General features: G+C 37.7%; 1 protein-coding gene and 1 long non-coding RNA gene across 6 annotated transcripts; one reads left to right on the top strand and one right to left on the bottom strand.

Moving 5' to 3' along the window:
• Nucleotides 1-40,750: 40,750 nt before the first annotated feature.
• Nucleotides 40,751-46,100, top strand: LOC110675960. The gene is made up of 5 exons (XR_002499953.1): nt 40,751-41,127; nt 41,197-41,309; nt 41,391-41,504; nt 41,592-41,686; nt 45,569-46,100. It is a non-coding gene; the product is annotated as an uncharacterized LOC110675960 (long non-coding RNA).
• A 19,541-nt stretch (nt 46,101-65,641) lies between these two features.
• Nucleotides 65,642-254,438, bottom strand: LOC5578584 (PR domain zinc finger protein 1). Of its 5 annotated transcripts, XM_021842085.1 has the most exons (7): nt 253,021-254,438; nt 198,065-198,102; nt 76,700-76,921; nt 76,497-76,613; nt 69,509-69,547; nt 67,170-69,402; nt 65,642-67,107 (listed from the first exon to the last, which is right to left on the bottom strand). In XM_021842085.1, the coding sequence occupies exons 3-7, from the start codon at nt 76,910-76,912 to the stop codon at nt 66,608-66,610; spliced, it is 3,102 nt and encodes a 1,033-aa protein (XP_021697777.1). In that variant the 5' UTR covers nt 76,913-76,921; nt 198,065-198,102; nt 253,021-254,438; the 3' UTR covers nt 65,642-66,607. The 5 variants fall into 5 exon arrangements, with proteins under 5 accessions (XP_021697777.1, XP_021697779.1, XP_021697778.1 ...); XM_021842087.1 differs by lacking the exons at nt 198,065-198,102; nt 253,021-254,438 and adding an exon at nt 123,599-124,385; XM_021842086.1 differs by lacking the exons at nt 198,065-198,102; nt 253,021-254,438 and adding an exon at nt 97,237-97,812.
• Between the last annotated feature and the right edge of the window lie 27,182 nt (nt 254,439-281,620).

The following is a 281,620-nucleotide window of genomic DNA, read 5'->3' as shown; positions in this document are numbered from 1 at the left end:
GGTCAACTTCTTGTATTTTGTATTTGCTATATCTCCGCTGTTCCTCAACTGATTCTTCTCATTTTTTTCTGTGACGTACTATAAATTACATACCTCAATTTTTGATTAGTATTAAAAAAGTTGTGTGAAAACTATTGGTTTGAAAGTTACAGATAGGTTAAATTTTGACATAAAAAATGCACCAAGACGAAAAGTGAGGTAGGGTAAATGATGGCTTCGGCACCCTGAGGGTATTTTCGGCAGCACTCACTTATCGCCCTTGTTAAAATTTATCTACGGAACAAGAGTTACCTTCAATATACTCAATATATTCCTTGAACTATAATCTTCCATGTAAACCTCATCTTTTACAAAAATATTATATAACATGGGTTTTATCATTGAATGAAATAAATGCTTAAGAATTTATCGTCATTTGTGAGATGCCGAATAAAACAACACAAGAACAGCTTAAGAAAAACTCACCACTTTGAAATGTCCAATTCTCCGCTCCAATACCAATTTGTCACAAAAGCTACGCATCGATCACTTATGCACTATTAAACTTTTGATTTGTCTATAAAGCACTCGAAAATACTGAATTTGTATGCTTCAAATCACAAATAAAAATTAATGCATTTTGCTTTTCTCGGCAATTACTATTTATTACGGGAATAGGTTGCCGGAAAACCACATTCAATTGCGGTGTGTTTTTTATTCACATTTTAAATTCATTGAAAAAATCGAACACAACTAATTAATTTATTAGAATTAGGCAACAAAGCATGTATTGGTAATAATTGAGCCTTTCAATACTTTCCTTATCTGAAGTTTGTAGTGCATAAACTTCAATATATTGAGAAACATATAAAATATACGTCTTTCAATAGGTTAACTATTTTGGCAACACTCCTGTTGTTCTACAGGCAATCATAGGATGATGTATATGTGTCAAATCATAAGTGAATTGATTTGCAAAGGGCCAATTTTGATTTTCTCATACACTCAGAAAAAAAAATAGTCACAGAATTACTAAAGTTTATGCATTAATGACTATTTTCTATCTGCCTCTCTTACATTCTGCTGTGAATTTCTACTCTAAATGTTATTTCACCTGGGTTGAAGCTTAGCGAGGGTTTTAAAGGCCTCTCCCAATTTTATTACCAAACGCTCAAGGCCAAAAACACATGTTTACTTAATTTTATAATGTTGTTCGTTTGTCCAGAAGTCCAGAAAACTTTTTTCAAAGTTTTTTTTTTGATTTTGTCACACCCCTTGGCTTAAACACAAATTTTAGGTGTATTTTGTTTTCCGTGTCCCTTCCGAAATGTCAGATAGGAACAACCCCAGTGTTAAAACTATAACTCCTGTGGTGTTTTTGTCAACTAAGCGAACGTCAAACATGATCGAAAGCGTCAAGGTTCATGTATGGATCCAATTTTTATTTTAAAGTTTAAATATGATGTAGCCGTTATTTGAGCGGGAAAAATTGCTAAAGTAGTTGTAGTATCATGTTCTTCCGTGTCATTAAATAAAAACAAGATTTCATTAAACATTTTAGGACCCATTTGACACACTCTTAAAAATAATGAAAATCACTCCGGACGTAATTCACATTATGACTGAATGACATTTGATGTAAGTGATGAAATGGCGTAAAAATAAGTTCTGAAAGATGTGTTGAAAAAAAATGTAATTTTACATGATGAAGGACATGAAAACGATTCCGCTATGATTGATATTTCCCGAATCAGACACCATCGTATTTAAAATGTGACACAAATGCACGTCATTTGGCTCGCTTCTTTTATGTGCATCCAAAAGACGTAAAATCGCATGATTTTTTCGGAGTGTGTAGGAATAAAAGTCCCTGTAGAATGAAAGAGAGGCAGAAAGAAAATAGTAATAAATTACTAAAATTTAGTCATTCTGTAACTAGCCATGTTTCTGAGTGTACACTGAGAATAAAATGAACGTAAAAAAGGCTGTAGAATTTCCAATTTTGCGTTACTTTTTAGCGATTTTTTGAGCATAGACACAAGGGTAAGGCTTATTTTTCAAAAGTTCTCAAAACCAAAAGTTCGTGTGCTCTTATGAATTCAAATCATATAAAAAGAGAAACCTCAAAGTTTTAGCCAAAAATATTAAGATTTAGGGGTGGCGCAAGCGTCTTGAAGGTGAATTTTCAAGTTATAAAAAATGGCCTTCAGTTTAGTCACCATAACTTTGGTTATTTCTAACCGATTCTGAAACCGTTAGCCTCATTATTTTCAAAATTAAATTTATAAAAACTTTGTAGAACATAAAATTTGACTTAAATCGAAACAATTTTTGTTAAAAGTAGTTTTCTCGAAATTTTTCTTCATTTTACTGAAAAATTCATATATGTTTGACCATACCTTCATAAATTCTCAACCGATTTCAAATATTTGTATGTACATATTTTTGAAGCAAAACATAGTTGTTTCCATACTGTTCATACAACACATTTTTCAAAAAAAATGTTTTGGCTTAGTTTTGTAACAAAAACTACCCAAAAACATGATTTTTTAAAGAAAAATCGAATCTCTGTGGATTATTTAAGTTTTTTGCAAAAAATTAATTACGAGTTGAATAATGCATATAGTTTTTATCATGAGCAAAAATATTATTGTTTCAAAATTATTCAAAAATAGTTGACAAGTCCATTTCAAAGGATAACCAAATGTGGAAAACCAGTTTCAGCTTTAAAAATATTGTCTAACTAACAAAAAAAAACAGGCGTTTTTTGTTAATAAATCATGTTGTTGAATAACTTGGTCAAAACATTTTTTTTAGTGAAAAGTTTGAAAACAATTAAGTAAGCTTCTAAACCATGCAAAAAGAATTGGAATCGGTTGAGTATTCATGAAGTAATGGTCAAACAAAGATATGTTTTTAGAAAAATTAGGAAACATTTGGAGTAAACTACTTTTATTGAAAGTATTTTTGATTTTACTTAAATTTGTTATTCTACAAAGTTTTCATAAATTTAATTTTTAAGATAATGGTGCTAAAAGTTTCAAAATTGTTAAGAAACTACCAAAATTACGGTGACTTCACTGAAGGGCATTTTTTATAACTTATAAATTTACCTTCAAGACGCTTGCGCCTCCTCTAAATCTCTATATTTTTGGCTCAAAATTTGAGGTTTCTCTTCTAATATGATTTGAATTCATAAGAGTACAAGAATTTTTAGTTTTGAGAGCTTTTGAAAATAAGCTGCACCTTAATAAACAGTAGTGTGAGTAACGAAAAGGGACATGTAATCCAATAATCGTGTTCCGTGGATTTTTCTTGCAGAGCACAATATTATGAATCAATTAACCATGGCGTCACGCTGCAACTTCTAGGTTGGATTCGCACTTGCTGCAAGTTTATAACCATGACATGGCAATTTTTACAGCCGAAATGCTGCCATAGCTAGATTGAATACAAAAAATATACGATGAAATAAATGAAAACGAAATTAGGCAGCGTCCATTTATGACAAACGTTAAAATGTATAATTTTCGACCATTCCCCCCTCCGCAACGGGTTTTGCATGAAAAAAATAAATTTTGTGTTTGAGCTATTCCCATCCCCTTAGAGCGTTACGTAATTTGTGCACGGCGCCTTAGTCTGCATAAAATTAGTGCCGTTGTGTATTCAATTTGACTCTCTGCTATTCTATTTATAACTGCAATTCTGTTCTCATTGTAGTCTGTATTTTTCTGCATTGGCCCTTTCAACGAGTCGAACATAAAGAGTGACATTTAAGTTCAGGATTTGTCAACAAATACGAAATGTTACCAATACATAAACTAATTTTTGCGCAGTTTTGGATTGCCGAAGTGAACATTTTTATTGCCGACAATAGTAAATGCATTGCCGATAAAAGAACAAGTGCCTCGTGACTTTGGTAAGGAAGAATAGAAAATTAAGAGAATAAAATAGTGTTTTGTGTATAATAATTAATTAATAAAGAGTGCTCAAGAATAGTTCAGGTGTCTCCTGCTAATTGTTGTGCTCTATTGTTGCGCAAAATTGCCCTCTTAAAAGTTCAGCTGCTTAGGCTGCCGACAATACGTAAGCTCCCCTATAAGACAAACTATGCGTCGTATCCTTTCGGTGTCTTCAGTGCATTTGGTCCTTATTACTCAACAAACAAATGCGCTGAAGACACCAAGATTTCTATCGCTTCGCTTTGGGTTCAACTTAGTAAACAAATATTCAGGTTTTCTAGACCGCATAAGTTTGAATAAGGTGACACAAGCTCTAAACTTGTAGACATTTGAAAAGTTACTACCTATTCGATCTTTGTGTAGATGAGATACTCTGGAAAACCTAGGTAGTTTAAACACATATCCTATACAAGCATTCAAAGCTAGTCTCATTTTAACGATTGTAGAAACATTCGGAAAAATTAAATCACCGTATACAAAATGTGGCAAAATTGTAGATTTAAAAAGATTTGTTTTGATGTCAATAGTGGAATGTTGTGTTGTCAAATTTAATCGTTTTAAAGAGCCATTAATCTTATCGCATTGTGCATTAATATGGAGTTGACCAACAAACAGGCCCGGATTCAGGGGGGTGCCAATATTTTCAATATTTTATATACCGTACAATATTTTCACTTTAGACATTTGGACATATAATTCTAACGTTAAAGTCAACTTTCTAATATTTGAGTTTTTTTTTTTTGCCTAATTACATTGTATGGTTTGGTCAATTATTATCCTTCAATATATTAAAAAAGTCGTGAATATTACGCCAAAATCTTCAAAACTCTCCTCTAGTTAGTATTCATAAAATATTTGAATTGAAAATGCGCTTAAAGTTTTTACAGGATCTTAGAAAATACGGCTAAACGTGCAAAGCACTGCTCAATTCAAAGAGTTTATCTGATTCCTATCAGAACTTGAAAATTTAAAAATTCTTTCTTTTTTTCTTTTTAAATTTAGAAATTCTTTTGTGACAAGGAAGTCATTATTTTTAAATACTTTTCTATTTTGTATTCCGTAATTGAGGAAGTTTTCTTTGAATTCAGTGAAGGGTTAGAGTAAAATGTGAATATAATTAATAAAACATACAGTACTGCCAACAATAAAGTATATGAAGACCGATTTTCATACAAAAATGGTCAAGCTTAGGGAACTGTATAACAGCTTCTAACGAACCGATTGACCTGCAAATTGAACTACATCTCATAAGAAAATGGAAAATAAATTGAATTCTATTCAAGAGTTTTGCAAGCTATTAAATAAATACTACAGTCATCTCTCCCTTACTCGATATTGAAGGGACCATCGAGTTAGGGAGGTTTCGAGTTACAGAATACAATACCAATGCAACTGCGATCCAAGGGACCATCGAGTTAGCCATGAAAACCAACTTTTACTATGGTTCTCTAACTCGATATCGAGATACGGAATATCGAGTAAGGGAGAGTTAACTGTATTTTAAGAAAAATGACAAAATTTCAAATATTTTTGAAATGTAAACATTTAGCAAAAGACATGTTTTCTGTTTTCAAAAATATCTAAGTATCAAAATTCTGACATTTTTTGTCAATATTGATGGAGTTTGAGAACTAAGACACTTTTGCTTAGCATATGATGATTTATTCACAAATCTAATTTGAAGTTATTTCCAACATGCATTTCAAATTTCAGGTCAATCAGCCTTGTGTACTTTATTTTTGCTAGTACTGTCTGTAAATACTTTTTTTTTCTGAGAATGCGGCAACCATAGAAAAACCGGAAACTTGTAGTAAATAGAATCAAAGAAGCTTTGGAGAAAACGGCTTTGAAGACTTACAGCAGTTTTTCACTCCATACAAATTATAAAGAAGCCAAAAAACGAGCCAATCTCCTACGAATTATTATATATTTCACTTTGGACGCATAAATCATTTAAAAACATCATTGAAAAGCTTAAAAACAATCGAATTCAATGTATATAGCTTACAACCGAAAATTACGAGATCTGACCCGAGCCCCCCGAAGCCCAAATCCGGCACTGCCAACAAATTTAATTTTTTCACTATCCATGCACAAATCAAGACCTGTAATTGGATTTCTATTCTTGCATATCAACATTGATTTTGTTTTAGTTGGGTTTAAGATAATAAATTATTCTGCGGCCACAAAAGAAGATTTTGAAGATCATGATTGATTTTAAAGCCGATGCCATTATAGTTACTTCTATTTTCCATCAAAAATAAATCTGGACATTATCAGCAAAGAGGTGTACCGAACAATATCTCAAACATGAAGGCAGGTTATTGATGAAAGAAATAAAATAATAAGGGTCCCAAACTGACCCTTGTGGAACACCAGATTCAATATTCTTAAAACTATATAATTTATTGTTGCAGCACTAAGCAAGAAAACTGAAAAATATCGATTAACTTCATTAGGTACTTCCTATGGGGTTCACGATCAAAAGCTTTTGCAAAGTCGATTAACAGTGAAATTGCAACTCCTTTTCTGTCAATTACACTTGACATATAAACAGGAACTTTTAAAAGAGCTGTGTTTGTCCCATAATGTTGACGAAATCCCAATTGCACAGAATGCAAAAAAAAATCATTTCAATAACGAATTCTGGAATTTGAATCTTAAGAAAATTTTCTCCTGAACCTTTGAAAAAGCGTCCATAATGCTTATTGGATGAAGATTATTTATATAATCTTTGCTCTTCTGTTTCTTAATCGGTATTATTTTAATAACTTTCCAAGCACGTGGGAACTTCGAATTTGATATAATAATGATGAACAAATGGTGAAAGTAGAGCAGCATTTTAATGAATTCTATCGAAATGTCGTCTAATCCAGAAACATTGGATTTTATTTCATGGACAGCATTTATTATTTCAATATCTTCGGCGAAACGGAAATTGAACCCATCTATTCTCCTGAAGTTAATAGAACTAGTAGTATCATCGACGGTAAAATTATCAATAAAATAATTGTTAATTTCACCAACATTAAAACTTGAATAACCGTCGATGGGGATGACAATGGGTCTAGATGGTTTGGGTTAAAGCGAAAAAATATGATTTATTAAATATTTCTGCTAATAACGCCGATATTACTAAAATTTATTATTCAAATTTTACGGAACATATTATTCAACACGATTAACCACAATATACATTTGACACATTAGAAATAGTGGTTATTGTTTAATATATCAGTAAACTTGTATGTTGAAACTAGACAAAATTTACAACATTAAATTTCTCCTGTGTAAAGTATCACGCATTTACTATAACCTCTTTTTTATATTAGTAGAAGATTGAAAGTCTTTTCAATACACATTACACGTATTTTCCGGAATCTATTTGATGACCCGGTTGTCTCAAAAGTAGATTGTTGATCCCTTAGTTATACCACACCATCGTGAAACAGCCATATAAGGTGAAGATAAATCGAAGCCAAACCTCAAACTTTCAAAATCACGAATCTGGAGAACAGAACAGCAGCTAAATTACGTAAAATTCCGTCTCCAGTTCCGCTCAAAAAACAGACAGCTTAAGTTCGACCTCCGAAGAGGCGGCTTGTTTGCCCGGCAAGAAACCCAACCAGGTTTGTTTTATAAGAATCCAAATAGCAATGTAGGAAAGGATACAGAAAACTCAAAATTATAGTGGATCGAGATTTCTCAGTTATAGAGGTCGCCTTAAGAGTGATTCACAAAAAATAGTTGATGCTGACCGTCGTTCTACCGACACACAAAGATATCACTCACGAGTATCATCACTGGAAGAACTCACGAATTCAAATTTCCCTGTTCGCTTCAGACACGTGAGTGGAGAGACTGATTTCCTAGGCAAACAGAAAAAGAAACTGGTAGAATGACGCGAAACGTGAGAAATCTCGAGGACCATAAACTGTTACAGGGAAAGCATTAACATACTACAAAAATACGTAACTTGGTTGAGAACAGCAAAAACATTTAGAAATGTATTCAAAGTTTTTGACCTACGTTTTTATTCATAATTGTGTGTTCCTTTCCTCTTCATTCTTCTTCCTAGTTTCCCTAATGTGTGTGCGGATTTTCAAAACTAATTCTATCGACATTTTCTTCTAGTCTTCGAGCTCGGTTGTTTGTGTGGCGGTTTAACGCATGCGCATGATTAGTTGGTTTTGGTTTTTACTCTCGGACCCTTTTTGCTGGGATGAATGCCGCCGGCAAAGCAGAAGCGACGGATGAAAAATGGGACGGCAAAGTAGAACTCCGGATTTAGCACATCGATGATGGTGGTATAGCGGCTACCACTCCAAATACGGTAACGAACTGCGACTTATGGGTTCACCAAATGATGAAGTGTCGCGCGCCGGAAATCACATGCATGACGCAGTTGACGACGGTGGGGATCGTCGGGGGCTTCACACGTGGCCTGTCCATGAGGTAATACAAATAAGTGTGGCCGCTCTGTCGGAACGGTTTGTTCCCTTCCGGCTTTCCCCTCAAACCGGGACTTTTGAACGCTGAAGGTTGGGGTCGAGAGCAACGTTTAGCGAGTAGATGCGGTGTGCCGAGTTTAAGCCGTAGATCGCTAGACGCACCTAAATAAAAAGCCGTCAAATGGCTGTTCGATACATTAACCAAAAATTCTCCTCACAACAAAAAAATCACAATTACCTTTCTTAATTCACAATCGCACACACAAACTAGCTTGACTGCAGGGCATTTTTTTAAATTATCGGACAGGTTTGGGCCGGAGGTTCTCCGATTTGCATGAAATTTTCACCAGAGGTAGAGCTCGTGGATACATGACCAAAAGTGAAATTCAAAAAAATTACAGTGGCCTATTTTCCCGGAAAACTCTAGATGAATTTTCACGATTTCTCTATATACCTCAAACTTTGAAAATTCATATCTCCTGAACTATGCATCGTAGAACAAAAATTTTTTAGTGAAATCGAAAGGAAATTTTCTCAACAATCTATTAAAAATATAAAAAGAAAAACATTTCTTGGAAAAATTTTCACCATGGAGAAAATTGTCTGAAAAATAGCGAAAAAACTATCGTCTGTATCATGAAAAATTTGCAAAAAAATGTTTTTTGTTTCATTAATCCATACTCTAACTTTCGTCCATAGACGCCAAAGTGGTATCTTTTACCGTTTAGGCGACAGAACTGAAAAACCGATGACCATCCGCACGCTTCCCATAGGAAAATGTGTTCTATTGTGGGCTTCATAACCGTGCGCTAACGGCGGCAGTAATTTACACGCATTGTAAGTGTAACGCAGTAAACCATCCTTTCCTTTCCAGTCAGAAGAAGCTTTTCGTCAATCGGACCACTCTCCATTGGTCAGTTGGATGTTTTGTGTGCCCTTCATCAGCAACGTTATTTAGTATTAAAGCTAACAGCCTCTATGAAAGCCGCACGGGAAGTTCTTGTTACAATCAATCATTATGGTAACGTTTGAAGGATCAAATCTCAGGATCCGCTTTCTTTGAAAACTTATGAATATATTGTTAATATGTTGTTTCGGCCAGGACGTCTTTCCTACGTTGTGTCTTTTACGATACAACGGACAGCAAATCAAGCGAACGGCTTCAGTTTAACAGATTTATTACCACTGAGAGGCAGCATGCCTACTCAGTGGAGAAACGAAAGAAACTACATTCTTTCAAATTCAATGGGTGCGCCTTATATAGGCGCACGATACGGCCAGACAAAACATACAATAATTATTCATTACGCGCGTACGCTTCTCAATACAGTTTGGCGCGCTGTTGGGTTGGCGCCAACTGTAGAGGCTGCACGCTGACTGGCAGTGGAATATTCCACAGCAGCCATCAATGAAACAATAGATAGCGTCCCTGAGTGTTATACAGTTGATTGATATTATATACATGCAAATACTATACTATATTCTTCCAAGGAACAATCAGAATTTACATCAAATATATCACTTTGTATAGAAAACAAAACTGAAAATTGATTCGCGCGCTTTTAGTTAATTATCTAATCATTTGATAAATTGAACAAAATGTGAAAAAAGCAAGAAAATTAAAAATAGCACTTTATGTATGCATAAGTATCCTTTTTGCTTGGCAAATATATGATGCTGAGGGTCAAGCATGGGAAACACTCACTCAGTTTTTGTGTTTCCCTCACTCGCTTCCACGCACAGTCGGGAGCGAAAAAGCCGTTTTTTTACCAAGCCGAACGTTTCAATTTCCAGTGCCCATTCTTTTTCTTCGGCGAGCACTAAGTGAAACAAAAAACGGCATCTGATCAGTCGAATGCAATACCAAAATTCGGACAAAGGACAAACATTTGAAAAGGGCCCAAGAGGTCTTGAGCTTTTTTCAGAAACGATGCTGTTGAGCCCTTTTTAGCCCGCCCACGCAAACTTAACCCCACTATCAGAAAGATTGGTGTTAGCTCTTCCTAATAGTGGTATTGGTGAGCGTGATCGAGTTGAATTAGGTTCAACAGCGGCTTGCAAAGCCAATGTTTACCAATGTCGATGTGCCCTTTTGAAATGTTTGTCCAGGAATGATTGTTTACATTCTGATTCCGTTCGAATGGCATTCGGGTTAATGAGCGTTCACTGACTGGCAGTCCACACCACGGAATGATTCAGTGAGTAGGAATCCTCTCAGTCAGTTCAATTCATTCGGCGAATGGATGCTAAATGCATTAACTCGTGCCTCGCAGATACAAGTGTATTGGTATTCGCTTCTCTTCGCGGTCCTTCCGATTGTCGGTTTCGACGCTTTCATGCTACACTCCGCCTTGGACGGTTCAGCTATCACTGAATGTTCGATAGCAGCAGATTGTTTGCTATTTTTCATCGGTGGCGTTCCTGTGAATGAGTGAATTTTCCCATGCTTGCTGAGGGTCAGTTCCTATTACCTATATTATTAAATGTTAGGATCGTTTTCAATTAAAGACCGTTGGTCTCAATAGTAAAGGTTACGAATAAAGGACATACAAAACACCCAACAGACCAAAGGAGAAGTACTCCGATTGACGAAAAGCTTTTTCTGACTGGAAAGGAAAGGATGGTTTACTGCGTTACACTTACAATACGTGTAAATTACTGCCGCCGTTAGCGCACGGTTATGAGGCCCACAATAGAACACATTTTCCTATGGGAAGCGTGCGGGTGGTCATCGGTTTTTCAGTTCTGTCGCCTAAACGGTAAAAGATACCACTTTGGCGTCTATGGACGAAAGTTAGAGTATGGATTGATGAAACAAAAAATATTTTTTTAAAAAATTTTCATGATACAGACGATAGTTTTTTCGCTATTTTTCCGACAATTTTCCCCATGTTGAAAAATTTTCCAAGAAATGTTTTTCTTTTTATATTTTTAATAGATTGCTGAGAAAATTTCCTTTCGATTTCACTAAAAAAATGTTGTTCTACAATGCATAGCTCAGGAGATATGAATTTTCAAAGTTTGAGATATATAGAAAAATCGTGAAAATTCATCTAGAGTTTTCCGGGAAAATAGGCCACTGTAATTTTTTTGAATTTCACTTTTGGTTATGTATCCACGAGCTCTACCTCTGGTGAAAATTTCATGCAAATCGGAGAACCTTCGGCCCAAATTGTCCGATAATAAAAAAAAATCCCCTGCACGTAACCTTTGAACTTAGGTAAACGAACTTTACTCTACTACAGAAAGGAACACAAAAGTGTGATTTTACATCTTCGTGGATGGAAGTACGTAAAATTACCGAAGTAATTTTATGACCTTTTCAAACGACAATCCTCGTCAACTACGAATGAGAACCGATTAAAGCGCTATCTGAATGACCTGTATCGTTCCGTCTGTTTTTGGACTCCGATCTACTTATAACGATCGTAAACGTTCGGGCTTGAACGTTGAACCTTAGGCTTATTCGTGTTTCGTGGTGAGGTGTGTAAGGCGACAGGGACTATTATTTGATATAGTATTTGTATATGGCGACTTGTATGCAAGTTTTGTATGAGGTTTTGGAAAGGTGCATTTCATTGTGAACTGTGGTATTTAATATCGCATATATTTAAGTGAACTATTGATTTTGTTTTTTAGTTTTGGCAATTATATATTATATGATTAAATGAAAAATAAATTAACACGAATAATAAATTAACATTGAACAACATGAAAAAATAATATAATTATATAAGAACTAGTGGTCCCGGCAAACTTTGTCTTGCCATCAAGTAGGCTGTTGAAAAACGCCATGAAACGTCCCGTACAAAATGGTAGTTCCGTTCACCTCCGTTTTTCTCGACTTTCCCGTGCAAAACCCTGTACTCTTAAGATTCAAAAACACATCGGACCACTTTGGGAACATAAGTGTGGAAGAATTTTCAAAGGTAGTGCTTCGTGAAGCCCAAGCAGGACAGTTCGGTTTTGCGTCGTCCGATTGATTTTGCTGACGGATTCGCGCGTGTTTTCGTCGCCGGAGATTTTTTTTTTTTTCACCTGTTTTGGAGCGTCTTGCTGGGTACGTATTTGGGAAGGCCCAAGCAAGACGGTTTATTTTCGGGACGCCAAGAAGTTTTGCTGTCAGTGTCAGTTTTGTGTTCAGTCGAGAATGGATTACCAACTGGTGAGTTCGTTTCATGCTTATGATAACACATATTTTCTTGAAAGCGTAACTTTTATGTAATATTAAAACAAACTTTGTATGGTTCGTCACTATATGTGTCGGCATTATGCTTTTTTCTTATACAATTTGAATATACATATATTTTTCTCTTTTTGACATTATTAAAAATTATTTATTAAAAAAATCTTTTGAATTGTTCGACATTGTGAATGTTGACGTATTTTCTAAAACTTCTACCATATCGAGACAAAATGCACAGTAATACTCATATGTAATTTTCAAACAAACTATGTATGGTTCGTCACTACAAGTGTCGGCATTATTCCTGTTTCATATAAGTTAAAATATAAACATGTAATTTTCAGTTTTCGTCATTAATAAAAACGTCTTTTGAATTGTTCGACATTATAGATGTTGACGTATTTTTCCAAAAACTTCTCGAGACAAAAATACAAAACTAGCTTTAAATACAAGTCGTATTCTTCCCCCTTGTCCATGGATCGCATCACCGACCAGAGGTGACTCCCAGATCTTTTCCTCCCTCACTAATAAACACCCTTCCCGTGGTGATTGTGGAGATGCAGAGGTATTCTCGGTCTCTAGAAGCAACAATCATTACATCCTAACATTCCTTCCCCATCCCAACTGACTGTAAGGACTTGGCCGGCGCCGTTATTGATCAATAATATTAGATCTGCTAAAATTGCACTTCGAGAGTAAGCGGAAACTCCCATCCCTTATTCATTTGGATCGTAGTGCAATTCTTACCAGTTCCGATCAATCACGGAGTAGCAACCATTGACATGTACAGTCAGTCTATGCTATGCTATGCTATGCTATAAGTGTGGAAGAATTTTCAAAATCCGATGACCCGTTCTCAAGCCATTTCTTGACATACAAACACCATTCAATTTTTATTTATAAAGATTTATGTACATCTATGTTTTTATTGAATAAAGCTCAAAATAATATTTACAAGAAAGTGACCATGCTACAAGCTTAAACTGAACCCCTAATCAAGTTTTCAGCTCAAATGGATCCTCGGTGCTCTAGATTTGTGCTCTTGAAAATTTGAGGTTTGGTCTTAACACTTTTTCTACAAATCGAGAAGCTTGACGAGTGCAGTGTTGAGTTTTGTGATTCTTTCTGTAGGGACAAGCGTTGAAATCAGGAGGACCAATCGCCGTGCAATGAGGTGAACGAGTAATATTTGGAATTTGATTAGATGTGAATATATCATGGATCGAATAATTAAATATCGGTGTATCCCAAATCCCACTATCCATATAACATTTCCATGACAATTGTATAAATGCAGAGGTATACTTGGTGTCAAGTATCAATGTTCGTCAAACAAACATTCCTTCCTCTCTCCGATGACTATAAGGCCGTGGTCGGAGCCATCATTGACATTTTAATTTCGAACTCCCGATTTTTTCAAGTTGAAAATGATCATCTAGCCCCATTCATTGAGCCACTTCGACTGTCCTAGTCAATAACGAAGTAACAACTACGAACTGTATGGCCATCTATACTCATGCTCAAAAGAAGGAGCTGGACAAGTCATATAAACATTTTTGACAATATCGAATGTATTGTTTACCAGAATATCATAAGAAATGATTAGAAAATTGTTGAATTCAGGTTTCAGACCAGATATTTATGAATACTTATTTTGATTATTTTAAAATATACATTTTAAACGATAATGAATAAATATCATATTTTTTACTATAAATTCCTCCTAGATTTCAACAAAAAATATATACTTCTTCTTGGCATTAACGTCCTAATTGGGACAAAGCCTGCTCCTCAGTTTGTGTTTTTATGAGCACTTCCACAGTTATTAACTGAGAGCTTTCTTTGCCAAAGTTGCCATTTTCGTATATCGTGTGGTTGGTACGATAAAAATCTATGCCCAGAGTAATCAAGGAAATTTCCATCACGAAAAGATCCTGGACCGGCCGGGAATCGATCCCAGACACCTTCAGCATTTTGCACATAAATCCTTTGTGAAACAAAACACAAAATATTATTAGGATAATTGAGACTGATTGAGTGATGTTAATTCGATTTTTCCTTAATTGTTTGTATTAATCAAATAAGTTGTCAAGGAGAATTTAAACCTCGACGAATGTGGGAAAGTAAACTCTTCTCATCATTTGTAAGTTTATTCCTCACTACTATTTAATACTCCAAACCACGTGCAAACGTAATTAGTAGACAAATTTTTGGGACGTGAAGAGTGCTCCTCTCTCGAAATGGAATGCGCATCCATCAACACACAGTTTTCAGAGCAATGCATCCGAACCGATTGGAAGGTATTTTCGAGAACTGCGCGTATACATTTTTGTTTTGAAGCGCCATCGGTCTCTCGAAGGAAAACACCTCGCTGGTTGTTGTGGTTGAAAGGTTCATAGTTTGATGTTACGTATAGTGGGAAGAGCATGCTTCTCTTTCGAATCGTTCGCACAGGCAGACGCATGGTCTTTTTATTTGCTTTTCGTGTCTTACATCTAAATTTTATTGAGCTTTACTTGCGACGGATTGATGCTCTTTGCTAACGGGAAAGTACATTCCACGCATATTTTGATGAATACTTTAGATGTAGCGCGTAATTTTAAAAATTTTATTCGGATAACCAAACGTCACTCTTAAAACAATTCACAAAGCAATTCCTACGACAGTATTTAGTTTGGCAAGTGCTCTTCAGGATGTATCCCAATTCAATACTCTGGTAGCTCTGAACACTTCCTGTAAGAGCTAGTGTTCCTCAAGGCAGAATTTTTGGACCAATATCATACAATATTATCACATCTGACTTGCCTTAGTGACCTCAGGGATGTCAAAAATCCTTGGGGATGACACAGGCTTCTCCGTCAAAGGACGAAACCTGCATGTCATCTGTAGGAGATGGCAAAAAAGGTTGGATTTTTTTTAAACTTGCAAAAATGGAAAATTCTTCCTAATGCTCATAAAACTCAATTTATAATATTCCCACATAAAACAAAAGCTCTTTATTTGAAACCTTCAAGAAGAAATGTTGTCACGATGTGAGGGGTTACAATAAATTGGTCAGGTGAAGTTACGTATCTGAATTAAGATTATTGTGCAAATAATATTTGAAATAATACAAATTTGGGAATTTTAAAAAGTTCGAAAATTGATTTCTGACTATCAAACTTTCCCTTCGTTCAGAACAGATTTGCATATTCGCACCGCTCTGATTAAAGTCCCCTTTCATTTTAATACTGTCCTACTCGAACGACAGCCCATCAAGTAGCGAATGTCAATTTTATCCTAATTGACACTTGAGTTAGCAAGTACAATGTAGTTGTCAATCAATGTCCGATTCTCGGACCCCAGGATCTGTGGCGAAAATAATCGAAAATTGTTTTTTTTCCATGCGCACTACTTATGCTTACGCAATGTGGGGTGCTATTTGTTTGTAGCAAAAGCCGATAATATCTAATTCCGTTTGGCGCATGCTGATCTGACTCGGCCATTGTTCGCCATTCTCACATGGCAGCCAAATTAACAAGCATTTAAGGAAGAAGAACACGGTGTGTTTTATGAAAACCAAAAATATCCCATGGAAAATTTAAACTTATTTTTTGAGAATCCGAGAAACCCCAATCATAAAAAAATTGCGCTAGGAAAACAAACTGTCAATAAAAACTGTGAAAATTGATTGATGTGTAAGATATTTTGAGTACTATTGAGGATTTTTTTTGGAAAATGTGTAACATTGTAAAGTTTTTTTTTTAAGTTTTTTCTTAGATAGAATTGAATCCGTATATAGTAGTATTTTTACCGCACAGATGGCATGTGCGAAAAAAATACTAGTTTTTTTTTCAATTGCTAATCATTTTTTTGGAATGAATTAGTGATCGATATTTTTCTGAGGGCATGACAATAGTTCTACCATTCTCACGCATCCAGTTGTGGACTGGAAAAATATCGATTCTTCTAATGATGATCCGAAAATATTGCTAAAAAGCATATAAATAAAAAATTAACCTCACTCGACCATTACGAACTAGCAGGAGGGCGAAGGCTCGTGCCACTGTCCGATCCAAATTGTGAACGAAGTGATGAAGGGAATGCAATTTAGGGGTCCACTCTACACCATCAGGGCACATTGGCACGAGCTCTGAAAAATATTAGGGAAATAAGAAGAAAAAGAACGATTGTATCGATCGGCAGTGCATAAAACATGCGAACAGGACGAAAGGTAGCCTTTTGAATGGGACTCGATGCATTAATCCGCTTTTCGGACGGATGCTGACGTGGGACTTGTTCGGCTGCACCCACTGAAAATTGTGTTGATGCAAAATAGACAGCTGGGCGCATAAGAGCACGGTTGATCTGGAAATCTGCTACATTGAGGGTAGATTGGAATAACGGTCAGTTTCGATGCGTTTTAACAGTTGTTTCTGAATATGAACTACTTTCTGGTACCGAAACTACATAAAGAAATTAAGAAAAAGCTTCTTCTTCTTTTTGGAACTATGTTTGCTCTGGAACAGAGCCTACTTCACAGTTAAGTGTTCAATTATAACTTCCACAGTTATTACCTGCCTAGATAACCAGAAGTAGCATAAGAGCTAACGTGAAAATTCCTTTACTTGAACAAACTACATCACACCCACACAACATGAAGAATAAAATCAATTCTTTGCATAAAACGCTGTTTTCTGAGCTCATTCGGTTATTTTGTTTCATCCCTACTATACGTACAAAGAAAGTTGAATCAGTTCATAGCGGCTGTCAAATCAACTTGATTACCGTGAATTGAGCCACATAACATATCAGGTTAGTTCACAATAAAATCGATACATTCGCCGCACTACATGCCAATTTTTATCATATAGTAGAAGTGCATATAAAGCCTCCACTTTTGTACGCATAAGCCCTTTTGACGATATCTTATACGCAAGCTACAAACATCGCATAACACAAAATTAGCCATTTCTCGCATCCGTGTATCGAGACCAGGAAAGGCTAAGAAGCTTTCATTTCAAAAAGATCCTGAACTTATCGGAATTCGAACCTAGATACCTTCAGCATGGCTTTACTTTGTAGTCGTGAACTTTATCACTAGACTAAGGATGGTCCCTAATAATACTTACTAGATCATTACGTAAATCTTTTGAATTGCACTACGGTTTCCAATCAATTTATTGGAATCTTTTTTTTATCTCGTGGCAACATGCCTACTTGGAGGTTTAAAATAATGAGCTTTCGGTTTACGTGGGAATATTATAAGTTGACTTTATCATTAGGAGTTAAGAGCTTTATTATCCGCAATCAAAGATTTATTACATCCTCAGGTAACTTAAGTGAACCAGATGTGAAAATATTGAACAACTAGCTTACCCAACGCGCTAACGGAATCGGAAAGGATGGAAAGTGATTTAAAGCATGGTCACAAATCTTCCCAATTTAGTAATATCCTTACTTTCCTGTGTGCACATCTAAAATATAACCGCACTTAAGTTCTCTCATTAAACACATTCCTTCAGGCATGCAAAATCATCGAAATGTATGCTTAAACTATACTGTTTGAGTATCATTGGCGTAGGAACAGGGGCGACAACTCCTTTAAAAAATAATCTGTGATACTAAAAAGCGTTAGTATCCTGGAAATTCGATTCCTTAAATTAAACTTGTCAGGAAAATAAATACAATACTGTTTCAAATGGTTTAGCATTAGCAGCATATTCACTACAGTATGATTTTTCACGTTTTTGGGCGATGTTCTGCTGGAGATGTATGGTAATTATGATTGCCCTTATGAAAATAGAAAAGAAATCCATACATTAACTACAACACGTATAATGTCCGACTAAATTAATTGAAAACAAAGGCAAAATTACTAAAAGAACTTGTTAGAAAAATGATATCTGAATTTTTGCGAAAAATAAGGCCTTATTCATAACAAATCTTTTCGATTAACTTCAACTTGGATAAGGCTTTTAATTCCAACAAAAACTTTTTCTTTGATTTCGTTCCAATTCTTTTGAAAATATTCCTTAAAGAATTCCTAAAGAGTAGCTTCAGCAATATCGAAGAATGCTCATAAATCTCTTGGAAATCAGCCAAATAATATTGTGAGATTTGTTTATACTTTCAACAAGAATTTCTCCTGGAGGACTACAATTCCTCCTATGTCTAGTTTTAATCCACAAATTGATATGTTCTCGGATTTAACTAAAAAATTACTTCCCGTTTCAAAAGTATTCTGTCAAATTAATTCACGAAGTTCATCAAAAGTCCTTTACAAATATTTTGAAAATACATAAAACAAATTCTACTTTTTTCAGTAAATTATATTTAATATCCCCGGATTATATTTTGATGGATCTTCTTGAGAAATACGCTTTTCTAATTCATCAGAGAATCATTTATCTCTAGAGAAAAGATTATCAATAACCGCTTATCTTTACTTGTTCTGTAGTCCATCCATTGTTTCTACCTGTTTCAACATTTCGTTGTTTCTCCTTTCTTCGCATGACGCTTTCTTGAGCAACTTCGTACAAAAATCTTATCATACTCTAAAAGCAATATTTAAAAGAATCTAAAGAAAATGAGTACGAACCGTCAATATTTTCACGATTAACTAGTACAGTTCTACCACAATAGTTAAAAATAGTTCCTCTATAAATGTTTGTATGGAATTTGTGCAAGTAGGAACGAAAAAGGTTTTTACATTATTCTGTTCGCCATAGTATCATGCGACATTGGAGTTCATGCAAAACATTTTCTAAGATGTTCAATACAAATGCCTTTAGTAAAAATTTCATCCATTTAAACGTAAATCGAATAAAAAAGAACAATAATTCTTGAAGTAAATCCTAGCAAAATCACCTGAGCGTTTCTGTGAGGTATTTCGTCAAACAGTTCCAGAATTTCAACGGTGAATTCATGAATATTCCGAAAAGAATTAAGAATTTTTTTTCCAAAATCGATTTAAACATAAATTATTAAAATTAAAAAAGTTTGAAAGTTTTACCACTACATTATAAATATGATTTAAATTGTATATTGATATGGAGTGTTTCTTAGAACAATTTGTAAAGGAATCCTTCATGAAAATTCCTGAAGTAGATTTTGAAAATAAAAACACTAGATTTTTTATGGAAGAATCTTTGAATTAACATTCAGGAAAATATTTGAACCTAGAAAACACTTGATGTTATTTTTGGAGAATATTTTTTTGAGAAGTTCAAAACTAAATTGTTGAATTCTTCACTAAATCTGTTGAAATTATTTTTAAAATTTGTAAAAATTTAAATTTAAATTTAAAATTTATAAATTAAAATCCCCTAAAGAATCGCTATTACTGAAATAAATCTTTTGCCTCTGATGAAATTTTCGGAAGAATCTCAGGAAAACATCCCAGGGGAAAGAATAATATAATTCAAAAAAAAATTCCTGAACAAATTGCTCGGGAATTTTTTTTTGACGAAGGAAATTATAACATAATTAAAACAAAACAAGTTATAATAACAAAGCCTGTTTCAAATTTGTTTCAACTGGAAACATAATATAACAAAATTCATTACAAAAATTTGATGGTAATTGTTTATAACATATTTTGTTATACTTCAGTTATAGAAAATATAAAGATGAGTTATATTTTTGTTTGATTTCAAACATTATGAGTTACATTTTTGTTAAAATTATAAAATATTTTGTTTCAATTTTGTTTATTATAGAGGAAATTGTGTTAAAAATAATTCTGTTACAACTCTGTTGTAATCTACTGGTCGGAATGCTTGAATTTTGAAAAATTTTCTTTGATGGACTGTTTATTAGGAAATTTTAAAATAATATTTTAGTGAAAGAAATTTGAATAAATGCGGGGAACAATGACAATTTGATTTTTATAAAAGAATTATGTATAAAAAGAGGTAAATTGAGAAATATTCTGAAAAATTGCTTAGAACAGTTTCCGAATTGTATCTTCTTTAATTGATTTCGACAATCTTGTGGAATATTTGGAGGAATCCTTAGAGTAACCATGAAGAATCAAAAAGAGTTTATTTTTTGCAGGAAGTCCTGACTAATTTTTGCTGTAAAATTTTCAAGCCATTCTTGAGAATTTCTGAGAGATTTCGTGAAAGAGGAATCTGACGAGAAACTTTAGAAAGAATCTCAAAGGCAAATTTGGAAAAACTCTCTGCACTCTCTGAAGAATTTGTGAAAAGAATCCTTGCTTAGCAATCTTGTAGAGTTGTGTTTGATCCTTCGACCTTGACGCTTGCTCCAGCGCGGGCCGGCGATGAGGGCAGGATCAAACATGTCGCGCATCGGTCGAGTAAAGTGAAAAAGTGCCGCGTTCGATTAGTCCTTTTTGATCTTTCGACGTTGACGCTTGCTCCTGGGCAGAGCGTCAAGAAATCCCGAGCAGTCGTCAGTTGTTTTCCCTCTCGGGTCGCGCGCCTATCATCTCTGAGTGCTTTAATATACCCGAGCAAACGAGTGAAGCTGAAAGTGGATTGTTGCTGCTCAATGATGATGGATATATTGGTGAGCTCGTTTCATGCTACTATTTCTAATCTATAAAATATGTATGACTGCACCTTTAATCATTACAACGGTGAGACGTAAATATGATTTTTCAAAAAACTTTGAGAGGTTCGTCACTGTGAGTTTCGACATAATCTCTGATTCATAAATTATTTATGTCTAATATTTCTTTTTCAAAACTCCTTTTTCTTTTTACCTTTATTTTTGTAATTAAAAACAACTTTGAATGGTTCGACACTACAAGTGTAGACTTGCCAAAGGTTCACTTTATTCAACAAACTATGAAAGGTTCGTCACCTCAAGTGTCGGCATAATTTTTCGCTACATAGATATTGTTCATATCAAATGAAAATATTATATCTACATATGAGCATGTTTATATCTCACAAATAATTATTTATCATAGTCTAATCGCTTATCAAAGTGAATCAGATCCTCCCCATTAACAAACATCCCTCCCAGTAACCTTTGTGGAGATGCAGAGGCAAACACGGGGAAATCTTCGTCGGAGTAAGATAGATCCACCGCCGGGGACTACTCTGAGTAGTACGTAGCGTATCACCGGCTTGAGTCGTCGGAGCGCCAGTGCACCGGAAGCCATCCTCCAACCGGAATCGCTGGACCGATTTCGGCACTCCACCGGCCAGTATCGAATCATGAAGAAGCGCGTAGCCGGAGTAGGCTAGCTCCACCGTCGGGGACTAAGCCGAGTAGCATCGATCGTCACAAACCAGTTTTGGGTCGTCTGGGCGCCAGTGAACCGGAAGTCATCCTCCAACCGGAATCGCTGGACCGACCTCGGCATCCAACTGGTCAACAAGGAGAGCTCGAACAGCAGCAGCGGAGAACGAGTCGTCGTAGAGCAACGAAGTGCACATGAGCGTCCAGTAGAAGATCAACAGAGCTCTGACGCGAGGCCAGCTCAAGGGAAGTATGCGTCGTCGCACAGAAAGCTGTCCAAAGTCCCGGCGAGATGTTCAACCGCCAATTGGGCAAAACGCTCCAACAGCGAACTAGCAGAACAGTTAGAGGCTGAGATTGAAGAAGTGCATGAGCACAGAAGTGCATGAGCACAGCCCTCCCCCGATGAAGTTGCCTGATGTAGTTCCGGGGGGATCGAGGCACAGGAGCAGTAGGGAAAGTTTTTTAGTGGTTAAGCACGCCTAACGTGAGTCCCACACCGTGCCAACACACAACAGGCCTGGCTTTTGAAGCTTTTTTGTACCCTACTATAAAAAAAAAAAAAAAAAAAAAAAAAAAAAAAAAAAAAAAAAAAAAAAAAAAAAAAAAAAAAGGCAAACACGGTCTCCAAATAGCAAAGGTTACACACTAACATTCCTTCCCCCAATCCTACCTGACTGCAAGGACGTGGCCGGCGCCGTTATTGACCATGTATAAATAGAGGCACTGAATTATGCACACTGAAGAAGATTATGGCCAATCCCAGCCGAACTTCTAGTTGATTCTTTGTGCATTTTCACTGACTTCGGTCAATCACGGAATAGCAACCATTGATATGTGTAATCAGTCTAAGCTAAGCTAAGCTAAGAATCCTTGCTTGGCGATCTTTGGTGAGACTCCTGGTATTTATTTCACTATTTTTGAGAAATATCCTCACTTATCCCAGAAAATCCTGAGCAAATTGTTAATGAACAACTGGTTGATATTTTTAAATGGAATTTATGTATAATAAGTACAAAGTGTATAAAATTATTTTAAAAGCATTATCTTGCGAAATTGATCAAGAGATTTTTTTTAGAAATTCTTCGAGAAATTTTCTGGCAAGATAAAAAGTCTAAAGAAACTTCAGCAAACAACTTTAAATCTACTTATCCTAGGAATTCTTTTCTGTGGGAATCCCAGAAGGAACTCAGTCAAAACTGGTAGAAGAGTTCTTGGAGAATGTACGGAAATAATTCATGAAATAATCCCGGATACTTGAAACGCTGGTGACAAAGTGTATTCCTCGTGAGTTCTTTAGATAAATTGTTGAAGGTGTTTTTTTACTGGATTAGACAGAAAATAAATATTCTCTGTAGTTAAACTTGAAATTCACAAGTATCACTAATATTATATCAATTATAAAGTTTGAAACAAAATAACAAAAAAAAAATACGAAATTTGTGAAAAAAGTGATTGTTGCGAAATTGTCTTACGTTATTATTTGACGGCCCTTAACGTAATGTTTAAATACTCTGTTGTAGGATTTCTTCTGTTATGAAACATGTTAACCGTTAAACATTTCAAAGCGTTGCTGACAGACAGATAGACAACTCTTGAATTTTATATAAACAGTACTGAATAAAACATATGCAGCTCATATTGAACTACAATGAAAACAATTCGCATGTTTTGACGGTTCGAAAATAAACTGAGTCGGCTCAGGGTTTAGATTCATACTACACAATTTTCTTAGCGATCAGCTGTTCGATGACTGCGTACCTACACGCTCGTTCAAATCTACTCAAAAGTGAGTGGAATTCGACTCATTCTGGATCAAAGTGGATCTGCTCAAAAGTGAGTAACCCCAATAATACTCACTTTAGAGTTACGCACAGTTCATTCAAAATTATAGTAACACTTACTCATTTTGTTATGTCTGAAATGTGCAAAATACACAATCCAGCGTAACGCGACACCACGAGGAACCGACTTTCATTATCAAATGAGGCCTGTTCTCGGAAATATGCCTTGTGACCATGCAATTAAACAGCCTCTATATTTTGCATATTAAATGTACTTGATGTTATGACATTCATTTTGAAACATAACACTGTATATATTGTAACTAAAAGCAGTTGCATTTCGTAACGCGACACCATCGCTGAAATGTACTTTTTCAAACATCACTCCATAATCGCCTATATCTGCTCTGCTATAATTTTTACAATCCGGGTTCGTTCTAGGCAATCCTTCTATGTATTGATAAGAATCAGAGTGTGACTTCAAACTGGAAGGAAATATTGAATAATTGCAGAAATCATTGATTTTATTTTATGAGCGCCGCGTTACGTTTATCTTCCAACAGGGTTCTGCAAATGGTGTCGCGTTACGCAAAAACCTTTTTTTATTTTTATTGATAAAATCGGTAATGTTGCTTTCAGGTTTCAGAAAAATGTATATCTAGTATTGTTATTTGTTTAATACATTCGACATTCTGCCTCACAGTGGGGTAATTTGATCCGACACTGGTTAAAATTTATTTAATGTTTCTGTGAAACCCTTTGAGAATGTCGTGCTTTGTTAAAGCGTAGATGTGGTCACCATTTAAATTTGACTAAATTCTTTGCAGTAATATTTAGATATTTCTTAAGAATGATTTTTTTAAAATGATTCCGGTACAGTGCTTTCCGATGGCGGCGCTAATAATCTTGAGCTTTGATACATGTTAGAATGATTGATTTTGATTGTAAAATGAAATTATGTAAACCTTTCAACGATTTACTTTTAAAATATGCTTTCGGCAAAGTCGACAAGCAGACGTTTATGGTTGTCGTGTCGTAACTACCCGAAATTCAATAACACAGTTGAGTTAATGGATCTGATAAATGGGTAAAATTATAAAAAAGATTCAATAAATTATTTAAAGAATATTGTTTCAGAAATTTGTAGACGACCATAAAAGCTTCTTAATGATCGGACGAAAAATATGTAGAGCTGCTGTACAGTGGGGTAATTGCACTTATTTTGGGTTAAATTTTTTAACCGTTCCTTTGATATTTTTTGAAGATGATAAAAATATCCGATGTACATTCGATTTTTATAATCTGCTGGTTCAGACATAGCGTGTGCAGGTGTTTATGATTTACTAATGCACAGTGGGACGGATTGAGGTTTTAGGAGGAAAGATGGAACTCACGCCTTCAATTGTGATTTTACGTAAAAATAATGTTCTACAAAGTTGTTTCTAATATAAAAACAATTTTTTTGGTCGGAACGAAAATTAGGGTGGCCCTATGTTAAAAAAGATAACCATTAAAACTTTTTTAATTTACGGAATATTGATATAGTTTGTTCTACAAAGTTGAAGATCGAAAAATTTCAAGCTGATTTGATAGAAAAAGTTTTTTCCTAGCTCAAAAATTGACCGTTTTAGAGCATTTTTCGCTATTGATGTAGGGTGGCCCATCAAAAATTGTTTATTTTTGTGTATAATTTTTATTATTTCAAGTTTCTTAGTAAAATTGTCTTCCCATTACTTTCAAGACTAATTGAAACACAAACATAAGAGATATAGCTAATGGAAACAAATAAATACAAGAGTCTGTTCTTAATGAAAATTTAATTTTCTTCCTTGGACATAAAGTATCATCGATACTAATACATACGATATACGAATGCAAAATGAAAAATATGGCAAAGAAAGCTCTCAGTTAATAACTGTGGAAGTGCTCCTAACAACAATAATCTGAGAAGTTTGATCTGTTCCAGTAGGGACGCGATGCCAAAAAAAAAAATATTGATACATTTTTTTCTGATGAAAAGTTAAAGACTTTTTGATAACCAAAAAAAAACATGTTTATATGTTTGTATAGTTGGGAAAACAAAATGAAATGTGTTGACATGACGATAGTGTTTGTCAGCTTAAAAATGTGAATAATCGTATTATACTTCGGCGGATCTGTTTGCTAATGATATGACTGGTTCATATATTAATAACCGTTACTAACAGATTTTTGAAGGAAATCCCAAATTTACTATAATGCTTATTTGAGGCTGAAATTTTGTACAACTCATATCGTATATTGGGTGAATAATCAGAAAATAATTCTGATAGAAATTTCGTTGCCACTGCATTACGAGGCTCATGTATAATCTCAATGTGACTGTTATGCGGTTACAATTGCCAATGTGACAAAACAAATTGGTATTTTTTTTCGAATTTTCTAGAACAATCTCACAAATTTTAGTAAGTTGATTGAAAGTATTTGTCATTTGATGACTCTCCCCGATATTAACTCGAAATTGTCAAAAATGTCGAATGTGACTGTTATGCAGTTATGGGCAGTAAATTTAGAAGATATTTTCAAAAAACTCCTTATTTATATTGCTGAGCTCCTTTGACTCTTTTCGGAAGTACGTATATAAGAATATGAAATAAGTTAGTTTTTTATTCTGATTTAAAGCCGAAAGATAATAATTGTCATGCAAAAAAAACAATCTTTTTTTGCCCCAACTACATTTACATGTAAAAAAACGTTTGTTTTTCATGAAAAATGTTTATAACTATTCACCGAAAAAAATTTATAGGCCTTAATATATGCGTCTCAATCGTCTAAAGATGAAGTAATGACAACTTTGATGAGAAATCTAAAAATAAAAAAAATATAACACAAAAACCTATTTTTGAAGGGCCACCCTACATCAATAGCGAAAAATGCTCTAAAACGGTCAATTTTTGAGCTAGGAAAAAACTTTTTTAATCAAATCAGCTAAGAATTCTCCGATCTTCAACTTTGTAGAACAAGCTATGTCAATATTTCTTAAATTAAAAAAGTTTTAATGGTTATCTGTTTTTACATAGGGCCACCCTAATTTTCGTTCCGACCAAAAAAATTGTTTTTATATTAGAAACAACTTTGTAGAACATTATTTTTACGTAAAATCGCAATTGAAGGCGTGAGTTCCATCTTTCCTCCTAAAACCCCTATCCGTCCCACTGTGTAATGGTGGCCTGAAAGATACAGAATTTTGTGACACAGGAGTGTAATTGAACCAGATATTGGGTCAATAAAATTTCAACGTAGCCATGTAGTATTTCAAGGATCATCTTTTAGCAAAATTGTTAAGGTCGTTTATGGTCTCAAAATAGTGATCTGAATATCATGGAATTCTGCCGCACAGAAGAGTTATTAAATCAGATTATTGGGCAAAATTGTGAATACATTTTAACTCATAAAATTCAGTTGCTCAATTATTCAACCGATTGTTTGAGCTTTCATTGAAAGGAAATAGTTGTACCAGATTTAAGCGTTGGCGCAATTCTTCTGAAACGTTTTTGTGACAGGTAAATACCTATGTTTTTTTTTTCTTTTTTGCACAAAGCTAATCAAATAGCTTTAGTTTCAGGTCTGTTTTTAAGAAGCGACCCAAATCTTATCAGAAAAGTGCCGGTCAGTGAAAAGATAGCCTCACACATCTTGGGAACTGATTGGCTTCAATGGTAAACAACATGGATCACTGGAAAATCCGCAATATTCATAAAAATTATCAATTTATAAAATCATCCAATCAGGACTGCTCATGGACAACTACAACTCCCTTGGAAAGATCCGCAAAACTGGGCGTAAAAAGTAATCCTAGACCACTGTGCGTTTTTTAAATACATAAAAAATCATAATTGTAGAACTTATAAAATTTGTAATACACGTATAATTGGGGGCCTTTCTTAACCGAGTGGTTAGAGTCCACGGCTATAAAGCAAAGCCATGCTGAAGGTGTCTGGGTTCGATTCCCGGTCGGTCCACGATCTTTTCGTAAAGGAAATTCCCTTGACCTCCCTGGGCATAGAGAATAATCGTACCTGCCACACGATATACGAATGTGAAAATGTCAATTTTACATCCAAGGTCCAAGTGAGGACGTAACGCCAGGAAGAAGGAGAAGAAGTATAATTTGTATTGAAATTAAAGACCACCTTGATCACCGAAGTTTATTGCAAAATTAATCAAATTCATTATTATACAACGTAAAGGATGAATGTCAACATAGATAAATGTCATGACAAGACATCCAGAAGATTTGAAAAAAAAACTACGTTTCTAAGTTGATTTTTACGAGATGACCATTATTTACGGTTGCTCCAGATCCTCCTAAGAGCTTCATAGTGACCACCTATATTCAAGAACAATTATATAAACTTTATATAACTTTTCAGGTATGTTTTCCACTGTATTTTCAATCAAATTTATGTTTTTTATACAATTCAACATATTGTCTTTCATGTTCTGCATAGCTTTGGAAATATTTCAGAGTTTGAATTTTTGATATCTTGGCGTAGATGTGCGTGGAATGTGTCAAAAGTGAGTAGATGTCACTTTATTTTTAAACATCATTCAAGGAAAAGAAATCATTGTTTATTTTTCATAAATAAAACAGAAAAAAAATGGAATGACGAGCTTAATATTTATATATTTAATGGAATAGAAATGAATTATACATTATATCATTAATTTATGAACTGTGCTGAGCCTTCATTTTTTCTGCGCTGTAGCTGATTCCATAATTTTAGCCCTGTTCTTCAACAATTCCGAGATACGATTCGTTGTTTGCAAGCTATGTGTGTTGAATTAAGCGGTAAAAAATGGTAAGAAGGTCAAATAATGATGCCATGATCTGCAGAAATAAGTAGACCAGTAATGAATAAAAATTCGCAATCTTTACATAGCAAAATATATTATTAATAGAAAATATGCTCTGTTTTATAAACAACCTATATTAATCGATGTTCTCTTTCGAAAAAAGCTTCTAGCACTCTTGTTTTCTTACTATAAATGTTTTTAAATAAGCACACAAACATGATGGGTGGATTTTTTAAAAGTTTTTGACGTTTAAAAGTGAGTCAAATATCTTTGTAGTTACTCAAAAGTAAGTAAAGTTGATTTCTCTCATGAATGAGTTAAAAATAACTCACTTTAATAGAATTATGTCACTCACTTTTGACAACTATAAGTTCAAAAGTGAGCAGAAGTTACACTCTTTTGAGTAGATTTGAACAAGCGTGTATGGCTAATTGTTTACGCTCTTCACTTGACGTTGGACAGAACAAGTGCAACTCTGCGAATTCTTTTGTTTTTGGAGCCAAAGTCATTGAAAAACAATTGTGACGCGTTTGTTAAAAGTTCGATTCACTGTTATTCATTGCTCACAAGGTATGTATTACAAGACTCGTGATAATAAATGACATTTATTGATTTATTCTCATTCATATTATGACAAGGATCAAACTGGCTCCTGACAGACTTGGATTCGAACTTCGAAAGAAAGTCATTGAAGTCTATTCTGGTGGAATGTCACAAAAAATGATTTGTGACAATATCACTTGAACAAGTCGACCATCTCAAGAGGGAAGTTTTCTGTGGATCACAGAGGTGGAAGACCACTTCCCACATCGTCCACAGATGATCCCATGATTGGCAGAAACATCAAGAAGGATTTTTTCAAATCATTCAAGGTAAGAAAGAACTTCAGCTGTCCGTCAGATCGGACAATTAGGCGACATACCGTTGAAGTCGGATTATTTAGTCGACGCCCTGCGAAAAAGCAGCTGATATTGGTCAAGACTCAGAAGAAGGGGCTCTTGTTTGCTGAATCCTATTTACCTTGGAGTTTTCAAAAATGGCCTACGCTCCTAGTCAGTGATGAATCAAAGTTTAACATTATCGGAAGTGACGGAATTTGTCGTGTATGGCGACCGGTTGGAAAGCGCTTAGATTCCCGTTACTGTCAGAAGGCTGTGAAGCATCGCGGCGGCAATGTAATGTTTTGGGAATGTTTTTCTGCTCACGGCCGTTTCATGTACAATAGCATCCTGAAAGATGTCATGCTGCCTCATGCTGAATGGAACATGCCGTTGAAGTGGACGTTCCAACAAGATAACGACTCCAAACTAATCGATAAAATTGTCAAACAGTGGTTCAAGGACAACGACATATTTGTAATGGACTGGCCACCTCAATCTCCAAATCTAAACCCCATAGGAATCGTTATGATATCAAAAATAAGGACCAGTGTTCGAAACAAATACGCAAGGCTTGAGAAGCGATTCCCAAGAGCATAATTGACAACCTGAAGCATATTAACAAATTCGATTTAATCTAATTTTAATCACGCAATTCCAAACAAATGACATCTGAATGAAAGACAAAGTCCTTTTCTGCATGCTTGGTGGGCTAGTTTACTTTATACGGAGAATGAATTTGGGGTTGCTGAATCGAATCAGCAACCCCAAATTCATTGGAAACACATACTCTTTACCATTCAAAAAATGAGCATTTAATTTTAATTTGTTCAAAATTTATTTGGATTCATAAAAAGAAACGATAATAAATGGATTCGTAAATTTCACGTCAACTGAATTGTTTTGGTCATATCTACATTTTTGAACATTGCATCAATCATTTTTTGGAATTGTCTTAGTTAGGAATCGAAGTCAGTGGCAGATATGCTACCGGAAGCAGATTCATTGCGATGATTTTCCATTGGAACCTTTTTTTCTTTGTTTTTTTTTTTAAGAATGAAGAATTGGATAAACGTTCCCGTTCATCATCTGCCTGGTATGAGCCTCCACATTTCGTTTGCGCGAAGGTCAATCCCAGAAATTGGACTGTGTTAGTTTCATAAACAAATTTTTTGATTATTTTTTCACAGGACAAAGAACTTTAACGTGAGAAGTACCTCCACTAATCATGCATTTATCGTCCATATGGCATTAATTGGTAGCACAGCATGCAGCTCTGAGTGAAGTTTTGAAAATTGCCTCCAGGCTTCTGAAAATGTTCTCATATAACATAGACAGACAACATACTTACTTACTTATTTGGCTTTACATCAATTATCTTGATAAAGCCTCGCCAACAATATTTCGCCAATTCCCTCGGTTCATGGCCGCTTCTCTCCATCCTCGACTGTGACCCACGCTCTCCAGGTCCTGGTGTACCTGGTCAATCCACCTAGCTCGCTGCGCCCCACGCCTTCTTGTTCCGACCGGATTCGTGGCGAACACCATCTTTACAGGGTTGTTGTCCGGCATTCTTGCAACATGCCCTGCCCAGCGTATCCTTCCAGCTTTAGCTACCTTCACGATACTGGGTTCGCCGTAGAGTTGAGCGAGCTCGTGGTTCATCCTTCGCCGCCACACGCCGTTCTCCTGCACGCCGCCGAAGATCGTCCTTAGCACTCGGCGTTCGAAAACCCCAAGAGCTTGCAAGTCCTCCTCGAGCATAGTCCACGCCTCATGCCCATAGAGGACTACCGGTCTTATGAGCGTTTTGTACATCGTGCATTTGGTGCGGGGGTGAATCTTTCTTGACCGCAGTTTCTTCTGGAGCCCATAGTAGGCACGACTTCCGCTGATGATGCGCCTTCGTATTTCCCGACTAACATTGTTGTCAGCCGTCAACAAGGATCCGAGGTAGACGAACTCGTCCACCACCTCGAAGGTATCTCCGTCTATCGTAACACTGCTTCCTAGGCGGGCCCTATCGCGCTCAGTTCCGCCAACCAGCATGTACTTTGTTTTCGACGCATTCACCATTAGCCCGACTCTTGTTGCTTCGCGTTTCAGGCGGGTGAACAAATCTGCCACCGTTTCAAATTTTCTCCCAATAATATCCATGTCGTCCGCGAAGCAAACAAATTGTCCGGATCTCGTGAAAATCGTGCCTCGACTGTTAAGTCCGGCTCTCCGCATGACACCTTCAAGCGCAATATTGAACAACAGGCACGAAAGTCCGTCGCCCTGTCGTAGTCCCCGCCGAGACTCGAACGAACTGGAGTGTTCGCCAGAGATCTTCACGCAGTTTTGCACACCGTCCATCGTTGCTCTGATCAATCTTGTGAGCTTCCCGGGGAAGCTGTTCTCGTCCATGATTTTCCATAGCTTTATGCGGTCGATACTATCGTATGCCGCCTTGAAATCGATGAACAAATGGTGCGTAGGGACCTGGTACTCACGGCATTTCTGGAGGATTTGCCGCACGGAAAAGATCTGGTCCGTTGTCGAGCGGCCGTCGATGAAACCTGCTTGATAACTTCCCACGAACTCGTTTGCTATAGGTGATAGACGACGGAAGAGAATCTGGGATAGCACTTTATAGGCGGCGTTTAGGATGGTGATTGCACGATAATTTTCACACTCCAGTTTGTCGCCCTTTTTGTAGATAGGGCATATAACGCCTTGCTTCCACTCCTCCGGTAGCTGTTCCGTTTCCCAGATTCTGACTATCAGCCGATGCAGACAAGCGGCCAACCTGTCCGGACCCATCTTGATGAGTTCGGCTCCGATACCATCCTTGCCAGCGGCTTTGTTGTTCTTGAGCTGTTGAATGGCATCCTTAACATCCCCCATCGTGGGAGCTGGTTGATTTCCGCTGTCCGCTGTGCTGACGTAGCCATCGCCTTCGCTGTCCTGACCTTCTGTGCCTGTGTTCTCTGCGCCATTCAGGTGTTCATCGTAGTGCTGCTTCCACCTTTCGATCACCTCGCGTCCGTCCGTCAAGATGCTCCCATCCTTATCCCGGCACATCTCAGCTCGCGGCACGAAGCCTTTGCGGGATGTGTTGAGCTTCTGATAGAACTTCCGCGTTTCTTGAGAACGGTACAGCAACTCCATCTCTTGGCATTCCACCTCTTCCAGGCGGCGCTTTTTGTCCCGGAATAGGCGGGTTTGCTGTTTCCGCTTCAGTCTGTATCGTTCCACGTTTTGCCGCGTACCATGCTGCAGCATTGCAGCCCGCGCTGCATTCTTCTCCTCTAAAACCTCCTGGCACTCCTCGTCGAACCAATCGTTTCTTGAGCTCCGTTCCACATATCCGACAACGTTTTCGGCAGCGTCGTTAATGGCTGCTTTGACTGTCCTCCAGCAGTCCTCAAGAGGGGCCCTATCGAGCTCGCCCTCATCCGGCAACGCTGCCTCAAGATGCTGCGCGTACGCATTGGCGACATCCGGTTGTTTCAGCCGCTCGAGATTGTACCGGGGCGGGCGTCGGTACCGTACATTGTTGATGACGGATAGTTTTGGGCGCAGTTTCACCATCACCAGGTAGTGGTCGGAGTCAATGTTGGCGCCACGATAGGTTCTGACGTCGGTTATGTCGGAGAAGTGCCGTCCATCGATCAAAACGTGGTCGATTTGCGATTCTGTCTGCTGAGGTGATCTCCAGGTGTACCGATACGGGAGGCTGTGCTGGAAATAGGTGCTACGAATGGCCATGTTCTTGGAGGCGGCAAAATCTATCAGTCGTAGGCCGTTCTCGTTCGTCAGCCGGTGGGCGCTGAACTTTCCAATCGTCGGTCTGAACTCCTCCTCCTGGCCAACCTGAGCGTTCAAATCTCCTATGATGATCTTGACGTCGTGGCTTGGGCAGCGGTCGTACTCGCGTTCGAGCTGCGCGTAAAATGCGTCCTTGTCATCATCAGTGCTTCCGGAGTGTGGGCTATGCACGTTGATTATGCTGAAGTTAAAGAATCGGCCTTTGATTTTTAACTTGCACATTCGTTCATTGATCGGCCACCACCCGATCACGCGCCTTTGCATATCACCCATCACTATGAAAGCTGTTCCCAGCTCGCGTGTGTTGCCGCAGCTCTGGTAGATGGTATGATTACCTCTAAACGTTCGCACCAATGCTCCTGTCCAGCACACCTCCTGCAGCGCTACGATGTCGAAACCGCGGGTCTTCAGTACATCGCAGAGTATGCGAGTACTTCCAATGAAGTTGAGAGATTTGCAGTTCCACGTACCGAGTTTCCAATCGCTAGTCCATTTTCGTCGCTGTGGTCTTTGCCGATTGTTCCGGTCCGTATTCTCTCGTTGACGTTCCTGTGCTGATGTGTTTTTACGGTTGGCTTGCAGGGCCTGACACCAACCCCCTAGATTTCCGGAGGACCATTCCCCCTAAATGTTCGGAGGGCCATAGTGCGCAGTTTAGCTTAGAGTCCTTCTCTGGCACTCGGACGATGATCAGCCGCCCCTGACAAGGGGAACAGACGCTGTTGTGAGCCGCTCCTAACGTGGAGTACAGACGCTCCAGGTTTGCAAAAGCAAACCCCCCCCCTTCCCTGTCAGCATACGACCAAAGTTCCCACCGGGGGTTGGTTACCCGATCTTCCCCAAGGTTACTCGTACCCCGGCCAGTACCACGAGGAGGTAGGGATAGGAGTTGCTGGGCAAGAGGCTAAGGACCGCACAAAGGGGTCTATTTTATTCCTGCAGGTACGCGAGGTACCAATGGTACGCCATGCCCAGCCATTTACCGCGCCAACACAGGGACAGACAGCATAAGTTTTGCTTTTTCTTAAGCTTTAGTATTACAGTCAACTCTCCATAACTCGATATTGGAGATTCCATCGAGTTAGAGAGGTATCGATTTATAGAACACAAAACCAGTGCAAATGCGATCCAAGGCTTATGAAGATAGCCATGAAAACCAACTTTTAGTTTGATACTTTACCCCGATGTGGAGATGGGTAAGGGGGTATGGGTAAGTATTTAAATCACTTTTGTTAAAGTGGAGTGAATCAAATTCATTAGCAAAAACTTTCCGCCGATTGACGGTTCGCTTTTTCACTATGATTACTTGGACTAAGAAAGGCTAAGAAAATAATTATTCCATCGTTTACTTTACCAACGATTTGGCTTCAGTTGTATCAAATATGTATAATATCTGTATCCATTTATTGATTGAAAATCAAAACATTGTGTTAAAAACAAGCTTCTGATATTCAAACAAATTTTCAGACCTGCCATGTTGTATTCTGTACCAATATGCACTAGCTGTTGTAATACCAGGAAGACAACTCTGCAGAGAATTCGAAATAAAATTTTGAAGATACTTCTGAAGCTTCGTCCCTGGTATAGTACCAATAAGTAACATAGAATATACTATGGAAACATTAGAACAAATGTCCAATAAAATAATTTATAATTTCAGGCAAAAATCGTTGCAATTTTCTATTGTCACGATTAATGCGTTGTATATCTAGGTTAAGGTAGGTTAAGTAAATTGAAAGCGTTTTTTTTCTATGAACTTTTGTAAAATGGTAATAGAGAGTAGGTAACAATAGTCAATATATAGATAAGTGCAAAGAACTATGAAGGGCCTTGGATTGGACTCATGACCCCTTGCATATAAAGCAACAGCGATTCTCAAAATAATAATAATTGCATCAAGGTGTATATTTTCTTCCAAAAAATAAGAAACCAAGGGACAATAAACTTCTTCTTGTTTACCAGATTATAGCCTTCATTGCCTCTGTAACTAACAAAAGTCACGGTTACGTGAACAAACAGAAAATTTGCACTCTGATTATCGTCTCAGCTAGGCAAATATTATCGATCCCTCCTAACACACCATAAAGTATGCACTTCAACAGCACCCTACGACGTATTTCATCACCCGTCAATCATCTCCATCTCCAAATTACGTGAAGTGCAAGCGTCCGTCAGTATTCCTGTTCATGCAAATAAACATCCCTTTAAATCCACCATTTTACTTTCCAATTCCCAACACCTAAAACACTCGCCCGCCGCTTGGAACCACCTCTAATCGATAAAAAACGACACCCTCCACCGTTCAGGATTGGTCGCTTTTTAAGCAGTTTTTTACTTCTCGGGCAAGTTAACATTCGCTTTTCCAGGCGTCCAATGCCGAAACCGCATGCCCACATGTTCGTCGGTCCCTCTTGCTAGCAACAGAGCGGCAGGACACAAAACTAGTGGCGTTTATGATCGATATTTTTCCACCCCACAAAAGAATGAAACAATCAAATCCTGCCCTTCACGCGCCACAGTGGTTCGAAGGCGGTCAAAATCCCAAAAATCAAGTCGTCTAAATCCAAGTGTTAATACAAATTCACCGCGTTTAGAATTTTATAGAAATCTTTGAATGGACCACGAACATGATTTTGGAAGGAAATTTGCATTTGAAAACCATAATTCACGATTTATTTATGTATTTGAAGAGAGCTTCATCTGTAACGGTATCTTCAGAGAATGTTCTATATGATATGGAAGATAGAAGACATAACAATTTATGACACATTTGGGATTGAGAATTTATGTTTCAATTACCAAAATTGAGGTTTGAATAACCGTATTCACCCTATCCATAACAGCAAACATGAATATATTTGAAAATGAAAGTCTATAATGTTTGTATTTAGGAAAAACACAGCCACCCATTTTACGCCCACGACCATTTCTCAGCTGAAGTCTAATCGATTTGAGTGAAACTCGATTGATCAAAAGTTAAAATTGTATCTCAACCACAAACGAGGAATCAACTTCATCACATTGACAACTGCTAAGAAATTGCGGTGGGAGAATAATGGATGGCAGCGTCTTGTAGGAGACCTGACTGTATGTTAAATGCATGAATAAAGGCAAAGCACATCAATATATATCGACTAAAAGAGAGTTTGAGGAACCACTGTGTTGCGCGGTCACCGTCGTCGTTCCCGACCTTCACGGACGACGAGCTGTTGATAGAGAGAGGGTGAACTTGCCAACAGAACAACCCTCCTGGCAGGGATTAAAAATGCGCACACGCACACACATTTCGCCGAACAGCGAAAGCCGGCCGGCATTTGTAGATGGGAAGTCACCCTCATTGTACACCCCAAGGGTGCACATGAGGGTTTCTATCGATTCTACTTACGACGAGTCAAAATTTGCTGGGTCGATCGATTTGGAGGAGGGATACCATTTCACATGTCGTCAGATGTCTTTTCAAATACAAATTTGGGTACCTCACTATGTGAACCGAGATGAATCGGTATACGGACGCAAACCAAGAAAGTTTAAAATCTTACGATTTGTGATTTTATTGATCTGAATTTTTCTATCATAAACACCAGGATCTTAGATTTTTGCTCAATTTTGCGAATTTGAACCAAAACTCCTTCAATCCCCCAGTACCGAACATTGTCGAAAAATGACTACCGACTCGGAGTTATTCCGGAGTCGGGTGAAAATGACCCTAACTTCCTTATTAATCAACTTCTATACAAATAATTGATATCAATCTGACTCCATTTTAACGTCCATCGGACGTCATATAATACTTGAATCAGACAATGGGACAACCTATGGACTTAGGTATTATTCGGATATATTTGGGACGCCGTGGAATCTGTCACAAATTGACCAAATTTATTTTTCTTTTAAACTGTCATTTTTTTGTATTTACCAATATTATTTAAAAAGCAGCTCCAACTATATGATTTTAATAGTATTGGCCACCTAGAACTAGGAAAATAGTTGACAATATTCTCCAAGCTTGAAATGTCCCCATTTTGTTAAAAAAAACTGGTTCACAACTAAGTCACTGGACCTGTCAGGTAACCAATATCTTTCAAATGATTTCCCACAACCATGTCTGGGTTAGTTTTCGCCAATAATGAAGTTTAACACCCAAATTTCGAAAATTTATAAGAAAAAAAATAAAAAATAAATAAATAAATAAAATAAAAAAATTTATGAAATCGACCTAACTAAGGTTCTAAGGAGGTCCCATATATTACCGAAAAAAATACATAAGGCCAAATCTGATCTCAGTTATTATTTAAGTTCTAACATGACGTCCGCAGTCTAAATCATAGAACCCAGTTAAGTTGATGCCGGATTTATACTAATAAGTTGGGTAAAAAATAATTGACAAGGAAGTAGGGATCATTTATACCCGACTTAACTTAGTTACTCACCCTTATAACTCCGAGTCAGTGGGCATTTCTGAAAATTCCATTCAATTGAAAAAGTCATCTAATGACATAGATGAAGACTAAAATAAAATAAGTCAACACCTTTAGTGATGAACCAATCAAAGATTTTGTAAATAGAAAAACATACATGTGTGTTGTGTTTTCATGTTACGGTCGTTTGGTAAAGAAGGGAACGTTTGTGATATCCATTAATTTTGGAGACCGAGTACACCTCTGCATCTCCATGATTATCACAGGCTTCTTTCAGTAGGCAGGATTCATAAGTAACATCATATAGTTTCGATAGATAACCCTTCATCAGTATTTAAAGAAAACATCAACACTATTAATATCGAACCTTTCAAAGTATTTTTTAAATTATAATAACAAAATTGAAGGTTTGTTTACTTCAATTTGTTATGAAAAATAAGAAGAAGAATTTGTCGACACTTGGACTGACGAAATTATCAATGTTTTTGTTCAATGACTGCATTAACGAAACATTAAAACCATTGTCTCAAAAATTTCCATGCTTAAATGTATAACTTATTTGAAATAGAAACATGAAACGAGCTCACCGATTGATTCTCCATTGTTGATAGGCCAGGTGCCAATCACCTTCAGTTTCGACACCAGCACTTACCAGAAAAACGCGAAAGCCGAACACTCCGGTAGTGAAAGCAAAGAAACCGCTTGCTAGCGCTTCCAAAGCTCCATAATATTGCATTAAAACATATTAATCATAAAAATGATGTACCGTACAAAAACTATGTAACAGAAATCCATAGCTTTGGTTGAAAAACTTTTATTTTTTGATACGTTTTGTTTTGTTTTTTTTTTCTTGGCATTAACGTCCTCACTGGGACAGAGCTTGCTTCTCGGCTTAGTGTTCCTATGAGCACTTCCACAGTTATTAACTGAGAGCTTTCTTTGCCAAAGTTGCCATTTTGCATTCGTATATCATGTGGCAGGTACGAAAAGAACCTGGACCGACCGGGATTCGAACCCAGACATCTTCAGCATGGCTTTGCTTTGTAGCCGCGGACTCTAACCACTCGGCTAAGGAAGGCCCCATACGTCCATATTTAAAATAGATTAGGAATCACATTTAATGTTTTAAGGAGATTTAAAACATTAAAAAAATCTAAATTTGAAAAGAAGTAAAATGTTCGGGGAACGAGCAAATATTACGTCAATCATTTAGGGGAGTGAAGGCAGTGTCTTTATTTTCAAATGTGATAATTTCCAAATATTTAAAAACATTCTAAAAATAAATTTTGATTGTTTCACACACTTAAATTATTTCACCGACCTCATTAAAACGTTTCGCCGAGAACCCAACAGCTGAGAGTTCAGTAATATTCAATACCGAATCTCGGTACTTATTTTACCACGATTTCGGCAATCCAATTTTTTTACCAAGATCTCAGCAAACGTTACCGAGATTCGGTAAATTATTACCGAGATATCAGCTGTTGGGCGAATCCCTTTAAGTGTGTATGTAATTTTTCAAATAGCTGGAATACTTATTACAATTTCAAAAATCATATTCAGGCTTTAATTTGGTTGATGACCTGACTTCGACAATCTTTTTGAAACGGGTTTTAAATTCCCTGTAATAAGTAACCTATCCGTGTAAAATCTAATATTACAATTACAATACTACTAAAAACTGATATAACAATGACATAAATTCCATTTTAAGCAAAATATTTGGCGTAAAAAATAAAATAAAGTACATTTGATGTTGAGGGCCAGATAGCCTTTACGGTAAACGTGCAACTACTCAGCAAGAATAACCTGCGGGTCGTGGATTCGAGTCCTGCCGATCAAGGATCCTTTCGTAAAGAAAATTTTCTCGACTTTCCTGAGCAAACAGTATGATCATACCTATCACACTATATACACATGCAAAATTGATCGATTAACAAAGAAAGCTGTCAGTTAGTAACTGAGGAAGTGCTAATAAGAAGTTGAGAAGCAGGCTTCTGTAACATCAGAAAGAAGAAGAAAAAAATAATGGTAATGTGCATCATTCTTGCTAACTAGCGTCCAAGCTGACTACAACTTATTGTAATCCATATGAAATCATGTTCGTTTTGATAGCATCAGGTTCAATATGATGGGATTGTGTCATTTTGAATTTGAATTTACCTAATTTTACTTACTCCAATATTTCGGGCACATATTATGTAAATTTACATGATTTTTTAGGAAAGTTGCCTACGCAGGCTGAATTTTATAACGTGTCTATTTAAATTCGTTGAATAATATGAATGATTCCAGTTATGAATCCTTTCCTTTCCCATATCCAAACTCCCAGTGTCTACTTTTGGAAGTGCAGAAGACTCCTCGGCTTCCATAAAGCTAGTAACAAGTCAACATTTCTCTCCCATCCCCAAATTGATCTGCATTCGGACGCAGCCAGCGCCGTTATTGTTTGTTATAAGAACGAGAGCACCAGCATGTACTTACACATTGAGAATGCTACTGATCCCGAGTAGTGTCTGTTGGTTCCCCAGTCAACTTTTCGGTGGGTATAACTTTTGTTATACATCATTCTATATGAATCAATTTAATCGTATAGAATGCATGAAAAGGCTATATACCTACAAAAGTGGAGGCTATATGCGTACTTGGCACGACTTTTTCAGACTTTCTGCAGTCAGATATACGACGCCACAAAATTTGGATAAAAATAAAATGAAAGTTTCCAGCAAGCCTCAAAAGCGGGACCTCTGAATTACGAATCAAACAGCTTACCACTGTACCACCAAGGGTTACATAGAATTGAAGTTATTATTTGCCATCATTAATGCATGTTTAATGGAGCCTTCCTTAGCCGAGTGGTTAGAGTCCACGGCTACAAAGCAAAGTCATGCTGAAGATGAAAGTTGCCATCAGTATGCATTTGAATTCTACAGTCAATTGTACTGTATAATATCTAATATTCATTTTTGTTATTAAATTGCGTCGTACATTGTTTTTCTCACGCATAAATTTTCTCACGTGGGTCTTTTCGTAATGGAAATTCCCTTGACTTCCCTGGACATAGAGTATAATCGCACCTGCCACACGATATACGAATGCAAAAATGGCAACATTGGCAAAGAAAGCTCTCAGTTAATAACTGTGGAAGTGCTCATAAGAATACTAAGCTGAGAAGCAGGCTCTGTTCCAGTGAGGACGTTAATGCTAAGAAGAAGAAGAAGAAGAATGCATGTTCAATGTACACACGGGAAAAAATCTGATCCCATTATCATGATTTACGAATCATGAAAATTATAAATTGCTCTTGGGACGAAATCATGATTCAGACTCATGATTTTTGAAGCTGAGCTACCACTATCATGATTCAGAGCAACCATTTTCATGAGCTCCAAATCATGACCATGAAAAGCGTTACGCACACGGTGCACCTGTCAAAACGTGTTTAGCAAAGCTTGTGCAAAGCATAGTTGGCTGCGCATTCACGGAAAAGTTGCCCTTTTTTTTAAAAAAAAGTTCACTTTTATTGCCGGTTTCCTGCGCCGCTGTTGCTCTACTGTCGTTCCTGCTCTACTATTCCGTTCCTGCTCCGTTGATATCGAGCTATTCCGGCTCTGCAGAACTACCGGTAAGTGAAAAAAAAACGCATGCAATTCAATACAAATGCTGACAATTTTCCACCGTCTTCTCTGTTTAGCCGTTTCATTCTGTTCCTTTCCTGCCGTGGCTGTTGCCCGTTCCGGCTCCTGTGTACCCGTTCCGGCTCCGCATTGAGGGAAAATTCTTCCGGCTCCGCTCTACTAACTACCGGTAAGTGATACAAAATTAATCCATTTTTGCGCCTGTAATCGAAATCCATTTTGACCATTTTCCACCGTCTTCTCTTTTTAGCCGTTTTATTGTCCCAGTGCCACTGTCGCCATTCCGGCCGCGGCTGTTGCCGTCCAATAGGTGCATCCGTTCCGGCTCCGCATTGAGTGACCAGCTCCGCCCTACCAACTACCGGTAAGTGATACAAAATTAATGTATTTTTGCTCCTCTAATCGAAATCAAATATTGACCATTTTTCACCGTCTTCTCTTCCGTAATAAGCTCCCGATTTTGTTGCCGTTCCGGACGATTCGTTTTCAGCCTTGGCTGGTTCCGCCCAGTAGGTGTTCCCGTTCCGACTTCCCCCACAACTACCGGTAAGTGTTACAAAATGAATCTATTTTTGCATCTGCAATGGAAATCAAATGCTGACCACTTTCCACCGCCTTCTAATTCGTAATTAGCTTCCATTTCCATTGCTGTTTTGGGTGCCCCATTCCCACTCCTACTATCCTGTCCATAATCATATAGTCGACGTAAGCACTACTGTAGTTTTCAACACAATCTCTGTTGTCTAGCAACAAATAATAGAAATTTAAATATTTTTATCAGGCAGACATTCAATCTGCCGCTCCACACATAATTGTCCCATGTTAGTTTTTGACTCTTTCTTTCTGTCTCGACGTTCCTACTAAAATTTGGCCTGCCTCTTTAACTCAGTGTTCCTTTAGCACTTCATAGTAATTAATTGAAGAGATTTCTTTGCCTGCCATTGCACGAATAATTATTGTACATTGTGTGGCAAGCACAATGATAATCTATGCCCAGGGTGTCGAGAAAAATTCTTCCTCGACCGGATCGGGAATCGAACCCGTCGTCTCCGGAATGGCGATCCAAAGCCTTAACCACTACGCTACCTGGAGACCCAAAGTAACTGCATATCAGCCCCATGATGGAATTGAACTGACCAGGAATCATCATAAGGATCTGCTTTCGAGGTCATTCTATTTTTCTATAATTTATTATAATATTCTAACTTCATTGTAACTGTAACTTTATTATCGTACATACATTATTGACCCAATTTTGTCAGCTCCTGTTTGGAGGACATGTTTGCTCTCCTTTAAAATTTAAACATATTTTTCAACTTTTTATCGCTCTTTTTTTTAGTTTTCGAAAGCAGTTTGATGATGAACCAAAAAGATTTGGAAAATTTTCATTTGTAAAATGATGACAGCATAAAGATTGACGCAAAATGGAGCTGACAAAATCGGGTCCATGTTGTATATTGGCTAATTATAAGTGATTTTTCAAACATTTGCATGAATTATGTAGTTTGAAACTTTGATAACGATTTTGTCAATGGCAACTTTTTTCATATGGAACTGTTTTGCAGATACAGGCAATACATTACACAAAAACAATCTAATATAAAGAATTTGAATGCTTGATACGACTGACAGGTGAACTGTACATTGCATCCCATTCAAGATATTTGAAAAAAAAAACATCGTTTATAATAACTCAAACATAGTATTTTATCGAAAGGCACAGAAGTTCGGAAGCATAATGGAGCCGAAGTAGAAAAAACATCGTTAAAAAGTTGAATGCAGTTCTCTGTCTTAGCCAATCAGTTCACAGAACAGAGGTGAGTTATTAAACGAATTAGAAAGTTGGTGAGAAAATGATTAAGTGAGGGACTTAGTGAGAATATGGGTAATTGGGTGAGTTAGTGAGAAAATGAGTTTGTGTAAAATTCAGGGAGAAAGTACGTTAGTAAGAAAGTAAATTGGTTGGTGGGAAATATGTTGATGAGAAAGTGAGATTGTAAAACAATATGTTGGTGAAAAATTGAGTTGATGAGAAAGTGAGTTCTTAAGAAAGCAAGTTAATAAGAAAGTGAGTTCGTGAGAAAGTTAGTGGGAATATGAGTTATGGAGATTGCGAGTTAGAAAAATATGAGTTAATGAGAATATGAGTTCAAGTCAGTTGATGAAAAATGAGTTGGGAAGAAAGTGAGTTTGTGAGAAAATGAGTTGATAATAAAGTGAGTTGTTACAAAGTAAGTTGATGAGAAAATGAGTTGGTGATAAATAAGTTGACGAGAAAGTAAGTTGGTGCGAAAATGAGGTAGTGAGAAAGAGATTTAATGAGAAAGGTCATTGGTTCGAAGGTAAGTTTGTAAGAAGTTAAATTGGGTAAGACTAAGGTGATTTCTAACTCACTTTTCAATCTCATTTTTTCACCAATTCACTTTCTCATAAACTCATCTTCTCGCCAACTCATATTGTAACCAATCCACACTCTTTCCTATAAGCTCACCTTCGTACCAATTCACCAACATACTAGTTTATTTTCTCACCAACACGTATTTTCATCAATTTACTTTCTTATTGACTCACTTTCCACCACCAACTTTCACCAACTCACTTTTTACCAACTAATTTTCTCTTCAACTTACTATCTTGCCAACTCACATTCTTACAAAATTATTTTTTAACCAACTCATTTTACCCACAACTTACTATCTTATCAACGCACATTCTTGAGTTGAGAAAGTGAGTTAGAAAATAAGCTGGTGAAACGGGAATGGAAAAAAGAAGTTGGTGAGATACTGAGGTGAAGATGAAGTTGAGGAGAAATAAAAATTTTAGTTAAAAAGTAATAGCATAGGCATAAGCATAAGCATATACAGTGTTCGTTCGATTCTGGTACGGTTCATTTTAGGCACTGCTCGAATTTTACACGGTTATATTTTAGCAATTTTGTTGTTCGATTTTTACACGGTTAGAATTGGGCAACATAACTGTTCGATTTTGGCACAGCATCTCCACAGTCGTCTCGGGAAGGAACTTATGTTACTAAGGTAGCTCATCAAGCTTGGCTGTATACCGTTTCCATATGAACTAATTTCCGGAGACGAGAACATCATTGTTCAAGTATTACGACATGTTATGTTAGGAAAAACAACAATCAAGGCAGATTGATTACCAAACCTCAAAGCTACGTCTTCAACGAAGTGCGACATATTATTGAAAGCGATGGCGCCATTACCTTCATTGTCCATATATACCGAAACCATCTGTTCGACGAGCATCTAGATTCGTTTATAGTGGACCCGGAAGATTACGATGTTGGGAAATGTTGCATTGAGGATATAAGTAATCCTCCGTCCCATCTTCATAACCTACCCGATGGTCGAAAGGCAATTTCCATTCAAAGCTAATATGTAATGAGAAACATTGAGTAAGTATGGTTTCTTTTGCTTCATTATAAAAATATACTTCTGAGTCTAATATCCTTGTTATTCTTTGGAGAGTAGAAGTTTACACGGAATGAAAGTTGTACTTCCAGAGAAAAACAGTTGTATTGTTTGAACAATATCTATATATATAAAAATGAATTTCTGTTTCTGTCTGTCTGTCTGTCTGTCCGGCCGCTATAGACTCGGAAACTACTGGACCGATCGGCGTGAAAATTTGCATATAGGGGTTTTTGGGGACGGGGAAGGTTTTAAAGGTAGTTTGGAGCCCCTCCTCCCTCTGGAATTCTTCTAAATGAATCACTTGATTGATTCTAAATGTTTCTATATTTACCTTTGGACAAGCTGAGCACCACTCAAAGAGAATTAGTCCGTTTGTTGTATAAAGATAATGATTAAGTGTAATATAATTTTACTTGGGTCTCCAGTTAGCCTAGTGGTTAAGGCTTTGGATCGCCAATCCGGAGACGGCGGGTTCGATTCCCGGTCCGGTCGGGAAATTTTCTCGACTCCCTGGGCATAGAGTATTATTGTGCTTGCCACACAATGTACAAATCATGCAAAGGCAGGCAAATAAAGCCGATCAATTGATACATGTTAAAGTGCTCTACTACTGTAAAAGTACTCTCTACACAAGTTGAAGAGGCAGGCCAAGTACCAGTAAGGAACGTCGAGCCAGTAAGAAGAAAAAGAATATAATTTTACTTGCTTCAAATAAAACTATACCTTGTATTCATAGTGACAGAAGCCCTAATAAATGTAGTTAATCGACCATCTGCATATTCTGGATGTTACACATTCTTCTTCTTCTTCTTCTTTCTGTCACAAACGTCCCCACTGGAACTTCGCCTGCCTCTTCAACTTAGTGTTCGTGAGAACACAATTATATCAATTGTACCACATAATTTATAGCTGCACTTCATAACAAAGTTGTCTTTGAGTATAGTTTTATGCTTTATTATTTAATTTCGTATTTACTTTTTCTTTTTTTATACAGAACGCAGGTGATATAGAAGGGAGGATCGAGCGGCGACTGAACCATCTCCGCGAAAAATTTGGGGAATCATCGCTTCAACCTCAAATTGTCGCAGTGGGCACGAGCAACTCAACAAAAGCAACGATGGTTATTTTTGGCGGCGCGGAGTATATCGCAGATAATATTGTGCATGCTGTATGCATTTGTATGCATATCACTTATGTGCTAAATTTGCGTTATACTCCGGACTGCAAACCGCTGTGGCTCTTTGTTCAGTCATACCTGTTCAAAATCCCGGCGTCCATTATTGAGCTCCCGAAGAGCACACGTGATTTGCTAAAAGGTATAGATAATTAAACTGGAAGATCGTTTTTTTTTTCTTAAAATAATCTTTTTTCAAGTGAAAAGAATAGAATAAATGAATTAAACTCAAAACCCCAAAATATGTTTTAAATAAATGTTGTACTCACAAATAGCTTAAGGTGAAGGTGCAGTGCGTTTACTTTCAAAACTATGCATTTTGCCTCGCGTTTTCTCGAGCACCAATCTGAAAATCTGCCTCAATCTGAAAATGTACCACAATGTTTACTGCGAGTGAGCGAGCAACGAGTTATATTTTCAGCTTCATAGACCTGCTGGATGATCAGATTTATGATCATGGGAATTACAGCAGAATGAGAGGCGGCCATTGTGATAGCCATTTTTAGATTTCACAAACCATGTCCTTAATCAGACCGTCACACAGTAGTTTAGTCTGCAAAAAATGACAGACAAAACCTCTAGCTCAGTGCTTCCCAAACTGTGCGCCGCGGCGCCCTGGGGCGCCGTGGGCCGATTAAAAGTAAGGCCTGGCAAATCTTCTCAACTTATGTTATAATTGTATTACATTGATCGAAAGCATCAGACGAAAGTTGAATACGAAAATCGAACAAAGAAGACAATTAAGCTGCTCGCCACAAAAGTTGAATGCAACTTTTTGGGAGTGAAAACATTAAGATAGCTTTGAGATATCGCTCACCAGTTCAAAAAAAAAAAAAATAATATCTAGGTTCAAAGTTTTTCAAATTCCATGTTCCAAATTTATGTTGACAAACATTGTAAAGGTATATACAGTAGACGTTCGGTAACTGCAACATGTTTACGTTTCACTTAGCGAACGGAATTCGATAACTGCAACGACTGACAAACGTCAACAACCCATCAACTGACGTAAAATGAACGTGAAATTCATTCGACTGTTCATTTGGGCTAACAGGGGCTAACATGGCGCACCATTTTGACGTTTGGTGGTGCGATAACTGGAGAATTGTTGCAGTTACCGGACTTGCAGTTAAAAAGCATTGCAGTTAAACCGTTTGCACCGACCGAACGTCTACTGTAATAGAGTTTTCTGTAGGATTAGTTAGAACTTTCTCAGAGTTTATGTATTGATGAAGTTCTGAAACAACATCCTCTATAAATGATATCAAATTGTTATTACGCTATAGTCACAACCTTGCTGGTAGGGATCTCAGTAACAAACAAGATCTTCAGGCTGGATGGAGTTACATTGTGTTGTTAAAAGCTCCACTATGATTTTTTCATCTTGCTTGCTTGCTCTTCCTCTGTTTACCTGTGTTATACTACACATTTTCATAGAAACGGAAGAACTTATGTTATTAATTGTTTAAGAGAATTGCAGCCCTAGGCTGGCTCATTTCTGCGATCATATGTCAAAAAGTAAACTAACCTGGAAAATGCTATAATTTTTATTCTCCTTATCAAAATTTAAGTCGCTTAGTTATATCGAGAAGGGGGTTTCACAACACTGGGAGAAACAATTTAACTTTTCTTATTTCTTATTCTGATGCAAAAATGTTAACCATGTTAAAATCTTACGCAAATGTAAAGACATTTTTATAGCCTCGAATTGAAAGGAATCCTTTGACGATTTTTTTTAAATCCTGCTTCGATCAAAATTTGTTGTTTTTTTTTTCTATTTTTATGCTTTTTCAATACAAGCGGCGCAAATTTAGCAAGAATTTAAAGTTCACTACAGGATCCAGAAACACCAAAAACTGTGATAGTTCAAAATATAATTTAATATTTTTTGCAGATTCCTATTTTTGTAAAAAAAAATGTGCAATTGTTTTTCATATCAATAATTTTATTGAATTATCAAAGAACGTACTTTTTGCAAAAGTAAATTTTGTTCTAGTATGAAAAGTCTGGCAGAAACTTTGTCGAAAATATTCATATTTTTGTATAAAATGATAATAGTGCGCCGTGCTTCTGATAAAAAATGTCAAAGGGCGCCGTGATTACAAAAAGTTTGGGAACCCCTGCTCTAGCTAATCCATATGTAGTTACTAATAGCTGATATTACCAGTTAGGAATACTACAAGCAACTTCTAAAGGTACTAAAATGACAGGTAACTTCTTAAATTTAGTACCATACACTTCTAGTCAAAAGTTTGGGGTCACCTCTTGAAAAACATGTAAAAGTTTTATGGTCATATCTCTGCGAATTTACATCCGATTTCAAATCTTTTAAGCTCATTTGAAAGATAAGGAATGAAACTAATTTTGTACATAGTTGGCAGGCAATATTTTTTTTACATTTAATATATGAAAAATTGACACAAAAGTCATTTTGGTCATCGACCAAAAGTGTTGGGTCACCCCTTAGTATGAAGCAGTCCATAAAAGTTTGAGTTCATTTTCGTAAGACTTATAATGAGTACTATTCATTATCCTTCACCAGCAGTGTAGAAATATAATTTTGAAAAAAAATGATAGAGATATGAACGAAAAATTGTTACATTTTTTATGAAAGAGACTCAAAACTTAAGGATTGCACCATACTAAGGGGTGACCCAAAAATTTTATCAATGACATCAGTTGATATTTTTTGGAATACCTTTTTTCCTCGATTTTTCCGCCATGATCTCTTATAAGTGGCTGAGAGGGTATAGAACTGCTTCTATTACAACCTTCATCTCAAAATTTGGTAGGCGCAATTGAAAATATCAAAATTTTGGGTCATTTTTCCATACACTATATGGTCGATGTCCAGTCAGACCGGACCATGTATTTTTCAATGATTTTAGAAAAATGTCATTCAGGCACTTGGGATATCACATCAAACGCTTTATTTTCTGAAATACCATAGTTCTTTTATGTAATAAAACATCTCTAACAAAATAGCATCGAAAAGTTCAGAGTTGTCAAAATTGTTGGCTTGTCTACACCTGTCCAAAATATCGCCTAGTTCACTCTGACTTAACACCGACCATATGTAAAAATTATTATCTGCAAACTATGTACAAAGTTTAATTCTTTATCTTTCAGATGAGCCTAAAGGATTTGAAATCGGATGAAAATTCGCAGAGATATCACCATAAAACTTATATATGTCTTTCAGGGGGTGACCCCAAACTTTTGACCGGGAGTGTATGTAGGTACTCTATGTGTAGTAGCATTTACCAAAGAACAAATCTTCATCATTTCAATAAACAAGAAAATAATACAATATTATCTACAAATCATCAAACATGAAAAGTCAACTTTACGCACAATAATAGTTAAAATATTATTCTGTCTTTCACACTACAGTAGTTCTTTACAATAAATGAAAGTATCAACGCAATTTTGTCGTTACATCCTCCTCAGAGTCATTAGCAATGCACACCAAAAATCATGATTCCAAATTTCAAAAACGTAATTTGGTTTTATGGTGCCAACAAATTCAACCAGAATCATAAATGATGCGCACCCAAAATCATGATTCCAAATCCCAGTACCATGATTTCACTTTATGGTCCGAAAATATAATGATAATCATAAACGATGCGCACCAGAAATCATGATTTGGGATCCCAATGGCATGATTTAGCTGCATGATCCTGTAAAAAACGACCGGAATCATAAACCATGCGCACCTGGAATCATGATTCTAAAGCCTAAATATATGATTTAGCTTTATGGCGCTTGCAAACCCGACCAGAATCATAAAGATGCGCACCGGAAATTATGATTCCAAATCCCAACATCATGATTTAGCTTTATGATTCTGCCAAAAGTATAACGCACTGACTGCGTTACGGGTGCACCGAATCATGATATCATGCTTTCGAATCATGGTGTATTTTCATAAACTGGAAATACCCTAGGCTCCAGAAATCATGAGTCTTTTTTTATGATTTCGGGATCCGATTTTTACCCGTGCAGTAACACTTGCTCTGTTATTCTTTGAGGCCCATAGTCAGCAGATACCCAGTTTGGGAGGCAATTTTTGTTATTGCGATTTCATATGATGCTATCTGGAATGATATATGATCTGTCAGTTTATACAACTTAACGCGATTCTATGTTGCACACAGATTGTCGTTTATGAATCGCATTGGGGATTTATATACAACTTTTGTTGAGATTGATAACGTGTAATTTGGCATCTTGTGCGATTCTGAATATGTGATTTTCGATGCACATTCTTATACGATACGTGGTCCACTGGGTTCCTGTGTAAGTACAGCTGTTCTTGCAATAACGGAGTAGCATCTGCGGGCGGTCAATCATGCTCATGCTCATACTTTGATCGATTCAGTGACTCATCTTCTTCTTCTTCTTCATGGCATTAACGTCCCCACTGGGACTGAGCCGGCTTCTCAGCGTAGTGTTCAATGAGCACTTCCACAGTTATTAACTGAGAGCTTTCTTTACCTAAATTGCCATTTTTGCATTCGTACATCGTGTGGTAGTTACGATGATACTCTATGCCCAGGGAAGTCATGGAAATTTCCATTATGAAAAGATCCTGGACCGACCGGGAATGGAACTCTGACACCATCAGCATGGCTTTGCTTTGTAGCCGCGAACTCTAACCACTCGGCTAAGGAAGGCCCCTCGCAGTGACTCATTTTATAATTAAATTTATGGGCTCACTTCCAAAATATCCAAGAATTTGCTCCAGGAAATTCGAAAAATTTCCAATGCTACTACCTCCAGTAATTTCCTCAGGTATTACTTTGATTTTTTTTTTTCAAAACTATCCTAGAATTTCCTCCTGATATTTTTCACTAATCCTTCAACCGAGTTATCTACTTGTTGGTCTTCAAGAAATCCTGCAAGATTTTCTCTACCTGTTCATGTGGATTCCTTCCTGAAATCTAAAATTTCTTGAGAGGTTCTTCGAATAAATCTATTTTTTTCTAGGATTTTTTCTAGTATTTTATACAAATATTACTCTTATCCAAGTATTACTCTTCTGTTTAAGTCGTCAACCAGTTTGGACGCATTTGTTAATTGATCCAGCCCACCTGTGCGCGTTTTCATTTGTGATTAAATTTTTATTACATCAGCTTTAAGTATCTACAGGTGCCGTGCGCAATATTGTTTATAATCGAATCAGTTTTTTTTCTTTTGTCACGCGTAATGAGTTGCGAAATTTGTGATTGCGACACTTCTGTCGATTCGGTCTTGTGGTCATGTGTAGGCTGCCCGAGGAAGTTTCATGCAAACTGCATTGGTGTCACCTAGTAATCCTTTATAAGAGAGATTCGCGGAAGCTGACATTTCTGTCAAAGTGTGAGCCAATTGAGCAGCGAGAGCTGTCAAAGTGTGAGCCAAATGAACATGCGTTATGTTTGTTTTGAACTTTTCTTGAGGAGTAATGTAATCCGCTTGAAATTATTTCGGTAGAAGTAATTTAGCATGAGGCAAAAAAAATGAAATATTTTTCTTTCTTAAATTTTTGTCAATGTGATTTTTAGTTGTTGATATTTTCGACTGTTTATTAGTTTGGATATGTAGCTCAAAGATCTATAACGAAACAAAATATGCTTTTTAGCAATAAGGAAGTCATGTCCGTGTTAGAATATTATTCTCAACGCCGAGCAAAATCAGCATTGCTGGTCTGTCATTCTATTTTAATTCCGCTTATCTCTCTATAAAGGATCACTAGTGTCACCGTGCAGAGGGGTTCACTGCGGAGGAGAGACAGGAAGGTAGTGGACGTTAACTCTTACGTACTATCATGCTGTGAATCCTGTCAAGAGCTAATTCAGGCGAAATTGGATTTTAACGGACTATTGGAGCAACAAAAAGTTCTCGAAAAATGATAGACTTCCTGAAAAAACTTTGATTATGTTGACCGGGAATCCTGGAAGATGTCCCACGGAAATCGATGGATAAAATCTTGGAGAAGTTATGACATTCTTGAAAAAAAAACTCTCGAAGAATTGGGGGAATTCAGATGATTTCTGCAATACTTTTTAGGGGAATTATATTTCTGTTGCAAAATCCAGGTTATTAGAGAAATGTCTGCACAGATGCTATGAAGAGTCAAACCTATGAAGAGTCAAGATGCTATGAAGAGTCAAACCAAAAGGAAAAAGATGATCGACTCTTTATTTTGCCATATATTTTGTCGACGACACGTTATTCAAGTAACACTACTGTCATCTGTTGAGTCAAAAGCGCGTAAGCATTATATTCAGCTAAATTAGGGTGAAGCGGCGTGTAACTCAAAGAATCATTAGAATCATCATTGATGTAACAGTAGTAGTGTCGCCTTATTATGCATATTTTCAAAACAAACAAACAAAAAATATAACATTTGTGTTAAGCATATTTTTATGTAAACACATGGGAAATTTAGTAGATTGACGAGTATTGGAAATCGAAATCAACTGTTCAATCGTACATATCAAAAGAAAACATTACAATTTAATGAAGGGCAACGGAATTTCTCTGTTTTTTATTGGATTTATCGCATATTTTTGTTATGCATCGGTACGGTTTATGTTTGCAAGGGATGACGGTGTTGCCAGGTGATTGGTGACAGATTTTTCTAGCAATTGTTATATGCTTGTTTTCGGAACATTTGCTGCACATTATAAAAACTTATCATTTTGCAAATAGTTTACCATCATAAGATCACTGATTTAATAAAATTTCAATGATTTTTGTGATCAATCCGCAGTTGCTATTTGTAAAATCATAGCATTTAGATTTTACAAATAGCAACTCTGACATCACTGCGCTCAACGATCGCGATGATTGTGCACACACGATAGACGCGTCCCGACGCATCCCGACGCATCGCACTGTGGAGCTTTTCAATTATTTTGGGTGGTCCAAATTGATAAACACTTGGTATGATTTTATGCTTCGTAGAGATGGTTTCTGTAATTTGAGAGAATCTAAAAACAAACAACGTATGAGTTTCTAGAAACTTGCTTTGCCCAACCTTTCCGCACTGAAAATTAATACAACAGAAAAAAAGTTGGATATTTTAGACTATAAACACAGGCATGTCTCAGTGTGCGGTGGCGACGTCTATTCGCAACAAGTGAAAACCATCGCCATAATAGTTTTGAGTGATGCGGTTGATAAAACTTTATAAATATTGAAATCCCGGTGGAAATGTGTTCCTTTAAGGAAAGTGAATAAAAGATTTGTTTAGTGGAAGTGTAGTGAACGCAATATGGGATCCAAAACACAAATGCTTGCCGCTGAATTACAATCGAAAAGGTAAGCACCTTCTATTTACAAGTGTAGTTGTGTGAGGCAATGAAATGCGGCATGAAATCGGAGATTTTTTTTGAGAATATAAATCTCATGTAGATTGTCGCTAAATTGATAATGCTGTATCTGAAAGTGTTGATTAAACATTGAAATACCACCTGAAGCATTTTTCTTCGCATAAATTATCCATTAAATCAGGTGATAAGCAGTTATATTTCATCGATGTTGCAAATACCAATACTATCATAACAATTTGTTAATGATTTTGGAAGAAGCCATTTTGTGATGACGCACCAAAAGGCCTTAAAATCATCGTGCAATCAAAAAACGAAAAGTGGAAGAAATCAAAACAACCACGCTTAAAAATTGTAACACAGAAGTGAGTTCGACTCACATAATATCAGGCTTTTCTGGAACAACACAAAATTTGAGTAATTTTTATATATACCGTAAAACGGGGTAACTTTGATAGTTTTTTCGAAGAAAACTTCAATATTTATGCATACTGTTTCAAAGAATTACAATTTATATTTTTAAAACAAGTACTGACATCCCAGCTGTCGATTGCACTTGATAGATTGCCAAAAGATTTATTCTGAATGTATATATTATTTTTCATGTAATCGAAAGTCGGTTTTCTGTTTTGGGGTAACTTTGATAAAGGAATGAATTACGGAACATTTATAGGGCGTTGCATACCTCTAGGCGTTTAACGCTATATGAAAATTTCTGACTTAGATTACAAAAATGGTCCCAGTTTGTAAAAATGGGTTTCGCTAAGAGATTTGAGGCCGAATTCATGTTCTACTATAACTAGGCTGTCAAGGATAAGTGACGAACTGATTATGACTTCATTAAATAGTGATCGTAAAACAGATTGTTTGTAAGCGTTGCAAAAATGCTAAAATCTAATATTTTTTTAATATTTGCATATAAATCCTCCAATGCACTTTATTCCAACGAAAATAGCTTTGACATGAAGTGTCATACTGATACTCTATACTTTTGCATTCGTTTTGCTTAACTGATTAACGGAAACATCGTTATTTCGTTTAGTATGTCGTGGGTCTCGCACTATCAAAGTTACCCGCATTATCAAAGTTACCCCGTTTTACGGTACTAAAAATTGTTCATGTGCTGTTTTTTTCTTCTTTTTCTCACATTTTATGCCATTTACAGATGATTGGCAATGTCGCACATCCTCGTTTGTGCTGTGTACCTTTTTTCAAGCGTGAATGTCATTAACGAACACCTCAACATCTGATGGTCACTAGGAGAACATTGCATGTTAGTTGGCTTTTGACTCATCAGAGCGGCACTATTCATGTCGCCTAGAAAACACGAGAGTCGGTTATCTTTTTCCTTCCACCATCTTTGGTCAAACTCTTATCTCCTGGCTCCTATTAGATTTAAATGTGTTTTATTTTTGTTTCTGTTTGCTCTCTTTTCAAGTTCTTTTATAACTCCTTTTGGCCAGCGGTCTACTATTTTTTAGGCACTCAGTCGCTACCAACCCGACGAAAAGTTTTCATAGTCTTGTCGTAAAAGCTGACATGGAATTAGGGGAGTTTTGTGATAATCTACTTGCAAGATTTTTCATAAATTTTTCATTGTGTAAAAACAGTCTTGTAAGAATCATGCTACTTTTTAGTTGAGCTGAAAAGTCACCTGAATATATCGTTAGAACGATTGGAAACAGAAGAATTTCCTCAATTCAAATCAAAACGACCGAAATATCACTTGGGGGAACTGGGGGTAATATGCCCATAGGGGGCAAAACGCGCCATCCACAATTTGGACGATGTGATTTAGAATGCTTTTTTTCAGCCTAGGTCATAGAAAATGAATAAAAATGCTTCTACTAATATATTTTTATGTGTTTTTCTCAAGCAAATCGTTAAAAATGTATAAAAAAGTTTTTCGCTGTTTCCGTTGCAATTTTGTGCTATTTTCAAGGTTATTTTTTAGGTCGATAGATAACCAAATCTTTGAAACTATCACCGAGAGCCAACTTGTGTAGGGTCATAGTTTGTATTACATGCAAAAAATATGTTAAATTTGTCCTAAATAAGCTTAACGAATGACCTAAACTTTAATCAACTCTGGGGGCAAAATGCCCACCCCTATTTCATAACACCAAAACAGCCTAACTTTACGTAGGGGACTGGGGGTAGTTTGCCCACGTTAAGGAGAACAGCGATTTTAGATGTGAAAAACATTATTTTATGCTCTTTTTTTATTATGGTCGGATAGACAATCATGTATTCTACCAAATAGTAGAAACAGCTATCCATTATAACTTTTCTGGGGTTAATAAATTATTTTTTTAAAAAATGCTTGCTTAAGTGCATATGTATTGTTTTGCGGGGTAAAACGCCCCGCTTGAGTTCGGCGTTAGCCATGCTGTAAACGAACGCACACAATCATGCTTGTATATGTGTTGCATACATCCGGGCGTTTGTTCAGATGTTATTGTTCAATAATAGAATACATGCTGATGCGAAAAATGTACATTTGTAAGGTTCCAATTTTTATGTAACTTCAACGTGGCATTACGTTTGGTAGAATTTGAATTCAAACGGCTGTTTTGGTGTTATGAAATAGGGGTGGTTTAGGTCCTTCAATAAGCTTTTTTAGGGCAAATTTAACATATATTTTGCAGGTAATACAAACTATGACAGTGCACAAGTTGGCTCTTGGCAATAGTTTCAGTAATTTGGTTATTTATCGACCTAAAAATTGACATTGAAAATCGCACAAAATTGCAACGAAAACAGCGAAAAACGTTTTTATACGATTTTATCGATTTGGTTGAGAAAAACACATAAAAACATATTAGGAAAAGCATGTTCATCCATTTTCTATGATCTACGGTGAAAAAAAGCATTGTAAAACTCATCGTTCGCCCAAATCTATGGTGGCGCATTTTGCCTCCTATGGGCATATTACCCCCAGTTCCCCTATGTACATTTTTCGCATCAACATGTATACTATTATTAAACAATAACATCTGAACAAACGCCCGGATGTATGCAACCTATAAACAAGCATGATTGTGTGCGTACGTTTATAGTTCGGATAACGCCGGACTGAGGCGGGGCATTTTATCCCGCAAAACAATACATATGCAGTTAAGCAACCATTTTAAAAAAAAAATATTTTATCAACCCCAGAAAAGCTAAAATGGATAGCTGTTTCTACTATTTGAAAGAAAACATGTTTATTTATCCGGCCATAATTAAAAAAGAACATAAAATAATGTTTTTCACATCTAAAATCGCTGTTTTCCTTAACGTGGGCCCCCAGTCCCCCTATACCGCTTTGTGTTTGAGCCCCTCAAATATAGTAACTTTTGCCCAGGGTTAAAGATTTTCTTTGCTTCACTGCACAAACAAAAATGCTAACGTTTGTCCTACCAATGGTTTCGAACGTGGACGCGCCTCTGTCAGCAAACATATTCAATTATGCTGAACACGTCAATATTTTGAGCATGTAAATTATCAGGATCAATCACAGTATCACATTCTTTCCACATAGCGTGGAGCAGGTAGGACAATTAGACATTCTCCTGCCATCTGTGGTCTCGAACAGAAAACATTGCATATGTTTAGGCAATTGCTTTGCAGATGGCGCCCTAGTTTGTTCAAGCGTTTGTGGCATTATTTTCTTACACGCTAAAAAAGATTTCTGTGGATTGAGTAGGGGAGAGATGGGAGAGTTAAGGTGAAGCGGCGTGTAACTCAAAGAATAATTAGAATCATCATTGATGTAACAGTAGTAGTGTCGCCTTATTATGTATATTTTCAAAACAAACAAACAAAAAATATAACATTTGTGTTAAGCATATTTTTATGTAAACACATGGGAAATTTAGTAGATTGACGAGTATTGGAAATCGAAATCAACTGTTCAATCGTACATATCAAAAGGAAACATTACAATTTAATGAAGGGCAACGGAATTTCTTTTTTATTGGATTTATCGCATATTTTTGTTATGCATCGGTACGGTTTATGTTTGCAAGGGATGACGGTGTTGCCAGGTGATTGGTGACCGATTTTTCTAGCAATTGTTATATGCTTGTTTTCGGAACATTTGCTGCACATTATAAAAACATATCATATTGCAAATAGTTTTTCATCATAAGATCACTGATTTAATAAAATTTCATTGATTTTTGTGATCAATCCGCAGTTGCTATTTGTAAAATCATAGCATTTAGATTTTACAAATAGCAACTCTGGCATCACTGCGCTCAACGATCGCGATGATTGTGCACACACGATAGACGCGTCCCGACGCATCCCGACGCATCGCACTGTGCAGCTTTTCAATTATTTTGGGTGGTCCAAATTGATAAACACTTGGTATGATTTTATGCTTCGTAGAGATGGTTTCTGTAATTTGAGAGAATCTAAAAACAAACAACGTATGAGTTTCTATAAACTTGCTTTGCCCAACCTTTCCGCACTGAAAATTAATACAACAGAAAAAAAAGTTGGATCTTTTAGACTATAAACACAGGCATGTCTCAGTGTGCGGTGGCGACGTCTATTCGCAACAAGTGAAAACCATCGCCATAATAGTTTTGAGTGATGCGGTTGATAAAACTTTATAAATATTGAAATCCCGGTGGAAATGTGTTCCTTTAAGGAAAGTGAATAAAAGATTTGTTTAGTGGAAGTGTAGTGAACGCAATATGGGATCCAAAACACAAATGCTTGCCGCTGAATTACAATCGAAAAGGTAAGCACCTTCTATTTACAAGTGTAGTTGTGTGAGGCAATGAAATGCGGCATGAAATCGGAGATTTTTTTTGAGAATATAAATCTCATGTAGATTGTCGCTAAATTGATAATGCTGTTTCTGAATGTGTTGATTAAACATTGAAATACCACCTGAAGCATTTTTCTTCGCATAAATTATCCATTAAATCAGGTGATAAGCAGTTATATTTCATCGATGTTGCAAATACCAATACTATCATAACAATTTGTTAATGATTTTGGAAGAAGCCATTTTGTGATGACGCACCAAAAGGCCTTAATGGAAGTCTAGGAGTCCTCTGCACTTCCCCAAGAAAACGATAAGAGTTTGCATATGGGAAAGGACGTTTTGGTGAACGGTAGCATACGGATCTGTTTGATCCGTTGAATTTGTTGCAATCTCCTGTGGAACGAGTAATGAGTTCAATATCCGGTTCGCTTAGTTAGTAGGTCGGTACCGCTCACCGGTTACTAAGCGAACCGGATCTTGAATTCATTACTCGTTCGACAGGAGATTGAAACAGTTTTAAAGGGTCATGCAGGTTACATAACAAAACGTCATGGAAGAATAGTAAATTGCAAAAAAAACCTCCTGATTGGCGAGAAACGCCCTCCCAAAGCCGTCCTTTTGTTGATTAGACTCTTATTAGCGCATAAAACCTTAAACCGGCCTTTAGGGTAGTGAGTGGAAGCGCAAATTCTTTGAAATTGATTGCTTTTTTTTTGTAGAGAATATTTTTTCGGATAACATAATAAAGTCTGAACGCATCGTAAATTCAATGAAGATTTTTATTTTTATAAAGAGTTTTGTCCATAGCATTGCCGCTTCAATAGTTATTATCGTATTTGTTTTTAACTGTTACTGTTAAAGATTACAGATTATAATTAGGGTTTTTCTTAGTCCAAGATTAAGTTAATTTTTACTTAATTGTTTTTTTTTTACAAATTCAGTACTGTTTCTGGTTTGTTTTGGTTCCTACAAGCTATTGATGCCTTCCTAATAGTTAATATTTGCAGGTTTGAGAATTTTCCAATGTTTCCCACCGTCTATCGTATCTCTTGCAGTTGCGCTCTCTATTTCACTTATACACTACGAATAGAAACGAAGTTTAAAAAACGAGTCTCATCTGTACAACTCTCCAGTTTGCCAAGCGGGGCTGCCAAGCGTAGCAAATGTTTTGCCAATTTCTTAAAAGCTACATATTCAATATTTCTCTAACGTGTGAGTGCTGACGTGATTTTCGTTTTCAAACATATAACCAACGTTCGAGATTAGGTCAACTAACAAGAATACTTTCATCTTCGGATGTTTTCAACTTATCTAATAAAAAAAAAAACACGCGCCGATTTCGTTTAAAACTAAAAACAAAACACTAATCAAGAGCTTGGGGTTTTCGTCTACTATACATATTCCACTAAGTTTAATCAGTCGATGCTCTTCTCTCACAGGAATTTTTGCTTACAAGCGAATTTAGGTTCGGTTTGCGACGTTTGCTTTTTTTTTGGCTTTTATTCAACTAAGAGTACTAAATCCTAAACAGTTGCCAAATAAGGTCGTTCCGATTGCTGAACCGAAAGAAACCCAAAAAAATCAGTCATGATTTGCTAACAGGCGAAAACTAAAACAAAAATTATAACAAAAGACAAAAAAACTGGAACCGATTGCGAAACGATCAACATTTCCTCGTGTTTGTTTAATCCAAATCAAATTTGTCTCTTTCGTAGTTGGTCGAAATTTGAAGACAAAAAATAGACCACAACTATAACTGGTTCGATTCACTTTTCACTGTCCTAGCGCCGCAAATATCGATTTCAATAGAAAATTTCTTATCTCTTAATACATTTCTTTATTCTCTCCAATGTACACAGTACACAATTTCACTTACTTACACTGATTTACAACATACAAACAAAACTAATAAGTTTTCAACAGACATTACGTGCACGACGAGAACTGACGTGGATTATTTAGGAGTTAGAGGGTTAAGGGGATGGTGCATGAGCCTCAAAGTAGCGATTTGCCATAAATCTAGAGTTTTCCTTTTTTTAACTGGAGGGAATCAACAAAAACGGTGGGTTATTGCATTTCTATTGCAGCTCAGATTAAAACAACGGAAATCGACATGTGGAACAGAATGACCTCTCTTGGGATCTGCTAGCTACTTGCTCAAGGTTATTTCATCATATCACTATTTGTGCTTCTAGGTTTGTAGTCAAAAGTTTCTTAGTTGGTTAACTAAACGAACAATCGCTGCTGAATGAATGCTTCATTTTTTGAGTTCGGAATTCATTCAGCATGAAATGCTCCTGTAATGGTAAAGTATTGACTTTTCAAGAAATCCGAAGCTGATGAGAAACTACGCACTCTTCCCGTTGTTCCAAAATGGAAACGGGGCTACTCTTGCTAGAACTGCTCGAGGGTTTGCGCAAAAGTTTTCTATCAAATACGGCTGAGAGTCTTCGAGTTAGTTGCTTGCAACTTTGGATTTTTGGCCACCGTAAATCGTCCCTTCTGATTGCTGCTAGATTCTGATTCCTGTAGATAGACTATTCTTGGGAAGTAAAAGGACAACTTCCTTAAAATATTGCATCTCGTGCTACCTGTCCTTATCAAGTTTCATCTCAGTTTCACATTCTGCGTGTTGCTGTGTTTGTTTGCCGTTAATTTTCGTTTTTTTTTTAATTGTATTTGATTATTCCTTACATCTGAGTGAGATAAAGAGTTAAACTTTTGTGTCGAAAAATCCAGTAAATATAGTTTCGAGATTTTTCGAAGTTTTTCCCTTGTAATCTGAAAAAGCACCGATCTTCAGCTAACTTGTTTTTTTAAGTGTTACTTTTTTATTATTCAAAGTAGTTTTACTCGATTTGTTCAGTTTTTTGTATTTTTCAATAGTTTTAATAATCTTTCTTAATGTACAATTTCAAACGATTTGCTTACCATGGTTCGGAAAGATTGTTCGAAAATTTGTCACTTTTCTTTGAACTCATCACGGTTTTGGGCTCACTATTCTATTTATGTTTTCAATTCAATCTGCAACAGACAGCTTTTGAGTAATAATTTAGAAGCTTCAAAATTGATTATCGTTGTATTTCACCATCCGAAATCTTTCCACAGAAGTTTCAAAATATTTCTGTTATATTTGTCGTTGTGCTCATTTTTAAAGTACTTTGATCTTAATGCGGAAGCTGTGCAACCTTTCTATGGGAGATTCTCAAGATTTCTATGAAATCTGCTCAAATTTCAGTTCGCAGGTCGCTCAAATTTTCGTTCGACTGTTGCTCAAATTTCCGTTCGGAAGTTGCTCAAATATCCTGTGCAGTTGCTCGAAATTCCTGTGTAAGTTGCTCAAATTCTCTTGGAAGTTGCTCGAACTTCCATGAACTTCCGTCCGAAGTTTCCTAAAGTTACGTTGGGAAATTTTCCGTTGAGAAGTTTCCCCAACATCCACTGAGAAATTACCCAATCTTTTGATGTTCATACCCTCTAAACGGTCACATGTTAATAAGAAATCCAACAATCATGAGACTGATATGCGATTATGGACTGTTCAAAACTTGCTAAATGTTGCTCTTCAAAATTTATCATCAGATGATATCAGATGGAAGTACTCTCAATAGCCGAACGACAGCAATGAGAAATAATGTAAATGGTGCCTCATTTTCCAAGAAAATGCATTTTCAAAAACCAAATTGAGGTTTTCTTGTGAAAAGGTTTTAACATTTAGAAAACGATTTCCCTTTAAGAAACTTATAAAACTTCTCAATATTAAAGTATAAAACTCTACTTTATTTCCTAAAATAAAAAAATCAGTCTGTTAAACATAATTACTAGTGTAAGTGCATCTCAGCAGAAGCTTGGAAGCTTCTCAGCAGAAGCTTGGAAGCTTCTCAGCAGAAGCTTGGAAGCTTCTCACCAGAAGCTTGGAAGCTACTCAGCAAAACTTGGAAGCTTCTCGAAAGAAGCTTGGAAGCCTCTCGGCAGAAGCTTGGAGGTTTTTCGGCAAAATTCCAAGCTTGGAAGCTTCTCGGCAGATGCTTGGAAGTTTTTCGGCAAAAGCTTGGAAGTTTCTCGGCAGAAGTTTGGAAGCTTCTTAGCAGAAACTTGGAAGCTGCTCACTAGAAGCTTGGAAGCTACTCGGCAGAAGCTTGGGAGCTTCTCAGCAGAAGCTTGGAACCTTCTCGGCAGAAGCTTGGAAGCTTCTCGGCAGAGGCTTGGAAGCTTCTCGGCAGAGGCTTGAAAACTTGTCAGCAAAAGCTTGGAAGCTTCTCAGCAGAAGCTTGGAAGCTTCTCAGCAGAAGCTTGGAAGCTTCTCAGCAGAAGCTTGAAAGCTACTCACCAGAAGCTTGGAAGCTTCTCACCAGAAACATGGAAGCTCCTCAGCAGAAGCTTGAAAGCTTGTCAGCAGAAACATGAAAGCTTCTCAGCAGGAGCTTGGAAACTTTTCGGAAGAAGCTTGGAAGTTTCTCGGCAGATGCTTGGAAGTTTTTCGGCAAAAGCTTGGAAGTTTCTCGGCAGAAGTTTGGAAGCTTCTTAGCAGAAATTTGGAAGCTGCTCACTAGAAGCTTGGAAGCTACTCGGCAGAAGCTTGGAAGCTTCTCACCAGAAACATGGAAGTTCCTCAGCAGAAGCTTGAAAGCTTGTCAGCAGAAACATGAAAGCTTCTCAGCAGGAGCTTGGAAACTTTTCGGAAGAAGCTTGGAAGTTTCTCGGCAGAAGCTTGGAAGTTTTTCGGCAAAAGCTTGGAAGTTTCTCGGCAGAAGTTTGGAAGCTTCTTAGCAGAAATTTGGAAGCTGCTCACTAGAAGCTTGGAAGCTACTCGGCAGAAGCTTGGGAGCTTCTCAGCAGAAGCTTGGAACCTTCTCGGCAGAAGCTTGGAAGCTTCTCGGCAGAGGCTTGGAAGCTTCTCGGCAGAGGCTTGGAAGCTTCTCGGCAGAGGCTTGGAAGCTTCTCGGCAGAGGCTTGAAAACTTGTCAGCAAAAGCTTGGAAGCTTCTCAGCAGAAGCTCGGAAGCTTCTCAGCAGAAGCTTGGAAGCTTCTCAGCAGAAGCTTGGAAGCTTCTCAGCAGAAGCTTGGAAGCTTCTCAGCAGAAGCTTGAAAGCTACTCACCAGAAGCTTGGAAGCTTCTCACCAGAAACATGGAAGCTCCTCAGCAGAAGCTTGAAAGCTTGTCAGCAGAAACATGAAAGCTTCTCAGCAGGAGCTTGGAAACTTTTCGGAAGAAGCTTGGAAGTTTCTCGGCAGATGCTTGGAAGTTTTTCGGCAAAAGCTTGGAAGTTTCTCGGCAGAAGTTTGGAAGCTTCTTAGCAGAAATTTGGAAGCTGCTCACTAGAAGCTTGGAAGCTACTCGGCAGAAGCTTGGGAGCTTCTCAGCAGAAGCTTGGAACCTTCTTGGAAGAAGCTTGGAAGCTTCTCGGCAGATGCTTGGAAGTTTTTCGGCAAAAGCTTGGAAGTTTCTCGGCAGAAGTTTGGAAGCTTCTTAGCAGAAATTTGGAAGCTGCTCACTAGAAGCTTGGAAGCTACTCGGCAGAAGCTTGGGAGCTTCTCAGCAGAAGCTTGGAACCTTCTCGGCAGAAGCTTGGAACCTTCTCGGCAGAAGCTTGGAAGCTTCTCGGCAGAGGCTTGGAAGCTTCTCGGCAGAGGCTTGAAAACTTGTCAGCAAAAGCTTGGAAGCTTCTCAGCAGAAGCTTGGAAGCTTCTCAGCAGAAGCTTGGAAGCTTCTCAGCAGAAGCTTGAAAGCTACTCACCAGAAGCTTGGAAGCTTCTCACCAGAAACATGGAAGCTCCTCAGCAGAAGCTTGAAAGCTTGTCAGCAGAAACATGAAAGCTTCTCAGCAGGAGCTTGGAAACTTTTCGGAAGAAGCTTGGAAGTTTCTCGGCAGAAGCTTGGAAGCTTCTCAGCAGAGGCTTGAAAACTTGTCAGCAAAAGCTTGGAAGCATCTCAGCAGAAGCTCGGAAGCTTCTCAGCAGAAGCTTGGAAGCTTCTCAGCAGAAGCTTGGAAGCTTCTCAGCAGAAGCTTGGAAGCTTCTCAGCAGAAACTTGAAAGCTACTCACCAGAAGCTTGGAAGCTTCTCACCAGAAACATGGAAGCTCCTCAGCAGAAGCTTGAAAGCTTGTCAGCAGAAACATGAAAGCTTCTCAGCAGGAGCTTGGAAACTTTTTGGAAGAAGCTTGGAAGTTTCTCGGCAGAAGCTTGGAAGCTTCTCAGCAGAAGCATGGAAGCTTATGGGCAGAAACTTAGAAGCTTCTTGGCAGAAGCTTGGAAGCAACTCAGCAGAAGCTTGGAATCTTCTCGGCGGAAGCTTGAAAGATTTTCAGCAGAATCTTGAAACTTTCTCGGCAGAAGCTTGGAAGCTTCTCAGCAGAAGCTTGGAAGCATCTCAGCAGAAGCTTGGAAGCTTCTCAGCAGAAGCTTGGAAGCTACTTAGCAGAAGCTTAGAAGCGTCTCAGCAGAAGCTTGGAAGCTTCTCAGCAGAAGCTTGGAAGCTTCTCAGCAGAAGCTTGGAAGCTTCTCAGCAGAAGCTTGGAAGCTACTTAGCAGAAGCTTAGAAGCGTCTCAGCAGAAGCTTGGAAGCTTCTCAGCAAAAACTTGGAAGCTTCTCAGCAGAAGCTTGGAAGCTTCTCACCAGAAACACGGAAGCTCCTCAGCAGAAGCTTGGAAGCTTCTCAGCAGAAACATGAAAGCTTCTCAGCAGGAGCTTAGAAACTTTTCGGCAGAAGCTTAGAAGTTTCTCGGCAGAAGCTTGGAAGCTTCTCAGCAGAAGCATGGAAGCTTATCGGCAGAAACTTAGAAGCTTCTTACCAGAAGCTTGGAAGCAACTCAGCAGAAGCTTGGAATCTTCTTGGCGGAAGCTTGAAAGCTTTTCACCAGAAGCTTGGAAGCATTTAACCAGAAGCTTGGAAGCTTCTCAGTAGAATCTTGGAACTTTCGCGATAGAAGCATGGAAGCTTTTCGGCAGATGCTTGGAAGCTTTTCGCAAGAAGCGAATTTGCAAAATTTTTGTTTTTAAAAGTATGATAACTTTTGATCCGCTTGACCGGTTTTCAATTCTTTAAGACGAAATGAAAGCTAAAGCTTTTGACTTTTCAAGATAAATATTTCACAAAAAAAAGTTTTACATGAAAAATAAATTAAAAATTTTCGATTCCGGCCTCGGGACCTGCTGTTCTCATTTTTCTTGGAAGTTCAGGAAATTTACTGTCAAATTTTCAGCAATGTATGTTTTTTTTTTATTTTTGAGATATATATTTTTTAAATCATAAATCAGTCATTTTTATCGGCAGACACTGCAGGTCTCAGCGCATTAGATTTTTTATAAAAAAAGATCATAACTTTTGAACAGCTCAACCGATTTCTAATCTCCGTTTAATCTATATAAATAAAAATGGAATGGTGTTTGTATGTCACGAAATGGCTTACGAACGGGTCAACGGATTTGAATGATTCTTTCTCAGTTTTGTTCGTCAGGGGTTCCGACGTGTTCGTGTGCATAAAAATCCCAGGATATTCACCGGGAAAGTTGAAAAAACGAGTGCGAACGAAACTGTCATTTTATATGGGACGATCAAAAGCGTTTGTCAACAGCCTACTTGATGGCAACACGAAGTTTGCCGGGACCACTAGTATGGAATAAAAGCTTAAAATTTCAACTTTTCAGAAAAAAAAATGTAAAACTCTATAAAAAAAATTACATAAAAAAATATATAAATTTCCTAAAAGAAATAAAAATGTTTGTTCAATTATTTCAAACACACGTTGGAAATTTTTCCGAAATCCCGTTAGGAAGTTTACTGATTTTCCGTTTTCAAGTCTCTTAAACTTCCGTTGGGAAGTTTCTCAAATTTGGATTGCCCATAAACTCATGATTGTCCCATATTTAAAAAAAAATATAAAAAAACGGATTAATATGCGAATATGGGCAGTGAAAGACTTGCTAATTAATATTTTTTAATAATTTATCATCAGCTTCTCTCAACAGTCGTACGACAGCGATGAGGAAGAATGTAAATGGTGCCTAATTTTCCAAGAAAATGAATTTTAAAAACCCAATATAAAGTCTGCTTGACAAAAAAAATTTCTTCTCAAGATTGTATCAATATGAAACCGAATTTTATTTGTCTTAAACCAAGAGAGGAAAAAATCAGTCTGTAAAACATAATCACTAGTGAAAGAAATTTTCTTAAAATTTTCACACTTTTCCAAATTAGATATTTCAGATCATGAAATAAGACAGCGAGTAACATCCAAATTTCAGTCAAAGTTGCTTTTTCTGAAGTCCAGTAACAGCCCATTAATCACAGAGAAACCACTGACTTAGTGCGCTATATTTACAAAACGATCGCAATTTCTCAGTGATTGCAACGGTCCCAAAGAAAAGTGACAAATTTCCTCGCCTTCGTTTCGCAAACTCATGGATCGTATAACGCTAGAGTTTATCCTTAAGAACACTTAACCTTATGCTTGCTTGTTTTTGCGGTTTTTTTTTGCGAATTTTTTCATCCTTATCTTAATAGCGCTGATAATAGGTAAAAAATAAATATATAAATTTATACTCCTCTTAGCAGCTAGCTGTGTGTGTATGTTTGGGTGAGTGTGTGTTTTCAGCTTTCTTTCCTGCGTCCTACGTTCAAAGTGTATGTGTGTAACTCTTACAAAACTAGTATTCACAGATATTCATTCCCTCAGATCTTACGCGCCATCTCCGCGCTCAACAACCGATCACCCGGATGACACTGTCCTGCCGGATGGGGGGCGGAGGAGGTCCCGGGCCCATCTGCAGCGGAAGCTACGTGCACTCGATGATCATTGGCTGGCTGGACTCGATCACGCTGGGTCGGCTGGTTGGCGGTTCCGTCGAATTGGGCGGAGCCGGCCCGCCTCCATGGTGCCCCATAACGCTGATCTGAGGCGGTTGATGTTGATGGGACGCGGGATGGTGATGGGGGTGATGCTGTAGATGTGGCAGAGGTCCCTGAGGTGGCAGGGGGCCTCCCAAGTAATGCACGTTGCCATTCACCATGGTTGGGTTGTTGTTGTTCGTGGTGGTAGTGGAGGAAGGGCTGTTGCCACTGGAGGGGTGCTTGCCTACTTTTTGAATGATCGCGTCCGATCCCGGGTGAACCTGGATCAGATGGCCTGGATGTTGCGGAGACATGCCGAGGAGAGTTGGGGGAGAACCGTGACCTACTACAACGTGCCTCAGTTGATGAGGAGCTACTGGAGAGGGCGGATGGTTCTGCAGTTCGTAGTACTCTCGGTGATCATTGCTGTCCGGTTGATCTTTGTCTGTGGTGATAGGGTGAAAGGGTTAGTCTGGTAATACGAGACTTCCGCAATAAACGACTTACCTATACATTCGGAAGTGGCAGCAGCGGCCAGCGCCAGCTCCTCCTCCAGGTTATTTGGCTTGCAGCTCGTCGTCTTCCAGTGGGTTCGCAGTCCCGAAGCACTGATGTACTTCTTATCACAACCTTGGCATACGTACGGCCGATCGTTGGTGTGGAGTCGCTTGTGCAGCTTCAGGTGCACAAACTGGGTGAACTTCTGCGGGCACAGATCGCATGCGTAGGGTTTCTGGCCGCTGTGTAGCCTCAGATGGGTCTTCAGGTTCGACGTGGAGGAGAACCGCTTCTTGCAGATATCACATTGGTGCGGCTTCTCGCCGGTGTGCACCAAGTGGTGCTTCTGTAGGTGGGCAAGCTGGGTGAAGGATTTGGTACAGACGTTACACTTGAAGGGCCTCTCGCCTGAGTGAGTTCGCAGGTGCACTTTAAGGTTGGACAGCTGCCCGAAGGTCTTGCTGCAGACGTTGCATTCGTAGTGCATTTTGCCGTCTCGTTTGCGAAGTGGGTATGGCAGACTTCGATAGCCTCGGGATCCTGGACTTCCCGGACTCATTGGGCTGCCACTTCGCGAGTAGGAACCACCATCCGGGCTGAGGCTGCTGGGCGGTGAACACCTTCCGGGAGACATGTGCGTCAACGGGGGAAGTGGCTGCATCAGCGGATGTCCCAGAGGAAGTTGTCCCTTGGCTTGGAGTTGCACGAATCCGTGAGGGGACTGGATTGTGTGCGTTGTCAGTCTCTCGTAGTGGCCACCGTTCAAAGGTGGCGAGTAGGTCGAACTGGAAGCATTGTTGATCACTGTTCCGTTCGGTGAGGGATAGATGGCGTAATTATGCGGGGAGGGCTCGTAGGGACCAGGCGAGTGCGACGACTGCGGCCGATGTTCGCTGCTGTAGATCAAAGTCGGTGACTGAGATTCACGATGATCTATGGAGATGATCTTGGTGTCCTGTAGTATTTGTGGTTCGCTTTCCCTGATCTCGCGTTCGGCATTCTGTGAACTCGAGTCTGGACTGCATGCGGTACCATACCGATGTGATTTTTTGTACGAATAGGCCATTTCTGTTGGGGAGGTTGGAGGCGGCGTAGCGTTCGGTTGCCTTCGGTGAGGATCATCCACCTGTGGTCGACTGCCGGTGAGGATTGTTTCAAGAATACTTGAACTTGGCGGAGAGTATCGGATGTAAGTTGCTGGAGATGTGGAAGTCTCCGCTTCGTAATATGTTTTGGTTAGGGGGACAATCGTCGTTTCTGGAGTGGTGTCTACCACAATAACTGTGCTTGTGGCCGGAGTAACCTCCCTCGTCGTGACAACTTCCTCTTCCTCCACTATGTCCTCCTTATCGCTAGGTGATTTGAAGTTTTTATTGTTCTTGAACTCATACTTCAATGGCATTTTCATTTTGACCTTCCGGTACTCATTTTTATCACAAATCTCAGCCTTCTGACTAACGCTGGTCTCCTTAGGTTCGATCGCCTTCTTCGAGCAATCCAGCACGTAGTTATGCTCACTCTCACTGTCACTGGAGTCTTCCGGAGGGGTGAAAGCATCCTCGTGGTAGCCATTGCTGTGGTATCCTTCGTCAGACCTTACCGAACCATCGTTCGGCGTCAATTGGTGCTCATAGTGAGCCTCTTTGCCGTTGTGTGAGATCGGTGAGTTGGCATCGACCTCTTTTGCACTTTCCCTCAGTGGACTTTGTTCCCGGATGATAAGCCTGACCGGCGATCGGTCCCGGTGGTGTTCTACCGCTGTCCTCGGCTCTCGCAGCACCGTCTGATGCATCTGGTGCTTGGAAGGAACTACAACTGTTGTGGTGCTGGGTACTGCGGCAGGTGGCGAAGGGCTAGGCGTTGGGGCGTTCCGTATCGCCGGCATGTACATCCCAAGGCCCATAACGTGTTTGACGTGATTGTAGGCCACTTCGGCCGGTACTGGCGCCTTAGCGATTGCACCGTACGTCTTCTTGAGCGTCTCCTCCCGACAGATGGAGTAGGTCGCCCGCTCGGGATCAATATCGTAGCCCAGCCGTTTGGCAAAGTCCCGGCAGTACCAAACCATCAGTTCTTCGTTGGGCATGATGTCCCGGATTGTGTAGAAGTAGATGTGCTCCTGGTGCTGACAGGCCACCAGGTTCATTACCGAGAAGCTGTACGCCGATGCGACGTACCGCATCCAGTTGGACTGCGCTGGATCCGAGCCATCCAGGTAGTAGAAGTCGCTGTCTTTGAATATCTGGGTGATGGAGAGAAGAGCAGAAATTGGAAAACATTCGAATGATTAGTACGTTGATCGAGAGAAGTTTTCGGGGAGCTTGAGGAGCAGTCGTTAGGATAGATACCTTGATATTCCCATAGGAAACGTGTCGCAGCTCTTGGACCTTTTGAGTAGTTCCAGGTTCGAAAGATATTTACAGTTGAGGACAGAAGAGAAGGGTAGGCCGTAAAGTAATACGAAGAGGAGATAAGAACAGAACGATAATTTGATGATTAGTAAAGCGATTTGTAGAGTTACCATTGTTAATGGAAGTTACACTGCTGATATATGTTTAGGTGTTTCTTTGATTACATTCGTCATTTATTTCACAATTTCACACTCATTTGCGTTTTGTTATTCTTTTCTTGTTTCTAAGCATTTTTGTATTTTTTCCGCTGACTTAATTTATTATTATTGTGTTTCTATCATTCTGTCATTGTTTTCTAATTGTAAAGCATTTTTGCATTTCTTTTTTCTTGTTTGTTTGGCTTTGTATTCTCTTAATTTTTTCCTGTTTTCTACGCTTATTGATCTCTTTTTAAACTCTTAGAATCCTAGCCTTATGTTATTCAGTTTTGAAAATTTTCCGCTCTCTTTGTCACCTTCTTTGTTCAAGCAAACATTGATTGCACTTTTTACTTTCCCCAATAAAAAAAATGGATCCATTGAAACGCAATCCACTCGAATCTTTTATCGCCCAAACAAAGCCACAATCGGAAAACGATTCGAACTGCTCTAATATACGATTGTCTCATTATCGTTGTTATCGGTCGTAATTCGCCACCGTTAATGTGTGTACGTGTGCAGTCGGTGTGTATCCTTGACATCGCCCATTGGATTCGATTCGGAATTGTGACGCAATTAAAATGCTTCCTCTCCCGCTCCTCGAATTAGAACTACGAGGGAAGAAGACCGGCAGACAGACCCAAGGACAGACACGCCAAACCAGACCAGACCAGACCAGACAGTAAGGCAGGCAGGCAGGCAATCCCCTTTTCACCACTGTGTGGTGCTGGTGCCTTTGAGGGGCTTCCCAGTCCAGAGCGTTATCATTTTCTAACGACGACGACGCGATGGCCACCCATATTAACAAAGGAAGTGCTCGACGACTCGACGGAAAACAAAAGCGTCTAGGAAAATGAGGGGGGTGGGAGTAGTGGGAGATGGAAAGCGGAAAGGATAGGGGGCCATCAATCTTGACTCAATTCGAAAGAAAAAAAAAATGATGAAGGGGATTTGAATAAAAGCCATAAATTTCAGCTGCCAATGTGGGGAAATTCGGCGAAGGAACTCAACGCGAGGTTTGAGTTACCTCGATTGGAGAGAGTCGCAGACTAGGAGAGCGGAGGGATGGGAAGCGAGTCGCCAAAATAGCTTTCGGCAGATGCAAGGAAAGCTCAATTGAGGCAGGTCGGGACTGTCTGGTGCTTGAGTCATTTATATTCGATTAGAGTAGGTGGGTGTCATCGTCGTTATCGTCTGTTGGAGACATCAAGTTTCGAAAGTCGTTTCGATTGCAATTAGCGATACTGGAGAGAGTTATGGGAACAAAAGATATCTGTCTGAGAGAACAGACTTCAACAATCAAGTGCTATTTTTGATATTTCATTCATATTTTTGTATTTCTGATTCTCTGAATCTCGGATTCTTCAAGCATCTGCCCAGAAACTTCCAAGCTTCTGCTGAGAATCTCCCAAGCTTCTGCTGAGAAGCTTTTAAGTTCTTTCGATAAGTTTCAAGCTTCTGCTTAGAAGCTTCCATCCTTTTACTGAGATGCTTCCAAGCTTCTACTGAGAGGCTTCCAAGCTTCTACTAAGGAGCTTCCAAGCTTCTGCTGAGAAACTCACAAGCTTCTGCTGAGAAGCTTCGAAGCTTCTGCTGAGAAGCTTTTAAGCTTCTTTCGATGAGTTTCAAGCTTCTGCTGAATAGCTTCCAAGCTTCTGCTGAGAAGCTTCCCAACTTCTGCTGAGAAGCTTCCAAGCTTCTGCTGAGAAGCTTCCAAGCTTCTGCTGAGATGCTTCCAAGCTTCTACTGAAAAGCTTCCAAGATTCTACTAAGAACCTTCCAAGCTTCTGCTGAGAACCTTCCAAGCTTCTACTGAGAAGCTTCCATGTTTCTACTGAGAAGCTTCCAAGCTTCTACTGAGAAACTTCCAAGCTTCTACTGAGAAACTTCCAAGCTTCTACTGAGAAGTTTTCAAGCTACTGCTGAGAAGCTCCCAAGCCTCTGCTGGGAAGCTCCCAAGCTTCTGCTGAGAAGCTTCCAAGCTTCTGTTGAGAAGCTCCCAAGCTTCTGCTGAGAAGCTCCCAAGCTTCTGCTGAGATGCTTCCAAGCTTCTGCTGAGAAGCTCCCAAGCTTCTGCCGAGAAGCTTTTCAGCTTTTTTCGATAAGTTTCCAAGCTTCTGCCAAGCTGAGAAGCTTCCAAGCTTCTGCTGAGAAGCTTCCAAGCTTCTGCTGAGAAGCTTCCAAGCTTCTGCTGAGAAGCTTCCAAGCTTCTGCTGAGAAGCTTCCAAGCTTCTGCTGAGAAGCTTCCAAGCTTCTGCTGAGAAGCTTCCAAGCTTCTGCTGAGAAACTTCCAAGCTTCTGCTGAGAAGCTTCCAAGCTTCTGCTGAGAAGCTTCCAAGCTTCTGCTGAGAAGCTTCCAAGCTTCTGCTGAGAAGCTTCCAAGCTTCTGCTGAGAAGCTTCCAAGCTTCTGCTGAGAAGCTTCCAAGCTTCTGCTGAGAAGCTTCCAAGCTTCTGCTGAGATGCTTCCAAGCTTCTGCTGAGAAGCTTCCAAGCTTCTACTGAGAAGCTTCCAAGCTTCCAAGCATCTGCTGAGAAGCTTCCAAGCTTCTGCTGAGAAGCTTCCAAGCTTCTGCTGAGAAGCTTCCAAGCTTCTGCTGAGAAGCTTCCAAGCTTCTGCTGAGAAGCTTCCAAGCTTCTGCTGAGAAGCTTCCAAGCTTCTGCTGAGAAGCTTCCAAGCTTCTGCTGAGAAGCTTCCAAGCTTCTGCTGAGAAGCTTCCAAGCTTCTGCTGAGAAGCTTCCAAGCTTCTGCTGAGAAGCTTCCAAGCTTCTGCTGAGAAGCTTCCAAGCTTCTGCTGAGAAGCTTCCAAGCTTCTGCTGAGAAGCCTCCAAGCTTCTGCTGAGGAGCTTCCAAATTTTTGCTGAGAAGCTTCCAAATTTTTGCTGAGAAGCTTCCAAATTTTTGCTGAGAAGCTTCCAAGCTTCTGCCCAGAAGCTTCCAAGCTTCTGCCCAGAAGCTTCCAAGCTTCTGCCCAGAAGCTTCCAAGCTTCTGCCGAGAAGCTTCTAAGCTTCTGCTGAGAAGCTTCTAAGCTTCTGCCGAGAAGCTTCTAAGCTTCTGCCGAGAAGCTTCCAAGCTTCTGCAGAGAAAATTCCTTCTCGGATTCTCGTATTCTCGGATTCTCGGATTCTCGGATTCTCGTATTCTCGGATTCTCGGATTCTCCGGTTCTCGGATTCTCGGATTCTCGTATTCTCGGATTCTCGTATTCTCGGATTCTCGGATTCTCGGATTCTCGGATTCTCGGATTCTCGGATTCTCGGATTCTCGGATTCTCGGATTCTCGGATTCTCGGATTCTCGGATTCTCGGATTCTCAGATTCTCCGATTCTCGGATTCTCGGATTCTCGGATTCTCGGATTCTCGGATTCTCGGATTCTCGGATTCTCGGATTCTCGGATTCTCGGATTCTCGGATTCTCGGATTCAGTTTAAATGTTCACAGATTTGTGAACACGAAACATAGAAGTTACTCCTGAAATTCCATCGGAAGCTTCTTTAGTAGTTCCTCCAGTTGTTTCCCTAAAAATTCTTATGATAGCTTTTCTAGGAGTTTGACCAAGTAGTTTTTTGCGGAAGTTTTGCTAAGTGTTCCTCCAGAAGTCCCGCAATATTTCCGAGGAGTTCCTTCGAAACCTAATTTAGAAGTTTCTATTTGATTTTTTTCAGAGGTTTTTTTCCGGAAGTTCCCCTAGGACTTCCTCCTAAAGTTCTTGTAGGAGTTCCTCCGATAGATCCTGTAGGAGTTCTTCAGAAATTTTTGCAAAAGCTACTCTAAACGTTCCTGTAGCATTTCACCCAAACATTCCTCTAGAAATTCTTCCCAAAGTTCCCCGGATTTCTTCCTAAAGTCTCACTAGGAGTTCCTGCGGAAGTTGCACTAGGTGACCTTTCGAGAAATCTTCTTGGATTTTATCTAGAGAACTCTTCTGCAAGTTGCTGTAAAATTTATCCCTAAACTTCCTCCGGAATCTTCCTGACAAGAGTTCGTCCAGCAAGTATTCTAGAAGTCCTTCCGGAATATTCTCAAGGATGTTTCCTGGCAGTTCCTCTACAAGTTCCTCTAGGAATTCCTCCGACAGTTCCTCTTAGAGTCCTTCCGGAAGTTTCCATATGAATTACTATGGAAGTTCCTCTAAGAATATATCCAGAAGTTCTTGTAGCAGTTCCTCTGATTTTTGCAACGAAATACACCGGAAATTACCCAGGAGTTTATCCGGGAATTCACCAAGGGGTTCTTCTGGAAGTTTCTTCGCCAAGAGATACTTTGGAAGTTTAGCTAAGAGTTCCTCCAGGAAGCTCCAATTGGATTCCCTTCAGAAGTTCCCTTAAAAGTTCACTCCAGTAGATCTGATAAGAATTCCTCCAGAAATATCTCCAGTTCTGGAGTTTCTCCACAAGTGCCCTAAATGTTCCTCCGCAAGTTTTTTTTTAAGAGCTCCTTCGGAAGATCCTATAGAAGGTGCCTCACAAGTTTCCCCAGGAGTTTTTCCGGAAGTTCCACTAGGAGTATCTACAGACTACTTCCAGAAGTTACACCAGGATTTCCTCCGAAAGTTCGTCCAAAAGCTCCTATAGAAGATTCCCTGAAAATTTTTCCGGACGTTGCACTAGGAGCTTTTAAGGAAGTTCCCCTGGTAGGTCTTCCGGAAAATTTTCTTAGTTTCTCCAATTCTGCAGTACTTCGTGAAGTTTCTTCAGGGTGTCTATTGAGTTCCATCCTCCACAAGTTTTCCCAGGAGTTACTCTGAAAGTTCCACTAAGAGATTCACCAGATATTCCACTAGGAGTTTCTCCAGAAGTTTCCCTAAGACTACTTCCAGAAATTTCACCAAGATTTCCTCCGAATTTCATAAGCAGTTCCTCCAGAAGCTCATACAGAAGATTCCCTGAAAGTTTCTCCGTACGTTGCATTAAGAGTTCCTTCGGAAGTTCCCCTGGTAGGTCTTCTGGAAATATTGCTCAGAGTTCTTCTGGAACTTACTCTAGGATTTATTCCAGAAGTTTCTCCGTAAGTTCTTGTCCAATTTCTTCCAGAAGTTTCTCCGAATTCGGAAAAAGCTAACATAGAAGCTGGTTCATAGTCGAATTTTTATATGGAATCCAAAATACGCATTGAAAAAAAAATGAATTTTGGTTGATGTGAAAATAAATAATAATGTTTGTTATTGTACTGGTTGCGTAAAGTAAGCTAATTCGACGGTAGCTGGACGCACCCTAAGAAATTTCAAAATCAAAACTTTTCTCGCGTAAGTCTAAAAAAGGAGAGATTCTTTTATCTCTCGCTCTCTTTCGATAATTACAATGCAATACTGAAGCTTTTGGGAAGTTCTCCACTATGAATCGAAAGACATTGGCTAGCTTTACAAAGAACGTAACAGAAGAGGTTAATGTGGCTCAGTTAATGTTCAATGAGAAAGTAAACAATAAAAGCCTCTCATTGTTAGATGAGCCCTTTTGAAAAGTTACGCGAAATTTATCTATTATAATCTATAATTGGAAACATTTGTTAAATGTTTCAAGTAAAGACGTTAAGCATTTTTTTTAAAGTAACACAATGAGGAAGCTAAAAAATATTATTTAGGGAGATGTGTAAACCATCAAAAATCACTTTGGGTCAAACGAGCAGGTAAACTTGCATGCAAGTTGGCTGAAATGGTCAAATTGTTCATTTTCAACAGCCAATGTCTCAAAAACTGGACGTGCTATGATATTTTTGAAAACGGTAATAGATTCAAATTCAGTGAATGGTTCCGTCACGTATTCCGTAGTGTAATCGAGCAATTTGTTAATCGATAAATAAAAAATGTTAAACATTTTACCTACAGCATAACGGATGAGATAAACGTTTCCCGACCTGTGGATTTTAACAGAGTTGAAAAGATTTTGTTACTCTAACGCGTTTTTTCTAACAAAATGTTATAATTTTAACTCCCGTTCATCTGTTTGATCCCAACCAGTGGATTACTACAGAATTATTGCAGAGTTTGTTACTAAGAAAGGACGTTTTTTGTGACAAAATATGTTATCAGTTTAGTGCTTAAAATAACAAAAAATATTACTAAATTTCCTCTGCAATAAACAAAATTGAAACAAAATATATTATAATTTAAACAAAACATAACTCGTGAACATGAAATGAAACTGACCTTGTATGAGCAATTACTCTCAGATTCATTATAACAAATTGTGTTATATTTATGGTTATAATAATTGAAACAAATTTGAAGCAGCTTTCGTTATTATAACCGATTTTGTTTCATGTGTGTTATAACTTCCTCAAGTAACTCAGAGGGCTTCTAATAAAAACATAACAAAACTTGTTGTTGGTAACAAAATTTGCTGCCAGCGAACAAATACAAATTTACATAATAGACGTTCTAAACACTAAAAGTACGTTCACAAATCATGCAATTGGCGACTAAGCGGTACTGTTTGGTACCATGGTCCCACAAAATGTGACAGTCTCATTTCTAAGCGATTTGTAAGCAAACCTGCATTCCCCTTATGGAACTAAACATCTCCTGCCTAAAAACAAAAATATCGTATATACTTATCACGATTGTTTCCTCACGTACAAAACATTATCTGCTTCTCATATTCTTTGATTCTCGCATTCCCTGTTTCTCTATTTCCCTGAACTACCTTTTCTTTGATGCTCCAATAGTCTCATTGTACAATAGGTTGATTTTCCAATTCGTCATAATTTCCATTTTCAGCTAGTTATAACCATTCACCGCAAAAATTACGCCACACCTCCTACACGGCACAGCAACCCGGAACTTCAACTTACCCTCCAGAAATACCGCCACAACTGCTTGTCGCTGGGATGGCTGGGTGTCCGTACGCCCTCGAAGGGCCCAAATCGAGTACCGCGGGGTATCACTCCGGTGCTCCATACTCCTTCCGTCTGCAAGAATTCAAGTTCAAAGAAATCGAATGCCACGGATTAGTCTACGCCAGGTTCTCGTTCGTAGCTGCCAAAGGGATACCTACCGTCGCGGTTGGCGTCGACAGGACCAGCGAGGGTTTGAGCGTGAGGCTGCGGGGCAGGGTTTTGTCCGCCCGGCTGGGGATGCCTTTCTCGCAGGGCACATCCGGCACGATGTAGACGGCCAGCCGCTCAAAGTCCTCCTCGCGCATACGCGTCACGTCGTAGTCCTGCTGGACAGTCGGCGTCACGCTCCGGGGTGGTTGCGTTCCGGCCATGGTTGTTAGCTGCGGATGAGAACGAAGGAGAAAGCAGGAAAGGATTCGTTAGTTTCTTTGTTGTCTCAAGGTTAGACGGGCAGTGGTTCTCAAACTTTTTTCGTAGATAAATTGTGTAATACGCTGGGAGTTCAGCAAGAACAGCGATTTTCTCGACTAATGAAACTCAATTGGTAAAGTATTTTGTGTGCGACGAGGAGTGCAACGCCGAAGTGATAGAGAGTCTACGAGACTACCTCCCTCCCGGCAGACGGTTCTGGAGAAAATCAAGGTCAGCTCGAAGGGATTATGCAACCGTTTCGTCGTCGGTACACAACGATAGTCTCTCGCGCTCCTGTGCCCTACTGCGGAGAATGACGGCGTAGTGATGATGCCATATATGCAATGCATGCATCACCGTCGTTGCATCGTTCGTTCATGGGGCTGACCTTTGCACGAGTTTTTCCTAGACCTTAACGAGAGGTAATTTATTGATTCACCGCGGACCGCGGAGTGAAAGGAAGCACTTCCTCCAAAGGCCTAACGGGGAAAGTTTTCCAGGAAGGTTTTTTTTTCACTGAGAACACACACAGTCACCATACTGCACATGCAATCGAAAGTGAAATATCAAAGGTCGTGTACAATTAATGTCCGAGCTGTATTTCACCGTAGCGTTGTTCGCCCACCTCGAGGACAAGCACACGAACCGCACAAACCATGAACCGAGTGACATTTTCGCTCACCATTTAGAATTGCTGCTGCTTATGCAACCCGCACTGCACCACCTACATTGGGTATTAGGATTCCTACTTGCGATATTCCGTAATTGGTCTTCTAATCACATCGAAACAAGCTCTAATCACTCAACATTTGCAACTATGTAGATGGAAGACACAGAAATTAACACCTAGAAAATCAGATTTCTGAAGACAGAATCAACATCAACCGCCTTTTTCCGCACTGAGGCCATTGCGAATGATGGCTATCATCATCACTGCACACTGACTGGATACTAGAGCTTCATTCACAGCGGAGAAGCATCCTGCCAACAGGATCCTATGGGAAGCACCAGCATCAACCGAACACACATACAGGCCAGAGGTTGAGGAGATATCCTTTTCCTGTTTCGGCACCCCCTAACCCCGACGAACTCGTCTCCGATCAGTGGGTCGGTGGGTGGTGGGTGGAAAATGCGGAAATGCCACCCCCCAGAAGACGACAAAAGCCAGTCACAACCTTACCCAATGTGGATCGCAGTGGGGTACGAGAGGTGGAGAGTGACGGCGACAGTGAGAGTAATTGGGGAGCGTGGAGAGCTCGAGAGACAGAGAGAGAGCGAAATGGTTTTTGAGTGTGAGAAAGGATGCGTTTTACTACTACCCACAACATGCATGGTTGATTGATGATGGAATAAATTAAGCAGTTTGAAATTGAAATGAAGATTTTCTCCGCAGTGGGACATTATGTCCGGATGACGGGCCCTACTTTATGTAATTACTTTGGAAATGAAGAATGATGGGAAAAATAGTCACAAAAATTAATTCAACAATTACGGAAGTATTAAGCAAGATACATGAGATCCTGTACAGATTTCTACAGTTCTTTGATTGTACTTCGAACCACCGCTTCTGATCATTTCTTATTTCGGGATAAATTCTTGTCGGATTCCTGGCCGCACCACTTCCAGAGTGATGGATTTTTGAACAGATCTTCAGAGAGTTCGCGAAAAGAAATTTAAATCGAAAGTGTAATTCCCATATAAGGTGAAGTAGGCCGTCATTGAAATTTGTACATGTCGTGGATGGTTGCTGCTAAACCATGTCACAATTTGGAATTAAAGAAAACTAGTTGGTTTTGCATTGATGCATCTGAAAAAATAGCATACTTTATACATGTCAGCGCATATAATGATACTTTTCCAGATAAATATGATCTATCAGGACTGAAATTTATCACTTTGAAATTGCAAGCTGCTATGTCTACATGGCTGCTAAAACAAATGATAGTAAACACTAAACTCCTTGAAGTATGCAACGAATAGATTTAAACCAGCAAATGTAAGCATTATTCACATTTTTTTATTGTTAACCGTCATTAATCCCTTTACTATCAGCATAATTTGTACATTACACAATAAAATCCTTATCGCAAAAACTTTTTTTTTGTTTTTCGATATCTTTGCACCATTTCTTCACAGATTCTCTTCTACTCTTAGAATCTGTGTCGATTGTGATCACTGGTCATCTGGTCTTGGAAATATTCCGGAATTCCTTGGAGGACCGACGTCTAGCTATAACCCACGTAAATATCTCAGGCCATGCTCTTTTCAAAACAAATCTTTGATGAGAGTCTGTTTTGAAAAAATGCATCAATTTAGTGTAACCGTTTTTGAGTAACCATCAATTATGATTCAGATACCACGCTGATCAAATAAAGATTTCAATAGCTTCAAAAATATCATATCGCAATTTAAAGATTTCTCTTAGAATACTTAACTGATTTGTATGATTTTTTTCAGAGATGTTGCTTATTATGTGACTTTGTATAGCCTATTTTTATATTTATTTTTTGAGAAATTGACTTAAAACGAAATGGCAGTCGAAAAAAAAATATATATGCGAAGAACCCCCAGAAATATCGGCATATCTTCAAAACCATATGACTGGTGGTCAATATCGACACAGATTCTGAAAATAGAAGAGTTGAAAATAGAGGGCTTCTGAAAAATGGTGCAAAAATATTGAGAAACAAAACGATATATTAGACCATTTTTTGTAGTGAAAAACTGATACTGCTGGTAGAAAGGTTAATACGTGACGCATAGTGTTGTAATTAGATTATTCAAATAAATTTTGGCAAGAAGCTCCCTTGATTCTTCTTTCTCAAAGTCTAAGCAAATTCATCAAAATATCCCAAAGAGGTCACGACCAAGGTCATGTTTATGTACTTGTGAGATGACTCCTGTGAAAACCTCCGAAAAAATCAAGTTGTTTGATTTATTGTGAGAACTATAGTTCATATGGATTTTCAAAAACTACAAAAGGGTTCTCACAGCGGTTCTAAAAAGGTCTACAAAGATCCCAAAGAGTTTAGAGGAAATCATTTTGACTTCCAAAGTATTTGTTTGGATTCTCAGTATGTAAAACAGGACTGACGAACAGGGCCGTACATTTTCAATTTCATTGAAACTGACTGACTCAAGCTTGCCTTTCTATTGAAATTGTACTGTTTTGTTTCAATCCGACAAACCTTTCCTTCTATCGCAGCAAGCGTAGTCTCTCATTTCTTTCGCACTGCTTGTGCATCGCGCGTCATAAATCAGAGCCTCACCGCAGCGAGCTGGTCTTTCAATCGGTGGTCTCTAACTTTGGGAGCTGATTAATTCAAATAAACGACGTGGTGGCCCGCATAGTTTCTCTATCTTAATGTATAACCTAACAAGTTACTACGTTACTATTGCTTAAAATAGGTAAAAATCAATTTCAATCATTTTAATAAATTTCAATGAAACGAAATTCTTACTCTTTCAATTCACCTTTCTTGTTCGTTGCTTTCAATCGGGTAATGAAACGAATGAGCGTGGAATGAAGAACGTAGCGACGTAGTTGTTCGTCACCATCGTGACGCCGCAACCAAGCCTTCGTGTTTTACAAAGTGCTTTCGAAAATGCGATATTTCAGTCATCCAGGAAAAAGTAAGCTCTTTACCAACTGTCTGTTCGACCAAATGTCCATTCGAGCAAACCTCATTCGACCAAGTATGATACGAGAAAGTGTTTACAAGAATTTCGATCAAATGTTTTTCAGCCAAGTGTACTTTCGACCAAATGACATTCGCCTTACTGTCCTAAAGCCATTTTCAGGAATTACCATGTGTTTGCAAGGGTTCTTCAGGTATTCCAGAAGGTTCCCAAGGATCCTATTTGATTCCAAGATGTGTTGAGCAAATTTAACCCTCGTAATCCCAAGGACCCTTTAAAGTTCACAAAAACCCATCCGAATCTCTTGAGGACCTTGATGGTTTTGAATGCTTATCAATGCCACTAAACTGAAGAAGTCTTTGAAGCCTTTGGTGTAATGGTGTAAAAACTTTAAAGAACCCCTTGTAACTTCATGGGCCTATCAACACTTTTTGTAGTCCCCTGGGATCTATTTGAAATCCAACGGAATGCCATGAAATGTATTGGTATCCTTTGAAAATACCTTGGACGCCCTTGATGTTTTGCACGAAACTCTTCTCAATGTTACAAGGCTGCCTGGAAAACCCTATAAATACTCTATGAACCCCTGAGAGACGTTTTGAGCTCACCAGAATCCCACAAAAAATCTTGGAATCCCTTAAAATGGCTTTACAAGCTATTAAACATTACCAAGCCTTTCTAAGAAGCCTGTAGCCTGTAAACTAACCATGTCGAACTCATTGGTATCTTTTGAACCACAGGAAAATTCTTCGGTATCCCGTTGAACACACCAAGGAACCCTCATGAAAATTATCAAAGATACTTTAATGGCCACTATGAACATTATTAAAATCCCACGAAACACGATGGAACTCGTATCAACTGCATCTGCTGCCTTTGAAATGTTATGTAACCTTTGTTGAAATCTTCTAAGACCTAGAAGATTTTACAAACACTGCTCTCGCGATGCACAAAAATAGGTTCAAGTGGTTTCAGACCAGCTCAGTAACATGGAAAACTTTTTTTTTTGTAGATTTCAGTCACGACTCCATTCTGAACCAGAATCTCCAGTGATCTCTAAAATTCTTTTCTCAATCAAGACTAAGACTAAGGATGTTAGATCTAGTTAGATACCAACTATACAACTGATTTAGATTTGTTCAATCTATTTATATGTTCTTTCTACATTTTTGGCAAAACAGTGCGATAGGCGAATCAGAAGGGATGGAGCGATATTCAAAACTGAAAAGGCGATAGATGGCTTTTTTTCAGTGGTAGTAAAAACGAAATCCTGAAGCAAATTAAGCACCATGGAAAATAAACTAAACAAAAAAAGTTATGTATTCACATTACGCTTGATTAGTAGTGATTTGACTACTTTTTTGATTCAGTTTCCTAATTGCTTGTAATTCTGGTTTTTTATCATTTTCCGTACATTTTGACAGTTCTCCACTACCATTCTTCCATTGTGGTGGAAGTTTGAGAAATTTGAGAATCCAGCGTTTAAGAACGAAATAAATAGTCGTTATTCTATTCTGTTTGCAAATTTTTTTTTAAATATGATTTGCACCATCAATTAGGAGTCCATATCCTTACTAAAATGATAAATCAGCGCTTGGTCAAATCTATGAAGAATGAGGAGGAGATTGTTACAATAGAGTAACGACGGTTGACATCGTGCTTAAACACTAAAAGTTGGCGCCAGCAGCAAAAAGTACGGACAACAACATTTCAAACATTAGGTTTCTCTCACTGATCGTCGAGCAGCGACACTGATCGCGCTACGCTGGATTCTCAAATTGCTCAAACTTCCAATACAAGCGCATAGAAGAACGGTAGTCATGTGTCCAAAAGGTTAGCTGCGACTCAAATCTCTTTCGGTGCTGCATACTCTGCTGCGACACAGCATCTTAAATTCGAAAGAGACGTGCAGGAGTAATTTTGCTGACTCGCACTATACGATGGACTGCGTGGTATAAAATTATCTCGCTTGCTCTCTCTCTCTCTTTGCGTTTCGTACACGTGTCAAACATTCCATTCGAACTCATATCACTAAAAAGTGACTGTCAAAAATCTTAAACACAATGAACATAATTTATAACCACCTTATGTTTCTGACTTCATCAAAAACATTAAGATCCACAACTACAATCATTCGCAGAGCACTTAGGGGCTGTCCATTAGCCACGCGGACAGTTTTTTTTGGGATTCCAGACCACTCCCCTCCCTCATCGTGGTCATTCATCCATTCACAAATTTTAGCATTTGTATGAACCGTGGTCTTTGGATAGACCCCCTCCTCTCAGGAATGGCCACGTGGTATATGGAAGACCCCTTATTAGGCTCGTCCGATTTTAAAGCATATCTTGGTGCAATTTACTTAGCGTGCATTTTTCAACTGACATGGAGGGATTGAAAGTGTAGTGAATTGCTTCGCTTTGTCTCGCACAAAAACAAATGCTCTTGCATCTTGCCTTAAGTTACTCGCAAACAATGGGAGACGCACAATTAGTTTCGGAGTTCTAGGTATGCTTTTTGTACTACACTGAGAATTCAGAGTTGGATGAATGTAAGCAAAAATCTGTTTTTGAGTTTTTGTACTTTGCTGAAAAGTATAAAGTTTGAATTCTATGGAAAATTAGGCAAATAATCTGCCATATAAGCTGGTAAAATGCATGCAAGTTTGCTGAAACAGTAAAATTTTGCATTTTTACCAGCCAGTATTTCAAAAACTTGAAGTGCTATAATAGTTTTGAAAACGGCAATGGATTTTGCAACTCCGAATTAAGTAATAGCAGTGTAATTGAACGACCCTCTGCATCAATGTTTGCAAGTTTCTCTACCCCATGCAGCGATTACCATCATATCGCATTTGATATAAGGGATTCGCGTTGTTTGTTTCACGAACCGTTGATTGTCATCGGGATGGGATGGCTAACTACCGCAATAGAGATTTTGACCTTGCACTTAATTATACATCGGACACTATATTACTGTGATGCTCTACTAGTGCCACTGAGGGTCACCACTAGTGGAGGCGCGTTCGCAAATGATCGTTGGGAGAGATGGAAGGAAAGCCAGGAGAAGTTGTTGATTCAGAACTATTTAAATGAATGGAAGAACAACTGGACATTGCTGGATGCTTTAGTGTGCTAGTGACATCTTCTCGTCATCACATTGGGGTGCCATCGCTTTTAATCAAATGATGTAAAAGATGCACGTTGAAACGGGTGAGTGATTCCAGACGACATAGGGACTGCGAGTTTAAGTGAATTGGACTGTTTTCGGGGGACGAAATGAGGAAAAAAAACAAGCTCGTACATTAGCAAGATTAACCGACTACGTTGCTGGATAGTTAGCATATTTCATCATGGCAGGAGTGAAGTCATTGCTTTAGAATTTATTGTGCTGGAAAGCAATGGGTTTTGTGATAAATTTCCATTTATTGCCCTGCATAATTTCATTAAATTCCATAGAATTCTTTTTCTTATATTTGACATCATATCTTCACTAGAAACCACATGATAATATAGTTTTATTCATTCCCCATCGAGTAGACATGCTTGGTGGTAATAAAGTCAAATCAGTTAAAATTCTATTTGTTGTACTGTTCGTGTACTAGACTTGACACCGAAGACGGCCTTAGAGTTAAGGTCGAAATACACGTATCTGTCAAAGGATACAAACTCTAGTGGAATTGAATGGTATAGTACCACAATCGGTATTTAATTTATTTATAGGTATTTCAATAAACAGCTCAAAGATGTATTATGTTCATGAGTCTTTCTGGAAAGATATGTGTTGAACAGCATGTTAATGGTCCCTTGTTGGAGGAATAAAGGAAAATCCCTGGGCTCGTTGTGGGAAACATTGCTGAAAAGTTTGTGGAGCTGCTGCAAAAACCTTCAGAAAAAATATGTGAAGTTTTCTTTTGAGACCACCATGAACATTCCTGTGCGACTTCTGTGAACATCAATTTATTTTTGAGACCTCTTTGAAATTCTTTGTTGAGACCTCATTCCTGTACATCGGCTCCATCCCATTACCCCGAACGCCACTACCCCGAACGCCACTACCCTGAACGCCATTACCCCGAATGGGTCACTACCCCGAAAGTCATTACCCCGAATGGGTCATTACCCCGAAAGCCACTACCCCGAATGAGCCATTACCCCGAATAGTATGAGATACAGTGCAGTATCTATTTTTACGGGTAAAAATGCGTCTCTAATGAAAACTGGCAATTAGTGGCGCGTAAAATTCGTCGGTAAAATGTTCATCATATATTTTCTTTTCTTTTATATGTCAGCTATTCTTTCGAAATATCATGTTGGCAACTATCTTCTTCTCATTCTTTCTGAGACAGTTGCTGTTTATCAGCTCAGTGGGCGCTTTCGCAGTTCAAGGGTTCATTAACAAATTTCTTAACGCCAAAAAATGCCATTTTTGACCCTGACCCACCCCGTGCACCATGTTTTGTTCTACATATTGTGTATGGGCTGTAACATTTTGAGGACAACCACCCACAACATGTTTTGTCCCTTCAGCGCTACGAAATTTATGAATAAGCTTTTAATGAAATAAGCATTTTATTGACTGAGAGCTTTCCTTCTCAATTTACCATTTTTGTACATGTGCCTCTATGCCCAATAACGTCAAGGAAATGTTCAATGCATAAGATCCGCCACCGGAGGAATTCGAACCCATAACCCTCAAAATGGTCTTGCTGAACAGCTGCGTGACCACCGGTATTTGAACTTTTCGGTGGTGTTCATATTTAAATTTTGTTTTAAACAAATATTTTCTTTTCTTATGAATATAGATTATGCCATACCATCACGGTGTTACAGTGATCATTCACATCATAGCTGCAAACATTTCACCAAAAATTTGCTCTTCTTCTTATATAGGCTGTTCTTTCACGTTTTTGTTGGATAACCTAGTCACTAATATTTTCATATAGAACAGCTTTTTTTAAAGCAAGGCATTCACCAAAGTGAATTCTGCTATAATTCTCATCAAAATTTTTCCTTTATTTTATGTTCTTGTATTAAACAAACAGGTCTCTTATGGATTTGCATACCACTCTTCTGCCATCATCATTTCTTCATTGTCTTGAATAAAAAATATATTATTTTTATGGTTATCTCATCGAAATTCAAATTAATGATCCCATAAACCAACAAAAGCTTCTACTGTAGCGGCAATCAGAGACCGCCGTTTTTCTAACATGTACAAGTGTATTAAGGTTTCCTTACTACAGCGGAACGGTTGTCTATCAGGTTGGTCTTTGGGCGGGTTACATAGAACAACACTTGCAGCGACTATCTCAGGTAGACAGATCTTCCATTACCACCGTTTACGAAACAAAATCTTTAAGAAGATCTCAATGCTAGTAGCCGGACACCTACAAAAATGAGTAAAGAAAGTGGGTACCGTCGTTCAATAAGAGACTTTACTACATCCTAATGTTGTGCATACTATAACTATTCATTTCATAATAAATTCACCCTTCTTTTCGAAATAGGCTGTTCTTCAGAGCATTGCATTGTGGCTGTGTGAATCTCGCCAAAATTAGAAAACAAATCCAAACAAAATTTAGTATGTAAAACTATTTGCTGAAAAACTAGCTGCTTTTTTATATTCTTATATTTGAAAAATACATTGTTGAGTTAAACTCGTTAAATACTCATAAGGAATTGTACTATTACCTCCCCAATCTCTAACTAGAATAAGTCTCAAAATGTTATGCATTCGGGGTAGTGGCGTTCGGGGTAATAACTCATTCGAGGTAAAGGCTTTCGGGGTAATGGCGTTCGGGGTAGTGGCATTCGGGGTAGTGGCGTTCAGGGTAGTGTCATAGAATCCTGTGCATCATTACTAAGAAAACTTTGATTGAACAAATTTATATAAAACTTCTAAATTTGAATAGCGCTCTAATTTTTACGTACATAATATTATAGTTCGACCATTTAGTGTGTAGGCTAAAAGAGGGTTTTCTTTTTTAGTATACAGAACTGGAAATTTTAGAACCAAAAGTTGGGATTAAACACCCGAAATTCTGACAGTAATTTCGATTTAAGGCATAAAACCTAAAATAATTTGACAAAATCAATGAATTTACGTTTTAGTATTCTGGACGTGAATTTTGAGTAGAAATAACTAGAATTCACTAAGAAACTAATTTCTTTCAAAATATTTAAACTGCTGTTGCAAAATTTCGAACACACTCAACTAGTGGAATTCAGATTAATACTTAAAAGTATGATTCCTATTCGAGTCTCGAATTACACATTACTTTGATGAGGCTTCTGATAATTGTTAAATTTTTTAGAGAGACAAATAATATTTTTCCTAGCCATCTCAAACCATGACGATGAGTGACTATCAGTACACTTCCAAAATTTATGTAAAAGCTATGCTTGTATGTGGATCACAAAATATACAAAAAAAGCATCTTATAGATGCATCCGTATCTGAATTTTTGGGAAATTAACGATTTAGCCTCTCATCGTCAATCGATGATCACCCACCAAATCATGCCGTGTCCGTATCCATTGCTCTGATGATACTCTTCCGCTTATTATCATCCACAAAAAATACTCTCACTCGCCCACATAAACAACCCCCACCCATCCAACTAAAAGACGCCTGAGAGAGAGAGAATCCGAGAGCGATCCCTCATTCAGCTGCATTCCGGATGCATCCTTCCACCAGCGCACGTGCATCCAGCCGTAGACCTCCCCCACAAGCTCCAGAACGACTGGCTGGTATTTGCCTCTACTGACCTAGTTTGGTAACGCACTCTCCGGCACTCTTCCCGCACTACGATAAGCACATAGCCGCAGACTCAGACCTATCCCAAGCAGATCCTTGTTTCGCTGGTTGTTCGTCCTTGCCAAAGAGATTGAGAGCGAATGCGCGCTATGTATCCGCAACAGCATCCTTCTCGCCGAAGTGTAGGCGAATGCAGGACATCACCAACGACAACTACCGGAACGAGAAACTGAAGCCGGAGCTCTTCCAGTTTAATTCAAAAAGACTGGTAGAAAACGAAAACCCTCGAATCGATATTTCCTCGTTCATTGTAGTGAGCATCGGGCTGCGATTGAAAGGAAACTTTGTCGTCGAGCTTAATTTAACTTTCGCAGGGTTAAAATTATCTCGCGCGGCCGGTCCAAGCTAGACAAACAAAAAACAAAATTATTGGCACGGTCGGACCCATGTTACCACATCACGGGGTGCCGCATCAGCAGGTTAACGCATTTCAGTAATTCACCCTTCGTTGTCCGAATGCCAAGTTCAATCTCACGACGACGATCAGATTTCCCTCTCGGGCCAGGCTCGCAATCGCTACCGTTGACTACGTCTTGGCAGTTGCAGTTCACCGACTCGTCGCCAACGAAAGCCAAAATGATTTCCCAATAAACTAATCCCGCACGACCACGCTTGAACCCCACCACAGAATGGGTGATGCGAGTGTGTACGCAATAGCAGAATTAGTGCAAACTGCAAAATTGCACCCGGTCCTAAAAATAGTCGGTCACATCATGAGCACCGAGAGATTCGCCCCGACTAAGATTAGTTGGACGAAAATGAAAACGGCCAACCAGATGCGGTCCCAGCCCTAAAAAATGAAAACGATCAAATTTTAGGGGGGAAAGTCGGTTTCGAGAGGGAAGAAGATGAAGTTGGCAGCCAGAGCAAACAGGAAGGACCTTCATCGCGATCGCCCACTTCTTCGCCCAAACAGCACCCTACCGGTGTCATCTTCACCACAATTTCGAGTATCTTTCGAGCGGAATTCACCTTATTGCCAGAGGGGATGGGATAGTTTTTCACTGAAAATTTCAAGGCTGCATCGTTGCACCAAGCGAGCTCACTTGCTCGCTCGGACGTTGCGTTAACGATGCAGTCACTTATATATTCGTGTTGTAGCTAACTATCCATTGACTGACTCGGGTAAACTATCATCTGGGAAGATTTATGGCGGCCAGTGTCTGGGATATGTAGATTCGATCACTGTGAGGGTAGGTTGAAGACGAAGGAGGACATATTTTAGGTGGAGGAAGATGCAGTTTTGCTCAGGGTCAATCAGTGCAAGTAAACAGCTTGTCGGTAAACTGTCCGGGCTTGGAGTACTTTTGGAAGTTTTGAATAACCGAGCGTCTCCATTTACCCGTGTCTGTCCAGCAAATGGAAAATAAATCAAATTGATGTCATTTCGACAATTCTGAACGGATTGCCTCTGTTTTAGTTTGAATGGAATCGTCAGGAAGTCTATTTTTTCGAGGACCATTGGTTTTTTTTTGGAAAATGTTCACCGGTTCGGAGTTGTTGAGTCACTGTGTCAAGTTGGGTAAAAATTACCTCAACTTCTTTTACTTCCTTACCTTAATTTTAACTCAACTAATTGATTTAAATCTGACTTCATTTCAATATGTTCCAATAGTTTCCACTACAGACGACATGTGATAACTTAATTAGACAATCGGACCAGCTTTGGCTTTGGGTATTCAATCGGTTTTTTTATGGGACCTCCGGAGAACCGGCCCCAAATAAACCATTTCTAGTTTGCCTGATTTACAACTAAGTCACTAAACATATCATTTAGGTGGCCAATATCTTTCAAATGATACTCGACGACTATGTCTGAGTTAGCTTTTGAAAATGCTGAAGTTCGATACCCAGATTTCGACAATTAAGAAAAAAATAAAACTGACCTATCTTCTGTCGATTCTAAGGAGGTTCCATAAATAATCGAGAAACTACCCACGGCCAAAGCTGATCATATTGCACAATGGTCCGAATTGACAAATTAGCTGTAAAAAAGTGTTTTCATTGTTCTCGTCGAATTAAGATGTATGATGTCTTCAGAGAAGTTATTATTAACTGAGTTATGCATTTTCTAAGAAAAATGTTAAATAGGGTGGTCCTTATTTAGGTTTAAATTTTGACTCAAACTTTTTTGTTTCAGAAAATTTGTGGCTGCCCTCTTTTGTAAACTTTTGAAAAATGTTATTTTGATCAACCTTGTCGAAGACAATTTTGATCTAACTCTTTATTTGAGCGATCTAAATTGATTCTGAAAGTTTTAACTACAGAGTGGACCCGAACAATTAGTTATTTTGGACATTTTTGTTTTCAGTTTTACGTGAATTTGGTTCTCCGAAGAGTTGTAGAAGAAGTAATAGATAAGTTTTGCTGAATATTGAAGGTTTGTATTTCTTGTGATTTTGAAGTTTTATAAGTGAATTTAAGTTAAAAACCATGAAATCTTTAGACGCCCATAACTCACGGAGTTGCCTCGATCAAATTTTTTTTAGCGGCATTCAAAAGGCCAGACAATAGGCAACTTTTGCTGCAAAAACTGTGATAACGTCAATTTTATAAATTGAGAGAATTCACTTCAAAAACACACTGTAAAAAAACTCGAAATTCGTTTGTAACTCACAAGATTTTAAATTTAACGGCATGCTGCCCTTAGCAAAGTTATAGGTTTTAACTAGATCTTGTTCAGCAAAAATGTGTATCATTAGTTCCTCTACAACTCTTCTGAAGACCACATCAACGTAACACTGAAAACAAACAAAAAAAGTTAGACAAAAAATCTGATTTTTCATGTCCACTCTAAGTTGAAACATTCAGAGTCAATTTACTTAGCTCAAATGAAGAGTTAAATCAAGAGTGGCTTCGATAAAGTTCATCAAAGTAACACTTTCTAAAAGTTCGGAAAAAAAGCGTAAAAACAAATTTCCTTAAAAGAAAGTTCGAGTCAAAATTAAATCTCATATCAGGTCCCCCTAATTGAACTTTTTGCTTTGGAGATGCTATCAGTTACGAACAATTTCTTTGTAACTTTGAAACGAAGGCAATCCGTCGAGAATTGCCAAAATTTCTGTATTTTTTTCCATTTGCTTGGCAGATACGGGTTAAACGTTTGAAGAATTTATTTTTTCGAGGCATCCATGGACATCTTCAAAAGAACAGTGCAGTCCATTATTTTAGTTAAAATTTTAGGTTTCATTTCAAGCTTATAGTGGACTTGAATTCAAAAGTTTTTCTCTTATAGCTGTTAAAACCTCAATTGTTACTAGGATATCTACCGTGTTGATTCCAGTGTCCGGATGCTTCGAATCCCGGTCCCTGGCCTCAAACCACCCGAAAAAGCATGTTCTTGCAAAAAGAGCACAGTAGCCCAGCAAGCAGAAGCTTTAACTTTAACGGAAACTGTCTGCTTTTTTAAGTTTTTTTTTGTATTAGTTAGGTCTATTGGTTGGTATTATTTAAAATTTGAGTCGTTCATATTATCATTGAATCAAAATAGTTAACTTTTTCTTATTTATAGAAATGACTGACTTTAACAAATTTGTAGATAATTCAATTTCAAAAATTTTTGCAAAACACAAAATTGTGTAGCTGTTTAGAGCATTTTTCCTATGTTGACACAGGGTGGCCAATAAAATGGTTTTCTAACTCCACTTTTTCCTATCCTAATATCTCATAAAAGTAGTCTAGAATAAAAGATCAAGAAAAGGGGGAACGCATTTCTCGTAGCCACTATATTTTATTTAATATGTTTTGAGTTACCCCTCGAAATGCTCATTATGGCCAGTAATGATTTAAGACTGGAAGACTAATGTTCAAGAACAAACTGCCATTTGGCCGAAAAGGTCGTTTGATCGAACCAAAATTGCGAACCAAAAAATAATGAGCTTGGTACAACGCCGATGAGTAGGATATATAAATGCGTTCGGATATCATATCTGTTAGTAGGCCTCCAAGAGAGAAAAAAAATCAGAATGCCAGGAGGAGCGCCCAGTTAACATTTTGGTTGGTATAACTTTTGTTATACATCATTCTATATGAACCAATTCAATCGTATAGAATGCATGAAAAACCTATATACCTACCAAAGTGGAGGCTATATGCGTACTTGGCACGACTTTTTCAGATTCCTGCGACCAAATATACGATGCCACAAAATTTGGATGAAAATAAAAAAAAAAGTTCCCAGCAAGTCTCGAACGCGGGATCTTTGGATTAGAAATCATATACCTTACCACTGTACCACCAAGGATTCTTTCTGGGTTAATATACGATCTGTAAGTTTATACAACTTGACGCGATTTAACGTTGCACTATTTACGACATGTTTTGTTGTCAACACAGATTGTCGTTTATGAATCGTATCAACTTGTGTTGACATTGATAGCGTTCAATTCGGCATCCTGTGCGATTATGACTTTTGACGAACGAATATGTGATTTTGGATGCACATTCTTATACGATACGTGGTTCACTGGGCGGCTTATTTTTCAAAAGTTCTTAAAAACGAAATTTCTGGTGCTCTTCTGAATTCAAATAAAATTAAGGCGCAAGAAAAAATGGCACAAATGTCAGAATTAAAAAAGCAGTTTTCTCCATTTAAAACAACAAAATGATGAAAATAAAAACACACAGCCTTTTTATTTGGCAAATCAAAGAGCTGTGTGTTTTTATTTTCTTCGATTTGTCTTTTTAAAAAGAGAAAACTGCTTTTTCAGTTTTGACTTTTGTGCCATTTTTTCTCGTGCCTTAAAAGGAAAACTGTTAGAGGTTTATCATCAAAACTTTGCAGAAGCAAATCTCTAGTTTTAGTGAACCGATTAAACTGAAAATTTATTGGGTTGTGCACTACATATGTATAATTATAGTGATACACACTCCGAAAAAATCATGTGATTTTAAGACGTAATCTTTTGGATGCACATAAAAGAAGCGAGCCAAATGACGTGAATTTGTGTCACATTTTAAATACGATTCATTCGGCATTGAATCAAATGGAGAGGATAATTAAAACACCGTCCCGTGCGGCCTTAAGATTTAGAGGTGGCGCTAGCGAATTGAAGGTGAATTTTCAAGTCATGTGGAGTCTTCATAACATTGTTATTTCCTGACTAATTTTGAAGCTTTTAGCATCATTTATTCAAAATTAAATTTATAAAAAGAAACAATGAATACTTTACCGATTCCAACTCTTTCTAGCTACTTTTAAAGCAAATTTAGTATTTTTAAACAATGGGTGCAACAAATTAGTTTAGAAAAAAATTGACTAAGTTATATAACAAAAACTACCCAGAAGCATGATTTTTTAACGAAAAATACCTTTTTTCTTTCAGTTAACCCTTAAAAGGCGTAGACGACTTTGTTTCACTACATTTCCGACCATTTATCCGGATTGGCCACCGGTATCCAAGTTCATGTGAATGCATATGAACTAATCTCCTTCACAACGCCATTAAAATTTGAGAATTGGTCTATTGAATCAAAAGATATGATCAAAAACGTGAAACAAAGTGGTCCACGCTTTTTAAGGGTTAAACAATAATACTTAAGCTAAAACTGGTTTCTTATTTGTTGAACCTTCGAAAAGGTCCTAGAATCATTTTTATTCAATTTAATAAATTATCTAACGCAAATACTTTTGATTTAGCACTTTTTAACTTGCATTTATAACAAGATGCTTTTTAAACTTCAGTTTAACATTAAAATGTAATTTTTAACATAAAAAGCAACAATGTGAAGTTTTTTTTTTATTTTTCATTAAGGTCATGTTATGGGTATCTCTTGTTAAATAATCGAATCAAAACATTTTTTTTTTCAAATTTGTGGTACACACAGTTTGAAATAAGTAAATTAGCTTCAAAAGCAAGTAAAAAGATGGGATGACTGTTCCTGAAGTTGTGGTCAAACAGAGGTATTTTTTTTAGTAAAAAAGAGGAAAAATTTGCAGAAAACAAATTTTAACTGAGCCTAGTTTTGATATTAGAAAAATTCGATGTTCTGCAAACTTTTCATAAAACTGATTTTAAAAAGATTGATGCTAGAAGCTTTGGTTTCAAAACTGGTTATGAAGACTTTACTGAAGGTTTATGACCTGAGAATTCTCCTCCATGTCGCTTACGCCACCTCTAAATCTTAATATTTTTAGCTCGAAACTTGAGGTTTCCCTCTGAAGTCTGATTCGTTTTTAGAATACCAACGGTACGGTAAAGTTGATCAAATTACTATTTAAATAATTTTATCAGAAATTTTTGTTCTTCCAAACATAGGCTATTTTTCGAGTTTTGTTGATAAAAATACGCTCATATTTTGTTTGGTAATTTAACCTTCTTCCAGTCATTTGCAGCTTTTTGTAGTTATACTGATGTTTCGATTACTTCCTCAAAACATAAGTTTCTCTTTCGACTTCTGTCCTTAACGTGAATGCTGGGAAAATGATAACATATCCCAGACAACCAAAATGTACGTATAACAAAATCACCTGGAGGCTTTGTTTGTGCAAAATTTCATTTATAAGATGTCGCGAAAAGGCCTTCTACGTACAAAAGTGGAGGCGATATTCGTGTATATATTATGTGATGAATAATAGCATACAATGCGAGGGTATAAATATTCTACCGAACTAAGCTATGATCTTATGCGACTTAACTTAAAAAAAAATGTTGATTTGACGGCTGTTACGAATTGATTCGACTTACTTTGTACGAGTTTACGGGATGAAACTGAAATGAACTCAGAAAAAAAAAAGTTTTATGCGAGGAAACTCATCAATCTGACGATTTTATCCACCGTATTTTCCGGGTTTGATATAATTTGTATGAATAAAAGATTTATTAAATGAACTTTTTTGCGACTTCTGGTTGTCTGGGATATATCCACAATTTCACCTTGTTTCATAAAATGGCTATTCTTGCCATTTATGCACTTTCAGCACTGGTTAGTTTTTCAAACAAATAATTCAGTATTCCTGCAAAATTCCTTAGGCTGAAATTGCCTAGAAATAGACAATTTAACGGTGCAATATATTGAAAAAAGGTTATTTGTATATGAAAGATGAATTAGTCTTCGGTCCTATGCAATGTAGCTCCGGAACTCATTGATAGTATGCATAATATAGTTTATTAATTTTTCATTATTTCGGCCAAACGGCATTCAGCCTAACGTCATGCGGCCAAATGACCCTTTTAACCAAATGAACCTCTTAGCCAAACGGCATTCGGCCAAATGACCCGGAACGTTCTAGAATCTGCTTCCGGTGAAAGGGTACCGTAGGCTTTTTAGAAGCAACTGGAACGTTTCTAAAGAAGCATTCACAATGACACTGGGGAATGCTTTTCGGAGGCTCCCAGAATACTTCTCGGAAGCACCCAGAGCAATATACGAGGTGTTCCTAGGAAAGCTACCAAAATGCTTTTCGGAAGCATTACGAATGCTTCTGAGAGGCATAAGAAACAGGCATTGCAAAATTTGTTCTAATTCGATAGAGAAACATGATCAAGACAAACAAAGAAAAACATTCAATCTGTATTGGTTCATGATCAGCAAAGTTGGCAATGTGTTACCATCTTGATTGATAATAGCAGAGGACGAGAGCCCAAAGAAGAGAGCGATGATAAACCCCATTTTTCAGATCAATTTACTGTAGAAGTGAGGTGTTTTATTTCACTGGTTTGATAAATAGTCATGCATCACTAGCCCCCTAATCAAAGAACCATAGCTGCAGATGGAAAACAGCTTCTCATGATATGATGCAAGTCATGATGATTACAGAGATCGATAAATGAGAGATATTCTCATTTTTCTCAATTTCCATTCCTTGATATGGAATGTTTTCAAGGAAGCATACAAAATGCTTCTGGAAAGCATTCGAAATGCTACTAGAAAGCATTCGAAATGCTTCTAGTAATCATTCAAAATGCTTCTATGAAGTAACCCGATTACTTGTGGGAAGCATTCCGACTGCATCTGAGTAGTTTTTTGACTGCTTCTGAGAAGCACTCCAAATGCTTCTAGAGAAGCATTCCGCTTCTGGAGAAGCATTCTGAATGCTACTAAGGAAGCATTCTGAATGCGACTAAGGAAGCATTCAGAATGCTTTCAGGAAACATCCAAAATTATCCTGTGAAGCATCCAGGTTTCTTCTGGGGAAGCATCCAAAATACTTTCATGGAAGGATCCAGAATGCTTCTGGAAACTCTTGTAAACTTCCATCACATACAAAGAAAAGTTATCCCCCGATCCAGTGTCACACTATTCAACGGTTCACTCCGACTGATTGCAGCAAGTCGCAATAAGCTTGCACCACAGCAGCTGCTCCTATCTGCTGGACCGACTAGTGCACGAACCCGCAACCACGCGCCTCCATCGTCACGTGTTACTAATAATCGCGTAATTATGTGTGTGCATCTTCCCGCCCGCACCACCTTCGTCATCGACACACGCCTGCATTCAACGGGAGGCGTCCACTAGAACTTTCAGTAGCCTTCAACAATTCGAAGCCCTTTATCGGCACTGTCTCCCACGATCCCCAAGTCGTCGTCATCAAGTCGGGTCCGGTCGGGTCGGGAGTGCGAATGCGACAACTAACGAAGTGGGAAGGCGCGACACGCAAAGAGAAGGAAGTGTTCACATCAGTTCAAGTGGCACATTAGAGTTTAGTTTGGATGAGTGTGTTTGTTCGAGCGCCGCCGCCGAGAGGCAGATGATGCATATTTGCAGTTGCAAGCTGGCCGCGAAATTTATTGATTGCCAGCTTGTGCGAGTTATGCCGAATGGAGCGGGGAGGACGCGATGGCAGGTGACGGAAGGCGTCCGGCGCTTAGAACACACATCGGTTTTGCGATAAACGCAAACTGTGACGTAATATAGGCGATGCGATGCTGGAGCGAGTAGGATTTGATTGTGCAACGCGCTTCTGGAGGGTGCCGAAGGAAAGGCGGTTGATGATAGATATTGTCATACTATGTTGGCCTTGTTGTTTTCACCTCGCTGAACGTACTCGACGATAGCGAGCTTCGTCAGTCTTCATGGTGTTGAACGCAGATAATCATATGGAGTATCATTCTTTTCCCAATTGTTTTATAAGAAACATTTTAAACATTATAAATTCTACTTCACAGGACAAACGTCGTTAGCGTGAGAAGAACCTTCACAAATCATGCATTAAGTACCCATACGGCAATGTTTAGTACCAGGACCCCACTTTTGGCACCGATGACACTGAGTGGACTTCTGGAAATTTCCACTAGGTTCCTGGAAATGTTCCAATATGTGTACGCACTGCATGAGGATACGATTCACAGAAAAACTACAGGAAAACTTTGAATTGGTACAAAACTACCACTAAACGTTTGACCAAAGCAACTCCACCCTACGGTAACGCATAGTTTCTCTCGCAAACTCGAACTATTCTCTCTCCCAACCGCTCTCTATCCAACTATAAAATTTTGCAGGAGCGAGCGCATCATGCTAGGCCCTACCACCCCCTTCATCCACCCTGAAGTGCAATTGCAACCGTCAACCGATGGGGGGAAATGCGCGTTTTCCATCTATGCCGTCTCCACAGCCACACTCCACAAAAGTGTGGGCGCCGGTTCCACGCCTGTCGCCTGTGTGTATGTGAGGAGAGTGGGCATTTGTGTGCATGCGTGGGTGGGTGGGAAGCGCATTTGCCGACTGCTGCTCCACTAACCTTGAAAATCGGGGAAGCGCTGCCGACTCCGAAAGCGGGGGACGACGGGGGATGCAGTTGCACTTTTTGGACTTTTTCGGTGTGGGTGTGCGTACGGTCGATTCCGGACCGGGACAGACGATGAATTCTCGAGTTGAAGAAATAACTTACATTGTCTTCTGTTGGATGACAAAGAAACTGCTCAAATCGCCCCCAAAGGCGGACACCTCACTCTCACTCTCGATCCGTTTCCGGTTCTGGGTGGATACCTGGGGCGAAATTCCACAACCTCTCACTCGCGCGAACTTTCACTAGATTCGGTCACAAAGAAGACCAAGTTAGGCGGGGGCGTTCAATAGCTGCCCGAAATAGGGACGCTATTTCAATCCGGGATCCGATTCGGTCACTTCCACTCTATTTCGGTCCGAAAAGCACTGGAATCAAGGCACCTTCTGCACTGGTTTGAACAATTTCTAAAAATGGTTCATTGAGGATTTCCTTTTCACTACTATAACCGTTGAGCTATGACGACGGCGACTACAGCAGCCGTGGAAGATCTGCTTTGTGCGGAACGACGGTACTGCTTCATTGAGAACTTCGTTCGGTAGCATGTCCTGCTCTCGCGCGCGCGGTTGGAAATCGTCTCTCAAAATCCGAAAGGGTAGTCGGGGGGTCGGGAAACGGTCCTTTTCCCGATCGCACGCGGATCAACTCTTTCACGGTCGCGGTCTTCCTCGACACTGAGCAGGAACTCGCTCACGACGCTCGAATCAGGCCAACCGGGAGGAAAATATTGCACAATTTTTCACCACCACCACCATCAGCACTATCGCCATCAACTATCAGGGGTGGTGGCGAGTGAATGTCTTCTAACAATAGGGACATTATAGACCTCATGCTTCGCAAAAGGAACCAAGCAGGAACTGAGTGATTTCATATGGATTTGTTAGAGTATCCAATAAAATTTTGCTCAGACGTCATTTCAATAATTTTGGAAATAAGACATGTGGTACTCGTGACATAACGACAAGTTTTACTGTTTGTCTTACTGCATGTGTTTTCGAAAGATTTTTTCCAGAAATTTCAACGAATACTAATTCAGATAATTGTCCAAAATTTCCTTCAGGTATTACTCCGAAGATACCTTCAAGAGGTCAGATAGTAATTCTTTTACGGTTTTACAAAGAATTTCTCCAACATTCTCGCTCAAGAATTTACCCGGAATTTATTCTAGGGAAATCCTAAGAATTTTCTCCAAAGTTTCTTCCAAATCATTCGAAGATTATTTCATAAATTCCTCAAGAAAGTCCTTGATCATCCAGAAATTTATCCAGTACTTCTACAATCGAAATCAATAGGGTTTTGTCCAAGACTTTCACTCAGGACATCTTCCAGAAGCTTAATCTATGGTGTCTGGATTCGATTCTCGCTCGTTCTAGAATCATTTCCTTATGGAAATAAGGGATGCTTGTGCCCACCACAAGATATACGAATGTAAAAATGATAACTTTTACAAAGAAAACTCTCAGTAATAACTGTGGAAATGTTTATAAGAACACTAGGTTAAAATAAGGCTCTGCCTCAGTCAGGACGTTCATGCTAAGAAGAATTCTTTAGAAAATTTTCGTTGGGAATTTCTGTGAAAATGCCTTCAGAAACTACTCCAGAGATTCCTCGTAATAATCCTTCAGGAAATTCTTCAAATATACTTCAAGACATTTCCCAATAATATTTTCAGATTTTTTTCTTGAGAATTATCAAAGGTTTTTTTTTTGAATTTATCGAAAAACTTCCTGAAAATCTTCGGGGTGGCATTCCCTAAACAAATGCTACAGTAACTTCTGATCAAACTTCTGTTGAAATTTTCGATTAACTTTCTCAAGGACCTCAGTAAAAACTCGTGGACTCTTGATGAAGTCTTGGTAGGTTTTCTAGGTAAAATGTTGATATAGTAATCGGGAAATAATCAATTCAATCTCTGAATAATTTCTAGCATTTCTGTGAAAATTAAACCCCTGAATCAGACGGAATAGCTTCAGAGTTTTTGTGATGGTGTTTTGGAACGATTGTTGTTCTATTTTCTGGGGATACATCATATTTTTTTCTCAGAATCTGTGAAATCTAAATTAAAATATGTTTAAAGAACCGAAAAATCTTTGGATGAATTTTGAAGCAATCATTGGAAGAAACCATGGATGAAATCTTGAACCTCACTGGAAGAATAACTGTGGAAATCGACGTAGTAATTCGATTCCCGAATCTCTTCCGCGAGAAATCTCAGTAGAAGGTCCTGAAGAACCTGTTGAATATTCTTTATCTCTAGGGCATCTAAAATTCCCTCATAGGATTTACTGCAAGGAAAATAGTGACTTTAGAAACCATTTTGATTCAAAAGAGACTTATTTTTTCTAGACAACTTTTCGAAAAGAGCCTACCCAGACAACCAGAAGTCTCATAACAAAGAGGAACAAAGTCGTATATTTATGCAAATTGGATTACACCCGCACTATATGGTGGATGAAATCGTTCGATCGATGAATTTACTCGCATAACATGCTATTGTACATTTCGATTTGTCCCGTGTACTCGTGCAAAGTAAGTCGCATCAATCCGAAGCATCTGGCAAATAAACTTTGTTATCATAAATTAAGTCGCATAAGGGCACAGATTAGTTCGAAATTGAATCTACAAACTCGCATTGCATGATAATTTTTATCATAAAAAATATACACGTATATCGCATCCATATTTGTACATATGAGGCCTTTTTGCGACATCTGATACGAGTAGCTTTAAATTTCACCGGAGATTATTTTTTTAGGCATTCATTCGGGGATTTTCCCCAAGAACTCCTCTTAAACTTTTCACAAAGAATTCATCCCGGATTTCCTTCAGGCATCCCTCAAAGTATTCCAACAGCAATTCCGCTGGGGATTTTGTCCAGAAACTCTTCTGGGGATTTTGTCCAGACATTCTTCCGAGCTTTCCTCCAGGAATTGCTCCGGTGATTTCCCCCAGAAGCACCTCCGGGGATTTCGTCTAGGCATTCCTCCGGACAGTGCTCCAGAAACTACCTCCAGATATTCATCCGGTGATTTGCTACAGGAAGTCTTCTGAGGGTTTCTCCCAGGAACTCTCCTTCACAAGGAATTTCTCCGGGGATTACCTTCAGAACTTCCTCCGGCAATTTTTTCCTCCGAAGATTTCCCCCAGAGTTCCTCCGGAGATTTCTTCAGATTTGCTCCGGCCGTTCCTCCTTGAATTTCATCAAAGTTCTATCAGGAGTAGTTGTGGAGTTTCCCCAGGAATTCCTTTAGATTTTCGTCAAGAATTCTTTCAGAATTGGTGCTGGAAATCCTATCAGAGCTCCACTGGGAATAATATCAGAGTTCCTCAGAGAATTCTATCATAGCTACGACGGGAATTCCATCGGAGCTCCACCATGAACTCATTCAAATTTCCTCCATTGATTCTCCTGGAATTCTTTCAAAGCTCCTCCAGAAATTCCTCGGAGCTCCTCCCGGATTTTATCTAAAGTTTCTCATGATATTCTTCCATAGTTCCTTCAGGTATTTTCCGGTATTAGTTCCGGAGTTTCTCTTAAAATTCGTTCAGAGTCCCTGGAGGAATTCCTTTGGACATTCTTCAAGAATTTTGAGTTCTGCATGGAATTTCCTCGGAGTTCCTCTGGGAATTCCTTCAAATTTACTCTAGGAATTTTGTTTTGGAGCTTCCCCTGGAATTCCTACGGAGTTCCTGGAGGATTTCCTTTGGAGATTCTTTGAGAATTTGAAGTTCTTAAAGGAGTTTCTTCGGAATTCCTCTGAGAATTACTTCAAATTCACTTTGAAAATGCTGTTCTGGAGCTCCACCAGGAATCCCTTCGGATTTCGTCTATGGTTCCTCCTGGATTCTTTTTTCGGAATTTCTTTACGAATTCCTCAGATTTCCTCTAGTAATTATTTGGAAATTCTTCTGGATTCCGTCAGGAATTCTTCTGTAGAACTAGAGGAAAATTCCCTAGAATATCACCGGGAATTCCTCTAGACTTCCTCCGAGAGTTCTTCCAGAGTTCTTCGAGTAATTCCTCCGGAGCTCCACCAGAATTTTTCTTTCAATTACTTCAAGATATTCCAACAGGACTTCATCCGGTAAATTCCTCAGGGTTCTATCCCGTTAGGCCGAATGCCGTTAGGCCAAAAGGGTCGTTATGCCGAAAATAGCCGATAGTTCTAATGAATCATAAGGTCGAATGTGTAACTAATAAGGGTAGGTCAGGATAATTTGCATTACCTAGGAGCCATCGAATGAATTCTTAGGTTAAATGGATTGTTTGTCGTTACATCAGAATAATTTACACTACCAAGAAGCTTGCATTATCCACTGTGAAGTAGTATAACTAGAAAGAACATACTTCGATAAAAAAGAAGGAATAATACTGATGAATGTGTTAGCCATTTGAAATAGCAGTTCATGGTAAAGTTTTATTTCGGTCTAATGACCCTTTCGTCCTAACAGCATTTGGCCTTATGGCCTTCGGCCCTGCATTTTTTCATATAGCCCAAAAAGTTTTTTTTCTTTACATATTTTTGATGATTTGCAAAACTGTTCAAAATAGCAGTTTTTTGATATATTTGTTCAGATTCCACGCAAGTGTTTTTTATCAACTTTTACAATAACTTTTTTCTCTATCTTCAACCGTTTTCAAGTTATTGTGACTTTCAGAATAAAATGTGCATTTTTCAAAATTGTAGCCCATTTTGATTGTAATTCGAGGTTTCCAAGTTTGTATAATTGTAGTTACTATTCAATCATCAAAGGCTGTATTTCAAAATATGAGTCTTATTGTTATTGAGGCCTATTTTTTAAAGTTCGTAAAACCGAAAATTCCTGTGATCTTCTGAATCTAAACACATGAAAAGAGAAATCTTACAGTTCGAGGAAAAATATTAAGATTTAGAGAAGGCGTATGCGACTTACATAAAGATGAATTTTCATGTTATAAAATATGACATTGAGTGAAGACTTCATTGCTAATATCAACGTAACCAACTTTGAAGCTCTCAGCATCATTCTCTTCAACAATAAATGCATGAATAGTTAGTAGGACATCAAATTTGCCTTAAATCAGAACTTGCCTCAGTTAAAAGTAGTTCTCTTCCAATGTTTCCTTTTTTACTAAAAAAAAACATCTGTATTTGACCATTATTTCACGAACACTTTACCGATTCCAAATATTTTTACATGCTTTTTAAGTTTATTTTCAAACTGTGTGTATAATACATCAAATTAAAAAAAAATCGTTTTGTTTTAGTTATTTTACAAATACTGCCCAAACACCCGATTGTTTAACTAAAACAACCAAATAGCACTTTAATTCACCTTTCGTGCTATTGAAAAGCTATTAAACAGCTGGAATGCCCCATATTAGTCGCAGAATAGTTTAGTAAGGCCAATGAGGCAAATTAGCGGGCTAGTGATTACTTGGGAATACCAAATTTTTCAAATTATTGACAGCTACATGGTTATACTTAAACTAAAATCGGTGTTTCTCATCTTCAAGTCTTCAAAAAGTCTAAGCAATAATTTCTTTAAAATATATGCAGTTTTTATTCCGTAATTTTAACAGATTGCCTTATAAATTTCAGTTAAAAAGTAGACATGGAATTCCCGTCAAAAAAAAATTAACGATCCAAAAAAAAACTGTGTTTGTTAAAATGTCATATTTTTGGCCGTTTTTATTGAATAACTAAGTTAAAGCAATTTATCAAATAGGTGCTATCTTGTTAGGCCGAATTCCGTCAGGCCAAATGTCGTTAGGCCGAAAGGGTCGTTAGGCCGAAAAGTTCATTAGGCCGAAAATGGCCGATAGTTCTAGTGAACCGTAAGGTCGAATGGCGTATGCGTAATATATAACTAGAAATAACAGCCTTTAATTAAAAGGAGGAAAAAACACTGATGAATGTGGTAGCCATTTGAAGAAGTAGTAAATGATCAAATGTTATTTCGGCCTAACGGCATTCGGCCTAACGATTTGCACCCATCAAATAAATGTGCTGTAGACACAGTTTGAACAATTTAATTTGCTTCAAACCCAGGTGAAAAGATTAGGATTCGGTCGAGTATTCATTAAGTTATGGTTCGATAAAGAAGAATTTTTGAGTAGAAGGAGAAAAAAATTGAAGAAAACTTCTTCTAACTAAGACTTGTTTAATCTTTATTTTCGACAAATTTCTCAAACTTCTTATAAATTCAATTTCGAAGAAAATGATGCCAAAAGCACCAGAAAACAATTAAGTTATGAAGGCTTTACTGAAGGTATTATAAGTGGAAAGCTCATCTTCAAGTCGCTTGCGCCACCTCTAATTCCTAAAATTTTTGGCTCAAACTTTGATTTTTCTCTTTTTATGTTCTAGGAATTCAGAGAAATACAGGAATTTTTGATTTTGAGAACCTTTGAAAAATTATTAGGTTTCTACTGAAAAAAAAAAAAAAATAACGCGGAGAATATGGTGTTGAATATCTTACTTTTTAATACCCTTAAGTTTAATTTTCCCAAATTGTTCGTATATATAAGCCTAAATTTCATAAAACGGCATAATGAAGCCGACAGCCATTTCGATAATTCAACAAATACATCAAGTTTATATATCATGCACTTCGACTTGAAAACTCGAATTCAATAAATTACGTAGCATCTAAAGGATGGAAAGAGTACAGCTTATTTGGAAAATTTATCTTAAACATGCATTTGTTTTCTAATAGTAAGATGTTCGTATTTCACGTTATGAGCTGGAAAATTATGTAATTTCTGAAATAGAAACTATGGGATCTTTTTTTTTCTATATATGACCAGTACTAACTTGGACATTTCGTTTAACATATGAAAAGAGCCAACATCCTAAAAATATGCACACATTTTATTAAAATTTAAAATGATTTAAACTGGCGAGAGTTGAAAGAGAAATTATTAAATTAAACTGCAGAAAATGTTGAGTAGTTTTTGATACCAAATATATCCAAGATGTTCAGCAAATCAACAAAAATTAAAAAAACATACATTTGACCAAACTTAAGGCTAGAGAATATAAAAAAAAATCATATTGAATAGTCAATAATATATGTGCACTGTTCCATTGAATTCAGAAAAGATAGTTGGAAATGATTTAAAGGGAGCTTATTTCAAAATAGTTACCAAGTCTCAATTACTTTTTTAAATCGACGTAAGTAACTTTCATACGGTTTTGAGAAAATTAAATAAAAAGTACAACAACATGTCTGCTAGAACCGTTTTAAAATGAATCACTTGTTTAACATTTTTCGCCGTGTACATCGCTTAAATTTTGCATAGGATCAGCTTGCGTTCAAATACTAGGTTGTTTCTATTATCTTCCACAAACATTTTATGAAAAATGATAGGCTGGTTTATTCAGTTACTTACGACGTTATTGTACCAGTGTAAAATCGACTCAAGTAGTGTTTTGTTTTGATTCGTGGTTCAGTCACTTTACCTCTCCATATAACGGAGCGGTGAAAGTAGCGGTTAGGTTGCGTAAGTCAAAAATCTTACTTACGTCGTTTTGTAGATATCCGGAAATCAAACGTTCTAAAAGTGAAAAATCGAGTTGGTTTCGAGCGCAACATGTAAAATTTCGTCTGGGAAACACGTAGGATCGACAAAGTAAGTTTGTCTACTTATTTGATTTCAGACTGTTTGATTGGGTTTTCGAGAAGTCTCCTAAAAGAGACCCGCTACCAGCCCTGTCAACTGCACCGAAAACGCAACCTCACCGCTAGTTCTAGCTCTAGCTAGTTTGTCTCATTGTACGATAGTTTCGAGCCGTGTGCGCGCGGAGGAGGCCCGAATGTGCGGAGCGCATTGGGAATGTAGTGCACATCACAGTTCCTGGTGTGACCGCAATGGCGGCCATCTTTCAACGAGCGCCAATAAAGTGCAGTCTGTCAAGACGACACACAAGACACCGAACGGAGGGTGCGCGTGCCGCAGTAGTTTTCTTCCGGCTCCGACGACGACGTAGCCGGGAATGGGAAATTTCCATCATCCCCCAAAGAGGTGGCGGAAGTGGGTGGGGTGTGAGGTGGGTGGAGATGGGGGTGAGGATGTACAGGACAGTCAATTTCACTTTTCTTCACACTCACGAGAGCCACCTTCGGCGGCGGCCGTTCGTTGAGTTGAGAGAAGGATTGAAACTGGAAAATACCTAGTCCAGCACGGTGCGATGCGGTGGTCATCGAGCACTATCAGTGGTGATGATTGGCTTGTTTGTTCATCTTCTTTTAAGCGTTACGTTTCAACTGGGACAGAGACTGCTTCGCATTCTTTTATGAGCGCTTCCCCAGCTATTAATTGAGATAGTTATTTGGGAGATTACCATTCATTTTTGCATGCGTATATCGTGTGGCAGGTACGACGATATTCTATGCCTCGCGAAAAAATCCTCGACTGGTGGGAATCGAACCCACGACCCAGTCTTGGTCTTGCTGTGCGTTTAGCGCTAAAGCTATCTTGGCCGTATCGGCTCGCTTACAGCAATTGACGGCGGCGGCGCGGTAAACAAACGGTGCTTTGTGCCATACAGGAATATGCAGTTTACATTTGCCAGTAGGTGAAGTGGGTATACAATCCAACGATGATAACCGGGAGATGCGCGCTAATAACTGCATTGCGAGAGGAATATTTGTTTGGGAATTGTGGGAAGGGCGACAGAAGTATCTTCTTGTTTGATTTGAAGTTGTGCAATTCGTCAATATTTTGCGCCAAAATGAAGTGGTCATTTCTGTCAATCATAAAAGCATAGTAGTTTACGCAAAAAGTCGTAGAATGATTTACAGCACGAGCCGTAGATTTATCCAACGAGGCTTGCCAAGTTGTATAATTACGACGAGAGCTGTAAGCCCTTCCTTAGCCGCGTGGTTAGAGTCCACGGCTACAAAGCAAAGCCATGCTGAAGGTGTCTGGGTTCGATTCCCGATCGGTCCAGGATCTTTTCGGAATGGTAATTTTCTTGACTTCCCTGGGCATAGAGTATCATCGTGCCCGCCACACGATATACGAATGTGAAAATGACAAGCTTGGCAAAGAAAGCTCTCAGTTAATAACTGTTGAAGTGCTCGTAAGAACACTGAGCTGAAAAGCAGGCTCTGTCCCAGTGAGGACCTAATGCCAAGACGATGAAGAAGAAGAATGCTACATATGACCTCTAAGGAGCTGGAAAAACCTAGAAACTTATAAATCTTCCGAGTTGCCATCTCGAAAGACAGCGCAAGCAACCTTGATCATGTGACATCCCGCTGAATTGACCAGCCACGCGCCACCGATTACATCGCAATGCATTCATCGTTGTTTACTTTATTGAGAAAACATTTCCAATAAGAATATTTATTTACTTTTCCGGTAGACTCTTAAGAGTTCAATATGTCACAATCTACGGCGGCGGTAGTTGACGCAATAATGCTGTTGATTCAGCACTTCATCGGAAATGTCTTTGATTTGGTTTGATTACACCAAATGTACACATCTATATTATGTGATACACAAATTATAAGCGAAATTTTGACCCTGGGTTACGGAATACTACCCAGCACGTGGCTCCAAACATCCCCTCGGTCTCAGTTCCCGTGTTCCAGCTTGCTCTAAATAGCAAACCACACAATTCATCCAATTCAACGGCTCAACTGATAGCGAAACCAGTCACTACCACTAGTCTAGTGCTAGCGCAAATTGCAAAACAGTCCGGGATCCAAACAATGCACTTCAATTGGATCCCTCTTCCCGCCCGCTGCAGCCGCCCCCACGCATACCGAGCTGCTGTATCACTTTCGATGACCGCCCTCTCCGGGCCACTTTCGATTGCATCTCTGTTGATGCAATGCATCCCCTTATCAATGGGCCTTGGTTCGGATCGGCGAAGGTGACCAACGCGTTCGTTGAATAGATTTGATCTATCCGAACGGACTTGCAATGGATGCTGGTAATCCTAGATGGACACGCGAAGCAGTTTCCCGCGCATTTACAGAGACGAAATAGGGTTTGCTTTGCAAATTAATCGGGATGGATTCTTCTGCTACTGTTCAAGTACCGGATCCAATTTGGAGCGGGCAATTCAAAATATGACGGTCGAATAGTTTAATTGAGTGTTGAAAAAGTCTACTAGAACTTCGGAGTTCATTCTAAATTCGTGAATAATTGATTATGTCAACAATAAAACAATGATTGCAATAGTAGTTTACGGAACAAGTTGCAGAATGATTATTTTGACAGCACAAGTAGAGTAGGATAATTACGACGAGTGCTGTAAAAATCAAGTTCTGCAACGAGTTACGTACAACATTTTTTGCAGTTTCGTAGAAGACCACTTGAGGATATCAGAAATTATATCGGAATGCATTCACCATTATTTTACAATTTCTGAAAAAATGATGTGTTATGATTCAGTACGCAACTGAAAACAGTTGCGTAATGAAAAAGCATTGCGTAATGAATCATCACAGCACTGGTTTCAGTTGCGTAAAGACTATTCCCGCACTGCATACTTCAGTGCAGGAAAGTACGTCATTTCGTGACAGATTAGCGTGATGAAAAACAGCCTATTGAAAAATAGTAGTTTACGGAACAAGTTGCAGAATGATGATTTTTACAGCACGAGTCGTAAATTTATCCTACGAGGCTTGCCGAGTAGGATAATTACGACGAGTGCTGCAAAAATCGAGTTCTGCAACGAGTTACGTACAACATTTTTTGCAATTTCGTAGAAGACCACTTGAGGGTATCAGAAATTATATCAGAATGCATTCACCTTTATTTTACAATTTCTGAAAAAATGTTGGGTAATGATTCATTACGCAACTCAAAACAGTTGCGTAATGAGAAAGCGTTGCGTAATGAATCATTACAGCACTGGTTTCAGTTAGGTAATGACTATTCCCGCACTCCATACTTCAGTGCAGGAAAGTAGGCCGTTTCATGACAGATTGGCGTGATGAAAAACAGCCTATTACGATGAGAAATTGCAAAAATAAATTTTTCGGCACTCAAAATCAAAGGCGCATCAAAACAAAGGCACCACTGTATATGGGATTTGACATCGTGACAGTATAGCTGTTCTGTCAAACACAAAAGACTACGCTGGCGCTATCCATGATACACTTGTTTCGTAAGCGTTTACCTCCATGTTTCGCACAACACAGAAAGAAAGACGTAATGATTAAGGAAAAATTATTTCAATTCCATTGTTTGTCTGATTTTGTATTACACCATTTTGAAGGCGTAATCATTGATCTTTAGAACATTAATGTTGAATTTAAATATCGAACACCATCTCTGTTCTGTGGTCTGCTCATCTATCTGTCTGTCACTCTATAAGCAATGCTTTGCAAACAAGTTGGAAGAACTTGCATACAAGTCCTAATACTTAGGCGATAGTAATGGATCAATAAAATAATCAAAACAGCCATAAGAGCATAGGCAGCGCCACCGTAGTCTTGTGTGTTTGACAGAACAGCAAAGCTGTCACAATGTTAAATCGCATATACGGTGCCGGCGCTGTTTCGATGCGGTAAGTTGCGCAAGAGCTTCAATGATCCAACAAGGTATTTAAATCTGTGCATGGAGAGAATTAAATGCTTAAAAATGAGTTCATTCCACTTAATTCGGTGGGTTTGTACGTTAACCTAATATTGAGTGAAAAAATGCGAAAAAAAATGCGGCTCGGCTAAGTTATTTTCACTCAACCAGCAGATAAAATAACTCAACTTCCAACTATGCCGCTTACTCGCACAAAGGTTCGGTTTTTTGGGTTGTTTTGCTCTTCGCTCTCTGACAACTATAGATGGAGCGAATGAAAGAGGGAGAGAAAAGTAACTCAAAAATAAGTTGAAAAATACTCAAATATGGGTTTTCCGTTTTCTCCGTGTAATGCTTCGCAAACAAGTTGGCAGAACTTACATACAAGTGGAACAGAAGATGATATACATACTTGTAAGCAATAGTAATTCCAAGGTCTTTAAATCAGTAGGTATACTAAAATGCAAAAAGTGGATTGGCAGTTCGTTTTGCTTACAAACATTGCCACGTGCCAACCTTCCTCTACCTTCCGGTGCTTTTCTTCACAAACTGAGTAGAACAAACCACCTACAAATATATACACCTTGGTAATTACATATAGTTTGAAGGTATGTAAAGGAATGAAGAAATGTAGAGAGACGTTTTTCTACCAGTGTAAAATTGGCTCAAGTAGGGTTTTGTTTTGATTCGTGGTTAAGTCACTTTGTCTCTCCATACAACGGAGCGCTGAAAGTAGCGGTTGGGTTGCGAAAGTTGAAATTCTTACTTACGCCTTGTTGTAATTTCGGAAATGAACGTTCTAAAAGTGAAAAATCTACTTGGGTGAGAGCGGAACGTGTGTAACTTCGTCTGGGAAACACGTAGGATCGATGAAGTAAGTTTGTTCACGTTTCTGACTTGAGACTATTTGAATAAGTTTTTGAGAAGTGTTTTTTATGGTTTCAGGAAAACCTACCCCAGACAATCGAAGTGTAGAAATATGGGCATCATTTGCTGTAATAATGTAACTTATCTATTTGTTGATACATCTGTATCACAGTAGCAACGGAAAAATCAAAAGTTTTGGAGTCCCTAACGTATGGTCTGATTACCGACTGTAGGGAATAGATGCCATTGTCGTAATTTCACGTTCGATGTCGCATAAATCCGCTTCAAAACTGAATTATTTACGAAATTTGTTCGCATTCCAACCACTACGGGCCTTGCGCGCATTTAAACCCTTGCGATCCCAAAAGTACTTTTTCTACACTCTGGTTTACAAACACCCAATATTGGAAATAAGTTACTTTTTCACACTTCACATTTTTTTTTCCTTCTTGAATGAGAAGGAATCAAATCTTGTTTTTGTACACTATTACATCTATTCCCTACATCCACCTTCTCCTCTTCTCTCATTGACAATAAGATTGATAACACTCTACAAACATCATACTCTGATTTACTTATGTCAATCTGGATTGAGCTTACCAGACTCAAAGTATCCCTTTAGCAGCAAAATCAGAGAATTTTCAATAATATCCTAAACTCATCTCATTTTACATGTTCTATCACACTTCCTATAGCCCACTCTGATTATATTTATGCTATTTTTGATTGATTTTGGCCTACACTGAAAAAAAGTTTTGAAAATTCTTCAAGTCCATTTGAAAAAAATAGTCATTTTTTATTTTGATGAAATTTTGTCCCAAGATTGTTTGTTTGCAAGCTCAGCATTTTGATGCATTACGGAGCCACGCATTTCACGCTAACTCGAGCAGATGTTGGCAGCACCCTCTCAGATTTTAATGAAACTTTCTGGATGCGTAGGCCTTGACTAACCAAACCACTTTGCATACTTTTTTTTGACAAAATATATCTGGACTATCTTTTAAAAAAGGTTGTTTGGATGACTTGTAGATAATTGTCTAATTTTTTGAATAAAAATACTACAAAAGTCTTACTTAATGCCTACACTGAAAAAAAAAAGATTAACAAAATTTTTAGTCGATCCACAAAATAAATATCATTTATTCTTTTGATGGAATTTTGTCTCATGATAGATAATAATGTCTATCACCAACCGTCCATACACCGCGAGATATGCATTTTAAGGGAAAAAAGTTTTTCTAACACCAACTTTTTCTTGACCTCAACAAAAAATTTTAGCGTGTTGTTACACTAAACTAAACAAGGGAATGTCACAATTTTCTTAGAATTCAATAAAAATCAACAAGCGAGTGAATTTTGTATAATCAGTTTACTTTCAATTATCGAGAATTTCGCATACAAAATGTCTTATGAGTGGCCTACACTGAACTAAAAAATATTTATGAAACTTAAAGTCGATTTAACAAAATTTTGTCTCAGGATAGGTAATTATGTTTACTACCAATCGTCAACGTTTTGCGAGATAGTCACTTTCAAGGAAACAAGTTTTTCTAACAAAAACTTGTCGCCAATTATTTTCTAAGCTGTCATTTTCATACAAAACTAAACTAGCGAAAGTCACAATTAATTCAGAACTAAATGAAGCTCAATAAGCGGGTCAATTTTGTGTAATCAATTTACTTTAAACTATCGAGAATTCCATATAAAAAGGGCTAATGACACGTTTCTCATCAAACTACATTCGGAGTTGGCAGTACTCTCTTAGAAATCATAAATTACTGATCTTTAGTCTTTCCTTTCTTTCGGAAGCCAAACTATCATCTATCACTTGATCAATGCTATTTCAGTGTAAATATTCAATTGCATCTATTTTTTTTTTGCGTCATACCGAACAAATCATACATACGAAAAATCTAAAAAAAATAATCAGACCTATAAATCTCGTATACGTTTTCAAACAGTCTTAACTCAAACAAGTGAACAAATTTACATTCATCGTATTCCGTAGACAAAATTATACAGGTTTTCCCTTCTATAACGATTCCGGAATGACAAAACAACGTAAGATTTTTAACTTTCAGAAGATAATTACTAGAGACAAAGGGTCGTCAGCACGAATCAAAACAACTATTTTGGTCGATTTTACACTGATACAAAACTGTCGTTAGTAATTTAATAATGTAGTATTTTATTATAAGTAAGTTTTTGTGGGAAAATAGTTGAAAATTCAAATTTTTAAACGCAAGTTGATTGTGAGCCAAATTTAGCAAATGCACCTGACAGAAAAATCTTAAACATACTTCTCTCAAAACCTTATTGAAACAGCCTCAAATCAGAGAAGTAAACACACTTTCTCACGTAAAGTAGATACAGATGAACTGATTCCGGCACAGCATTGGCCACGAGCACAAAGTGCCTTAAAAAAAACCAACGGTAATTTTACGTGAATTTTCTTTCCAATAGGATATTTTTTTTCTCAAAACTTGGTTTTTGTCACTTACACCCATTTGCTTCTAACCCCATCAATTGGATTTTTCACTTTTAGAGCATTTAATGTTCGGATTCACAAAACGACGTAAGTAAGATTTTAAACTTTCGCAACCTAACCACTATTTTAACCGCTCCGCTACGACAGAGTTTATGGAGAGACAAAGTGACTTAACCTTGAATCAAAACAAAACACTACTTGAGTCGATTTAGCACTGGTACAAAAACGTCGTAAGTTACTGAAAAAACGCTGTATCATTTTATCATAACATTTTCATGGGAAACAATAGAAATTTCCGCGTTTCGAACGCAAAATGATACATGCAAAATTTAAGTGATGTAACAGCAAAACAATGTTTAAAAGGGAATTCATTTTACAATATTTTTAGAACACAGGTCGTGATTTTTCTTAGTAAATTTTCTCAACACCTTATGAAAGTTACATACGTCGATTTGAAAAAGTTTTCGAGATTTTTCAAAACATTATAATAGGTCAAGTTTTGATTCTTTTGATTAAATTTTTCCAGAACCGTATGAAATTGAGCTTTATCTAATTGAAAAAGTAAAAGGTAAACTATTACAATGGGAGAACCGGCCAACCTGACTTATTGGCGTTCTGTAAAGCCTGACAAATTTGTGTAAAATTTCTCTGCTTTCAGCAAACAACAGTTAGTGTGCTCGTTTAAAAGTAGAAAATTTAAATGTTCTGCGCCTATATGTAGTTTTTTTCACCACTGCAATTTCAGTTTTGCGGTTTTACTGTTTCTATACCTTATTTCTGTCCTTACCATATACCACTTATAATGAATTCAAAATGCTAACAAAATTTGATTTCACTTTCAACTAACGTTCAGTGCTTCACTCTTAGCATCTGTTTTCAAGTTTAAAAAAAAACTTGGCACAATAAGCAGACCAAAAAGAAAAGCCAAATTTAACACAAACATTATTAATTCAGACTTAATTGATCTAATTATCTCGTAAGTATTTTTGCACTCATATTCTTAGATTATTCATACTGTGAACCTTTTTGTGTTTTGAAGTACAGTCAACTCTCCCTAACTCGATATTGAAGGGACCATTGAGTTAGGGAGGTATCGACTTATAGAACACTAAACCAGTGCAACTGCGATCCAAGGGACCATCGAGTTGACCATGAACACCAATTTTCACTATGGTTCTCTAATTCGATATCGAGATACGGAATATCGAGTAAGGGAGAGTTAACTGTAATAATTAGATATAATTCTACAATGCAATCGGTTCTGTAATGCCTCATATTGTTTAAGCCTCCCAAGAAAAAAAATGGTGAATCCTTACATTTTTTTTTGTAATTTGTAACATTCAGCAATAATGTTTTGTATTCAACTATTTTGACGGTTTTGTCTTCAGCTGGGGCATTATTCAAAGTATCGTCTAACGATCTTAAGGATCAAATTATGTGTCTCTAGTAGATTTGGGGTTGTTGAATCTGATGCCGTTCTCAGAAATGTTGCAGCACGTTACAATGTTTAGCTACAGGTCACCAAAGTCCTATAAACACTAGTTTCGTTGATGTTTGCACAAAATTTAAAGTATGATTAATTAAACTTTTTTTTTGATCTAATCCACCAAGCTTGTAAAATAGGACATCATTTTTCGTTCCAGATAAAATTTGATTGAAATTGTACGACAAAATTAATATTAATTCGATTTTGTCAACACGATTGATTTCTCCATTAAAAATTCTTCGTTTCTCATATATATCAATAAACAATACATTTCGAAACCATCCAAAATAACTTTTGAGCATCGGAAGTATTATACACTTTGTTGATAAATATTCTTACACACATTATGTGGCAAATCAAGCAAATAAATTGGCATACAAGCTGTCAAACTTGCATGCAAGTTGGCTGAAATAGACAATTTTTGCATTTTTAACTGTCAACATCTCAAAAACTAACCCCGACATAGTCACTTATGACGTAAAAAGTTATAGTGACGACTTCCTTCGGAAGGGAAGTAAAGCCGTTGGTCCCGAGATGAACTAGCCCAGGGCTAAAAATCTCGTTAATAAAGTCAAATCAATCAATCAAAAACTAGACGTGCTATGATATTTTTGGAAACGGCAATGAATTCACCAACCCTTAATTAAGTAAATAACGTGCTTGAGACAAAAAAATGTTCCGCAATGAAATCAATCCAGAGGTCTTGAACTTATACAATTAATTGGCGTTAAAAGTTTTGATCGCTTGATTTATAATAACGATAATTGAAGCATTGTGCTCATCCAACCCTGCCAAGCTCCAGCAAAGTAAACCTCAATAGGCGAGAGAAGCTACATCTTCCTTCACAATCTCAAGTGACAAACAACAAGTGCGCTTGCGGGTGGCGGTGGCGGCGTCCTCCACATCACAAGCTAATAAGGAAGCGCGCCACTTGAAGTCACGTTTCTACTAGAGAATCACGTGCCCGCGCTGGGATCCAAATTCCGATCTTCTCAAACGAACATATATTGGGACACTTCAGCAAGAACCTTCCTGATGAGCTTGCCACGCGTGGAAGCTCATCCAATTCGAAATTTGAACTCCGTGTCTTTTTAGCGCCAGAAGCGTGCGCGTGTTGCATTGGCCGCCCTTCGCACGCGCCACTGATCGATCCGGGTCCACTGCGGCTGTGTAGGTGAGCATGCTCTCTGGAACAACCCATTTGGAGCAGATCTGGATGATGGGCTTACATAACGGACTCGGGAAGCGTGCGGACTGTTTGCGGGGTGGAAACGGCAGAAGGGGTGTGCAACGAAGGGTTAGGGCTGTTGTTTTGCGTTCTGTGTTTGAATGAGACGAACGCGATCAGAGAGGAATATCAACATAATAAAAAATAGAGGAATATTAATTTCAAAAATGTTTTTTTTAACAGAATGTGTTTTGAATCAGAGACGATTAGGTGTTAAAAAACATAAATTTACAGAAAAATCACTGTAGTCATCAAATCAAAGACGAAATAAAGACCTCCATGTTCCTTGCAGTTGTCCAAAATTCTATGGCATATAAGGTAATAGAGCAAATGCCGTGAAAAATGAACTGCGGTGTGTCAAACTTTGGTACCTTTTGTAGTACCAAGGGGTTAAATGCAGTACTAGAATGGGTACCACATTCTGAGCCCGACTACTATGTCTCTATTCGTCTCTGACCAAAGTACGAGATAGGTAACAAATGTTGATATGAGTAGCAAATTCGGAAATAATTCAGTTATTTTCCTGATACCCTCTCCTGATCGGGATTCAGCGGAAAAAATGTATTCTAAAAACGCCTCTAAAAACGCCGCGCTAATTAGAGGGTAATGAGATAAGGATGAGGTGCCTAATTGGTGGTCAGTCGTCGTCATCGTCAGCGTTCGTCATCGTGTTGTGATCGAGATGAATGGTCATGTGATGCACATGCAGGCAAAAATGATTGCGAGGCGGCAGAAGTTGTCACTTTTACGATACAGCTGACAAGGTAAACGAGAGATGCATTGTGATGGCTGATGGGGGATCGGGGCGCTAATCTTGGCCGCCGGAAGACAAAGTTTGCGTGGGGTAAATATCGGTTAGAATGCGGGCTTTGCGTTGACCAGTTCCACTCTTGCTTGAGATTTGTCTTGGAACTGTTTGAGCAAAACAGTTGGAGACTTGAAATTGCAATGTTTGGAATTGAGAGGATGATATATCTTCTTCTTCTTCTTCTTGGCATTAACGTCCTCACTGGGACAGAACCTGCTTCTCAGCTTAGTGTTCTTATGAGCACTTCCACAGTTATTAACTGAGAGTTTTCTTTGCCAAAGTTGCCATTTTCGCATTCGTATATCGTGTGACAGGTACGATTATACTCTATGCCCAGGGAAGTCAAGAAAATTTCCATCACGAAAAGATCCTGGACCGACCGGGAATCGAACCTAGACGCCTTCAGCATGGCTTTGCTTTGTAGCCGCAGACTCTGACCACTCGGCTAAGGAAGGCCCCTAAGGATGATATATCACAACTTACAATTTGAGGATAAGGAATGATGGCTTCACATTACGTCTGATGGAGATTTGCGTACCTGGAAATTGAGAAAAAGAAAATAATCGATTAAAAATGGATAAAACAGATAAACGCATAAGATAAATCTGAGATTTTGGACAAAACAAAATGCATAATGCTCTGCATATATGAAGGGCTATACAATTCATAGTGGCTTTTGTATTAGTGAAACAAAATAAGGATCTGTGAGTCTTCTTTGGATTTAACGGTGATAATACTCGATCATTATAATACACACAATTGCCCATCAAACAAGCTTGATCCTGATTCGCTGCTTACGAGTTGTAAATTTATCCTACGAGGCTTGCTAAGTAGGATAATAACGACGAGTGCTGTAAAAATCGAGTTCTACAACGAGTTACCTACAACATTTTTTGCAATTTCGAAGAGGATCACTTGAAGAAATTATATCGGAATGCATTCAACATTATTTTACAATTCCTGAAAAATGGTTGAGTTATGATTCATTACGCAACTCAAAACAGTTGCGTAATGAGGAAGCGTTACGTAATGAATCATTACAGCACTGGTTTTAGTTGCGTAATGACTATTCCCGCTCTGCATAGTTCAGTGCAGGAAAGTAGGCCGTTTCATGACAGATTGGCGTGATGAAAAACAGCCTAGAAAAGAGCCTTATATTTGAGCAATGGATCAATATTAGACTTTAGTAGCCTTTGAGGAAGAGCGTATAAACTAAATCTCGAACAACAAGTATAGAAGCGTCAACTCTCCATAAATCAATATTGAAGGGTTTATCGAGTAAGGGTGGTATCCAGTTAGAGAACACAAAATCAGTGCAAATGCGATCCAAAAGCCCATCGAGTTGGCGTAGTTTAAACGATTGAAGCACAGTGCAAATATATTTGCTTAATTTTAAAACTATCAGCCTATGTAGTACAGATTACTTAAATTTCTGTTTACTTTTAGTTTTTAACCTGCGCCACCGAATTGTATTACGCTAGCTTAACTATTTATCTTTACTACAGAGAATTCGTATGGTGTACATACTACGTACCCAACGGTACGCAAACTTACTGTGAATTCATTTCTGTGTCAACACTACTTACAAAATATTTCGCTTCTAAACTACCCTCAACCAAATATAATGAAAGATTCATCTTAGGTGTAGATATAGGTAGCTGAATTCGGTTGCTTCACCACTTCTATCTATTGCGAACAGTGGTTGCGGCAACAATCCCATGAATCAAATTTATAACAATTGTAAAGTCACGCCATCTAAAACCGATCGTGGCACTTTTGGAAAATGATGTTTTTCCTCAAAAATCATGAATCTATAGTCAATAAACAAATGTCTGTATAACTCATTAAACTAGATTTTTTAAGAAATTGAGATTTACAACATGTAGTTTTATTTTCCAAACATAGAGAACTGAGAAGTGTTTCAAAAATATATATGTAAGTATGTAGCTTGAGTCTCGCTTTGCTTGCGGTTCCACTCAGCAATAAAGTCAATAAATCAGCGATCTGAATTCAACATACTCTTGTATGAAGGGCCAAAATGGGGGTGGCGGACCCGTAAGCAGAGACACTTACGCGAAACCTGCGGAAATAAAAGAAAAACACGTCTACTTTGATTGTGATTATCTCTGATTGGGACAAACATGAAAATATCTGTTGACGGTATTTGAAAGACAAACTGATTTTTTTTTTCTGAAGGCAGCAATGTTGATTAAAATTAGGCCATCTTTAGCCGTGTGATTAGAGTCTGCGGCTACAAAGCAAAGCCATGCTGAAGATGTCTGGGTTCGATTTCCGATCGGTCTAGTATTTTTTTCTTTTCGCATTTTCTACATTTGAGCGAAACAATTTTGTAGAAGACCGTTTTTCTCTTACACAATACTTACAATAATAACCTTCAAAATATTTGATTACTACACAGTTTTTATTGGTGAATGGTTGGAGAAGTCTACGAACGACTTTTAAAACTTAAGTTATTGAAGATTTTCTGACATTTTTAAATTAATTAACTCATTACGCGTGGTGAAGATGGACAAATTATGGGTGAAATTATGAAAAAAATCCACGTGCTCGGCTGGGATTCGAACCCAGGACTCTTGTATGCTAGACGAGCGCTTTACCAACTAAGCTACCGAACCACTCGATTTTTTTCAAAATTTCACCCATAATTTGTCCATCTTCACCACGCGTAATGAGTTAATTAATTTAATAACCATGCGGATTGGATTACCGAACAGCTCAATATAAGCGTCAATTTATTTGACATTTTTAGTTTTTCAAGGCATTTTATAAGAGTCACATAAAACACATCTATAATTTTTTGATATAATATACAATTTTATTTCCTATTTTTAATGCCGTTAAAAGATTTTTTCATATGTGTCCCAATCAAAGGTATTCACAATCAAAGAAGGCATGTGTTTTTGAAGAATAATTAAACAACTATAAACCACAATCCGGCAATCCGACATGAGCACGTGTATTCGTAGTGATATATGAGGTTCATAAGGCGGAAAGACGGGGCCGTAGCGGTAAACGCGCAGCTATTCAGCATGACCAAGCTGAGGGTCGTGGGTTCGAATCCCACCGGTCGAGGATCTTTTCGGGTTGGAAATTTTCTCGACTTCCTTGGGCATAGAGTATCTTCGTACCTGCCACACGATATACACATGCAAAAATGGTCATTGGCATAGTAAGCTCTCAGTTAATAACTGTGGAAGTGCTCATAAGAACACTAAACTGAGAAGCAGGCCCTGTCCCAGAAATAAGAAGGCGGAAAGACAAATGGTCCAAAGGACAAAAGGGCGAAAGGAAAAATTGCGAAAATGATTTGCTTCGTGGAAATGTTTTCCTTCTTTGAAAACAAACTTTCGACTTTTGATTTGTTTTCCTTTTCGATCTTTTGTCCTTTTGAAGTTGTATCCTTCGAACCAGCGTGATGTTTTAACCCTTAAAATCCCAAGACAGACCTTGAATTTTTAGATGGCCATAACTCGAAGATTAGCAGATCAATTAATTTGAAATAAATTTTGAAGTAAATGCGGTTAGTCGATCTTACCATTCTTGGGTGAGACATTCCCCCTGACCCCTTCCCCTTTCCTAGGTAACGGAAAAAGTGTGGACACGAGGGGTCCAAAATTGACCCCAAACAAATATCTGAACATCCAAATGAGCTACAAGGTCGAGGACTATCTGGCAGTGAAGGATCTACCGTGATCCGGGGTAACATTGATCATTTTTTTTAGTTTTTCTTAAATTTTTCATTTCACAATACAAATGTTACAAGTTTCATATTTTTAAAACAAGTACTGGCACCCAGGGCTCCTAACTATGTACTTTATTTTGTTTTTCGAAAGATTTAAACATGTTTAAATAAATGTTTTAAGTGATTTATTGATTCAGCTGATATGTGGTAACATTGATCACCCAAGTAAACAACGTTCGCTAATATTGGAAATGTCGTTACTTACTAAAATCAGAGCCCCTGAAGCCGAATATGAAGACCAAACTCTTACAAGTCATTTACTTTTTGAGTTATTTCAAAATTAAAAACACCGCCTAAAAGTAGGCAATTTCCTCAGGAAATTCTACATTCGTAATAGTAATTAGTTAATGTTGCCTAATTGAATAAACTTATGAAAGATTTGACATCGGAATCGTTTTCGGCGATGCTATTTTTAGTAACACCCGCATTTTCCTTGATCACATCGTCTGCAGAACTCATGTGAGACATGAATTTTCGGTAGTGTCAGTGAAAATGATAGAAATCATTGTTTCAAAAAGTTGACAATTTTGCGCATGAACTAAACGCAATTTTGGCAAAAACCTTAATTATCATTAGCTTATGAATATACGAAAGAAAGGCACCATTCTTGGTTCGAAAATGTTTCATCAATAAATATTTATTTGAACGTTTAACAAGATGAGTCATCCCGATCAATGTTACCCCGCTGATCAATGTTACCCCGGATTACGGTACTTGAAAATTCATCCGCTAGGTGACGCCAGCAGAAAGAAATCTACAATCATCTCTACCTTCAGAGCCTTATCAGATCGAAGGTTGATGTCTTCAGTAAAAATATTCAGCAAATCGAGAACTATATGGCGATAAGAAATCGGATTGAGAATTCATCCGCTAGGTGGCGCTAGTGACAAATTTAATTCAATCAACTGTATCTCAAGATCCCTCTCAGCTAGAAGGTTAATGTCCTCGGCAAAGCTGCTCAGCAGTTCAAGAGCTATCTGGCGGTCTGATTAAACATTTATCCGCTAAATGGCGCTAGTAAAAATAAATTTTCGATTGTCTCTACCTCAAGAGCTTTAGCAGCTACAAGGTGTCTTCGGCAAAGTTATTCAGTAGATTGAGGGCTATCTGGCGGTAAAGAGTCTGAATGACAGTTTATCGGCTAGGTGGCGCTTGTATCAAATTATCAACTAGAAGGTTTGTATCTTTGGCAAATCTGTTCAGCTATCTGGCAGTGAGTCTAATTGGCAAATCATCCGCCAGGTGACACTAGTAAAAAGAAATCTTCAATCTTCGTTACCTCAAGAATCTTAACAGCTAAAAGGTTGGTTTCTTCAGCAAAGATATTTAGCAGATTTGGGGCTATCTGAAGGTGATATAATGTATGGCCGACCAGAAATTATTATCAATACTCAAAAAGTTATGATGCATGCCAAAGCCTAAAGCTGACTACCTAAAACGCGAATCAGATTTGGAATGGCTGTTCAAAACCGTACGGATACAGGACCAAATTCAGAAACAACATTGAACAGCTCAAGATCCTTACCAGATGGAAGGTTGGTGTCTTCGGCTAAGATATTCGACGCTTTTGTCTATCTGAAAGAAGAAACCTTCAACGTTTTTCAGATCATGAGAGAAAGTTTCACTAGTAGCGTGTAAAGAATTCAACAATATCATACTGAAATTTAAAAAAAATCAAACCATCTTCACTCTAACCATCACTTACATAATTATTGTAAGGTATTATTCGACTTTTGACACTTTTTCAAGCTGAAATTGAACTATGCGTTCCTCAAACACTGTGAATAACTTACACAAAGTAATAATGAAATTCATAAATCTACTTACTAACTACTACTAAGTTCAGATCAAATGGTAAACCAGAAGCACTGATTTTAATTTCTAAGCTTGACTACCCGAGGAGGAAAGAATAACTCGCAATAACTTGTGCATACCATATTTTGGTATCATACCATAATTAGGTATTGTTCAGTTGTCAATACCTCATTTTGGTATTATAATGGTATTGAAAAAATGTTTAAAACAATTAAAAATATTTCATTTTGGTATTCGATAAGTATTGAGGACTGCTGGAGGTATTGAACTTTTATTGAAAAAAATCACTTTTATATGAAAATCCATCAAGTATTATTTAGGTATTACAATACCTGATCTAGTTATCAGCTTGGTATTAGTAGAATATGCTGAAGGTATTATTTGAGGAATTTTACCTCTTATGCAGAGCTCATTCATACCTAATCCAGGTTGTAAGTATTCGAAATTATCTGGTATGGAATACCTCAATTTGGTATTCAGTAGTTATTTTCTTCTGCTCGGGTATGCTACAAAGAAGATGACGTGTTGGTGGTCTAATGACCACCGTTTCTGCTTCATAAGCAGAAGGTCATGGGTTGAATCCTAGGACTTTCCCTATCCTTGTACTTTGTAATTGTATCCTTTCATTTGCTTCTATCTTCCATTATTAATATATAATACTTAAACTATTTATTCATAGCTATCGCTAGAACCAGAGACAGACAAGAACCATTTCTCTACGCTTCCATTCTTTCAACATCATACCACGTCTTTCCATATGCCTGATACATGGGCAGTCTGATGACCAAAGCATGCCTCTCTGCCATAAAATTGCCTTACCCCTATACCTTCCCGCATGAACTGGCGTAGACGCAGTGGTATATATGGTCTACCGTAGGAGCCAGTTGCATGCATCATCAACTCCTTCCCCTTCCCATCTTAGGTCTGCATTCTGACGCCATTGTTGCCTAAAATTAGAAGATCACCAGCACTCATACACTGAGGGTGTCTGTTAGTCCCAACCAGTCATCTGGTTGGTTGCTTACGTAAGTGCGACTGGTTTGGCGATACTGGAGTTATAACCAATCAAGTTCAAGCTGGACTATGTTTAGAAGAAAATGATCAATATTCGATGTTTTATTAAGTGTAGTCTAAGTAGCGTCTTCAAGCAGCGTTTTCTCGAAAATGACCCAACAATAATAATTTAAAAAAAAATAAGTCATAATATTATCACAAATGGGCTGTACTGTAATAAGCTTCATATCCAGACAACAAGAAGTCGCATAAGAATCCACGTGAAAAGTCTTTTACTAGTATGAATTACATCACACCCGCAAAAAACGATGTATGATTCATTAGCGTGTTTCCTCACTTAAAACGCTTTTTCCTGAGTTAATTAAAGTTCGCAGAATCAAATTAATCAAGCCGTGATAGCTATCAAATTAATTAAGTTCACAATAAAATCTATATCTCGCATTGTATACCATTTGTATGACATTTTTCATCATATAAAATATGCACGTATATCGTGTCAACTTTTGTACGTATATGACCTTTTGGCGACATCTTATACGGAATCATTGCACATATAAGCATCGCATAGCGCAAAAGGTGGTTACGTTGTACGTACAATTTGGTTGTTCGGGTAGTTTAGCTCACAAACTTTACAAAAGTACTGTGCACTACTGAAAAGGTACGATCCAAACCATTTTCAAGAGCTGAATGTTCCCTACTACTCTTACACAATCGAAAGCAAAAGCGCATCCCCGCCCCGGAAGTAAAAGTAATTCCATAGCACCACATCATCGATCTGCTCTAACCGATTCTCGATTCCTGTGCTACTATAAACTTGTTCTCCCTCTCGCAACATGTAAAGGTGTGTAATCCCGAATGAACTCTGAGATGTGTATTACTTTGATGTGAAATATACAGTTTTCAAAAATTTTCATCACTACTTTACTATTTGAATGTATCGTTAGGATTAAATCCGTTCCATATAAAAGTTATTGCCGATTCTGAAGAAAAATTTCCAATCGATTGCAATCCACTCCGCAGCATCCATTTCGGAGATGGAGACGCATCGTGTTTCATCTCGTGGTCGCAGCGGAGCAGGAAGTCGAAAACGGAAAATGCACTTACACTTTCGCTGATCGCTCCGCACTCAGCATCCTCACTTCGATTCCCCCACATTTCTGATTTCTGTGCTCACCACCAGATGGCAACTACTTGTACACATACCCCCACATCTTTCACTCGAGATGCAGGGAAAATCGATAACGAGATTGAGGTAGGTCCTGGTTCGGAATTTCGGGAAATTTTCCCATCGATGATGCTAAATTGGATTATGCTTCCAATAAGGCTTGAGAATATGATTGAGAGTTTTCCAAACTGAGTACGGGCAGTCCTTAAAGACAAAATTTGATAACTTCGAAGTATTATAAAGTATAAGTATAAATGTGTTTTCCTAATAATCCAAATCCGTTTTCACACCGGATCCACGTCAAATCATACGTACTTGCTCTCATATCCGCCAACAACCGTCACCAAGATCCGGAACCATCCAACGTCCAGGCCCGGTCGGAAAATCACTCCACGGAACAAGTCCTTAATTTGGATCGGTTCGATAATATGAAAGTGGCCACACAGGCCCTTCTGTTTTCACTTTCCGATACACACCACACTCGTAGCAAAAACTCACAACAGAGCTTCTCTTCCTTTCTCACTCTGATCTCGCTGAATGCCTGTAGCAATATCCCAAATGCTCCACACTCGCGGTTTGTGAGTCGCTTTTCGCCAAATCAACCGAAAACGATGATGACATACGAAGACTTGTGCAGGTACCTCATCTAAATATTACAACTCGGCGCCGGTCGTAAAACCCGACAATTACTACAACTATCGCACTCTGTTTTCCTCGGCTTGTCGGTTACACGACAACGACGACGATGAAGAGCGCGAGGATGCACTCGTTTCGGGATGCGCTTACGTTGTTGCAATATTTGTAAACTTACACACCCCTTTTTCACTTCGGCCCAACAAAAAAAAAGCCCAGGTACTTCCTCTTCCTGTTTGCGCAGATTGGAAAATTTTCACCGATTCAGAATTTTCCCATTGATTGTGGAATCAACTAAGCACCTTCAATATCGTAATCGCGTTCAACCGTCAAAGAAAAAACGCGTGCAGAATCCTCTAGTAGAGAATCCTTCCAACTTCACCGCCGTCTCACTGCTCAATGTTTGATGGCCCGTTTCGGTCCGGACCTAAGACAACAATATTTACAGTGCCGATCCTTGCTGGCGGTAGCCCGAAGTCGTTCTAAAACGGTTGCCACCACAAGGCTTACATTGTTGGGCCACTTCGTAAGGACGCGCTCGGAGAGAGAGTGCACGACATTCCACCGAGAGTGAGTTACCACCACCCATTTCTGTATTGCGGAACTTGCAAAGGGTGGTCGTTCTGTTTTGATGCATGGGGAGGAAAAGTGTTGCGCTTCCTCTGACCGCAGACGGCGAGTGAGTGCGATACGGTTAAAAACAGAATGGTTTGTTTGGGGAAATTGGCAAGCTTTCAGCTTTCGACGTTCGATCGTCTGTCTGCCCGGTACGAGGGGTGATTGAATGTTGGGAATTGTGCAACTCGTGGTGCGGATGTGTCAGAACGGGTCATTAACCTGGGTGGAAATCGAACTTCTTGAGTGGCGCTTGGCGATCGAAATCAAATTCGGTGGGATGTACTGAAGATCGAAGAACCTTAGAAGGACGCAAACGAATTGTGTAAGACTAATAGGGTTTTTACCCTTGCGAAGGATGCGACAAGTAGAGAGATCGGACGATACTATGAATTATTCGAAAAAAGTAATAACATTTCCGAATGATTTTTTTTATTACAGGCTTAGTTGCCAAAACAAATAGAAATGGGACTACATCTCTGAGAAGAACTGTTTTATCTTCATATCATAGAAAGTGGCTATTGTTATACAAAATCGGCACTCTGAAATAAAGTGATACAACATTGTTAACTAGTTCAATATCCGAGCTACATCTGATCAAATGAAAGTATCTTAAGCATCGCTTAAGTTTAAAAAATATTCCATGCTATCTGAGGATCAGGTACGGTTTGGGGAATCCCTGTAAGAATACTTTAAATCATACTTAGAAACATTATTTAAGGAATCCCAAATAACCTCTGGAAGAATATCTAAAGCAACTCCTGGCGGAATTCGTGAAAGATTTTTTTTATGAAATCCGTGTAGTAATCACTCTAAAACGGACAAAAGGATCCCATTTTGTTGCATGCAAGTACAAGCAATCCTTCTTCAGGTGAATACATGTACTTCTTCAGGTGGATACATGGCCTTCAACCTGTTGCAGCAACAAGGCTTAGATCAAACAGGTCCTTAACTAACCAGTAGGTCTACACTCCTGCCGATGACAACTACAAGCCTTTCTTCGGACGTGTTTCATACCTGAGGACTCGTAACAATCCTTTACTCCAACTTACCCTTCAAGAGTCACATCTTCGACTACTAAGTCGTTCGTATGCTTCGTCCATAATCCGAGGTCTTCCTTATTTCAATCCTGCCCTTCGAGCTCCTTCTGATTAGTTCATCTAGTCTCATGTACGGCCTTCGTTCCTGATAGATTCCGTCCAATCGCGTACTGTGTAATGTGGTTTAAGCGGGGATTCACTATTTAGATCGATTCATGCAGTTTGAACATTTTCCTGGGTCCAAAACTTATTGAAGCATGTCAGCAAAGAACTTGAGCTTGAGCTTGATTGACCGCCCGTGGCTACTATTCCAGTATCGCCAGATCAGCTGCACTTGCCCAAAGTGCTGATAATCTTCTATTTTTAGGCAACAATGGTGCCTGCTACGTCAGAATGCAGATCAATGAGGGAAAGGAAGAGGAATTTATATTGCATTTAAAACTGGCCCGGTTATACCTCTGCATCTACGCCAGTTCATGCATGAAGGTATAAATTTAAGGTAATTTTTTGGCAGGTAATTTGATTAGCAGGCTGCCTATGTTCAGGGGTGGAAGAAATGAAGCCAGGGGAAACAGTTTCTTGTCCGTCTCTGGTTATAGCGATTGCTACAAACGAGTGGAAGATAGAAGCAAGTGGAGGGTACAATTACAAAGTACGAGGAAAGGGGGGACGGACCAAAAACTGAACCCATGACCTTCGGCTTATGGAGCAGAAGCGGTAGCCGTGAAACCACCATCCTTGTCATTACTCAGGTGGGATCCGAACTTATTGAAGCTTGCCTGCAAATAGCACGTCAAATGTCCACACCTCTTTTGACAACGATAATTTGACGATTATTTGCTGAATAAAAGTAGAACAAATCACTCTCAAGCTAATTTCAGTGGAATAAACTGTTATTCAGCTAGTTGCTTGGGTATTGACGACTCCTACAACTAGGATGAATTTTCTCTACTCCAGAGACCCTTAATTAATTGTGCAGGCCACCTCAATGGTTAAACAACATGGTACACCTAAACCTCTTTTAACGCTCACTTGTTTTTAGCCCCCTCTTTTAACGCTAGAAATTCCAACTTACTCTCCTACCTGATGACGACCTTCGAGAACCAATGTAATATGGGTATTTCTGAAACGGGACGAGAGAGTAGATGACGGAAATTGATTTCTGACGCCATTTAAAACAAAGATGACTTCCGGTTCGTGAAAATCCTATGAGATCTATGCAATATGGGTATTTACAAAACGGAACCGATGAGTAGATGCCGGAAATCGATGTTTCACGCCATTTTGAAAATCAAGATGGTGATTTTAGATCCTGTTTCATAAATTCCAAATTCAAATTCCAAAATGGCGCTATGGTTTCCGTAATCCCTATTGATACCCTTGAGAAGAACCACGGATAAACCTCACATTTTCGCAAAACCCCTTGAAAACAAACGAAAAGCTTTTTTGGCTTCTAATTCCGTTTACGCCCCAAATTGCAACGCTCCCTCTTTCTACGGTCAAATTTTTTAACGCTCCCCCAGTAAGAAGCGTAAAAAGAGTTTTGGCTGTTTATATAAGAGTAATAATTTTTAAGGCTTCTACTGGGATAGCAACTTTTGTATAAGAATATGAGATCCGGTACAGGACTCCTTCCAAGTGATAATGTCATTCATTTGGATTAACATAAATTCTAGATTACTCAAACTTCAGGTCAAAACTAAAAAACACTACACCTGAAAGATACTTCTGAAGTCGCCGGACATCTCCATAAGACTCAGATCCTATTTTGATTTGAAGGCTTTTAAAGCTTGCGCCAAATCAACTTAAAACGCGACGATACTGAAACTTAAAATTGCGAAAAATGGGCTAAAACGCTGCATTTTGATGTTATTAATGAAGCGTTGAAGAACAAGTAAGCTTACACATCTTTAGAGATTTGAGGGAATGTTGAAAGTTTTGGCCTGCCAAAACTAATCATTCGCAGCGCAGCAACCTTACAAAAGCGAGATATGATATGCCAATATTATTGCAGGAGTCAATTTCAGATATCATTTCTAAATTTTTCATATCTATCAAGTTATTATCATTTTTTTCTATTCATATCAAAATTAGCTACTGCTAAGCTTTTTTCGCCTGCTCTGGATGTTTTACACAATTTTTGAGATTAACTAGTTAAATTTCAAAAAACCAACGGAATCCTGGAAAACGCTCTGCAGGATTTTCCTGGAAAACCTCGGTTAGCATTCCTGGAGAAATTTCAATTGACATAATCGAAGGAAGTGATTGGATAATTGCTGTAGCATATCCTGATAGAGACCCTCAATGAACTTTGATACATGAGATGAGACAATGAGTTGAGACAGCGAAACACCTTTGTAGGATTAGACTACAGTAAAATTTGGATGCAATACTGGGAAAATCCCGAGTAAAAAATCTGGTGATGCGTCATGCAAGATTTTTTGAAGGAACTCCCGGAAAAAGTTCTAGAAGAATATCCGGAGTTAAAGCTTCAGGGTTCAGCGAAAAAATCCCAGAAGAGCTCTTGGAATATTTCCCGCAATAACCAAGTAAGAAATTCTGCAACAGTTGCAGTGGAATCCCTGAGGGAAGTTTTGAAAAAAAAAATCTTGTAGGAATGACTTGAAAACTGGCTTTAAACTCCAACGTAGAAACTGGGGAAGGAATTCTCGTAGAGTTATCCGTCTGAGGTCACCCATGAACCTGCTTTTTTACCATACTATCAATCTTGTCTCACCACACCATTCCCGAAGAAGCTACGTAGTCTATGACTGAGCTCGAAGGATCCTCTTCGAGAGTTGTTGAAGGGTTTCCAAAGAAATCCCAAAAGTTCTTATGGATTGATGAAGGGACTTCTTAGTTCAAAACATGTTAAAACCAGAAACGCTGAAAGAATCTCTTTAGAACTCTTCGTAAATCCCTGGCACTCTATGGAACTCTTTGAAAGTCCCTGAGAGTCATTTGTGAACTCCATGGTACCCGTTTGTTAAGGTCATGGTCAAAATCTTACAAATTAAAATGTCGCTAGAGTTTCCATTTCTAACTAATACGTGACACACAATTGATTATAAGATTATTTCCGAAAATTGCTAGAGTTCCAAGGGCATCTTAGATATTCTCACGAATTCCTAAGGCTTTTCAATATTTTAAAGAGATTCTCATGGGTTTTCAATGTGTTTTAGAGTGCCAAACGGTTCATAGAGATGCTCAGAGTTTCTTAGAAGTATCAAAGAAGCTTTCATGGTATCCCTATGAAAGCTCAGAGATACGCAAAGAGTTGCGAAGCCCCAAGGAAGCCTTTAAAATGAACAACCTCTGGTTATTTTTTTTTTTTTCACAAGGAAATTCGAATTTTTACTTGAGAGGGAAGAAAACTAGAGCACGACAGAGCTTAGCCTTTTGTTTCAAAATCGACATGTGCTACTATGATTGAGACCAGCACTTTACGTGGTCGATGAAAATATCATTGGGAAAAGAATAGCAGCATCTGGAATATACCCTCCATATTAGACCAGAAACTTTTTCATTTTTATTTAGTGCGAAGTTGAAGATAATATCTCAATTACCATTCCAAAGAAACATTTTTAAAATGTCCCTAAGTCAGTTATTGATCCAAATTTAAATGCCCATGATCGTAGTTTAGCTGTTGATGTTCCCATATGAATTTTGAAATACAAGGAGTCATTTTTTATTTCGCCAAGAAATGAAAAACACGAAATTGGGAAAAGTATTTGCTTTCCTATAGAAAACATCATTCCTTCCACGAATTGAAAGTGGAAATAGTGCTGTGAGAAACTATAATTTTCATTACTCACGATTGAAATTGTTCATGCGTCAGTTGTCAATCACGCAACTCAGCAGTCAAAAATCATGGACGAGTTGACTTATCTTTTTGTTTCTTTTTTCGTATTTCCACGGCATACTCACACACGGCAATGATTTCTTGTAAGCCTGGTAGAACTATACCCAAGTAACAATTCCACAACAATTTGGCATTCGTGTAGATTTATTGATGTTTTATGACAGTTACGTGAACGCTATGATAGCTAGAGGCGGCATTTAAAGTTGCTAGAAGTTAAAATTTTGTGGCTACAAAACTAGCTTTATTGCAACATATAATACCTCATTTAAACTGCATATGGTGGCTGAATTATACTTATTTGTGACGGCTATGATAAAAGATTGATATAATACACCTTGTTGTCACAACAGCTGCTTGAAAACTGATTGACTTGCACTTCAATCTTGATAGTTTACCTTATTTATGCCTAATTAATCAGTATTTGGGCTCTTAAGATGCATTGCGAAAACTTATTCCTGACGAAAACTATAACAAACTAATGTTCATTTTCATTGTTTCTGCGTATATTCTTCATAATAGCATACCTAAACTTCAAACTTTGTTGAATGCTGCTTGGTTACCATGAAAAGCGAAAAAAGCTGCATCATCTTCAATCAGCATTTGTCACGGCAATTTTACATCCACAAATTCCGAATCATAACAATGTGCCCTTATTTGTGTATTAATGATGACCAAACAGCATTTGTCGATGACAATCTATCAATTTAGGTTCCGCCATATTAATTTCACTCCGGTTACCACGATTTCAATTTTTCAAATCATAATACCTCCATGAATTTTCGCGCATTTTATGCTGTGGTGTGATGATTAAACTGAATGAATACAGTTTAAAGCACAATTACAGCCCAATCCAAATGCTAAATAACTAAAAATATGCCACTTACAGAAGAGGCACAGGTAAATTATCTTCTTACTAATCACAGTAAATCTCACTTGGCACTAAAGATTTGAGCACTAGCACAAATAAATTACTTCAAATAAAAAGCACTACGAAATAATTTATCACAGACGTTTTTTTTCAATCTTATTTTGTTTTGTTTACGTTGGAATGAATCCGGCAAGATCGACGTTATAATAAAATCATTTTCAAGATGATGCGACATTCATCTAGAACAGGTGGCCTCAAAATAGCTACCATAAATGCTATTTTGCTTTATTCGTATGACATAATTATACACTTTATAGCCTCTTTCAGAGTGGGCCAATTAGTCACGTTCTAATCTACAAGAGGTTTTGGGGGATGCAATGAAGGCAACAGTGCCTTGACCGTGGTTTTATGGGTGTTTATTTATAGCACCCTGGAAGTAATTCGTAAAACTAAAATTGTTACTTGGGTAGTAACCCTTTCTAATGTAATAACAACATTCGGTTTACACGAGATTTTGACAGGCCTTATAGCTGAATCATTTTTGCCGGCTTGAGTGTGATAGAGTCATTTTTCACGAAAACTCAAGCATGAGATTTTCAAAACAGATCTTTAATGAGTTTGGTCTCGCAGGAGAGCTCACTTATTGAGATATGAGTGTGAGTTTTTCAACACTAAGTGGAGAGTCTAAGCTTTTTATTGTAAAATTGATAATATGTCTGAGTAATATTTTTGAACGTAATTTAGCTTTATATTCCGCAAAATTCTATAGTATACCTTCAGTAACCGAATAATTTTACCAAATTTTTGACGTTGGATAACGTCTTACGGCAACATACTGGGGTACAATTTCGAAAAACGAAAAATCGCTCGCGTCACGAAAAGTGGTTAGATTTTGACTGTTAATAACTTACTAACGCCCGCATGAATTTTCAAGATTCTTGCACCAATCGATTGCAAATCTTTCTACGAATCTACTCAAATAATGAAAACTATTGATTTTCATGACTAAACTATTGAAAAATAGGTAAATATCGAGGCATGTCTTATTTTTCATAGAAAAGCACATTTTTCTTGCTGTTATAAGGTTTTGACGTTTTGAAGTTTACATGTGCCGTAATTTCGAGTGAAATTGATCATTTTTCATGGTTTTTCGTGTCTGTTTTCAATCATGTTGAAAATGCCAAACAACTGAATACAAGTACGACGGTCAACCTCTTTGGCTCATGTGCCAAAATGTTATAACAAATGTGGTTTTAGTGCTAAAAATCATCCCTTAAATAGAAAATCGGGGAATCCCATTTCGGGGTGAAATTGATCACTTGTCAATGCGATTATTGTTATTTTTTGAAACGACTCTACATAATGAATATGAGCTCCCTGAATTCGAATATTCTTGCAAAATGCTTAATAATGCAATATGTAAAGAAATAATGAATAGTTAATTTCTATAATTGTGATAAAAACGCCTAGATGTAGGCAATTTCTTAAGGAAAAACCTGATATCCAACAGAAATTTAATTATTTCAACCGTATGAGCTAATTGGTACCAGTTTAGAAGATGAAATCGGGCTCGGGGATATATTTTAAGCATCCTTACAAACTTTACTTACAGTGACCCCACAGTTATGGATCAACTAAGGGTCATTTTTCAGAACAAAATATGATTAAAACACATGGTGATACTGTACAAATTAAAATTACCTTCCTGACCATGCAGAAAATAGTTGTTTTCGAGAATACAGCTCAAAATTCTCGGTTATTTACCAAAAAGTGTCGATTTCAATAGAAATTCCAAACGATGTCCACCCCACAGATGTGGATCAGTGGGAGAGGAGGATTCTATTATGGATCAAATCGACTCATATTATGGATCAGAACACTATAAAAGCAATTTATCTGTGAGTTAAACGAATGGTGTGTTAGAGAAAGCATACGTTTTGGCGTTTCTTTCGGAATCGTCTTATCTTTGATTCATAACTGTGGTATGGGTTTCAATGCCCCAAAGATATGAATCAACGCTTCTGGGAATACGGTTGACATTTTATTTCATACGGACGGAAAAAATATACTTAAGCATATTATGATTGATTACGATGCTGTACAGATTTATGGTTAACGTAGGTAAAATGTGTTCTGCTAAATTGCACCTGTATTTGATGAGATATTCCCGTTTTATTCCAACTCTGATCCATACCTGTGTGCTATCCATAATTGTTGGGTGACTATACTTTGAAAAATTCCGTTGTCATCGTCGCTACCTACATGCAAATGCATGCTAGAGCGATCAGAGTATCAATTTGTCAAACAAAGAGCTAAAACTAATCAGCAACAGCTAACTAGAAAACTAATCAACCAACATTATAATTGATAAATAAATTAATAAATCAATTAATAGTTATAGATGAAGTGTCTCTGGTTGTAACTCTTTTACATCGAATGACCCGTTTTGTTTGAAATTGTGCTGCAATTCAATTTAAGCGCGTTCTCCACGGATACGACGAGTCAGTTGGATGTCCTTCGGTATGATGCTGACACGCTTGGCTTGGATCGCGCACAGGTTGGTAATCCTAAACAAACCGATCAGATAGGCCATTCGCTTCCTGCAGGACCATGACGGCCGAGCTCTGGAATCGCAGATTTGTCTCTACATTTCTCCGGATACCACTACGAAGCAGAAAAAGTTCTTCATGGTGCGGAACTTCTTCGAGTATAACGGTCTTTTTTTTTTTTTTTTTCCTTCTAAGCAATGGGGGGATAATCTGCTCAACAGACTCCGGACCGAGGTCCAGGAGTGTGGGGTTGGGGACCATTTACTACGTACAAGCAGTAAACAGGACTACACCCCCGACCCACTAAACCATTTCCATTGCCGCTAAACCCTTCGTCTCTCCGGGACCACCAAGAAGGCATTGCTTCGGAGAGGGGCTACTGCACATCGCATCCTCCAGGTTAGCTGCGTAGCCATGCAGCAACGAACATCGATGACACGCTTATGGGGGTCCACCAAGGTAGCATGCTGGCGCATTGCCAGCTTCCCGGGTGGTCCTCCCCTCCCGTTGTCCGCTGAAGGCGGGCAGGGTCGACCACTAAGCCCGCGCCCAGCTGCACCGCAGGTATCAAGAACTGATACTGCGGGCTTCGCAATTTGACCTACTGAAGGCTCAGGCCCTATCAGCTAGCACGAGCTGGGATTGCTGACGAAGGGGCCTCCACCTGCCCCGAACAACCAGAGGCTCGTACCCACCCAGTAGGCCGGCGCCACGACAGCAGCGCTACCAGGATGTTCTCCCCGCGGCCACTTAATCGCTGTAAGGGTCGATTTCGACCGTAGGACACCGGTATGACCTACGTAGCCGACTGCGAACCCTTGGACCACCTGTTGATTAGCGTCTGCACTAGTCACTCCTCGAGTCCACACGCCACCTCCTTTGGAGTTCCGAGACGATGTGGGTGATAGCCGATGAAACGGCATTCCAGCCAAACTCGTCTGCACACATCCTCTGGACCAAATTGTCCGGAGTCGTGTCCCGACCGCATGTGGCAAACATGCGGTCACGCATTGTGCGGAAACGCGGGCACACGAACAAAACGTGTTCCGCCGTTTCCTCTAAACCTGCACAAAATGGACATTCGGGAGAACCCGCATGACCGAAACGGTGTAGATATTGTCTAAAGCATCCATGACCCGAAAGGACCTGTGTTAGGTGGAATGTTAGTTCCCCATGGCGCCTATTGACCCAGATATCTAACCTCGGAATCAACCTGTGAGTCCACACTCCCTTGGTGGAACTGTCCCACGCACGCTGCCATTTGACCATGGAGGCCAGTCTGGCAGTCCTGCGTATGCCTCTTGTGCCGCGCATTTCGAAGCACTCTATGTCTTCCATGATAAGGATACCAATAGGCATCATACCGGTGATGACACAAAGTGCATCGTGTGACACGGTACGGTACGCGCTCGCAACCCTCAGGCACATTAGCCTATAAGTACTCTCTAGCTTGCTACGGTAGCTATCGGTACTCAAAGCCGTGCCCCAAGCCGGGCCACCATACCTCAGTATGGACGAGGCGACACTGGCCAGAAGCTTACGCTTGCTGGCGTGCACCGCAGAGCTATTGGACATCATCCGGGACAGTGCCACAATAGCTGTGGAGGCTCTCTTGCAGGCATAATCGACATGGCTACCGAAGGTAAGCTTGTCGTCGATCATCACCCCCAAGTGTTTGACGGAGCGCTTCGAAGTGATTGTGCAGTCGCCTACACTGATCACCGCTTGCTGCACCGACTTTCGGTTGTTGACAACAACAGCCTCCGTTTTGTGGTGAGCCAATTCCAGTTTCCTGGAGCTCATCCACTCCTCCACAATTGCGATCGAGTGGGCTGCAGTCAATTCCACTTCTTCGATCGATTCACCGTAGACCTCCAGCGTAATATCGTCGGCAAAGCCAACGATGACCACACCCGCCGGGAATTTTAATCTCAACACCTCGTCGTACATGACATTCCATAACACCGGACCCAGGATGGAACCTTGCGGGACTCCTGAGGTTATGTGAAAGCACTTCAGACCCACCTCTGTGTCATAGACTAATACCCGATTCTGGAAGTAACTTCCGAGAATCTTGTACAGGTACTCGGGTATCCCCAGACGCAGGAGCGCATCAGCAATAGCCGCCCAACTGGCACTATTAAATGCATTCCTTACATCCAGAGTCACTACTGCGCAGTAGCGAATACCCCTCCTCTTACGCTGGAGTGCTATCTCAGCAGTTTTCTTAACCGCCAGAATAGCGTCTACAGTGGACCTCCCTTTCCGGAAGCCGAATTGGTTGCCTGAGAGACCATTTACACCCTCGGTGTACCTCGACAGTCTGTTGAGGATGATCTTCTCGAGCACTTTCCCCACCGTGTCAATCAAGCAAATTGGTCTATACGCCGACGGGTCACCGGGTGGTTTCCCCGCCTTTGGCAATAGTACCAGGCTCTGCCTCTTCCACGCATCTGGAAATACTCCCTCGTCCAGGCATATCTGCATAGCAGATCTGAACATACCGGGAGCCTCCAAGATTGCGACTTTGAGGGCCAGGTTTGGAACTCCGTCCGGACCTGGTGCCTTCCCCATGCTTAGGGATTTTGCAATCCCTACAAGTTCCTCATCAGTTACTCTATCCTCATCGCCAGCCCCAATCCCCGGCTATCCTACAAAAGGAGGCCATGGGCTAGGGTTGTGGCGCGGGAAGAGCCCCTCGATGATCCCCTCCAGCATCTGTGGAGATTGCTCCGTAGGAGCAATTGCACCTCTTGTCTTCGCCATTACGATCCTGTAGGCATCACCCCACGGGTTCGCGTTGGCACTCTGACAGAGTCCCTCGAAGCAGGCCTTTTTGCTTGCCCTTATCTCAGACTTCAGCGCGACTTTGGCAGCGGTGAACACCGCCCGTCGTTCTTCACGCTCCTGCTCGGTACGTGCTCGCTGCATCCGTCTCCTGGCCCGTAGGCAGGCACGGCGCAGGTTCGCAATAGCTTGAGTCCACCAGTATGTCGGTGGTCTCCCATTCCTAGGGTGGACTTTTCTAGGCATGGTCGCATCGCATGCACGCGTAAGCACCGCTACCAGTTCGTCCCCGCTTAGGCCGAGTAGGTTACGCTCACGGCGGAGCGCCTCCCTAAGTACTTCATTATTGAAGTACGATGTCTTCCACCTACGAGGGCTTGGCCTTGACCTAGCCGCTTCCTCAACCCGCTGCCTGCTGTTGTTGTAGTCGATACTGTAGCGAACCGCCAGGTGGTCGCTGTGAGTGTAGGCATCGTCTACCCTCCAGTTCGAACTACTCGTTAGGCCAGGACTACAAAAGGTAACGTCGATAATCGACTCCGCTCCGTTACGGCTGAAGGTACTTTTGGCACCAACATTAGCCAGATCGACATCTAGCACGGCCAGTGCCTCTAGCAGGATTTGACCTCGCTGGTTCGTGTTACGGCTTCCCCATTCCACGGCCCAGGCATTGAAGTCACCCGCTATTACAACTGGCCTTCGCCCTGTCAGCGCGGTCGTCATGCAGTCCAGCATCTGCGTGAACCGCTCGGTCGACCAACTCGGAGGCGCATAGCAGCTACAGAAGAGGACCCCGTTTACTTTGGCGATCACGAAGCCCTCGTAGGTAGTAGACACCAACTGCTGGACAGGGTATTTACCCGTTGTCCATATCGCCGCCATTTTTCCGGATCCATCCACGACCCAGTTGCCGTTGCCGGCGGGTACTCGGTATGGGTCCGATATGATGGCGATGTCCGTCCCCCACTCAGCAACTGACTGGTACAGCAGTTGCTAAGCTGCGTCACAGTGGTTCAGGTTCAGCTGCGTTACCTGCACTGTGATTTTTCGTTGATGGCTCGTTTGAAGGTCGGGCACCTTGAGCCTCCCGTTGGGTGATTGTTGTTCACGGACTTGCCGGAACAAATCAAGCACTTGGGAGGGTTCTTGCAGCCTAGTGCCTTATGACCTTCCTCACCACAACGCCTGCACAACTTAGTCCTATCAGGGCCTTTACAGCCCCAGGACTTGTGTCCAGGTTCCCTGCACCTAAAGCAGATCACTGGTTGCTCATGTATGTTCAGTGAACATACTGACCAACCAACCTTGATCTTACCTACCTTAGCGGACTTATTTGCGTCTGCCACAGGTAGGTGTACTAAGGCCACCTGGGTACCTGCCGGACCTTTCCGTAGCTGAACGGCGGTGGTGGGCACCTGCACTTCGCACTGTTGCCGCAGTGCCGTGACGAGCTCTTCTGCGTTAGTGATCTCGTCAAGTTTCATCACCTTCAGAGTCACTGACTGCGTCAGAGCAGTGTTGTGAAAAACTCAATTTCTCACAACTCACGCTTGAGATTTTTCATGCGTGAGTTGTCAATCATGCAACTCAGCAGTCAAAAAATCATGGATGAGTTGGCTCACCTTTTTAACTCATTGTCTCGTATTTCCACAGTTTACTCACACACGGCAATAATTTCTTGTTAGTCTGGTAAAATTATGTTAATCCTTTCTAACGTAAACAACAACATTCGGATTTCACGAGTTTTTGCCGGGTTTTGCGACTGAATCATTTTTTACGGTTTGAGTTGATTGAGTTGATTTTGCATCAAAATCTCAAGCGTGAGATTTTCGAAGCAGATCTCTAGTGAGTTTGCTCTCACGGGAGAGTGTATTGATTGAGATTTTGAGTGTGAGTCTATCAACACTGCGTCAGAGCCCTCACTTCAACACCAGCGCCAAGGACCTCTTCCGCCAAACTTTTGTAGGCGGCGCCCTTGCGCTCCTTGTCGCGCTTAAGCTCGAGGATCATTTCACCTGTACGAGTGCGTCTGACACTGCGTACGTCGGCTCCTAGATCCGCAAGCTTCGCGTCACTGCGCATCGCCTTCAGGACTTCCGAGTACTTGGACTCTTCCGTCTTGATGATGATCGCATCACCCTTTTCGCGCTTGGCACCTACCCTCCTACCTTTCTTAGGTCTGGTATCCCTGCGCTCCTGTTTCTGCTGTTTCTTCTTCTTCTTCTTCCTCACTACGGTTGTCCAGGGGGCGTCCCCCCCCCTGCTCCGCCCTGACCTGTGGTGATGGAGGACCTCTCAAAGGTCGCAACCCCCTGTTCCCATCACTCCGTGAGGGGCCAGCCTTTTCGGGCCCACCCTTCTCGGCTTTCCGGGACGCCTGGCTGGGGTCCGATTTTCCGGCACTTCTGCCGGTTTTCGGGGTCAGTATCCGCCTGGCCTTACGAGCGCCGCCGGGTAGCTCCTCCCCTGACGGCTGCCTCGCGCTTCTGCGATTGCTTGCTGTAAGCATTCGCTTCCACGCTTTTGGGGCTGCCCGCGAAAACGAAGGGTTCCGTCTGGGTAGACTTCGGCACCTTCAGTTCCACGGGTTCTGCCGCAGCCACAGTCACCATGGGTTCAGCATGGTTCTGCTTGGCCGCCAACATTGACTTACGAAGTCTAAGCAAGGCCTGCTTGAGGTCCTTGCTGATGTTAGACTTCGAGGACGCAAAGTCAATTATGGAGTCGAGCTGCTGTGCAGCCACTTCCATCGCAGAGAGCCCATCTCTACTTTTATTGATGGCCCTCATCAACCACGCTCCATCCATAACTTCACCCGATGCGTTAGCCGGGGATGAAATATGGGTTCCAGCACTGGCACTACGTGCACTGCTGCCTCCTCCTGCTTCTACTCTCCTCAACGGAGATCTAGCTAGCCCACTTCTTGCGAAGGGGTTCGCTTCCCTACTACTGCTACTACCTGCACTACCACTACTAATTTGATTGTTGTTTGAATTTGTACTCATTTTGGATCCCACGAGTAGCACGGGAAAAGAGGTCAACCACGCCAGAGCCCTGCATTAACGCGGTAAGGGACAAATACTGTGAGGGGTGCCCAGGTGCCCCACAGGCTCCGTTAATGGCCGAACATCTTTTTCACCCCTTCGACCATTCATTCCTCAGCACGGTTTTTCGCATCACACCTTGAATTGGGGTTACCCCGTTTGGTGGACTCTTACCACCGGAACGGGTTGTCCGTAGTTCTATTCTGGACGCCGGAACTACACGGCCACGAGTATAACGGTCTATCGGTGTTGAAGTGTTATCTGAACCAAACTTACACGACAGATTTTCTGTGCTAACACACAATGTCCACAATAGGACGGAATTGACATGCAACAAATAATATGAAAATTGATTGGATTTTTATCAGTAGAAATCTCTCATAAGTTTGTGCCGGTTTCGAGCCAGGAAATAGATGAAGCTAACGTTATCCAACGTCAACTTGGCGGTTGTATCTCGGAAACAACCTCTTACTTTTTGGTCAATTGGACGATATGGAAATGAAAAACATAAACATCATCACGTTGGGTGGTATCTGCAGAAATCTCGCATACCCTTAACTTTCAATCCTCGGGAATCCGAGTAAAGCCTCCGATTACTCTTTTGGAACCAAGAAAAGGTGTTTTTTATATCTTGAAAACTTCTCGAGATTAGGGAAACTCTCGAAAAAATCAACAAAATATCTAAAATGAGTTATTAGCAGAGGTTTTTGACTGAAAGATAACTTTTGAGTAAATTTAAAAGTTTTATACAACTACAGGCATCGGTCATCTGATAACAGCAAAAAGACTAGAGTAAAGTGGGGCAAAAGTTCGAGTGGGGTAAAAGTTTCTTTTTAAGATTTTTAGCTAAATTCAAAACAAATCTCAGAAATGTCATGGTGGTTCGAATGCTATTTAAGTAAGAGACTTTCAATCCAAATATCATGAAAATCGATTGAGATTTGGAAAAGTTATGGCTGTTTGTTGTTTTTCGACGTGAATATTGTAATTTTTGGTCAAACTTTCGTTGCATGGAACCAATTTAAGATAAAATCTTTTTCAATATTTTATGTAAGGGCGTTTCTAGGCCTATCATAAGGTTGCTTTGAGGTGTATTAGGTTTTGCATAAATGCTTGAAGACAATTTTTGGCCTATAGTGGGGCAAAAGTTCGAATCAGCGGGGCAAAAGATCGACCCATGCATAAAATCACGGAAAAAATTGCAAATTTCCTAAAATCCACATATTACCTTCAAATATAGTTAAATTTGCCTGATCGTTTGAAAACTGTCGCCAAAATTTTACATTTTCACTTGGTTTTGTGAAAAACTGCTATTTTTGAGTATATTACAATTAACATGGTATTGGGCAATGTTTTGATGAATATTTAGTGTGTATTTTTCGTCAAACTTAAGTTTACGGCTGGTGCAAAATATGCCTGTCATAAAAGGATCGATATTTTGTGTTTTAGCCATCGAACTTTTGCCCCACACTTGATTCGAACTCTTGCCCCACCGGTGGGGCAAAAGTTCGAATAAGACAATCAATTTTGAAACTGTTTCAACTAAAAATGGGTAAATATTTTGACACAAGTTTGTTCAGCAAAATAATAGCCAATATGTTGAAAGTTCACTGTATTGTATTTGTTTTGTTTTAACTGCTATTGTTTGCCTGGAAACTTTGATTATACCACTAAGGTCGAACTTTTGCCCCACCTTACTCTATTCACAAAACAAGGTTTGGCACTTTACATCAAGTAGTTGCAAAGAAGAACCGATAGCATTTGGCAAAGAGCATACAGTTTACTCTGGTTATGTCTAACGTCCAACTACATTTTTTTTTTTGAAATATCATTACGCCAAAAGTTGCAACCCTTATTTACAAGAAGGGAGACACAATTCGATTTAATTTGTTACCTTTGACATTTTTTACTATTTCAAGTTAATATCATGGAACGTCATCAAATCAACAATACTTTCAACTAACTTTATAAAATCTGTGAGATTGTTCTAGAAAGGTCGGAAAAAATACCAAGTTGTTTTGTCACATAGCTAAATATAATCGCATAACAGTCACATTGAGATAGGCCTCATAGTTTAGTGCTATTGAAATTTCTATCTGAATTGTTTTCGGTCTATTCATCCAATATGTTATAAAATTTGTACAAAATTTCAGCTTCAAATAAGTATTGTTGAGTTCGCATAAATTGACCAATTTCAACCCTCCTTAGCGTTTTGTATGAGTAATTGTATTTTTTTGTATGAGGCGTAATGCTTGAACTTACTCCCTTTCCCTCTAAAGTGTTATGTTATTTATGAATGGCGCCTTAGACGGTATCTACTCATTATTATTGATTGATATCACATTACCTTGAATACAAATTTACACATCTGTATGCATGATCAAGCAATGGTTCATTAGTTTTTACCTGGAACGAGAAAAAGAAAACAAATGCTTTAAAATGCGTTATCGTCTTACGTAAAAAGTAGTACATCTAATTAGACAATATAGTACAAAAAGGCAAAACATCTATGGTGCACCCCTCGTTTGAAACACAACTGCACTCATGAGGCCACCTTGCTCAATTGAGTGCATTGAAAAATGCAATTTTTTTATGAGAATTTTCTCACTCTTCTCTCAATTTCATCAGCAGAACCGAATTGCAATATTTTTAGCTGCGCGGCGCATTCACCGGGGGTAGTTTCCGATCCAAACCATCCCCAATCGTCTCCTTCCCGTCCTGGCGATCGGAGCAGCTCAAAACACTCCGGAGAGAGTTAGTATCGAGACGAAAGGGTTGCATTTTCGGTTTGTTTTTGTCGTCGTCGACGGTGTCGATTTCGTCGCGTCAATAACAAAACACACATACTACCATACGCAACGGGACACGGCGACGACGACGACGAAAATTTGCGGACTAACGACGACGCTTCCCAGTGGGGTAGGTCCAGGTCAGTGCAAGGTGTGCGAAGTTAGGGAGCAAGTAGCGCAACCAAGCGGTGCAGTATCCAAGGGTTCTCGTTCTGTAACACCACCAGTCTTGGGAACTGTGACCACAATTCACCACAGTTCATCGATTCTGCCATTCCACCAAAACACAAAGCAGCAGCAGCATCAATACCATCAGGCGTTGCGCTGCCAACGGTTCACACACTGCTTGACTGTTTTTGTCTCTCCACTATGACCATTTTCGGGCAGCTATTCCAAGCTGAATGATTGGAAAAAGTGTTAAATCATTCAATCGCTAATATTTCGCTTGTGTTTTCAACTAATTGAAATCTATTAGCTCTAACAGAAAGACCACAATCATTCCGTTACGATACATATAAACAAGTTCAATTTCATACTGCCTTTATCGAGCAAAAATGCAAAACCCCGAAAACCGCAAAAATCGTGTCACCACTGTGCTCGAGTCATTTCGCATTCGGGGTTGAAAAACGTTAGGAAGAAGAAGATTACATTTTTGAAGAGCTGTGACATTTTTTTGTTTTGAACCGTCATGGTTTGCTTTGGATTTTGATGGTCGTGTAGAAAGATGTAAATGTAGAGGCGGTAAATGTTTGCTACAGTACTTTTCTCATCCCTGAACACCACTACTACTATCAGCAGTTTGTAATGGAAATGCGGTACCGATGTTGCTTTGCGGGCGGGCTAGAGGTGAAGGAAATGTATGAGCGAATGATGCTAATGAGGAAAAAGTGTTTTTCCCACGGAACGGCGAACGGGAGTAAGTCAGGTATCAGGACGGAGTTGGAAATTGCAGAAAAGAGGAAGTGATTGAGGTGTGAATTTGAGTACAATTCAAATTAAAAATCGATGTGAAAATATGTCCAACGAATGTTTGAGGGCATTCTATAACACTGCGGAACACGTTTTTGTCTCAAGTACCAAAATACCACTATTTACTAAATTAAAGGTTGCTGAATCCGTTGCCGTTTTCAAAAATATCATAGCACGTCTAGTTTTTGACATATTCACTGTTGGATATCCTAAATGTGACTGTTTCAGCCAACTTGTATGGCAATTTATTCGCTTAATTGGTCACAAAATTCAAACTTCATGTGTAGAATAATTATTATCAAGAAAGTTCATAGTAGTTTCGATACCATATAAGAGAAACGAAAAATTTTGTATGGAGAATGCAACGATGTTGAAAGTATCAATTTAATCTCAATTTGTTCTGCAATTTCAAACAAATTATATCTGAAATGAAATGCATGCTTCAATAAAAACAGTGTTTTATACAACTTTGATTACCTGTAGCTAAATATCGTGACCTACTGGAGCATTTCTGAGGATGGCATCAGATACAGCAACCCCAAATATACTAGAGACATACAATATGATCCTTGAGACTCGTAGAAATGTCATTTTTGTTACGCTGTGTAATTACATTCAGTATATACCTCTGAATGAAGGGGCGTTTCTAAGCCTTGTGGTAACGTTTGTGGCTACAAAGCAAAGTCATGCTGAAAATGTCTGGTTTCGATTTCTGGACTATCTGGATGACGTTTTGTTGGATGTATCCTTGATTTCAGGGGGCATAAATAACTTTGTTTTTGGTAACTAAGGTTCTCAGTTAATATATTTGGAAATGCTCTTAAAAAGGAAGCTGAGAAGCATGATTTTTCCAAGTAGAGATGTATTGCCAAGATGAAAAAGAAGGCTTTCGGATCTACCAAGAACGTTTTTGCGTACAGTCGATTCAAATATTTTTTTTTTATAATTTTTGAATCAGAAAACAAGTTTAACTAGCGTAGCTAGCGATTTTCCGAACGTAATTCAATAATTCCTTTAGCATCCATAAAGTTTTGAATTCAATGGCCATTAAAAGTAATTTACAAACTTTTTTGAACCAATGATCTCTCGGAAGTTGATATACAGTCAACTCTCTCTAACTCGATATTGAAGGGACCATCGAGTTAGGGAGGTATCGACTTACAGAACACATAACTAGTGCAACTGCGATTCAAGGGACAACTCGATGGCCATGAAAACCAATTTTTACTATGGTTCTCTAGCTCGATATCGAGATACGGAAAATCGAATAAGGGAGTTAACTGTATAAGGTTTCATACATTTCCAAAAACTAAACCTTTTGACAAATGCTGAGCCCAACGAAATTTTAAGGTTGTGAGTAAGAAGCTACCATTTAGTATGGGTCTTCACAAATTTGCTTAATCTACTAGCGTGACTAGGGATCCTTCGAACGATGGTAACGTTTCTAGAAATTATGGACTATTCTTAAAGAGTTGGATAACCTTAAGATAAAGATGAATCGAAGCCAAACCTCGAAACTAGCTTGGGATGACCAATCGATCAAATTATCAGCCTGAAATTCTGTTCGGTTCTGAAGATTTGTGATCATGAAAATTTGACATTTGGCTTCAATTAATCTTTATCTTGAACAGCCGTTGAATTCAAAACATGGTAGAACTTTTTTGAAAGGGTCTTTAATGGTTTTGAACCTCATGAAAATCCCATGAAAGATTGATGGCTACGTAGACCTATACATATTTGAGTAGGTGGCGAGCCTCAAACAGTTGCTAACCCTGTAATATCCAAAATTTCATTTTCGAACTAAATATTTTTTTTTTATGGAGCAAGCGTTGATACCGAACGGTTGTGTTTCTCGTGCGTCTGTCAAATTTTTGCTCTTGAAATATAAAAAAAATGTTTTTTTTTTTTACATTTCATTCGATTTCAATAGTGATTTATGTGTGTTTTAAATGTAGATCTACGGGCTGTATGAACTATTGGGTGCTTAAAAGTGTGACTGTGTATCAAAACATTTTTTCTTTAGTGGCTGTTGAGTGTGTTCTTGCAGTTCCTGCATCAGTAATTATCAACGAATTTATCGGCGGAATCTTTCGCCACTATCTATACAATATCATTCCAGCCATGTCATGGACTAATTCGGAGAGAGATTTTCCTTTTTATATATAATTTCTGTGGCTCATTTACATTTGAAAATATCAAGCTTCGGATCTTCTTTCATTTTCTTACATCACAACTCTCAAGCATAAACTGATACGGACTTTTGTTTCTCATTTAGATGCTTCTTACTGTTCAATGTCAATTCAAACAATAAAAAAACTGCAATAATAGAGGGCAAAGCTTTAATTTCGTTTCAGAGAGCGAGTAATGGCACTTAAGCCAAAGGCTAAGGGCCAGGGCACGCAGGAGAAATACCTATGTCAAATCCCGGGAAAACGAGAAGTCACAACGAGGAAGTGTGTAATAACTTTCTTAGCAACGCCCCTCCCAACGATTTGATCTTTCTCCTTGAAATTAAACGATTGGTATGGTTGTCCTCGTTTCTTCCTTCGTTAAGGCGCATGAGAAAATGGCACAAAAATCAGAACTGAAAAAGCAGTTTTCTCCTTTTAAAACAACAAATTGGTGAAAATAAAAACACATAGCCTTTTTATTTGGCAAATAAAAAGCTGTGTGTTTTTATTTTCTTCGATTTGTCTATTTAAAAAAAGAAAACTGACGAATTCCATGTCAAATCGGTAAGTCACAGAACTCGACCTTCTTCGATTTGGATTAATTTTTGCACATGTTTTTGGTATGGTAGAAAAAGTGTTTTCCATAGAAAAAAATATTATTTTGACTCAAGTGTAACTTTTGAAAATGGCCTTTAAATTTTTGCTTGCAACTTATTTGAAAAATTCTAACTCCGAAACTGTTGATTTTAGAGAAAAATGTTCTATGAAGAAGTTGTAGTGAACCATTAGGACTATTAGTAAAAAATATACACTGAAAAAATATTTTATTTATTTTCATGAAAAATCAAGAATAAAACTTAAATTTAAAATTACACAAAAACCCCATTTTTAATACTTTTTAAATTTGTACCATAGAATCTTGATAGCAAACAGATGTTTGGAACAAAGTTTCATGATGGAGAAATTTTAAATAAAAAGGTTTTCTAAGAACAACTTTTGGTCGATTTTCAAAATTTTGATATTTTGTCAAAATAAATACTTTCTGATGATACAGTAAGCATCTTGAAATGATTCTTAGCCATAATGATTATATGAATAATTTCTCTAGAAGTAGCCATTTTCGAATTATATCAAGTTTAATGAAAAAAATATTGTTTAAATATTAAAACAGGCCGTTTTCATAAGTTATTATGGCTTAGAATCATTTCAAGATGCTTAATATATCATCAGAACGTATTAGTTTCGACAAAATATCAAAATTTTGAAAATCGACCAAAAGTTGATCTTAATAAAACTTTTTTATTAAAAATTTCTCCATCATGAAACTTTGTCTCAAACATCTGTTTACTATCAAGATTCTATGGTAAAAATTTAAAAAATATTAAAAATGGGGTTTTTGTGTAATTTAAAATTTAAGTTTTATTCTTGATATTTTTATGATAATAAATAAAATATTTTTTCAGTGTATATTATTTTCTAATAGTCCAAACAGTTCACTACAACTTCTTCATAGAACATTTTTCTCTAAAATCAACAGTTTCGGAGTTAAAATTTTTCAAATAAGTTGCAAGCAAAAATTTATAGGCCATTTTCAAAAGTTACACTTGAGTCAAAATAATATTTTTTTCTATGGAAAACACTTATTCTACCATACAAAAAACATGTGCAAAATTTAATCCAAATCGAAGACTATCGAGCACAATTTCTGGATGGAATTCCTCAACTGCTTTTTCAGTTTTGACTTTTGCACCATTTTTACTTGGGCCTTAAATGTAAAACTTTACGTCTATCACGTTATTCATAAGTGAGTAATCTGATCGCAGTGAGCTTTTGAATTATCTTCAAAACCAAGTCCGCACAGTGGGCCTGGTCTTTTAATATCTGTATCATATTACCGATAGTTTTAATGCTGACAAGAAAATATCAGAAGTTATTCAGATATTCCCAGGATGCTTTTCAATATTGACGCTTAAATATAATTGTTTGATATCTGAAATCGAGCTAAGCTCGATTTATTTTATTTGCAAATTTAAGAATTTTGTTTTTTTTTTCTAATTTTTGAACATCACTTACCTTTTTATTTTTTTTCTTAGAGTCTCTTCTGGTTATAAATTTATGACAATAATCAAAATTTGAGTTTTTGCGGTGTTTTTGAATATATAAAATATCATTTTTTTACTGGAACATATTTTATTTTCCGTGTTACTAACGGAAATAATGGTTTGAAAATATTTCAAAACACCAGGCATTGTAGGAAAATATAAAATGTACAAATTTTTGTATTATACATTAAATTACATCCAGGCGTTTGTAGGTTATACAATAATACAATTTTTCAATCACCTTTCAGAAATACAAAAATGTTTCCAAACTCATCTAAAACTTCCTCAATATGCGTGTTTTGGCCCTGAGTTTAAGATAAAAATAAAACCATTCTGATTTCCGAGCTAGGAAACATACGGAAAATTTCAAAGGGTTCCTCGTCTAAATGTGGGATTGAGTATTAGAGGGTTAGGCTCAAAATTTGACAGAACATAGTTTTATGAATACAATCAATAAGTCTCTTGAATGTACTACGCGAAAACAAGTAAATTAGGTATTTTTTCTTATAGTCTAAATTCACTACAACTTCTCCATAGAACATATTTATCTAAAATCAACAGCTTCGGTACAAGAATTTTCAAATGAATTGCAAGCAAAACCTCATTGGTCATTTTCAAAATTTATAATTGATTCAAAATGATTAATATAATTTACTCACATTCATTCTGGATGGAATTCGTCTTGAGTGAATTTTATTGCTACTTTTGAAATTTCCTTCAAATCGATACATGATTTGACCTGGAAATCGACCTAGTAGCAGATAAATAATCTGCCATTTCTAGTTATTTAACAAGCTGTATAAAATTCAATGTTTTTTTTTATCAACGATAGAAACAATGACTTAATAGACTCTCAATAAAAATTATCCTTTAAAAGAAAAAAAAAATAACAAGATTTATTTTCATGTTTTTATATACGAATGTATATCTATCTTGAATGTTAACATAACTTATTACGTACTTACTAACGTACGTACTAACCTACTTGTTACGTCAAAATTTGAAAACTTAACAGACTGGTTCAAGGAATTATTACTTTCGATTTTTTTTTTTCAAAGTTTAAGCTACATAAACAAAAAAAAAATTGAAAAAAAAATGGATCCTCCAAATATTTTCAAATTTATAACCTTACCTTGTTTTCGTTACAATTGTTAAATGACAGCTTCAAAAAGAACACGAATCGATTCCCAGTTCCAAGCTATGTTTGTAATCTTGAAAAAATATTTGAATGAAATTGAACAAGAATCAATAGCAATACTGTTCCATAATTTCGTCCGAAAGTAACCACTGGCTTCCCAAAGCAAACCCCATCAATGCGACCAAAAAGGTAAATTGCTCTGGAAAGTGCTTTCGATGAGACCGAAAGTCTGCGGAACTGCTCCTAACTCTTCCTGTTATCTGTCCACCGCCGTACAACGCCATGTTTGGCCGTCGTTGTCATCGCGTACACTCACCAATACACACGATGTTATCCAACTAAAGCACAATGTAAACGGGCCCCAATAGTTGTAACGGTAAACGCGCAGCTATTCAGCAAGACCAAGCTGAGCGTCGTGGGTTCGAATCCCACCGGTCGAGGGTCGTTTTGTAATGGAAATTTTCTTGACTTCTCTGGACACAGAGTATCTTCGAACCTGGCATATGATAAACACATGTGACTATGATCAACTGATAAAGAAAGATCTCACTTAATTACTGTGGAAGTGCACTTAAGAACACTGAGAAGCAGGATCTGTCCCATTGAGGACGTAATGCCAAGAAGAAGAACAATGTAAACGATCTGCCTGCTTCCCGGTGAGTGTGAGAAGTTAGAGGAAAAAAATCCATCCCCAATGCAGGAAGATGAGAAAGTTCCTGTCGACGATCCGTTACTTTTTTTTTCGACGCTTCCTCCTTAGGAAGAAAAATGCTTTCGTTCGTTCCTCACTGTCTGCTGTATCGTTGCGATATCCTTCTGGTTCTGAAATTAAATTTCTCTTGGGAAATTCTTTGTTTTTTTTTTGGCAATATTATAACTCATGCAAAAGATATTGATTTTCGAAATTGTAAGAATTTTGGAAAAATGAAGAAGCATTTCCGTCAAAGCAAGACATCAAACTTACAAAATTCTTCCAAATTCTGTACCAAACTTTTACTTCCGCACCCGCATCTAAATTCAGGAAACAAAACGTCTTTCCCCATAACACACCACCCCACGATTCTACTTCAGCAGCTAAAACTGTTTAAAAATTCATCACCCAACCCGAACCTGTCTGCCCCGTTCCTTACCGTTACGGACGACGACGCTTCCTGTATCCCAAAACGAGTTTACCGCCGCCACCGCCGACGTGCTCCACGCTGTGCTGCTGTCGCCACCGGAGAAGTGCCATCGACAGAGCAAGCGGAGGTTACTTGGGGATTGCCAGTCAACCAATATGATCCCACCCCAAATCCGTCTGCCCGAAATGTCTGGCTACCACCGGCTGACTGGGTGACGGCGTGGAATGGATTGAGTTTGTTTCCCTTATTGGATGGAATGTTTTCCAAATGGGAAAAATACTTTGAGTCGAATCTGATTCACATTCCGAATTAGCTTTCATCTAAATTTTTTTCGGAATTTTAAATGTCATATTTCATAGGATTTTTGATTTTTTAGCACGCTTTCCCCATTTGAAACCTTCAAATTAACTTCAAAAACTTTTAAGTTGTCAAAAACATCTTGAGTTGTCACAACAAATTAAAAAAAAACTTATTTTTCTTACATTCAAAAAAATTTTTTTTTTTAATTTTTGGAGTGTTTGTGATTGATTATATTATTTTTTAACTTTCCTGTAGCGTAAAAAAGAAAATGTGTTATACAACTGTATGATTCATCCTTAATAAAAAAAATTAAAAGTTTTTAAATTTTCTAAACTTTTTGAAATATTTGCTCATGTTTTCGAAATTTTTGGATTTGTTTCCGTTGTGTCATTACTATTGATTAAAACATGTTTAAACATCCTGAAGCGAAATATGTGAAAATAGTTAATGTAAAATGCATCATCAATCCATAATGCATCGTCCATTTCATTTCAGCTGAGCGTACAGCTTTAACCCATTCAACATCGCTAATTCCGAATGGATGGAGCCATTTCTGCTGCTGTTGTTGTTTTAGTTCTATTACACGTTCCAGCGTCAGTCAACGTGTGAGCGGAGCGTTCAGGCGGAAAAATGGCTGGGCAGACTGCGACTGTTGGCTGTTCCTGACCTACGTCAACCCCTGGATCCCTTTCCCCCCGTAATAAGCGTGGCCAGACGACGACGACGACAAAGTTCAATTTTTATGTTAACTTGTCGATTCTTGGGTGTTGGTTTTTGGAAGGTGGGGATGAGGATGCGTGTATAAGGCACTTTGATCCAATGCGTTATCGAGATTGGGTTATATGGTGTTAGGGGGGATTGTTGATATGGAAGTTTGCGAGAAGTTTGCCTTTCGGGGAAAGTTATTCGATCTGCGGAGTTTTTGATGGTTTTATGTGAGTTTCGATGGTAAGCTTGAACTTTGACGATTGTTATGCCTTTCTCATAATCCATACAATCAAGAACTTGAGGCAGTAAGGATCAGGTTGATGTAAAGGTTGCAATATTAAAGTTAGTAAAATTGATTTCAATTTTTTATAAATATTTTTATTTATTCAATGTGTGGCGGTTTTGAGTTCATATAACCATAGCTGTGAACGCGCAGCTATACAGCAAGCCACGCTGAGAGTGACGAGTTCGAATCCCGTCAGGTCGGGGATGTTTTCGGGTTGGAAATATTCTTGACTTTGAAAAACTTAGAACGTCTTGAAAGGAGCTCATTAAAACTTGCTGATGAAATTTATCAGTTCATTTTGAGACTTCGAAAGAGGCTTGAAAATACTATGAGTTCTCAAAGGTCTTTTTCAAACTAAGGAAAATTATTTCAATGCACATAAAGCCTATTGTTGGCTAATTAGAACGAACATATTTTAGTACTAACAAAAACAACTTTTTTGAATTAGGCAATTTGCTTTCATGAGTCGATGTTCAGTCTGAAAACATCTAAAGGGCGAACACGAAATTATTGCGACACATTCAACAGGGCATAACTTTTCTACCATTGGGTAAAAATCAACCAAATATTGGGCACTTTCTCATTGATGTGTATTGTTTACATGCTGTCAAACTCGAAGTCGTGTTTTTCGACTCAACGAAAATGGAGGTGAACCAACGCGAGTCGAGAGAACAAATTCTTTCCAAACACCTGGAATTTCCTGACCTGTCGCACCGGCAGTTAGGAAAAATGTTGAACATTCACCATTCAACCGTCTCCAGAGTGTTGAAGCGGTTCCAGGAGCGGTTGACGTTGGACCACGGCAAAGGAGCTGGAAGAAAACCGGGACCGGAGAACAAAAAGACGGAGGGTAAGGTGAAGCGGATGATTAAAGCAAATCCCAACGTCTCAAGCCGTGATTTGGCTAAAAAGATCGGCATGTCGCAGAGCTACGTCCAGAATGCAAAAAAGAGAGCTGGACTACATACATACAAGGTTCAGAACTTCCCAAACCGCGATAAGCGGCAATAATCGACGGCTAAAACTCGGGCACGGAAGCTCTACGAGAAGATGCTGACAAAATATGGCTGCTGTGTGATGGACGACGAAACGTATATAAAAGCCGATTCGAAGCAAATTCCAGGGTCGGAGTTTTTCACCGGCAAGAGCAAGTTCGATGTGGACGACAAATTTAAGAAGAAGAAAATGTCGAAGTTCGCCTCCAAATATCTCATTTGGCAGGCCATCTGCTCTTGCGGACTGAAGAGTGAGCCTTTCATGACAAAGGGCACAGTAAATGGCGATATCTTTCAAATCTGAAAGCCTCGAGAAGCGCCTTTTGCCGTTCTTGCAGCAGTACGACGAAGCTCCGCTATTTTGGCCAGATTTGGCATCATGCCACTATTCTAAAAGTGTCCTGGAGTGGTATGAGGCCAATTCAGTCCATTTTGTTCCAAAGGACATGAATTCGTCAAACTGTCCGGAGCTGCGCCCGGTGGAGCGGTACTGGGCAATAATGGAGCGGGAACTTTGCAAGAGCAAGAGGACAGTCAAAGACGAGAAGAACATGTTAAGAAAATGGAAAAAAAACTGAGAAACTGGTGCCGGATGACACTGTAAAGGCTTTGATGGAGGGCATCAAGCGAAAATGCCTTCTCAATGCCTTACTCAAGGCTCCATCGATTAACTTTTCTTTTGATTTTTGAAATAAATATATGTATGAAACTACCCTTAAACTTTAGTTTGATTTTAAACATTATAAGAAAATAGGCATGAAATTTTTGGTGCCGCAATAGTTCCGTGTTCGCCCTTTAGGCAATTTGCTTCCATGAGACGATATTCAGTCAAGCTTGAGAGTTAATAACTGAGGATGTTCACAAAGAACAAAGAACACAAAGGGGATGTCATTCGAAAAGGAAGAAGCTGTTTTGGAAGGCTATATGGAGTGAATACTTTTTTAGTAATCTGAAAAAATACCTTTTTTTAATTAAGAAATTTGCTTCCATAAGTCGATATTCAGTCCAGAAACATCTCTTCAGGTAATAAAAATTTCCTGAGAATGTTCACAAAGAACAAAGAACAAATGGAAGAAGGAAGATCTTTCAGAGTGATTTCTTCGGATGTTTTTTTTCGAGATTGTTGCAGATAATTCTTCAGAGATTCTGTCATGATTAACCCATTTGATTCCCCGGAGAATCTCATAAATATTTCAAAAATGAATTGAAAAAAAATCATATAGGTAATGGAAAGGAGTTATTGAAGGATTTAAAAAGAAACATACAATAATGTTTGCAGGCAATTCGAAGAAAATTCCTCAACTCTATTTTTCTCGGATTCCACAAAAAATAATTCTCAGGAATCCTTATCTTACAGAACATTTCTTTGGAAATCGTGCGATGTATTTTTGTGGGGGATCTTGAGCAATATTTCAAAGATTTTTTTAGAATGTTTGCAGCCATTAATCTACGGATATCTCCAGGAATTTCTCAATGTTTGTCCAAGAAATTTCTTAACTTATACATTTCGACAATTTTTCTAAAGATATCACCAGAAATGTTTCAGAATTTTGCCAGAACATCGAAGGTTTCCCCAGACACGTCTCTAAAATACTTAAGCACTTCCTCTAAAACAGCTAATTGATATTTTCAATGTATTAATTTATCAGGAATTTATTCAGAGTCTGCTACATTTTCGTACAAAACATCTCAAAACGTCATCCATAAATTCTAGGATTTATTTTTGAAAAGAAAATATGAAAAGATTGGTGAGACATCCTAAATGTTTGTTTTTAAATACCGTTCAGATAGAATCATCAAGATCTCATTGAGATTTATTAGCGAAAGCTAAAAAAGACTGCAATCTAATAATAAACACCAGATTCCGCTAGGAAACAGCAGGACCTAAGGATCTTCAGAATTCGTTGAGAAGTCCTATTGAAAATGCTCAATACTACTCTGAAATTTTTCAACAATTAGGAATCTACTTGAAAATCCCAAGGACACAGCAAAACCCCAGCGGTCTACCCAGTAGATAGAAATACTCAGATACACGCTAAGAATGTCCAGATTCATAAAAGTATCCCCAGGATTCCATTACTTACTTCTAAATCTGGCTAAAAATACTTTGGTTCTTGTTAGGAATCCTCAAAATTTTGCGGTGAAGCTCCGTATTCAGAATGATAATTTTATGAGTCAGTTTTTTAATCTCCAGAAACGCACAAAGAGAAAAAATTTGCTATAAACCCTCAGAATTTGGCTTTCAGAGCGGAGAATATTAGATTTTTTTTTTAAGTTGATTTATTTATTATACATCCATTCCATGAAAATCCGATCTAATGGGTCACCGATTTCCGTGGAAATTTGCTATTTTGTTCCTTATCCAAAATAAGGATACACGTGTTTTTGGATTTTTTGATGCGGGTGACCATTTCCGAAAAACGGTGACCAGAAAAATCGCGAGCATGAAACATTTTTGTTTAAAATAAATCATAACTATTACACCGCTCGACCGATTTTCAATTTTTTTGGACGAAATGAGAGCTAAAAATTTTAACTTTTCAAGAAAAATATTGAATTTCACAAACATTGTGTTTTTTACACAAAAAAAAAATCAAATATTTCCGTTTTTTTTCGTATTTTGAAGGCCTTGAGACAAAATAAGCTTGTAGAACAGCACATTTTTTTTTGAATGTTCAGAAAATTTTACGTTTACTGTCAAATGTTCAGCGATGTGTGTTTTTGGTTTTTGAGTTTTTTTTTAAATAATAAATAAAGTCATTTTTTATCCGCACACACTGTAGGGCTCAGCGCATTAGATTTTTTTAATTTTAAAAAATCATAACTTTTGAACAGCTCAACAGATTTCCAATCTTTTTTTTATGAAATTGAAGGTTAAGAGTTCAACTTTTCAGAAAAAATATAAAACTTCAAATTTTTTCAGAGGTTTATATATTTTTCTGAAAAGTTGAAATTTTAACTTTTCAGAATATGATTTTTAGAAAATAGACCTACAGTGTGTACCGATAAAAAATGACTGATTTTTATTTTCAAGAAAATATATGTATATCAAAAACTAAAAAACACACATCGCTGAAAATTTTACAGTTAACGTAAAGTTTTTTGTACTTTAAAGAAAGAATGAGAACAGCAATAGCCCCTTTGGTCCCGAGGCCTTCAAAACACGCAAAAACTTAAATTTTTGATTTATTTTTTCATGCAAAAAAAAAATCAATTTTTGTAAAATTTTATTTGTTTTCTTGAAAAGTCAGTCTTTAGCTTTCATTTCGTCCAAGAAAATTTAAAATCGGTCAAGCAATTCAAAAGTTATGATTTTTTTTTAAATAAAAATTTTACAATGTTGCGATTTTTCTGGTCACCTTATTTCGGAAATGGTCATCCTAATCAAAAAATCCAAAAACACGTATATCCTTACTTCGGATAAAGAACAAAATAGCAAATTTTCATGGAATTCGATGACTCACTAAATCGTTTTTTTATGGAATGGCTGATAGGACAACGTCCAAGTATTTTTTTCAACCATTCAAGTAGACATATCTGAAATTTTTTTTTGAAAAAACCCCTGGTAGAGTAGTTCAATGGATTCTAAATAAAGCTCATGCAAAAGACAACTGTTCTTCTTCTTTCTGGCGTTACGTCCCTACTGGGACAGAGCCTGCTTCTCAGCTTAGTGTTCTTATGAGCACTTCCACAGTTAATAACTGAGAGCTTACTATGCCAATGACCATTTTTGCATGTGTATATCGTGTGGCAGGTACGAAGATACTCTATGCCCTGGGAAGTCGAGAAAATTTCCAACCCGAAAAGATCCTCGACCGGTGGGATTCGAACCCACGACCCTCAGCTTGGTCTTGCTGAATAGCTGCGCGTTTACCGCTACGGCTATCTGGGCCCAACTGTTAATTATATTGAAAAAATAAATGAAAAAAAAAAACTTAAGAGGCATTTTGGGAAAAATCTACGAACGATCAGAAAATCAAGCACATCTTTTTGGATTAACAAATTTTCATGAGAAATAGAAAAAAAATCCAGATTTCCATTAAGTGCCATAAATACCAACAGTGCATTGAATATTATAGGTTCATATGCTTCAGACGGCTAGCAAAAAATGACTCACAATAAACCAAACCAACTGTCAAACATTATTGAAGGAAAAATTCCTTCCTCTTTTCGGAATATTCCTTAAATCAATATTCCCTTGGACATTTCCAATTGATTTTCCTCTTTTTGAATGCTTTCTATGATTTGTTTCGTTTAAAATGATTTAAATTGGCTTTGTAACCAGGGTAGGCTATTCACGCTGACTTTTATTCCAACCATGTCCCTGTTGCATTACAAACTTCCCATGAACTGATTCTCCATCAATCTCATATTAGCTATGCTTTCGAAAAGTCTATAAATTCCATTGTTGATGCGAGAGACATTACAATACTAAAATGTGAAGTGAAATTCGAATCTGTTATGATAGACGATAAACTCTTGATGTGGCTTTAAAGCTTGACGAGAAGCCAGACCTTGCTGTGAAAATTATATGGCAGGATCTGTCAAAATAGGTCAAACAACTTTTTTTTCTTAACAAAAATTTTGGTCTTGACAATACCAAAATTTGAATACGTTATGATAGACGATAAACTTTTACTCTTGATGCGTCTGAAAAGCTTGACAAGAAGGCGATTTCAAGGTATTCGTGACCCTGCTGTGGGAATACTGTGACAAGGTCTGTCAGAACAAACCAAACAACTTTTTATTAATTGAAAAACAACAAAAAATGAAAGTGAATCTCGCAATTGAATTCAGACCAAGATTTTTTTTTTTTTTTGAAATCATCCTAAACTTCGAAAAAGCTTCACGTAAAATGGTAATGAAAGCAAGCACAGCTTTATCGCCGTCTCATTTTTCCAACTGAACACCGATTTGCTTAGAACTTTGAAGGCATTAAGACTATCTTTTTGAAAATTCTTGGAGACTTATTTTAAATTAGTTTGAACTATTATTAAAAACAATCAACGATATATCGAAGGTCCTGACGATGAAAGAATATATTACATTGTCATAAAGAAACTTCCTGAAAGTGGCTTATCGTTCTTAGTTAAACTATTAAGCAAATGTAATCAATCTGTAAGTAATCGTTACAATTAATACGTACATTCTAAGAATTATTCTCCGAGCAATTCTCTCATTAATCAGACAAATCAGGTGCCAAAGCTTTACATCGCCGCCACTGTAATGAAATAGAGTTCAATTTTAATTAAACCCAATCCATTGCGATCGAACGTGCGTCTTCCTCAGTAGGTACACAGGAGAGAACCATAAACCCAAACGAGCATCGTTCGGCAGATGATAATCTCTGCTCGTTCGCTTTGAAATCAACTCAACCATCTCTGCTCAGCTCTGTAAGTACCTATAGCAACATCATTGGGTTTTTACTACAATTTTCTGCACCAGAAGAAAACCCGTTCGCAATTAATTGTATCTTTGCAGCTAAATCAAGATCAGCCCGAGTCGAGTCCGTTCTGGGATGGTGATAGAAGTACTGGTGGAAGGACCTTAATGAGACTCTTGCAGCGCTTCCCGAACAGAATCGCTTAACAAAATTTCATATTTCTATCAACAGAAGCTACATATAACAGAAGTGGATATAATTTTGTAATCAAGAAAAGTTTATATGCACCCGCTATTTTTTGTATCAAATTTACAACAATTTTTTTTTTTTTTTGGCTTTTGGCATTGCTTCCGCACGTTCGTTGTTAATAATATCAAAAGTTATGAACAATAACTTAATTGACAATCATTTTGTATTTTTGTAACATCCTTTTAACACGTTCCGCAAAAGCTTCGTTATAATTGTAATAGGGTTTGTTTTATTCTTGTTTTATTTGGTACTAATTGAGCAAAAATTTTTGTTTTTCCGACTACCAACGGTAGGAGTAGTTTACGGAACAAATTGCAGGAATGTTTATCCTAAGAGGCTTGCCGAGCACGATATTTACGAGTGCTCTGAAAATCAAATTTTGCAACGAGTTACGTACAAATTTTTTTGCAATTAAGGGTATCAGAATATATCGGAATGCAATCACCATTATTTTACAATTTCTGAAAAAAAATTGTGTTATGATTCATAACGTAACTCAAAACAGTTGCGTAATGAGAAAGCGTTGCGTAATGAATCATTACAGCACTGGTTACAGTTGCGTAATGACTATTCCCGCACTGCATGCTTCAGTGCAGGAAAGTAGGCCGTTTCATGACAGATTGGCATGATGAAAAACAGCCTATTACGATGGGAAATTGCAAAAATGTTTTATAACAACTGGTGATATGAAAAATGTTCTCAGAGAAATACCGTTTTGATTCATATTACGGACACTTAAGGCCTCAGTGAAGTATAACCCAGCTTGGACCATACAACATAAATCATTCTGTATGATTTTTTAGCGTTATCGAGTGTCGGAAGCCCTTAACTTTCGAATGGTGGGTAAAGAATACGCGTCCGCAACTTGAATAATTTTGAATAAATCAAAACGTGTGGCCTTTTCATGATTCTTATTCCGGACGCTCCCTCACTTTTGCCTCATATTCCGGACGCTTTGATTCGAATTACGGACAGCTCATGATAATCATTAATGGAACAATCAAATTATCAATTGAAATCGTTCAACCACTTAAAAGACGTCTAAGGTAGTTGGGCATTATAAATTTGCAATGATATTTATGGAAAAAACCTCGAGCCTCGAAAATGAGAACTTTTGGACGGCGAAAATTGAAACATTTCGTGTGAAATGTTTCCCATACAAACGAGAGTGTCCGGAATTTGAAGCTGTCCGTAATATGAATCAAAACGGTACATTCTGTTATGATTTTGTTTCTTTCCTCTGGTTGGGAAACGGAACCACCAGACTAGAACAGTTAGCAGCTGGTGTGTGGCGAGTCGCTATCAGTCACCCGTTTCTTTTTTGTTATCCTACTATGGGATGCTGCTTAGTTTGGGACTTTTTGCCGGTGAGATCTGTATCCTGGTCTTTCCTAGTGTCTGGCTGGCTGGGTGTTGAACGACGTTGTGCTTTCCTGGGAAGTTCCTCTTGAGGAGAAAAAGGGGTTGGTTGGTTGGAGGTGGCGAAGACGATTTATGAGACAACAAAGAAGTGTCTCCCTAGACGACCGGATTAATCAGAATGCCATTTGATCGCTTTTTTATGTTGTCATTGTCATCTCTATAGAATTGTGGGATGTGAGAGAGGGGGGTTCTTTGTCTTATTGGGGGGTAAGGCTTCTAATGGTAACTGGTTAATGTCTGATGGATTGAAATAGAGCTAGTTCATGGAGACGCATGGTGATGTCTATGAACGCTACTATTCCAGAACAATATTTTTCGACATGATCTCGAACCTCAAGAATATAAGAGCTCAAGTTCTCGAAGTTTATCTTAAAAGTCCATCAGTATCTTGTATCTTTCCAGAGGATTTGTTACTAGTACAAATTTAAAACAGCCATCAATTTAACCGAATATATGATTAAAAATCAAAGAACAAAAATTTTGGAACAAAAACTTTTTTAACAGAAGGAAAAAAATCCCACCAGGCAAATTATTGTTGGCATTTTGTCCATTCGACCTATTGTCATTTCAACGTTTTAGCTTTCGACCTTTTGTCCATTAACCAATTTAACCGTTCTAACAACAGCGTTACTTTTCGATCACAAATGATCAATTTTTTTGTTTGAAACTTTGGGTGCTTCTTGGTTAATATACTTTCAAACCAGTCTATTGGTCTTTTCAATACATTGTGCAGCAAGTTAATTTGTTTCAAATCAATCAAAATCAAATAAAAAAAGTCAAACTTTAGTCATAGGTGACTTTAATGCAAAACATCGGTCATGGGATAATTTGCAAAGCAATTCCAACGGCAGAATTTGATTTGATGAGTGCTCTTCAGGATATTTCTCAATATAATACCCTGATAGCCCTACATGCTTTTCCTCTTCTAGAAACCCTTCTACGATTGATTTGGTCTTAACCGACTCTAGTCACCTTTGTACCCAACTGGTTACTCACGCTGATTTTGATTCTGATCATGTTATTTATTGTATCAACCTGTAATCATCAAAAACCCCTTCATTGCAACATCATCATCAAGTCTAGAATGAATGATCCCCAGTCGCCTTCAGGACCAGAAAGCGAACCATATTTTTTGAACATGCTGCCCTCCTCGCATAAACAGTGCATATTATTCTTGGCAATTACCGAAACCTCGGAACGGGAATGGAATCCTTTCCATAGAACTACTTCCACATACAAACAACGTTCAGGCATTCCATTCTGATGCCGCGACTTCCCCTCGTCGTCGACGGACCGAAAGTGCAGAAGGAAACCAGCCTACGACAACGGCAAATCGCTTGCGCAGACTGAAATGGAAAACTTCCGAGTCTGGGTTCGGGTTCTGCAGCGGAAGTTGTGAAAGCGAATCGAAACAAAAACAACGTCCTCGCTGCCGCCACCAGGACCAGGACCCTTCTGTTCAGCAGCAGCGAGGTGGTGCCCAGAGCGGGGTGGCGATGTTGTTGTTTTGGTGGGGTGTTACTGCAGCATTTGTCGTCAGCACCATCGTCGTCGTTGGTTCCGTCTCGTCAGGCGTAATTGGTTTTGTGGGGGGAAAGGATCGAGGCGAGTTTTTTTTCTATTCCGCGAAATATGCGGAAGAATGAGAGGGAGCTTTGAGGTGTAGGAAAAAAAGAGTTCTGTCCTATAATGATGGCGTGGTAATGCGAGTTTATTTTAAAAGGATATTTTATGCATGCAATGGATGGAGTTCATGGGGAGGATTAATTTTTGATTGGCCATTGTTGGCGATGGGATTTTGAATGCGATGACTTGGTGGGTATTGTGGCGAAGAACTTAATTGAGAATAGATTTAAGTTGTCAACTTCTTATTGCTAGAAAATGAATCGACTTGTAATACGACTTTTCTTTGAAGAAAATCAGATAATTTTGAAAAACCTATAATAAGTATATTAAACCTTAGAATATTTAAAATAATTTGGCATGTTTTGAAAAGCATTGGAATCAAAAGAACGGACCAAAAGAGGAAACTTTGACTCACGTGGCACATGATCCCCCCACCTTTTTCACGCTTTTCGTATAAGTACACCAACAATTGTGTAAGGCTTGTCACGCTTGGCTTGACCCCCCCCCCCCCCCCCCTAGGAGCGTGACATTATTTGTGCACGACCCCTTAGATTGAATAACTTTGCACATAATAGATTATCGAATAAAATCTATTGGTGATCTATAAGATTGAGTGTATCCTTACAAGCACCTTGTTAATCAGTTGAGAATAGTGGGAAAGTTTGCTTCATGGAGAGACATCATCCTCTATTGTTCTCGGAATCCAAAAATGTTTATTCCAAGTTATTTTGTACAGCACTTCGTTTCTACGGGAAATAATATCAGAGCTGGATTCATTCGATGGAACAAACGAATAATATTGTATAAGGAATTTGAAGAAAGTATTAGTCGGAAAAAACAAAACAAAAATTGAACAATTTCGAAAAATATCAATTACTAGAATACCCAACGTGGCTAGCCACGTTCCAACGAAATTTGGAAGCGAAAAAGTGTTTGACCTTCCATCGTTTGATAATTTCTATGTTCGAATGCAAAATGATAACTTGAGCAAGTAAATGTATCTTTTGAAAACTGTGTAAATACTCAAACAACACAAAGCTGAGGAAAAGTCTTCGATCTGGGTAAGATGTGATGTCAAGGAAGTGGTTATAATTTTATTTAACTTCACCCGATATCGACAAACGCATGGCATAAATGACAGCAAAATCGCCTAAATTTATACTAAGAGGTCTCCATGGAGTCAGCTTCCCGAATGCTATTGTAATGTTCCGATCTCAAATAATCGCAACATCAAATGCTGTTGTAGGGGTTCTACTACTGTGAAATATTTCTAAAGTTCCAGAACTTTCCACGAATGGAAGGGTCACGCAAAGTTCTTGAATATTGTGATGAATATTTGCTGTAGCGTTTGTTAATATATTGTCGTGTTTGAAAATAACGATTTGAATGGTCTCACATGAAAATAAACTATTGTGTTGCTCTCTTTCGGTAAATTACATACATACAACTCTGAGATTATTTAAATTTTCTCCCGATGATTTGTCTCCTATGCGATAATAAGAAATAAATGTGTATTATTAAAGAAATTTCTGAAAACTTTACTCGGAAAAATGGAAGTGGAAATAGTATCCTTAAATTTACAATATTTGGCGCTTTTTTACAAATAATTAGTCCGAGAACATTCCATGAATTGGGAACAACAATGTTCCAGAATATTCTCGAATGATGTTGTAGTGTTCTCAAATTACTGTTGTAGCGCTCAATGACACATTTCGGTGAAACATTTCAAAGCGTTACTGACAGACAGACAACTCTGGGATTATATATATGATATATAATTCGTTTATTCCACCGAAATGTCTAAAAGTTTCAAAACTTGAAGATTCACATTCACAAATCATAAAAATCGAACGCGTAATAAAAAAATTGTTTGGGAGATATAGGCTATAGTCACTTGAAACAGATATTATATTTGTTGTTCAACAAATTTCTAATTTCTTCAAACTGTTATATCTGTAGCGATAAAAAATGTTAAAACTGCAGAAATCTAATCTAGATTTGATTATTTTGCAAATTTTCAGCCGTAGTTTTGTGTAATTTGAAATTTAATTTTTATTTTTGATTTTTTTTATGAAAATAAATAAAATATGTTTTTCAATGTATATTTTTTATTGTCCAGACGATTCATTACAACTTCTTCATAGAACATATTCATCTAAAATCAGCAGTTTTGGAGTAGGAATTTGTCAAATAAGTTCCATGAAAAAAATTATACGCCGTTTTCAAAAGTGTTTCTTGAGTCAAAATATTCGGAAAAAATGGAAAACACTTATTTTTTCATACCTGGAACATGTGCAAAATTTAATCAAAACCAAAGATTATCGAGGACGATTTTTATTTTATTTTTCGACTCTTTCTGGATGGAATTCGTCATGGATAGGTGCATAAGCCTCCTTTTTTTCTTATACAGCCATTCCATGAAAAACCGATCTAGTGGGTCACCGAATTCCGTAAAAATTGCTATTTTGTTCCTTGTCCGAAGCAAGGATACACGTGTTTTTGGTTTTTTTGATTTAGAGTTACCATTTCCGAAATAGGGTGACCAGAAAAATGGCAACTTTGCAAAATTTTTATTTAAAAAAACATAACTTTTGAACCGCTTGACCGACTTTTAATTTTCTTGAACTAAATGAAAGCTGAAGATTTTTCAAGAAAATATTAAATTCCACAAATTGGTCTTAGAATTCCTTGAAAATATATTATTTTGTTCCTTATCCGAAATATGGATACACGTGTTTTTGCATTTCTTGATTAGGGTAACCATTTCCGAAATAGAATGACCAGAAAAATCGCGATTTTACAAAATATTTATATATTTAAAAATTATAACTTTTGAACCGCTTGAACGATTCTCAATTTTCTTGGACGAAATGAAAGTTCTTCAAAGATTTTTCCTTTCCAAGAAAAACATAAAATTTCAGGAAAAAAAGGCCTTGGGACAAAAAGGGGTTATTGCTGTTCTCATTTTTCTTGAAAGTTCAGTAAATTTTACGTTTACCGTCAAATTTTCAGCAATTTATGTTTTCTAGTTTCTGAGATATATTTTTTTTAAATAAAATATTAGTCATTTTTCTTCGCACACACTGTAGGTCCCAGCGCATTGAGTTTTTTATTAAAAAAAAAACAACTTTTGAACAACTCTACCGATTTTCAATCTTTTTATGGAATGAAAGCTTAAGGTTTCAACATTTCAGAAAACAAATAAAATCCTGAAAAAAAAAGTTTTACATGAAAACATATAAAACAAAATCTAGTTTTTTAGGAAATTTTTATATTTTTTCATGTAAAATTTTTTTGTCAGGGCTCTATATATTTTTTTAAAAAGTTAAAATCTTAAGCTTTCAGTCCATAAAAAAGATTGGAAATCGGTTGAGCTGTTCAAAAGTTATAATATTTTTTTAATAAAAAATCTAATGCGCTGAGACCTACAGTGTGTGCCGATAAAAAAATTACTGATTTTTTATTTTCAAAAAAATATATATCTAAGAAACTAAAAAACATACATCGCTGAAAATTTGACATTAAACGAAAATTTTTCTGAACTTTCAAGAAAGAATGAGAACAGCAATACGCACTTTGATCCCAAGGCCTCCAAAGCACGAAAAAACGGAAACTTATCATATTTTTTTCATGTAAAAAACACATTTTTTTGTGAAATTGTATATGTTTTTGAAAAATCAAAATCTTTAGCATTCATTTCGTCCAAGAAAATTGAAAATCGGTCAAGCGGTTCAAAAGTTATGATTTTTAAATAATTTTTTTTTGCAAAATCGCGATTTTTTTGGTTACCATATTTCGGAAATGGTCACCCGAATCAAGGAATCCAAAAACACGTGTATCCTTATTTCAGATAAGAAACAAAACAGCAAATTTCCACGGAATTCTGTGTCCCACAAGATCGGTTTTCCATGGATGGCTGAATTATGATTAAAGCTTTATACAAAAGTAAGACATACTGACAAAATTTGATATAAATGTAATAACGTTTTAAATTATAAATAATAGGTTAACCCGGGGCACCTAAGGAATTAATGGTTGTAACTTTCTGAATACATACCAAACGGACCTTTTTATTCCATGGCCTAATAAGAACATTAGTAAGCTACAATAAAAAGCGATTGAGGAATCATTATATGTGTCTTGACGAACAGATTTCTAACAATGACCAACCATGCCCAGTTCAGTTTTGGGAGTTGTCAAATCTCAGCGCCTCCATCGAATTGCTCTGGATTTCTCTGTGACTTAGTCAACTAGCTTCTGATTCTACATCTATTTGACGATCAGGATTCGAGTTATGGGACCTATGGGAGGGTTTTGAGTACAAATAGGATCGTGCTTCCACAAATAATCCAAATATAACAACTTTTTTCGTAATTCCAAAAATTGTTGTACTCGATTCAAAACTCGATCTATTCAGCACTCGTCGTATCTACGGCCTGGGGGCCTTCCTTAGCCGTGTGGTTAGAGTCCGCGGCTACGAAGCAAAGCCATGCTGAAGGTGTCTGGGTTCGATGTGGGTACCTGCCACACGATATACGAATGCAAAAATGGCAACTTTGGCAAAGAAAGCTCTCAGTTAATAACAGTGAAAGTGCTCATTGAACACTGAGCTGAGATGCAGGCTTTGTTCCAGGGAGGACGTAATGCCAAGAAGAAGAAGAAGAGAAAAAGGAGTTTCGATTTATAAGTATTTACCTAACCAACGCTATTCAATGAAAAAGTCTCAACATTCAGTCTTGTCGTTATAGCTCACCTGAAACGAAAAGAAAAAAATCATACAAATTAAACATAAATTTTCACGAAAACAGTTCTGTAAAACACTCTCGCACACGCTTCCATTTAAATCCGTGTTAAAAAATTTTCCCATCCATTAAGAACATCCCATTTCCCAGAACAAAAGCCCCATTTACGAAAGCAGAAACCAACGCGTCACCGATTCGGCTAAAAGTGCATTCACACCGCACCGGCAGTGGTGCGCCTCTGGCAACAGCCCGTTTGCATTCTGCGGCTCAACTGCACTCCTCTAGTATCCCATTCTGCATATGCAATTCCCTCACACATTACCATGTTATGCCTCCGCCGCATAGTGTGCTTCCTGGCAGCAGCCGGACGGCGGCGTTAGAACAACCCTTCGCCTTGTTGTGTCACCACGCTATTATAAACTAGTGTTGGTGTGCACTTTCACAGTCAACCCCATCGGTGTGCATCATCGGGATGCAATTCAACCCGATCAAGCGTTGCACTATGGTCGGGATCCATTCAAAAATAATTGATGATTTTGAGATTTTTATAAATTTTATCAACATTTACAAATACAATGAAAAAGAATATAACATCTTTATGATCCTTGACTGAAATGAAACATAAAGGCGATAAAACTAGTTTTGGCCAAACATTATCTTTTTCCGACCACTGTGCATTGGTCGGCGGCAGGTTGAGCTCACTGCAAGAATGTTTGAATATTACATATGCTCCTCCTGTTCTGAACCCATAACCGCCATGCCATACCTTTCCATGCAGTCTCAGTCAGTCAGTCAAAGTGTGAATGGTGTGTGGTCGCCGTCGTCGTTGAGTAGGTCGGTCATTGAACCTGGCATTCAACCGGGTTCACACTTTGTGCCACCATCCCTCCAGCCGCCCTTAGCGACCACTTACCGTCATACTATATGGAAATCACACTTGGATTGGTTTTGGAAGGAAAAAATCAGAGACAGGCAAGAATTTGCTGCACTCCGCCGAGGATGAGGGTTGAAATGCAGGAATTTTTCACGTTCAAATGATTAGCAGTGATCGGGGGTAGATGGTTGAGAAATTCACATTTGGGTGAATGGACCAAGATGAGATTTTTGGTTGTCCTTTGCATTTTGAGAAAAAATGGCCCTTCTGGTTCATATGTTACATAGAAAAAAAATCCATGATAATTTCAGCGTAAAATCATGCACATGAAGGGAATGCCAAATTCGTTGCAAATTTGTAATCTAGCATTGTCTTTCACCAATTACGCGACAATTCGCATAAATTTACATGTTATTCATGTAATTTTACGCGATGTATCATGTAAATTTGCGACAACATGTTTTTACGCTGAAATTTACATGGATCCGTATATTGGGCCAAAATGTTAATTTACGACTGATATAATGCCAATAAGCCGATAAGTAGCACTATGCAAGCCGTATATAAGGGTTTGAGCCCGAAATACGACTTTTGGTTATCTGGGAAATGCTGAATTTTTTATTAAATAAGTAGAAATGCACCTAAAGCTTCAATTGCAAAGGTTGATCTGTTTTTACATGTTATGAATCTCCAAAGATAATCTGGTTGATTGCTATACAGATTTTGATTACTTCCTGACGTCATTTGTTGGATGAGGAATTCGCAAGGTTTACTTTGGATCTACCAAAACCCCATCAGGAATTTTACCAGTAATCTGGTGATTTTTTCATGGATTCTAGAGACTTGAGCATTGAGATATATTCCCAATTGTCTACACTACAGTAAGCTACTATTCCATAATGAATGAACAGACTAATCAACGAGAATTTAGACTAAGTTCCAAACGTTTTCTCAAGAAGCCACTAAAATTTCTTCACAGGTTGATCAATTGTTCTATGAATCAAGTCCTCTACATTCAAAAGTTGTGAAAACATCAATTACTATCCTTGAAATCGCCAATGTTCGAAATTTGACACGAAACGGAGTATTTAATGATGAATGAAAACATGTTTTTCACAGAAAATCCTAGAAAATGATTTTTAAATGCTGATGACCGAATGTTCTCATTTAATCTTGGGCAAGATTTTCAAAGAATCCTAAGCCAGATTCTCACTTAATCTTGAGCAAAATTTTAAGATCTCACGAAGCATTAGATTATAGATAAATTCAAAACAGAATTCTGAGAAGATTTCTTACAAATCCCTCTGGAGGATGGTTGAAAGTACAGCCAATCCTCTTTTTATGCCCCTAACTGGGGGAGCATAGAGAGAATTGGAGCGTAAAAAAATGGAGAGGAATGTGAAGCGTCAAAAGAGAGAGGGTAGGTACGAATTTTGAGCGTAATAGGAACTAGAAGCGAGAAAAATCTTTTCGTTTGTTCTCAAGGAGTTTTTCGATGACGGAAACCATAGTCTGACACCATTTTGAAATCCAAGATGGCGACTTCCGGTTTGTAAAAAATCACTTACAACCCATGCAATATGGGTATTTCTGGAACGGGACCGATGGGTTGATGCCGGAAATCGAGTCGTAAATAAAAAAATTGCCTGGGTTTGAAGTGATTTTCACAAACTGGAAGTTGTCATATTGGAAACCAAGATGGTATCAGACATCGATTTTAAGCATCTCCTTTTCGGTCCCGTTCCATAAATATCCATATTACATCGGTTCTTGTAGGTCATCATCGGGTAGGAGCGTAAGTTGGAATTAGGAGTGTTAAAAGAGGGGTGTAAAAAAGAGGGCGTAAGAGGAGGTTTGGCTATATTTTTTATCTCGGATTCTCCAAACGAACCGTTTGACACTAATTGACTTTTAATCGATTTTTTTTAAATGTTTTGTGTCCTTAGAAATCTAGCCCACCATACAATTTTTCTGAAATTTTACCCGTGGTTCGAAAGGTTATGCATACCTATTTTCGAATGAGATCCGAAGTTCAGAAATATGTTATTCAGGGTGTCTACTACCTGGAAAATCTGGAATAATCAGGGGTTTTTTTGAATTACTAATACACGGTAGAATATGTTCTTCTTGTGACACAAAATCTTTGCAATAAAAAAAATTGTCGCTACTGCTATGGTTTAATCCTTTGATTTGTAGTCATTTTTATTCATTCAGCATTAAACATGCCTAGACAGTTGGTAAAGGCAAGTACAGTTCTCAGTTGGGTTTCGTTCATGAGCATGTGAAACTTGGATGAGAACAATATTTTTGCCAATTCTATATTTTTGTGGGGAAAGAGCAAACATTACAACAGATGAGAAAAATAATACATCTCTCAGGTAAGCAGATCTCTTTTTAAAGTATTTTTCACTTTTTCAATGCAAGTCTCGTAATTTCTGACCATCCCTTTTTTATGATTGTACCCCGTTTGGCATAAAGTCGTTTGGCATAAAGCCGTTTAGCATAAAGTCGTTTGGCATAATGGTTGTTTGGCATAATGGCCGTTTGGCATAATGGTCATTTGGCATAATGGTCGTTTGGCATAATGATTGACTTAGAATGAATATCGGCATTTTTGAAGCTTTTACCGAGAGCAACACCACCGAGCCCAGTATTTGTTCAGAGATTTTCCTAGCTATTAATGTCAAAAATTGTTGTAACATTAGAGAGCATAGCTAAATTAAACTCGTAACGGGTCTGGTGAAAGATCTTTTCGGAATGATATTTTTTCTACATCTCAGAACATAGAATATCTATAAGCTTAATGCGATCTACAAATTTGAAAATATTAAATTGGTAAAGAAAGTTCGCAGTAGAATATTTCGCTCATAGCATATTGCGCTGCAAATCAAGCTTTGTCCCAGTTTGGACGAGGACACTTGATGAAAATTACTTGATAAAAGAAGGGAAAATTTATTTGCAAAATATTTAAAACTCTAACCCAAAGACCTATTATTACAGCATAATGCAAAAATAGCCTATATACAAGAACAGATATTTTTTCGTTTAAAATGTTTGAGGCTCTAACGCAAAAAAATGTTCCCACACCATAACTCAAATAAACAACACATATAAAAAAAATATGTGTGTCAAAACTTTTGAATGATTGAATATAAATTTTGGAAGTGTACGTCAAAAACACCGTCTATTATCAAAAGAAGGGAAAAGAGATCATGTACCATGCCCACACAGTTACGGATCACCCACAGTGACGGATCACTTTGGCGTTCAACATCAAATAACTCGCTCAAAACATAAACGTTGACGTAAAACATATTTTTCCCATGTTATACTATTTGTCTTCTTGCATTTGTAAAGTTAAGTACAACATTCAATCGATTAACAGCGGTGTAATTGACAAATGTTTAGTTGGTACCACACAGCTATCATTATATGGTCGTTTTCTGTAAGAAGTGCCGTCAGCATTCATAAGCTCCCACAAGTGATAAAATTCATATGTTATAGCATAAAACATGCTCGTTCGCTTCGATTTAGTGTGAATTCATCTTTGGAAAATATTTTTCTTGATTGTTGGGTTCTAAATACCGAATATTAGCACTTCTAACTAGTGATCCATAATATGGACCAGGAAATGATTGTTTACCACGGTTATGGATCACTTCCAAAGAATGTAGATTTCTACCATTTTAAGCATTGGATTCGACATTTTCAGACAATAGCACTAAGGATAAAACTAATACAACATCAAGGTTGGTAAATTTCATTTTTTAGCAGACAAAAATGGGTGGAAAACTTTGTGTGGAGCGAAAACAGTTCATGCCTCAGTTACTACAATGCAGTATATCACAAAAAAGGACATTTTACCCTTGTTTCCAGCTCTAACAATGCTATTTTTTGCAGTAATATATGACACATTGTTAACTTTCACCAAATCATGCAATACAGATGCATTGAGTTTAAAATCTCTTGATTTTGCGCACTGATCCGTAATATGTCACAATTTGATCCATAATATGAAAATTGATCCATAATATGGTTTTCAGAAACCGATGCAATTTTTAATTTTTATGTAATCCTATGTAAAAATTACACTCAAAACAGTTTACTAACCGAAGTTCCAATTTGAAACGATTCAATTCGTGCTTTTCAATTACAATTTTACGCTTTTAATGTCGTTTTATTGAATTTTATAGGTTGGACTCTACACTATTTGATCCATAACTGTGGGGTCATGGTATACGCAAGAAAACAAATATGTTGAATATTGACAGGTTCTAAAGTAATTATCCTTCTTACAACACGTCTTGCAAGAATTGATAATACAGCTAAATATAAAAATAGTTTAAGCTTTACTAAATAATAAAAATGTAAAATGGTGTAAATATAAAGAACAACCTACTTTTAAAAGAAGGCAACATTTATGATTAAATATAGAAGAAGACGCCAAAAATAATCGTGGCATAAGACAACGAAAAGACATCAAAAATTGCGTACAGAATCATCGGTTCCCCGAATGCCATTTCCCCGAATGATCGGTTTCCCCGTAAAGTGGTACAGTTTAGATAGGTGCTATGATAGTCTTCAGTGGCTGGATAGTGAACGAGAAAGAACGATAAGCAATCAAAAGAAGGAGGTATTATGTCATTCTCGGCTATACACATGTTGGCAAAAATGCTAAGGACGGTAAAACTCGAAAGAATCGCCAATTAAATAAAGAAGGGTGCATATTTGATGGCCAGTTCGTTTACCACCCTAAAATGTATAAAGTAACGACAATTATCAATGCTAAAAACTTTTCAGAGAAATGGGCTACTCGGGGAAACGGGATACTAGGGGAACTGGCGTTCAGGGAACGACATTCGGGGAAAAGTAGCACAATCCATCGAAGTAACTGCAGTAATCGATTTCTCTTTTCGTCAATAACTTGAGCAAATCAATGTTATCGATTGCCACCCTTTTGTCAGTTGGAAACAAAAAATATCTACAATATGGCTCCAAAAAACAGCCAGTATATAAAAGAAGGTGAAATTTATTTTTGGATCAACACTCTTTAAACCTATTATTATGGTTACATCCTGTTTAGAAAAAAAAAACATAGAATATTTGAAAGAAGGGAAAATTTGTGCTAAATATATCAAAATCTTCAGTGCAAAAAATATTCCACTAGCGAAACTCAAAGTAAGCATTAATATTTGAAAGAAGGGTTATTTCTGGATAAAATACTATTAGCAAAAACTCTCCTAGTATGCTTTAGTTTATTCAAGAGCATATGATTGTTGAATAAAGTGTCATTTTGTTTCAATTGACTCCAAAACAAGCCTGATGCCATCAGAAAGATTCAATAGAAACGTAAAAACGAATGTCATCTTAAGATTTTTTTTGTTTTCAGACTCATTATGCCAAACGACTATTATGCCAAACGACCATTATGCCAAACGACCATTATGTCAAACGACTTTATGCCAAATGACCATTATGCTAAACGACTTTATGCCAAACGGCTTTATGCCAAACGACTTAATGCCAAATGACCTACCACCCTTTTTTATATAAAATTTCACAATTTTAATGGATTCATCACAACTTCATTCAAGGTACCACATCACTTACTTCTACAGAAATTATTACAATACGATCAGTTACAATACGAGGAGTTCATCAAGCCATAATTGGAATTCACATAAGTTTTATCAGAGATTACTGTAAGATTTTCTTTAGGAATTGCTCGCGGATTTATTCAAAATTTTCTCCAAAAAAAAAAAGAAAAATTCCATTGACATTTCTCTTGGCGCATCCCGTGATGAATGATTGGATAAAAATCTTTGAAAACTTCCTTGGGAATTCAAAACCAAATAGGAACAATTTTGAATTCTTGGAGATGCTTCAACGGAAATGTTAGAGAAAGTCCTAGGTAAATCAATGGATAAACTTCTGTAAAATTTGGAATTTCCTTGACAAATAAAACGATCTTGGGAGGATTGAATTCATGCAGGTTTATTAAACAAAATTCTTAGAATAATTACCGAGAAAGTTCGTGATAAAATACAAATCAAACTTCTGAAGAGATTTTCGAAGTAATATGTGGAAGAAATCTACAGCAAATCAATCAGTTATATTTGTCGTAATGTCACTTGTAATTCAAAAAATGTTTAAGAAATATTTATAATAAAACGTCTGTTCACATGAGAAATTAACCTCGTGATTTGAGTCGTGACTCATGTCAGGTTTTTTTTTTTCAAGAAAGAGATCTTTTAAGTTGTCATTTCCAAGACGGCCAGTCACTATCAACCCTGATTTACTCATGATATAAAAAATACAAAACGCCCTTCTAGAGAAAATTTCTGGATAGTAAATCATTACCTATAAGACACTGAAAAATCGAATTGAGTATTATGCCATTTCAATCCACTAGAGTTGTACAGAGATACGAACTCTAGTGGAATTAAATGGTTAAGTACTTAATTCGAAATTTTCTTGGTACGCCGCTGATGCCCATAAACCTGAATCTCATTTTAAGAGAGGCTACTTTATCTTAAGTTCGAATATGCTGTTTCCTTCATAACTGACATTGACGAAAGAGACAATTTCAGATAAGCATTCTTGGTTTTCTTGTAAACAAAATGCAGAATCACTTGTTTTTTCTTTATTTGTTTACAAATACAGAACAAGTTTTTTTTATTGAAGTGAAAAAAAACTTTGAATTTTATCGTTAGATTTTTTGTTCAAGTGCTCTGAAGCCGATCTCCTATCGTTCCTGCGGATACAATCCGGTAGGGAAATTAGAACATGAGAGGGATACCACAGACGAACAGACGTCAGACGTAACAAGCTTGAACAAAATTGAATAAAATTCATCACCCACATGTGAACTAGCAACATCTGTTGATCAAGTTGCACGAAGAGAGGTTTTGGCAACACTGACCGCAAAAATTGAGCCCAAACGAAAATCTAGCAACACTGGCCGCAAAATCTGTGCTCTGTTTTGATTCTGTTTTTGCTGGTCGGGCTAGTAAAGTGAAATGTAATATTTTTTTGTGAAAATTAGCTTTAAAGAAAATATTTATTTATTTAAGTTTTGCTGTTTAATGCAATTAAAACAAGATAAAACATCATCCGGAACATTTCCTGTACCTTTTTCCACGCACAACAGAACCGGTAGATTTCGTGGAAGATTTCTGCAGTGATTTTTCGGCCACGGTCAGTTTCAAGCTCAGCTTCATTTTCCATAGGTAGCAGGTAATAAGCATATTAGAAATTTCCTCCACAATACAGTCGATGTCAAATTCCGAACAGACTCATATTCCGAACACTCGGGTTTTGTATGGCAATGTGGTTGAAATATTTCGCTGAAATATGTCATCGAATAACCAGGAATTGGCTGCCAATTACGATTCAATTTAATCATTTACAAATCTATTTCACAATTCGCGAGTAGTGATGATTCTCTAGTTCGTGGTCAATAAAAATAGCTCGGATTAATTTTATTTGCGAAATTATTCATTTCAATACGATTTATTCGTGCTGTTCGGAATTTGAATCAAGGTGTTCGGAATATTAGACAGAATGAACACATTGTTCGGCATTTGAATCAAAATGTTATTCCATACTCTTACGTAAAAATAATACTGAATAAGTCTAAATAAATATTTTTATCAGTACACACAATAGCTAACATTGCCGAAAAACTAAGATTTTCATTAAAATCAGCTAATTTATGCCCACTAGGTGCATTTGAAGTCACTGTTGGCATTGAGTATTCGGAGTATGACTCAAATAAGGTACAGTGGGGGAAGTGTATCAGTGGGGTAAGTGGATCATTTGTCCATATTAAGCATAAATACTTGAATATATTGAATGTTTTCGCTCCATTGCTTCATTTTAGGTTACATTCTTACGCCCACACTGATACTATTGTAAAACTGGTACTACACGTACACTAACACAAGCAAACTTGTTAGCCGCAAAAATCAATTAATTTGAAAATTGTTTTCCATCAATCAAAAATCCATTGTATCTCTGTCTAAAATCGAATACTATTAGTTTTTTCGACACATGGTGAGCATTTCAGTTCCAATTGAGTGAATCACAATGAAAAATATGTGATTTTAATAAATAAATACAGATATATTGGACATGGTACACTTACCCCTACTTTTTAATGGGGTGGGGTAAGTGGATCAAGTATTATTATCATTTATTGACAGACTGCTTACGAGAATTATAATAAGTTTTAATATCCGCAAATGTAGTTTTCCTTTAATTTTTTCCATTCCCAGCTTAAATTTGTCAAATTGACCATGAAAAATATGAATTAATCCACATAAAAGTTTTTTTAACCTTTCTGGTATAAAAAAATATAGAAACATAATAATTTCAAAATTAACACGAAACTTTTCGTGGTTTATCTGAGCTGAGTTGCAAAAGAGCAAAATATACAAATTTTCAAATTGAAAGCATATTATTGTACCTTATTTAATTGTACTAGACAGATGATACTGATATAAACATAAATAGAATAAAAAGATTTCAGTTTGTAATACAAAAGTAAATGTTATTAATATTTTTAGCAACGTGTGTTTTTCGAAAACATCGTTAGGAATAATCCTACAATACTGATGTATAGCTTATGTGTATCAGTGGATGATTTTTCTGAAAATTTGTTATTATTTTTTTTTTTTTAACGAATTAGTGTTAACTAATGTATAAATATTTTTCTAACAATTTTGATAAAATAAAACTATTTTTTTAATTTTGAATTATCAAAATGTAACAAAGTGCTAGTTACTAATAACAAGAACGAGAGTAATATCATTCTTACAATACATAATTAGACCACATTTGTTTTGAGAACAGATTTTTTTATTGGTGATCCACTTACCCCACCATGGTGGCGCAAGTGGATAATTTGGTGCAAAATTTTAAGTCCCTTATACTTAATACATAACAATAAAAAAAATCAAAATAAATTACGATTTGAAGTATATTAGTCCTTTATTGGTTATCCACAGAAAAAAGTTTTAATTACATTATTCACGTTAGCTGTACATAACAAAGAAGTTGACTCTTGATTTTTCTGTATCCACTTACCCCACGGTACCTTACCATTTTTAGTTTTTCGATAGTTTTGATTAAGAGATACACAAATAAAGATGCATACCGTGACCAGGCTTTGCAGAAACTCCTCTGCGATGCGAACATGACTCCTCATAACTCCTCAAACAGTTCGAGCGAGAGTGCATTGAAATACGAGGATGTTTTTCTGGTAATATTTCTCTCACCTACTCTCACATTGAAAGAACTCTTGAGTGACCCGCACGAACCAAACTGGCCTCGAAAAGTTGTGATGGCACTCTCCCTTGATGGGATTTTCTTCCGTTGTGTTTTGGGTCGCATCTTCCTCGCTCATTTTTTCGCTCTCTCACAAAGATGCAAAGACAGCACGCTGCCTAAGATCATGTTACCGTACTCTGGTAATGTTTAGGAGTATTATCCAGCCTGACTGTGACTAAATATGAGCTCAGTAGCTTTTAATACCCCTCTCTGCTGAAATGGCTAAGATACAGCTCACTTCATGGGAATATTGCAAATCTCGTCGGCAATTGTTCAAAAATAATCCCAGGAGCTTGTCGGTAATTTCTTCAAGGTCGATATCGATCGATAAAATTCCAAGGATATCACCAGTAATCATCAGCCAAGAATCCCCTGTGGGAAGAACTTGTCTTAAATGGCTACTTGGCATATTTGCTCTCAGAAACATCACAAAACCAATTACTACGTTAGTAGATCTAGAGACGCATAAAACTAAAACGTCCTAGAGCATATGTAGTATTCAAAACTCAACACCGTTTTATTCTTGTCTCATCAAAGGAAAACTAATTCTGCTAGGAGATTTAAATATCCATAATTCAGTAAGTTCTTGGATGACCTAAAATGCCACTGAGTAATTTATCGAAGACCTAAGACCGTTCTTCAGGAAATTTTACATTCGGCCATGAATATGTATAAATGTTTTATAGTATAAAGTCATGTAAACTTAATAACAAAGCGAAATAGCATGAGCATGATCGACGGCTCGCAGTTGCTACTCCGTTATTGAAAAAAAAACAGCTATACTTACACAGGGAACCAACAGATGCTACTCAGGATCAGAAGCTTCTTCAATGTGTAAATACTGGTGCTCTCATTACAAACAATAACGACACCGGCTGCGTCCGATTGCAGGTCAATTTCGGGATGGAAGGGAAAAGTTGACGAGTTACTTGCTTTATAAAAACCAAGGAGTCCTCTGCATATGGAAAAGGATTCGTTTTGGTAAACGATAAATATATAATTTGAAATGAAAACGTAAGTCTATACACGGATGACCGATACCAATAGACTCCGGTTGCTACGTGAACCGTACACAATCCTGATAATAATCCACTTAGGGTCTCGTCACGAAACTAACGTCCAGATTGCGAAAAACTCGTCAAGGTTCTCAATGGAAATCGAAAAAAAACTCTCTTCAAGTCCTTAAGGCTCAAGAAGCCATCATTCAATGATCAGCAATCATCAAACATAGAAAACCAATTTTTTCGTTCAAATTTAAAGAAATCCTCATAAAAATCTATCATTTTAATTAATATAACAAGTGTAATGCAATGATATATTTTCTTAAACATTGCTTACATTTTGAACAAAAAAACTGGTTTTAAAAATTTGTTAAACGATGATGGTTATTTTCCTCTTAAAGTTCAAATAAGAAGGGAACGAAAATAAGGAAATCCATGTAATATAAGGAAGTAGAAAATATTAGAAATAAATGGAATACAAGAAATCAAAGGTATATAAAAAATACAAGAAATATAAGGAATGTAAACAGTCCAAAGCACAGGTCAATGCCTTCCACCTCGGTGATTTCCTTAGCATGACCGGGAAATCCCAACGAAACCGCTTGCAGCTCTCCTATATAAACCCTTCGCTCCAAACAACCAAAGAAAAAGGCCTCTAATCCCATCGATGTACCACATCTTCAACACGCCAAACTCTGGGAACTTTGTTGATTTTAAAATTTCCTTTTTGCACACTTTGCAGGTTGAAAGTTGAAACCCACCCATGGAAAATCCGGCCTGCTCGACAAACAGTCTCTCCTCTCATCCCCAACCATCGTCGTCATCGCAGAGTATCTCCTGCTGCAACATCACAACTTAACCTGTCGCGACGACGATGCCAGTCACGTGGATTATCCTTGTCATTATTCCCATCGTCGTGGAAGCAGTTTTGTCCCATCGCCTTCGGCTGTGTGGTCGTTTCGACAGTTTCCCGACCTTTCCCAAACAGCCGTCAGTCGAGCCGCTCGGCTCGGTGGAAAACTAGGGAAAACTGAGACCGACCGACCGACCGACTGACGCCAGTCTGGCTGCTGCTGTTTGTGCTGCAGCCTATAATAAAGCACACTGTCAGTCAGTGACACTGGCTCAGCGTTAGGCCTGTCCTGCTTTTCAGTGTGTGAGTGTGGAGTACCGTAGGTCGTTGATTCCTTTCTCCGTATTACATATTGCCATGGAGCAATGCAATGGAAGCATGGGGATGAGACAGGGAATGCCGTTTTGCGGGACTTACCCAGTAGTGGCTTCAGGCCAATTTTTCGTCCCGAAAGGCCAGCGACCAGGCAAACGGCGAGTGTGGTTGACTGCAGTTGGCTTTCGTGGAATTTGAAGGATTTTGTTTTGGGAGGTGGAAGTTCATGGAGTTGTAGTTGGTACTTTCGCTCGTGAACTGCAATTATGCTGCAAATGTGCAATTATAGAATGCTTAGCTGATTGGCATTTTGAGACCAAATTTATATCTACGATAATTTGCACTCTAATGGACCTTTGACCACGCTATTCGATATTTAGTAACTAGACGGTTTGGCTGGTGTCCCAGAAGTTCGAGATCAATGCTTTATTCATTTATAGAAGTTTGAAATTGAAGGATCTTGGTCAACTTCAAAACATAACATTGCGGTCTTCCTTAAATGAGTGGTTGCGGTCCGCGGCTACAGAGAAAAGCCATGCTGAAGGTGTCTGGGCTCGATTCCTGGTCGGTCCAGGATCTTTCCGTAATGGAAATTTCTTTATCTTCCCTGGGCATAAAGTATCATTGCTCTTGCCACACGATATACGAATGCGAAAATGGCAACACTGACTAAGACAATACTCAGTTAATAACTGTGGAAGTGCTCATAAGAACACTAACCTAAGAAGCAGGCTCTGTTCCAGTGAGGATGCTAACAAGAAGAAGAACAAGCAAACAATTGATATGTGCTCATTAGAACTTTAAGAAACATTAGGTTATGTAGGTTGCTTCAACATTTTTTTTTATAAACATAAAATCTGCAAAGGGAACTTTTGCTTAAAAAAATCAAAGGATTCTAAGGATTCCACTAAAGAGTAATCCAGAAATATCTTTTGAGATCTTTCCAAAAAGTGCTCCGAATGATTTCAAAAAGAAGTCCAGCAAGAACCCTAGATACAGTTTATATTGAAATCTCTAAAGAAACCCATTTGCGTATAAATGAAGGACCTCCAGGAGAATTATGAATCTTTAGAAGAAAATTTTTGACAAGAGACCTTGAAAGAATCTTTGGAGCAATCTAAATATAAGTCTGTGAAGGGAAATCTGAATTGATTCCTAGACAAATACCATGAGAAGTCATGAAGAAATTCCTGACGGATCCTTTGGAAGATAACGGATAGGATTAAGTGATTTTTTTAAGCCGCAACAGCATTTTAAAAACAAAAAATGCATATCATTTTTAAACAGATTTCCTATATGAAACTTGGAAGCAAAAAATGCTTCCCCAATTCCTGGGAAGTTCTGTAGAATTTTTTTACATATAATCATTGAAACAATTGCATGAGAATTTCCTGAAGAAATACATAAACAAACTTCTGGATTGTTTGAGACGATCTTTACTGGGAAACAACGACATATTCTTTGTGAAGTAAGAGTTAAATAAATCAATCTCAAGCGTATTTCATTGGAATTACCGGTTGGCAAAAGTTGCATGTCGCAAGTCGAGATATGCCGATGAGTTATTATAGCGGAATTTTGGTGGACAGAGATGAAATAACTTGAAAGGTGGAAACAGCACTGCACTAAAAATTTCTAAGGTTTGGAAGATGTTATTAGAAAAGAGCAAGACAGCAAAGCCTTATAACTACGTCAGTCTAATGGAATATAAAAACACATCTTTTGATGATTCTGATGAATTTTCCAATGAAAATCTGTTTTTCCAAACCTATTCTCTAAAGTGAAAACACCTGAAAGAGTCAGTGAAACATCTTTTCAAATGATCATAATTAATTTTCAGTGGAAATCTATCAGAAAAGTACAACAGTTTACTGAGGAGATCTCTTGAAGACTTGCAGCAGGAATATCTGCAGAAATTTGAAGAACAATTCCGTACAAGAAACTATAGAAGAGCCTTTAAATAGTTTCCGGAAAATGTCGCTGATGAAATTTTCTCAAACATGATTAGGGAATCAGGATTAGTAAAAAATCTTTGGAAATGTTGCTGGAAAATATTTAGAGGATTTCCCAGAAGTATCCCTTGAACTAATCCTCGATGATTTTATTTTTTGAATGAATTCAAAATCTAGGAGTTTTTAAGGGTATCATAGGAAAAGTTGTTAGAGATGTATTCTGGATATTCACTGGAAGAATATCCAAAAGAATGCCTCAAGAAATTTGAGGATAATTTTCTTAAAAAATCTCTCGTATAATCATGTAAACATCCTAAGAAGGTCTGCATAACTCATTATAGGATTTTCAGATAGAACTCCTTTGGAATCTTTGGAACCATGACAAAGGATAAATATGTGGAAGCATTCTGGGGAAACCTCGAGACAATTTTCAGCAGGATTTTCGACAGGAATCAAATAGTTTTTAATAAATATACAGACCTGTATGATCCATGTTGGATTTAAAGGTCTATAATAAAAAAAACTAAGAAAGAGTTAGTGAAAAGACCTCCAGGAGAATAGAAAAAGAATCTTTAAATGGTCCATTTCGAGACATCCTTGACAGAATCTTTGGAGCAATTTTAAAATGAATCTGTAGAGTAGAGATGCGCTAAAGGAATCGGAGCCGTTCAAATGATCCGAGTGATAAGTGGCTCTTCTTTAGGCGGAGAGCCGGTTCATTTGATCAGCACAGATCAGACCAAAAGTGACCCGGAAAACGAAAGAACCGATTATTTTCCCCCATTCTCCTTCGTTCGTTTCTCGGATTTATTATAACACTTTAGACGTGCCTTGCATTGCGCGCCACGCCACCCATGCAAGCAAAGTTTTCTCCAGAGCGTGCTTTCTGCGCTCTCAGCATAGACAGGCAAATTATTCCCGCCCATTAGCACACATGTAGAGAGAAAAAGTACCCACTTGAAAGGCAAGCACATTTTATGCTTCTTTCTTTTGGTTCGGGTAGGGAAAATCGGCCGAGTGTATCGTGAGAATCTGGGGAAGAATGTACGAATAATGGGAGCGAGAGAGATACGAAAGGAACGATGCGTGTCGGATCACTCGGTTCAGTTCGCGCTTCTTTTGCAAGCCGCTGAGCCACTGAATAGTTTCAAAGATCCGACTCACTAAAATGAGTGATTCGTATGGGATCTGTTCACTGAAATGAGCTGTTTTGCCCATCTCTCATCTGTAGAGGAAAAAATCTGAAGTAATTCCTTAAAACATACCATGAAAATCACCAGAAGTAAAATGATTCAGAGACATTATTTTTTGAAGAGGCACAACAGTATCTCATGGAAAATTAACTCATAGATTTTTTTAAAGGTTTTCTTGCATTGAACCTGGAAGCAAATAACGCATGAAGTTCTGAAAGAATAAAAAAACAGTATTTCTGGGAATTTCTGTAGATAAATTTTTGAAATAACACCTGTAGCAATTGCTACAGAACTTGCCGAATAAATATTTGTAGAAACTTCTGGAATACTTGAGATAAGCTGAATGGTTAATTTGTGCGAATGATCTTCGAAGGAAATCCAGCAAATTCGGTTTGTGGAGTAAGATTTTAACAAACCACTCTCGAGCATATTTCTGGAGAATAAACTGTTGGCAAATGCTTCGTACCGCAATCCAAGAAGATTTACAAATCTGTGTGTTTAGTTGTGCTAAGTTACTGGAAATTTGATGGACACTTCAATGACTGAGAAGATATAATTAGGAATGAGCATTATTATAACTTCATCAGTCTAACCGATTATAGAAGCAAATTTTTGGATAATGAATCTGTCAATTAAAACCTGTAGAAATTCTGCAAAGAGGAAACATCTTAAAGAGTTAGTAATAAATCTTTTATTCGATATCGACAACAAGACATATTTGGACGTGTTGCCAAAATCGATCGGTATTCTATAATCATATGCAATTTTTATGTGGAATCCATCAGAATAGCAAAAGGATTAATGAAGGAGATCAAAGACCTGCAGCAAATATATCTGAAGAAATACGAAGAAGAATTTCGGATATAGAATCGTAGAGGCGCTTTAAAGGAATTTCAGGCATATATTTCTGATAAAATTCCATTAAGTATTGTTCACGAACCAGTTCAGAAACCTTTGGAAAAGTTGTTGAAAGAGTGTTTATATATAGAACATTCTAAGAATTCTTCAATATATTTTTGGAAAAGATGATAGAGAAATATTCTAAATATTCACTGGAAGGATATACAAAGGACTGTTTGGGAAAAAATGAGGTAAAACTTCTGGGAAAATCTCTCAAAAGATCTTGAAAAAAAAAACCTGGGAAGGTTTGCATAACATTTCAAGGGAATTTCAGACAGATTTCCTAGCGTTATCTTCAAATGAATCTGAGGAAGAGTTCTTGCAACTTCTGAATATTGAGATATTCCTTAATGAGTACTTGAAAAAATCATCGGAATCCTTAAATGGGGTAACTTTAAGAAGCATTCTGGGAAAACCCCAAGAAAATTTTCAGTAGTAATTTCGAGAGGAATCAATGAAAAAAGCTAGAGATTTGGTAAGAAAATCTCCAAAATATTTGTACCAAAAATATCTGAAAACATCAGTGAAAAGTTTTTCAATTGATATTCTAGATGATTCTCAAGATGACTTCAGAATATCGTTACGGAAGAAAAATAGACTGCTTCTTCAAAAAACACAATGTTCGTTCAACGAAAGATTGAAATGAGAATGATTGGGTTTCTAGAGGAGTTCCTGGCCGCAGCTTTGGTGAAGTTTCTTGGGAAGTGTTTTGGGTATTTTGTGAACATTGTTACAGAATTTTAATTACAGAAAGAAACCATAATTAAACCATTAAATTCGATTTAGAATGTGACACTATAGAAACTGCGGAGAGAATTTGTCAAGAAATCATCAAAAGTATTCGTAGACGATTCCTCAAAAGACAATGATGGCAGATATTAACGAAAATGCCCTAAATATTAACGGGGAAAATCACCAATCGAAAGATCTAGAAGAATATTCTTAAGAATCTCTAGAGAAAACTCTGGTGAAATTAAAAGCGGGGTTTAACGAAAATTTTCTGGCAAATTAATTCCTGCCAAAATGCAACAGAAGGTTTTTTAAAGAAATCGCTAGAATAAATCCTTAGAACGTGTCTAAGGTAATCACTAGTAGATGAATCTCTGGAGTAACATGTGGAAGATTTTTGGAATATTTTGGAAAATTCTGTGAAAAGCGGATTTGTTAGATAAATTCATGATTGATGCATTGATTAAAAGATTCATAGAAAAATACCGGGAAAAATTTCTGGAGCTTGCCGTAGATAATTCTTCCAAAAAATTTAACTTTATTAATTGAACATTAATTCTTAAAAAAAAACTTTCAAGACTTACCCGGGAAAATCTCTAATGATTCCAAAAATCCCTGTAGATATCTTAACAAGAATCTCTGAAGCAATTATCTTTAGAGAAATCCCTATCTGAAATCTTATATAAATCCTCAAAGATAATTTTAAAGGAAAGCTCTAGAAGTTTCTGCAGAAGTTATTGATTAAATATTAGAAGATGTTTTGCCCCGGAATCCTCTAGGATGTCCCAGGAAAATCGATGGATGAATCACTGGATAAAATCTTGGAGAAACTAGGACTTTTTGAAAAAAAAAAAATATATATATCTTTCTGATGATTTGTGAAATAATTTTTGAAGAAATTAATTTCTGTGGTTTTCTTGGGAAAAATCCTGGCTGAATTCTGGAAGTCTTCTAAACAAAATTTCTGAAGAAATTCTCTAGGAAAATCTGCCAGGAAAGTCTTTGAAATTATTCAAATAAATCATCAAATTCAAAAATGATCAAAATAATCAAATAATCATTAATTGATATCTGAAATTTTGGGCATATACTTGACTAAATTTCTGATGACATTCCTAGAGAAAGCCATGAAAAATAAAAACGGTAATGCTTGTCATAATTTCACGAGGAATTCTAAAAAAAGTCTTAGATCTCAGAGAAATGAAGAGTCTTGTTATAATGATGCTAGAAGAATCAAACTCATATATTCTGACGCCTATTAGGTTTTGTTTTCTTGGTTTCTTCTTCTTCTTCTTCTTTCTGGCGTTACGTCCCAACAGGGACAGAGCCTGCTTCTCAGATTAGTGTTCTTATGAGCACTTCCACAGTTATTAACTGAGAGCTTTCTTTGCCGATTGACCATTTTTGCATGTGTATATCGTGTGGCAGGTACGAAGATACTCTATGCCCTGGGAATCGAGAAAATTTCCTTTACGAAAAGATCCTCGACCAGCGGGATTCGAACCCACGACCCTCAGCATGGTCATGCTGAATAGCTGCGCGTTTACCGCTACGGCTATCTGGGCCCCTTGGTTTCTGTTCGGTCTATTTTTGACCTCATTTTGGTTTCATTTAGATCTGTTTTTGGTCTCTTTTTTCTGGCAAGAGTTCTTTATTTATTAGACACTTAGTTGCTACCAGCCCAGTCAAGTTGAAAAGCTTTCTTAGTCTTATGGTGAAGGTTGGCATCAAAATGAGGGGGTCATGAAAGAAGCAAAGGGGTGTCATGACAAAATTTAGTTGTGAGAAAATCTACTTTGAAGTTTTTTCAGCAAATTTTTCGTTCTTTACATATTGTATGGGAAACGAAAATAAACAAGCCAGTCTTTCAACAATTATTTTATTTTTTCCTGTTGAGCAGAAAAGTTATCTGATAATATCATAAGAACGTTTGGGAGCAGCAAATTGCAACCCAGGGTTAATTTTTTTTCAAGTTTCACTGTACACAAAATATTTGCCAACGATTGCCCTACCCATGGTTTCTAAAGTGACCGCGCCACTGACAGGAGGAATATTTTTAATATTCATGGAAGGAAATCTGGGAGTACATTGGAGACAAAACTTCTGGAAGAATTGATGATATATCTTGAACTAGAGGAATCTCCTCAGTCACCACTGAGAGCATATTCAAGAAAACATCAGTAAGTGTGTTTCTGGTCGTATGTTAGTTAGAAACATATGTTTAGCAGTTGTACAAGACTTATGCATAATTTGGACCAAGCACAACAATTCTCTAACAGTTGGCGGTCTTGGTGTTACATAAAAAGTGTAAATTTTTTTAGCGTGTCGTAATCACGACCGTAGGGGAAGTGGTGGTAAAATGAACAGGGGTGGTAGAATGAACACCGTGCCTTTTACCGAGAACAAACAAATTTCGATGAACTTTTATCACGCAAGGACGATTCAGAGCATAAATCAGAGTGTTCAAGTTGATACGTAGGCCAATTGAAGTGAAAATATCAACGAAAACTAAGATTTTAGAAAACCACGTTTGAAAATTAGAACTGACGTAACTTTTGGATCGGAAGACTTGAGGTTTTTCAGTGAGGTTAATATCGTTATGATTTTTAATAGAGTTCTTATACTTTACTAAAATTAGAATTGGATATCGATTCTCTGTAATTTATTTTTAGGCTGATATAAATTTGATTTTGGACTTCTGTTCTTTTTTGTTTAGTTAAAACTAACTTTGATTTTGAATATATTCAGAATCTTTATTATCAAATCGTTGAGTTTTAAATTTTATTTAATTTGCTTGTTTAGTTTTATCATCCTTCCCTTGACCAGCCTAAGATCAGTAGGACAAAAATTCAAGAGAAAAATATATGTCGGCCGATATTATATTGCATGCCATATCATACTACTTTTATTTTCATATTCTATTACCATATTATGATATATTATAATTTGCTCTACAATATACAATTTCACTATTACTGAATATAACATATTTTGGGAAGGGAGGGAGCATCAGGGCATCATTGAAGTTACAACTGTACAATGAAGTGGAGTGCCAATCGGAGTCAGGAGGAAAAATGTTAGTCGTTCGCGTCTAATACTTTTCTCTCCAACAGTTGTAGAAGATTTGACGCGCCCTTCTTCTAACAAACCATTCCGTGGAAAGCTCGACGAGTATTGCAAATTCTAATACTCAATCTGTTGGATCATATAGCTGGAAGGAGATTCTCTATTTCCCGCGGGTTTCGCGTAAGTGTTTTTGCTTACGGGTCCGCCACCCCCCTTTTGGCCCTTCATACAGCAATATGTTGAATTCAGATTGGTAATAAAATTTGGCCTTACTGTTGAGTGGAGCCGCATGCAGAGCAAGACTCAAGCAAGGATTGGTGGCTACCTACATACATACATACATAGGTTAATATCGTTATGATTTGATGTCAAATCTGATACCTTTCGAATTCTTTTTGAATGGGTTACAATCATTAAAAGATGTAGTTTCGGTGGGGCAATGAAAATTTTCAGAAATATTTGTTTTGCTCACGTTTTTTGCATGGTGTTCATTTTAGCACCAACCCCTGTTCATTTTACCCATATAGTGCAGGTAAAATGAACATTTGCATCGCTTTTTTATAGCGATGAAAATATGTGAAAACTTAGCTATTTTAGTCTGAATCCATGTCGCTGCTATAGATTACATCCCTATTTTTGATGTTGTGCGATAGAACTAAACAAATTCCTCGTTTTTATATCAGAAACAAGATGATTTCCTTAAGGTGTTCATTTTACCACCCCTTCTCCTACATTTCTAGGCGTATGTACTCTAATCATTTTTTAAAAATTTTAGTTTGACAGTAGCCTGGCTGCTTGTTAATTTTCTGTTCGCATCCCCCAGGTAACAACTAGCAAGAAAAAGATAGGGTCTAGCAAAGAAGTATCAGCGACAAAATTTCGTTTTGAGACAATCTATTTTGGAGTTTTTCAGCAAGTTTTAATTCAATGCAAATTATACGGGAAACAATAAAAAAGTCAGTCTTCTAACAATTATTTTATTTTGTTGTGCGGAAAAACCATCTGATAATATTGCTAGAACGCTTGAAAACACTAAAATTTCCTCAACTCAACTCAATTTAAAACCGAGTAAAATGTCACTTACATCCCTTTACGTCTTAGCTTCACTATGCACAAAATATTTGCCAACGTTTGTCCTACCCCTGGTTTCAAAAGTGGACGCGCCTTTGATAGGAGGAACATTTTCAATACTCATGGGAGCAATCCTTGGGAGAACATTGTGACAAAGCTTCTTGAAGAATTGCTTGACAATAAGTCGAAAGAATCTCCGAAGTATATCTTGAACTAGAGGATTCTCCTCAGTCATCTCTGGGAGCATATTAAAAAAAACTTCAGGAATACTTGTTTTAGGAATCGATAATATTTCCTGGAGGGTATTGAAGAAAATGTTTGGGGAAACTTCTGATATATTCTCCAAAATATAGTAGCTAAATTTGCTTATGTTGAAGAACCGCTAAGCAGGTTTCATTTAAGTACAACATCCTGTCAAGCTTTGGAGTCCTGTTAAAAAAATCTGTCAAGGATTAGGTAGAAGTTACATACTCTTTAAGCAACTCACAGAAGTTCGATTCCCACATTGTTTTTTATTAACAAAGCTTCTCATCGACCGCCGTAAAATCTACCACAATACAATGCAAGTTGATCCAACAAAACTTCTTGAATGCCTCCCAACTTCCTTCAAAACACTCCACGTCTACCATTGCAGCAAAGACTCTACCCCACTCAGTCAGGCTGAAAATGAATGAAACTCCGCACTGTGTGGAGTCCACAGCCTTGCCTCTGGCAACAAAAAGGCACCAACAACGGGGTTTGTTTACGTTTGATCCGGAAGTTGTGAAATGCTTCGGATGCTTCCATTCTAGCTAGCTAGAGCCGAGTTTACCGAGCCATCACTACCACCAGCAAAAGACTACCCTTTACCGCCCTTGCCCCCCGCCCAATCAGGACAGTCTCCTGTCCCCCTCAATGTTGTGTGGGTTAAAAGGCGATTGAACTCTGCCGGCTGTTGGATGGGTCCCGTTCCTGCTCCCAGTTCCCCCATCCCAACGATTTATTATTGTTTTTGTACAGTTCCGTCGTGGTTCCATTTTCGCTCTTCCGCAAAAAGCCCCACCAGCTCCCTCCCGTCGACGAGCACCGAGGTTGGGTAATGGCAATAATTGAAAATGAAATGACACTGGCTAACACTCTGTGCCGAACCTCGCCCAGCAAGGGCGCTCGGTTCGGAATCAAATGAGCTCGGTGAAGGGACTTTACTCCTTTCGGTGTTTGTCCCCGCTCACCCCCATTGTTTGCCTTAATAATAACGATCCCTTCTGATCCTGGCGAGTCGGTCGGTCGTCGTTTCCCGGTTGAGCTTTGCTCCTCATCGTGTGTCGTCGCTCGTTCATTGTTTTGGTTTTTGTCTCCTTCAAGGCGAGAAGGATTGCGAGTTCGTTGAACCTTTGTGAGCTCCCCGTTGCTGGTTGCTGGTGCTAACCGTGAACTCTCCTGTTGTGCATGTGGCGCAGTTTGCCGTTCAATATGTAATACACTGTGCAGCTGGTGGTGGTGCAGTGGTGCCAATTTTGTCGGTTTACTGTTATCATGAAATTTAGTCAGATAATCAAAAGTCTACAAAAATTGCTCTATGATCATGAGCATTAGAGCATTAGAGTGTTCCACAATTTCACTCTGTCAGAAAACTTGGTGGCTCAACCTACAAATGGTAGCTAATTTGTTACAATCAAAATGTTGTATGGGAGGAACTTACGTTTAGAGGTTGGCCCGATGAGATTTTTGACAGAAGTCTGATTTTCGTGAGTAATGTCAATCAAATATTTCTAGTTCAGTAAAATTTCGTAAAACTCATAGTTTTTATATTTTTGCAGATCCCTTGGGGTCCGAAAATTGATTTAACGTGACTTTAGCATCCACAAGCGCTGTTATCATTGTTATTGTGATCATATTCTGAGTATATTCTGGCATTACTTCACCATCTATAATAATTTCGTCATAATTTTCTTATTGTCCTAATTAATGTAATAGAGCAAAGAAGTTTGAAGTTTTTGCTGCACAAAGTTAGAAACAGCGTCTGATTGCGCACACTCTGGAGATTAACTTTCCACATTCGGGAATCACACTTTTTTTTATGAAAATAGAATGAAAAAATGAAGCCGAATATGAAGACCAGATTCTTACAAATCGTTTACTTTTTGAGTTATTTCAAAAATAGAAACACTCTGAACCACGGCATACGCATAAGGGTACGCAAATTCCTAAGAAAATTCTGCATTCTTAATAGTAGTTCGTTAAAGTTGCTCAATTGAATAAGCTTTTAAAAGATTTGACCACGGAATTGTTTTCGGCGATGCCTTTATTTAGTAAGAACCACATTTTCCTTGCGCATACCATTTGCAGAACTTATGTGAGACACGAATCTTCGGTAGTGTCATCCATAATAATTAAAACAATTGATTCAAAAATTTGACAAATTTACGTGTGAACTAAACGCAATTTTCGCAAAAACTTCAATTTTCATTAGCTCATGAATGTAAGAAAGAGGGGCATGATGATTCGAACTTTTTTCCGAGAAGGGTCATACCGATCAATGTTACCCCGCTGATCAATGTTACTCCAGATTGGTATGAGAGGATGGAGGAGTTCTTAGAAAACGTGTTTTTCATGGTCACAATAAAATATATTGCCTGGGTCATAGTTTTGAGGGCATTTGCGTCTTACGGGTTTGATATGCCTTTATATTTTGTTAAAGTTTAATAAAAAATAAAAACGGAACACTTTTTTTTAGAAGAAATTTGTAAAACTGATATCCATACAAGCTCATTGGTTTTGGGCAAAACAGAGCCGCTTATCACACTTATTTCAAGATTCAAACACGGCTCTTCAAAATGAGCTTTTTTGTCGGAAACGACTCCAATGATACATGTATGAATCCATTCTATCATTTAATATGGGCGAATGCTGAAGACAAGGCCTGTGAAGAATCTCACCCCATCATTGATGTTTTAGAAGCAAAGATATTGGATTCGATGACCGCATGATAATATTTGAAGGTATGCTTCAAATTCCTCTCTAGTAAGGTGAAAGTAACAGATAAAAATCATGCTCAAAGCAAAAAACTGAGTCAAAACGGATTAAACAATATTAATAATGAACATTATTTATGTTTCGTTTCTATTTTCCTTATAAAACCCACCATAAAACATGATATGATGTTGTTCGCATTTTTATGGGCCGTGGAAATTTATAAGGAATCATTTTGCCAAAGACATCATACCCTATTATTATTTAATTGTTTTTCAATTATAAATCGTGGTTTACGACTAACCAGCCGAGTGGAAGTTTAACTACTACCGAAAAGCTAAATATTACATATAGTTTGCAATTGGATTAAATGGACAAATTGATGAGAAGTTTTGCGAAAAAGTTACACGCCTTCTCAGTGAGAATCGAACTCACGACTCCCTGATCTCTAGTTAGGGCGCGTTACCCCTACGCCATGAGAGGACTCATGAACGCAAAAGTTAACCTGAATTCGATTTCAGCTCAATAATCACGTTATTCGTTTTCCCAAAGTGCAACTCTTTCGGAAGAATTGGATGCCCATTTTTAACACAAAAAATCACAAGAAAACCACATTTATAAAATTCAATTTTAACTGTATTTAAAATTAAGGTATTGAATAATTATTGATTAAGCTTCTATCCTCTCAGCTGTAGAATTATTTCCAAGGTATCCAGAACAATAGAAATAGTGAGAGGGTGACCCTTTTCGAATTAACATATGTGAAATACGATGCGGCATTATATTTTCTTTGGTATATGGGGACATACGTTGGAAATCGAATCAATTTTGTGTGTTTTTTACAAAAAAAAAAAAAAACTTCCTAGAAAGGCACATTTCTGTCCTTAAATCTTGGATAGCTCCAAAACAATAAAAAATAAGGGGTATGATATGTTTGGCATAGTTTCCCTTACACAATTTCCAATCTTTCCGTAAACAAGTGTCAAATTTGGTATCCACTTTTGACGGTATAAAAAACATACTGTAAAAATCATAATTTTCGAACATTCAAAAAATCTGTGTGCATAATTTTCGTGCAAAACATACAGGTTAAATATTTTTTCTAGATAGCAATAGATCTGCAAAAATTATTTAAAAAAGATGGGTTTCACGAAATTTTGTTGAGCTCTGAAATATTTGTTTAGAATTGTTCACGAAAATTGAACTTTTTTGAAAACCTCGATTGGGCAACCTCTAAACGTCATTTCTCAGAGTTAACGCCATACAGCCATTGTTTCTAGAGACCGGTTATACCTCTGCATCTCTGTTGTAATGGGCAGGATATTGGGTAAGTGGGATAAGGTATGGATCTGGGAACCACTTATGCATACCTAGACGTTTCAAGTTGCAATTTTGGTTTATTACGGTATTGTAGATGATTTTTTTATACCAGTTTAAAACCACGACAAAACCTCAAATGATATTTCAGAACATTCCTCATATGGCCTTTGGTGAATTCACGGACAGATATTTTAATATTTTTCATTTCTATTATCATAGAATTAAAAATAATATCCTTACTTCTTGTCAAGATTTCAAGTGAATTGCTTGGAAGATAGCTAATGAGTGTTATTTCTTATCTGATGTTTGGTGGATGGCTAGTGAATTGAAAATTATCATTTAAAAAGTGTCTTGACATATTGTTTAAAAATAAAATCTAAAATAAAATATGTATGTAGGAATCCTTCCAAAATCCCTTCAACAGTCCAGCTAGATTGATTGTCTCAGGAATTCGTAGAATACAAGAATATTCTTTGTATATTGTAGGACAGATTTCAAGACAAATCTTTGTCGTATTAAGGGGACACGGGAGACCATGTTATTTTCCCTATCTTTTGTCTCACTCTAACAATTATCATCAAAACTTTGCCGAAGCAAATCTCGAGTTTTAGTGAACCGATGAAGCTGAAAATTTAATCGATTGTGCACCACATATATAGAATATAGTGATAAATTTTTCACATCCATATATGAAGTGGTACTTGAGATCTGCTTCTTCAAATGGATAGGATGATTAAAATGACGTCCCGTGCGGCCTTAAAGATAGATTGCAAAGCATATTCCATTCGAGATCGTCAGGGGATTAGGTTTGACATCCTTTTCAGATTACCCAATCCCACTCTTGTTAAATTTGTTATTGAATCATGATAAGCTTTGCCACAATTTTTATAAGTTTCAGGGTGATTTCTGGTCAGATCTCTTGTTTGTAATATGTTAGGCCCTAGTAAGTTCCTGGACAAATCAATGTCCAGAAAACCCAACAGGAATTCTTTAGCAATTTGTACTCCTGAAAAATATATAAAATCTGGCGCAATAAGAGTTTAAAAAAACTTAAATTAAGATGAATTCCATGAACTTTATGATGGAATCGTGTTAAAACACAATTCTTGATAGAAATGATTTGAAAAAAATGTTATCATGTTTTTAAAGTTCTATCAACACAGAAAAGAAATTAATAAAAATATTGACATTGCGCCGTATGAATAAAATGTAGTAAAGTTGAGTTTACTACATTCTCGGTAGTAAACGCTATATGTGGAACACGAGTGGAACATGTTTATGTCATTTTCCTTTCTACACCTTTCGAACATACTACAAACAACGCATTGCTATAAATAAAGGTAGCATTTACTACAAAGCTACTGGTAGTTAGCTTCAGAGGTTGCTACACATGCTTTGAGTTTGCGGAATTGAATGGAATAATTTACTTTTGAGTAAAAATCATGGGAAAACGATATGAGTTTTGATATATCGGAAGGTATTTTGTGTTTTGCAAAGGAATTCTGAGGTTACGAAAACTTTCGCTCCGCCAATTCTGAGATTCCGGTAAGATTACCGGCAGTAGCAATTTGTAATATCCGTGTGAATTCTGGCATTGCGATAATTATGTTATTTTCTAGGAATTTTAGGATGTCGGTAGGAATTCACATATTGATAAAGTAATTCTGAATTTTACGTGTAAATTCTGACATCTCAGATTTCCTTTTGAATTCCGGAATTCCTTTAGAAACTTTGAGATTCCGATAGGGATGTCGGATTTTTTATGATAATTCTGAAAATTTAAATACCATTCTAGGAATATTGCGGAAATATTAGGAATCTGGTAAAAACTCTAGAATTGGGGTGGGAATGGGATTCCGAATATTAATCTCTTGGAATTCTGTGGGTATCTTTGAGACGATATTTCTGTAAGAATCTATATGATTACGGTGGGATTCCTGCGAATTATTGTGTGAATATTTGTAATTCCGAAAATCAATCTTTGTAATTATTGTAAAAACCTTTAAGATTCCGTTGATCTCCAGTTCAGTTGAAATTTCAAAGTAAAGCTTTAATATAAACGTTTTGAATGTCGGTAAATATTTTATAGATTTCAATGGGATTTTTTGTGGAATCGTTAAGAATTTTATTAATTTCAAAGGGAACCCTGGTGTTTTAGGGGAGATCCTCATTGAATTCTAACGACTACCAATGGAATCACTACAATTCTCAATAAAAATCTCTACATTCTAAGTTCTAGACATTCCAAGTTCCACCAAAATAACGAGAATATCACAGAAACACTTAGAACATCGGAATTCAACATGCTGTTAAGAAAACACACGAGGAGCATCAAAATTCTACCGCAATTTCACCAGAATCTCAGTACTGGTGCTAGAAAATATGTGGTTCCAAATTTGATACCTGTTATCTCAAGATCTCTTCATAAATGTTAAGCTAGTATTTAAAAAATCATCGGCGTTGGCGAAGGCCGAAAACCACCCAGAAAATTCTTTGATGTACCATCATCATAAAATCATAGACATAGAGAGAATATCAGACTAATCGCAAAATTACACTACAAATCTTGTCAAATAACAGCACCTTCATGATTTGTGCAAATTGTCGCGTAATCGATTAGATTCCATGCATTTTCTTCATATGCATGATTGTATTAATTTTAAGCGTCACTCTGAATAGATTATTCTTTACGTGCAGAATCACTCTGCACTCTGAATGGAAATTTCTTAACGTGCAGCTTCAGTTACTGCTCATGTTCGAAAGTAGTAAGTACTACATGTTCGAAGAGTTTTTTATTCATACCAAAAGTGTAGTAAACTTTGTGGATTTTGTTTTTGAGTAGATGCTACATGTAGTAAAGTTCAAAGTTTTTTATTCATATCACCCATTGTTTCACGTAGACATAAGATTTGAATTAAACTTATTCCGAAGAAAATAATGGAAAAAAAATCATTTCCTTCAGTAATTTTCTTCTAGGAGCCTAAATCTAAGCTTCTAAGAGGACTTCCACAGTTATTAACTAAGAATGATATGATACTCTATGCCCTAGGAATAGCCTACGGAAGGCTTTCTACAAAATCTAATTGAATTTTACTTAAGGACCAATTTAGCAATGAAAGATTCCCTCTTCTCTGAAGTTTTCAATTATAGCTCGAAAGACAATATCCTCTGCTGAAATTTCATACAAGCAACAGAAGCAGTTAAGATCATGATACAACGAAGCCACACCTTGAATTTTCAAGAGCACAAGACTTGAGAACTCAGCGTTCCACGTTGAAAATTTGATCGATTAGTCGTTACCAGCAAGCGAACCATTTGATCGATTTTCAACGCGAACGAATGTCAGATTCTCCAAAATTGTGCACTTGAAAATTCAAAGTTTGACTTCATTCACCTGATGTGGCTCAGTTATTGATTAAAATGAAAGTAATTGAAGAGAGCCTGTCAATGTTATATAGGTCCTTTTGAAAAGTAACGCGATAAATGTCCGAATTATATGACAAATTCCTGCTTTTCATTCTTGGTCAATTTGAATCAAGCTCTTTGACAGATTCTTTTCATAAATTTTAGAAGATCTTTTGGAGGTCCTTGACAGACTTGTACTTTATTGCTTATTATTGTCACAATAGATCGAACTAAAGGTCGCACTTTGTAACGTAGATACCATATAAAAAACAAACAAAATGATAATTACTAAGGTAGATCTAAGGTAGATTCATCTCGAGATTCATGCAGAGTTAATAACTAGATTTTGGATGGATTTTCATTAAACTTTACATCTAAAGTCTTGAAACGACTTCTGTCCCAAATTTTGTTGGATAGCAAGTGAATTTCAGTAAAAGTTCACTAAGTATTACTAACGACACACATGTCAACTTTATGACAAGCAAGTTTCAAAAGTTAATTTTTTAGATTCATACAAAATGTTAATAGCAAATCATGCATAAAGGGTGTGCGGAATCAAATTGCACCATTTTTAATTGGCATTAATTTTTTATTTGTTGGGTATTTCTCATTGAAATTGTGGGCGTAATTTGTTCAATGTGAATATGTTTACGCTGTGTGAGTTTCACTAGCAGATGTGCCATCATTGTGAAGATAGAGTCGGAAGAACAGCAGCGGCGCACATAAATTTTGCGCACGTAACTCGAAAACCCGGGTCTATCTCATCGTGCCATCAGCAGGAAGCTGGGAATGGTTCATTCTAAGGTGTCTCGTGTTTTAAAACGGTACCACGAACGCTTGACCATCGATCGAAACAAAAATGAATCTCCGTATAGTGTTAAGGATCACAAACGGGTAGTTCAAGCTTTCGAGAGGAATTCCAACAGTTCAGTTCGAGATGTGGCGAAGAAATTGAGTCTATCCAAAACTTTCGTGCAAGATGTAATAACGGGAAGGACTAAACACGAGCAATTTGCTCGTGACAACTGGAACGGTTAATGGGTAGGTGTACCTAAAGGATTGCCTTCAAAAGCGTCTTTTTTTTTTTTTGTTTTTTACAAGGGGGAAATCTGCAAACAGATCCCCTGAGAAGATAACTCAGGGAATGCGGGGATGACGCACCAACGACGACCCGCTAAAACCAGCCTATGCACTGTGCATGGGCAATTCATTTAGAATTGCTCAAGTGGTGAACAGTGCATCGACATGACCCTTGGACTCAGACCCTCATCTCCCCGGAACCACCTTACGGTATTTCTTCGGGAAGGGACCAGTGCATATAGCACAACACGTGTAGCAGAAGTAGCCTAGGCAAACTGCTTCTCCTAGCCGACTTAAACAATGTTACAAGGGACCAGCCTCGGCAGGGCTAATCCTCTGCAGCCAACTCTTGGTCGGCGCGCCATAGACGCTGCAATTCTAACATAATGTGAGTGACAGCCGTAGTTACTGCATTCCAGCACTCGGCATCCGCACACATTCTCTCTATAATATTGTCGGGGGACGTGTCCCCTCCGCATGTAGTGAGCATGCGACCTCTCACAACAATGAAACGGGGGCAATCGAACACGACATGCTCCGCTGTTTCCTCTACACCAGCACAATTGGGGCACGCAGGAGATTCTGAGTGCCCGAACCTATGCAGGTACTGTCTATAGCAACCATGTCCTGACAGAAACTGCGTCAGGTGGAAGTTCACTTCCCCATGGCTTCTACCATACCAATCTGACACATTTGGTATTAGTCGATGGGTCCATCTACCCTTAGTGGAGTTATCCCATTCCTGCTGCCAGCTTCTGAGCGTTTCCTCTTTACACGTGTCGCGGACTCCTCTGGTACCCCTTTGGTTGAAGCATTGAACATCTTCCTTGATGATGAGCCCGATGGACGTCATCCCGGCTATGATGCACACGGCCTCTTTAGATACCGTCCGGTATGCACTTGCTACTCTTAAGCACATTATCCTGTACGTGCTTTCCAACCGCTTTAGGTTTCTGTTCGTTCTAAAGCGTCTACATTCTATTTTCTGGTCGGATTTGGCATCGTGCCATAACTCGAAGGAGGTTTTGGAGTGGTACAAAACTACGAAAGTCAATTTCGTGCCGAAACATCTCAAAACAATTGTATTTAGTAAGGTCAATTTACCAAACTGGCAACACTGCTTCCACTATATTTTGCCTCGGCAATTACGATCGTACACTGTATGTTTTTATACGCCTATGACGCCTATACCTCCATACATTCAACGATGGATGATGGCGCAAATGACGCGCAAGAATCCCTTCTAATGGAAGCATCTCGCTCCGGTTCCCATTTTTTCCCGTAATTCCCGTGAGATGGCAGGAACCTTTTACTGAAGCTAGACGTATCAATCCATCTATATCCAGAACAACTCCACTAAAGCTGCATTGGGAAAGGTGCGCATGTGGAACCGAAAGCCAATTGTTTTCATTTTCATACGAAAGTGCCTGCACTCGCCCCCCATTCCCCATCCTCGTCGGCACCCATCAATGGACGACGACGGCGTTGGTGCAGTGTTTGTTCTTTATTATTTTTCGCTTTTTTGAAGTTTAAAGGTTGTTGACACTTTTGTTCTGCGGCTGTGTGGCCCTTTTTGTGGATTGTGGAGCTGTTTGTATTGGTTGGTGTTCGTTTATTCGTACTCAGTTGAATACGATGAATCGGAAGGTGTTAAAATCGCTGGAAAATTAAACTTTTTTAAATTTTCTCAGAAAAAAAAATAGGGAACTTATATTAAAATCATTATGATAATTATTATAATTACCGTAATTATTATAATGATTATAATTATTATAATTATTATATTTATTATGATAATTATATTGTTGTCGCCTTTATTAACGAAACTTTTAATCCTAGATTAGTCCGTTTGGGGATCAACAGTACACAGTGGGACAAAACTTGAAATAGACGGTCAAAATCACTTGGAAGCATTTTTGCTCAAAGATGTCTTTGGGGCCTTCCTTAGCCGAGTGGTTAGAGTCCGCAGCTGCAAAGCAAAGCCATGCTGAAGGTGTCCGGATTCCTTTCCCGATCGGCCCAAGATCTTTCCGTAATGTAAATTTCCTTGACTTCCCTGGGTATAGAGTATCATCGTACTTACCACACGATATACGAATGCGAAAATGGCAACTTTGGCCAGGAAAGCTCTCAATTGATAACTGTGGAAGTGCTCTTTGAACACTAAGCATTAAGAAGCAGACTCTGTCCCAGTGGGGACAAAATGCCAAAAAGAAGAAGAAATGTAAGTGGAAATCATAACTTCAAAACTCAAGAAATAAATGAAATAGATCTCAAATCGCCGTTAAGTGAATTAATCACAATTTTTGTTTACACCCGGTAAATAGATTCAGTGCAGTGCTTGGAGCTCCGGCTGGGCTTTAATTCGAAATTACGCCTCCAGGGGGGGGGGGGCTATTCCATCACACCCGGCTCTCCCGTAGTAGCGTAAAAAGCGACTAGAGTTCAGGGCGAAAGTGCAATGTTCTGTATTTTAACCGGCGGTGGTCAGGATGGTGTCGGAGGAGGCTTGAGGGGGTTGTGCTGCTAGGGTGTAAGTCGATTTCATTCGGGCTGCACTTTGGTTGATTGAAGGCTCTATAATGTTAGGATAGGTTAGGTTTAGCACTTGGATGGCAACGGCGGTGACTTGGCTGCGGAAGAGGTCATCGACTTGAACTCGAGAAATCGTTTCGCGGTGGAATTATAACACAGCGGAACAAAAATATTGAATGTTCTAGCACGTCACAATTTTGAGTTACAGTTTGTCAAAGTTGTTTTAAATGCTGGTTGTATAATTTTTATATGAAATTTACAGTATTATGATTGATATTACTAAAAAATCAAAATCAAACTTTTGAGCTTTGAAAGTATTTTGAAAATTGCAAATAAGTATTCTTTAATGCAAAAAGTTTGAACTATGTGGTAAATAAAGCAAATAAATCGCCATACAAGCTGATAAACTTGCATGCAAGTTGGTTCAAATTGAGCAGTTCTACATTTGCAATAGCCAATATTTCAAAAACTTGACGTGCTATGTTAATTTCGATTCTATGGATTCAGCAACCCTGAACTAACTCAATAGCGGCATTTTTGTACTTGAAACCGATAAAAATGTTCCTTAGTGTAATCACTCCCGAGGCGGTTCGGTAGCCGTCGATATTGAGCCGCCGCCGCCGGGGTGGTGTGGGAAAATATGGAAATTGAACTCGATTGGCCTATTGCGTGATAGTACGCCCAGAACCTTAGAACGGAAACAGAAATGCACATTCTGGCCACTGTTGAATGAATGATGGGTTGATTCAATTGATTGCAGGTTATTGACAGTAGTCTTCGGGGGAAGGATTGTTGCGCTCGAAGCTTACCTTTTGCCTCTATATGATGCCCATAGATTGCGATTAATCTGGAAGAAAAGAAGAGAAGGATATTTGTTAGAACTGGATTCGCTTCGAATGCACGGGAGTTGTAAAACGAGCCTCTTTTTTACCTGCTCGCATATCTTTGCAGGTACCTGTTTACTGCCCTCAAGACTCATAACGGTTTCCATCGAACGGCGGGACCCGGAGTGCATACAAAACTGCACATGGGTTCAAATGCACAGACGAAAAAAAGAACGGGATTTCGGAATAGCTCACACCTCACAGCAGGACTCTGACACGTTGCTGTGTAAAAAAGTGGAGAGGACAACAGAAACGGGAGACTGGTATTTCTTCTCAATGAATTAGACCTTGTTGGGAACGTGCGTAAGACTGTGCCGAAAAAGGGATCGCATTTGCCGAAGAAAACCATTTACGGGACCGCTCTTTTGTTTTACAACTTTATTTGTGTGGTCACGTTCGTTTTGTTTCTAAGCTTTTTTGAAGGCCTCGAACGGGATCCGTATCGAATTTCGTGTTCTTTACAATAAAAAAAGAAGTGCAACTGTTCAGGAGTCACGTCGTAAAATCGGCAAAAACTATGTTCGCTTGGAATTTGCTTCCCACAGGAGTACAATTTTTAAGAGAAATAGCTTTGAATCCAACTTGGTACCAAAACTTCGAAGGCATAAATCAGTCGAAGAAAGTCATCAATAGCAATGTAATTTTTATTTTAGCTGTGCACACTATCAGATAAGGAACGATAATTTACTTTTGAGCTGTTAGGTAATCCAATCCACATGGTTTTTAAATCTATTACTCATTACGCGTGGTAAAGATGAATACATTATGGTTGGAATTATGAAAAAATCCACGTGCTCGGCTGGGATTCGAACCCAGGGCTCTTGTATGCTAGACGAGTGCTTTACCAACTAAGCTAACGAGCCACTTGGTGACTCATAAGGTCACAATTTGCTATTCATTTAGTTAAGTATCGTGGAAATCGAGAGTAGGGACACAGGTCGGCTATTGTGACGGCCATCTTGGATTCCGAGATGTTGTTATCTTAACAAAATACTGAAACAAATTTGATTTGTTGATTGCCGCAGTGATCATTCATGGACTTATCATCTTTCCGCCACTAATAAACCCACTCCCTTCACAAAATGGCTGTGATAATGCAGATGTTTATGAGGTTTTCTAATAGCGTATGCAAAAAAAATGAAAAAGCTCGTTGTAATGAAACGCTACTTTACTTTGTAGGAAATATTAAGGTCTGGTGCATTACTTGGCCTGGAGGCCAAGGTTAATCACATGGCCGAAAAAATTACCTTTGAAGAAGAGCCCATCAAACGATTTCAAGCACGCATCTTCTTTCTTTATCAACAGGTCATCCTGGATTGGTGCACATTTGAGATGACTTAGTTATATTGGGTAAATGAACAAATAACACAGCGTAACAAAAATGACATATATAATATATAATATATATAATGATATATTCGGCATTAGTGGTCAATTCTACCACACGCTATATAACACAGCGCAACAAAAATGACATTTTTGCGTGTCTCAAGGATCAAATTATGTGTTTTTAGTAGATTTTGGATCGCTGAATCTGATGCCGTTCTCAGAAATGTTCCAGCACGTCACAATTTTTAGCTACAGGTCGCCAAAGTTGTATAAATCACTGGCTTCATTGATGTTTACATGAAATTTAAAGTATGATTTATCAAACTTTTTTGTGATATAATCTACCAAACATGCTAAATAGGACTTGAACTTTCAATCTAGATACAAATCAGTTGAAATTTTACGATAAAATTTAGGTTAAATCGAATTTTTTCAACATGTTTGCCGTCTTCATATAAAATTCTTCGTTTCTCTTATATGAAATAATACAATACTTTTCTGAACCACCAAAAAATAACATTTTACCATCGAAAATATTATGAACTTCGTTTATAATTATTGTTCTATACATAAAGTTTGAATTCTGAGACAAATTGAGCAAACAATTTGCCGTACAAGTTGGGAAACTTGCATGCAAGTTGGCTGAAACAGTCAAATTTAGCATTTTCAACCGTCAATATCTCAAAAACTAGACGTGCCATGAAATTTCTGAAAACGGCAATGGACTCAGCAACCCTTAATTTAGTAAATAGCGGTATTTTGGTTCTTGAGAAAAAACCGTGTTCCGCAGTGTAACGCTAGGCGTACACCAGGATTCTGGCATATTCTTGAATATTGCAGCGCAAATTTGTAAGTTGTGATCTCACCTACAACAATAATCCACTCGACTAAAATAATGCTTTTGGCTGGCATGAGTTCTATTAGGCAGAAGTAGTGGTCAGATTTGATGATCAATCAAAATATAAGTAAAAAAAACTAGGCATCCTCAGTTTGAAAAGGCATATGATATTGCTCTTTTCCAATCGCTGTAGACGATGAATACCGCTGCATCTTCGCTAGCTCGTGCGAATTTAGGGACTTAATACAGTCAGTGAAAAAAGTTATTTACCAAATGCTGTTTTCCAAACAAAATGTCAAAACTTGGGGATATGTATTTCAGCTTCTGATACTCCAAAGTGAATAAAATTTGAAGAACTCCATTGTACACAGGACTTTGGATCAACAATTGTGACCAGTGTTCTCTTGAAGATAAACACATAAGATTTACATTCATATGGGCTCATACACTTACGTTGGTTCTTCTTTTGATTTCAACCACGCTCTCAATTTATCAAACTCCTCAAACTCCTCTTATTGAAGGCCTTCAATTCTACAAGCGTAACTAATGATTTCTTGAAAATTACCGAGTAAGGGTTATACCCAGAAAGGCACAATAATACAATTCCTACTTATATTTTCATCCAACAACTAGAGTCACATATTGAGAACAAGACACTTCGGATCTTTATGCATATCGAATAATCCCTCGAAGACTATTGGATAAGGTTTATACAACAGGCTATAATCTATCAAGATTTGATTCAAAAGATTGTTTTCGGTTGTCCAAAATTGCCTATGAATGATCTCTAGTAGGGTTACGAGTGACATTCAAACACAAGCAAACTGAACAAACATAAAATATAACACTTGTTTTTAATTATGAATCGTGGTTTACGGCTAACCAGCCTAGCTTTTCGATAGTTGATAAAATATAAGTTAGAGCCAAACGAATTGCTATGGATGTACAAGAGCTCATATGAATATTGGCCTTGAGATCTACAGGCGTAACTAGTTACCCAGCTGACGTTAATGAACACTCAAATATGCTCGATGAAATATGTCCTCCCATGTTTTGAATTTAAAACTTCAGTAATCTCAGTGTTGTATTTTGTACAACACTGGTGCTCGCATCCCATACACAGCATCAGCGTGACAGTTCTGCCGATGGCAAAACAGGTGACGACCGAGAGGTAAACCTCTTTTGAGCAGGGATGGGAAATGTGCTGTAGCAAACATTTACCACCTCTACATTCACATTTTTCTACACGACCATCAAAGTCCAAAGCAAACCATGACCGTTCAAAACAAAACTGTAATCTTCTTCTTCCCAACGTTCATTCAAATCCAAATGCGAAAACGGGGTTTAACTTTTTGTTCGCTAAAGGCGGCATAAAATTGAACTTGTTTATATGTATCGAATGATTGTGCTCGTGCTGTAAGTACTAATAGTTTTCAATTAATTGAAAACACAAGCGATTGATTTATTTAACATTTTTTCAGTCATTTCCTCGGGATGGCTGCAGTGATGCCACATACACAGATTTTTCTTGTTATTGCCTACAGATATATGTCATCACAGATCACAGAAAAAAGAGTTTAAAGATTTTATTGCGACTTTTGCTCACATTTAGAACTACCCCAAATTTCTTATTATCACAGTCGAATCTCGCATACAATTTCGCAGTGCAATTGTATACAAGCAAGGTCTGTCATAAGATAGGTTGTTTCAGCTTTTTGACAGTTGGCCTGTTGGCCTACCTAGTTAAAAAGATCTTGCTGTGCGCGATTGTGTGATTTGTGCGCACTAAATTGTACTGTAATAATCGTTGAGTCTGATCGGAGGAAAAAGTCGCAGTGAAATACTTGGAGGGATGTCAAAATTATCACAGAAATCTAAACAGTCGTGCAAGACCCAATAGAATATTGACACGGTTTTGGAAGATATAAATCAGAAATGCCATTACTCTCTTAAGTTTTTTTCAAACAAAAAATAATATTTTAGAAACTATTAGTACTTTTAACTTACTTTTAGAAGAATTAGTTCAAATTAAAAATTGATGACAAGCCAAAAACAGTCAAAATACGCTTGCGAAAATTCTTTCTGATCTAAAATATGATTTTTTTTATATTTTTGCGACACAGATTTTTATCGAGATTTTTGGAGATTGACTTAAGATAAGTAAGATGTTTTCAGCCGAAAGCACAGATGAGAGTCGGAAAAAAAATATAGCAACACTGGATGACTGCCAGAAAACGATCATGGACTTATCCACGGTCTTCTTTTATCCTCGACTTTCTTTTTCTTTTCTGCTCTAAATGCGGGCAATGTTTAAATTAAATGACATCCGGACAACGAATGTTCACCGGATGAACACAAAGTGGATGAATGCACAACGAAATCGTTCATTTTTTGTAAACACGGCCCGCATTAAAGGTTTTCTTCCCGCTGGAAGTTGCAGCGTAACGTCATCGTAGATTAGTTCATAGTTGAGAGACACCGTTGGCAGCGCAACGCCTGATGGTATTGATGCTGCTGCTGCTTTGTGTTTTGGTTGACTGGCAGAATCAATGAACTGTGGTAAATTGTGGTCACAGTTCCCAATCCTGCTTTTCGAATCTACCGGGCTCAAACGGCTACACTAGACTGATGCAAATTTTGAAGTTTCTGCTCCTCTATGCACCGTTTAAGTCAATTATCCCAAAGTTTTAAGTGATTTAAAAGAAATTTGAAGTTTACATGGAAATTACTATGGAAAAGACAAACCTTTTGTGTTCAGTCCACTAACTGCTCGTCATAATAATCTATGAAAAAGTGAACAAACTCTTTTCATGGAAAATCTTGTCAGCCTCAACTTTGCCGAAGACAGAAAATAGCCATATGAGCCTGTTTGGATATTAGACTTGTGGATGCGAAGACTTGTATTCCGAGGAGTTATTGGGTAGCCTTATTGAGCCGATGCACTCAACACTTGGTAAGATATAAATATATGAACTTGTATGGGTAAAATTACTGTGAACTAATAGTTACTCATTACGCTGGAAGATCTCATGAACTATCTTTAAATTAATTTTTGTATAATCTTGAACAGTCGATGTACTACAATATATGCACTTAAAGTATTATATAATTAAGCGGACCAGAATGGATATCAACCATGTTTTTAGATCTGAAGGTCTTCACTCAAAACTTGACCTGTGAATGGCGAAGTCAAGAACTCGTGTGGTAATCAGACAACGCAGGATAGAGTTTTCTGGGGAATTATTGGAAAGTTCTTGCAATAACCCCTGGACAAAATTTAGAAATCATTCCTGGAAAGACCTTTGAACGTATCACGGAAAAACCTAGAGAGATCTCTGTTGAAGCATTCCTAATGAGTTTTTCGTAAAATCAGTAAAAGCTTCAGTATGAATGAAGGGGTCATCCGTTAATTATGCTAGTGGGTGATTAATATAAATAGTATTGCCATGAGAAGTAAGCGGATCGAAAAACCGTTACAATTGTCCAACGAAATTAATGAACATATGAAGAAATGTCCTCAAAACCTATCAGTAATATTCTTTGGAAAGTGTCCCTGGATAACGTTTATAGAAAGCTTATTGAAAAAGTCCAGGGTCAAACCCTACGAACATACCATAGAGGCAAATTCATGGCAGTAAATGTAAGGAAAAAGAAATGAATAGCATTGCCTGAGAAGACCCTGCAGAGAATATTGAAACTTTGAAGAAATTCCGTAGTGAAGCGCAGGTTAGTTTCGTTAAGAAATGAATTCCTGTATGAATACTTGTAGAAACCTTCTTTGACCAATTTTACGTTTGGTATTGTCCATTTACTACAAAACGTGCCACCAACTTACAAACAATACACGAAAACCTCAAAAGTATCCTTCAGGCAATTCGAAGAGAAAGAATAACTTACGTGCTTCCTAGTATAATCTCTGAGACAATATTTAAACTCAAAATTTTAGAAAAAAAACCTAATAAAACTTGAAAACTTCTCCTTGAAGGAGTCTACAGTCAGTGACAAAAGTTAGTAACCAAATGCTGTATTGCCATACAAAATGCCCAAACAAGGATCTATATCTCAGCTTCTGGTAGTCCAAATTGGTTGAAATTTGGATAACGAACTACAAACAACTTTTGTTCTGTGTATACTTCGTGCATTATTTTTCAGTCATTTTCCAAAGAGTTTCAGAGGGTTGTTCAAAGAAAAAAATAAGTGACCTACAGATTTTTTAATGTAATTCAAAAACGGTAAGCTGTGGGTGGTTAGTTTGTTCAGTTTTCAAAAGTTACACAAACTTACAGAGCACCCCAACCACTTACATATCACCGTTTTTTTTTTCAATAAATCAAAAAATCTCTCGGTTACTTACTTTTGTCTTTGAAAAACCCTCTGAAACTCCTTGGAAAATTACTGAAATTCAATGCGCTCAGTACACACAACATTTCAGGTTATTTGTATTTCGTCATTTCTGAAGGAATCTCAGGATGAACACATTGAAATTCTTAGATAAATTCATGAGAAACGTTTGGTATAATCTTTGAAGCAATTTCTATCAACGTACTTGCAGGAATCTCTTGATTTTTTTTAAGATTTTTCAGGCAATATTTTTGAAGCAATCCTTTGAGAAATCCAAGAAATAATTAAAGGATTTCTTCCGAGGGACCGCTGAGAGAGATCATGGAACCCAGGTTACCAAAAAGCACTTTAATTCGCCCTGTGTGCTAAAACAGTGCTATTATACAGCTGACATGCTCAATATTGGCCGTATAATAGCCCTTTAAACCCAAAAAGGCGAATAAGCGGGCCAGTGGTCATTTAGGAATAATCAATGAAATGTTTCATGAAGTGATATTTGGAAAAATGTCTGTATGATTTTCGGAAAAGGAAGAGGAATTCTAAAAGAAACATAGTCATTTCCCAATTTCGGCGAAATTTAAGTAATTCTTGAAGAAACACTCAGTGAACTTCTATGATATATTTATGAAGTAATTTTTGCAAAAAAATCATTGGATAATCTCAAGAGAAATCCTTGCACAAAAGAAACCCCTAGAAAAAGTTCCTGAACATAGAGCGATTTTTGAAAAAAAAAAAAAAAATGTTGGATTTCGTAAAGAATCTCCAGATAGAATTTTTGAACAATTTTTGTAGAAACTGCAGAAGTAGGGTAGATGTACCAATAGTGGAGGTACTAAGCACGATCGAACTTCATTTAACCGCCTAAATTCAAGAAGCGCAATAAATGAAAATGTTCATGTTGTAACGGAGAGTAACGACCATTCTCGAAAACTTATTCAAACAGACTCAAGTCAAAAAAGTATATAAACTTATTTTATCGATTCTACGTGATTCGCAGACGAAATTCTTCACATTTTGCTCTAAACCAACTCGATTTTTTACTTTTGGAACGTTTACTTTCTGGATTTCCAAAACGACGAAAGTAAGATTTTCAACTTTCGCTACCTAACCACTACTTTCGCCGCTCCGCTGTATGGGTGACAAAGTGACTTAACCACGAATCGAAACAAAACACTACTTGAGTCGATTTTACACTGGTACAAAAACGTCGAAAGTAACTGAATAAATCGGCTTATCATTTTGTAATATTTTTTTTGTGGGAAATAACAGGAACTCCCTAGTTTTTGAATGCGAGCTTATTATATGCAAAATTTAAGCAATTTACACGGCGAAAACATGTCAAAAAGATGATTCATTTTATAACAGTTTTAGAAGACAGGTTGTGATTCTTCTGAATTAATTTTCTCAAAACCGTACGGAAATTACTTACGTCGATTTGAAAAAGTAATCGAGCATTGACGTAATGAGAAAAATGATTTCATCGCAGTAATCCACGGCATGTCAGTGAAAAATAATACCTCCACTAATGGTACACTGTTCCTTTAGTTGCGGTATATTTTTAATTTGTGTTCCTATAGTTGGGGTATCCGTGGTTTTCTTATGGGATCCTCCACTATAGGAACACTTTACCGCAACTATTGGTACAAGCAAGAACAGTTTTAGCATTTTAGTGATATTTCATCAGTTTTAAAGCAATTTGAACGCTCTTTTCAACTATTCCGTGCATCAACAAGCCAATACATCGATTGGCAGTATCGGTTCTGTGGTTAATGTAATAAAATCAGTGAAAACGGCACTACCGCAGCTATAGGAACACCCACAACTAAGGGAACACTTACCCTACATCTTGGAGTAAGTTCATTGAAAATTTCTAAAAAAAATACTTTTGTGCATGATTTACTAGAAGATTACCATTCTTGGAAGAATATCTGTAGAAATTCCTGGAAGAACAAATAAGAAAACCTAAGGAAAAATTCCTGATGTCCCTGTAATATTTTTCAAAAAAATTTTAATTGCATTTACCAAAGAAATGGTCGGTGTTAAGCCAGACTAGATCAAGTGTATTTTATTGATTTCAGGAAAACTGTAATATTACCACAAATAATGTTAATATTTTGTAAGAATACTTGTCCTACAAATTATTAACATTATTTGTGGTAATATTGGAAGCTATCTCTTTGATGGAAAATCTGTTGAACAAAATTGGATCAGAGTGTTCAGATTCATTTAAGTACTTGACTTATTTTACAAGGCCAAAATATCATTTAGCACAGGCTTTCTGACCACCGACCAGTTATTAGATGCATCCCTGACAAACAGTGCCAGCCAAATTTATTGAATTTCTGAAACAATATATGCAGGCTGCTCGAAACCTGGATGTGTTAGGGAAAAAAAATCTTGCAGGTGTTTAAGTACGGATCTAAGGAAAAAGTATTGGATGAATTCCAGGAGACGTCCCTGGAAAATTCTCAGGAAGGGTTCTCGATGGAACTCATAGAAGGGTTCCTGTAGATATTCTTAGAAATAACCTTTAACGAATTTTTATAAAAATCCTTGTGGGAACTACCAAAGTATTGCCCATATTTAAAATACCAAGTTGTTTTGACACATTGCTAGATATAACCGCATAACAGTTACATTCGGATTATACATTGGCCACAAAATGTAGTAGTTATAAAATTTCTATCAGATTGAAACATTGGCTAAGCAGTATTTAGGGAATCAACTAGCGTTTTCAATTCCCTTTTCTTTATATTTCCCGACGTTTCGGTCCATTTGTGACCTTTTTCAAGGGTTCTAAAATTTTAATATTTTATTCATTTTTTGGGGTATACATTTTATTTAAAGCCAAATATAATTACCAGTCACTACGTTTATCACTAATGTTTATTTCTTGTCATAATTGCCTATTTCACCAAAACATGTTTCACTATCTCAAAAATTGGAGCAAATGATCAAATTACATCCCTATAGCAGATATTGTCAACAAAAGTTGTATAAATTTGCTTGTTCCATATAATATCCGTTCAACTTTGGCACAGTTCGATTTTGTGCCAACACATTGGCAACACATTTTTTCATCGTTCCAAAGTTTTTCTTCTGAATTAATCTAGAATAAAAATTTCTCCTTGGCATTACGTCCTCATTAGGACAGATCCTACTTCTCAGCTGAGTATTCAGTGAGCACTTTCACAGTCATTAACTGAGAGCTTTTTTTGCCAAAGCTGCCATTTTCGTATTCGTATATCGTGTGGCAGGTACGATGATACTCTATGACCAGGGAAGACAGGTAAATTTCCATTACAAGATCCTGGACCGATCGGGAATCGAACCCAGCTTCAGCATAGCTTTGCTTTGTAGCCTAATCCTTTATCTTGTTAATAAATTATGCTTCAAGTATAGAGAATAAAGACACCAAAAACTTTAAGGAAGGGGAAGAAGCTGAGTTTTAAACTGTTAGCTTCTGTGTTTTAGACCAGAAGCAATAGCTATAAAATTACATATAAAGTAAAGAGCCTTAAAAACTGAAATATTCATATAAAAATCGAATTCATATATATTTAATTTCTGGATGCTATCCTTAATTCTTATGAATTTTACTACAAACCAGAAATCTACAAAAACCCCGATCTCGATTATTGCTCTTTCTATTCAATTCAAAGTTCGCCAAGAATGCAACCATACGCGAGCAATTTGAGCTGTGCAACTACTCATTTCCTCCATTCAAATAATGCACGTGGAGGAAGGAAAACCAAAAGCCAACCTGGCATAACGACAAAACGAAAACCGCCATAAGCTTTTTCGCCACCACCAGAAGCCAAAGCATGGGGCGAAAGCTTTCCGATTTCGCCATACCAGTTCACCGTGAAGCCACTGGGAAAGCTCAAACCACCCTGCTTGATTGTCTGTTTGTAAGTACACCATAATGAAGACCAAACCGAAGGAAGACTTGAAGGAAAAGCGCGTAAAAATTCATTCACTTGAATGAACCATCACGATTCGGTTCATTCCCTGTTGAATCGCTTTGCCCAGGAAGAGACCGATAGTGGCTTGCCAAAGCCGAATCGTTCTGGGTGAAGGCAATTTCACATGTTTCGCTTCAATTCCCGGTGTATTGGCGTGATGCGGCCAGTTTGCTGAGAGGGAGTGGTTTAAAGTGCATCTTTTGGATCTTTTACGATATTTAATCAAGATGCTGGATTCTGGATAAAAGTAACCAACTTTTTATTAGAATAAGATTTGAACAATAGTTATTTATGCAAGAAACTGCAAAACAAAGATAGCACTAGTTGTGCATTTATTCAAAGATAAACAAAATGAGAGCTGAAAAAAGAGCCACTCACAACTTTTTTTGCAATTACAAAAATGGTTATTATAGTTGGATTTCTTCTAAGAGCATCGTTCCTATCTTTACCTAGAGTCGGAGTACGGATTATCTAACGAATGTAGAATCAGAAGCTAGTTGTTATTGAGAAATCTAGAGCAACTCGATCAACACAGTGCTGAAAAAGAGTACTTTTTAGTACTGTTTTTTTTTTTTTTTTTTTTTTTTTTTTTTTTTTTTTTTTTTTTTTTTTTTTTTTTTGATAGGGTAGGCCGTTATGTTGTTTGTCCTTCTGATGAAAAGGATGATATGCAACAAAATTGGAAAAATAAAACACGTTTAATTATATTTCAGTTGCATAAACTGTTATTCAGCTTCTAATGTTAGTCGAAAACCACGTGTCTAGGAATGTCCCAATGTTTCCAAAATGGACTCGGCTAAGGAAGGTCCCTAATTGAACATTCCCATCTCCCTCAATTTGAAATGAACCTTGCAATTCACCTCAAAGAAGCGTTTGATACCTCTGCCCCCATGTTTTTGCGCACATTTGCGCTTCGCTTCCAGAACCATTCTGGACAGTTTGGATCGAGCAAAAGTTCTGTTCTTTCCTCTTTCTCTCCCTCTCTGTGTAGGTATTCCTGCATGGCTTGGACGATACAACTTTACGTGGAACACACCTCGGGTATGCCTATCGCCGGTTGTTTCGTTCATTCTACCACTTGGCCAGAGCCCGTTCAGCGAGATCATTGAACTTCATGTGTTCGTTGTTGTTTCGTAACGAAACTGAAAACTCGATGCCCAACAACAACAACACCATCGCAAAGTTCTTCCGAGATATGACTGTTGAGCTCACTTGTTTTTTGCTACATACCCACATCCTACCACGATGTTCTTTTATTGCTCGTTAGGTTCCTCCTTGCCTGTTGGAAGATGGATGGATGGGTGCTCCCGAGGTCACCTCTCCATTTATGTGCCTTCTATCCCCTCGTTTTCGATATGATTGGTGGAAGATTTTGCGCGTTTTTTTGTTGTTGTATCCACATCCTTCTAAACTGACGTTTACGCCGAGATTACTCAACAGAAGTTTGTTGTTTCTTCGGCGGTTTTGCGAGTTTTACAAATCACATCATCATCTTCATCGTCAGCTTCCAACAGGTTGAGCAGAGTTTTGCGCATTCTTTCAGCGGGATGGTGTTCTGAGTTCATCGTGTGAGCAGAATCAGGCGAGGTTGTTGTCTGTCAAGCGGTCAAAGTCAAAGTTAATTCGTCATTATTTGACTGGAGAAGGTTGAATGCGAAAGATTTATTATTGAGATTGCGGTGGATTTCAGTCAGTGATGTTCATTTGTCTACATATGGTAGTCCTACCGAGGTATAACTTCTTCTTGCTCTTCTTCTTAACATTACGTCCTCACTGAGACAGAGCCTGCTTCTCAGCTTATAGTGTTCTTATGAGCACTTCCACAGTTATTAACTGAGAGCTTCTTTGCCAAAGTTGCTATTTTCTATACTCTATGTCCAGGAAATTTCCATTCAGAAAAAAATTTGGACCGACCGGGAAACGAACCCAGACACTTTCAGCATGGCTTTGCTTTGTAGCTACAGGTTCTAACCACTCGGCTAAGGAAGGCCCAGCATGTAAACTATGAGTTATTCAAATCACGTTCCTAGCCAATTCCAAATCATAGCGAAGAGATAGTCCCTAGAATTTTAAAACCCTTTCATTCAAAAGATAGACACAGTGTGACTCTTTATGACAGAATTGAGTAACAGTGTTTTGTAGACTTAACAGCTTTGACTCCAGAATAGATAATCACGATCCAACCAAGGCAAGAGCATTTTTGATTAAGGTAATCTCAAACTATCACTGGTCTTATTCGAAGTTCCAAAACAAAAATACTATTTCTAATAAATATACTTATAAAATGATTTACTCACTGATTTTGAGGGCAGAGAGACCGGTAGTTGCTATCAGTGGGAGGGGTTTGAAGAGGCTAAGTCTTCCAAGCCTTCAGATCGTCAGGCTATTCTGGATGCTACTTACAATGTTCGTCATCTTCTAAGCTCTTTTGGCTTACAGTCAACAACAGTACTAATGTTGTTACGTTTGAGAAGACCATCGAAGTCATCTATTTACGGATCGTTCCTAAGTCAAGTGTCAGTGTTCTATGAAGACTTATTAACTGAGCGCTTTCTATGTCAAAGTAATCATTTTTGCATTTGAATATGGTATGATTTAGATTTAGTATTGAATCGAACAAATATAATGTTATTTTGCATACATTTTGCGAGCAGTGATAAATGCTGATTACAATTATTTGAGCATGCGTTCATTATGTCTGTTTAACCTACATAGTAAACACATTTCATTGAGTGTGTATGATGAACAGTTGACAAGCGCATAAACGTCATGTATGTTTGTCGCGTGACCGAAAACCAAGAGGTCAGTTTTGTTAACATTCTTGTAGCAAATGGATGTGTTGTAGTTATAGAGATCAATCATTCGGCTGATGGAATCGACCAGAAGTAGATTGATTTGATTCTTGGATACTATAATAAATAGATACCATATGAATAGGAAAGTCAAGGTAATGTTCACTACAAAAAGAACCTGAACCTTCAGAATGGCACGAGGCTAGGGAAGGCTTTTTCCTCGGCTGCTTACTTCAATTATTCGATTGTGCTATTTTTTCTCGAATTTCGTGTTTCTCCGAACGCCACTTCCCTGAACGACCATTTTCCCCAAACGCTATTCTTCCGAATGACCCGTTTTCCCGAAATGTTTCTTTGGAGATAGAGAGAATCATGAGCAATCTAAACAAGGAGATCTACTAAACACATTTTGTCAAAAATACGGAAGACTGTGAAACTCGAATGAACCGCCAATTAAATTAAGAAAGCTGAAATGTATGAAAAGTTATGCAAAATTATGAGTGTCAAAACTTTTCGGGGAAATGGGCTATTCGGACAAACAGAGAAGTTGGAAAACTGACGTTCAAGGCGGTGGCATTCGGGAAAAAAAACTGACACACATTCACTTTCGAGGATTAGTTAAGTATTTGAGATGTATTAGTTCCTCGTAGAAGTTCATGGAGTCAATCAAAATTTATTGACATCATTTGATAATTTGACAAAAAGATAATCCTCCAACTGTTGAACAGTCCGAATTACAATTCTCTCTATCAGAGGTTGTTTTTTTTTCTTATGAGGTATTTAACAGTTGGTAATATCATTGGGTATTCAATAATTGACAACTTTCGTCAAAAATTTTAAATTCAATAAGACAAAATGATTTCGAAACATCTTAGCGAAGAAATAGTTCAATGAATTTAAACATAGCTGAATTTTGATGTATTGCCTTTCATAATTAAGAAAAAATGAACAGCTGTGGAGCAAAACTGTTTCTAACTTCGGTTAGTTACCTCTAAAGTAACCTAAACAAATAGTTAGTTTGACAGGGAAATAACTGCCACCAATAAACTTTTTTCATTATAAACAGAGATCTCATATATGCTACGAAGATCTAACTTGGAGTTAGACAAATACCTCGCGAAGCATATGTCTAAAGAGATTCCTGAACAAGACTTCCCAAGGATTGCTGAGATGAAGGTTTGTAAAACTTCAGAGTGGAAACTTTTTATGCTTCTGAGATGTGGCTTTGGATGGTTTTGAAAAGAGGTTATATAGTCAGTGCTCCTATAAGACACTGCCACCCACTTTCCTCCCACGGCAATTTTTCAGCTTTCGTACAATCGATTGAGGTTAAATTCGGTAGATAGTAAGCTCTAAGTATGTGTCAGTGATAAACAAACATATAATACATCTTATTTGAATCTGCTGAGAAATTGACGTGGGAGGAAAATGGGTGTTTGTGTCTTATAGGAGACCTGAATGTAGTAACTTTTGAGGGATGTCAAGCTTCCTTCTGAAAAGATGTTTTACCAGCTATTGAGAGGATGCTTTTCATATTTTTAAGAGAAAGTTCTGTAAGATTAATGGAAGTTTTTCAAGCTTCTGTGAGGAAACTATGTAACCTTTGTAGAGGAACATTTTCATGTTTTCGAGAGGACGTTAAGGGGACACGGGAGACCGTGTTATTTTCCCTATCTTTCGTCTCACTCTAACAATAATCATCAAAACTTTGTGGAAGCAAATCTCGAGTTTTAGTGGACCGATGAAGCTGAAAATTTATCGGGTTGTGCACTACATATATAGAATCATAGTGATACATTTTTGCATCGATATATGGAGTGGTTCTTGGGATTTGCTTCTTGAAATGGATAGGGTGATTATGATGACGTCCCGTGCGGCCTTAAGTAGATGAAAACGGAATTTAGCAGTACATTTTTTTTCCACTAGAATTTGTATCCTTTGAAAGATACGCATCTTCAGATAAATTTGTGCAATTTTCTGTGAGAACGCTTTTGTATCTTCTTAGTTTTTAAGTTTCTTGCTGTTGAGAAACAATTTTTCAAGCAACTGAAAAGGCCTTTCAAGTTTCTGAAGGAAAGTTTTTAAGTTTCTGTGAAGATGTTACGAAGCTGACGAAAGGAAGATTTGAAGCTTCTGAGAGAAAGCTATCTAAGCTGTTGAGAGGAAGCTATTGGAGGTTTTTATAGAAAGCAAGCTTCTTTTAGGAAGTTGAAAGAGGTTTTGGGACGGAAGTTTTTTATATCCTTGTAGTGAAGCTATGAAAGCTTCTAAGAGGTAGCTTTTTACCAGGCTTTCGAAAGGAAGTTTCACAAGCTTTTAAAATGAAGATTTATAGGCATCTGAAGAACATCTTTTAAGCTTCTAAGAGGAATCAAGCTGTCAGAAGCACGCTTTCAAATTTCTTTGGTGATGTTTTTTATGCTTCGGAGAAGTTTCTGAAATGACTTATTTCACACATGGGTTCTCGCAAAGCATCACGTCTAAAATTCACCATTGAATTTGGATGAAATTATCTGGGCAGAGAAGAAGCTTAGCTGGAAAGTAACGTCAGCAAAAAGAAGAAAAATGCCTCCAGTAATCTTGCGAACATCATATATATAAAATCCCAGAGTTGTCTGGCTGTCAAAACGCTTTTAACCTTTCAGTCGTCGCGCAGTTCGCCACCGTCAGAACCACCACGCTGCTGTTGTGAACGAAAAGCGAGCTTTTTTCAGCAGTGTTGTACAAAATACAACAGCGCGACGACTGAAGTGTTAAATGTTTCATTGAGCGCTACAACAACAATTTCAATGCACTACAACAGCATATTTAATTGATAGAACTACTATTGTAAATAATAAAGGACTACAACAGCTGTTTAGCAGGACATCCTAGAATATTCTGGAGCATTGTTCTTCCCAGATCATGGAATGTTCCCGAACTTTTTTTTTCAGAACCAAGATAAATATGAATGAGATGAATATGCACCATGTTTTTTCCGGTATATATTTTTTTACATCAATTTTTATGGAAGGAAAACGTTTCAGAAATGTCTTGAGCAATATACGTTCAATACTTACGCTCGAATAGGAGACATCGACTGAAAATTTGGATATCATATAAATAAAGTCCAAGAGTTATCTGTCTGTAAGTGCCAGTTTGATATGTTTCATCGAAACTTTTCATAGCAAGGCACTACAACGGTCTGTTTGAATGCTATAATATTACAATTTTATAATATTATTATTGTATCTCAACAGCTATTTGGTACATTGATCTTCCCATATCGTAGAATATAGTGAACGGTCTAAGAGGGTCGTTACTCTTGCAAAATCATGATTGCAACACCTTATTACGCGCGCTTTATACGCATAAATGGAGCACCTGATGTAGTTTGTTGTGATAACTTCACGATAAAAGGTTAATCATTGTTGCTATGATCGCAGGATAAAGAACAACCGAGATGTATCATGGATTTCGTCATGATCACTAGATTTCCATCCTTGTTAACCTTCAACGCCACGTCGTCGTAATCATCGTAATCATCATAACTTCAAAAGCAGTTTTTCTGTTCAAAACTAAAAATTATCCGGTGAAAATATGTTCACTGTGTTTCGGTTGGAGATTAGAATACAGTGAACACAATTTCCTGTAATTTTTTTTTTTTATTTTGAAAGAAAAAACCGCTTTTAACAATTCCAAAATCAATGACGGATTCTGCCTCCTTATTGAAAGCACACTAAAAGCAATATTTCATGGTTACTTTGATGGTCCCATAAAAGAGCTTCCAAAGTATTCTGTTAAATGACTCGATATTTCCATGAATCGAAGATCTTTTCATAACAAATTTGATTTGAAAGACGACATTGAAAATTTCAGCAGCTATTCAGCATTGAACATTGCAATAGTTATTCCAAAGAACATTCAAAAGTTTGTGATATTCTTCTTTCAAATTCATAGTGTTTTGGATCTTTTGAAATGTTACACAGCATGAGAAACACTACAACAGCGTTTAAAGCTGTAATTATATCATATCAGAACATTACAACAGCATTAGGGCCACGTGTTTAATGGAGCATATATTAAGGCGATATTCCGGTTATTAGGGGTCGTCCATTAATTACGTAAGGGTTTATGGGAGAAGGGGATTCTGAGTTTCCTTATGCGCCTCACTATTTATTTTTAATTTTCATACAAGAAAATCTTACCATAGGGATACGGGGGGTTGAAAAAACCGAAAATTGTCCTGCGTAGTTAATGGACAGCCCCTTAGTATCGTGCGTGTTGATTTCAGGTCATGTTAACAAAATTATGTTTTCTTAATTTCACCCATAATTAATCCATCTTTACCACGCGTAATGAGTTAATAAATTTAAAATTATAAGCATTACTAGCTTACCTAACGTTTCAAGTACGAAACAGCTACAATACACCCGATTCTGTTTTGCACGGGGAATGCGTACCGTGCAAAGGAGAGTTTTCAGTTCAAAATTTCAACAAACGTGCAAAAAATAACACCATTTCTAAACGTTTCATGCAAGAATAAGGTTTTGGCGGAAAAAGATGCATGGAAACTTTTTTTCACGACCGTCCAAAAAAACCGTGATAAAAGAGAATCGGGTGAATGCTCCTGATGTTGGTTTGTTAATGTTTTTATCATCGACCAAGTTTCTAAAAACGAAAATAACAATGATGAAAAGTTTGAGAATATCGCACGAATGTGGAAGAACAATGTTCCAGATAACTCTAGAATATTATGTCCATTAGCTTTTGTAGTGCTTTACAATTTAAATTAAGTTCTGTTCTAAAATTTAAATTGACGGTTGTAATACTCTGCAATTGCTGTTATAGCGCTCAACGAAACATTTCGATGAAATATTCCAAAGCGTTACTGACAGACAAACAACTCTGGGAATTTACATATATGATCCTCTACTTCTAGCATTACATCTCCACAGTTATTGGCAGATAAATTTCGTTGCCCATTTTGTCATTACGCTGGTTAACGTATACATTATCAATCTTTGAAAGATTATACATAGCTTGTGGCTTTGAAATTACTTTGGAACGTGGCTAGCCAGGATGGGTGAGCTAGTACTTTTAATAATTCACTAAGAAATGTGAGAAGCGCTTCACCAGAAAGATGAAACAGTCGTTCAGGCGTACCGTCAAACGGGGTAACTTGCAACAATTTTCAACTTCAAAGCTATATGGATGAAAAATTTGAGGATTCCGATGAGACAAAAACCATCTAGTATCCTAATCGCCACGTGAAGAATACTACGCGGTATAAATTTTATCAGTATTTGGTTTTCCAAGATCAGGAGAGACGAAAAATATACATTTTTCATGCTACCCCTGATGTGGGGTAACATGCAACACACAGTGCTACCTGAAGTACACTAATTAAAACTTAACCTATATCGTGTTATTATGATCATATAATAATTTTCTACAATAAAAGTATGGCGATAATTAGAAACGGCTACTGTACTCTTACAAAACTAATTATTATTGATTGAATTATGAGTATTAAACCAATTTGATTGAAAACTTCATTAGTATTGCATAAGGTGTCCACACGGGGATATTCTAGCTTATTATAAGTCTTGACAATATTTGGAAGACCATCAAAACGATTTGATGCAACTTGTCTTCAAATACAATTGTAATTTAGGATATGCTTCACATAACTTATTGTTTATACAAATTCAAAGCAAAGCGACGTATCACATATTAATATGTATATTTTAAAATGGTCTTTATTAGTGTTCTAAAACAACTTTTAGCATACTTCATGCAGAAAGTCCCCAATGGCAGATCTGCAAGTCGGTTTTTGCACAGATTTTCAATTTTTTTCTTTATTTTCATGAATAAAACAAATCTAAATCTAATAATAATGCGATTCATGTAAATTTTTCAATATTTAGTACCAAACGTGTAATGAATTAATTGCGGTACAAAAATTATAAAGATACTGAACAAATTGATGTTCAATTTTGCCTTTTCATGTGTTTTCGGTGATAAACGGCAAAAAAATATCAAACAATTGAGATCAAAATAGCTGTTGCAAGTTACCCCATAAGGGTAGTCAAAAAGGTTTTTGAATTTTTATAGTGTTTAAGCATCAAATTATCAAAACTTTTATATTGTCAATTAGTACACTACTAAATACTGTAACTGTTAGCAAATGCCTCGAATTACAAATTTAAACCGGTTTTGTGGTACGAGGAACGTTTTTCAGCAGAAATTTCATGCAATTCAATGTTTAATATGGTTTTCAAAATCTTTTGTTGTATACCTGAGGTCAATAAGTGGCGGAATAAATTTTAAAAATTAAACTCAATGCTGAACGAAACGATAATTCGGTTATATGTCGAAGTGTTGCAAGTTTCACCCCTGTTGCAAGTTACCCCGTTTGACGGTATTGTGTTATGGCTTCGATTCCCACCCCAGTCGGAGGAAATTTTTGGCGAAACGAGGAACACGTCACTTTTTTTTCGGGGGTTTGTGCTAACGTAAGAACTTCATGTACACTCACGGAACGCGACACGACTGGGAAACACGTCACTGGTCCGATGGTTGCAGCGTGAGTTCGTTGTCTAATGTTGTGTTGAGTCTGTTCAGCCTTTGACTGAGGACAGTTCAAATAGTTTTTTTAATGGAATATGCAACAGATGAACATAGGAATCCACCTAAGTCCATGCAATATTTAAATTGTTTTCTTTTTTAGTAAGAAACTGCAAAAAAAACCTCCTAAAATAGTCATTACGAATTTCATCTGAATCCTATTGAAGTTGCAACAAGAATGTACTAATTCTTTCCAAATAACAAGCATTTTTTTCCATGAAATGTGTTAATTTTGTTGTCAAGAACCCTTCGATAGTCTCACGAAGTTTTCGTCAATAATCTACCAAAAGTTTTGCCAGATATATGCCATTGAACACAACTAGAACCCACAGAGAAGCTTAAATTTTCATCACTCACCAATAGACTGGCCCAGCTCAGTATGGGAGAAAAATAAAGTTGTATGATTCCACGGGGCACCCCCCATGATTATTTCTTGGGGTTAGGGGAAGCCTTTCTGAAAAAATCAGCTCATTTGGTCGTTCCATGAGCTGGCGCATTTGAATTGAAGTTAATATGGGATTTTCAGCTCAAACATATGAGCAACAGCACATCATCTACTGTTTGGTTCAGAAAAATTGATGATCGCGTTCAAGTGAACCCAGAATTTCAAAAACACTACTTGATATAATAGCGAAGAATATTGTAGAAGATTGTACCACGATCAAAATTAATAAAGTTGGTGTTTTAACCATCTGAAGTATATCAAGCAATAATGATTGTATTTCTTCAACATAGCTTGGAGGTAACCACTAAGCGCATCATAGCCACCTATGATGCTGGGCGAGCTGAGGCACATGTCGCATGCATATAAGTGACTGTACGGGAGTGCTGATCTAAGCCTATCTTTCAAAAACTGAAAAAGTAATGAAAATGAGATTAAATCCAGATACAACCTTCTGCAATTATGTTCATTAGGGTATCAACTAGTGTATTTGTCACTCTGGGCTTATTTGAACGTGAACAATTAGTATACGGAACGAAACAGTGACATAGGGTCAATTTTCAATATATTTGAGACGAATATCCCATACAATCTTCATAACGATTGCGCCAGCTGGTGGAGCAACCAATTGAGTTGAAATTTCGAGAGAGCGTTATTCTTACCCTAAGGCTCATATCTAGGGGGTGCCCCGTTAAGTTTTACAACTTTTTTGTTTAAGGGCCAGTCTACTCACCAAGAATCGTGCCAGTGTCATTTAACAGAAAGGGAAATGGCCTAGTGGTGTATCAAAAACAGGTGCCTTCTGAATGCATGCTAAATAAAAATAAGGTCCAATAGCCCTGTGTGTGTGTGTGTGTAATCCTTCTAACCCCCACTGTCCGGCAGTGGTATTATGGAAGAAAACTTTCTGCACTTCAGAACATTCTTTGTTTGCAAAAAGTTTTAGTCCTGGAGTTAGATGGCGATAGCTCTATTGCAGATCCCATGACCCATTTCAGAATGGCTGGAGAGACACGTCCATTCAGAAGTCACTTTCACTTACAATAAGCCCCGCATGTATATATTGTCTTTATCAAATGGATAATGGCAATATATTCACACTTCCTGGTTTAAAGATTTCATCTTTATACCTGGCGCGTATTTAGTTAATATTCATGATAATATGCATGTTAATATAATTGATTCGATCTCACCATTTTCTGCTTTTCCACTTCTTTTCCGATGCGATAGCTTCCTCTGAGATTCTCTGTATCTCTCCTCTTTCTTTTATTCGTTGGATCAATCTTCTCGTCTTTCTCTTTCCATCTTTCTATTTCCTTGATTCGTTCTCCCGTCCTCCCTGTTTCAACCTGCCGTGTCCCAATTTTAGTATGAAACACTGTTTTAAATGTTTTTCGTTGGTTAAAGCCCAAAACACATTTTAACGGTTTTCAAGATTTTGTCACACGTCTTGGTTTAAACTCAAGTTATGTGTGTATTTTGTTTTCCGTGTCCATTCTGAAATGTCAGATAGGAACAACCACAGTTTTCAAAACTCAAACCCCTGAGTCATAATTTAATTCACCACTGATTTTATCGTAAACCTCATAAGTCCTCGAGATTCTATCAACTATATCTCATAAGAATTTTGGTTTGAAGGAATTAGGTAATGAATCCACAAATTGGTAAGCAGAGTGTCTACTCATTTCCAGAAATATTTTATCTGCAGGTTTTAAAAACCTATTCCAGATTCAAGGAATTACTCTAAATTTTAAATTCTTTAGATACTTGGTCTTTTTTTTTAATGTTATTCTTTAAAAAGTCCCTATTTTGAATGCAAGGTCTTCAAAGTTTCTTTTTTTGACCATAATGGTATCTAGAGTCACTATTTTCCACTATCTGCTTGAAGTGAATCCTGATGCATAATTCTAGATGCTGCAGAGAAACCTTTTAGAGACTCATATGCGATTATTCTCCAGGATTTTTTTTTGTGTCAGATTCATCGAGGAGAAGCTTCAAAAACTTTTCCAGTGAATTGTCTACATAATCTTTCCAGGAGTCCATCCAGCCATTAATCTAGAAATTCCAAAGCTTAAGATTTCCTACAAACTCTTCAAGGAATTCGGTCAGGGAAAATTAAAAGACTGTTAAATGACCAATAAATGAATTCCTTTAGAAATCATCGGAGTAATACTTGAAGGGAATTTTTGCTCAGTACCTGAATTATGTTTAGATAAAATTCGTGGAAAACAATTAAAAATGAGTATTTGACACAATTCTATAGATAAATGTCTGGCCATATTTTCTGAAAAAATCCAGAGTATGGCCTCTTATTAGTCCCACTACACTACAGTCATTTTTGGTCTCTTTTTTCAAACATAAAGCTCTAAAGTTCCTTCTTTTGAGACACTCTATTGCTACCAACCTTGAACTCATCAGTTTTTATAAAAACTTCCAAACACCTAAAACATTTCTGTACATCACAAATCTATTTTTTTCAAATCGGTGTAAATTTTTTAAAGTTCTTCAGAATTTGCAGTAAATGTTCTCAGATATACCTTTTAATATGAATATGAGCTAAACGAAAAATGTATACCTTTTTCTTAAAATGGGAATGAGATTGCCCTTTACTCACAAATTTTATTATTTTGAATGGGTGATAAATGCATTTTTGTAGGAAATTTTGGAATGTCCTCAATCGTGTATCATACACTTAAGGACGACACCCCAATGGAACTGGGAACTACACTTGCCATTACCAACTTAGCAATCTCAAGTCCTGAAACACCGAACAATTCAAAAACAAAACTGAACAACTCAACTAGTATTTTGATAGCAGTGCAGCCTAACTTAAAAGTATTTTGCATTATCTAGTGTATCTTATGGTAAAACAATTCCAAAAGGTTAAACAACATAATGCAAGATAAGATTCCATTTAGCATAGTTGAGCCTGAAGCAACTACAACCTGAAAGCAAAAAAAGCCAAATTCTCATCTACCAAATTTGTTGGATCTCCATCCACATAAATTCATATTGTTTGACATGCTAAATGTACCAGAGAAGCGCCAGAGTTATATATGGGGTGTTTCATGACGCTTATGTGTTCTTAGATTTAGATTTTTGAATCGTATTAAGTCAAGAATGCACTAAGGTCAGTAAAACCACTGATCTGCTAGATGATTGCTGACCAGTGAAATGGTTTTAGCAATAAATGCACAAAATTCTTCTGCCAGTTTCTTTTCTATGCTTCGGAGAGCTCTATCCCTCACCATATATTTTTCTACAAATAAAAAACCATCATCTCATGCTACCTGATCCGATACCCATCGAAGCGAAAAAGGTTCTTCAACTTTTCACGCTTCCAATTAGCTGCATATCGCATCCACAACCTCTCCTCCTCCGATCAAAACAATACCAATTCTGAGTGATTTTGTTCTTCCACTGAAACAAAACATGATAGAACCATTCAGACCAGATACGAAGAAACCCAGCGAACTATGCCGATGCTTCATAGAGCACAGAGCATTTCTAATTACTGGCTTCCATACTTGCTACCTTTTGCCTAGAACATCTTACCATTTTAATTGCCCTCAACATCGCCGCCAAGAACATTATCTACTATATGCGGGGGGAGGGTTCAACCGCGCGCTCGCTCGAACGTCATCAGACCATGACACAAGAGTTCTTGCCCCCTTGCTCGGCCCCCAATGGAACATTATGATCGGTCGTTTTGCGCTCACGTCTTTCCTCCTCCGGGGGACAACGGATCTACGCGGGATTAGGGTGGCCCAGAATGATCAAATTAGAAAAAATAAGTTGTATCCTTCCAAATTTGTTCATTTGGACCCTTCGAAGCTACAGAAAAAGTTCGGGTAGAATCTGTAAACTCTAAGGGGTCGTAATGTACATAAATGGAATCAATTTTCGATACATTTGGTTGATTTTCTCCACACAAACTTCAAGCTCGTTTAGCCCTCCCTTAGCGATTCCGCTCAAATTTCCTCAGTAGCCGTTGTGGTTCCAAGTGAACAAATTTAGGGGTTCTAACTTAAGATGTCAACAGTTCGATCATTATGGACCACCCCAATGCAGCATGCCAGGATAGGAACCGACTACTAAGCCTAGCCGAGGTGTGCACATCTCTCTCTCTCTCGTTTGGGCAAAATCGATGGAAGTTCGCGCGGGGATGTGGGAGCACTTCCGTTCGTTGCGTCGTCGCCACCGGGTGGCCGACTAGAAACCTGGCGAAACAGGTTCTCTTGGCTTGATTCGCTCGGTGTGCACGGGGCTGAACCAAGAGTTCTTTGCACCCCATTCCGAGCAAGCACTATGGGCGATCAGATGGTCAAACATTCGAAAAAAAAAACTAGTTGTTGATAATAAATCTTCTTTCTTGACAGTAAATCTTCAAACAAGGTTTGATTGTTCATCATATCATTGTAAATGCTTCTATTGAGATATGCCTGGAATATCAGAGCAATATTTTCAGTTGTTTTTTCAATGTAGTATGCCAAAGTTAGAATTTACAAAAAAAAATCATTAGAAAACAGAAATTCAAAATTTTAAATAAAGAATTCAATGCAATCGTAAGGCAATCGTCGAATGAAATAAACTGTATTATTGTAATATTTACACAGATCCTTGTACACTGTTTAAAAACCTTATCAGAAAGCTATATCAGAGAAATGAAATAAAAGTTTGTACTTTATTGCGGGTAAACGAAGGGACAAACATCAAATTTGTTTCACAAATTTTATGAATTCGATATAATTTTGGCCGCCAGGCTATTTGGGAACTGCCCATAGTGGAAGCGCTTGGTATGGAATCAGCATTGTTACAAACGATCGCACGTTTTGGTCTAGCGCGTAAATTGATCTTCTGGTTTCTGGTTGCAGATTTTCTTCTTCGCGGGGTGAGATCGTCAATAAGAAGGATTCGTGAGATGATGGTTTTCGCGTTTTGATGGAAGATTCCATCTCGGTGCGGTTGTGGTGGTGATGGTTGATTGGATCGAAGAGGGTGTTAGGGTTGAAGTATGGGGAGGAGTATTTAACGCGGCTGCTGAAGCGTGATAAGCGTGGATTGTCGGGTGATTATTTTCGGTTTAGTGGCGGCGTTAATTTCTTGACGGATCTGAGTTTGTAATAGTGAAGCGCGAAAAGGGAAGATGGTGAATTTTCTAGGTTTATGCTTGGTATTGTTCCAGTGAACTGCATTGTTTGCTTCTTCTTTTCCTCTACAATACATTTCTATTGAGATGGGAGCTGCTTCTCGGTTTAGAGCGCCAATGATCAATTATTAACTATCAACCAATTATGAAACGATTTGGACAACAAACAAATATTTTAATATAGGGGATTAGTGGTTAGCCTCTCACGTCGAGGACCAGGAATTAAATTCCATCTTCGAGACAGTGATTTCCGATATTAAAAGTTATGTTGACGACTATATTCTCTCAAAGAATTCATGCCGCTGGCCCCGAGATGAACTGATCTAGGGCTTTAAATCTTGTTAATATAGATCCATACTGTACGAGCCCATTTTGTAAATCGAGAAGATTCATGTGACTAGTCTGTAGGCACTGTCGATCAAAGTAAGCCTGCGTATTTCAGATGTCACCTGTCGACTCCCATAGTAATCCAGTCACATTGAGAGACAAATTTCGAAAAACATTACTGCTTAACTGTTGTTATAAAATATACAAAAGAGCATAATAGGGTCCCAATTTTAGTACCTAACGCCAAAAATTATGCTAAAAAAACATGTTTCCTCAATTTTTTAATGTTTTTCGTTGGTTCAAATCCAGAATAAATTTTGTCCTTTAAGTAGATGAAAAACCCGAATTTAGTACTAAACCGTTTAATTCCACTAGAGATTGTATCCCTTGACAGATACGCGTATTTCGACCTGTAGTACACGACACTGAAGACGGCCTTACAGTTGAGGTTGAAATACGCGTATGTGTCAATAGATACAAACTTTAGTGGAATTAATTGGTATACCTAGTACTGAATTCGTTTTTTTATCTACTTATAGGTATTCTACTAAACAGCTCGAAGATTCATTATCATTTTGTCCTTTTTTAGATTTTGTTGCACCCCTTGCTTAACGCTCATTTTCTTTGGGAGTATTTTTGTTTTCCGTATGTTTTTTGAAATGTCAGATAGAAGCATCCCCAGTGTTAAACGTAAAATCCTTGTGGCGTTTGTAGACTAGTGGATGTCCAACATGATCAAAAGTGTCAGCGTTTGAATTTGGGCCCATTTTTAAATTAAGCTTTCATAGTAGTTTTTTAATAAAAACGAGATTTCATCAGATATTTTAGGAGCCTATTAATTGTTTAACATCGTCCCTTTTGTTGGAATGTAATATTACGCTAAATTTACAAAGCATAGGGTGGTGTCAGACGTTTAGACGTATTGTGCTACGGAGTGTGGGTTCGATTTCCATCCCTGTCGAAGCAAACTTTTCGCCAAACAATTTTTTTTTCACCAGTTCTCTGGTTGTTGCGTGCGTCCTTTGTTCAATTTAAATAATTCATATGCATAATTCAGCTAAAAACGGTATAAATTGCCTTTTTTAATTGTTTGATCAGTATGCATTAGAGTGTGACTCTTGAATTAACAGCTTTTCAGTCTTACGGAAAAATCAAAGAGCTACGTTTTTTTAAAATCCAACGTTTCGGCCTCTGGACTTGGCCTTCTTCAGAGATATAAAGGTGTACCCTGAAGAAGGTCAAGCTCAAAGACCGAAACGTTGCATTTTAAAGACACGTAGTGTTTTGATTTTTCCGTAAGACTGAAAAGCCGTTTATAAAAAAAATCATCGGGGCCAAGATAGCCGTAGCGGTAAACGCGCAGCTATTCAGCAAGACCAAGCTGAGGGTCGTGGGTTCGAATCCCACCGGTCTAGGATCTTTTCGAGTTGGAAATTTACTCGACTTCCCAGGGCATAGAGTATCTTCGTACCTGCCACACGATATACGCATGCAAAAATGGTCATTGGCATAGTAAGCTCTCAGTTAATAACTGTGGAAGTGCTCATAAGAACACTAAGCTGAGAAGCAGGCTCTGTCCCAATAGGGACGTAACGCCAGAAAGAAGAAGAAAAAAATCATTTGCTCATTCTTATGTTTTCTCAAACAAGATTCAGGCTTCCTTCAGAATTAATTATTCTTTTTTTTTGTGAAGTACAAGCTTTAATACTTTTTGATTATTAAATCACGTTAAAATGTTGACGAACCGGTCGGCCAAAATAAAACGTGTTTTATTTTGCTCAAACCATTGATGGGCGGAGCCAAATATTGATCGTACTGTCTGTAGGGATGTTGCACGAACATGGACGTCAGTATGTCAAATTGAAGCTTTGAACTGCCGATGCAGATGGGTGCAAGTTAAAATACGCATGTTTGCAGTATCGTCGTCATGGTTGTCTTGCAAATGTGCACTTTTGAGTTGTTTCTATACATTCCACTAGCGATTTCCCACAATCTTTAGGCAAATCCAGCAGCAGTGCTATCTGGGATGCCATCAAAAGTTCAATAAAGCATTTATCCAAGGATTGTACCAGGAATTCCTACAAGAAATCTATCAGGAATTTCACCAAGTAAAGCTGCAGGAATTTCTTTAGGAATGCAACCAAATTTCCATCATGGATTTCATCGGTTATTTCTTCATGATTCCACCGGGTGTTCTTCCATAAATTTAATCAAGTTTTTATCCAGTGAATTTACAAAGAATTGTAAGAATGTAAGAATTTTCATCAGAAAACCTCCAAGGTTTCCATCTTGGATTCCACTGAAAATTCCTTCAGAGACTCCATCAATATTTTACCAGGAATTCAAAAATCCTCTAGAGGTTCATTCAAAATATTCTGGAAAACAAAACTACAAGGATTCCGCCAAGATGATCTTCAAGAATCCCAGATCTAATTTCTTATGGGATTTTACCACAATTTTTCTATACATATTCCACCAGTTATTCCTTCAGAGACTTCACCAGTAATATGACTTATTATTTCACCAGTAATTTTTCGAGAGAGAAGTTCTTTAAGTTATTTCACCAGGAGTTCTAGGATTGATATTGGGAATATTTTCAAAGTTTTGCTAGAATTTCCACCAGAAAAATACACCAGAGTTTCGCCAGAAGATCTACCATTAAATACTTTAACGGTTTCACTTCACTAGTATTTCCACTCAAAGTTATCAGAAATTCTTCCAGGGAATTTAAGTGATATTTACTCAGAAAATTAAACAAAGCATTACTCTTAATGCCATCAGGTTGAATCACTAATGGAAGATTTTTTCTGTAAAAGTCCATGGAACAATTTCTTGGGAAATGTTTGGAGGTATCACAGAAGAAATTCCTTAATATATCTCTGGAAGATCTTTTGAAGCACTCCCTGGAGAAGTTCCTAAACGTTCCTAAGGTAATTCCTGGTGGATTCCTTGGAAAATTTCAAGAAACACTGGAAGGAATTGATGGACAAATTCCGTTAGCAATACTCGGAGAAATTTCTGATAGATTCTTGAAGTAATTGCTGCAGAAATCCCAGGACGAATGGCGTATAGGGCCGCTTCAGAGATACAAGGAAGAATATTTGAGGGAAGTGGTGGAATTTATAAAATAATCTATTATTAATTTAATACCGGAGAATAACCTGGGGAAAACTCTCAAAAAATTGCAAGTGGCCTCTGAAGAAATTCCAGGTGATATCCCGTGAATGGAGTTTTGGTTAATTCTTACTCATGTATTTCTCGTGGAATTTCTGAAGGTTTCTTGGTGGAGTTCTTGGATGCACTCTTTGATGGATCCTTGAAGAAATTCTGGGTAGAATCATTGAAAGAGTTCCTAGAGTAAATCTCTGCATGTATTTCTGTAGGAATTTCAAAGAAATTTCTGGAGAAAATCAGTGAATCGGATTTTCTGGAGAAATCTGAAGAGGGAGATCACTACAAGAATCACTGGAAGATTTCTGATAGGAGCAATTCCTCCCAAGTAACAATTTCAATGCTTTCTAGTCTTAGATGTTATTTATTGAGGTTTTATTATAGATGCATTCAATCCTAACAGATTTAATCAAGCATTGAAAAGAGCTAAACGGTCTTTTCAGTAAAAACCTCTTTAGAATGCTTTGTAGATATCTACAAGTGTTGATGTTAAAACTTATTTGCCGGTCAGAATTGTTGGTTACAAATTGCATTTTGAAGGAGCTGTGTAGTGTCTATTAAAACCTATACCTAAAACTTCATCCGGTTTGTCTTACACAAGCCAACGATAAAACCCGTAGGACTGCACTAAGTCATGTTAATGACTTCTTAAAACTCAACTTTCCGATGCTGTGGAATGCGGTCTGCTTGTGATTATCAATTTCATTATGTCGATAATGATGATAAAGTAGACAATTATGAGTAAATCAGGACACGAAAATATAAATTACATATACCCTTCTCGTATGATTATCTGACTACCGTGTGTAGCATTTTTTCCGTGATTGCTCAAACTTCCCGTTCTAGTGGGATAAGTATGCTGCATACAACAGCTGAGTTACATGGAAAAAACTTCCATTTTTCCGGCACTTCAACCACCTACCGTTTTCTGCATTTTTTCAACCGATTTACCACGGGCTCCAGCTTAACAATAAAATATTCTAGTAGAAACATAATTGGACACACAACGGAACGCATTGAGTTAATTAAATTGCATCACCGGCTTGCACTTCCGATCTGTTTACCTTTTTGACAGCTCTGGCTTTCCTGAGTCTATTAAGTTTAAGTCCATGCTCCCAAAAAACCAATAAGTTTTAGTGCAGAACAAATAATCTGATTTAAGAATATTCTAGCCAGTGAAGGACTTTGCGTAAGGTTTTTAAAGATCAAAAGCACTTGTTGATGATTATATTGAACAGAATTAACACCAATTGATCTTAAACCGTCGCAAACAAGACCAGTAAGATTTAAATAGATGGAATCCATTTTTATTGCCGCCGTTTCGGGTTCATAATTACATTATGTTTGGGAAATTTTCATTTTTCGATTGATACGAGCATGAAATCATTCTGAAAATGGAATGGAATATTAGATAGGCAATTATGATGTCAAAATTGTGGCACGTTGTTGTAAATCGAAAAATTTTATGTCATTTCACCAGTTAATTATCTTTGGCATGAATTTCACGTGATTGTAAGGAAATTAACTGCCAAGCAAAAATTGATTATTTTAATTTATTATTATTAGTCGGTAGACATCTTGATGGTTTTAATATTATAAAAAAGGTTAGGATTTATAAACAACTTATTGTCTGATATTTGATGGATCATAAGCTCTAAGCAATGGTTTTATTCCGTGTTTTAGGATATCGCAAGAGACTCATTATCGCTATTTGAGCTTAATAAAACTTTATAATAGCTCTTATGGATGTTTTATAGTATACTACAAGGGCAGATGTATTCATACGATACAAAACTAAGAAGTTCAGAAACGGTTTTAAGCTATAGTCTTAACAACCTCCTGTAGTGTGGGCCTATTCGGGTTTAACGGAGTTTTATCAAAGGTTTATTAAAGCTGTTAAGACTAATAAGTTCTAAAATGGTGGTAACAACAGCTTGTAGTAAGTGAAAAAACTAAAAATTTTACTTAGGCTGGTGGAAATTCTGGGTCGAATTTATGATGGAATTCCTTTATTAATTTCTTGGAAGGAATTTTTTTAGACAAATTCCCAGTGGAATCGCAAGGAACAAATCCTGATAGAATCTGTTCAGGAATTCCTGAAGTTTCGCAGTAGGAATTCTTAAGGAGGATTTCTTGGTGGAATTTTTGAAGCATTAGATAAATTACTAAAGGAATCCCTGGGGAAGTTTTGTACAAATCCCTGAAAGAATCTGTGAAAAAATTACTAGAAAGAATTGCTGGAGAAATTCCTGGTAATTCCTGAAGCAACTACTTGTGGAGTTTAAGGAGGAATCCTAGGAGGAAGCCCTAAAAAAGTCCTGGTGAAATCCTTGTGGGAATTTCTGGTGATGAATTACTTGAGGAATCCCTGAGGAAGTATATGGAAGAATTCTTGAAGTGATTCCAGGGTAACGTATGATGGTATCCTTGGAACTAACCTCTAGAGCAATTCTTGAAGAAATCCTGGAAGAAATTGTTATAATAATCTCTGGAGGAATTATTCGAGCCAGCCTTAGAGTAAGCCCTGAAAAATTACTGAAGAAATTACTTGCGGATTGTTTTTGGATTGATCGTTGAGAGAATCAGTGAAGGAAATCGTGAATTATTTGTAGAGGAAATTTGGGAGGAATCTCTTGAAGAATGCCACCAGAAGGTATTCCTGAAGGATTTTTCCAGAAGGATTTTCTGGTTGAATCTGTGGATAAATTCCTGGTAGAATCCCAGGAAGAATTTTTGGTGGAATATCTTGTGTAACCCATGGTTTCCTGGAAAAACTTCAAAGTAGAAAAACTAGAGAAAACCACTGATTATGATGACTGTCAATAACGCTCAGAAATATTTCACCGAAAGGTTTCAATAGATACTACCAAAAATCATTTAGAGCACTAAAACAGTTGATTAGAATGTTAGAACTACAGACAACAATAAATTAAAGAACAATACATAAGATTTTCAGTATTTTTAAGAAGTTTTGTTATTAACATTTTTCTCTCAAAATACTCTCTCTAGTAGAACGCACTGAAAATTATTTTTTGGGTTAGCTAGTTACTTACATATTTTTGAACCATTTGTTTCTGAATTCTGTTTTACAGAACATTGAATCGAATTATCAGCAAGGTGTTCGACATACATCAGCCAATTGATACTGACCTGTAAAAAACGAAAGGAAATAAAAATAAGAATTGTGACTTCAACTGGGTACATATTTGGTTAAAGATGTGAGTGCGGATATTATTTATGCTGATAAAATGATTCGTCGTGAGCTTTAAGTCCATTTTAGCGAGAATTTGTCGAATGATCGATGATGATGATGACGATCGTGTGTTTTAAGAGATGATGGGTGAATTTGAACTATCTTCTGAGTTGTGTTAGATTTTGAAACATTCTAGATATATAAAATCATTGTCACTTTCCCTGTCTGGAAATGGTCGTAGAAATTTTCAAAATTTAGAAAAGTAGTGCTTCCTGAACATTTTCGGAGAATTGGGTCCTCAAATTTTTAATGAAATCTTGTTTTTATTTGATAACACGAAAGAGCATGTTACTGTAACTACTTTAGCAATTTTTCCCGCTCAAATAATGGCTATATCACGTTTAAACTTTAATTTAAAAATTTGGTCCATTAATGAACCTTGACACTTTTGATCATGTTTGACGTTCGCTTAGTCGACAAAAACACCACAGGAGTTTTAGTTCGACCACTGGGGTTGTTCCTATCTGACATTTCGTAAGGAATACGGGAAACAAAATACACCCAATATTTGAGTTTAAGCCAAAGGATGTGACAAAATCTAAAAAAATGTTTTTTGAGCTGAAATCAACGGAAAACATTAGAAAATTGAGTAAACATGTGTTTTTGGCCTAAACTTAAGCGTTCGGCACTAAAATTGGGACAGGGCTTTAGGACCCTATTACATTGGCTTCTGGTTAGAGGTTCAAATTCATATGAAACTCTCGTGTTGTTGTTTACCCGAGGTAAATTGAAACTTTTGAAGCGATACACAGTGCGTTGAATGTATGGAGCTGCGGGACAAAAATCGAAACTAGAAGATTAAGCCATTTGAGCACCTTGGTATGGAAGGGAAAGTTGTTTCTGGTCAGAAAAGCTACAATTTGCATAAATGACATATAATATACGCATAATCGCAAAACTGTCCCAACCGCCAATTCATATTTTTTCCAAGAAAAACCATGCCATTTGTACTTTTATTGTTCATAATGATGTAAGAAGTTATTTGCAAATATGTCTCTTATCACTCGTAGCTGCAAAAGTGGCTTATACGCCTTTATGCAGAAAATCGCACTTTTTTTAAATTTTTCAGTTTTTTATATGAAATTTGATTAAAATCTTGGAAACTACATTTGAAATATATTATTTTAAGCATAAACTTGCTGTGGTGTAATGTCTGGTTGAGCCGAGACCACAAGATTTTCGGATTTTCCATCACAAACAACTCATTTTCATACTTGTGCTAGTTAAGGAATACCCCTTAAAAATAGTCAAAAATCTCGGAGTGTTGCAGGGAGTTGCAGCTGTATCTTTCAGACCTTTTACATGACACTCTAAAAAAACATGTCTGTGAGTGATTTAGAGTGGAACTCGGTGGAACTTTTTTTGAATCGATTATCAAAGTTGCATGTTCGTATTTCATAAGTTTGATTGCATAGCCAACTCGACGTGTCGATTTCTCATATTCAAAGTTAAATTTGGTGTTATTATCCCATCAAATATACCTTACCAACCTCCAGCCATGTTCTCTTTTGGATTTTGATTGAATACATTGGTTTCAAAACTCTCCGTACTAGTTGAAAGGAATGCTGAAAACATGCGACAAAATTTAGTTTTCCTGCTACTCCGACAATGGATGCTTTCGAAGCTTGTTGTTGTAGTTTTAGTGCTTTGTATGTCTAATAAATACTTGTTTCAATAGCGGATGCTATCTATAAACACTTGTGGATACTTATTATCGCAGAATAAAATAACTTGAAATTTGATTTTTGTCTATGGAGCAACGCACTGTGCGATATATCAAAACTGTAATTTAGGCTTTTAGAATCATGTTATCTTAAAACCAAAGAAAGAATATTTCTACTAAGATATTTTGCTAATTTATGACGTCCTTTTGACGAATTTCTTTTGATTAATTCTGCTTTTTTATATTTCGTGGATATCTACGATGATCCTTGATAAATCCGTGACTCTTTCTTCTAGAGTAAGATTAATTAAATATAGTCATAACGAAAAAAAAACGCAGCTTTGCAGAAACAAGAAAAATCGTAAACAAGTATTCTTCACGGCTGGAGTCATGATTAGTCCAAGAACCTTTAGGCTTTCTGGTGAATCAAAAATACAAACCGGGAAAACACAGAACATCTGCTCTATAGCTAATTATATTTCAAAAAAGCTGGAAATGCTTATAGAAGTTTTCACAACAACTCTTGATCTATGGTAAGAATTTGTTAAGATATTATTTAAACCAGCTGTTTGACGAAAATGTAGTGAGTATCTGCAGAAACATTGTAGTGGACTTTATATGATGAAATGTTCCCAAATGTGCCAAAATACTGACAAAAATCCTCCAACTCAAGCAATCTCATTCTGAATAACCTCGCAAATTTTATTCTCGGACAGAGTCAACTCATATGATTGCTTCCAAAAAAAAAACACATTGCTGCTCAGCTTTCCAGCTTTTGTGGCCGTCTTCCCAACATCACTTCCTCTTTCATTGCGCAAAAATATCGTAAGAAGCAGGGTAAATGTAGCAACCATCCTCAATTAAACCAAATTATTTTGCTACCGAGCCACACTCACTCACACACACGCAGCCACACATTTCCGCACGTTCTGGCCTCAAGTTCTGACCGGAGAGTGGTCGGTGGTCGGTTCTTGGCTTCGGCTGAAAGTAAAAAGCTGTAACGAACGAAATCGAAATCGTTTTTTCCTCACTTTATCGCCCAGTTGTTGCTTCCTCAATCGAATGTGTGGCGTTCTTCCGCCAGAATGAAGCGAAGCGTCCAACGAAAGCAAAAATCTCGCTGGCAATTGTGTTCCACCCAGAACATCATCACGGTCCGAAGAAGTTTCAGCCGCAGAACTGAATCAACGTAGCACTATTGTAGCAGAAGAAGGCTCGGAAGGTTCAGCGACCTCTCGGAGTTCTTCGGCTGTTGTGCGGAACGGGAGCACGCGAGCTTCGCGCTTCGATTCACCGTGCAAAATGTGCTCTCGCGCGGCGCTCTTCGTCGCCGTTCGCGTCGTTGGAAAAAGTGAGAATTTCATCATCCCGGCCGAGTCGTGATTCTTCGCGTGGATTCTCAACACCAGTGTGGGGGTTCATTTACTCGGCTTCGGCTGGTGAAGCCGAAGCAATTACCACGCACTTGGCCACGATCATCATCACGAGTGTATGAGCTTGGGTTGATTGCCACGTGGTTCTGCGCGGAACCACCATTACCAATCAACTGGATAGAGATGAGATCATGATCATGATCTAGATCGCGAGCGTTGTTCTTGGTGGTGGTGCGGATCGGGATCGATGAGGTGCGGGAACACAAGAATGGCATTGTCTAGTCAGAGACACATCAAAAGTGGGTGTGACAATAGAGGATTCCAGCCATGATTTATGTGAGCGTTCAATATTTTGAAAGGTGGGCGTGAGTGCGAGGGCAAAAACTTCACTTTCATAGCTCAGTAAGAACAATTGCTTTATGTAGGAATAAATTGAAAGAGCATTGACTCTATGGAATATGTATAGAACTTTGAAAGAAAACTGGTAGCAATCGTGAGTCTGGAGTTTTGTATAAAAGATATCTACAGCATCTACTACTACAGTTTCTACTGTAGCTATACCACTATCAAATGATTCTTTGTTCTGCATATTGCAAACATAGCCCATTGATAAATAAGTAGAAAAGTCATTCTACAACATAAATTTTGATCAAAATAATCATATTGATTGTGAAATTTAACATATTTTGAGAAAGCATCTAAATTTTACCACTTTCATTTCTGGTACAATTGATTAGCATTTATTTCGGGCTAAGGATCCTTCAAGGATGATTTTTTTTTCAAGCTACTAAGACAAAACTGATTTTCCTTCATAGTGAGTTAACTTTAAAGATACAGTTATGGTGCCATAGTCGTCCTCGTGAATATTTAGAACTGATATGTCAATAATTGAATTAGAAAAGCAATGAATTACAATAAAGACGATTATTTGATCCAACAACTTTCATCAAAGTATTAAATATTCGATGACAATGTTCAGAATCGCTTAATACTATTATTCTCCATGCACTAACCATTCTAACATTCTCTATTTGTTAGTGATTTAGGTTTAAAATTATAAATTGGAATGAGTATGGGATGCACGAAGCAAATTTTGGTTTGCAAAGTAGTTCCACTATTTCCAAATGTTAGTTTAGTAGTAGAGTTATTCAGCAATAAGTTTTAGGTAGCTTCCCACAAAATTGAGTAACGTTACTTTTTGCTGTTTTTTCGCTTCAATTTTCGATAACAGACTGTTGTGGGGTTGTACATAAACCACGAGGTCATTTATGAGAGGAGGGAGGAGGGGGTTCTGGCTAATGACCACGTACCACTCGTAGCAGTTGGTCACAAGAAATACGTAGCAGAAAGAATGCCGTTCCACACACTCTATTTTGTATTAGAAACAATTCAGATGAAATGTTTCAATATTTGCGAGTATAAAGTTCCCACTTTAGAGGCTCGTTTTGATTAAAAAAAATATCATAGATGTATAGGAAAATTCAGAATGTCCATCTGCCTTGGACGTCTCTCTGAAGGTTTAGTACGTCGAATAAATTACTTGACCTTTCTGGACATGAGTTTCATGAGCTGTCCGGAGTTTGAAGTAAAGTATCCGGAAAATGAGGTAAAAGTGAGCATTTGTCCGGAATAGGAAATATGAAAAGGGCACACATTTCTATTTATCAAAAAATGTTGAAGGTGTAGAGTCAAGATCTCCATCATTAGAAAACTGAGTGTTTCTGAAGCATAATAACGTTGAGGAATCATTTAAAATGATTCATTTTATATTATATTTGATAAGCTATACTTCACTGAGGCCTTACGGCTAAGTAGCCCGTCATTCGTTTTGGCAACAATGATGACTTTTCAGCTTGCATTTCAAAGTGATAAAACTCAGTCTGGATAGCTTATATCGACTTGAAAAAGTATCACTGTACGCGCTAACATACCTACATAGAGTATGCTGATACTTTTTCAGCTGTGTCAGTGCAAAACCAACTGATTTTCTTTAATTCAAAATTGTGAGATGAATTAGCAACAATCATCAACGACGCGTACAAATTTCAATGACGGCCTACTTCGCCTTAAGTGTACGTAATATGAATCAAAACGGTAAACCCCCTAACTTCCCATTTTTTAAATTTCTTTTTTTATAACGATAAGACTCAACCAAAAATGATTGTCAATGAACGACAATAATTTTTGTTTCAGAAAAAGGCCGTCCATTAACCACGTAACCATTTTTCCTGACTTTTTAAGACCCTCCCTCCCCACTCTCCTCGTGGCTCTGCGTGGTTCTGACCAATACTCTCCCCCTCGCCCTATGACCTTGTGAATTTTTTAAAGAACGAATTACAATAAAAATAAAATTCGAAAACAAAAATTGTAGTTACAATTACCATTACCACCAGATTGCATTCCTCCAATGCCCTCCAATGTATCAGGTTTCACCTACCCATTGGACTACTGGATTCTTGCAAACTTGAACAGAATGACAATTTTTGATGAATATGGGTTAAATCCGGTAATTAATTAACCCCTATTACAGCAGCATTAATTTTTCATCAAACAAAAAAATATATTATTTAAATCCTAATAATTTTTTTGTTGTTCGATATTGTTTAACCATTTTTTCACTAGTTCTAAAAAAAGTAAAACAAAATTAGAACCTGTATCGATTTTGTTCTTTGGTCATTTGTATACGGAGATATTTCAAAATTCTTTGGATGACGTATACGTAGCCATAAAAATAAAGACAACATTTTCTCATACTCGGCTTCAAGCTTTTCAAAATAATACTTTGATGAGAGTTTTTTTTTTGCAAAATATGAAATAAATTGGTGCAATCATTTTTGACTAACGATTATTTATGTTTTTGTACCACTCCGACCAGAAGAGATCTTGAAAATCTCGGGTAACGTCATATTGTAATTTTAAGTATTCTTGGAGACAATCAATTTCTTTTAGAGATGCTTCTTATTACCTGACTGTTTTATAAATTGAAATAACTGATGTACAATATCTACATAGATTCCGAAAAATTAAGTGTTTTTTTATAACTTGTGAAAACATAGTGCAAAAATATTGAGAAACAAAAAGTTATCGTGATTTCATATATTTTTGTGGTTAATAGGAAAATAACAATCGTTGTTTTACAAATTTTTAAAAACCAGTATTTTGCTTAAAATCGCAGCAATGTTCATAAAAATCTCCCACTGTCTTGCACTTTCCAAATATATGTAATACAATGATAGATTTCTGAGATTCCTTTAAATTTGTAAGAAAAGCTGGTTTTTGATTTTTGCTAATGACTGAATGATGGATTCTTGAGCCTTTAAAAATAAAGGTGCTGTTAGAGAGGTTAAAATTTTAGCATCAGATATTTTTCTGAGTATTTCTCAAAATTCTTGAGGCAACGCTTTGTTAAGCTCAAGCAGGACGGTTCGTTTTCGCGTCAGCCGAGAAGCTTTCGTTTTCGCGCGTTTTTGCGTCGGCCGAGAAGTGATTTTCCTGTTTTCGCACGTCTTGCTGGGCAGCGCTTTGTGAAGCAAGTTTACTCGTAACTCATTTAGCCCGTATGCTTTAGGCGTGTTGGTGGTTAAATTGAAGTGCTTTTGAGCTCCCCTGTCAACGATGGATCATCAATTGGTGAGCTCGTTTCATGCTTCTATTTCACATCTTTATCGTAAAAACGGAATGAATGTTGCATTTATTTATTTGTTCATTAAATAATGATTGGTTCAACACTTCAAGTGTGGGCGTACTATGATTTATATTTCACATAATACATATTGAAGGACGCATACATTTACCTCTATTTGTAATTACAAAAAACAACTTTGAAAAGTTCGACACACGAAGTGTCGACGTTTTTTTATTCCATAGACTAATAGAAGATTATTTCGATTCATGTTCCATAAATCGAATCACTTACCAAACGCAACAAACTCTTAGAATGGTTCGTCACTAAAGGTGTCGACAAATTTTAGTGAAGAAGAGTAAAATATAAGAAGATGATGGATGGATAACTTTTTAAATTGAAATTACACGAATCGCATCACTTACCAAGGTGAATTCAGATAGTGTAGCTTCTGAATCCTTCCCACTAACAAAAACTCCTTCCCATGACAACCATAGAAATGCAGAGGTATATCCGGTCTTTAGTAACAATGGATGTCACACTAACATTCCTTCTCTTCCCCGATGACCGTAAGGACGTAGCCGGCGCCGTTATTGACTTTATAATATTCAGAATTCTCGAAATTATACATTGAAGATGGTAAGCTACTCCCAAGCTAAATGTTTTTTGATTTCTTGTGCAATTTCGATTATTCTGGTCATTCACGGAGTAGCAACTACGAATGGTACGATCATCAATGCTCATGCCTATTCAAAATTCAAAATTCTTGAAATTTGTTCTGAAATACTAAGAGCAGTTATTCCAGAGCCCTTTCATAAAGTTATTCAAGATTTACCCAATAGATTAGATGTTTGGTTCCTATAGCGTTGGGTGGGACTATAGAAAGTAATTTAATGAAACTCTGAGATACTTTCTAAATCACTGGAGACTTCTAACGAAACGTTTAGGTAAATTTGGACTAAGGCAAGGAAACAGTCTTGATTTTTTTTTCTGAATTTTTGGTGGCATCTTATGACTTCAAAGAGATCATCAATCAAACTGAGGCTTTTGGAAAACTGCTAAAAATTCTGAAATTGTGTCAGAACTATGAGTGGATAAGTGTAAATAGCAAACATTGTCAAAAAATAGATATGCTAGCCAATATTGGAATAGAATTATTAAGCAAAATAGAGCAGTTGTATAAAGATGGCTTGAAACGCTAATATATTTAATTATTTATTTATTTATTTATTTCTTCTTCTTCTTTCTGGCGTTACGTCCCCACGGGGACAGAGCCTGCTTCTCAGCTTAGTGTTCTTGTGAGCACTTCCACAGTTATTAACTGAGAGCTTACTATGCCAATGACCATTTTTGCATGCGTATATCGTGTGGCAAGTACGATGATACTTTATGCCCTGGGAAGTCGAGAAAATTTCCAACCCGAAAAATTCCTCGACCGGTGGGATTCGAACCCACGACCCTCAGCTTGGTCTAACTGAATAGCTGCGCGTTTACCGCTACGGCTATCTGAGCCCCTAAATTATTTATTTATTTATTTTATTTATTTTAATTAAAATGTTGAAAGAGGCAAAAGCCCCTTTGAGTGATTTTTATTGAAAATCTTTCTCAAAGAGACCCAAACCTCTTTATCTTTTCAATAAACGTTACAAATCAAACTTAACACTTTAGGCTCACACGGTAGTAAACCATAACCTAGCCATAATCTTGAAAAACAGCAATCAAACAGTAATATATTTGTTTTTTGCAATGTCAAACATTTCCGAAAAAATATAAATATCAAACCAAAATTCTGCTCGACACGAGAAATCTATGGATAATTTTCAAATTTTTGAAGATGGCAGAAGGCTTTTGGATCTAATAAAAATTTTGAGACTATTTCTGAACAAATGATGAATGATGGATTCATCCAATGGTTTTTTTTTCTCAGAAATATCTACGAAATATTCACCTAGATTTCCTCCAAAATTCGTTACACAAATTATAAGTAATACTGGAGACACGTTGCTACGATTTATTTCAATTTTTTCCATTAAAACGTTGGATTAAACCTTTAGTGTAGAGGTGCATTGGTTTCAAAGTTATACAGCCATTCCATGAAAAACCGATCTAGTGGGTCACCGAATTCCGTGGAAAATTGTTTTTGGATTTTCCATCCGGAATGAACTGAAAAAAAATAAAAATCAAGCGCGATGATCTGCGATTTGGATTAAATTTCACACCTGTTTTCTGTATGGCAGAATTAGTGTTTTCCATACTTAAATCGATCATTATGGCTACTCACAGAGAAGTAATCGTAAAAAAAAACATTATGGTTGAGAATAATTTCAAGATGCTTATTGTACTATCAAAACATTTTTATTTTGCCAAAAAATCAAACTTTTGAAAATCGACCAAAAGTTGTTCCTAGAAGAACTTTTTTTATTGAAAAACTTTCCATCATGAAACTTTGTCCCAAAACATCTGTATCTTATCAAGAATCTATGGTAACAATTAAAAAATATTAAGAATGGAGTTTTTGTGTAGTTAACATTAAAATCAAAGTATTATTTTTCAAATTTCCATTATAAAAAATTCAATATTTTATTAGTGCATATTTTTTTCTTTGAAGCCCTACAACTTTTCCATAGAACATTTTTCTTCGAAACTAATAATTTCGTAACTGAAATCTTTATAAATGAAGAAATACTTGCAAAAACTCAAAGGCTATTTTCAAGTTATTTTGAGTCAAAATTTTCGATTTTTCTATGAAAAACATTATTTCTACTGTACTGATAACATTTGTGGAATTGTTGCTACCAAAGAAACCCCGTTTTAGTCGAAATGAGCCTGAAAACTTTTAAAAAATTCTAATGACAAAGTGAATCAAAAGTGCCGGGAATAGAATCCATCGCTCTACCACGTATCCGACGAATTCAGAATCATTCCCCCAAACTACTCGCATGTCACCAAGCGGATCGGCTCCCATGATTGCATAATGCGATCAAATTACTTATTTACATACATCCAGCATGACAGCGCAGCGTGCCGCCCAAATCGCGTTAAAATGACATCACTGCTCGGTAAAGTTTTCACCTGACTGACTGGTGGATTGAATCACCGATCGCTGCGGCTTCAGTTGCCGGCCGGTGCGGTGCGGCTTGATCTTTCACACATCACCTACACGTAAAAATTTGCCTTTGACAGACCGGTCGCTGTAAAAATGCGTGCTGCGAGCGAACCCTCGCTTCGGCATCGACCGAAGAGAAACAGTTCATTGTCCGATCGTGGTGCGTTCTCTTTCGACTTCTACGAGCGATTCGATGCGCAAAAAAAGCTTTTCGGCCACCAGCGACCATTCATCAGATGAACAGAAATGCAAACCTGCTAATTAGGTTCTCAACTCTTGTTTTTCGACTGACGATCATCCCTTGTAAGTTGAAGCCTCAAAAAAGCGCGCAAAAGCAAACAACTCGCCGACCAAAAGTCCACAATCGAAATTTTATTGCATTTTTGGGTGCTGTTTTTGTTTTTCGATTTTCTTCCCAGAAGCAGAGAACCTTTCGTTTGCGAGCTTCGTTCGAGAGTTCATTCGAAGCCGGAGTGTGATGTTTTTGTTGTTCGTCGATGGGAAAAGGTTGCTGAACTTTGCACACACGCGCTATGACGGTTGCGTGCAGAGAGAAGAACAAGTTGTCACAGTTGCGACACACAATCGTCACCTCACGACCAGTTTGTGAAGTGCGAATTCTGGTGGCAGAATTTCGCGATGGTTTCTTAAAAGATCACGCTGGAATTTCAATAAGGGGGCGTTTTAGATTTCCTTTATCAGTATCATTACAAAAAATACATTTTTTATCTGCATAGGTTTGCTTAATACCCATTATTGATAATTTTTTTGACATTTGTCCCAATGTTTTAACATTGGATATTCGTTGTAAACCATTGGTACTATACCAAAGAAGAAGCTTCAGAATCACCTCCAAAATTTTATTTTGAATCCTCTGCAGAGTTTTCTCCCTGGTATTGCAACAACTAGTCCATATTGGTACAGCATATAACATGGCTGGCCTGAAAATTTGTTTGAAGATCAAAAGCTTGTTCTTAAGACAAAGTTCAGATTTTCTGTTAATAAGTAGATACAGACATTTTGGCTTGAATGCCCTTAATGTGGTTTTCGGTATTATTATTTTTATCTAGCATGAGCCCTAGATACTTAACTTCATTTGACCAAATTATTGAAGCTTCTCTTATCGTTACGAAACGTTGTTGATGCAACTCATCTGGTCACCCTAACTTTCAATCGCTTCTATCAAACCGCAACTTGGGGGTACCGAATGCGAATTAAGCCGTTTCGGGTTCAAGCCAAACAGGTTTATTCGCATTGACTGTGAGTGGAATCTGACGTCAGGTAACGATCTCGCACTGGAAACAATAAACAAATCATCATCCAGCAGCAGCAGTAAGCAGCAACGGAGGCGAGGGTAGAATCAAATGACAATTAGCATTGTCAAGCGCAGTTTATCATGCTGTCAATGGGGCGGCGCGTGTGTGCAAGTGCCGGCTTCGGTGCTACGGTGCACTAGCGCACGAGCTTCGATTGACTGTAGGTAATGATGAACTTCGCCGGACTCGATCAATGTTATTTAATGTCATTGTCAAGGATTTTTTGTGCACCGTGATGAGCGAATTATAGTATTCTCGTATTGATGGTGATGTGTGGTAGTTGTTGTGCAGTTTTCTCGCTGGATGATGAATACAGATGTGACCAATGTGTATTTTTCGATTAGAGTACATTCCGTAAAACCACAACATATTTAATGAAATTACATAATTTTTATTAATAAATTAAGCGATAGAAATGTAAAAGTCAAGAGTATTAATTTGAATTTGACACTTCATGTCAGAGCTATTTTCTTTTGAATCGAGAACATTCATACGAGGCTCCATGCTTGATTTTTCAAAATTGATAAGATATAAGCATTTTTCAAACGCTTAAAAACAATTTGTCCTACGATCACTATTTGATGAAGCTTTAAATAGTTCGTCACTTATCTTTGAAAGCCTATTTACTGTAGAACTTCAATTCGGTATCAATTTTCTTAGCGAAAAACATATTTAAAAATTGCGTTTTTGTAATTAAAGTCAGACATTTTCATACAACATTAAATGCTTGAAGGTACCGTTTTGATTCATATTACAGACAGCTTCCAATTTTTAACACTCTACTTTGTATGGGGAAGATTTCACATGGAGGGTTTCAATTTTTACCGTTCAAAAGATCTCACTTTTGAGGCTCGTTTTAAAAAGCATTTTCCATAGATATCTATGAGTACTTATAATTCCTAACTGCCTTATTTGACGGGTATACAACGCCCAATATCCATTGTGTTATTTATTCTATTTTTTATATAAATATTTATTTTTTATTCAAAAATCAATTTATTAATGTGTGGAGACGAACCAGCCTCCGGCTGAAAGTCTCGATAATAAAGATAATAATTTAAAAAAAAAATTAATGTTTTATTAATTGTGGAAACATAAGAATCAATCAATATCTATCCAAAAAATAACTTTGTACAAATTCTTCTGGACTCATTATAAGGTTTTGCAAGTTTGTTTCAACTAACAGATATTTTTACTATAAACTCTATGCCTTAATCCATAAAATCAATTCAACGTTCTAAATGAACAGATTCCAACTAAATTTCAATTGCAGTGATGTTTAAGGTGATTATAAAACGAAGCCAAACTTTGAATTTTCAAATGCACAAGACTGGAGAATCTGACAACAGTTCGCGTAGAAAATCAATCAAATTGCTTGTTGCTGGTAGTGACCAATGGGATAAATTTTCAACGCAAAGCGCTGTTTGGTTCTCAAGTCTTGTGCTCTTGAAAATTTGAGGTGTGGCTTCGTTCTATAATCAACTTAACAGTAGTTTAGCTGTGGAATTCCAAGTCCCATCATAGTTACCCCAAAACAGAAAACTGATGCTCTGTAATCGATAGCTACGATACTTGTTTTAAAAATAAAACAGTACCCAGAAGCTCGTTATAACGACCACTTTGATAGCGACCAAAGTTCTCTTGAATAATATTTTAATAGCTGGGAAAAGCACCAATTTTCTACCCAGCACTATTTTTCGACCCATTCATACGGCTTACTTTGTATGGAAATCCGAAATCTGGCACAGAATTCTTGTAGGTCGAAAATTAGTGATTTTACCCTACTAGTGGCCCCGGCAAACTTCGTCTTGCCATCAAGTAGGCTGTTGAAAAACACCAAGAAATCCCCCATTCAAAATGACAAATAAGTTTTTCCCCGGTTTTCGACTATTCTGAAGACTTTCCCAAACTTTTTCGACACACGAACACGTCGCAGACCCTTACCATTCCACTTGTAAAAAAATCACGAGAGTCCTTTGACCCGTTCTGAAACCATTTCATTTTTATTTGTATAGATAGATTAAACTTATTCTTTTTTACGAATTTTTTTTAATACGACGGTCCCTTGCGTTGTCGTTATAATGAGCGTCGACTATATGCAGATTTTCTTCTACAAAACTATCCAAGTTACTACGTTTTGTGAAACACACGATGGCGCATTCTTGGGATCACGATATTATCTAACTTTTATAAACCACAACCACGTCCATCACAAGATTATAGCTCATGGTTTAACCTTTCAAAAAACTCAAGGTTAATAATATTCTGTCAATTAAAAATTGAAAATTTCGTGTTGTAATATTCATGTCAAAATTTTTATCACAACACTGTCGGTTCAAATAAGTTAGGATTAGGTAGCGCATAAATGTAGACACAAAGACTCATCGCTTGTCTACTTGTGTCCGAAAAACAACAAGAGAAGCGCACAATTGGCTTAGACAGCCCATAATACCTAAATTTTCCTATTTTTTTCCAATGAAATCGTCTTAGATGGACAATCAATAAGATAGTATTGCTGTGTGCGTTTGAAATGCAAATATCAAATGCGGGAACACCAAATGCGGTAAGATTTTCAACAAGGAAGGCGAAGTCAAAATTTGATTTTCTATGCTAGGTTGGTGGTGATATGCATCATGGTTGCTAAGTATTCTTTGGTTACTTTGTGTTACCGCATTTGAAGCTCAGTTGGACTGGATTTGCACGTCAAACGCAAACAGCAATATAAGTAAAATTTAATGACTCTTAGGAGCTGAATTCCTTTAGAGAAGTTAAATTTGGAACATTGCAACTCAACTATCCAGGTGCGATAGATTGTAGAACTCATAACATTCTTCATGAAAACTTAAGCTCAAAAGCGGTCAGCCATCTTCAACATTTTTTGGCTCGAGCTGTGGATGGAAAGCGAGCTAGCGTTTTTCAAGGTGCGAGTACTCAGTAAGTACTCAGTACATGCATGCGACCGGTCTTGGGTTAAGGAGTATGTGACGGAACCATTATCATCTTCATCGTCACACAAAAATGTGGTAATGACTTGGTGGATTATTTGAGCAAAACATTAGTTAAACTTTTTTTCACGCTGTTGAGTTTTGTACAATCCTGGTGGAAAAAATCTCGCTTCCCGACCAGACGGAAGAAACAAGTTTATTGAATCCTAACAAAATTCGCACCAAATAAAACAAATATATGGAAAATCATTTTATAACTAAAACAAAAATGATAATAATATGTGACGACTGAAAGGTTAAATAACAAAATCTGAAGTGATCTGATCATATTTAGACCACGCCTAATTAGCATTTGAATTAACTGTCAATCAGCCTTCTAATTGCATTCCATATGCAATAATATTGCTTAGCAGCATTGATCTCCTCAAAGGAGAGTAATGCTCCAATTGATCTTGCTCTAGTTCTTCAAAGCTTCAACTTGTATTTTCGATTTCTCTTCATAGTTTGACTTCCATTACGTAGATACAAGAATCACCTAGGGTAGGTGTACCAGTTATGAACATAATGGTTCCCTATTTCGTCATACGTGATAATTTGATTATCTTTAATTGTTTATCATTCTGTGTGTTTCAGCAGTTTGACATCAAATATATCTTGATGCTGAAACATTAAAAAATGTTCAAAATGTGAAAGTTTTCGAAAAGACACATGTGACCAAAGAGGAAACCTCTATGGCCATAACTGATACACATTCCTTATGACTTATTTCGCTGGAATTTTGATTCGATTATCGAGAAAACTGAGGATTCTCTCCAACTTCTGAATTTAAGGATACGCCTGGTTCAGAGCAAAGGGTCGCTTTATTATGACACATAATCTAAATAAAATTATTCAAAGCCTACTACAGTTTACTGCCACGAAACTGCTGAAAGAGGCGAATATTTTCGTAAATCAACAAACTGTCATCTTTCTAGCTGGTCAACAGGACACCCTTTCTTGCCTTTTAAAACAAATCACGAGAACATAATGTCATTTTAGAAGATTCTTCAACATTTTAAAAAGAAAAGGATAATACAAGCACTGGAATTACATTCTAATCTGATATATGTGTTTATGTAAACTTAAAATCACGCAGGGAGAATCGTCAAAACTGTTTTAAATGCTTTACTTTTCCTACGTCCAATTTTAATGATCCCCTAGAATGACAGGAAAGGGTAGCCGATGGCCTACAGTACACGATTCGATCGCCCAAGCTGCAAATGTTTGCGAAGCAGGAGTAAAATCCTGTAGAAGCAAAGTTTAAGTTTTGAGAAGATTTGAGACAAAAACAAAAAAAAAACAGAGAGATGAGAGATACGTTTGAAAGATTTAAATCTAAAGAGAGAAATAGATAATTTTTGTTTTACTTCACGTAAGTTTTTCGATTTAGATGTCTCGCTGAACTTTACTTAAGAACCAATGTAATGATGTAACAATGAGTAATTCTCTCCTCTCTTGCTCCCTTTCGATTATAACAGTGCAATATTAAAGCTTATCGAAAGTTCTTCATTACGGATCGAAAGACAATGTCCTTGACATCCCAACTAACAATTTTAGCGATATAAGCCAAGATTATTTGCTTTGTGCTGTATAACAGTTGAATTGAAGCAGCGAACGCAGCAAAAAATGAAAGCTGTCAAAAATAGAACGATTAGCGTTAATACAGTTGTAACGCAAACGTTTTGCAGCTACAAATCTTAGCTGAATAAATTTCGTCAGTTATCGCTTTTGCTGCTTTCACTAAGCTTTAACTCAACACCGTAAAAGATAGCAACCTAATGATGCGGAATAAAACTCGCCATCATCAATCCGGCTGCTTCTATACAATATGATTTGTTATGCTGCTCAATATATATATTTAAGAAGCGCTTTGTCGTCAGTTATACAGCGAGCATACAGCAGTATGCTGTAAAACAACAACTTGTGGCGCATCTACTCAGCTTGTTGGATGTAAACATTGCGTTTGACGTTTCGCACCGCTTTACAGCCTGATGAAGTGGTGTAAGCGCGGCTATGACATTTTTTACGATCATTATAAAATATTGTGTGAACCGTTTTCGATGTAGAACAAAACGGTGTGTTTTCTTTGCCTTTCGATATAGACTGTGGTGGCAACAAGGACAGCGTCAAGACTTGTGGATGCAGAGATCGTGAGTTCAATTCCAAACGGTGGAAGGTAACGTTGCGAACATTAAATTCAGATACTTATGATATGAATTCCGGAAGCTGTGAATCAGCTTGAAAATAATATTTAATCGATAATACAGCGAAGCTGTATAATAATTATTCAACAGTTGCGAAATGGTTGAGAAAGCGCCTTTCGAAGATGTGACACAGCTACTTGTCGTATAACTGTCGAGGTAGAGCAATGATCGGTATGAATAAGAGCTGCCAACACAGCTTCAAAGTAGCTGAGTAGATTCGCCAGATTTGTTGGTAAAAGGATCGCATAGAAGCTTTCGTTCGTATGTACAGTGCCTTCACTCAGCTTAAAGCCGTATAAAGAGGGTCCAGAGAATGTTTACATTTGCACTAAATGTTAGTTGGGATACATTATTCATTCAAAAACGCAACAGGATAGGTTGATGTGACTCAGTTATTCATAAAATAGTAAACAAAGACAGCCTCTCAATGCTAGATAGCTCCTTAACAAGTTACACGAAAAGTTATCATTTTTGACAACCGAATACGAATGTTCTGAAGGCCTAGCATTTAAGCAGCCGTATATCGCGCCAAAACCTGAATTTTGGTAGCATTTAAGGCACATAGATGGCTTGCTACCATTAAATGATCTGCAGTACAGGTGCAAAATAAATGCTTTTTAAGTGTTTATTAGTTACATGAGTACATTTCTACAAGCAAAACTAGCGCATACACATGCTGGGAATGCCAAATGTTTGCATTCTCAAAAAGCCGTTTTGTTATTTAATGTTTGCAATACGTAGATAAATAGCAAAATACCAAAGAAAAGAAATATTCTTTATTAAACCATCAAGATATAGAGCACATATTTTTCAAATTTTTAGATTTTCGTTCTTTTTACCATATACATTCAAAATAATCAATTTAACGTGAAAAATAGTAAAACTTTGACACATTCAACTTCTTTAAACTTTTTTGGAAAGCCAGCAAAAATTTAAAATTTTATCACCCTGAAACAAGTTAAAACCTTTTATTTTACTATAGGTATAATCATAATTTTCAAATTTCTGGAATTTATTAACATTTGGAGGATATTTTTAAATTTTCACGAAAATATCGAGTTAGAGAGGTAAACTTGCATGCGAAACTGGAGCAGATCGCATCGAGTTAGGGAACCGCGCTTAATTGAAGGGACCGCATATTTCATCGAGTTAGGGGAAATATCGAGTGAGGGAGAGTTGACTGTATAATAAAATACAACCCTTTGAAAGATAATTTTAGTTGTTTATGCTACATTTCGTAACTGACTTAAAAAAGTTTCAGTAAAAAAGACAACCGAACATACCAAGATATGTCTTCTGTTAAGAACAAGGACAAAATTTTCCAATAAATCTTAATTTGTAACATTTTTTGCTTTTTATTGAAATTGATTTTCAAAAGTACGAGAAAAAGATATCAATTTTAGAGAGATCCAAACTTTGAACTCTTTAAAGGTTTGAATGATGCTTTTAATGTCTTTATGATCTATTACTATTATGAAAATATTTTTTTAACCTTTGCGCTCCTGACATGTTTTGACAGGCAATTTTTCGTGATCTTTTGGCCCCATCTTTCATCATTTTCTGTCTATTTCAATAAAAATTTGACGCAACACCATATAACTGTTCATGTTTCGTAAACAGTACTGGGAACTTCAGTCAGACAGCCGGTTCCGAATTTATACGAATGTTTTGTGGGGTATGTCTAAGGGTTATTTGAGGCATTCACGATTATTTGGCACGGTTACAAAAAAAAGTACAGTGTTTGTAACTGAATTATTAATTATAAGTATATCTCAACTCTTTAAACTCATTTGGAATCATTCTGGCTAGTTGAGGATTCCTTGGAGCCGATTCCAGGGGCATCAGCTAGGGGCCTAAAATTGATTTGATCAGCACAAACCATATCATGCGACACTTCAATCTTCAAGATTTCGCAACAGAATGCTGGGAGTATAATATGATCCATATTGATTAATTTCTTGGAACAGAGTCTACAAGTTATTCTGGGATGTTCTGGAGCCGAATCCGGAACCCTGATTAGGGACATCAATCCGATGATTGCAATATATATATCATGATAATGTGTCTCTTCAAGACTTCTCGCCGGGAGTATAATTTGATGCACAATGCAATGCATGCATGAATAAGGTCATTTACAAATACTTGTTGGATGTTTTAAGGCCAATTTCAGGACCGTGGTAAAGGATAACAACCCGTTGTTTGCTAATCATTTCATGCGGCGCATCAATCACAGGTAATTTGGTTGTATAGATATGACTGGGACGCAAAGGTTAATCGACATAAAGATCCTCTCTTTGTTTACCTCCTCTTTAATCAATAACTAAACTAAACCACATTCATCACTTCCTTAGCGGTTTGTGTATGAATCGCCAGGAAAGCACATTGCCTTTTGATTTCTAGTTAAAAACTTGCCAAAAGTTTTAGTATTGCGCCGTCATAATCGAGAAGGAACATGCGAAGAGAGAATCTCTTATTGTTAGGTAGTACGCAATATTTGTATACACAATCTAAAAATCATTTTACTCAAATCGCAATTGTAAAAAAACATTCTTTTATACTCAAATGTTGACCATAACTGTAGAATTTCAACACGTTTAGGACACAAAAAACGGCCAGATCTTGAATCTTGCATAAGTATTTCAGATTATTCAACAAACCCTAACTAAATTCTACTACTGGCATGAGTCACTATAACTTAAACCCTCAATTCTCTTAACTGACTTATATCCCACACGCACGCTTGGATGAGCACCAGTTTTCGCTCATGTGCAGCACTTAGCCTACACACATAAAAGCTACGAGTGCTGCAAAATTTGTCTGCGCTCCGAGTACATGATCGGGCTCGTGTGCGCCGCCGCCGCAGTTTCACGGCTAAAGTCAAGTTCAAGAATAATAACTGCCATGCCGGGGCCGCCATGCCAATATAATGAGAGGAGCCATTCGGGGACGGGAGGCTGGTTCTGCAGGCTGGGCCTCATAATTTCGAAATTATACATGCGTTATAAACAAACTTGCCTCGCGTGGACGGAAGGGAATAGGTTTCACGCCATGGGAGAGTAGTAGGGCGGTTCAAATTGCAAACAAGTTTGGAAATTCCATCTTTCATATCTTGTTTACTATTTTAATAATCAAAAAAAATTGTGTCAAAGTTTTATCCATTTTGGTGAAAATATGGAGACGTTGAAGATTTATATGAATATTTATTAGAAGTAACTGGAATAATACTTCTAATGTTGTTAAAACTGTAACATTCAAGTAGATGGTTTCATAAAGTTTTAAATTTTGATATTTAAGCTTCAATGAAAGAATAAATCTTTTTAGTTCATTTTTTTTCAGAAGTCAACAGAACCATAATCCCATGTGTAGCTAAAACATTATTTTTATCGTAAGAATTGTAAAGAGAATATGGGGTACTTTTTTTTTAACTTGAACCGCCCTAGTGAGTAGTCGTTTGGATCAGAAATAATTATACGACTTGTGAGGGGATACTAGTAGAAGTGGGTCCGTCATCACCTTCCAGTCTACCTCCGATGGGATCATATTTACTAGGCGAGGAATGCTGGTTCTAATGAATGCGTTAGTGCTCTTCCTTCCTGCTGTTTTTTTATTGTTGTTATCTTACTAAGTAGATATATGCGATGATGACGGTTTCGCAGTGGTATGCGCATGAAGAGGGTGTTTCGTAATAGGCGGGATAGGATTTCTGCTCCAAGGGGTTTTTGCGATGACCGGGTGTTGGGATCATACGTGAGTGCACACATGCCGAAATGCGGGGTGGAATTTGTGAGCTGTAGTCTAGAAGTGGCAGCCGTGGAAATTCACATAAAAATGCTCAGTAGTACAAAGTAATACTAAAATTTTTACAAAATATACTGTGAAACAACTTGAAATATCATTTATCGGCTTCGTTTTCAGTTTCGTTCTCGAAACTAGAATTAGTTTAAAAACGTGAGACCATTTTATTGACACTTCTAAGATACGTTTACATTTCTTTTTTCAACAACCTCAAATAAACTTGAAATGTACGTCATCTATTGAATAATTACAATATACAATTTAAAGTAAGGTTGTTATAAATTTATTGATTTGCTGTAAAGATTTGATACGACAAGTAAATTGAGTTCCAGTATTTTTCTTATTTTTCTAATAGATTAGCGCTAATTGTGCCAATCGTTTAAAGCGTGATGGTTTTGGCCTTGCAGAGAGAAACAAGAAAACAAAAGAGAGTTATTTTCTCTTCTGTTTTACTTCTCACGAACAGTGTAGCGGGCTGTCACACCCTGCATAGCGAAAATTTTAGATTTTTAGAACTAAATTCAAAACCACAACTTTTATCAAGGATAAAAATTCCCATCCACGATCACGTACTTCTTTTATTTGTCATTTCAAGAGAAAATTGGCCGAAAAGAACAGATGAAAGTGACATTCGATAGAAATTTAGAATTTTGTTCAAAACCATTTCCCAAGAAAATTTCTTAAGAGCCCTTGGAAATAAGTCCTTCACGTATTCTAAAGCGCGCGAAACGTGACTTATTATTTGTTTTGCTAACAAGTGTTTACGTTATTTGAACTCCTATAGGCTCTACAGCTGTCTTAATATCTAACGCCATCTATATGTCAATAAAGACATTGTTACTCCCGCGTAAGCCATTTCCATTTCTGAGCTTGATAAAGTGCCATCTATTTGTCTGTTTACATTCCATTTCTCTACACAAATTGCAACATTATGAAAAATGAACTGCAGCACAAATAAATTGAACTTTTTTTCTTATAATTTGTAGTAGACACAAAAAGTTATTTTGAATTCAGTTCTAATAGTGAAAACATTTTTTTTTTAGTAAAAGCAAAATATTTGTTTCGTTTTTGTTGGCCATTTTCTGTAAACTTTTTCAAAGTTCATTTTTTTTTATACAAAACAAAAAAAAAACAATTGCAAATCAGGGCAATTCTCCAAATTCTTCTTATCACTCACGCACCCAAGTTCTGTTCTCCGTCTTCCGTAACACCTTCACTTTTCATCACATAAAATCCGGACCACAACTTCCAAAAATAGTATCCGCGCACGGTTAAACACACTTAGCACATAATCCCAAGAGTCCCCACGAGTTCACTGAACCCCCAGCGAGCCATAACATCGTCCAGAGCTGCAAAAATCATCACCCTTCGCTGCGGCACTCACCAATGAGTTCCTTTTGCGCGGTCTAATGAGATTTCGCACTCGAATGCACTCACATCTCGTTCGGAAATCGGAGCGAATTGACAGAGGGAGAGTGAGTGCCAAGTTGCTCTCGCTCTTTATCTCTCCGATTGCATTCGGGTCGCTCTCGTGCTGCATTACCGATGCAGCACCAGCCGAAGTCCAGTTCATTCACCTCGCCCGTGCATGACCTAGTTGTGGGACGAAGCTCCCGAGGTGCTCGGATGAGAATAGATGTGTGTGTTTTTGATACAGTTGATCTAGTTTTGATTTCACCATTTTTAGAAGTGGAAAATACTGATGATTTTTACATTTTCTAAAAAAAAAATGTCAATTAGGTTCAACAACTTGTAATGATATTTTTACACAGATCTTTGTTTCACAGTATTAAAAAAAACGATTGATTAGCCTGTATAGTTTTTAATGCGAATTGTACCTACATGGTCTACTTATGATTGACTACATGAAATAAATAAATATCATATAGTGATTTCTGAACATCAACACAAAAGTAATCTGGAATATTCCCGAAAATCTGGGACTTTCCAGTCGTAATAGTTTCTATTGCTCACTCAATCGCAAAAAAAAGTCCATGGCATCACCAATACCACCACAACTGCACTAGAAAAGAGTTCGGCCTTCACAACCACCACCACAACAGCGAATGCACTTCGGAGCTCTCCAAGTTCAACGACCTCCGCTCGAGTGACCCAGTTAACCACCTAGCTACCAAGTCACTCATGGCGCCATCCAACTATCGACGGCGAACTGTAAGCGAATTCGTCTCGCCACTCTGCGACGGAATTTTCCATCATAACAAAGCGATTCTTGAAAAGTTCTTAACTTAACAAATGACCTTCCGCCAGTCAGAACGCAAACCATTCTGACGACGACGACGCAATTTGCTCGCACACCAATCGGGCACGATCGTGTCCTTCATCGAGGCAAAAAATCTATCGGCCAGAACACAGAATGAATGACAACGCAGATTAGTGTTGTGCTCTTGGGCTGACCCTGACGCAGGTTTACATAAAAACCGCAGAACTCGATCTACCGCGATAACCACTCCGGAACACTAGGAAGTGTAGACGTCGGCAGGTACCGAGAGTGCCCTTCCGGAGGAGGAAGGTCTTTTGAAGATTACGATCGAGCACGCTGCCCGTAGTCTGTTGTTGTCGTCGTATTCGTCGAGCAACTTACCTTATTCTAAGCGGAGTGGTGTAATCCTTCAGCGGCGATCTCCGCCGATTACGAGGTACATGTTAATTGAGTGTTTATGATCTGATCGTATGCTCGATACTCTTCTGCGGTAGGATCGAAGTTCTTGAAGTTCTTGCTAATTTTTGCGAACGCGTGCTCCTACACGATCACGAGTTCAGCTCCAGAATCTTCCCCACGATGACTCCAACACAAACACTTGTTCCTGTGGGATCGATTTCCGACAGAGAATTGCGTTCCAGCTTATTCAAATCACTCTGGGTGTCACTCCAACGGGGGAGAATTCATTTGCACTTGCGGAAACAATATGTGAGATCATGCAGTTTGTCACTCTGCGGATCCCGCGGGTTCTTCTCGGTTTCAATATCTCTGGACTCGGGCACACAGATCAGCTCGCAAAGTCGCAGTTTATTCCCGATTTCGATGTCTCACTCTGGTGCACTGCAAAACGTTTCCCGTCTCACTCACTTGCCATTTAATCCAGAGGAATCACTTGATTCCTGTTTGACTTGTTTTTGCGGAAATTTTGCCTTGCTTCAACACTGATATTGCACTTTGAGTAGCACTAGATATCTTCACGGAGTTCTTCCTCCTAGGATTAATTCTTCAGTCGTTGATTACGATGGGTTCAATGTATCATTTATTTGTACGTGTACACTGGATAACTCGTTGAGCTAAATTTGTTTATCACTTATCATTCACTTTGGATGGAATTACGTTTACTTCAGTCGATGTCTTCTGGATGAAGTTCAGGATAGATGATCGTTGTATTGCTGACAGGTTCGTGTCTTCTTCGATTAACGCTCGTTCAAATCCTTTTTGTTTCGCAACTCTTCTGCTTTGCCACTACAATCTGGTAATACTTAACAATTCCCACAAGAGCACAGGTCTTCAAGTTGTAATATCACTTTGTTTCAAGATTATCACATACATTAAGATCATTCCTTTGATTTTTCTGTTTTGGTAGATTCTCCAGATCAACAAGGATCAAATTGCTTTTTCACTCCCAATATAATCACACTTGGAGCTTCTCACAATGCTTGCTCCTGTTTTTCCCCCAAATATAACGATCGATCACGATCGGCAACAACAAGTCACAAGCACAAAACCCTTATGTAACTACAATTCTGCGCCTCCCACTGACTACTGGTGCACGGTGATTCGCGTGTGACTCAACACTGCCACCCAGATCAGTTTGTTAGCCCCGAAAGCTCTCCGTCGCGATCTTCCCGAACTCACTTGTAACTGAGTGCCACACTACACGGCAGCGCTCAGAACATCTACATCAAACTCTGAAGCTCGATCGCGTATCCGGACTATCGATTCTTCCTTCCAAAACCGACAACCGACAGCAGGGATGCGTCCGTCTCGTGAATTGTCTTCGGAGCAACTAAATCGGGGAAGATTCGTCAAATCACTGTTTACTCTCCGCTAACTACACACATTTTGACGGTCAAGGTACTTCCCCCACCACTGTCAATGGCCGACGCACACCAACACCAAAAGGCAGATTGTGTAACTCCCTAGAACTCTTTCCGAAAAGCTTCGAGCGCATCCATACAATCGCATCAATCGGCCAACGCGCGCGCACCTGTGTGCCATCCAGGTGCTCAGCTCTGAGGGTATGCGATACGGATATTGTTCCCACGTCGATAGGAAACGGAACGATACACAGAACTTCAAGTATTCTCGCATAGCCATCGGTAATCGTGTTTGTAGCTGGTTGTTTTCAAGCAAATGAATGGGCTAAAATACAAATTATCACCACTGGGAGATAGAGGAGGATCTTTTCTCCATCTTAGCATTGTAAAATCACGTGTTAATCCATTCGTTGCTCAGTACTAACACGCTATACACTTGGTTACCATGCTCTCATAGACAAAGATATTTTTTATCAAATAGTACAAATAGCCATCCATTTTCTTTTTTCTGGAGTTAATAAATCAATTTTTATAAAAAGCTTGCTTAGGGGGTTGGGGATAGTTTGCCCACGTTAAGGTGAAGATAAATCGAAGCCAAAGTACAAAGTTTCAAGAGCACGGATCTGGAGAACCAAACTTCCGTTTAAGCTGAAAACTAAATCAATTGGTCACTAGCTGGTGGTGACCAATCGATAAGGTTTTCAGCTTAAACGGATGTTTGGTTCTCCAGATCCGTACTCTTGAAAATGTGTACTTTGGCTTCGATTTATCTTCACCTTAAGGGAAACAGCTGTTTTAGATGTGAAAAACATTATTTTACGCTCTTTTTTATTTATGGTCGGATAAACAAACATGTTTTCTATCAAATAGTAGAAACAACTATCCATTTTAACTTCTCTGGGGTTTATAAATCATTTTTTTAAAAAACTGCTTGTTTAACTGCCAGGCTTTGGAAAATTTAACGATCATTGACACACGAGCCATAATTTCATCCCATTTATTTGCCTACATTCATGCAACACCCATGACATTTACCGTTCGTTAAAGATAACGAGCTATGAACATAAACAAGACAGACACACACCACTCACTGTTTGGCGCCGATCACTGTGTGTCAACACTTGTAACATTCGCTGACAACTCTCATTCTGATCAAGAAACAGAGGCGAATATTTTCCATTTTCTGCGCTATGTTTGTAACCAAAGAGATGTTCAATGATCCAATAGATTATAATTAGATTGTTAAAGGCTGCATTATCGGTAAATATGAAAGTTATTACCAATTTTATGCAAAACATAAATCACCCGAACGACTCGATACTGTTGCAGTCTGTGAGAGTTGCTGCTCTCGAACGCTCTCGTGCCACTTACCAAACGAGAGAGTGAATGTTTACATTCATAGGGCTCTCCGAATGCGATGTGCCACGAACTGTTATGGTTCGCGAACTGTAACACTCTCCGAATGTGGTTCGATCGGCTTATTCTGATCGAAATCCAAACACTGTTAACTGCATATGTATTGTTTTGCGGGGTAAAACGTCCCGCTTGAGTTCGGCGTTAGCCGTGCTGTAAACGCACACACACAATCGTGCTTGTTTATATGCTGCATACATTCGGGCGTTTGTTCAGATGTTATCATCATATATATAAAATCCCAGAGTTGTCTGTCCGTCAGTAACGCTTTGAAATGTTTCACCGAAATGTTTCAGTGAGCACTACAACAGCATTAATAAATCATTATAACAGTCAATCTTAATATTAGAACATTACAATCACAAAGTGAGGAGTACTACAACAGCATATTCTGGAATTTTACTTTTTTACTCCTTTGGAAAATTTTTCCAAACTATTCCCGTTCCATGACTCGATACTTGACTTTATCACAACTGTGATTTTGCAAGTTGATAATATATATTGCAACAGCTATTCAGCTGAATATTGTAAAAGTGTTAGCACGATTCTACTTCTCAATTCATAGAATCTTCTGGAACATTGAAATGTTTCACAACAGATGAAACACTACAACAGCATTCAAGACTTTTCCAAATTAGAACATTACAACAGCATTAGGGCCACGTGCTCGAAGCACGTGGTCGAAGCATAAATTTAGGAGCTTTTGCGGTCATTAGCGTCATGCGCTTCGAAAGATTATGCTGAGCTCTTCGCTGTTCAATAATAGTATACATGCTGATTCGAAAATTGTGCATTTGTAAGGTTCAAATTGGCACGTAACTATAACTTGGCATTACGTTTGCTGGAATTTGAATTCAAACGACTGTTTTGGTGTAATGAAATAGGAGTGGCCGTTTTGCGCCACGAGTTGATTAAAATTTAAGTCCTTCAATACGCTTTTTAAGAACAAATTCAACACTTTTTTCGCATGGAATATGAACTATGGGAGTGCACAAGTCGATTCTCGGTGATAGTTTCAAAAGTTTTGTTAAACATCGGCCTGAAAAATGGTCTAGAAAATAACACAAAATTACAACGAAAACAGCAAAAAACGTTTTTTCGAGTTTTTCATGATTTTTGCCAGAAAAACACTTAAAAATATATGTAGAGAAGCATTTTAATACATTTTCTATTATCTCGGGTGAAAAACAGCGTCCCAAAGCACGTCGTTCGTTCAAAACAAGGGTGGCGCGTTTTACCCCAACGGCGCATTTTACACCCAGTTCCCCTATATATTCTTCTTTCTGGCGTTACGTCCCAACTGGGACAAAGCCCGCTTCTCAGATTAGTATTCTTATGAGCACTTCCACAGTTATTAACTGAGAGCTTTCTTTGCCGATTGACCATTTTTGCATATGTATATCGTGTGGCAGGTACGAAGATATTCTATGCCCTGGGAATCGAGAAAATTTCCGTTACGAAAAGATCCTCGACCAGCGGGATTCGAACCCACGACCCTCAGCATGGTCATGCTGAATAGCTGCGCGTTTACCGCTACGGCTGTGTGGGCCCTTTTTAAAAATATATATGGAGAAGCATTTTAATACATTTTGCATTCTTCTTTTTCTTCTATTAACGTCCTCACTGGACAGAGCCTGCTTCTCAGCTTAGTGTTCTAATGAGCACTTCCACAGTTATTAACTGTGAGCTCTCTTTGCCTAAGTTGCCATTTTCGCATTCGTATATCGTGTGGCAGATACGATGATACTCTATGCCCAGGGAAGTCAAGGAAATTTCCATTACGAAAAGATCCTGCACCGACCGGGAATCGAACCCAGACACCTCCAGCATGGCTTTGCTTTGTAGCCGCAGACTCTAACCACGACGTGTATGCTTTAAAAACTCAAAACCGGCCTATGAAGACCGTTGCCATCTACCCAAGTAACCACAAGCATTATAACATTGCACGTATTCTACTGCATATCAACACCATTGATGCAACATTGCTTTTATTCAACAAATTTCAAGAGCTGTCAAGCAATAAAGCATTAACCCTACATTACAAATGTATCAATGCACTAACATCACTTTATAAATTGCACTGCTGCATTAATATTACTTTATAAGTTGCTTCATTGCTTTATCGTTTTTTTTTTTGCATTAATTTAACTGTAAAAGTGCCCTTTTTCACTTTTAAACTACTTTAATGGTAGGCTTACGGCAATGCAGCTGCATTATATATGCAATTATATAATGCTCCATGGTTACTTCGCGAAAAGGCCTTCTACGTACAAAAGTGGAGGCGATATACGTGCATATATTATGTGATGAAAAGTAACATACAATGTGAGTGTATAAATATTGAACCGAACTAACCTGTGATCTTATGCGACATAACTGATGATAACAAACGTTGATTTGACAGCTGCTACGGATTGATTCGACTTACTTTGTACGAGTATACGGGACGAAACAAAATGTACGAATGAACTCAGAAAAAAGTGTTTTATGTGAGGAAACTCATCAATCTGACGATTTTATCCACGGTGTTTTGCGGGTTTGATGTAAGTAGTATGATTAAACGAATTGAAATGTGAACTTTTCTGTGATTTCTGGTTGTCTGGGTACTAAACGCACTCAATACGTTTTTTTACCCTTTCAACGATAGTTTTAGATTATTTAATGATGTTTCCGATAAATTTGACCTGAATATCTCTAAAAATGTTTTCGCTAGTAGGATAAGAAATCTAGATTAAGTCACAATCTGTGCAACCATAAGTGTTAAAGATGATTCTACCCCATTACCCCGAATGCCTTTAACCCGAACGCCATTACCCCGAATTCCAAAACCCCGAACGACCCGGGGTGATGACATTACCCCGAATTCCAATATCATGGGGAAATGTCATCAATATCATCATGTCAATATATTTGTAAATTCGGGGAAATAGCATTCGGGGTGATGGAATTCGGGGTGATGTCATTCGGGGTAATGGGGTAGAATCAAAACAAGTAGTTACCGTGTACAAATATGCATAAAAACTTCACAAGTTCTTAACATAACGCTTCAAATAACAGCAAACATTGTAAGTTATATAGAATCCCATTAGAAAACAACAAATACCGCAACTATTGGAACACAAATTAACAATTTACCACTACTAGAGGAACAGCGTAGCACTAGATGAAGGTATCATTTTTCACTGTCACACTTGTCAGCACTGTGTATATCGGTAGGAAAAGTAGGCCCTTATGTTGTTTATTTTCTTGATAAAAGGTAGGCCAATAGAGTGTACCGTGTGGTACCGAAATCCATACAGCACCAAAATCCGTATATGTACTTGGTTCAATTTTCATTATTTCAATATAAGAATCAATGAATATGCAATTTTAAAATAACACATCTTATTACAATAAGTTATAAGTTGTTGCTAATGCTAACTAAATATAAGTAGGCCAGGATTTAAAAATGGTAAACATCAAAATGTGATTGCTTGTTATTATGAGGTTTGATTTGTGTGCGATCTTTGTGATTTGCTTACAAGAGTGAATATAGTTTTCAGCATATTCAAAGTAAAATATGCACCTTTTTCGAACCAACTATTATTCACCACATCTCCAAAATATTGTTATTTTTATAAAACAACACGAAATTGGAAAACTGAAATTCCACCTCGATGGATCACGTTGATTCCAATTTCGGAGCATCATTGACGGAATCCTTCGCGAAATATCGCATACCCCTACATCCAGGTGCTCAGCGCAGATCATACACCTCCAGAAGCTCACTCGTCGTTCGCTTCCTCCTTCATTCATTCGGTTCGATCTAGAACCTACCCACACCAACAACGGCATGCGCGCACACCGCTTCTACCATGTAGAAGAACGAGCAGCGATCACTCACCCTCGCTTCCCCAATCGGAGAGAGCATAGACCCAGCAGTCCATTCGTTCGAACGGAGAGAATACGATCATTATGTGTATGTGCGGCGTTCCTCACATCCTTCCCGCATCGCTCATTCAACAAAACCCACTTCACCTGAGCCGAAAGGAATAACGGTACCGTCCGACGATCGAAGTTTATGCTTTGCTGCTGCATTCAACACCCATCCTTCTCCAAGTCCCCATCCCCTTCACCATCAACCGTAAAACAAAGCTAGGCGGCCCTACATCGCCGCACACAGGTAGAATTCTGCTCTGCGTTGCGTGAGGCTGCTGCTGGCACTGAACTTCACACTCTCCTCCATCCAACCCTCGGCAAAGAGAAAGAACCCGAACGCGGTGTGAAGTTCATGGGAATCGTGTGTCGTCGGCGGTCGAGGTCAACCTTTCATTCACCTACCCAGGAACCGATGATCGTTCTCTTCTATCTCTCCCACTAAAACATGCGGAATGATGTGGCAATTGACGCAATGTCGCTGGGTTAGTGAAGACCGGGCGGGGTGAGGGAAGAAGCGGTATTACAAAATCCATTGTTATGCTACGGTTCTTTCACCGCTGCCCTGTTCTGTCCTCTGCTAGGCCCGTTCGTCGCTCGGTCGGTGACGATCGCGTTGAAGTTTTTTTTCCCGTTTGTCGCAAAGGCTCTTTCTCTCTATCGACCCATCAACAACAGAATGGGTATTTCACTGCCTCAGCCGGGGAAACGAGGAAAAGGTTAAATGTTGAGTGTTTTTTTTTTGCGAGAGAATGGGCCTGTTTCAAATATTATGTCATTGTGCGGAGGCACATAACAGTAGATCTAATTTGATTATGCAATTCGGTTCGCTGCGTCAAGTAAGAACACAATGAATGGGTTTTTATTGAATTATGATTTCGTTTGGAATTAATTACTTTGATATTTCATGTAGACGAAAAGATTGTTTTACAAACAATTAAGTAGAGAGTAGTTAGAGTCCGCGGCTACAAAGCAAAGTCATGCTGAAGGTGTCTGAGTTCGATTCTCGGTCGATCCAAGATCTTTTTGTAAAGGAAATTTCCTTGACTTCTTTGGGCATAGAGTATCATCGTACTTGCTACACGATATACGAATGTGAAAGTGGCAGCTTTGGCGAAGAAAGCTCTCAGTTAATAACTGTGGAAGTGTTCATTGAAAAGTAAGCTGAGAGGGTGGTGAGGACGTAATGCCAAGAAGAAGAATGTTCAAACTTTCCAATCGCTCGTAAGAATTCAAAACAATAATTACAAACTACATATTCAGTCTTTCTGATCTACCTGTTCTCACTGGTTAACCACTTCGATGGTCGGTCATCGTCAATATAAAGTATCTACATGTATATAAAAATCGTATGTCACAGTGTAAAATTATTTTCTTGAAATGCTAGTACTTCATAGTTACAATTAATTCTTTGTGCTTCAATTTTTTTTATAAAATGAGACAAGGCCTTCTCCTCAGCCCAATGTTCTGATGAGTATGCTGTTGAACTCAAGGAAAAGTAAAAATTTCTTCAGCAGAATCGTTCAGGAAGTTTTCTACATCGATCTCCATTTGAAATGACATTTCTTCTCAACTGCATACTGCGATCAAAGAAAAATGATTGTCTTCACGAGTTCTGGGAAGTCATTTCCCATGCGTCGAAGTAGGCGACTTCCTTTTCAGATGCATAGCCCCATAATAGTTCAGAGTTTTCTTTGCCAATTGACCAATTTTGCCTGTGAAGAGTAAATATCGTGTGGCAGGTACGAAGATACCGTTTTGACTCATATTCCGAACACTTAAGGCCAACAGTGACTTCAAATGCATCTGATGGGCATAAATTGGCTGATATTCGTGTAAATTTTAATTTCTTCGCAAAGTCTAACTGTTAGCTGTTGGGTGTACCGATAATAATGTTGATTTAGTTAGTTTTAGTGTTGTTTTTACGTAAAAGTATGGAACAACATTTTGATTCAAATGCCGAACACTGCGTTCATTCTGTCTCATATTCCGAACACCTTGATTCAAATTCCGAACAGCACGAATAAATCGTATTCAAATGAATAATTTCGCATATCAATTTATCTGAGCTTGTTCTACTGGCCTCAAACTAGAGAATCATCACTACACCATTGGTATAAATTATTTTGGAGACGTTAAAATTTAATTGCAATTGACTACCATTTCCATGTTATTTGGTGACATATTTCAGCGAAACATTTCAACCATATCGCCATACAAAAACCGAGTGTTCGGAATATGAGTCTGTTCGGAATTTGAGACAAAACGGTACTCTATGCCCTGGGAACCCGAGAAAATTTTGTTATGATAAATCCCTGACCGGTGGGGCTCAAACACATGAGCCTCAGCTTTGTCTTGCTGCGCGTTTACCTTTACCGTTTACGACTATCTGGGCCCGCGAAAAGTTCTTACGGTTTTTTTTTATAAAGTTTAATTTTCACAACTTTATCCAAAAAATGTGTCGAAATTAAGGGCCTCTTTTGGAGTTTCCTTCATTAAGCAAAAATTAATTACAATTGACAAAAGGGTTTTGTCTAAACTACATTAATTTAGCTATTAGGCACTGATTGTATGAAAAAATTTAACAGATTGAATCCGTTGCACGATCAATACCATTTCTAAGTAATTTTGCTTGTTCTAAATCGCAGATAAAATTTAACACTTGTCCCTACAAATTCTTTTAGATAAAAAAATATTTTTTTTTGGATGGCACTAAACTTTTAACTTTACAATGTACTTACAATAAACCTTCAAGCGAAAGTGGTGTTCTAATCTAGAAAGTTATAATAACATGAAGGAATTCGAAATTACTTTTTCAAATCGACGCAAGTAACTTTCAAACGGTTTTGAAAAAAAATATTTACAAGAATCACACCTTGTCCGTTAAAACTGTTTCTAAATTAATCACTTTTTAAACATTTTTTCATCGTGTTCATCGCTTAAATTTTGCATGCAATTCAGCTCAAGTTGAAAAATAAGGTAGATTCTATTTCTTTTCACAAAAATTTCATGAAAAAATGATAAGCCATGTCATTCAGTTACTTACGACGTTTTTGTACCAGTATAAAATTGACTCAATCAGTGTTTTGTTTTGATTCGTGGTTAAGTCACTTCGTCTCTCCTTACAACGGAGCGATGAAAGTAGCGGTTAGGTTGCAAAAGTTGAAAATCTTACTTACGCCGTTTTGTAAATCCGGAAAATAAACGTTCTTAGAGTAAAAAATCTTGTTGGTTTAGAGCGGAACGTGTTGAATTTCCTTTGTGAAACATGTACGGTTGATAAAGTTAGCTTGTTTAGTTCTCTGACTTGAGACTCTTTGAATAAGTTTTCGACAATGGGTTATTTTAATACGACTTTTTCTTATTTCAATGAAGTATTTGAACAACAATCCGCAGTAATTTTTCAGCCGATTTCGTGATCAAGATTGAATAGCATCTCTAAACCGTTGGTTTGAGTAAAAAAGTTCGTTCAAAGAAGTTTCTTGATTTGTAAAAGCGCTTCGTTTGATGCTGGCGATCAAGTGATTGAATCACCTAAAAGTGAGTTTAGTGGAATACGTATAAGTAAATGAAAAACCGAATTTAGTACAATACCATTTAATTCTACTAGAGTTTGTATCCTTTGACAGATACGCTTATTTCGACCTCAACTGTAAGGCCGTCTTCAGTGTCGTGACGTCGTGATAGTTAACATTTTTGAAGAAGATACAAAAAATGTCAAAAATGTTATACATCTTTTTTTGATTTTAAGGGTTATTTTAAAATTAAATTACATATATTGTAATGTTTAATAGATAGAAATTTGATGTATTAGACAAAGTGTCTTGAATTATTATGTGCTACAACTATGCTGAAGACACCGACCGTCTATTTCAAACAGGTAAACAATATTTATCTCACTTTAAGGTGATTCAATCACCTTGGCCGTTAGTATTTACCAAAAGAAGCATCTCTGAACAAAATTTTCTACTAGAACCAACGGTTAAGACGCTATTCTATTTCGATCATAAAATCGGCAAAAAAAATCATGTGTGGATACGGATATGCTATTTTGCAAGGAATTGCAAAATGAAGATTTTACCAGCTCGAGTCGTACATTCATCCATTAGGACTTGCAGAGTTGTAAATACGACGAATGCTTAAAAAATAGAGATCTGCAATGAGCACACAACTCTTTTTGCGATCACGAAAATTTTCGTTATTGTTGGATTATTTATATGTTAGTACTGGCAACCCTTCCAAATTCGCTGGGCTTAAGTTAGCAATTATACATGCCATCCGTCATCGTCTTCGATCGTGTTCACTCAGAATCCCTCACCTGAGACGAATTCAAATCGTCCAACGGATGTAGAATCAGAAGCTAGATGACTAAGTCATTGAGAAATCCAGAGCAGTTGGATGATGCCAACTTCCAAATAGAATGAAAAGTATTACTTATCAGCATCGTTATGAAACAGTGCTGATAATTTTGAGTAGGGGGAGATCCCCCAGTACCGGACACTTAAGCCATAATTCATAATTGGAAAAATATTGTTTTTATGGGCTCGTATTACGCATTTATGATAAAAATTATCATTTTTATAGTGTACAAAAATAAATTTGAAAATATAAATATGAATTTTGACACTGCATTTTGATGATGAATTTTAGTACCAAATTGATCGATCTTGAAAGATGGCACCCAATACCGGACACGATCTGGAAATGTCTCGAATTCTGTAAATTTGAACATTATTGAATGTGTACACTATAGGAATAGTTTATAATTACCAGTTCAATGCATTTGCAACATTTACAAGAATAATTTGAGTATTTCTTAGTTTGCAAGATGCCTATCAAAAATCTCCTTCATATATGATGAAAAATAGCACATTTTACGATGTTGTTCCGAATGTTCATTCTTTTTAATTTAATTGCATATTTAATACCATGATCGACGGAACCCATGAAAAATGAAAGTATTTTGAGACACAGATGCAATAATTACAAAGATATCATATAACAAATCAAGCTGTCCGAAACTGAGGGACAGGAGGTGCTTAACCAAAATTGTAATTTGTCCATATTTTGTTCAATTATGGTACAAAATACATTAATACTATCAAATTAGGATTATGTTCGATCATGCTTGCGGGATCCAAAGTATTTTTTCATCTTAAAAATATTTACTAAATAGGCTCAAAATTAAGGGAATACGTCAATATTTTAAAGATTTTCAAACTTTTCTTCTTTTTCAAAAAGGCATGCATATTTCAAGGATTCTACGCATACATTAGTCTACATAATAGCTTTCTTTTCTACTAATACACCATCTTGATTGGACAATGATTTCTCAAAGTTTCGACTTTGTCCGGTATTGGGAGCTGTCCGGCACTGGGAGATCTTCCCCTACAAACAGTTTGTGGGAAAAAGGCCTATTTCTAAATTTCCTAACACTGAATGGGATGGGTGGGTGTCCTCATAATGTTACGGATCATTCAAAATTTGTATAATATACATACAAAGAGTATTACAAGTGGGCGGGTGGATGTCGAAAATGATCATATTTTCAATGGAATGTTTTTTATTCAAAATGGATATTAATCGAGAAGAAGCTGGAGTTCGAGAAACATTGGCCATGATTTAATTTAGTAGTTTTTATCGAATAACGGTATTCCGGGATATTCCAGATGTCAGAATTAAAATTCCTAGATAGGGAAAGTGCACCAGTTATGGCCATAGTGGTTCCCTATTTGGCCATATGCAAAATTTGGATAACTTTTACATTTTTAATCTTTTTGAATGTTTAACATCAAGATTTATCCTTAATTTTACTGCTAAAACACAAAAGATTTTTCAAAATGTAAATGCATACAAGATATCACGTATGGCGAAATAGGGAACCACTATGACCATAACTGGTACACCTACCCTATGACAAATCCCGAAATTTCTGATATAATGAGATTTTTTGTCCCGGGATGCCTTGGGATGGGAATTCCTATATAATATTTCTGAAGAGCTTTCCATTCGTTTTGAATATTTTGGTGAATGAATATTTGTGACTTGATCGCTGGGGAGATTTAATGAAAAAACAAAAGATTTTTTTCAGTTATATAGGGTAGATGTACTAGATTTGTTCAGCCTAATAGAAAATATAAAAAAACGTGCACCATACACGTACTGCAAATATCGAAACTAGGCAGAAACCACATGTTCAGTTTCAGTCACATATTCAACTTTGGTTTCTGAATGGGCCAATCACATTGTGTTTTCCTGAGGGTGGCCAAATATGGAACACCCTGGCCAAATTAGATGTATGGAAGGTGAAATTATATGGAAAATAATTGTTTACTAGTTTGAACGTGTTCTATTTAAATGAAAAGTTCCATGCTAATTTTGCTGCGTAATACGGTGTTCACACTATGGGTACTATGGGCGCTACGCTCAAAACCTACCCAGTTTTGTTTTATTTAAACAAGATGTATATTCTTCTAAAAAACGTCAATGAATATATATTGGAGAAGGGGCCCTGATCAGAGCGCTGGACGGCACTGACGGGCAAGTTGGTCGGGTTCCTTTCTTTCGGCACGTACGATATCTTATTTTGCTCAAGATACTCCAGTGTCTTCATGACGTAATGGGAAGACGCCTAGTCTGGCCAGAAGACGTACTTACCTTCCGCATGATGCTCCTTTCAGAACGACAGAAGAATTTTCTCAAGATAATCCTCCTGGTAAACTTGTTGATTGATGACAAGATCACTCGGCTTGAACCACGGCTTTGATTTCATGCTTAAATGCATATTTTCCTTCAGGAGGTGTGGTAGACTTGTCGCAGGAATAGTAGTTGTCATTTCCTGAAATGTGGGTGTTCGAGAGCGGAAAGTAACTTTCGTCATCCAGCACGTACGACGTCCCACGGTAGTTCCTCGTCATCCACCGGCACTGTGATTGCATGGGTGATTTCTGCTCGTTCGTGTACTTTGGGGACCAAATCTTCTTCTGACAGATGATGCCCTTCATCTTGAGGGTTCGGTGAATCAAGGAATGGAAGCAGTGATGTATTCGGCCGGCGTCCCGCAAGCTCGTTCCGTCCTTGTTGTCTAACAGCTTTTTCAACGCTTCCTTCTTCCTCTTTGTCATTATCTTCGCCGGATGGCCGCTACCGGCTTTCCGCTTCACGTCCAGGGATTCCTGGATCCGGTAAACTGTACTCAAGGGTACGTTTTCATATCAAAAAATGGTCTAGGTACCGTAAACTTTTTTTCCACGATGACCATGCTTTTTTGTAAACCCGTACAACACGCTCGTGGAGTGTTTGCTGTTTCGACGTCATCTCCGATTGAACTGACAGCACCCGAGCGAAAAGAAACATGCTAACTATTTTTAGGAGTCGAGAGAGCAATTCTCTTGGAGAGAAAAACTACACTCTTAACTTTAATTGCAGAAAGGTATTGAAGTAATTCTCATTTTTTACTGAGCACCCGTTAAAAAGGTTTAGTTTTAAGCAAATTTGTGCAATAGTTCAAAAGACAATGTCAGAGCAGGAAATTCATCATCATCATACCAAAGTATATTTTAAAAACAGGCCAACAGAGATCTATCAGTAAATGGAAACCGAATTGTAAAATCGCGCTCAGCTTCAGAGAATACAGTGATAAATTCTACTCCCCCTAACACACTTTATTTGAAGTTCAAATAATATTTGTCAACTAGCATCCACCCGATCTTGGGGCAAGAAAATATTAGATTATTTTATTGTATATTCATTTCATAAGTTACGTGTTGTACACCGTTGTTTTATGTTGAACCCAAGATTAAACCTCTTTGGATAAGATGACGATTTTTGATTCTTTAAATGCTTTTGGAAATCACAATCTTAAACTACATCCACACAGAAATATCTATTTTAATGGATGATTTCAATACAAATTATAAATTCTGAATTTTCTATCGAGATCTTGGCGAACGTTACCGAGATTTGGTAGACGTTTACTGAGATCTCGGTAGAAGTTTAACAGATATTCGGCAAATAATTACCGAGATATCAGCTGTTGGGTACTCAGCGAATCCGTTAATCGAGGTCGATTTCCGAATTTAAGTGTGAATACTACATGACTTTTTTGTTTGTGGCGCCACTCCACGAAAGTAGCATCAACCGACAGTGCAATGTCTACTATATTTTTGTGCACAATGTTCTGCATCGACTTCAAACGTTCATTATTTCAGCAGATTAGTGCCTTTGAAATCGTGAGCACAAACCGGCCATTGTGACAGCCATGTTTAAATTCCGAAATGTTTCTCCTAAAATCTGACGAATATGGTCTACTACATCAAGAGAAACCGAACTTGCTGGTTAGGTAATCACTGATTTAAGCGAAAACCTCAAATTTTTATTATTGATCGTACAATTTTGGGGGATCATTCGCAAGCTAAACATCTGGTCCGTTGTCGAACGGCCCTCATGAAAACCAGCTTGATATTCGCCGACGAAGGACTCCTCGAGCGGTCTCAGTCTGTTAAACAGGATGCGCGACAGAATTTTGTACGCCGAATTCAGCAGGGTAATTCCTCTGTAATTGGCACACTTCAGTCTGTGCCCTTTCTTGTAGATAGGGCGGATGAGGCCATCCAACCAGCCGGCGGGCAATTCTTCGTCCTCCCATGCCTTCAGAAGTACTCGGTGGATCGACTGGTAAAGCTGCTCGCTTCCGTGCTTGAGAAGCTCGACCGGGATCTCGTCCTTCCCAGCAGCCTTACAATTCTTCAGCTCGCTGATAGCCTTTTTAACCTCTCCTTTGGTCGGTGGGTCCACAGCTTGATCATCCTGTTCCTCGATACATTTCCATTCTCACCGTTCAACAATTGCTGAAAGTGCTACTTCCACCTGGCAGCCACCGCCGTTTTATCGGTCAAATTCTCTTCTCGGTCATTGCACATGGCGGGCACTGGTACGGTATTGTGCAGCGCACCATTGACCGTTGCATAGAATCTCCGCATATCATTCCGGTTCATGCTTTCTTGTGCGTCAGCTACCACACTTTCTTCGTGCTGCCTTTTCTTTCTGCGGTGGATTCGCTTTTATTCGGCTCTCGCTGCCCTGTACCCCTCTCTGTTCTGTCGGGTACCGGCCACAAGCATACGGCTTCTGGCGACATTCTTCATGTCTATCACCCTCTGGCACTCTTCATCGAACCAGTCGTTTCGTCTTCGTCGTTGACCAGTGCCGATCACTTCCCGCGCCGTTGTTGTCACAGCTTCGTGGATAGGGTACCACAGGCTGTCGACGTCTCCAGCAACGTTGATTCTTCCCAACTGCTCGTCTAGTTGCTGACGGTATTGCGCAGCTACCCCATCAGTCGACAAGCGTTGTATATTGAAGCGCAGCGTTCTGTTTGTTGTGGAATTCGTGACGCTGGATAACCGCGCCCTAATTTTAGCTACAACGAGATAATGATCCGAGTCGATATTAGGGCCTCGGAAGGTCCTGACATCCATGACATCTGAGAAATGTCGCCCATCAACCAGCACGTGGTCTATTTGGGAGCAGGCATCGCCACTCGGGTGTCGCCAGGTGTGTTTGCGGATATTCTTTCGTGCGAAGTAGGTACTGCTGATTGCCATCCCTCTAGCAGCAGCGAAGGTTACTTGCCGCAGGCCATTATCATTGGTAACGGAATGAAGGCTTTCCGTTCCAATGACTGGTCGAAAGAAGTCTTCTTTCCCAATCTGCGCATTTGCGTCGCCGATGACTATCTTGACGTCTTGTTTTGGGCACTCTCCGTAGGCCTTATCCAGGCTCTCATAGAACTCATCCTTCATGTCATCGGGCTTATCGTTCGTTGGCGCATATATGCTGATCAGGCTGTAGTTGAAGAACTTGCCCTTCATTCTCAACACACAGATTCGGTCGCTTACCGGTTTTCACCGAATAATTCGCTTCATCTGCTTCCTAATCACTATGAAGCCAACTCCACGTTCTACTCTGTCGCCACCGCTATAGTAGATGTGGTACTTGAATGAAGTGTTGGCGATGGGGTCCACCGCTCGGAATTCACGTTCACCGGTTCTCGGCCAGCGTATTTCCTGGATAGCTGCCGCGTTCACGCCGAAATTCCGCAGTTCACGAGTCAGGAGCCCAACACGCGCGGGTTCATTCAAAGTTCTCACGTTCCAAGATGTTGCCGTAAAATCAATCCGTTTGCTCTACTTTTGCCTTTCTTGGTTGGTGAAGAGTCTTCGATAGGCCACCTAACCAGGGTTGCGCTACCTACATCGTGCTAGAGGGGCTGCCTCCTCGGTGCTGACACGATACAGCATTGTCCGCTTGTTCTTTACATGATGACCACGGTCATAGCCATCACAACCATCCACCTTTATCAGGGCTTTGGACCTGTAGCTCTGGTTCTCAATAGTTTCAAGTTATTTCGGACATGCTACTATGGTGAGCCGTCATGCGCTAGCGGTGTTCATGATCCTAGACAAATTCCGGGAGTACAACTTGCAGACTCACCATCTGTTTATTGATTTCAAGGCGGCGTACGACTCAGTGAAAAGAAATGAGCTTTGGCAGATAATGTCTGAACATGGTTTTCCGGCGAAACTAATTAGGCTGGTACGTGCTACGCTGGATGGTTCGAAATTAAGCGTTCGGATCGCAGACGAGGTGTCAACCTCGTTCGTGACGTTATACCAGGGATTGAATCCTGAGAAAATTGAGAAAATCTCTCACGTATCGCTCTCTGCAACTATCATAACATGCTGCACATGATGAGAGACTGTTTATCGTATACTGCTACAACTTTGATCAGATTGGGGGGATAGTAGTGTATGATAAAACCCCTCTAAACATTCTCCAAGCCTGGGGGGCACTATTGCTATTGGAAGTTCGTGGATTGTTTATCGTGCCAGTAAAGAAAAACACCTATCCGCAACGGTAAACAAGCGAGAAAGATGGATTTTATCATCGCTCTCTCCTTGGGGCTCTCGCTCGCTGCTTCCATTTATCAGACTTGTTACACCTTGCGATACAATGACGATCGTGGACCGCAACAGATGGGATGTTTTTCTTAGCTTGCTTTGATCGTGCTTCATACTCAAATGAGAGCGAATTCTGCAATGCCTGCGTTATACGGATTGAAGCAGGGAGACGCACTTTCGAATTTACTGTTCAACATTGCACACGAGGGTGCTATTAGGAGATCTGGCGTGCAAAGAAATGGCACTATTATCACAAGGTCGCACATACTCCTTGGCTTTGCGGACGATATAGACCTAATTGGAATCGATCGCAGGTCAGTGGAAGAGGCCTTCGTGCCTCTGAAGAAGGAAACAGTGAGGATAGGCCTGACCATTAATTCTACCAAAACGAAGTACATGGTTGCAGGTAGAGATAGAGTCAGGCATGGTGGTGTAGGTGGTGAGGTAGTGTTTGATGGGGATGTGTTTGAAGTTGTTGAAGAATTTGTTTATCTTGGAACACTTGTGACATGTGACAATGACGTTTCCCGCGAAGTGAAAAGACGTGTTGCGGCTGCGAATAGGACCTTTTACGGACTACGTAACCAGCTTAGGTCCCGCAGCTTGCAAAAGGAAACAAAATTCGCCCTGTATAAAACATTGATTCTTCCGGTGGCTCTCTACGGACACGAAGCGTGGACGTTGAAAGAGTCAGACCGTAAAGCTCTCGGTGTTTTTGAGCGTAAAGTGCTGTGGACAATACTCGGTGGGAAACTTGAAAATGGTGTGTGGCGCAGACGCAAGAATCACGAGTTGTATCAAGTGTACTGGTCACTTAGTGCGAATGTCGGAAGAAAGAATTGCGAAAATAATATTCAGCAGGGAACCAGGTAGAGGTCGGCGGCTTCGGGGAAGACCACGAATACGCTGGCTGTACGCAGTGGAAGAGGACCTGGCGACCCTAAACGTTTGGAGCAACTGGAGAAGTTTCGCCCAAGACCGAAGAAGATGGAGCTCTACAATACGCCCGGCAATGGCGAGATGCTACGCTGTAGCCATCAAGGTATCAAGGTAGGTAGGTACAATTTTGAAGCGTGACGAGTTTATATTTTCTTAGCTATACATCATATCTCTGTGAAAGTGGATTCTCGGCATAATATGCCAGTATTGTCCGAACTCGACTTTTAAAATGAAATTCCTTTTGTGATTTCGAATATTACTTCGAACATATGAAAATGAGCTGTAAAAAGTATGCTATCCATCACAACGAAACTTATCGTTTTCTTGTGATATTTTTGGCTGCTGCCATGTTGTACCCAAAATCAAAAAAAAAAAGAAAGAAACAAATAGTTTCATAATCATAAATGAGAACTTTTGTCAAATTCTATGTTTTTTAATTGTTGTGCCGCCCCAAGAAAACTAGTAAGGGGCAGTCCATTAATTACGTGAGACATTTTTTTCAGTTTCACCACCCCCTCCCCCCTTTCTCCGTGGTATGATTTTATGTGTGAAAATTAAAAATAATTTGTATGGGGCGTAAGAAATCTCAAAGTAACCCCCCTACCACCCATAATCCCTGTCGTTATTAATGGATGACCCCTGACACCGCTGACTCATTCTTTCAAAATGTTCAAAACTATTATTAACTTTAAGCTCTTGTCTAGAATCTTCATTCGTTAGGAAAAACTAGATTGAAAACCCTTTGTTTTTTTTTTTCATTCATGGATCACCAAAACTGCATGGCTTCACAAAAACTGGTTTTTCATAGAAAAAAAAGTTAACAATGGTAGCTTTTCGGAGTAAAGCTGCCATATTGGATTCAATCGAGAAAATTGGTTTTGAAAGTGACTCAGCTCAGTGCAGTTAACTAAAATGTGTATTGTCCCAATGATGTAATTTTCAGTCATTCATAGGTGCGTCAATTGAGTAAAACTATATTTTATATTTTTAGCTGTAGCTGTAGGTTTCCGTGTATATTCAATTTTCCTCAACCTCTCGTGCTTGTACTTCTCAGTCTGAAAATGTCTTGTACCCTGGAACATGCATACATACGTAGTAGACCTGTTCATATTTGAAAAAATCTCTGTAAATCTTCCGGTCAAGTAGTATTCTGAATTCTCATGCTAAGAACATCGTCTGGTCAAATTTTCAGCTCATTTGATAAAGATTACGGTATGCTTCAAGTTAAAAATGTGTTTTGGGCTTATTTCAAGGATTGAAAAATCATAACTGGCATGTGGAATATCAAAACCACTTGCAATTACCACTATTTGAAAGCTAATTTTATTCTGTTAAAGGTTGTCGAAGACGCTAATAAGATTAAATTGAGTTTTAACATAGTTTGAACCATATTTGTTCGCCACAGTACCCAGAAATCACAGCTTTCGCAATATATATGGTCTAGAAAACACAAATTGTCATTATTTCTTCAAGCCCTAGTCAACGGGAATCAAACATAATGAACCTATGAATTCATTGGCCATCAACTGCTTACATGTTGCTTGAAGCAATCAATTACAAAAAATGCCCAAAGATCGAGCACAGCATCGCAACCTGATTAAAGTTAAATCGTGCGTGACACATGTACCGACGAATGAATGAATTGAACAAGTTAGCATTGCTTTTTCTTTCCAATTGATGATTGTTTTGATCGCATTCATTCCACTGACCATTTAGAACGATTTGAAAACCAATCATCATCATCGACTGAGAAAAGGCAGTGCTAACGTGTTCATTTTTTATGTTCTTTGAAGCTCACGGTGGTGCTTTTGGCTCACTAACAGCGGATTTACAAATTATCTATTTTTTACAATTTATTTTCGTAAGATATATGGTAACTTTAAACGGTATTGACTTTTAGATGTGCATAGTCATCATGTCTGGAAATTTAAAATCTGAAGTTTTCATACAAGTATGCTTTCCAGAGAAAACACTCCCTGAAAATAGAGATTCTCAAGAACCTCGAGACACAAACCGCAATCAAGCTATGTTAAAACTTGCTCCAATCATAAAACCGTGTTCGACAAAAGTTCGTAGAATTCGATAAACTACTGTGTAGAGGTATTTCCGATAAGGTTTGGTGTTCCTTTCGGTAGTTATGATTTTTTAAAGCTTGAAAATAGCCCAAAAACACAAAATTGATTTGAAGCACACCTAAATTTACTCCAAATTGACTGAAATTTTGACCAGAAGTTCATTTCGACATGTTAAATAAAAGTATTGGTTGACTGGGGAGTTTCCAGACATTTTTGAAATAATGAATAGGTCTAATACGTAGGGATATAAATTGCCGCGTAAGAGACTAAAGTTTATTCAGTGAAGTTTATTTAATTCCTTTAGGTGTACCGTAATCCGGGGTAACATTGATCATTTTTTTGAATATTTCTTAAATATTTCGTTTGAAAATGCAAAAGTTGCAAATTTTATATTTTTAAAACAAGTACTGTCACCCATAGCTCGTGACTATATACCGCATTTTCTTTTTTGAAAAATTTAAGCATGTTTAAAAAAAAATTTTAAGTGATTTTTTGATTAAGCTGATATGGGGTAACATTGATCACCCATGTAAACAACGTTCGGTAATGTTAAAAATATCGTAACTTACTTAAATTATGACCCCTGAAGCCGAATATGAAGGCCAAACGCTTACAAGTCATTTACTTTTTGAGCAATTTTAAAATTAAAAACACCTTGAACCACGGAATACCCCTAAAAGTAGGCAACTTCCTAAGGGAATTCTATGTTCCTTACAGTAATCCGTTAATGTTACCTAATTGAGCATACTTATGAAAGTATTGACTACTGAATCGTTTTCAGCGATGCCATTTTTAGTAAGAACCGCATTTTCCTTGCTCATATCGTTTACAGAACTTATGTGAGATATGAATGTTCGGTAGTATAATTCTTACCCATTGAAATAATTGTTTCGAAAAGTTGACAAATTTACGCATAAGGTAAACGCAATTTTTGCAAAAATCTTCACTTTTATTAGCTTATGAATATGAGAAAGAGACACACCATTCATGATTTGGAAATGTTCCATCGATAAATGATGATACGATCTTTTTATGAGATGAGTCATTCCGATCAATGTTACCCCGCTGATCAATGATACCCCAGATTACGGTACCTAATTACTGACCAGTGACCCTTAATAACAGTTAACCTCGACTGAACAAATAACATCCCTAATTAGCCCTAGTTTCGTTCCACGCTTAAGAAACTTCAGAAGCTCATTACCTAAATCTTAATTTCACATTAATACCTACCACTCCCCCTTCTATTCCATATGTGTATCAAAAATTTGCCTGATGGATGTGACTGCTCGTAGTACTTTTGTACCAGTCAGTTGGAAACTTCAATGTTTGTCCAATGTTTCGATGCCTTTTCATGAATGGCTATCGGCAAAGACATAGGTTCAAATGGAATGCTTTAAGGTGGTGACGAACGGTGTGTACGATGAGCACGCGTGTCTGTAAAAGCATGAAGCCAATGTGTAATTGGTTTCGGTATATGTGTCTAACCTTTCCATTCACAATTATTCACGTTATACATTTGGGAGTTGGTAGGATAACGGTATTTATCTGAGGAGAAGAACTTTAAGTCATCCATACGTTGAACTGAATGATAATTATAATGCTGTCTAAAACATAATCAAACGAACTTATGCAAAAGCTCTATCCCAATAATTGAAGTTTTAAAAAGTTTGAAAATTGTTTCATAGCTAATATTCTGAACGATACCTCAGTTAGCACTTCCTCAGCCCGCTGATTGACGTGAATCATGCGATTCTACCCGACCGAATCATGCTACTCCGTAATTAGAGGTGCTAGAGGTTTTCATAGATTTCCAGCCGTCCTACACATCACGTTTACGTTCACGGCAGCGGCCCCTGTCCCTATCCCATCCACGGAGCTTCAAAACACCGTCCGATACGCTGAGCTGACAATGCGAACTATGCAGTCGAAACCAATTAAGAATGCACCGCGAATGTGATACGAATCTAATGCGGAACCCGAGAATCGTTCTGACGTTTTGCCTCCGCCGTAGCGTACAGATATCTCGGTGCACAGATCATCGTCATCGGCGTCATGGCTCGGTTGGCCCATGATTGTTCCGTAGGTGTATGCCCAGTAGATGAGTTGTGTGTTCCAGCCACCTCCTAGGACACGCGCGCATGCATACGTAACCTCCTGTTTTGCAGTGCCGCTGCCACCCTTACGACAAGTTTCAGCACGTTTTAGTATTCATCGAACAGCTGCATGTCTCTGATCTGGTACTTGACTCTAATTAATTGCTCAGTTGCATAAATTAATAACTGCCTCCGTCCATATCGATGAGTACACGATTGTTTGTTTGATTGTAAATCGATTGATCTGTGAGTAGTTGATCGGACTGCGACTGGCAACTGCGTGGGATGAAATATTTTTCTGTGGATCAACTCCACTTTTGACACGGAGCAAAGTAGCTGATCATGTTAAATGGGCAAATTGATCTCCCCCTTCAGCATTGGTGTAGTTAGCGTTTTTTTTTTTTGGAGGACGGCTAGAAAAGGCCAATTGTGATCTGTCACGAATTCAATATTCTTCTTCTTGGCATTCACGTCCTCACTGGGACAGAGCCTGTTTCTCAACTTAGTGTTCTTATGTGCACTTCCACAGTTATTAACTGAGAGCTTTCTTTGTCAAAGTTGCCATTTTCACATTCGTATATCGTGTGGCAGGCCCAGGGAAGTCAAGGAAATTTTCATTGCGAAAAGCGGGAATCGAACCCAGACACCTTCAGCGTGGCTTTGCTTTGTAGCCGCGGACTCTAACCACTCGGATAAGGAAGCCCCTCTACGGATTTAATATATATCGCAATAATCATGGATTTTTCGATCCTCTGTTTTAGCAATTGTATATTTTCATGACATTTTTGGCTCTAAGATTATTTTGTCTAAAATTGCTTCATCACTTTCTGCAGCTTCTGTAAAGTCTCATTTTTATTATGAATAACATTAATTATTAATGAGTTAATAGTCTCGGATTTTCAAAAAAAAAAAATGCTTCGAACATTCTCTCCAAAAGCCTCCCTAAAAATTTCTTTCATATATAGGGGAAAAGCACTAATTATCGACCTACAAGAATTCTATACCAATTTTTGGACTTTCATACAAAATCCATGAATGGGCCAAAATCGTGTGAATGGATCGAAAATTAGTTCTCTTCCCCTGGTGTTTAGAATTCGGCTGCATTAACAATTTCACGTCATAGTACTCGATTCGCAGCTGGGGATTTTTTTTTATTTCCGTACGGGTTTGGGCCGAAAGGTCTCAGATTTTCATGAAACTTTTTCCACAGGCAGGGCTCATCAATATATGAATAAAAAAAAAAATTGAGAAAAAATCAGGGTCGCCTATTTTCCCGGAAAACTCAGTTGGACTCAGTCATCGTAGAAACAAAGTATAGGGTAATCATTTGATGCATGTCAGTTTTATATACGCATAGAATACTGTTATAATGCCTGAAAAGGCGAAATAGCGTTCCACTATAATGCAAAGATACAACCGTGCTTCTCTGCACCATTAATGCTAATATAAGACCTTGTAAGAAATGTCAGTTGTTTTCGCCAGGTTTTTAGGGCAAATATCTTGTGCTTTCGTGTACGCAGCCAGTTCGCGTATGCGACCAAGCAGCTGGTACACGAGGTAAATAAATAAATGAATGAAAATGGATACCTCGAATAGTATATGCAAAAATATACTTCTCTGTATCAGACTTATTCGTTTTGGTGGTTTTTATCCTTTTAAGGGTTTGCCACATTTTGTTCCTTTTTTATTATGATGAAAATTCCTCATTTTGCGTTTCGAACCTGCGACACCCGTATTGTTGAGTTGTTGAAGTCCTGCTCCTTTGCTCCTTCGGCCACATAAGATGGATATTATTGGGAAGAAAAGTGAACAATTTAAACCATCACTTTACCCCGTCATAAGACCTGCGATTGTAGTAGTGAGAAGATTTATTTTTGACTCCCACTTGCCACTATATGCAAACACAAAGCACGTGGTATAGGGTAACCCATATATTTTGGACCCCCTGGGACATTTTCCTGCAAATTTCCCAGTTTGAATCGGAAGACCAACTTAATTCGCATGCCATTTGGAAAGATAGGACTATTGCGCACTTGCATTAACCGTTTGTACAAAGAAAATGAGTTTAGTTTATCTGAAATTAATTTAATTTAATCAGTTCATCCATGCAACCGTTACAACACGTTACACACAGAAATTGAAGACGTCAGATTTTTTTCAAATGTAAACAAAAACTTTTTTTCAAATTTCTGGACTAGAAGCGTAGAATTTCTTCGGTTTTCAATTGTCAATCGATTGATTAGACTATGGGCAAGCATATTCTACAACCAGTGCCATGGACTTTGTCGCCAAGCGATAAAAAATGCCGGGGGTCCAAAATATATACTTTGAAGGTCCAAAATGTATTGGTGTGTCTAAAATAATGAGAAATAGTGCTTCACAATTCAAGTATATTCGACGTTTTATGGATCCTACATGACCGTTTGGGCATTTTTATCTCGTAGAGGAAGTTTTCCTCTACATACTGACATGTTCTTTGACTTGGTTACGCTGTGCAATTAATTAATTGGGACAAAAAAACTAAAATCACTTCCTTAGGGGGTCCAAAATACGACCGTTACCCTATCTGTCAAAACACTGGAGGACATTTAAATATACGCTATATGCGAATATAGAGCCAATTTAGTGCTTATTCAATGCCCGTATGCATCAGGCTTAGAAGCATTAATGTTGCAGTAATAGGGTTTCTGTGCAGTAGAAGTGCTGTTATTAGGCGTGTAAGCATTTGTAGTGCTATTATAATGCATATATGCATGTATGATGCTGATTAAGGGCTTATTTTTAGTGCTTATGGTTACTTGGAAGTTTTCCACAAAATTTTCCACTGTTGAGAAAATTCGTAAAGAAAAGCCGGAAAAACTATGCTCCAACTCGTGGAAAATTTTCAAAAAAATATTTTTGAGAAGATAATTTCATAAGCTTAAATCGCTGAAATTTTTGAAATGTACTTTTTTTCGTTTTTGAGTTATGGCCAATTTTGTAAAAAATGCGCAAATGTGCCATTTTGAGCCTTTTTTTTTTTGAAAAATCATAACTCAAGAAAGAAGCATCGTAGAAACAAAAGTTTTTATGAAAATGAAAGCAAATTTTCAAAGAAATAAAAAAAAATATTAACTGGACAGTTTTCCACAGTTGAGAAAATTCGTAAAGAGAAGCCGGAAAAACTATGTTTCAATTAGTGGATAACTTTCAAAAATATATTTTTGAGAAGGTAATTTCATAAGCTTTGATCGCTGAAATTTTTGAAATTATTTTTTTTTTTCGTTTTTGAGTTATGGTCAATTTTGTGGAAAATGACCATACCAGCCTTTTCTTTGAAAACCCATATTTCAATGGAAGCATCGGAAAAAACAAAGATTTTTTATCAAAGCAATTGCAAATTTTCTAAAACATCTGAAAAAAAGATATGGGATTGGTTTTAATGAAGTATAAGTGATATTTTTCATGAAAAATTACACCGCTAAGAAAAACTGAAAAAAACTGTTTCTGCCTCAATTTTTCATTACACTGAAAAGGAATTCTTTCTTTTCTATGGAACAAATAAGATTATTATTATTATTTTTTTATTTTTTTATTCAATAATTCAGTATATAACTTACATTTTCATCTTAATACTATCTATTTTTTCAACCGGGAAGATTGTCTTTGGTTGCTAACACCAGAAGATTTTCGTTTCTTTGAATTATTAAGAACAAAGCATGCTATATTTTCTTGTTTTTCGTGTGCATCTGAGAATTCACTAGCAAAAATGCTTCGTTCGTCTTTTGGTAAAAATGAATGATATATTTTTGTTCCAGGAATTGGAACAAGATTAGAAAATCTTTCCTGAAGAAATTTTTCAGCCTCTGAATAGTCATTTTCAGTTGCATAGATAAATTCTCAATCTTTTTTAAATTGGTCTTCCACTTTTTGCGACACAGCCCAGTCGAAAAATTGTTTGGCGTTATTAATTTCTGCTGACTTTCTAATACTAGCATCTCTAGCCATTCGCTTAATGTTTATTTGTTTATTTGGACCTTTTCCATGTGAGGTTGGGAAAAAGTGCCATTCTGCTTTAATTTTAAAATCATTTTCATGGTTGCATACATTTTGGAAATTTGATTCATTTTTGTATTGCTCTCCGCAATCATCAGTAAGATAAATGATTTTTCAAGGTCCGGAAATTTGCTTCTTTCTTGAGTTATGATTTTTCAACGAAAAGGCTCAAAATGGCACGTTTGCACATTTTTTACAAAATTGGCCATAACTCAAAAACGAAAAAAGTACATTTCAAAAATTTCAGCGATTGAAGCTTATGAAATTATCTTCTCAAAAATATTTTTTTGAAAATTTTCCACGAGTTGGAGCATAGTTTTTCCGGCTTTCCTTTACGAATTCTCTCAACGGTGGAAAATTTTTTCCAGTTATTTTTTTTTATTCCTGAGAAAATTTGCTTTCATTTTTATAAAAAAAAAACTTTGTTTCTACGATGCTTCGTTCATGAGTTATGATTTTTCAAAGTTAATAGTGTCAGAGGAAAACAAAAAATTCCAACTGAGTTTTCTGGAAAAATAAGCGACCCTGACTTTTTCTCATTTTTTTTTATTCATATGTTGATGTGCCCTGCGTGTGGAAAAAATTCATGAAAATCTGAGACCCTTCGGCCCACTTTGTACGGAAATAAAAAAAAATCCCCAGCTGCCGCTATTCATCCACTTGATCAGTCCATCGTACTCGTTGTGCTCTACGTCTTCTGGCCGGATCAGAAGTAATGGTATTTGCTTCGCAGAATGGCTGTAGGGCATCCTTACAACATGGCTCACCTAACACGTCCTTCCTACTTTTGCTACCTTCGGGATGCTGGGTTTGCCGTAGGGTTCTGCCAGCTCGCGGTCTATTATTCTTTGCCACAAACCGTCCACCTGCACGCCAACTTTTGAAAACTCCGAGTGATCATAGGTCCTTTTTAGTCATTTGAGCGTTTTGTACATAGTATTTAGTATGAATCTTTTCCGAACACAGCATCTTCTGGGACTCATAGTATAAATAAACACGAATTCCGATTATATCCATGTCATCAGTGTAGCAAACAAATTGGCTGGATTTAGAACTGGAGTGTTCACTAGAGATCTTTAAGCAGTTCTGCAAACTGTCAAGTGATGCTTTAATCTGTCTTGTGAGCTTCATTAGATTGTTTTGATGCTCCAGAGCTCTTTACGTTTGATAATGTCATATGGCGCATTAAAACAAATGCTTACTAGCATTGCTTAGGGATCTGAGATTTCTGGCATTTTTTGGAGGATTTGGCGCGATTTAGTGATTTTTACAGAAATCTGTAAAAGTGTACCGTACTCTGCTTTTTTGTTCAACTGGAAAATTCTCGGAATCTATAGAATCTGTTTCATCAATAAACATTTTGATATTTTCTCAGTTTCATTTTAGAAACTTTTGAAAATATTTTGAAATTACACCTTGAGTGCTTTATTACACTTACAAATTCTTCCAAAATTTACTATAGTAAATAGTCCATGCAATTTTTCAGGAGTAATAGGAAACAATATATTTCCAGAGATTTCCAGATGTTATTTGACGAATTAATCCTTGGATTTATCTAGGAATCTATTCAAATACTCGCCGCTTACCTACTTTTAAAATATCAAAAGAATTTTCATAGGATTTTTTACACATAAAATTAAGAAGAAGAGGAAGGTTATTATGAGTTTATAAGAAAATTATACCAACAAATCCCAATCAATTTTCTTAGAAATACTTTAGACTTTTTT

Source organism: Aedes aegypti, chromosome 2, assembly GCF_002204515.2.
Source record: "Aedes aegypti strain LVP_AGWG chromosome 2, AaegL5.0 Primary Assembly, whole genome shotgun sequence".
NCBI lineage: Eukaryota > Metazoa > Arthropoda > Insecta > Diptera > Culicidae > Aedes > Aedes aegypti.
Note: the sequence above shows the minus strand (reverse complement) of the source record. Positions and strands in the feature narration are given on the sequence as shown.

Bases quoted from the DNA above. Each gene is read 5' to 3' on its own strand.
- LOC5578584 (XM_021842084.1), bottom strand. The intron at 76,614-76,699 runs GTAGGTATCCCT...GAATTCTTGCAG, and splicing joins TGTCGACGCCAACCGCGACG to ACGGAAGGAGTATGGAGCAC. The intron at 69,403-69,508 runs GTATCTATCCTA...TCCATCACCCAG, and splicing joins TTTCCTATGGGAATATCAAG to ATATTCAAAGACAGCGACTT.